At 43.3% G+C, this 288,358-nt stretch overlaps 3 long non-coding RNA genes across 10 annotated transcripts; 1 reads left to right on the top strand and 2 right to left on the bottom strand.

Annotated features, from left to right (window-relative positions):
- Positions 1-115,307: 115,307 nt before the first annotated feature.
- Positions 115,308-231,420, top strand: LOC130295532 (uncharacterized). 4 transcript variants are annotated; one of them, XR_008848883.1, is made up of 5 exons: positions 225,611-226,251; positions 226,950-227,257; positions 227,542-227,675; positions 229,640-229,865; positions 230,178-231,420. It is a non-coding gene; the product is annotated as an uncharacterized LOC130295532 (long non-coding RNA). The 4 variants fall into 4 exon arrangements; XR_008848884.1 differs by lacking the exons at positions 225,611-226,251; positions 227,542-227,675 and adding an exon at positions 115,308-115,766; XR_008848882.1 differs by lacking the exons at positions 225,611-226,251; positions 227,542-227,675 and adding an exon at positions 224,872-224,987.
- LOC130295533 (uncharacterized) lies at positions 174,024-232,924 on the bottom strand. Of its 5 annotated transcripts, none has more exons than XR_008848886.1 (5): positions 232,788-232,924; positions 226,580-226,679; positions 219,200-219,313; positions 191,576-191,724; positions 174,024-174,801 (listed from the first exon to the last, which is right to left on the bottom strand). It is a non-coding gene; the product is annotated as an uncharacterized LOC130295533 (long non-coding RNA). The 5 variants fall into 5 exon arrangements; XR_008848889.1 differs by having other exon boundaries at positions 219,200-219,283; XR_008848887.1 differs by lacking the exons at positions 226,580-226,679; positions 232,788-232,924 and adding an exon at positions 225,248-225,618.
- Positions 232,925-246,856: 13,932 nt separating this feature from the next.
- LOC130295839 (uncharacterized) lies at positions 246,857-287,389 on the bottom strand. Its single transcript, XR_008849021.1, has 3 exons — positions 287,297-287,389; positions 269,038-269,101; positions 246,857-247,080 (listed from the first exon to the last, which is right to left on the bottom strand). It is a non-coding gene; the product is annotated as an uncharacterized LOC130295839 (long non-coding RNA).
- Between the last annotated feature and the right edge of the window lie 969 nt (positions 287,390-288,358).

Raw genomic sequence — 288,358 nt, 5'->3', positions numbered from 1 at the left:
AGCAGCTTGTGTTATTTTTTGTGTATGTAAATTTTCGCATACGTTAATTTTCGCACGAATGAATATCCGCATATGCGAAAATAAAACGAGACCATTATGAATATGCGAATATTCGTGAATATTCGTCCATATATTCGCATATTCGTAATGTTCTCGTTTTATTTTCGCATATGAGAATATTCGCGCATGCGAAAATTTGCATATGCTAAAATTAGCATATAAGAGAACATTTGCATATGCGAACATTAGCATATGCAAATTTTCGCATATGTGCAAATTCGTGCCCCAGTCTCACACAGTAGTATTACAGCCTTCTTTACACCACACAAGCTGGAAGCAGAGAGGGATGATCACTGTGATGTGCACTGTGAAGAAAAGAAAAAAAAAAAAAAACGAATATTCGTAATTACGAATATATAGCACTATATTCGCGAAATTCGCGTATTCGCGAATATGCGATATTCGCGCATAATATTCGAATTGCGAATATTTGCGAGCAACACTAGTGCCAATATTCGCGAATATAGCGCTATATATTCGTAATGACGACATTTTTTTTTTTCACAGTACACATCACAGTGATCATCCCTCTCTGCTTCCAGCTTGTGTGATGTAAATACTACTGAGACTGACGTGCGAATTTTCGCTTATACTAATTTTCGCACATGTGAATTTTCACACAGACAAATCTTTCGCATGCGCGAAGTTTTCTCATATGCGAATCTTCGTTCCTGATAATTCCCGTTTATGCAAATTTTCTCTTATAGTTCTTTTGTTCAGTCAAATGTAAATATATGCTAATTTTCGCGTATGCGAATTCTTACACAATTTTTTATAATGCGAATTTTTCGTATATGCGAATCTGCATTCCTGATAATTTTCGTATATGTGAATTTCGCTTATGTTAATTTTCGTGTATGTACATTTTCACATATGCGAATTTCGTTCATGTAAATTTCCATGCGAAGTTTCGCATATGCGTATTTCCACATATTCGCATTTTCTCTTTTTTTATATTTCTGTTAATTTTCGTATATACGAACTTTGTGCCCACGTAAATTTAAATATTTACGAATTTATGTATATGCGAATTTTGGTTTCTGCTAATTTTCGCATATGCGAATTTGCGCATATTCGAAAATAATATGCGAATTTTGCGAATTTTGCGAATACGTGATGACTATTCATCCATATATTCGCGAAATATCGCAAATTCGAATATGGCCTATGTCGCTCAACACTAATCATCATCCCTCCCTGCTTCCAGCTTGTGGTCTGAGGAAGGCTCCAGTACTAGTTACTGTGTGAGACTGTGGAGCGCAATTATTGCGCATATTCGCATATTCCTTCTTTTAGCTTGTGGGCCAATGAAAATGATGCAAATACACTTCTCAGAGGTTATCAACATCCCTAGCAATGAATAGTAATGTTTCCTAACCTATTACTATATAAGATTCCTCCCAGCAGCATTTTTTTGCAGTTTCATGTGCGATTACGCGAATAAGCAATGAATACGCAATTACACAACAAATATAACAAATAAGCAAAATTCACAAATATAGGACTAGTGTTGATTGCGAATATTCACAATGCGAATTTTACTCGAGAATATCACATATTCGCGAATATAGCACTATATATTTGCAATTACGAATATTCGTTTTTTTTCACAGTACACATCACAGTGATCACCCCTCTCTGCTTCCAGCTTGTGTGGTGTAAAGAAGGCTGTAATACTACTGTGTGAAACTGGCATATGCAAATTTTCGAATCTATAAGAATTTTTGCAAATGCAAAAATAAAACACGAATATTACGAATATGCAAATTTTGCAAATATATGACGAATATTGGTCCATATATTCACAAAATATCGCGAATTCGAATATGGCCTATGCCGCTCAACACTATAGGACGAATATTCATCCATATATTTGTGAACTATCGCAAATTCGAATATGGCCAATGCTGCACCGCACTACAAATATATAGCACAGCCTGCAGCCTGTTCCAAGCTATTTGTGAAAACATTCATTTTGGCTGGGACTACACTTGGCGTGTTTGTAAAAAAAAAAAAAAACACCATGCTCGCTGCGGGCACATGTTAGGTTGGAATTATTAGGGTAATATGAAACGCCAGACACTAATGGAGTTTTCTTTATCCTTTTATGGCGTTTTTAGGCGTTTTGTGGGATACAGAGAGAGAGTATGTTTTTGTTTTGTTTTTCTTTTATTTTTTATGAAGTTTTGGTGTTTTTCTTCCCAATTTTTCAATAGAAATCCTTGAGTCACTTGATGAGGCCGGATGACGTTTCACCTGACAGAGGATAGAGTTATGTCTGATGACTGACGATGTCCTAAAATGGACACCGTATACCTCCAATGGTGTAGGATATTAGTGTTGCTCGCGAATATTCGCAATTCGAATATTATTCGCGAATATCGCATATTTGCGAATTTCGCGAATATAGCGCTATATATTCGTAATTACGAATATTCGTTTATTTTTTTTTTTCACAGTACACATCACAGTGATCATCCCTCTCTGCTTCCAGCTTGTGTGGTGTAAAGAAGGCTGTAATACTACTGTGTGAGACTGACGCGCAAAAATTCGCATATACGAAAATTCGCATATGCGAAAATGCGCATATGCGAAAATTAGCATATGCGAATTTACGCGCGTGCTAATTTTGTATATGCCAATATTCACATATGTTAATTTTCGTATACACGAATATTCGCATATGCGAAAATAAAACGAGAATATAGCGAATATTCGCGAATATATGACGAATATTCGTCCATATATTCGCGAATATTCGCGAATTCGAATATGGCCTATGCTGCTCAACACTATAGGATATGGGCAAAAATATTGGAGCCAGCTCTTATCCCATGACTAGCTTGTAGACTATAGCAATCTAAAGACAGAGGGCCTCATTTACTAAGCTGAAACCGACCAGTTTTTGTCTGGTTATTTTGGCGCAGAGTGTCTGAGACATGTCTGCACCAGTGTGCGCCAGTGTGTCACAGTGTGCGCCTGGAAAATCCGACAAACCCGACATTGCACTGTGAAAAGCCGAAAAGGGGGCGTGGTCTGTCACAAAGGGGACATGTCTGGACAAAGAGGGGTGTGGTTTCACAACCCGACCGATTCACTAATGAATTCACAGAAAAACCTGTGGGTAAACGGCAGGAAATATCGACCTAGAAAAAGCTGGTCAGAAAATGTTCCCGACTTTTCTCAATAGTAAATAAAGAGGAATCCTGCAAGTCTGAAACAACTTTTCCCACTGGTAAAAACCCGACACTCTTAGTACATGAGGCCCAGAGTTGCCAGAAGTCCCATAGACTTTTAGAGTTCTTCTGGCATCTTTGTCACCTGATAGTTGTAGTCTGCAAGCAAGTTACACGATCAGAAGCAGCCTTGATATTGTCCCCCCATATCCTGCCACAGGGAGTACTATTACACCCAGTTCCAAATTATTATGCAAATTCTATTTAAGTGTCACAAACATTAAATATTTAGTTTTTCAGTTTAACTCATAGATGCGATTGTGTCTCAGGACTCTTTTGATCACTGAAAACAATCTCAGACACCTGTGATAATTAGATTGCCAAGTGTGGAACACCCACCTGTAGAAAAACAAATAACGGTGGATGTTCCACATTATTAAGCAAACCACCTTTTTCAAGCAATATGGGGAAGAAAAAGGATCTCACTGCTGCCGAAAAGAGTGAAATAGTTCAATGCCTTGGATGAGGTATGAAAACATTAGATATTTCATGAAAACTTAAGCGTGATCATCGCACTTGTGGCTGATTCAGATCACAGACGGGTTTGTGCAGATAAAGGCACATTGAGGAAGATTTCTGCCAGATCCATGCATCGGATCAAGAGAGCAGCTGCTAAAATACCATTACATAGCAGCAAACAGATATTTGAAGCCCCTGGTGCCTCTGGAGTCCCACGGATATCAAGGTGTAGAGTCCTCCAGAGCCTTGCAACTGTGTATAAACCTTCTATCTTGCCACCACTAACTAATGCTCACAAGCAGAAACGCAGAAAGACTTATTTTAAAACAGTCCTGTTCACTGATGAGTGCCGTACAACCCTGGATGGTCCAGAATGATGGAATAGTGGATGTTTGGTGGACGGCCACCCTGTTCCAACAAGGCTGTGACATCAGCAAGGCGGTGGTGGAGTAATGTTTTTGGCCGGAATCACGGGAAGAGAACTGATCAGCCTCTTTAGGGTCCCTGAAGGTGTAAAGATGACATCTGCAAAGTATGTGGAGTTTCTGACTGACCACTTTCTTCCCTGGTACAGAAGGAAGAACTATGTTTTCCATAATAAAATCATCTGCATGCATGACAGTGCACCATCTCATGCTGCAAAGGATACCTCTGCTACCTTTGGAGCATCCTCAAGCAAAAGATCTATGAGGGTGGGAGGCAGTTTACATCCAAACAGCAGCTCTGGGAGGCTATTCCGACATCTTGCAAACAAATTCAAGCAGAAACTGTCCAAAAACTCACAAGTTCAATGGATGCAAGACTTGTGAAGCTGCTATCAAATAAGGGGTCCTATGTTAAAATGTAACGTGACCTGTTATGTTATGTATGTAACATGACCTGTTAAAAAGTTTAAAAACTTAAAATGTTGTTAAAAGTTTGATTGAAATAGCTTTCGATTTCAGTAAATACGCTGCAAACACAACAAATGATAATTGTCAGTTCTTTACAACCTATAAGGTGTTTTGAAACTCACTGTGGGTAATAATTTGGAACAGTGCATTGTAAGATTTTATGTTTAAAAAAAATACTGTAATTATTAGGGGATTTGTTCAATAAAATTTGAATTGTACTCTTAATAGTTGATAACATGAGAAAATTATGCTGACTGTTATTTACATCAAATATTTAGGTAAATGAGAAAAAATATCAATTGCATAATAATTTGGAACAGGGTGCAGAGGTACTTTTAACCCCTTCAGGACGGAGCCCATTTTGGCCTTAAGGACCGGAGCGTTTTTTGCACATCTGACCACTGTCACTTTAAACATTAATAACTCTGGGATGCTTTTAGTTATCATTCTGATTCCGAGATTGTTTTTTCGTGACATATTCTACTTTAACTTAGTGGTAAATTTTTGTCGATACTTGCATCCTTTCTTGGTGAAAAATCCGTAAATTTGATGAAAAATTAGAAAATTTTGCATTTTTCTAACTTTGAAGCTTTCTGCTTGTAAGGAAAATGGATATTACGAATACATTTTTTTTGGTTCACATATACAATATGTCTACTTTATGTTTGCATCATAAAATTTATGAGTTTTTACTTTTGGAAGACACCAGAGGGCTTCAAAGTTCCGCAGCAATTTTCCGATTTTTCACAAAATTTTCAAACTCGCTATTTTTCAGGGACCAGTTCAGTTTTGAAGTGGATTTGAAGGGTCTTCATATTAGAAATACCCCATAAATGACCCCTTTATAAAAACTACACCCCCCAAAGTATTCAAAATGACATTCAGTAAGTGTTTTAACCCTTTAGGTGTTTCACACGAATAGCAGCAAAGTGAAGGAGAAAATTCACAATCTTCATTTTTTACACTCGCATGTTCTTGTAGACCCAATTTTTGAATTTTTACAAGGGGTAAAAGGACAAAATTTCTCTCGAGTAAGGATATACCTCATATGTCTATGTAAAGTGTTCGGCGGGCGCAGTAGAGGGCTCAGAAGCGAAGGAGCGACAAGGGGATTTTGGAGAGTGCGTTTTTCTGAAATGGTTTTTGGGGGGCATGTTGCATTTAGGAAGCCCTTATGGTGCCAGAACAGCAAAAAAAAAAACACATGGCATACCATTTTGGAAACTAGACCCCTCGGGGAATGTAACATGGGATAAAGTGAACCTTAATACCCCACAGGTGTTTCACGACTTTTGCAAATGTAGAAAAAATATATATATTTTTACCTAAAATGCTTGTTTTCCCAAAAATTTTTAATTTTTAAAAAGGGTAATAGCAGAAAATACCCCTAAACATTTGAAGCCCAATTTTTCCTGATTAAGAAAACACCCCATATGGGGGTGAAAAGTGCTCTGCTGGCGCACTACAGGTCTCGGAAGAGAAGGAGTCACATTTGGCTTTTTGAAAGCAAATTTTTCTTTGGGGGCATGCCGCATTTAGGAAGCCCCTATGGTGCCAGGACAGCAAAAAAAAACCCACATGGCATACCATTTTGGAAACTAGACCCCTCGGGGAACGCAACAAGGGGTTAAGTACACCTTTATACCCCACACGTGTTTCACGACTTTTGCATATGTAAAAAAAAAAATTTTTTTTACCTAAAATGCTTGTTTTCCCAAAATTTTACATTTTTAAAAAGGGTAAAAGCAGAAAATACCCCCCAAAATTTGTAACACAATTTCTCCCGAGTACGGCGATACCCCATATGTGACCCTAAACTGTTGCCTTGAAATACGACAGGGCTCCAAAGTGTGAGCGCCATGCGCATTTGAGGCCTAAATTAGGGACTTAGGGGTGGACATAGGGGTATTGTACGCCAGTGATTCCCAAACAGGGGGCCTCCAGCTGTTGCAAAACTCCCAGCATGCCTGGACAGTCAGTGGCTATCTGGCAATACTGGGAGTTGTTTTGCAACAGCTGGAGGCTCCGTTCTGGAAACAGTGGCGTACCAGACATTTTTCATTTTTATTGGGGAGGGGGGCTGTGTAGGGGTATGTGTATACGTAGTGTTTTTTACTTTTTATTTTATTTTTTGTGTTAGTGTAGTGTAGTGTTTTTAGGGTACAGTCACACGGGCGGGGGGTTCACAGTAGTTTCTCGCTGGCAGTTTGAGCTGCAGCAGAAAGTTTGCGACAGCTCAAACTTGCAGCCAGATACTTACTGTAATCCTCCGCCCATGTGAGTGTACCCTGTACGTTCACATTGGGGGGGGGGACATCCAGCTGTTGCATAACTACAACTCCCAGCATGCCCGTTGGCTGTCGGTGACTGCTGAGAGTTGTAGTTTTGCAATAACTGTAGGCACACTAGTTATGTATCACTGAGTTTGTGACCTAACTCAGTGTTTCACAACCAGTGTGCCTCCAGCTGTTGCAAAACTACAACTCCCAGCATGTACGGTGCATGGTGTACGGTGACTGCTGAGAGTTGTAGTTTGCAACAGCTGGAGGCACACCGGTCGTGAAACACTGAGTTAGGTAAAAAAAAAAAACTCTGAGTTTCACAACCAGTGTGCCTTCAGCTTTTGCAAAACTATAACTCTCAGCAGTCACCGACAGCCAACGGGCATGCTGGGAGTTGTAGTTATGCAACCAGCAGATGCACCACTACAACTCCCAGCATGCACTTTAGCTGTTTGTGCAAGCTGGGAGTTGTAGTTATACAACAGCTGAAGGTACGCTTTTCCATAGAAAAAATGTGCCTCCAGCTGTTGCAAAACCATAAGTCCCAGCATGCCCATAAGGGAATGCTGTGAGTTGTGGTGGTCTGCCTCCTGCTGTTGCATAACTACAGCTCCCAGCATGCCCTTTTTGCATGCTGGGAGCTGTTGCTAAGCAACAGCAGGAGGCTGTCACTCACCTCCAACGATCCAGCCGCGTGAGGTCAGTCCCGCCGCCGCCGCTGCTCCTGGGGCCCCGATCCCAATAGGGACGCCGGGGATCGGGGTCCCCAGCACCCGGGGTGCACGTCCCGCACCCGCTCACGTCCTCCGGAAGAGGGGCGGAGCGAGTGCGGGAGTGACACCCGCAGCAGGCGCCCTGATTGGTCAGCCGGTAATCCGGCCGACGAATCAGGGCGATCATGAGGTGGCACCAGTGCCACCTCACCCCTGCAGGCTCTGGCTGTTCAGGGCCGTCAGAGACGGCCCCGAACAGCCAGTAATTCCGGGTCACCGGAGACCAGATTGACCCGGAATCACCGCAGATCGCTGGACTGAATTGTCCAGCGATCTGCGGCGATCGCCGACATGGGGGGACATAATGACCCCCCTGGGCGATATGCCGGGATGCCTGCTGAACGATTTCAGCAGGCATCCGGCTCCGGTCCCCAACCGGCTAGCGGCGGAGGCCGGAATTCCCACGGGCGTATGGATACGCCCTCGGTCCTTAAGGACTCGGGATGCAGGGCGTATCCATACGCCCTATGTCCTGAAGAGGTTAAAGTAGGCAGCCTGGGCATGTTTTCAGAAAAATAACTTTTGCCAGGCTACCCCTTTAAGGGTTAGGCACTTTAGACAGATAGACGTAGGTTTTTCTGCTTATTCAGTAAGTAATTAAAGTAAAGCTCTGTACCTCCAACAAAAGACTCTAACATATGCATTTTGTCACCAATACGCCCCCACTATTAAAAGGGTATTCCATGATTTTTTATTTTATTTTTATTTGACTATGCTACAGGATCTGTAAAGTTAGGGTAGTTCATAATATAGTGTCTGTACCTGTCTCTGATGGCTGGTCTTGCATTCTCATGTGGTCTTTGCTCTGGATGTTCATTTTTAACAGCATACAAAATGACTCCTGTCTCAGGTATTCCCAGGATGCAGTGCGGCCGAGACACTACCTCACTAGTCAGGTGATGACAGGGAGCCTGTTCTGCTTCAATGGGTGGAGCAACCACAGGGAATTTGCAACAGCTGGAAGCACCTTGGTTAGAATGCACTGGTCTTTTGCAGACTGGACAGACCTGGAATGACCTAAATAGGGTGCCCCTTGTAACCCTCCCCAATAAAGACAGGACAACTTCTTAACTTATAAATGGGTGGGGGTAGGCCACAGCATTTATTTTAAATATATAAATAACACAGAATAAGGCACTCAAACTGTAAACATTGGGTTATTGCGGTATGCTCCCCAACTCCAGTGAGCACGAATGCACCGAAAACCCCTCCATATGTGCAAATTGTTTATTAAATACCGCCTCGCTGTGACTTGTAACAGGATACACACTGAAAAACAAGAATAAACAACACGCAAAAAACAGTATAAAAACATTCAGAAACAGGGCGGGAGGGCGCGACAACCTCCGGGACCCTAAGGCGGGGGTGGAATGGTGGCAAAATTGCTGGCCGGGCATATAAGGTACGGTGAGGGGGGCGGGGAGAAAAATAGCTCCCAGTGTATTGGCTGGTGCTCGCCCTAAGATCCCACCCTCCGGTAGGGAGGGGGAGAAGAGCGGAGTAACAGAGCAAGCAAGGGGATGGTGCTGAGGGATACAGGGGATAGCCACTAAGCTTACATGCTGTCCAGTCAGAGGGCCCTAGCGACAGCCGTCACCGGGCCCCCACATGGAATTCAGCTTGTTTGTGGTTCAATGGGTGGGCTGGCTGATGTGTGGGAGGGAGGAAAGTGGGATTATTTGTAGTAGAAGCGAAAACTCTAACAGAAAAAAGCCAAGTCACAAAAAGATATCCACAGCTTTATGGTAATCTCACAACATAGCCATTTAACCTAAAGACAAGTGCGGATCCTTCCTAAGCATGTCCATTACTGTCTGGCAGGAAAATGCTAAAAATCACCTTATGGTGGAGAACCCCTTTAACTGCACTGTATGGGATACTTTTATTATTGTATTTAGAGATGAGCGAACTTACAGTAAATTTGATTCGTCATGAACTTCTCGGCTCGGCAGTTGATGACTTTTCCTGCATAAATTAGTTCAGCTTTCCGGTGCTCCGGTGGGCTGGTAAAGGTGGATACAGTCCTAGGAGACTCTTTCCTAGGAATGTATCCACCTTTTCCAGCCCCACCGGAGCACCTGAAGGCTGAACTAATTTACTCAGGAAAAGTCAGCAACTGCCGAGCCGAGAAGTTCGTGACGAATCGAATTTACTGTAAGTTCGCTCATCTCTAATTGTATTGCACTCCTCTGTATGGGTTAGTGTAGTCTACTAGACTTTGCCATACAGAAAGTTCTGCATGCATTGGCCCAGCGTAAGCCAAATGGACACTCTAGATGGATCCTGTGGAAATAATAATATAGGGATATGCTGCAGGCGCCCTCCTAACACATATAGAATGCAGAACACAGCCTTAGTTTATAGACTCAAAGCTGATCCGCTCAGGAATATATAGTTCTTTCACGATTTCAAGAATAAAGGGGAGTATTTTTCAAAGGATTTCTGTGTTTTTTTTAAGGTAACTTTGGCGCAATGCTTTGGCGTGGTGTCTTTTTGCGCCAAAGTTTGGCGCATTTTCTCCACTGTCATTTTTACAACTTTATCAAAATCACACGGTCCTGTGTGTGATTTTAACTTTAGTCAGTAATTCATCATTTGCGCCAATCGATCTTTGGCGCAATTTTGCACATGGAAAACACACTTAGCCATGTCAGAAAATGTAAAGGCGTCAAAATACATTAAAACATTTTTTTTGTGAAAGCAGCGACGCCTCCGGGGCTGCGCAATACTATCCTGCGACAAAGTTGTTTCTGAGGGACCTTCACCCGCCGTTGAGCCAGCATTGGACATGGCCACACAGGTTCAGGAAAGGTAAGGACTAAAGCAGTGGTCTTCAACCTGCGGACCTCCAGATGTTGCAAAACTACAACTCCCAGCATGCCCGGACAGCCAACGGCTGTCCGGACATGCTGGGAATTGTAGTTTTGCAACATCTGGAGGTCCGCAGGTTGAAGACCACTGCACTAAAGTAACCCAAAAAATAATAATAATAATAAAAATACTCAAGTTGAAAATAAAATCCATTTCACATGGTGGCTATAAACCCCACAAAAGAAAATAACTCATGTCGCTTGCTGATATACAGCAGGAGGGACTCCGAAATGGCTGCTCTACAGGGTAAAATACGCGTCCTCTGTGGCGGTAAGTTCTGTGTGAAAGGCGCTGTGAACAGCTGATTTCAACATTTGAGCCAAAATTACTAACAACTTGCACCAAATGATAAATTTGGTGCATGTCCACGAAAACCAAAGGGAAAAAAAAAGGGTAAAAAGAAACCGTCAACAGGCAAAATTGATAAATACATCCCAAAACTCTTCAAAGATAAAACTTAAAGGGGTACTCCAGTGGAAAAACAATTTTTGTCTTTCTTATTTAAATCAACTGGTACCAGAAAGTTAAACATATTTGTAAATTACTTCTATTAAAAAATCTTAATCCTTCCTGTATTTATTAGCTGCTGAATACTACAGAGGAAATTCTTTTCTTTTTGGAATGCTCTCTGATGACATCACTAGAGATGAGCGAACTTACAGTAAATTCGATTCGTCACGAACTTCTCGGCTCGGCAGTTGATGACTTATCCTGCGTAAATTAGTTCAGCCTTCAGGTGCTCCGGTGGGCTGGAAAAGGTGGATACATTCCTAGGAAAGAGTCTCCTAGGACTGTATCCACCTTTTCCAGCCCACAGGAGCAACTGAAAGCTGAACTAATTTATGCAGGAAAAGTCATCAACTGACGAGCCGAGAAGTTTGTGACAAATCGAATTTACTGTAAGTTCGTTCATCTATAGACATCACGAACACACTGCTCTCTGCTGACGTTATAATAATAATAATATGTCTTTATTTATTGTTGTCTTTAGTGGGATTTGAACCCAAGTCCCCAGCACTGCAAGGCAGCAGTGTTATCCACTAAGCCACCATGCTGCCATTAGCATATATCTGCTATGCACGGTTGCTAAAATGGACAGAGATGTCAGCAGAGAGCACTGTGGTTGTGATGTCATCAGTGTTCCAAAAAGGAATTTCCTCTGTAGCATTCAGCAGCTAATAAGTACTGGAAGGATTAAGATTTTTTTATAGAAGTGATTTACAAATATGTTTAACTTTCTGGCACCAGTTGATTTAAAAAAGAGAAAAAAATAGTTTTTCCACCGGAGTACCCCTTTAACTACTTCAACTATAGGAAGCCAATAGCCCTCAATAGTCCTGCCCCACTAGTTGTTTGTTTCAAATCTCACTTTACTTTGAATTTGCAGCATTTTCTTGAGCACGTTTTGAACTTCTTGGCTCAAAGAATCCTACAAGAACCTACAGTACGCACCCGAGGACATGCAGGCTTTTTTACATATAAAGTGCAGAACAATGATAATAAAAGCAGATCGACTGCTTTCTACTCGGGCACAGCTAATCGTTCATATGGAGAATGCTTCCAAGGCAGTCTATAGTATTTTCTCAACAATTCTGGCTTTAATGTAGTTATTTTTCTTGACACCTTCAGGATACAGCAATTTGGGGCCATAAAGATGCGAAGCTTTTAGATTTCTCTATTTTTTTTTTTAATTATCAGTAGATTAACAGAGCCTTAAAGGGGTACTCCGGTGAAAAACATTTTTCTTTTAAATCAACTGGTCCCAGAAACTTAAACAGATTTGTAAATTACTTCTATTAAAAAATCTTAAGCCTTCCTGTACTTATTAGCTGCTGAATACTACAGAGGAAATACTTTTATTTTTGGAACACTGTTCTCTCTGCTGACATCACGACCACAGTGCTCTCTGCTGACATTATTATAATAATAACTCTTTATTCATATAGCACTCACACCTATTGGTATATATTGTTCTTTGTGGGATTTGAACCCACAACCCCAGTGCTGCAAGGTAACAGTGCTAATCACTGAGCCAATGTGCTGCCCTAACCATATATTTGCTAAAATGGACAGAGATGTCAGCAGAGAGCACTGTGGTCCTGATGTCATCAGAATCTCCTCTGTAGTATTCAGCAGCTAATAATAACTTTATGGCACCAGTTGATTTAAAAGAATAAAGGTTTTCACCGGAGTACCCCTTTAACTTTCATAGGTTTGCAGGGTAAGTAGTATTTAATGACAGTATTTTGGAGTAGATATCATTTTTGATAAGAGGAATTAAATAAAAGTTAATGTTATAAATGAGCCGTGACCATTCTGTGGTTCAGTATGCCCCAGCTCAAAATTGGGTTGTCTACTGGAACTTTAGGACCCTGCTGTTTTAGGGGCCTATATTAGGGCGCTGTAACAAAGGGTGACTATTTGCCTACTAGGCCGATCTTACCCAGTGTAATAAGGGCAGCTATCACTTGATAAACAAGCAAAAGCTGCTAAGACCTGGGTAACTAATCATCAGGGTGGTCCCCAGCAGCTGTTTCCTGCGTTTCAGGCATTAAAAGGGTACTCCACTGGAAAATACTTTTTTTAAATCAACTGGTGCCAGAAAGTTCAACAGATTTGTAAAGTACTTCTATTAAAAAAAAAATCTTAATTCTTCCAGTACTTATCAGCTGCTGTATGATCCACATGAAATTCCTTTCTGCCTGACCACCTCTCTGCTAACACTTCTGTCCATTTTAGGAACTGTCCAGAGTAGGAGCAAATCCCCATAGCAAACATATGCTGCTCTGGACAGTTCCTAAAATGGACAGAAGTGTCAGAAGAGAGCCCTGTGGTCAGACAGAAAGGAAGTTAAAAAAGAAAACAACTTCCTGTTGACCATTCAGCAGCTGATAAGTACTGGTAGGGTTAAGATATTTTAATAGAAGTAAATTACAAATCTGGTCTGACGAAGCCCACATGTGCGGGTGAAACGGCTGTCACACCTTAGACGTCTGCAGCGTCCTGCATCTACTCCCGACACGAGCTGCATGGGTCTTTTCTGTATCTTCAACGCATAATAAAAAGAAGCCCTTTCTACATACACGGGGTGAGTGCCTCTTTTCTTCTACTCGGATACACTGTTGTACTGCACTGTATGCACTTCAAGATAGCCCCCCCCCCCCCCCCCCCCCCACGAGCTATATGTGTACCGTGATCAATGTCCATTCCCACCTGTTACCGTCACTGATTGAATTTACAGCCATTGGTGCTTAGCGTTACTGTTTCTACCTGTGATAAATTACAAATCTGTTTAACTTTCAGACGGTACAAACAGGTGATAGACGACCGACATTGGAATGAGCAAACCAGCTCCAATCACCGTGTAGAAGGGCCTCTGGGGTGCGTTCACACTTTCGGATTTTTAATGAAAATTTCTACATACAAAGGAGAAGTCTAAGGACTCCTTTTTATTACAAATCTGTTTCTGGCTTTGTATTGAATAATGACAATTAAAAACCTGAATGTGTGAACACGCCCTAAAGCCTGTTGCAGACATTTACGTACTATCATGGATCAGGATGACTATGCCTTAAATCTTTAAAGGGGTATTCCGGGCAAAAACATTTTATAAGATGTCTGATCGCGATCTCCCTGCAGGAGGGGGAGTGACGGCCGTCCCCAGTCCCGGAAACCCGGAAGTTTCCGAAACTGGAGATTCAGCACCTGCATAGAATGCGGGTGCTGCAGGGAGATCACGGGGGGTCTCAGCAGCGGGACCCCCGCGATCAGACATCTTATCCCCTATCCTTTGGATAGGGGATAAAATGTTTTTGCCCGGAATACCCCTTTAATGTATACCTTTAGCATGAAAATTCTGCTCGTAATTCTTTGCGCTTCTCACCGGGCACCGAGGTGGAAGTAAACAGCCAACTAGGTGCAATATAAGAAGCCTTTGTATCCAGGCTGCACATTACAGAATAACAAGGTTGGAAATTACAGCTGTAGCTCTAACCTCTTCCAAAGCCTCCGCCGACACAAAGGGACGGCAAATGAAACGTGATTACTCTGAAAATATATTCAAAAAAAAAAAAAGCTCTGACCACTACAATGGCAAGTTTGGAAAATGAAAATAGTTATTTAATGGCAGCTTTTCCCTTTTTTCCCCCATTGCCTGTTTTATTTTCTTCCTTTTAACAAATATGGATAATGGCAGGAGTGATGCTGCCAGTTACACATGCTTCTTGGGTGCGGGAAACAAAACTAACAGGTTCAACTGCAGCCCTTGGAGGTTTGTCCCATGCATTATAAATTAAAGCTCCATTTCATTGTGTAAGTCACTGATCACAGGTCGTAGATGGGGGATGTCTGCCAATGAGCGTAACCTCTCATGCGAGACGCCAGGAAGAGGAGGCAGAAAAGTCAAATCCAGCTCCCAGCTTCTTTTTTTTGGAAATGCTGTTGCAGCCCCTAGTGTCCGTTTGTGGAATAGGAGAAGAAGTCTTTTTTTTCTGTAAGCCTACGCTGTACATAAAATCCCGCTAGTGAATGAACGCATTTCGCTTATTGCTCTTCTATCTCGCTGTTCCAATTAAAGCATAAATAAGCCAGAAGGAACAATAAGAGAATTGCCGCCGTATCCTATTTTCTATTGAAAGACTTTTTTTTGCTGATGTTCTATTAAAATGTTGCCTCAGAAACACTTGTTTCCTGGCACAAAATGCTCTTTACACAAATTAGCATCGGTAAATTGGCGTATTAAAATCTATTATTGAATACAGTGTAACGGTAGCCAGTCCTAGGCATTCGCCGCATTCGTAAAATAACAATGAATGGCTTGGGGACGGAGGAACGAGATGGTCAGGTGCTCTTACCTATCCTTGAGAAGGTAGCACCGACAACTGGATGATTTGGAATGTTTTTATTATTTGATTTTCATTGGGGAGGGGGGGGGGTGCATTCGTTGGACTATGACAGTGGTCTTCAAACTGTGGATCTCCAGATGTGGCAGAACTTCAACTCCCAGCAGAGTTCTAGTTTTTCAATGTCAGAGGGTCCACAGTCAAGAGGTACTCCGGTGGAAAACAATTCTTTTCAAATCAACTGGTGCCAGAAAGTTACACAGATTTGTAAATTACTTCTATTAAAAAAGCTAAATCCTTCCAGTACTTATCAGCTGCTGTATGCTACAGAGGAAGCTAAGTAGTTATTTTCTGTCTTACCACAGTGCTCTCTGCTGACACCTCTGTCCATGTCAGAAACTGTCTAGAGTAGAATGGGTTTGCTATGGGGATTTGCTCCTACTCTGGACAGTTCCTGACATGGACAGAGGTGGCAGCAGAGAGCACTGTGGTCAGACTAAAAATAACAACTTCTCTTCCTGTGGAGCTTACAGCAACTGATAAGTACTGGAAGGCTTAAGATTTTTTTTTTTTATAGAAGTACCGTAATTTACAAATCTATATAACTTTCTGGCACCAGTTGATTTGAAAAAATTGTTTTCCACCAGAGTACCCTTTTAAGGTATAGCTTTTAGGGTATCTTCTTGATGCTTAATGTACAGTGGGGATCAAAAGTTTGGGCACCCCATGTAAAAATTTGTATTAAATTTGTACAAATATGGTTTTCATGGAAGAGTCATCAGAAGAAAACCTCTTCTACGTCCTCACCACAAAAATCAGCGTTTGAACTTTGCAAATGAACATATAGACAAGCCTGATGCATTTTGGAAACAATTTCTGTGGACCAATGAGGTTAAAATGGAACTTTTTGGCCGGAATGAGCAAAGGTACGTTTGGAGAAGAAGGGGAACAGAATTTAATGAAAAGAACCTCTGTCCAACTGTTAAGCATGGGGGTGGATCAATCATGCGTTGGGGTTGTATTGCAGCCAGTGGCACAGGGAACATCTCACGAGTGGAAGGAAAAATTTATTCAATAAAATGTCATCAAATTTTGGATGCTAACTTGATGCCGTGAAAAAGCTGAAGTTAAAGAGAGGATGGCTTCTACAAATGGATTATGATCCCAAACACACCTCAAAATCCATGGGGGATTACTTCAAGAGGCATAGACTGAAGGTTTTGCCATGGCCTTCACAATCTCTTGACCTCAACATAATTGAAAATCTATGGATAGACCTTAAAAGAGCAGTGCGTGACAGACAGCCCGGAAATCTCAAAGAACTGGAAGACTTTTGTGAGGACGAATCGGCAAAGATACCTCAAACATGAATTGAAAGACTCTTGGCTGGCTACAAAAAGCATTTACAAGCTGTGATACTTGCCAAAGGGGCCGTACAAGATATTTACTCTGCAGGGTGCCCAAACTTTTGCAGATGCCATTTTTTTGTTTTCTGTTATTTTGAAAGTGTAAATGATGGAAATAAAATCTAACTTTTGTTGACATATTGTAAGAATGTCTAATCTGTAATTTGATGCCTTTTGGAGATTTTTCCATCTTTCCTTGGCTTCTTTATGCACATTAATACAAATTTTTACCTGGGGTGCCCAAACTTTAGATCCCTATTGTAGGGTCTTTCATTGGACTATGACAGTGGTCTCCAAACTATGGACCTCCGAATGTTGCAAAACTACAACTCCCAGCATGCTCGGACAGCGCAGATGTTTTAGCTCTGTCATGTGTGATATTATGATTGTACTCCGTGGACTCCCCTACATCAGTGGTTCTCAACCTTTTTCGCGACTTTACCTCCAAAGGGTGAAAGTATAAATAAATTATAAAATTACTTATGTTCATAATGGCATGTGCTTACCTTTATACTAAGGCGATACTTAATCCCCTTGTGCCATTATTCCCCCCCCCCCCCTCCATTTTAATCCCCTTGTGCCATTATTATCAGATATGGCAAAAGGGGATCATAGGGAGGGGGGAATAATGGCACAAGGGCATTAAGATGGAGGGGAGAGGGGATAATCATCTCCACTTCCCCCCTATATTAATCCCCTTCTGCCATTATCCACCCCCCCCCTTCATCTTAATCCCCTTGTGCCACTATCCCCTTTCCCCCCCCTCCGAATACACATATAATATACACATACAAAAACCCTCCCTCCCATACACATATTTTTAACTTTTTTTTTTCACATTACCCGGCCTCTTCGCATGGGGCCTGTCTAGGTATACAGCGCGTCCCAGAGTACCGTTCAGCGGGCACCTTCGCGCAACATCAGGGGAGGCCACACATCTCCCCAGCAACCATGCAGCTCCCGTACAGTAGCTGCGGCCGCAGCTCCGGGCGCGATACAATACAGGGATCTGTCAAGGCCATTTTCCGCTGTGCGCTAACAAATACAGGTATGGCCGATATTTGTCAACGCATCAGCGTACCCCCGCACAACCGGTGGCGTACCCCTAGGGGTACACATACCACTGGTTGAGAACCCCTGCCCTACACTGAACTAGTAGGACTTGCATCTAGTCCAGGACAATGACATAATCTCAGGCTTTTTGCCTCCATAGAATAGTACTAACTGCTCTGTTCTACTATAGAAATTGAGCCTACTGCCATACTAGAATATATTCTCATGAATTTGAATTCAAATGCTATTGTTAAAGGGGTACTCCGGTGAAATATTTTTTTAATCAAATCAACTTGTGGCAGAACGTGAAACAGATTTGTAAATTGCTTCTATTTGAAAAATAGTTCTTAACAGTTCTTATCAGCTGCTGTATGCTCCAGAGGAAGTTGTGTAGTTCTTTTCAATCTGACCACAGTTCTCTCTGCTGCCACCTCTGTCTGTGTCAGGAAATGTCCAGAGCAGGATAGATTTGCTATGGGGATTTGCTCCTGCTCTGGACAGTTCCTGACACAGACAGAGGTGTCATCAGAGAGCATTGTGGTCAGACTGGAAAGAACTACACAACTTCCTCTGAAGCATACAGCAGCTAAATAGGAATAGAATGTAGGGCTAGGTTCACACTGCAGCATTTTTGTGTGGAACTCTAAATCTCTTACAGCAGAGTCCCAATGTTTTCAATGGGATTCATCTGCACAGTTCGCGCTACAGAACTGAAATTATGGCGCTAAAAGAATGAGCTTGGCGGAATCCACAAGGAATACATTGCAGTCCATGAAGATGGCAATATCTGCAAGGTCCTAGCTCCAACTAAATTAGTCAGCTCTGAGCGCATTTGGAAAAATTCCTCAATGTGAACATGTCCTTATACTGGTGGTCCATGCATAGGGCTTTCTCCAGTGGGCACGGATACCAGGTTTCCTTCTCTGGATGGAGTTGGCTCCATCATCTAACTGCTGCCATTCCAGGTTCTGCACATGATTTGGGCAGCAGGTTATTTTCTTAAATTTACACACCGCCGCCTGATCCCGAGACTAGCACAAGACTATGGCGTTCAATTTAAAGATTTTATGGAAGTACCATGCATGTCTATGGGACTTATCCCAAATCTGTAGATTAAACTTCGAAGTGTTGTACTCAGACTGAATGAAATTTTAATATATATCCTGCCATCACTGTAGTTGCCCTTTAAAAGGGGTACTCCACTGGCCAGCGTTCGGAAGTAAATGTTCCGAATGCTGTTTTCGTGCTGCGGGGGTCGGCCACACCCCCTCAATGCAAGTCTATGGGAGGGGCGTGACGGTCGCCACGCCCCCTCCTATAGACTTGCATTGAGGGGGCGTGGCTGTGATGTCACGAGGGGCGTGACCGACCCCCGCATCGGAACATTTACTTCGGAACACTGGCAAGTGGAGTACCCCTTTAAAGGGCAGAACACACAACTAAATTCTTCCACTTCTGATCACCTTCAGTCATCTTATATTTCAGGCAGACACACCTACTGCACCTCTCCTGGGTGCTAGGTTCCTCAGACTTTGCGTGGGAATATTTCACTCAGAAGTTTGCAGCAGCTGGAGGTCCACAGTTTGGAGATCACTGCTTTAGATGATGATAGCAATAATATTATTGATCTCTACCAAGTGCAAAATTTTACCCTGGATAATAAAGCCCTTTGAGGGTGTATTCACACGTACAGTATCCTGCGCAGATTTGATGTGCAAGATTTGATGCACAGAATTTGAAGCTGCGTTCAGTCATTTTGTTTACATTAAAATCTGCAGCATCAAATCATGCGCAATCAAATCTGCTCAGGATACTGAACGTGTGAATAGACCCTTACTATAGATAGTCCATACCAGGGGTATTGCTAGGTCTCCAAAAGACCCAGAGCTGGAGCCCACAGCTCAGCCACACCCCTAACCACACCCTCAACCACGCCCCCTAAACACATCCTCAAACACATCTCTAACTCCACCCAATCTCCTTCTTCAATACTCTTCCACTACTGTACACTACATGTAGGTGACCAACACTTTAAATTTTGGGAATACAGTACCTCTAAGAGCAATAACATTATCAGCCTGTTACCTGAGCTTTGGAGGACCTACTATACTGCTAAACTGACAACAACCACCATCATTACCAACAGAGACCATATATTTATATATATATATATATATATATATATATATATACACCCAGCCAGCACTAGTATAGTATACACACACACAGCTAGCACTACAATAGTATAATGGGGATGAGGTTAATAGACTACCCCCATTATATTATACTAGTGCTATGTTAGCCAGACTGGGAATGAAAATAAACCTAACACGTGCTGGAATGATAGGAGTGTTGGAGGGGATACAGGTGGTCGCTTACCCACTCCGGTTGTGTACCGACATACACCATGTCCGAGGAAGCTGCGCTTGCACAGTGAAACGCGTTGCATCTTGGTCAATAAAGAATTTTATCTCAAGCTACCACACCTAGATTGTGTCTGTTCCCATCAGCGCCACGCAAATTCCTGCTACCGCTGAAGTTGTCCTTTGTTTCCTGGGAATGAAAATAGGCATTTTAGAATAAGCATATCATTTTCTGGTGGGGGTCCTACTGCAGAGACCACAATCGATCCCCTTAGTTCAAGTGGCTCTCCTGCTGTAGTAAAGCTACAACTACCATCATGCCTGAAGTGCCTCAGGCATTATGGGAGTTGTAGTGTTATGGGAGCTGGAGAGCCACAGATTGGAGTACCTTGTCACCCATCATCACTACAGAATTTACAAGTGACTCCAGCTGATGGGACAGTCAGGAAAATACACATTGATATCAGTGACCTGAGTGACGTCTTCTCTGTTGTCTTTTCTTCTTCATCTGATCCAAGCACCAGGTCTTCTTCCAGCTGCATCTTCTCTGCACAGTCTGACACCCAGACATCATTGGTTCCTCACATTGATAGCAGATCCTCATCCTCTCTCTTACCCTGCCAGAAACTGTGCCACCTGAATATAACTCTGCCATACACTGCGGACCTAAATATAACCCTGCCAGAAACTGTGCCACCTGAATATAACTCTGCCATACACTGAACCCCTAAATATAACCCTGACAGAAACTGTGAACCCTGCCACACTTTACCCATATTATTATTATTAATAATACTGTCACACACTGTCTCTTAGTTTGGATGAATCCCACCCCTGCACTGTCCTCCTCCTCCTCCAAACCCCTCTGTCCTTCACCTCCTCCAGATTCCTCTGTCCCCCTTCTCCAGACCCCTCTTTCCTCCTCCTTCAAACCCCTCTGTCTGCATCCTCCTCCAGACCTCTCTGTTTTTTTCCACCAGACCCCTCTATCCCCACCTCCAGACTCCTATTTCCACCTCCTCCAGACCCCTGTCTTTCTCCAGGCTCCTCTTTCCTCCTCCTCCAGATACCTCTGTCCTCCTCATCCAGATTCCTCTGTCCTCCTCCTCCAGATTCCTCTGTCCTCCTCCAGGCTCCTCTGTCATATGTCCCCCCTGACCCAAACATCCCTCAGGCTACTCACCCCCCCCCCCCCCCCCCCCGCCTCCCATCCGAACTCTTAGTCTTTCTCCAGACTCCTCTATATGAATGTATGTATGATCGATGTGTGTGTGTGATAGATTGAGTGTGTGTGGATATGTATGCATGATAGATGTGTATATGACTGGTGTATGTGTGACAGACAGTCATACACAAATACATACACACACCTATCATACATACATATATCATACATACACACATCATACATACATATATCCTACATTCCAACATACATACTTGCATACACCTATCATACATGCATGCATACATCTATCATGCATACACACATCTATCATTCATAAATCTATCATATAAACATCTATCATACATACAATGCATATATTTATGATACATACATACATCTATCATACATACATCTATCATACATACATACATCTATCATTCATACATGCATACATCTATTTTACATACAAACATATATCACACACAGATTTATCATACATACATGCATGAATACATCTATTATACATACACACATCTGTCATACATACATGCATACATCTTATACATACACACATAACACATTCATCATGCCATCACCCCTAAACCCCCTGCCCAATCCCCAAATGCCCCCACGCCAGTAAATTCACCCTCCTGACCTGGAGATCACCACCGCTCATCAGGGTCCGGGGATCGGGTCGGAGGCAGAGCGACAATGCCGGCCATCACTCCTTGCCCCCACTTGGCGCTGGTGTGATTTGTCCAGGATGAAGGAATTTTATTACACCGAGAGTTGCAGGCTTGGAGCAGACGTGCGTGCCTGCGCAGGGCACATCTGCTCCCAACAGCCTCTGCAGCTGTCTGATCTCATAGGACTTGGGGTCGGTTTAATGGCCCAGAAGGAGGCTCCTGCACAGCATTTGATGTGCCTATGCACGGCACGTCATGCCATGCCCCATCCCAGAAGCAGTGATGGCAATAATTATAAAAAATAAAAGAAAGCTCCAGCTTGACACCCGGGGCTATTGGCCTGATACCCGGGACTATAGCTCCGATAGCCCCTGGTCCATACATCCATATGAAGAAATAAGAACTGTAACATAAATACAAATATTTTTTCTCAAACTAGAAATTGCCAACAGCCACATAGTTCTCTGTGAATCGGTCACCTATACAGCTTCAATAGAGTCACAAAAATAAAGTGCATTAGAGTTGGACTAGATCGGCATCCAAGTCAGGGGGCAAAATGGAACGTAAGAGTCAGGGCGCTACTTGAAGAAGAAGATGAATGGAGAGACGGGTGTTTATAGAATGAGTGAGAACAATGTTTGCTTGAAAGAAAAAAACAGATGAGGGAAAAAAACTTTGAACATTTTTGTTGCGTTAGAATTCAGAGCTGGAGAGAAGAAGCATTGAGAATTAAAGAGAAGATCAAGGCGGCAGGTTGTAAGACCGGACAGGAAATAAGGGGAGATGGATTATCCTCAGTGCCTGCATCAACAAGAACCATAAAAAATAGAAGGGGAGAATGTTTCTTGGAAGAATGTAACAATATTTTGTACAGAAGTGATAAACAGAATCATAAACAAGCTGAGGACCTGGAGCCTTTGATGTTGTTTCAATGTTTTTAATGTTCTGTAAATTTTATGCCAACACTTTGGGTTTACACAGCGTAAAATTTGCAGACATTTTTAATTTTCTACGCTTTTCTTTTAACGTAATCAGAAAGGGGAAAAAACGCAATTTTTTTAATTTTTTTAACACATGCTTTATTTTTTCCTGATGCAGAAAATTATATATGTCTGTAAATTCACTTTACAAGGGCTTTTTCACTTGGTAAATTGAGGAGGTAGATAATTCTGTGTCAAAATCCATGCAGAATTCACATATTGAATCCATGCAGAATTCACATTTGTAATCTACATAGAATCCAGATCTAACATCCACACAAAATCCTCATCTATAATCCACGCAGAATCCACATGTGACATCTACGTATAATCCACATGTAAAACCCACGCAGAATCCATATCTAAAATCGGTGCAGAATCCACATCTAAAATCCACACAGAATCCAAATCTATAATCCATGCAGAATCCACATGTGATATCCACGTAGAATACGCATCTATAATCTGTGCAGAATCCATATCTGAAATCCAAACAGAATCCAAAACTATAATCCATGCAGAATCCACGTCTAAAATCTGTGTAGAATCCACACCTAAAATCTACACAGAATCCAAATCTATAATCCACGCAGAATCCACATGTGAAATCCATGCAGAATGCACATGTGAAATCCACGCAGAATTCACATCTAAAGTCTGTGCAGAATCCACATCTAAAATCCACACAGAATTTAAATCTATAATCCATGCAGAATCCACATGTGATATCCATGTAGAATCCGCATCTGAAATCTGTGCAGAATCCACATCTGAAATCCACACAGAATCCAAATCTGAAATTTGTGCTGAATCCAAATCTAAAATCCATGCAAAACCCACATCTAAAATATATGAAATCCACATGTGATATCCGCGCAGAATCCACATCTAAAATCTGTGCAGAATCCACATCTAAAATCCACACAGAATCCAAATCTATAATCCACGCAGAATCCACATGTGAAATCCATGCAGAATCCACATCTAAAATCAACACAGAATCCACATTTGAAATCCATGCAGAATCCACATCTGAAATCTGTGTAGAATCCGCATCTGAAATCCATGCAGAATGCACATCTGAAATCCACACCGGATGCATATTTGAAATTCACGCAGAATCTACATCTAAAATCTGTGCGGAATCCACATTTAAAATCCACACAGAATCGAAAATCTATAATTAATGCATATTGTTATATGAATTTAAATGCATATTTTGATGGAGATTTTTAAAGCTTCCAGGGATTTATCAAAAACTGTGCAGAGGAAGAGTAGTGCAGTTGCCCATGGCAACCAAATAGATTGCTTCTTTCATTTTTGAAGAGACCTGTGAAAAATGAAATAAGCAATCTGATTGGCTGCAATGGGCAACTGCACCACTCTTCTGCTCAGGTCAGATCGATCACTTCTTACATTTTCAGACGCCTTTTCAAAAATGAAAAGAAGTGATCTGATTGGTTGCTATGGGCAACTTTTCCTCTGGACAGGTTTTGATAAATCTCCCCTAGTACTTAAAAACTGCAGCCAATAAGGAACAAAGACTAAGGTTTAGGGTATAATAAATAATTTGAAACTCCCAGGCCTTAAAGGTGTTATCCAAAATAAGAAATGAAATGATATCTAAACATAAACAAAAAAAAAAAAAACACCCCTGTCCTCTGGTTGTGTGTAGTATTGCAGCTCAGTTCCTTTGAAGAGAATAGGGCCAAGTTGCAATACCACACACAACCTGAGGACAGGTGTGGTGCTGTTTTTAGAAAAAATTTAAGGATTAAAGGGGTTATCCAGGAAAAAACTTTTTTTTATATATCAACTGGCTCCAGAAAGTTTAACAGATTTGTAAATTAAAAAATCTTAATCCTTTCAGTACTTATGAGCTTCTGAAGTTAAGGTTGTTCTTTTCTGTCTAAGTGCTCTCTGATGACACCTGTCTCGGGAACCGCCCAGTTTAGAAGCAAATCCCCATAGCAAACCTCTTCTAAACTGGGTGGTTCCCGAGACAAGTGTCATCAGAGAACACTTAGACAGAAAAGAACAACCTTAACTTCAGAAGCTCATAAGTACTGAAAGGATTAAGATTTTTTAATAGAAGAAATTTACAAATCTGTTTAACTTTCTGGAGCCAGTTGATATATAAAAAAAAAGTTTTTTCCTGGAACACCCCTTTAACTCTGTTTTTCTATTCCTGGATAATCGTTCAAATAAATGCCCCATTTGTCATTTCTAATGCTGATGTCTTCTTATGTGGCATAAAAAAAACTTTGGGCACCTCAGGTCTCAGGGCAGGGATGTAACTTTAACCTTTAAAGGGGTACCGGTGGAAAACAATTCTTTTCAAATCAACTGGTGCCAGGAAGTTATACAAACTTCTTCTATTAAAAAATCTGAATCCTACCAGTACATATCATCTGCTGTATGCTCCAGAGGAAGTTGTGTAGCTCTGTCCATGTCAGGAACTGTCCAGAGCATGATAGGTTTGCTATGGGGATTTGCTTCTACTCTGAACAGTTCCTGACATAGACAGAGGTGTCAGCAGAGAGTACTGTGGTCAGACTGTAAAGAACTACACAACTTCCTCTGAAGCATACAGTAGCTGATAAGTACTGGAAGGATTAAGATGTTCTAATAGAAGTAATTTACAAATCTGTATAACTTTCTGGAGCCAGCAATATGTTCAACCTTAAAGGGGTACTCCCATGGAAAACTTTTATTTTTTTTTTATTTTTTTTATCAACTGGTGCCAGAAAGTTAAACAGATTTGTAAATTTCTTCTATTAAAAAAATCTTAATCCTTCCAGTACTTATTAGCTGCTGAATACTACAGAGGAAATGTTTTTTTTTTTTAAAACCGAGCTCTCTGCTGACATCATGACCACAGTGCTCTCTGCTGACATCTCTGTCCATTTTAGGAACTGTCCAGAGCAGCATATGTTTGCTATGGGGATTTTTTCCTACTCTGGACAGTTCTTAAAATGGACAGATATGTCAGCAGAGAGCTCTGTGTTTCAAAAAGAAAACCATTTCCTCTGTAGTATTCAGCAGCTAATAAGTACTGGAAGGATTAAGATTTTTTAATAGAAATAATATACAAATCTGTTTAACTTTCTGGCACCAGTTGATTTAAAAAAAAAGAAAAGTTTTCCACGGGAGTTTTCCCCTTTAACCTTTATTTGGAAAGTATATATATATATATATATATATATATATATATGTGTGTGTGTGTGTGTGTGTGTGGTGGATTGTGTGGCAAGCTTTGTGGGGGTGTAGGGTAGTTAGGGTGTTGCTGTTAGGGATGATAAAGGGCGCTGTATACCCTTGTCACTCGTGACGCCAGGGTGAGGGTTAAATACTGTAATTCTTGATAGGCCTATTGCCACCCTTCCCAGGAGCAATAGGTGATGCAGAAATAAAGGATTGTCCACAACCACTGTTAACTGAAAACTTGCAGGAACTTTTACTGAAGAATTTCTGTACATGCAGCAATAGTAACAGTCCAGATAACAGAGTCTCTATAGATATAGCTGAGCAGCGATTGACAGTTGGTTGGGATCAGATAAGTTCAATTTAGCTTCTTAGGGATTGTATAGCAGAGATCCGCTGGATTCAAGGGTGCGTTTAGGTCCAGTGATCTTGCGGTGAGTAGCGGGGAATTGCTTAGTCTATACGCTATGTTAGAGGCCGAGGCCACAAGGCTTTGGCCTAGTAAATCGACATGTAAGCTGCGGAGGTCCTATCTCTTCCAGAGTCCGCAACCCAAGAGAGGGATCAAGATGGCGCCCTTATATAGGCAGGGGCTGGCCGTTTTGGATTGGTACATAACAACTGTCACTCACCGTTACATTGCATTGTGGCTGAACACGTCATGGAAACCTCCAAAGGTCCTGTAGCAAAACCATAGAGTTCTAAACCTAATCACGTGACCCGCAGGTCCTGCTACGCTGAATAGGTAGGCAACTACATATATACAGATAAACTATACTTGTATTTATAAGAACTTCTATTCAGTCATAGACTAACTGAGGGGTGACAAGGGGACAACTATAGGAGAGGGACCCTGACTTCCTAGGGACTCTGACTATGGGGACCTCTACAAAGGTAACGTATGAAATACGGTACCGGGACACCACATATATATATATGTAATTTTTTATCATTTTTCCAAGCTTATCAAGACTTCTCGAAGTCTCCCGTAAATCTCATGCGCTGTTTATTTTTATGCTTCTCTCTAATTGGCCAAGCGCGACATGCGGGATGGAATATGTGTTAGATAACATTGGAAACTGGGCTTCATTTTAGCTCCGGAGGCACATGCCTCAGCAGATGTATTTATTGGAAACCTAAACCAATGTTTTCGCTGCGCCGAAAAGAAGCTCTGGATGGCAAAAAAACAGGAACGTTTCCCCGCAGTAACACTTTATGGTTCAGCGTGTTCTCTCTTTTTTTTTTTTCTCCAATCAGCCAGTTTTAATTCTCCGACAACTACAATGGCAGGAAAGGCGATAAATGGTTTTATTTGATTTCGCAGCCTGTTTATTTTCCCTCTGTAAAGAGAGAGCGCTAATTATGGATCGACGTGTCCTTCCGCCCCCTTTTTTTTGGGGGGGGGGGGGGGAGAAGGACGATCCAACTGGCGCGCGTGTAGTGGGGATAGAAAAAATATGGCTCGTAGCTTCTGAAGAGACGGGCAGATGTGATGGACAGATGGGTGGACTATTAAAACCAACTATATTATTAGCAGCTTTTCTATAGCTTGAATGTCAGCCAACAGAGAAAAACATACTTGCCAAACTAGCCCTGTAAACCATCCCCCCGGAGTGTTAGGAATATGAATTGTGTGTTATTGTGGCACATGAAGCTGTTGGATTTCTGGATACATCTGGATACATTCTCTTTGGTTTTCCTATGGGATTATTACTTGTACCGATTAAAAAAAAAAAAAAAAAAAAAAAAAAAATGATTATTATTAGCATAGTAGTAACAGCGCTAACAGCACTAAGGGCCAAAACATAGCCATAAAATACCTAACAAGATATATATTAAAAGAGTAGATGGCGCTTATATAGGACAATAAAGACTTGGGCAAATACAGATAATGAAGAACAATACTCACCTATTTGAGTTGTGCATTGAATAGGGCAGTGTCTCCCAACCGTTGTGCCTCCAGCTGTTGCAAAACTACAACTCCCAGCATGCCCGGTACAGTATATGGATCTTATATTTACTGATAGGACACTAGGTGACATCAGTAGAGGTTCATTAACTCACAGACCCTACAGTAGTGTTTTTAACCAGTGTGCCTCCAGCTGTTGCACAACTGGTCATATATCTGGATTTGTTACACCCCAATATCAAGGCCAGTGTTTTCCACACAGTGTGTCTCCAGCTGTTGCAAAACTACAACTCCCAGCATGCCCGAACAGCCAAAGGCTGTCCGGGCATGATGGGAGTTGTAGTTTTGCAAAAGCTGGAGGCACATTGGTTGGGAAACACTGCCTTAGAGAGTGCAAACACAATGTGCCTCAAACGACAGCCTAGATCAGTGTTTTCCAAACAGTGTGTCTCCAGATGTTGCAAAACTACAACTCCCAGCATGCCCGGACAGCCAAAGGCTGTCCGGGCATGATGGGAGTTGTAGTTTTGCAAAAGCTGGAGGCACATTGGTTGGGAAACACTGCCTTAGAGAGTGCAAACACAATGTGCCTCAAACGACAGCCTAGATCAGTGTTTTCCAAACAGTGTGTCTCCAGATGTTGCAAAACTACAACCCCCAGCATGCCCGGACAGCTAAAGGCTGTCCGGGCATGCTGGGAGTTGTAGTTTTGCAACAGCTGGAGGGTCAATAGTTGGGAAATGCCGAAGCTGCAGCCTTATAATGTCATCATTAGTGATGAGCAGCATTGCCCATATTCGAATTTGCGATATTTTGCGAATATATAGACGAATATTCGTCCTATATTCGCGAATTTCGTGTATTCATTATATTTGCATATGTGAATATTTGCATATATGCGTATTCGAGGAGGAAAACAGTGAGGGGGGGGCAACTTTACTATTGGTTGCTAGGGATGTTGTTGATAACCTCTGACAAGTGTATTTGCATCATTCTAATTGGCCCACAAGTGAAAAGAAGGAATATGCAAATATTCACATATGCACACATGCGAATATGCGCATATGCGGGAAAAAGTGAATTTTCGCAATTTCGAAAATATTCGCAATATTTGCAAATTTGCGATATTCATGTTAAAAGTTCGAACTGCAAATCTTTGCGCCCAACACTAGTCATCATTGGGCAGTCACTTGAAGGTACAGTGGTCTGTAAAGTTCCAATATTATTTGGTTCCAGGATGACCATTGTATGTTGTGTCCATAACTCCATGAATACCTGGTAATTGGATCTGAAGCCACAAAAATGTCATCCAAAAATAGGAAAAAAAGACAAATAAGTAGATGACTAATACAGATAAAGCAAGAAAGAGCTTGTTACGCCGAGCGCTCCGGGTCCCCGCTCCTCCCCGGAGCGCTCACGGCGTCTCTCTCCCTGCAGCGCCCCGGTCGGTCCCGCTGACCGGGAGTGCTGCACTGACATGGCCGTCGGGGATGCGATTCGCACAGCGGGACGCGCCCGCTTGCGAATCGCGTCCCAAGTCCCGGTCCCCGGCTGTCATGCTCTGGCGCGCGCGGCTCCGCTCTCTAGGGCGCGCGCGCGCCAGCTCTCTAGATTTAAAGGGCCAGTGCACCAATGATGGTGCCTGGCCCAATCTTCCCAATTAGCTTAATTGGCTCCCACCTGCTCCCAGACTATATCTGCTCACTGCCCCTGCACTCCCTTGCCGGATCTTGTTGCCATTGTGCCAGTGAAAGCGTTCCCTTGTGTGTTCCTAGCCTGTGTTCCAGACCTCCTGCCGTTGCCCCTGACTACGATCCTTGCTGCCTGCCCTGACCTTCTGCTACGTCTGACCTTGCTCTTGCCTTATCCCTTGTACCATGCCTATCTCAGCAGTCAGAGAGGTTGAGCCGTTGCCGGTGGATACAACCTGGTTGCTACCGCCGCTGCAAGACCATCCCGCTTTGCGGCGGGCTCTGGTGAAAACCAGTAGCTACTTAGAACCGGTCCACCAACACGGTCCACGCCAAACCCTCTCTGACACAGAGGATCCACCTCCAGCCTGCCGAATCGTGACAGTAGATCCGGCCATGGATTCCGCTGAGGTGCCGCTGTCAAGTCTTGCCGACATTTCCACGGTGATTGCCCAGCAATCCCTAATGATCTCCCAACGTAATCACCAGCTGGCATACTTGACCACCGTGACACAGCAACTTCAGTCACAGATACAGCAGCTGCTGCCGCAGATACAGCAACTTCAGTCACAGACACAGCAGCTGCAACAGCAACAACCATCTCCTCCGCCGGCTCCTGCAACTCCTCCGCAGCGACCGGCCGCTCCTAACCCCTGCTTGTCCCTGCCGGACAAATTTGATGGGGACTCTAGACTCTGCCGTGGTCTCCTGCCTGGCAAGGCCCTGCCATGTGCCACACCGCTCGGAGCACCTCTCTCACAGTATCCTTTGCAATCCACCCCTGTGCCTCCCGCCGAGGAGGCTATGCAAGTGGATCGGTCTCGCCTGACCCCTGAAGGGAGGACTCGTCGCAGGAAGAAAGAAGATTTACTTCTATACTGCACTGTGCGTTACCGCACAGAACCCCTGCTCTTGAGCATGGAACTTTTTGTTTTGCCCAGATGCTCCTCTGAAGTCCTCCTCGGTCTGCCATGGCTCCAACCCCCATCCTCTGCCCTTGTCTGGACCACCGGGGAGATCGGGAGCTGGGGTGCTTCTTGCCACAGAAAGTGCCTCACGTCTGCTCCCAGTCCCGTCGGTCAAGCCTCTGTGTCTCCCCCTTTACCTGGCCTTCCCAAGGCCTGTCTGGACTATGCTGTGTCTCCTCCTCACGGCTCCCGTCCTGTTGACACTCTGCCCCGTGCCGGGCTTGACCCTCTTCCTTCCCTCCCCACCCCCACGCCTTCTTGTGTGCCCGCTGTTGATGTGGTTTCCCGGGGCTTCACCACCATCTGGAAAAAGACTCTGAAATTCCTCATGCTGGCCTCATCCCGGGTGAAGAAGCTTGCCGGAAGGAAGAGAAGAGCTCCTCCTGTTTTTGTGTGGCTCTCCGCCAAGTATATCGGCTTCCGTGTCCCCAGTTTTTATCTCGGACCACGTTATCTTGGACCCTTTGTAGTCGAGTGCTCAGAGGAGAGATCTTGGGAACCTGAGGACAACATCCTCGACAAAAGTCTTATCCTCAGGTTCTCAGGCTCCAAGAAGAGGGGGAGACCCCAGGGGGGGGATACTGTTACGCCGAGCGCTCCGAGTCCCCGCTCCTCCCCGGAGCGCTCACGGCGTCTCTCTCCCTGCAGCGCCCCGGTCGGTCCCGCTGACCGGGAGCGCTGCACTGACATGGCCGTCGGGGATGCGATTCGCACAGCGGGACGCGCCCGCTTGCGAATCGCGTCCCAAGTCACTTACCTGTCCCGGTCCCCGGCTGTCATGCTCTGGCGCGCGCGGCTCCGCTCTCTAGGGCGCGCGCGCGCCAGCTCTCTAGATTTAAAGGGCCAGTGCACCAATGATGGTGCCTGGCCCAATCTTCCCAATTAGCTTAATTGGCTCCCACCTGCTCCCAGACTATATCTGCTCACTGCCCCTGCACTCCCTTGCCGGATCTTGTTGCCATTGTGCCAGTGAAAGCGTTCCCTTGTGTGTTCCTAGCCTGTGTTCCAGACCTCCTGCCGTTGCCCCTGACTACGATCCTTGCTGCCTGCCCTGACCTTCTGCTACGTCCGACCTTGCTCTTGCCTTATCCCTTGTACCATGCCTATCTCAGCAGTCAGAGAGGTTGAGCCGTTGCCGGTGGATACGACCTGGTTGCTACCGCCGCTGCAAGACCATCCCGCTTTGCGGCGGGCTCTGGTGAAAACCAGTAGCTACTTAGAACCGGTCCACCAACACGGTCCACGCCAAACCCTCTCTGACACAGAGGATCCACCTCCAGCCTGCCGAATCGTGACAGAGCTGCTGGGAGCTGTAATCACTGTCTATGTAGAGAACAGGAGCTTCTTCAGGGTCCTGTACAGTACAAAGTGTCCTAAAAAAGTAACATGGAGCCGCCCTCACCTGGTGTCCAAAGGAGCAGCTAACCCTGGCACAGGTAAAAAGTACAGAACATGTAATACCTCCCTGTACTGTAGGGGGGCGCTAACAGACAGCCAGTCAGTGCATACGCTTCAGTAATACAGGGGTTTTACCAGTGAAATGCCCATTCTGATCTCATTGACATGACATTGACATGTTTCGCAGATCTAGACTGTCTGTAGCATTGTATTTTCAGTATAGTTAGTTTCAGGATAAAATGGTCCAGAAAAGATCATTGTATGCTGAAAATATTGTAAGTTGAGGGATCAGTCTGCCATCCAAATAATATAGTTTATAATGGCATGGAAAAGGAAGTGCAGCCCCAATCTGATGGCTTCCTTATCCCTATCTATTTGGAGTTTTTGCCCCAGGAGGTAGCAGCCCCAACTGGACAACAGTCCCTGTGCACATGGAAGAATAATGGTTAGCAACCTTGGTCAGTAATAGTGATGAGTGGGATTGGCCATATTCAAATTCACTATTTCAAATTCGATATTTCGTGAATATATAGACGAATATTTGTCCTATATTCGCGAATTTTGCGTATTCGTTATATTCGCATATGCGAATATACACATATTATTTGCATATTCGCATATTCGAGGAAGAAAAGAGAGAGGGGTGGGCAACTTTACTATTGGTTGCTAGGGATGTTGTTGATAACCTCTGACAAGTGTATTTGCATCATTCTAATTGTCCAACAAGTGAAAAGAAGGAATATGCGCATATACGGAAAAAATGAATATTTGCAATTTCGAATATGTAGCGAATATATTTGCAATATTCGCGAATTTACGATATTCGTGATAAAAATTCGAAATGTGAATATTCGTGCCCAACACTAGTCAGCAACAAATGGGCAAATCGGGGTGTCAGAATTTGAACCAGAACCATAGTCAGTAAAAGCCTATTGCAGGCTCTAGTGCAACAGAGCTAAAACACATTGCGTCAATAAAGAAAATTGCACTATATCTGTTTTACCGGAAACCTTCTGATTGAACCGAAATATATATTTGTCGCTGCGCCCTCTAGTGTAAAGCTGGTCTTTCCTTCAGCCTGGTCCTAGAGTCTTTGAATGGTCAATAAACAGACAAGAGGTCAAAACTAGGATGTAGCACCAAAGGCAGAGTCACAAACAAATTACCCAGGTCAGGAGTCAATAACAGAGTCAAAACCAAGAGACAGTGATAACTTTTGGAGTTGGAAACACCTGTCTAATCCTTAGATTGTTTTACTTTACTACAGTGTAATGTTTACTCTGCCGTTTTGTTGCCGCTGGATTTTAAAGTGTATATATTAGCTAAAAATTAGATGCACTGTATATTTGGAAATGTATTTTGCATGTAGTGCAGATTCACTTTGGATCTTATCCCTGTACACAGAAAGTGGTAAAAAAAATAATCAAAAATCGAGAGAATAATGAGCGGCTACAAATGCAAATCTATAGTTAATTTTACAATAGATCCGACCCCCCCAGGGGAATATTTTTATTATTCTCCAGTCCTATGCACGGCGACTGCAGCGGCATCAATGGTGCTTATTTATTTTAGTGATTGTTGCTTTTTTTAAACACTGAATTGCTGCTCCCCTCAACATTGCTGCCCTAAGCATAGGGCCATCAGATGCCTAATGGCAAATACAGCCCTCACTATGGGTTGCTGAAAGGTAAGGAAGATAGATGCTGTAATGAAGACTATTAGAAGAAAAGCTGTAATGGAGGGGATCACCACCATGGATCGCCATTCAATTGAGCCCTGTGGGAAATATGACCACAAGCATATTGTTCCCTCCCTAGTGAAAACAATTGATCAGACTCATAGCATACATCTGAAAATCAGTTTTCCTTATGAGCCCTTAAATTAAAGGTCTACTCCCATCTGGGTCAATATGTTCAACAGATGCTGGTCCCACTTCTGAGACCATTACCTACCACTAACCACTATGGGAATTTTGTAAGCTGCATTAAATGGCCGGTTCAACTTTTTTCTGGCTTCCCAACAACTTTTCATTGCTGTAAGCAGACTGGGGGGGGCAAAGGGACCTTCAATCTAGAGATAGCCGTGGGTCCCAGAAGTGAGACCAATGTCTATTTAACATGTTTAGCATATTCTATATTCATAATCTATACCATAAATGTCCTGATTAGAACACCCCTTTTAAGGAGACATCCAACATAAGGTGACTTTAGTTGTTACCTGCAAGACAGTGATGGACATGCTTAGCAAGGATCCGTACTTGTGTTGGTGTTAAATGGCAGTGTCCTGAGTCCCCCATAACGTTGTTGGCTTGTTTGTGTGAACTGATTATATCCTATTTGTGTTCCCTTCCACCAACTACTATCCCCAGGATCCTTTTTTTCTAGATGTGAGATGACTTATCTCCCTCCCATACATCAGCCACCCCACTCATTGCAGCATAGCTACACTCCCATCTATGCATGCTGATTATGAAACTACAATTCCCTGCAGCCCTGTGGAGAATAATCTCCCTCCCACCCAGCGATCGCTCCACCCATTGAAGCAGACATGCTCCCTTTCAACACCTGACTAGTGATGTAATGTCTCGGACCAAACTGCAATGCGGGAAAAGCACGAGACAACACTCATTTTGTATGCTGCTAAAAATGAACATTGGGGCAAAGATCACATAAGAACTGCAAGACCAGTCATCAAGGTACACAGGTACAGACGCTATATTATGAACTACACTAACCTTACAGCCCCTGTAGCATAGTCAAATAAAAAAATAAAAAATACCGGAATACCCCTTTAAAACTGGCCGGCATAACATATACTTATATCATTGATTGAAGTCACTTTTCTGTGAATGCCCAAAAAGCTTCTTGGTCTTTGCTATTTACATTCAGTAGAACAATTCCCTTTCGTGTATTAGCCATTTTAATAAGAGACCAAAGTGATGGAAAAAATAGAGACAGATGAAAATCCTGTTTGTTGTTAAGAAAATGAATCACACATTTACAAAAATTCCTTGTACAGTCAAAAGATGTTGGGACTCATTATACTTTAATCTTATTATGTAATCGCCTGTCTTCCAAACCACAAGAACTCTGCCAGACAATATTTCTGTACGCAAAGTTTCGAACTAAGGAAAATGTTGATGTGGGAGTGATAATGACTAATTCTCTATGAAATGACTTATTACAATACTTGATAGAGCCACAGCTAGACTTTCCACAACCTAGAAAAGTTTAGTTTAGTTTGCTGCCTTTTATCTAAATGCCAAGGCAGATCAGTTGGTTGGCTCACCACTTGGCACCCAGTATCTACATACTGAGCCCCCCTTAAGTAGACCACTACAGAGACTGATATTGCATCACTGTATTACTCTCTGGTCTACTTAAGGGGGGCTGATGTGGTACAGTTGATGAGTCAATGAGCCGATCTACATACCGTATCATATCTACATACCGTATCATATGCGTCCCCCTTTAGTAGACCAGAGAGTAATACAGCAATGCAATATCAGTCTCTGTAGTGATCTACTTAAGGGGGGCTGATGTGATATAGTGTATAAATACTGGGTGCCAAGTGGTGAGCCAACAAGCTGTTCTGCCAAGACAGATTGGTTGGTTGGCTCACCACTTGGCACCCAGTATCTACATACCGAGCACCCTTAAGTAGACCACTTCAGAGACTGATATTGCCTCACTGTATTACTCTGTGGTCTGCTTAAAGAGTACCCGCCACCAAGTAAAGAGAGAATCTTCCCCTTTTCACCCTGAGTCCACCACACTTTTTCATTTTTTTTATTTTGCCCATTATTCCTTTAGTTATGCCTTTATATCACTGTCTGGGGGCGTTGAACAACAAGAAAAAACGTGGTTTCAAACGTAAGGAAATGCTCAACCTCAAATGCAGTTGGGCATTTATGCTGGGGGAGAAGATCCTGCGCTTGTGGTCTGTTGCTAAGGGCGATCTTCAGCATAAAATGCATACAATGGGGGATGCCTGCAGTGCCACAATGGCATCCTACACCCGATAAAAAGTGTGGATGTGTAATATATAGAGTAATACATAAATTTAGGTGCACTACTGTGGTAGCTGTAAACAGTGACATATGACTAACCCTCAAAATTATGTTAAAATTGAGACATTAGCCAGTATATCCTTATATGAAGGACATTCCTGAGCCCGCACACCAATGCCAAGGTTTCTCAAGTGGCACGGGACCTAACACTAAACTTACCTGTACCGTATGGGCAATACCAGGGGCCAGTGGGCAATTACAGCGGCGTAAGGTCCGACTCACAGCCTGTTCCCAGTTCACTCCAGTGTGGCTGGGCACATAAACAATGGGAGGAGGGATGAAGGCTATAAGCTCCACCCAAGTAGGCTGATATGTTGTCGGCCTTACAGGTGCACCTAAATGCTGCCTATAATAGTGATTACGGATTTAAGCCGCATTAGATTTGTAGTTTAAACACCTCCAAGTATAAGATTTGAACAACAAAAAAACGTGGTTTCAAATGGCAGGAAATGCTCAACCCCAAATACAGTTGTGCATATGTGCTGGGGGAGCGGATCCTGCACTTGTGGTCCATTGCTAAGGGCAATCCCCAGCATAAAATGCATACAATGGGGGATGCCTGCAGCAGACTACAACCCTATGAAAAGTGTGGATGTGTAGAGGGGCGTTACCCGGCAGGCGACTGACAGACAGGGAGCAAGAGATGAACAGAGCCATGTCCCGCCCCACCCGCACTTCTGGAGCTTGGACTTGTGCCAGTCCGGCACAAGTCCAGAGGCTATGTGGGGCCTGCTGAACACTATAGAAGACAGACCCCTAGTTGCCATTTTTTCAACAGTAAAAAAGTGATGGAAATGATGATTTTCTTTTAATGAAGATAAATGCCAAATAGGCTTAAAGGGGTACTCTGGCCCTAATACATCTTATCCCCTATCCAAAGGATAGGGGGATAAGATGTATGATCGCAGGGGTCCCGCTGCTACACACTCGGAGCCTCCAGCACTGTGGAGCGCTCACAAAGGTGGGTGCGCAAGGACAGATTGCGGGGGTCCCCAGCGGCGGGACCCCCGCGATCATACATCTTCTCCTCTATCCTTTGGATAGGGGATAAGATGTATAAGGGCCAGAGTACCCCTTCAACTTTTCATAAGGAATACAATATCAAAAGTTGTTCTTGATGACAGGTACTCTTTAAGGGGGGCTGATGTGGTATAGTATCACCACCTGGCACCCAGTATCTACTCACCACCCAGTATCTGACTCACCACTTGGCACCCAGTATCTACATACTATACCACATCAGCCTGCAGTATGTAGATACAGGGTGTCAAGTGGTGAGCCAACCAGCCCATCTGCCTTGGCATTTTGATACAAGGCAGCAAAGTGAACTAAACTTTTGTAGGTTGTGGAAAATCTAGCCGTGACTCTGTTAAGTATTGTAATCAAGTCATTAGATAAATCTGGTGGTCTGGCTCAGTATTTCCTCTGGTGCTATGGAAAGGGGGGAAACTGGTGTTTGAACATATCCCATTCATTTTAATTGGTCAGTTCACATTTATCCGGAGCTTCTCTGTATTCTCTCTACAGAATGTCTTCTCAGGGTGTCATGGAGCCAGAAGAGCTCTCTTACGTGGGCACAGAGGAAATCTCGTTTTCCCTCTGTCCCTGTCATGGTGTCCAGGGATGCCAAAACTCACATCTACTTTGGTGCAGATGCCCAAACGTGCATGCGAGCCCACGTATGACTTACAGAGCACATCATCTGTATCTGTAGAGCATGGGAAATTTCTGAGGGACACGCCCCGTCAGCTGAAAATCCCATAGAACCAGCCACACCTGTGTTGTCTCCTCAGCAGGGGAATTCCTGGCTCCATTGGGCTTTAAAACCACACACCTGTGCTAATTACCCTGACCTCAGATTTGGACCGACCTTGTTCTGGACTTTATTGTTTTTATTTTTTACTTGCTATTTATTTGCTTTCAATCTCTAATTAAGGGAAGCCACTATTTTGGGTTACTATAGACAAAGGGAGACGGCGCTCCTAGTGTGATACCGTAAATAAATAGGATACAATTTAAGCAATATTGCTCACCGATGTTGGTTGTACTGCGACCAAGTACAACAATGGGGTAGGCATAGACCCTATACGGGTGAAAACTTGGCAGCCGCTCCTGGCAACACAACGTGAGGCAAAAACAGATCCCTCCAGGACAGCACAGGATAGAGCTGGCGCACAAGACATCAAGGTAAAAGCAGATTTATTTTACCCGGCATGCAACGCGTTTCGCTGGATAACCAGCTTCATCAGGCATGTCTTCATCATGCCTGATGAAGCTGGTTATCCAGCGAAACGCGTTTCATGCCGGGTAAAATAAATTTGCCTTTACCTTGAAGTCTTGTGCGCCAGCTCTATCCTGTGCTGTCCTGGAGGGATCTGTTTTTGCCTCACTATTTTGGGTTACACAGGGATCTCTCTGCAGTCTCTCTACAGACTTTCCTTCTCAGAGTTCTCTGCAGTCTACAGATTTTCCTTTGAAGTCTCTTTTCATTCTATCGGCAGATTGTCCTCTCAAGGGGTCTCTCTGCAATTTCTGTACCTACCATATGTTTTGGGGTCTCAAGAGTTACACAAAGATGAGGAGGAATTTTGGATCTCTGATCCCTGCAAAGGTGTTTCAGTTCATCAATATTATATAGTTTATTTACTTATGAGCTTTGGGTCTTTGTTTTGTTTCATCCCCCAAACGTTTCCTAATCTTGGGTCATGGACTGCTGTCCTTACAAAAAGGAAAATGTTTTTAAAAACTTTTGAATTAATTTTCCCCTTAATTATTATAAGACATCCAGGATCTGAGGCAATGGCCCTATAGACTGCTATGAGTTGAGTTTCCTAGTATCAAAACACCAAACCCCAGTCACCATCAGGTGACGGGGTATAAAACCCCAAACAAAAATACAGTATCCCCCTCTTTTTATATTGTTAGTGCGATTCTTAAAAGTTTACTTTTATTCAATATACCGTATTTTTCGCCCTATAGGACGCACCGGCATATAAGACGCACCCAATTTTAAAGGTCCAAAATCCAGAAAAAAAAGATTTTGAACCCAACAGTGATCTTCAACCTACGGACCTCCAGATGTTGCAAAACTACAACTCCCAGCATGCCCGGACAGCCAACGGCTGGGAGTTGTAGTTTTGCAACATCTGAAGGTCCGCAGGTTGAAGACCACTGGTATAGGAGGTAATACTCACGTGTCCCCGCCGCTCCGGACCCATCACCGCTGCCCTGGATGTCGCTCCATCGCTGTCACCGCGTCCCCGTGATGTCCCCGACGCTCCGGACGTCTTCTTCCCCAGGATCCACGCTCTCAGTTGCCGCCATCACGTCGCTACGCACGCCGCTCCTATTGGATGACCGGACGGCGTGCGCGACGCGTTGAAGGAGAGCGCCGGCCATGCAGGGGATCCCGGCACAGAGCAGACACCGAGGAGGCAGGTAAGGTCCCTCCCGGTGTCCTGTAAGCTGTTCGGTATGCCGCGATTTCACCGCGGCGGTCCCGAACAGCCCGACTGAGCAGCCGGGTTAGTGTCACTTTCGCTTCAGACGCGGCAGTCAGCTTTGATCGCCGCGTCTGAAGGCTTAATACAGGGCATCACCGCGATCAGTGATGTCCTTTATTAGCCGTGGGTCCCGGCCGTTGATGGCCGCAGGTATTCGCCGTATAAGACGCACCAACTTCCCCCCCCCCCCAGTTTTGGGGAAGAAAAAGTGCGTCTTATACGGCGAAAAATACGGTACTTAAAAGGTCCAAAAAGAGTGTATTCAAATCACTCAGCACAGTCCCTTTTTATCACCAATTTAAGTTCTCCTATGTGGAGTAACAATGAGTTTGTAAACCTATGCACTACATTTTAGGAGGGAGCAAAGCTGAGGTTAAAATCACAAAACTATGTCTCCCCTACATGTTTCGTGGTACTAACCACGTCTTCAGGGGCTTATGAGACATATGACCACGTGCAGGGGAAGGAGGCTCTTTTTATAGCATCCTCGAACCCTTTTGTGTGTATCTACTTTCACTGTACCCCTGTCTATGATGAGAGGAAAGGCATTACTGGAAAATAATCTGTAAAAATCAGAAAGTCTCAGCTTAGTTTTAGACCTAGTGGCCGGAAAGGAAACAGCAGGATTTAAACATTATCGTAAAATATACTATACCGTAGATATAGAAAATAAAAAAATAAAAATATCACCAAAACAAAAAAAAAAGTGATTTTAAACAATAGATCATGTCCTGATGACACATTCCCTTTAGGCACTTAGGCTGAAAGAGCGATGAGTAACAAAATGTAACTTACCATGTACTCAGAAATCTGACTAAAACATCTGAACATACCTGGAGGGCCCATTTAGTTGGCCCACTCTTCATACTAATATGTTACTTTGGCAGGGAACAAGAAGAAAGACATCGATGGATAATGTACAGATTGAATATGGGCAAGATTAAAGATTTTTGTTGTTTTGATCTTGGCTTAAGAGTTCTTAGCAGATGTAATGGGATTAATATAACAAGGACTGAAGCCCTACAAGAATGATATGCACGGAGCTGTCACAGGTGTGCTAGGAACGGGCCACTACTCATAGAACGCTCAGCCAATGGCAGTCATCTGGAAACAGATTGTTGAGGAAAGAGGATGATGGAGGCTGACATGACTTGTTCTGAGGAGCAGATGGGCTTCAGTGAAAGAACAGCTGAATGAAACAGTTATACTAAAAGACACTGAAAGGCAGATAATAGCTCGGGCCATGCCAGCGGAAACAAGAAGAGGCAACTAAAGGGATCTGAAGTGCTAAAGTGCTAATCCCATAAAGAATTTTGTTTAGAGATAAACTAAGGCCCAAATTATGGCCTTTCTTTATTTTTAAGTGTATATCAATATCTACTGTGGGGAGAACAAGTATTTGATACACTGACGATTTTGCAGGTATTCCTACTTACAAAGCATATAGAGGTCTGTAATTTTTATCCTAGGTACTCTTCAACTTTGAGTGACGGAAACTAAAATAAAAATCTAGAAAATCACTGTATGATTTAAAAAAAAAAAACTATTTTTAAAAATGAATTTACATTTTATTGCATGAGATAAGTATTTGATCACCTACCAACCAATATGAATTACGAACTCACAGACCTGTTATGTTTTCTTTAAGAAGCCCTCCTGATCTCCACTCATTACCTCTATTACCGGCACCTGTTTGAACTCCTTACCTGTATAAAAGACACCTGTCCACACACTCAATCAAACAGACTCCAACCTCTCCCCATTGGCCAAGACCAGAGAACGGTGTAAGGACATCAGGGATAAAATAGACCTGCACAAGGCGGAGATGGGCTACAGGACAATAGGCAAGCAGCTTGGTGAGAAGGCAACAACTGTTTATTAGAAAATGGAAGAAGGCACGATTATTAGAAAATGGAAGAAGTTCAAGATGGCGGACGATCTTCCTCAGTCTGGGGCTTCATGCAAGACCTCAGCTCGTGGGGCATCAATGATCATGAGGAAGGTGAGAGATCAGACCCAGAACTACATGGCAGGACCTGGTCATTGGTCAGTGACCTGAAGAGAGCTGGGACCACAGTCTCCAAGAAAACCATTAGTAACACACTATGCTGTCATGGATTAAAATCCTGCAGCACACGCAAGGTCCCCCTGCTCAAGCCAGCGCATGTCCAGTACTGTTTGAAGTTTGCCAATGACCATCTCCCAAGAATGGGAGAAGGTCATGTGGTTGGATGAGACAAAAATAGAGCTTTTTGGTCTAAACTCCACTCGTCATGTTTGGAGAAAGAATAAGGATGAGTACAACCCCAAAAACACCATCCCAACCGTGAAGCATGAAGGTGGAAACATAATTCTTTGGTACGTGGAATGAGAAAGACTGGCACTGACATCTCTGATAAAGTAAGTCTCTCACAAGCTCTGCCAATCAATCGAACTATACATGCTACGGGGAAGCAGGTTCCTGGCAGCATCAATCACGGGGCTCAATCCTCTGAAACATAGCACACAATTTCCAGTGTAAAGAAAGAAGATTGAGGAGGTGCTCACGGTTAAGGTGCAGCAGGCTTCTTTATTTTCGTTGCAAACTAGTGCAGCAACAGCAGGATGCCATCAAGAGTACACAGGTGTAGTGACAATTGTTTCACGGCCCTTCCGGGCATTTCACCAGACTGCAAGTCTTATGAAATGCCCAGAAGGGGCGTGAAACAATTGTCACTACACCTGTCTACTCTTGATGGTGTCCCGCTGTTGCTGCACTAGAATACACCGGAAATTTAGAAGTCTGCTGTACCTTAACCAAGAGTGCCTCCTCAGTCTTCTTTCTTTACACTGGAATATAATTATTTGGGGCTGCTTTTCTGCAATGGGGACAGGAAGACTGCACCGTATTGAGGGGAGGGTGGATGGGGCCACGTATCGCAAGATCATGGCCAACAACCTCCTTTCCTCAGTGAGAGCATTGAAGATGGGTTGTGGCTGGGTCTTCCAGCGACCCATCTTCCAGCCAGGGCAACTAAGGAGTGGCTCTGTAAGAAGCATTTCAAGGTCCTGGAGTGGCCTAGCCAGTCTTCAGACTGAACCAAGAGGAAAATCTTTGGAGGGAGCTGAAAGTTCGTATTGCCTAGCAACAGTCCCGAAACCTGAATGATCTGGAGAAGGTCTGTATGGAGGAGTGGGCCAAAATCCCTGCTACAGTGTGTGCAAACCTGGCCGAGAACTACAGGAAACGTTTGATCTCTGTAATTGCAAACAAAGGTTTCTGTGCCAAATATTAAGTTATGCTTTTCTGATGTATCAAATACTTATGTCATGCAATAAAATGCAAGTTAATATTTTAAAAAATTATACAATGTGATTTTCTGGATTTTTGTTTTAGATTCAATCTCTTACAGTTGAAAAGTACCTATGATATAAATTACAGACCTCTACATACTTTGTAAGTAGGAAAACATGCTAAATTAGCAGTGTATCAAATACTTGTTCTCCCCACTGTACACTCACTGGCAACTTTTTTAGGTATATCTTGCTAGTATTAGATTGAACACTTTTGTCTTCCTTCTTCCTGCCATATTTTCTACAAAGTGCTGGAAATATTCCTCATAGGTTTTGCTCCATATGGACATGATGATGTCACACACTTCCTCCATGGAGACATGATGACATCACGCAGTTGCTGCATATTTGTCGGCACATCCATGATCGTCCCGTCCCACCACATCCAAGCGGTGATCTATTGGATGAGATCTGGTGACTGTGGAGGCCATTGGAGTCCAGTGACCTCATTGTCCTGTATGAGATGATGTCATGTGACATGGGGCATTATCCTACTAAAAGTAGCCATCAGAAGATGGGTTCATGGGGGTCATAAAGGGATGGATATGGTCAACAACAATACTAAGGTAAACAATGCCAAATTGCTAATAAGGGGTCCAACATGTGTCAAGAAAGTATCCCCAACACCATTACGCCACCACCAGCCTGAACCGCTGATACAACGCAGAATGGATCCAGGCTTTCATGTTGTTTATGCCAAATTCTGACCCTGCCATCTGAATGTCTCAGCTGAAATTGAAATTCATCCAACCAGGCAACATTCTTCCAGTCTTCTCTTGTCAAATGTTGGTACCTGTGTTAATTTTAGCCTCAGTTTCCTGTTGTAAGCTGACTGGAGTGGCACCAGGTGTGGCCTTCTGCTCTGTAGCCCATCTGCTTCAAGGTTGGACGAGTTGTGTGGTCAGATATGGTATTCTGCATACCTTGGTTATAATCAGTGGTTATTTGAGTTACTTTTGCCTGGATATTTTCCCTTTTTTGGACAATTTCTTGCTAATCTTAGAAATGGTTGTGTGTGAAAATCCTGGTGGATCATCAATTTCTGAAATACTGAGACCGACCCATCTGGGACCAACAATCATTCCATGTTCAAAGTCACTTAAATATGATTTCTTCCCCATTCTCTTTCTCACTTTGAACAGTTGTCTTGACCACATTCTGCCATTTGGTTGGCTGATAAGCTATTTTTGTTAAAAAGCTATTGAACAGGTGTACCTAATAAAGTTGCCAGTGAGTGTATATTCCAGGACTAATGTTCATCAACCTTAGTAAATGAGTCAAGGTGGACACACATGCTTAGTTTTCTTTCTTTCTCTTCTTCACCGGGTACGTAAAGAGTCCTCTGCTGTGATCAGCTGGCTAAAGATTCTTACCATACAGTGAAGATTCTGCTGCTTCAGAGGGGGTGAGGTGGACACAGGAAACAACAGGCGGCAATATATTGATATTATTTATGGAATGTGAGGTGATATTAACATTTTTTAAAGCATTACCCTCACGTGAAAGAACTTTTATCATGTCATACAGACATGTTAAAAGTTTTGATTGGTTAGGCCCCTACTAATTCCTAGATATAGTCGGGAGAAGCACACGGCTGTGCGCTTTATTCCCGAGCTCAATGCTCAATCTGACTTTTTGGCTGAAATGGGATATCAGATTGAGCAGCAAGCCGGGCAGTGAAGTACACAGCTGCGCTCTTCTCCCAGCTACATCTAGCGATTCAGGGGGTTTTTAAGTGACAAAGTAGAAATGCAAAAAAGGTTCATAATTTGGGCATGAGAATAATTATCCAGTACTTTGATGTTGGCAAAAAGGGGTCTTCTTTATTATTAGCTTCCACAATCCGAATAAAACACGCAGAAACCGAGCACAGATGCACCTGATACCTTTTTAGAATTAGACACCCTTGGTCATAGAGTGGATGTCTAAACCTGAAAAATGTCAGGTGTTTCTGTTCTCTAGCTGCTTGATAAAGTGGTAGTTTATCCCCTAAATGTCTAATCGCGAGTGGTACGATCACAAGGACTCCTTGCGTTCTCCTGCACGGTGCTTCAGCTCTCCTTGCGCACAGAGCGTGTGGGTCGACACCTCCCCTTCATGCATCTCTATGGGAGAGCAGAAAATACATAAGCACACCAGCTCCTTTATCTTCGACTTTCCCATAGAGATGCACGGAGTGGGCAGGTTAACCCGTGCTCCATGCCCGAAGAGAACCGAAGCGTCCCGCAGGAGATCGGGGGGTTCCCAGCATTCAGACCCTCGGTGATCAGACACTCATACTTTGAATAGGGGATAAGTTTTCCTACATGTGAATTTTCTTTTAATTATATTTTGGAGGTTTATAATAAAGATGCTGATCCATTATTTCCATGTACTAAATGTACTAACTATTGTAACCTGGAATGAGCTGTTTCTTCTATGGTGATTTTGGTCTGGGTATATCTATAAACAGTATTCTTCATGCTGCTTATGCACCAGAAAACTTTACTTAATCCACATTGAAAAAAGTTGTTTGTAGTATGTTGTTGTGGTGTCCCAGTACGGGATGGTGTGGCCCCATACTTTCTTTCTGCCCTGTCAGGCAGAGTCTCTGCATGTCCCCAGGGTCCCCCTTATAGTATCACTATAATGTAGATATGTTTGTTTTATAAAAGTGTACTGTTTCTTTAATGTTTGTACCACATGGTTGTTACCCAGGAGGCACTAGTGACCAGGTGACCCCCCAAGTAACCCATAGGTTCCTTGCACAGTCCCCCTATATAACCAGGGGAGGGGCTGCAATCTCTCTCTTAGCACATTGCTTCTTCTGCTGAGGTCCGGTGCAGTCAGTTGTTTCAGTGTCTGTGTCCAGAACATTGGAGGCCTTAAGCCTAAATTACTGCAGCCACTAGTCGGTCATCAGTAAGTTGGGTCATCTTGTTGTCAGTGACCATCTCTGTCAAGTCAAATCCATCTGTAGTCACCGTGGCCTGCACTAAAGTCAGTCTAACTACTGCAAGTCCCAGCAAGCCTGCAAGTGTCACTGGTCACCTCCCTGGGATATTTGGCTGTACTGCAAAGACTATATCACCTATATTACCTCAGTAAAGCTGCTGTTATCCTTAATCTAGCGTCGGTGTCTTCATTGCCCCTGCCTAACCCAGGATCAGTGGTATTGCCTTCAGGTGGTTAAGGCTAAACCACGCCCGGCGTCAAGACAAGAAGGGGTTAATCCCATCTGCCCCTTGGGCCATAACATCTGCCTTGCATCTACCTTGCATTGCACCCCGACTCCACATTGTCGACACACATGTGATGCTATAATCCTTGACCTTAAAAACATTTCCTTCTCTAAAGAATTTTATCTCAAATCAACATTGTGGGTTTTATTGGTGACCTATAAAATGAAGGCTTATGTTTTTTGTAATGGTTATATTGTACTTAGATTATAAGCATAGGCCGGTGGGACATGTACTTTGGGTTTTGGGTGTGGGGCACAACTGATAAGAGCGGCAAAAAGTAAGAACAACTGGGATACATAGTATTTCGGCAGCAAACTCTCTTTGCCAGTGGAGGATAGTAGGATCACCATACTGTAGCAGTGCCTGGGCAGGGCAGACTGATAAATGGGACGTAGATTCATGTATGCGCATAGACATTATTGTCCAAGGGCTCCATATTTTATTACAATGTCGCCTTATTCAGGTGAATGGAGCTGAGCTGCAATACCATAAACAGACAAGAGTGGTGCTAGAGTAGAGACCAGGATATAAGAAGCCCTGCAGCTCTACACACAGACATTGGTGGCAGTAGCACCATCTGGGCTTTTACTACTGACACACAATGGGGTTTATTTACTAAGAGTGGAGTGTAGGTTTCTTTGTGGGTTTTGATTTCCGATTGGTATTTTCCCAAGGTATTTACTAAGGTTTCCCTGCATTTTGCACTTTTTCCTACGTTTTACTTTTTTTACAATTGTTCTGATCTGTCGGGTTTTCCTCAGCTCAAATACCCCCCATTTTCTGTGGAAACCATAGTAAATATGTTGGGATTTTTCAAAACTGTCGGGACCACGCCCCTTTTGCCGGGACCACTCCATGTGACCACGCCCCCTTTTGTTTTTTCTTTTGGTCGCAAATTGTGTCGCAAGGGACGAGGACACAATTTGGGCGCAAAAGCCGACAAAAAAGAGTCGGGATCACGTTAGTAAATAAACCCCAATGTCTAAAGTTAATTTGCAAAAGAACACAATTTCTTAAAAATAAATGTATAAACTACAAAATTACATAAAACATTATTCAAAGGGATATTTTGGGTTTACACATCGTATCCCTTATCCGAAGGATAGGGGATATGCTGCATGTTCGCAGGGATCCTGTCGCTGGGACAGGATGCGATCTAGGTGCAGCCTTTGGCATTCTGTGCTGGGCGCTGCCTCAGAGACGTGACATCCCAGCCATGCCCCCTTGTGACATCCCAGCCACGCCCCCTCTATTCATGTCTAATGGAGGGGGCGTGACGGCCGTCACGCCCCCTCCATTAGACATGAATAGAGGGGGCGAGGCTGGGATGTCCCGTCTCTGAGGCACCGTCTCTGAAGCACTGTCGCTGGGACCCCTGCGAACATACATCATATCCCCTATCCTTCAGATAGGGGATACGATGTGTAAACCCAAAATACCCTGCGACAGGGCCCCTGCCATCATACATCTTATCCCCTATCCTTTGGATAGGGGATACGATGTATAAAGCTGGAATACCCCTTTAAATGGGCACTGTCACCAACGTTATTTTTTGATATGTTGTAGTACTTATGTACTACAACATATCTCTAATATACTTTTATTATTATTTTTTTCATTAAAAAGGTTTAATTTACATTTAAAAACCCGCTACTGAAAAAGGACTGATTTTGGAGTGGCAATCAGTCCTTTTTCAGTTAGGCTGCACTCGCTCCCTGCCTGTCAATCAGACAGGCTGGAGCGAGTGCATTGGCTCCCCGGCCACTGACTGGGAGGCCACTCCTCCCGCACATCGCCGCCGCCTCGTTGCCGCCGCTGTCCCTGCACGCCCGCTGCCGGACTCTGCAGTAACTGCAAGTGTAATGAGGGAACGGGGTAGGCGGGGCGGGGGGGGAGGAGGGAACGGGCTAGTGCCGTAGCGGGGGGGGGGGGGGCAACGGACTAGCAAAAAAAATAAAAAATAGGATGATGGGAGCTACCCTTTAAGGTAATTTAAAAGAAAAGTTTTAGCTTCTCTGAAATACCCCTTTACTACAATTCATCGAAAGCTCTTACTTGATGTTCTGTGTTTATTTTAAGGTGTTTATCTAACTTTGAAGGTTACACTGAGAGTCCATTGAAGCCCTCGTAATAATTTATTGGCTTTGCTACTGTGCTGTTTGTAAATCAGTTGTCTTCTAAGCAATAGCAGGCTTGGCCGGCTGGTGACAGGGCAGGATTTATGCTCTTGTGGAGACCCGGCATTGACACTTTGAATAAAAACTCTGGTGGTGCATATCCATTCAGGGTGCCATTATTTCTGATTCTGGCTATCAAAAAGAGGAAGAGGGCAGCCCAAGCACTGCACTGCGAAATTCATGTTCTCCAACTTCTAATAACTTCTAAGGACCTTTCCTTTCTGTTGACAGAGCCATAGGAGGGCGGACTTTTTGTAGGACAAGTTGTACTTGTTACCAGAATTCTTCACTTCACCATATAATTTATATTGCAAAACAAAAAAAAATAATAATATTTAGATAAAACTGAAAAGAAACACAATTTTGGTGGTCTCGCTTTTGTGATGTAGTAACGTTTCAGACAGTGAATACAAGGATAACAAATTATGTAGAGTTTTTTACGTTTTTCTACTTTTAAAAAATAAAAATCCTTTCTTTGTTTAAAGTCCACTGTATAGAGAGAATAAGGATCTGTGTGTTGTTCATCTGGGACTCATAGGCCCTCATTTACTATTGCAAACCCGACATATTTTGTCGGGTTGTGCACCAGATTCTGTCGAATTGCGCTAGAAATTCTGTCTGCGCCAGATTTTGTGCCAGAATTTGTGCCAGAATTTAAAAAAACCCGACTAACTCTCCATTTTGCTAAGAAAACCCAAAAGGGGGCGTGGCTGCCGGGAAAAGGGGGGCGTAGTCTCCAAAAAGGGGCGTGTGTTCCCGACATTTTCACAAAAAAACAACATATTTACTAAGGTTTCCACATAAAATGTGGTGGATTTCAGCTGAGGAAAACCAGACAGATCAGAGCAGGTGTAAAAAAGCAAAATGTAGGGAAAGTGGAAAATGTAGGGAAACCTTAGTAAATACCGTGGAAAATAAATTGTAGGGAATTAAAACCCATAAAGAAACCTACACAACACTCCTAGTAAATGAGGGCCATAGTGTGGACCAGAACCATGTTCTACACTGTGGTGTTGCTCTGCGGTGTATGTAAATAGAATACATTAATTTACAGAAAATGAAGTGATGCATGCGGCACTCACCCCTGGTGAAGGCTTCCTTCCTTATACAGGTCGGACATCAGGGGTACAAATAACCTGCTGTCCCATTAGCACCCCTAATATCTGACCGATGACACCCTTTACCTGCTTTAAAGGGGTATTCCAGGCAAAACCTTTTTTTATATATATCAACTGGCTCCGGAAAGTTAAACAGATTTGTAAATTACTTCTACTAAAAAATCTTGATCCTTCCAATAATTATTAGCTTCTGAAGTTTTCTGTCTAACTGCTCAATGATGATGTCATGTCCCGGGAGCTGTGCATGATGGGAGAATATCCCCATAGGAACTGCACAGCTCCCGGGACGTGAGTCATCAGAGAGCAGTTAGACAGAAAACAACAACTCAACTTCAGAAGCTAATAACTATTGGAAGGATTACGATTTTTTATAGAAGTAATTCACAAATCTGTTTAACTTTCCAGAGCCAGTTGATATATAAAAAAAAGTTTTGGCCTGGAATACCCCTTTAATGTGTATTGTCTGAAATCAAAAAGCCTTCATTATTGGTGAGTGCCGCATCTATTTCTTCATTTTCTGTACTGTCATCACTGTCATGCTGCCTGAACAACAGGCCACAAGGTGGTCCTCAGTGGGGCAAGCTTGCCTTGCCAGTTATGATTGATAGATCTTTCCCTATACCCAAACATAAAGAGATTTATCAAGACTGGTGGGACGGAAAGAAGCCAGCAACAAGGACCACCTCAAAAACTTTCAAAGTGAGGACAGTTTCCTACTTTTTTATTTTTTTTGTTATCTGTGAAGCCTTATGAGGGCCTTTTTTGTGTGGGGTAAATTATGTTTTTTATTGATACTATTTTGGGGTAGATGTGACTTTTTGTCTGACTGAAGTTATGTTTGGGAGGAGGGCGTGACCATAACAGCTATACATGTGCAACGTTTGTGAGACAGGATCCTGCAGACTGCTGGGTGGGACATCATTTGTGGCAAACAGAGTAGTAAAGTGGGGGACCTGTAGGCAGGCTAGGCCTTGTTTTCCCAAAGCCTTGTCATGGTTTTGTAAATTATATATATGGGTATGAGGGGCCCCCACAGGTGTGCTCAGTCTCTATGATGGGCTGTAGAGAATCTGCTGTTAAACAGTCAAGAATGAAATTACGTCCAATCCTGGGTATTGGCTACAATGTACAACTGCATGGAGAAAGCATAGCTCCACAGCCAATCGCATGCAACTTTCCTAGCATTGTAACATACATATATGGGAAACTGGGTCCAAAATTGTCAGAAAATGGATTAATGGGTTATTCCGGCATTTATTGTTCTTTGAATGTAAGACAAAGACAGCAAAGTTAGTCTGGTTACCAATATACTGCGCTTACCTGTGTTTGGTGACTGGTATTGAATTTCTTTGTCTTTCTTTTCCCCTGAAGTTCATTTTCTGCAGCCTACAAAATAAGTGTTGTCTCGGACCATTCCCAGCTTTGTGTGCGGCCCGAGACAATACATCACAAGTTAGGTGTTAAAAAAGGACTTGGCTGCTTCGTCTGTTGTGAGTGAATCATCACACCGATCCACATCTTGTGTGTCAGGTGATGTCGGCAAGTCATGTGATCAAAGGGAATGTGGTTGTACTGCAATGGGTGTGGCGTCCCGATGTGTGGGAGGAAAATAAGTCACCTCCCACCTTCAAACAAAGAATCCTGGGGATTTTAGTCTAAGCAGGCCACAGAAACCGTACATAGCCAGTTCCCAAAAACAGGTCAGCAGCGAGATGGGGAACACAGGACACGGCCATTTACCACCAACACAAGCACAGATCTTTGGTAAGCATGTCCATTACTTTATGACTCTTAATGACTAAAGTCACCTTATGTTGGATAATCCCTTTAAGGTTGCAAGAAGGTGATTGGTTGAGGAGTTTTAGTTGATAAGATTTCGTCAGCTCACTGTTATCGTTTGCTTTATGTGGGCATTTACCTATATTATTATTTATTAGGATAGCATGATACATTTTGTATTCATACATTAGCTTTGAGCGTTATCTTTTAATGTTTACTTTTACTGCTTCTTTACCAAATTAAAACCTAATTTCAATCTTTGAGAATTTGCATAGAAATATGAGCTTTTTGATGCTTCGGAGAGGATAATACTCAATAACAAATTTTTATTATAGATAAGAAATTGTTTTCCGATATTCTTGTGAGGTTTATTCAGCTGTTTGCGCAGAACAGGAATTTACATCAAAATAGCCGTCCGTCTCTGAATACTCAGTCTACTCAAACAGACCAATAATAGATAAAACATTATAGTTACAGCACTATGGGACTGCATTAGTGACCTCCGCATAAGGAATGAACAAATACACCTGTAGCTTTTGCATCAATATTTAGATACAAATGTTATAAAAAAAAAAAAATATATATATATATATATATATATGACTTCCCAATGAATCTTATTTTACCTTTTTTTTTGTTAATTTAACATATTTGAATATTTATATTATTATCCGGCTCTAGATATTGTAACACCGCAGAAACAATAGGCGCAGCTTAAACCATTTAGTACTTTCCCAGATGCTTCTCAGAGGAAGAAATTAATTACAGAGGACACAAAGCTATTATTTACAAAGGCGGTAACAACAGGGATGTGTAATTGTAGGAAACACAAACAAACTATCCTAAAGTGCGACTAAAGTAATAACTAAATCGCTTCTTGTTACATTAAAAAATAGTATACATGGTCTATCAGTGGAGAAAAAAGTACAGAAAAAAAAGTTAATTTGGGAAAAAAAACAGCTCACCGCCATGTAGAAACTTGTATAAGGAAAGACTTCAGATGTTTGAAGGAAGCACGGATTTGACGTCCAACCGCATACTTGGAGTGAATAATGCTTGACACAAAAGAACAGGATCCAGCTCCCCAAAAAAGAGTTAAAAGTCCAAAATGTAATTGACATGTTTAAAAAACAAATTTATAAATTACTTCTATAAAAAAAAAATCTTAATTCTACCAGTATTTATCAGCTGCTGAAGTTGAGTTGTTCTTTTCTGTCTGACCACAGTTCTCTCTACTGACACCTCTGTCTGTCTCAGGAACTGTCCAGAGTAGGAGTAAATCCCCATAGCAAACCTCTCCTGCTCTGGACAGTTCCTGAGACAGACAGAGGTGTCAGCAGAGAGCACTGTGATCAGACAGAAAAGAACAACTCAACTTTAGCAGCTGATAAGTCCTGGTAGGATTAAGATTTTTTTAATAGAAGTAATTTACAAATCTGTTTAACTTTCTGGAGCCAGTTGATATGAAAAAAAATAGTTTTTCACTGGAATGCCCCTTTAACAAGCACCACTGATACCCATAAATGACATAATTTATTGGTATCAGTGATGCATTAAGGTTTGCTGCTGCCCTAGGTGTGTGTGTGTGTGGGGGGGGGGGGGGGGAGTGATAGGCTAATCCAGTTTGGAGGGTGGTCTTTAGCTAGTCCTTGTAGACAAGACCTCCGGTGCCAGATTTTCCTCAGGTCAGAGGCTGATGGGAGGGGGAGGGGGGCGGTATATCCTGCGGACAGGCACAGCAGCACAATGACGGAGCGTCAGCTAGTGTCAGCTGAGGAGATGGCCTACATTCATTGATCGCGCTCTGCTAGCTCAGAAACTGTTCACACTGCTGCACGGCTTAGATCCTCCTTCTCCCTCTGGGCTACAGTGCAGACAATTATGCATTGGGGGAGCATTTCTGCCGCCCTCCTTAAACTGCCGCCCTAGGCCTGGGCCTTGTTTGCCTAGTGGTAAATAAGCCTCTATCTATAACATCACAAAAACAGGGAAAATCTTCTAAAAATTCTACCCAAAAACAGAATAGCCGTTATTTGCTATTTCTTCAAAAGAAAGTTCTTGCTTAAAGTGGTACTATTTTTAAAATCAACTGGGGCCAGAAAGTTAAAAAGATTTGTAAGAAGTATATTATAGACTATGTAACTATGATATATTATAGATTAATGTATGCAGAATAACTTTCACATAGCATGTTATTAAAAAATATGCTTGTTTCTATTTAATTTTCCACTTTGAAAAAACGACCACTAGGGGTCTCCCTACCAGTCCTTTTTTTTTATAGATTTCAGACTCATGCAGGGGTCCTAAATCTCAGACTGCAGCCGGGACACAGACAAGCTCAACACTGCTCCCTGGCAGTGAGCAGTGGTGAGTTTGTCTGTGTTCCGGCTGCTGTCTGAGATTTAGGACTCCTGCACAAGTCTGAAATCTATAAAAAAGGACTGGTAGGGAGACCCCTAGTGGTCATTTTTTCAAAGTGGAAAAAGAAATAGAAAGAAGCATATTGTTTAATAACATGATATTGGAAAGTTATTCTTCATACATTAATCTATAATATATCAAAAGTTTTTTTGATAAAAGGTACCCTTTAGATCTGGACTCATTGCTGCCACTTCAGAACTCTCCAGCACTTTGTTGCCATCCATTTCTGGGGGCTTTTTGATGTATGTTTGGGGTCATTGTCCTGCTGGAAGACCCAAGATCTCGGACGCAAACCCAGCTTTCTGACACTTGGCTGTACAGTGCAACACAAAATCCGTTAATAATCCTCAGATTTCATGATGCAAAACAACCCCAAAACATCAATCCAAAACATCTGTCCAGAAGACCTTTTCCCAGAAGGATTTTGGCTCAGGTTGCTTTTTTATGTCTCTGTGTCAGCAGTGGGGTCCTCCTGGGTCTCCTGCCATAGCGTTTCATTTCATTTAAATTTCGACGTATAGTTCGCACTGACACTGATGCTCCCTGAGCCTGCAGGACAGCTTGAATATCTTTGGAACTTGTTTGGGGCTGCTTATCCACCATCTGGACTATCCTGTTTTGACACCTTTCATAAATTTTTCTCTTCCGTTCACGCACAGGGAGATTAACTACAGTGCCATGGGTTGCAAACTTCTTGATAATGTTGTACACTGTGGACAAAAACAAATCTAGATCTCTGGAGATGGACTTGTAACCTTGAGATTGTTGATATTTTTCCACAATTTTGTTTCTCACGTTCTCAGACCTCTTCTCCTCTTTCTGTTGTCCATGCTTAGTGTAGAACACACAGACACAAAATGCAAAGACTAAGTGAACTTCTCTCCTTTTTATCTGCTTTCAGGTGTGATTTTTATATTGCCCACACCTGTTACTTGCCCCAGGTGAGTTTAAAGGAGCATCACATGCTTGAAACAATCTTATTTATCCACAATTTTGAAAGGGTGCCAATAATTTTTTGTCCATCCCATAATTTCCTTTTTTTCCTCCCTTTTTTGGTTTAGTTCCAATACACATGAAGGGAATAAATATGTGTATAGCAAAACATGTGTTACTGCAATCCTTTTCTGTGAGAAATACTTCATTTACTAGAAACATTTCAGGGGTGCCAACATTTACCGCCATGACTGTATATCACATTGGTCTCCAGACAACTTAAGAAGTACATACAGTGTACATTCGGTTAATAAAGTAAATAACATTGGGAACATGAAGGTATAATTCTTATATTTTATACATGGCACATTTATTTAATGAGGTCCCTAAGGAAAAAAGAAATATTCAGATTAATACAAGCATGCCCTTTTATGACAATATAAAAAAAAAAATCTGTGCTTTTAAGATATGCTTCCAAATGTTTCCAAATACAAGGAAGCTGTGAAACTCATTTAGATAAGGAGAAGAGATAAATTAAAAAGAACTCCAGGAAGCTTGAGATTCCATTTTACTGTGTCCGCTGTCACTCAGGGGACGCAACAGGGCCACTTCCTATGGAAAGTTTTATGTTTTACTAAATGGCAAAGTAAGCACTATAGTTGGGATACATTTCCACATATATACTGCTTCATAAACAAATATAATTTCAAGAGGCAAGCCATTATGCAAAGGTGTACGTACCATAGTGGCAGACCATGCGGCTGCTATGGGGCCCTTGGAGAGCGAATGATCCATCTTGGTTTGTTCTGGGGGGCTGGGTTAAGGGGGTATTCCGGATTTATACATCTTATTGTGGTGTCCCGGTACCGTATTGCATACCGTACCTTGGTTACTGGTCCCCAAAGTAGAGTTCCTAGTAACTGTGGGGTTCCGCTTCTTTCCTCATCCCCTAGTCACCCCTCAAATATTTAACCCCTTAACGACACAGGACGTATATTTACGTCCTGCGCCGGCTCCCGCGATATGAAGCGGGATCGCACCGCGATCCCGCATCATATCGCGTCAGTCCCGGCGCTCATCAACGGCCGGGACCCGCGGCTAATACCACACATCGCCGATCGCGGCGATGTGCGGTATTAACCCTTTAGAAGCAGCGGTCAAAGCTGACCGCCGCTTCTAAAGTGAAAGTGAAAGTGACCCGGCTGCTCAGTCGGGCTGTTCGGGACCGCCGCGGTGAAATTGTGGCGTCCCGAACAGCTGACCGGACACCGGGAGGGCCCTTACCTGCCTCCTCGGTGTCCGATCGGCGAATGACTGCTCCGTGCCTGAGATCCAGACAGGAGCAGTCAAGTGCCGATAACACTGATCACAGGCGTGTTAATACACGCCTGTGATCTGTGTAGAAGATCAGTGTGTGCAGTGTTATAGGTCCCTATGGGACCTATAACACTGCAAAAAAAAAGTTAAAAAAAAGTGTTAATAAAGGTCATTTAACCCCTTCCCTATTAAAAGTTTGAATCACCCCCCTTTTCCCATAAAAAAAAATAAAACAGTGTAAAAAAATAAAAAATAAACATATGTGGTATCGCCGCGTGTGTAAATGTCCAAACTATAAAAATATATCATTAATTAAACCGCACGGTCAATGGCGTACGCGCAAAAAAATTCCAAAGTCCAAAAAAGCGTATTTTGGTCACTTTTATACCATTAAAAAATGAATAAAAGGTGATCAAAAAGACCTATCAAAACAAAAATCATACCGATAAAAACTTCAGATCACTGCGCAAAAAATGAGTCCTCATACCGCCCCGTACGTGGAAAAATAAAAAAGTTATAGGGGTCAGAAGATGACATTTTTAAACGTATAAATTTTCCTGCATGTAGTTAGGATTTTTTCCTATATAAGTAGGGTATCATTTTAACCGTATGGATCTACAGAATAATGATAAGGTGTAATTTTTACCAAAATATGCACTGCGTAGAAACGGAAGCCCCCAAAAGTTTCAAAATGGCGTTTTTTTCTTCGATTTTGTCGCACAATGATTTTTTTTTCCGTTTTGCCGTGCATTTTTGGGTAAAATGACTAATGTCACTGCAAAGTAGAATTGGCGACGCAAAAAATAAGCCATAATATGGATTTTTAGGTGGAAAATTGAAAGGGTTATGATTTTTAAAAGGTAAGGAGGAAAAAACGAAAGTGCAAAAACGGAAAAACCCTGAGTCCTTAAGGGGTTAATATTCTAGTAAATTATATGTAAATGCTATATATAATATGTATGCTTACCTTCATAGCGTCGCAGGATCTTAGTTCATGTGAGTCGGGTTAGTACTCTATGGTAGGTAAAAGGACCTTTGGAGGTTCATGGGTCAGGTGATTACCCATAAGACTTTGTGAAGCTGCTTGACAGATGGTGTGGACCAATCCTAAAACGGCCAGCCCCTGCCCATATAAGGGAGCTTCAGCCAATAGACGCTCTCTTGTTCCTGTGCTGCAGAGCAAGCAGCATCTCTTCAAGTCAAGATCTGCGCAACTTTCAACGACAAATACTGGGCCAAAGCCTGCCCCAACTTCCCCGCTTATGCTACCGAGACCTCTGGACCTAAACATACCCCTAAATCCAGCGGATCTATGCTTACAAAATCCTACTAATCTAAAGAACTTACAAAAGTCCCAACCATACGTCAATCTCAGCCGCGCTGTACATAGACTCTGTTATAAAGACTGTTCCTGTTATCCCATGTTACAGAAAATCTTCAGTAAAGTTTCCGAAAGTTTTCAGCAAAGCTCTGGTTGTGGATATTGCATTTATTCTACATCTCCCTATGGCTTTTGGGAAGGGTGGCGATAGGCCAAGCTTCACAGTATTAACCTTCACCCTGGCTTCACGACTGACAAGATTTAATTATAACCGTGATATACCTCACAGCAACACCCCAACTTACATACACCCCCCCCAAGGCACCACATTATCCCCTATCCAAAGGAGAGGGGTTAAGATGTATGAATGCAGGGGTCCCGTCGCTGGGGACCCCGGCAATCTCTGTACAACCCCCTGGCATTCTGTGCCAGGCATTGCCTCCGAGATGGGGACATGACATCATGGCCATGCCCCTAGTCCATTCATGTTTATAGACATCAATGGAGGGGGCGTGGTGTGGTGTCACTAGGGGGCGTGGTCGTGACATCACATCTCCGTCACATCTTCGTGGGGGTCCCCAGCGGCGGGACCTCTGCGATCATACATCTTATCCCTATCGCCTGGATGGGGATAAGATGTATAAAGCCGGAATACCTCTTTAACCCCTTAAGGACCCTTCACGTACGCTTCCGTCATGACACCCTGGTACTTAAGGACCCATGATGTACGCGTACGTCATGGAGAATTCCGTCCCCCGCCGCACGCCGAACGGGGATCGGACTGGGATGCCTGCTGAAATCATTCAGCAGGCATCCCGTGCAAACACCCAGGGGGGTCATCAGACCCCCCCCATGTCGGCGATCGCGGCAAATCGCAAGTGAATTCACACTTGCGATTTGCGCGATTTCAGGTCATTACTGGTCTATGGTGACCCGTAATATAAGGGGTATCGCGGTTGTCTAAGACACCCACGATCCCCCTGAAGGGATAGGAGTGAGGTGGCAGGGGTGCCACCCCTCCTATCCCTGCTATTGGTGGTCTAGACGCGACCACCAATAGCAGATCGGGGGCGGGGGGATAACATTCGTTTTCCCCGTCCTGCCCACCCACAATAGGCGGGGCAGGGCGGGGAAACGATGGGGACCAGCGCCGAAGATCCACTTACCCATCAGGGCGGGCGTCGGAGGCAGCGGGCAACGGAGATCGGCGGGCGGCGATGTCGTGTGGCTGGATCTTACGAAAGCCGGTGAGTTGCTTGGCAACATCTGGAGGGTACAGTTTGAGACCATTATACAGTGGTCTCTAACTGTAGCCCTCCAGATGTTGCAAAACTACAACTCCCAGCATGCCCAGACAGCTGTTTGGGCATGCTGGAATATGTAGTTTTGCAACAACTGGAGGGCTACAGTTAGAGACCACTATACAGTGGTTTCTAACTGTAGCCATCCAGATCTCGCAAAACTACAACTCCTAGCATGCCCAAACAGCAGTTTGCTGTCTGGGCATGCTGGGATTTGTAGTTTTGCAACAGCTGGAGGACCACAGTTTGGAGATCACTGTGGCCCTCCAGATGTTGCAAAACTGCAAATCCCAGCATGCCCAGACAGCAAACAGCTGTCTCGGCATGTTGGGAGTTGTAGTTGTGTACCTCCAGCTTTTGCATAACTGCATCTCCCAGCATGCCCTTCGGCGATCAGTACATGCTGGGAGTTGTAGTTTTGTGACAGCTGGAGGCACACTGGTTGGAAAATACTGAGTTAGGTAACAGAACCTAACTGAAGGTTTTCCAACCAGTGTGCCTCCAGCTGTTGCAAAAGTACAACTCCCAGCATGCACGGTCTGTCAGTACATGCTGGGAGTTGAAGTTTTGAAACAGCTGGAGGTTTGCCCTCCCATGTGAACGTACAGGGTACATTCACACAGGCAGGTTTACAGTAAGTTTCCCAAATATTTCGCCGCAGCTCAAACTCCTAGCGGGAAACTCACCGCAACACGCCAGTGCGAATGTACCCTAAAAACACTGCACTACACTAACACATAATAAAGGGTAAAACACTACATATACCCCCTTACACTGTCCCCCCAATAAAAATTAAAAATGTATTGTATGGCAGTGTTTCCAAAATGGAGCCTCCAGCAGTTGCAAAACAACAACTCCCAGCATTTCCGGACAGCCACTGACTGTCCAGGCATGCTGGGAATTTAGCAACAGCTGGAGGAACCCTGTTTGGGAATCACTGGCGTAGAATACCCCTATGTCCACCCCTATGCAATCCCTAATTTAGTCCTCAAATGCGCATGGCGCTCTCTCACTTCGGAGCCCTGTCGTATTTAAAGGAAACAGTTTAGGGCCACATATGGGGTATTTCCGTACTCGGGAGAAATTGCACTACAAATTTTGGGGGGCTTTTTCTCCTTTTACGCCTTATGAAAAGGAAAAATTGGGGCTACACCAGCTTGTTAGTGTAAAGAAATGTACACTAAGATGCTGGTGTTGCCCCATACTTTTTATTTTTACAAGTGTTAAAAGGAAAAAAAGATCCCCAAAATTTGTAATGCAATTTCTCCTGAGTACGGAAATACCCCAGATGTGGGCGTAAAAAGCTCTGCGGGCGCACAACAAGGCTCAGGAGAGAGAGCGCACTATGTACATTTGACGCCTAAATTGGTGATTTGCACAGGGGTGGCTGATTTTACAGCGGTTCTGCCATAAACGCAAAAAAAGAAATACCCACATGTGACCCTATTTTGGAAACTACACCCCTCACGGAAAGTGACAAGGAGTATAGTGAGCCTTAACACCCCACAGGTGTTTAATGAAAATTCTTCAAAGTTGGATGGAAAAAATGAAATTTTATATAATTTATAATGGGGTCATTTGTGGGGTATTTCTAATATGAAGGCCCTTCAAATCCACTTCAAAACAGAACTGGTCCCTGAGAAAATTTGATTTTGAAAATTTTGTGAAACATTGGAAAATTGATGCTATACTTTGAAGCCCTCTGATGTCTTCCAAAAGTAAAAACATGTCAACTTCATGATGCAATCATAAAGTAGACATGTTGTATATGTGAATCAATATATAATTTATTTGGAATATTAATTTTCCTTATAAGCAGAGAGCTTCAAATTTAAAAAAATGCAACATTTTCAATTTTTTCATCAAATTGTAGAATTTTTCACCAAGAAACGATGCAAGTATCGACAACATTTTACCACTAACATAAAGTAAAATATGTCACGAAAAAATTATCTCGGAATCAGAATGAAAGGTAAAAGCATTCCAGAGTTATTCATGTTTAAAGTGACAGTGGTCAGATGTGCAAAAAATGGCCGGGTCCTACAGTGAAATTTGGCTGGGTCCTTAAGGGGTTAACACATAGTAGTTTGGTAAGTATTTTGAGGCAAAACTAGGAGTGGAACCAATACAGAGAAAAACTGTAATGAAAAGACTTGCCCCTTTTTTCTGTGTTTTAACCCACCTCTGGTTGGGGCTAAAAAGACAGCCGAAAACTGTAAGTACCATTGAGTCCAGAACACAATTGGTCATCCAGGTCTCTCAAATCCACTTCAGAAATTATTGGTCCTTTAAAAACAATAGATTTAGAAAATTTTCTGGAAAATTTGCTGCTAAACTTCTAAGCCCTCTAACTTAAGATGAGTGAGCTTTTCTAAAGTCTGGCTCGCCGGGCCTGCTGAACAAAAATTTGCATATGCAAAAATTAGCGTATACAAAAATTTGTATGCCAGTCTCACACAGTAGTATTAGAGCCTTCTTTACACCACACAAGCTGGAAGCAGAGAGGGGTGATCACTGTGATGTGTACTGTGAAAAAAAGCGAATATTCGTAATTGCGACTATATAGTGCTATATTCACGAAAATTCGCGAATATGCGATATTCGCGAATAAAATTTGCATTGCGAATATTCGTGAGCAACACTAATCTTATCCCCTATCCAAAGGATAGGGGATAAGATGTCTGATCGCGGGGGTCCAGTCGGTGGGGACCCCCGCGATCTCCCTCCCTGCACCCGGCGTTCGTTTAGAGCGTCGGGTGCAGACCCTCAGTGCAAGTCTATGGGAAGAGAGGTGGTGGCTGTCATGCCCCCTCCCTTAGACTTGCATTGAGGGGGCATGGCTGTGATGTCACGAGTGGGGCGTGACCGTGACGTCACGAGCCTCCACCCCGCATTTACAGTCATCCAGCATGGAGCAAAGTTCGCTCCTTGCACCGAATGTCTGGGGTGCCATAGCCGAGATTGCGGGGGTCCCCAGCGGCCGGACCCCCACGATCAAACATCCTTTGGATAGGGGATAAAATGTCTAGGGGGGAGTACCCCTTTAACTTTTCACATGTTGGACCTGTCAAAAGTTAATTCAAATCACTGTAACACTTTAAAGCCAAAAGTGACTATGTCTATAATGGGTTAATAAAGAAAAACAAAAATGTGCATTTATTTCCATTGAAGCCATTTATGTATATTATTTAAATAATACATTGAACACAAGCACAAATCAATAAGGATATTTAATGTGATTTAAATGGATAGTTAAAATCCAATAGACCATTCCGCACAAAACGACAGATGAATTGCTTATGACAAAATGTGTCATACACAGATATAAAGCATTGTATGTATACTGTAAACAATGGACTAGGATACTTGTGGCCCACCAGGGATATTGATTCTGGGGGATACAATCTACAGCTACGTGAAAACATTTTTAAGCCTCACAATGTGCAAAAAGAGTTGTGATATTTACACATAAAAATATACTGAGGGTCATTTTATTCCCAAAATACGGATCCATTAAGAGTCTTCATGGTTAGTTGTTTTTTTTTTACATAGTACAATACTTTGTATTATTAGGACAATAGAGAACAATACAAATTTTTTTGTTTCTCAAGTTTGTATTTTTTTTTTTATTGACATACCGTATATACTCGAGTATTAGCCGTTCCGAATATAAGCCGAGGCCCCTAATTTCACAATTTCTCCCCAAAAACCCAGGGAAACCTATTGACTCGAGTATAAGCCTAGGGTGGGAAATACATAATTCCCCCCGTCATCATTCCCCCCCACTCCCCCCCGGTCATCATCCCGACTCCCACTGTCATCATCCCTCCTGTCATCATCCAGACCCCCCTCATCCCCCCATCATACAGATCCCTCTTGCCCCCCATATCATTATCCAGATCCTCTCATACCCCCCTGTCATCATCCAGGCCCCCCTCTCTTGTTCTCTACTCACCTCCCCAGTTGCAGCTCTGTCGGTCCTTCCCTAGCAGCCGTCCAACATCGCTGCAGGGACCGTCCGACTTCTAGTGGGGAGGGTAAGCCGATTTGGGCCATCCATCTTGACCAAGAGGCCCTCTTCTCCGATGCAGGCTGGCTCCAGACTAGTGACGCTGCATTGACGCCGCTGCGTGGGGACAGCCGGTGTCAATGCAGCGTCACTAGTCCAGGGCCGGCCCGGAGCAGAGAAGAGGGTCTCCTGGTCAAGATGTACGGCTCGGACCGGCTCAACCTCCCCACTGGAAGTCGAACGGTCCCTGCAGCATAGATGGGTGATGATGGATGGCCGTCCCCTCACCACCCCCACCGGTATGCCTGCGATTTATTTTTTTTCCCACTTCAGGCTGAGGGGGGACGTTTTCGACGCGCAAAATGGTGTTGAAAAACTCGGCTTATACTCGAGTATATACGGTAGCTGTTTGGGGGAAAAGTGGTTTTATGGTTGGTGGTTCCATTAACAGAAGAGACCACAGGAGTGAATTATTGCAACCATGCTCCCTCCTCCAAGGGCCCAATCTTAGCTTGGGGGCACACCAGTGGATTCACCTGCTCTCCAGTTGGTCAGTCCTAGCCCGCATACTACTGTGTATGAATAGTTAAATTGTAAATATAATTATGTTTTTTTGTATTATTTCCTGTTGTTAAAGGGGTACTCCGGCGCTTAGACATCTTATCCTTTGGATATGGGATAAGATGCCTGATAGCGGGGGTCCCGCCACTGGGGACCCCCGTGATCTTGCACGCAGCACCCCAGTTAAAATCAGTCCCCGGAGCATGTTCACTCCGGGTCTGATTACCGGCGACCACGGGGCCGGCGGCGTGTGATGTCACACTTCCGCCCCCGTGTGACTTCACGCTCTGCCCCTCAATGCAAGCCTATGGGAGGGGGCGTGACAGCTGTCATGCCCCCTCCCATAGGCTTGCATTGAGGGGCGGAGCGTGACATCACACGGGGGCGGAGGCGTGACGTCACACGCCACCTGCCTCGTGGTCGCCGGTAATCAGATTCTCAGCGAACATGCTCCGGGTACTGATTTTAACTGGGGTGCTGCGTGCAAGATTGCGGGGGTCTCCAGCGGCAGGACCCCCGCGATCAGGCATTTTATCCCCTATCCTTTGGATATGGGATAAAATGTCTAAGCGCCGGAGTACCCCTTTAAGAAACCAAATGAAGACATAAACAAAGCAGTGTGCATAAAGCCTGTACAGAATCCCCAGGGCACTGTGCATACTGCTGTACATTGCTTCCACACAATGCCTTGTTGTAGGAAGTCTTTGAAAGGGTACTCCACTCCGCAGCGTTCGGAACATTTAGTTCTGAAGGCTGGTGCGGGCTTTGAGGATCACCGCGCCCCCTTGTGATGTGACACCCCTCCCCTTGTGACTCACACCCCGGCAAGCCTATGGGAGGGGGTGTGACAGCCTGGAAAGAACTACACAACTTCCTCTGTAGTATACAGCAGTTGATAAGTACTGGAAGTTGATTTGAAAACAATTCCCTTTCTCTGGAATACCCCTTTAAGAGCACAGCTTTTTGGGCTCGGTTTTATTGAACTCTTAGTTTGTATACTCTTCTTCATTGACTTGGCTGGGAAAAACTATAGCATTTCAGATGGTTATTTCTACATGCAAGGCTCCCATAGGAACATTTTACCTACATCCTTGTATTAATTAATTAATTAATTTATGTATTTAATTATTTCGTTTATAAATATGTGACACTGATTAAAGGGGTACTCTGGTGAAAAACTTTTTTTTTTTTTTTAAATCAACTGGCGCCAGAAAGTTAAACAGATTTGTAAATTACTTCCATTAAAAAAATCTTAATCCTTCCTGTACTTATTAGCTGCTGAATACTACAGCATAAATTCTTTTCTTTTTGAAACACAGAGCTCTCTGCTGACATCATGAGCACAGTGCTCTCTGCTGACATCTCTGTCCATTTTATGAACTGTCCAGAACAGCATATGTTTGCTATGGGGATTTCCTTTTACCCTGGACAGTTCCTAAAAATGGACAGAGATGTCAGCAGAGAGCACTGTGGTCATGAGGTCAGCAGACAGCTCTGTGTTTCAAACGGAAAAGAATTTCCACTGTAGTATTCAGCAGCTAATAAGTACAGGAAGGATTAAGATTTTTTTAATAGAAGTAATTTACAAATCTGTTTAACTTTCTGGCACCAGTTGATTTAAAAAAAACAGTACCCCTTTAAGCCAAAACTGCATTATAAACCACCATTTTTTTATTTTTTTTTATTTCGGGCAGTATCCTGATTTTGTGTGTCTCTTCTAATAAGATTTTTACCAATTTAAGCTCAACTTCTCCATACAAAACACTAACACCGACAACGTGACTGACTCTCAACAGCCATTCCAAAATGCCACCTTTGCCACCGTATGAAGCCTTCCATCTGGCTAAACTAATCCAGCCTGTGACAGGTTTTTTTTTTTTTCCCATCCGCTCTGTCCCTTAATGGAGATGGCTTTTTGGAAATAACCATTATGACTGGCAGCTGGTAGAAACAGGTGCAGGAGGTTCTATTTGCCGCCTCCAATTCATTCTGCTTTGTGTAAGCAGTATTTTTTTTTTATTTGTTCTGTTTTAAAATAGTCCCAATGTTTTTAACTTTCACCTTCAGCGAAAAAAAAAAAAAATAATAATTGTTTGGAAGCGCAGAATAGGTTGTGGTGAGGTGGCAGTCGTAGCCGTCCTTTGTCATGTGAACGGTAATAACAGCCCATGTTTGCCACCTTTCTGACAGCTCTAGATAGCAGGAAGAAATTGCACATATATTTAAGGTGACAGAAAGCCGAATTGTTCTACCTTGTGCTAGCGCACAAAGAATGTTCCATCGCTATATTTCATGTGTTACCGTATTAGAAAATTGAGCAGTGAAAATGCCTCCAGGAGTGTTAAGACACTCTCACATATATATATATACAGTGGTCCCTCAACATACGATGGTAATCCGTTCCAAACGGACCATCGTTTGTTGAAACCATCGTATGTTGAGGGATCCGGGCAATGTAAAGTATAGGACAGTGGTCTACAACCTGCGGACCTCCAGATGTTGCAAAACTACAACACCCAGCATGCCCGGACAGCCAACGGCTGTCCGGGCATGCTGGGAGTTGTAGTTTTGCAACATCTGGAGGTCCGCAGGTTGAAGACCACTGGTATTGGAGGTTGTACTCACCTGTCCCCGCCGCTCCGGACTGTCACCGCTGCCCTGGATGTCGCCTTCCATCGCTGTCGCTGTTTCCCCGGGGTGTCCCCGACGCTCCGGCAAGGCCTCTGCTTCCCCGGCATCCTCGCTCTCCGTCGCCGCCATCACGTCGCTACGCACGCCGCTCCTATTGGATGACGGGACGGCGTGCGCAGCGACGTGATGACGACTATGGAGAGTGCCGACGATGCAGGGGATCCTGAAGAGGACGCGCCGGAGCCCCGAGGACAGGTAAGTGATAGTCACCGGACCACACGGGGCACCGTAATCGGCTATCCGGTGGCAGCTGAAGCAGTCTGCGCTGTCGGATAGCCGTTTATGCGATGGCCCCGACATACAAAAGCATCGTATATTGATGCTGCCTTCAACATGTGATGGCCTCTGAGAGGCCATCGTATGTTGAAATGATCGTATGTGGGGGCCATCGTAGGTCGGGGGGTCGCTGGTATATATAACTATGTATGTTTCAGCATCACTTGGTAGATATGTTAATAATATATGTCAACTAGCTAATAACAGAGGATAGTTAAATTAACCCTAATCTTACCCCATTTGCGAGGATCAGGGGTTTTGCCTAAAGACCCATGCTAGTCTATGGGACTTCTATTACTTTACCCTACAAACTTCGCTAAGTGTGTAGGTCCAAGCTTGGAAGCTATGCCCCTCCTGCAAGCCATGCCCCCTCCCACAACCCACTCCCTCTCCCACAGGCCACACTCCTATTTTCAGACCAAAGGCCATATCCAAAACACAATTTTTGTCCAATACAACCATATCACAGGTCCTTCATCCACAATCTCTTCATTACAGCTCAACCCCACCTTACGCCAGAAGCCTCACATCTCTGGGTAAATGTGTTGGTCAGGCTGGAAAGCCATGCCCCTATCACACACCACACCCTTGCAAAGTCATTCCCTCTTCTATTTTCACCCTACAAACTCTTTATCCCATCTAAGAAATTAAATGGACACTTATACTGTATGTTGTGTTTTATATCTTGCCAAAACATTAACCTATCTAACATACTTCAAAAAAGATTTTTATCTCCTTTCTATATAAATCATGGATTATAAAATAAAAGACCACTAGGGGTTCTCATACCATCCAAACCATAATCCTGTCCGGCTGCATCATCATCTTTGTCCTAGCTGAAGCACAGGCTGGGACAAAGTCCAGGAAGTGAGGGCCAGACTAGCACTCCTCTGTGCTCACTCCTGCCCTATCAGACTGCAGCATGAAAACAGAGAGGAGGGGGTTACAGAGCAGCCTGCGGCAATTGGATGAAGAGACACAGCACAGCAAACTAAGGGAGGAAGTAAATGCATGGTGAGTGAGGGGCAGGCTCAGTGCTTGCCTAGAGCAAACCCCTTTCTGAGCAGTGGATGTCAGAATAAGTAAGCAGCAGAACAGAGTATTTGTGAGACAAATACAGAAGCTAGACACATAAAAAAGACATGTAAAGATTATGCATGACCTAGTGAGTAACATATATAAACATTATAATTTTTTTGTGATATGACAGGTACGTTTGAAAGGGGACCCCATCATAAAAGTAAGCCAAGCAGTTGGTCACTCCTGGTGATCTCCACACCTTGGATACTACTAGTGTTGCTCGCGAATATTCGCAACACGAATTTTATTCGCGAATTCGCGAATATTCTGGAATATAGCACAAAATATTCGTAATTACGAATATTCGTTTTTTTTCTTCACAGTACACATCACAGTGATCACCCCTCTCTGCTTCCAGCTTGTGTGGAGTAAAGAAGGCTCTAATACTACTGTGTGAGACTGGCGTGCGAATTTTCGCATATGCGAATATTTGCACATGCTACTTTTCGCATATGCGAATGTTTGCTTGTACAGGTTTTTGTATATGCAAATTTTCGCATATGTTAATTTTCGCAAACAATGCGAAAATACAATGCGAATATTCGCGAATATATGACGAATATTCGTCCATATATTCGCGAATATTCGCAAATTCGAATATGGCCTATGCCGCTCAACACTAGATACTACATCATACATTCCATTTAATGAAAAGGTGGCCTCTCTTTCTACAATTCCCACATAATTAAATGAAAAGAGTTATATATAAACACAGCTAATTCTCCTCTAAGTTTATGAGTGTATGGAGAATGCGGCAGTCACAAAAACAGAGGGGAGTTGCCAGAAGTGGAACCCTCACTTATATTATTCAAATATGCCATAAATGCCCAAGATGGGAACTCGCCTTTAACCAGCGGCTCATCTAAAGGCACAAATTCCATGCACTTTGCTAGCTGATGGCTCCCTGCTTGACCATGGTATTCAACTACATCTACATACTCAGGATGCACGTACAGTTGAATGTGGTGGTTGCACAGAATTAAAGGCAACGGGCCAAAAATCCTCATGTAGAGTATTGGCAAAGCTATATTTTTACGATTTTTGTTTTGGATGCATGAGTTTTGATTTTAAGACCCATAAATTACAGTCACTTTATTTGCAATGACCTTTGTTCTTATTGCCATAGCTACCGACTGCCGGGGGATGAAAGGGCTTTTTAGGGAACATTTAATTATCCCTCAGATATATTGGTTTCCGCTGTAAAACATGTTACATGAATTCTCTTTGATTTAAATCATGCAACAAAATTGTGATGTAAGCAATCCCAAACTTTTAATATAATGCTGTTTGTGAAACTTAGGGGGAGTTCACATGATGGTTTCAGCATCCTACTGGAAGACATAAGTTGGGAGTATTTCTCAAATACCGTATATACTCGAGTATAAGCCGAGGCCCCTAATTTCACCCCAAAAACCCAGGAAAAGTTATTGACTCGACTATAAGCCTAGGGTGGGAAATACATCATCCCCCCCCATGTCATCATCCCCCCCCCCCTGTAATCATCCAGACCCCCGTCATTAACACCCCCGTCATCATCACCCTGTCATCATCACCCTCGTCATCATCTCCCCCCCCCCTTTTCATCATCACCACCTGTCAATCCCTTCAATTCAGTGGTCTTCAACCTGAGGACCTCCAGATGTTGCAGAACTACAACTCCCAGCATGCCCGGACAGCCATCGGCTGTCCGGGCATGCTGGGAGTTGTAGTTTTGAAACATCTGGAGGTCCGCAGGTTGAAGACCACTGCGGCCTTCGTCATCATCCAGACCCCCCTTTAGTTTTCTACTCACCTCCCCTCGGTGGGACGGACATCTGCTGCGCACGGACATCCCTGTGCGTCATCGCCAAGGCAACGTCACTAGTCCGGGGCCGGCCCGGAGCACGGAGAAGAGGGCCTCCCGGAGAAGATGGACAGCCCGGAACGACTAACCCTCCCCACCGGACGGTCCCTGCAGCATAGATGGCCCGGACCAGCTCACCCTTCCTTCCCACCGATGCTGGGAGTTGTAGTTTTGCAACATCTAGAGGGCCGCAGGTTGAAGACCACTGAGAAGGGATTGACAGGCGGAGAGTTCACTCGAGTATAAGCCGAGGGGGGCATTTTCATCACGAAAAATCATGCTGAAAAACTCGGCTTATACTCGAGTATATACGGTAGATGCCTCTGAGGTATGTTACTGTCTTGGTATACAGTGGCATGCATCCATGACCACATGGTATATGTTTTTATTTATTTTTTTCTGTATGTATTTTACTTTGTAAATGTGTGAAAATGTAAACTATTTCGATTTTTTATTTATTTTTTTATTTTTTTATTCTTAAATTGTTATATATTGCATTTTTTTAAACCGACATTGCAAAATACTGCTATAAATATTTTCAACCTACGGTATATTTATTTATAAATGGGTTCCTAACCTATTCCATCTGGTGCGGCTTACTTTGAACCGGAGGCATGTTAGGCTTTGCTGCTTTGCGGTACTGTTGCGGTATCACGTGCATGTTTGCCATGTTTTTACAACAAATTACCAAAATTGTATTAGCATGGTTTGCGCAATATTTGCCGCACTTACATCGTAGCATGCAAACACAGCCTAAGAATAGGCAAATATTAAACTTTTTACTTTTTTTGCCAGGCGTGTTCTTAATCACATGAATTTTAGATTTGAATTATGATGTTTCAGATGTATGTTCTTTGGTGGACTCCTGAACCATCCCACACTCCCATTACGCATGATATGCATTTCCCCTGCTAATTTGTTCAAGATTTTAAATTGGTGAACAGTTTATTTTTTTTCTATTGTGACGTGAAATAGATTTTAGTGGTACGAAAGCAAAAACTCATATACAGTGGTCCCTCAAGTTACAATATTAATTGGTTCTGGGACGACCATTGTATGTTGAAACCATTGTATGTTGAGACCATAACTCTATGCAAACCTGGTAATTGGTTCTGAAGCCACCAAAATGTCCTCCAAAAATAGGAAAAAGTGAGAATGAAAGAAAAATAAGTAGATAACTAATAAAGATATTGCAAGTCCTTATATATAAAAATAAGAAAGAGCTGTTGGGAGCTGGAAATCACTGTCTATGTCAGTGTTTCACAAGCAGGGAGCCTCCAGCTGTTGCAAAACTACAACTCCCAGCATGCCCGGACAGCCTTTGGCTGTCCGGGCATGCTGGGAGTTGTAGTTTTGCAACAGCTGGGGGCACCCTGCTTGGGAAACACTGGTCTATGTAGAGGACAGGAGCTTCTTCGGGGTCCTGTACAGTGTAAGCAATGTCCTAAAAATGTAACATGGAGCAGCCCTCACCTGGTGTCCAAAGAAGCAGCTAACCCTGGTACAGGTAAAGAGTACAGAACATGTAATACCTCTCTGTACTGTAGGGGGCGCTACCAGACACCAGTCAGTGCACACGCTTCAGTAATACAGGAGTTTTACCAGTGAATGCCCATTCTGATTGGTCAGTTCATTGACAGGTATCACAGTTCTGGACTGTCCATAACATTGTATGTTGAGTCTGGTTTCAACTTACAATGGTCCAGAAAAGACCATTGTATGTTGAAACTATTGTATGTCGTAGCCATTGTAAGTTGAGGGATCACTGTAGTTTTAAAGCAAAACAAGTGAGCTAGGAAGTAAATAATTCCTAATGTGGTTAGGGAAAAAAGTGCAATTTAATGACTGTAGCCTGAATTACACAAATTTATGAATATATTTTCAAAAGTTCCTACCGTTTTGAAGGAAAACCTCGTATACTTCTGTACAGGCTGCATCCACATGGATCTGTATATGAGGCCATACGAGGAGAGGTATGGAGCTGGATGTGGTCTTAACACGCACAGTTTGTTTCTCTTTTTCATTTACGATGAAAAGACGCTGTTACAGTTGTATAATTTTCATTAGGTAATGGTAATAAATAGGATATATTGATTTGTATTGCATGCAGGTTCTTCCAGCAGTAATAGCTGATGAGTTGTCGACAATGAATTATTGTTTATCAGACGTTTAATGCCAATGTTACCTGGGGGTACGGATATTTAATGATTCTTCCATAGTTTGAACAAATTTAATAAAAAAAAAGTCTAATCTATCCCCTGTACAGAACGGGAAACAGATTTCGATTATAATTTGTGTTGTATCTAAAACAACTGTTCATAGGATAGTGATGTTTATAAAACATTAGCCGCAGTGTAAGTGGGTGACTATGTGAATTCCAAAAAATTATGGTATGTTTTTTTTATTCATTTTTTTGAGTGTTAGTTCCACCTTTGCAAGCAGTTTTCTATGGTCAGTTGTAATTTTAGTGTTTTCAATTTTTCCTCCTCTCCATTGAGCCATAAACTTATTATTTTTTCATCCATATGAAGCTTGTTTTTTGCGAGCCCAATTGTACTTTGTAATGACACTTTTTATATTACCATAAAATTTATAGCAAAACAAAATACAATATTTTTTTTTTGGGGGGATGCAATTTTGGTCTCCCTGATTGGAGTTATTAGCGCTTTCTTTTCCTCTTTACAAGAAAGAGGAGGAGTGCTCCATAGCGTAGCATGGTCAGTACTAGAAAATGAAATAATCGGGTGAAAGATTTGCTTATTCCAAATAGTTGTGTACCCCATACACAACACTGGCAGAGCATATGTAAAGAGGTGGTTGCTCTGTAGCCCTTCTACCCAGCAGAAATAGAATGGTGAATGTACTTGCTTCAGATAACGGTAGATGTTCACGGCGCTGAACAGACCAAACAAGAGGTAAAATATCCATATCCTGATGGCCTGCAGCCCATGTGAAGAAATGGTTCCCCGTGTATAGGGGTAATCTGCATAAAACCAAGCTCTCCTACAGGGGAGAGTCCAAGACATAGAGATGTCTCGCCAATGCTTTTCTCCTGATTGTAGAATTACACGGGGCGCTGTTCTCTCTGTTTCTTGCTTTTTATCTCCAATTATAGGAATAGGACACAAAAAGATGGAGGTTCCCTTTTTCCTGTTCTGTTTACGATCAGGATGGAGATCCTGTTTTTTGTAACACAGAATTCAATGGCAACAGGATGTCAAAGGATAGTCACTATGTTTAAGAGGTTAGTTTTTCCTAATCTTGAAAATGCAAAAACGTACTGTGAATGGGGCTACGTTATGCTATCCTAGGGGTTAATATTAGTAACATACCAATAGAAAACACAGAGGTTAAGAGCCCAAAGGGGCCATTCTGTCACTTGAGAGATTCTCACTGTTTAAAATTATTATAATGTGACATCACTTTATTATTATCTATATACTTTGACATCACTAAGTATTATTCTCAGACTTCAACATTTCCATATGATAGCATGTTGGCATCATAATGTTTATTATCCTTATACTGTGAATTCACCATGTTTACTATCCAAGAGATGACTCATGGACAAGAGATGACTCATGGACAAGAGATGACTCATGGACAAGAGATGACTCATGGACAAGAGATGACTCATGGACAAGGCTGCATGAGAAGACACACCAATCACCTCCCACCACCACAAGGAGGGACACGCCCCCTCCCACCACACACCAATCACTTTCTACCACCACAAGGGAGGGACACTTCCCCATAGAGGATTTCTAACACTGTGAGCTAATGAAAAGAGGTATTATTTTTATAATAAATATAGGTGATAGGGGCATAAAAATTTAATGTACATGGTCAGGATTAGGTACTGAGTCTGTGTAGGAAGAGTAGAACACTACACATCTATAAGTAAAAACTGGACTTTACAAGACATATTGACATGGAGATGGGGTATACGGCGGTTGTGGAGAACGGTTTCTTGTTTGTGAGTAGGGTGGGTGGTGTTGATGGGAGGTGGATGGTAGGGAATGGAGAGGGGGGGGGTTCTCTTTGTATGTTTGTATGATGTTAAAATACAATAAAAATAATCTGTTTTAAAAACTGTGACTACAATAGACTAAGCAGCCCCAAGTGATCTGCAGAAGAAGTGCTTTCTGTCTGCATTTTGATGACGGCTGTAGGATTGAACTTCCTATGAATAACACATGAATGTAATGTAAAGCGTATAGAGCTCTTATTTAAAATTTAACTCTAATAAAAAATTTAGTTTCTATAAAGATAAAGCAATTTAAATTCATATTTTACAATTTTGTTTCCTCCTAGGAAAAAAATGGGATATAATTCTGTTTGCAAGCTCTTGTATGGATTCACTGCCTTTTCCATCAGCAAATAAAAAAGCTTCAACATCATCAGTTTAAGGGGCAGGAGGAGCTTCTTGGTGTCACACCATCTCTAAAAACTCAGCCATAAACCGAGCACCTCTTCAGAATTTGACAACTTCATCTAGTTCATGTTTAAAGGGGTACTCCACCCCTAGACATCTTATTCCCTATCCAAAGGATAGGGAATAAAATGTCTGATGTCTGCCACTGGGACCCCTCACGATCTCCGGGCCGGCACCCCAGCATTCTGAACATTTATGTTCTGAATGCTGGCTTCGGACCACAGTGGTCTTGACATCACGCCACGCCCCTCCATTCATGTCTATGGAAGAAAGTGTGATTGCTGTGGTAGAGTGCAGGGAGTCCCTGATCAGACTCAGTGATAAAGTAACAATGAGAAGGGAAGAAGCAAGAAAATATACCAAGTAAAACCAAGTTCATAACATAAAAAAACAATATCAGAACTAACCTAAGTGCCTAATTTGAGACAGTGGCAGGAATGGTCGTTGGGGTCGCTACATTTCCCCAAGGTACCTGTTATATGTAGCTATCAGGTTTCAGGAAGCAAGATCTTATTTAGGGAAAGCTAGGTGAGATATAGAAATTCCAGGATACTGGGAAATTGCTTGCAGACCAAAGCTGCTAAGGAACGTTTGGTAAAGTCCACTTTCAGGCCTAGATTTTTATGTAATGACAGGCAGGTTGGTAGTAGGGCTCATCATTCCCTTCCTGCCCAGTTCAATGTGGCCCAATTCATCATAGGTGGTTACTATGTTTTTAAACAAGATGTAACTCAGTCTGCAGACAGGCTGTAAGGAACCTGAAGCTCTGAGTTGTGTTAGAATCTTGTGTTCTGCAGACTCAAAGGGGACAAATGGAGGGAATATACTTAGGTAATGACTTGTTGGGTGGCTGGTAGTAAGCCACCTGTATAGATAGGGATGGTTGTGTTAGTTAGTGCTTAAGCAAGCAAGATTTAATAAGTATTTTGTGTCTAAGGCTTTAGTTTTGGTATGCTAAAAAATAGAGAAGCCCTGTTAAAACCTTACTCCACTGTCACTGTCTCTAACTGTTTGCAATTATTTGCCTGGCTCTACAGAGCTAACCAACCACAATAATTACAACACCGTAACCAAGCTCATTACATAAATACGACACCAAAACCAAACACATTGCATAAATACAACACCAGCACCAAGCTCATAAATAAAGTACCAGTACTAATCAGGTAGAGTGGCGGAAGTGACAGAGTGGAATATACTGGAAATGGAGGTCAATGATTTGGGGATGTGAAAGGGCTCTCCGCTTAAAGCTGCTGCCAAGAGAGTGAGTTGTGACAGCCTGTGTGTATGCAATGAACCACACCAAGAGGGGAAACTTGGTGTACATAGAGACTAAGAAAGTACATAAGGCCTTTGAGCACCTCCAGTTAGAGTTGAAACATCACACTGACCTGATAGTGAAGATCCGGTATTTCTCATATCTGTCTCCTCTGTCTAACACTTCCTCTAGGTCTGCATTACCACTGTGGTGACGGTGGTGGGTCTGGTCAAGCTTTATAGACCAATGACCAATCTGTCTCTGGTTATTACTGATTACTTGACCAAGCTGTTTCCTATGCCAATTCTGCCCCAAATAATTCAGTTATTGTGGCAAAGCTTGTAGGGGAGTAAAGAGTGCAGATGTTACAAGCCCTGGTGCTCCAAATCCTCCAACTCCCGGAATGTTGCACCATATATAATACCAGTGTTTCCCAACCAGAGCGTCTCCAACGCCAATGGCTGTGCAGGCATGCTGGGAGTTGTAGTTTTGCAACAGCTGGAGGCACCCCTGGTTGGGAAACACTGCCCTATACTATAGACTAGTCCAACATGCTGGGAGTTTGTAGCTTTTGTTTGGGGCAGCTGCTGAGGCACAAACTGTATCAGGGCATGCTGGGAGTTGTAGTCAGTAACTAACTGCAACTCCTGAATTCAATGTGATGTCACAGTGATGACCAGTACTATAAATAAAGTATGAGCTCCAAATTACATCTCTGAAGGGACAAGTGGGCCCAGAGGTAAAGTCTTATAAGAAAGCCCTATGGTCCCTATAGCGACGGCACTGTAACATATATATATATAATGTAGGTAGAGGGGAGCACCTTGCTCAAGGATTCCAGATCCATCTGGGTGCTCAGCTTCAGGAACAGACCGGTTCACAAATAATATCCAATAGAAAGTAGAAGCGGCACTCCAAAATATTCAATAAATCATGGGTTTATTCGCACATCTGTGCAAAAAGCGACGTTTAGGCTCGACAATAGACAAAAAACGAAAGTGCAAAAACTGAAAAACCCTGAGTCCTTAAAGCGGTAGTCCAGTGGTGAAAAACTTATCCCCTATCCTAAGGATAGGGGATAAGTTTGAGATCGCAGGGGGTCCGACCACTGGGGCCCCCTGCGATCTCTCTGTACGGGGGCCAGGCTCTCCGGCCAGATAGCGGGTGTCGACCTCCGCACGAAGCGACGGCCGACACGCCCCCTCATTACAGTGCTATGGCAGAGCCGGAGATTGCCGAAGGCAGCACTCCAGCTCATCCATAGAGTTGTATTGAGGGGGCGTGTCGGCCGCCGGTTCGTGCAGGGGTCGACACGCCCCCTTCGCGTGGGCTGTCGGGGCCCAGTACAGGAGATCGCGGGGGGCCCCAGCGGTCGGACCCCCCCGCGATCTGCAACTTAGGGGATAAGTTGTTCACCACTTGTTCACTACTGGACTACTCCTTTAAGGGGTTAATTAATACCTGATTACCCAATGTACAATCATTCTAAAAACCCCTACAGCAGTGGTCTCCAACCTGCGGACCTCCAGATGTTGCAAAACTACAATTCCCAGCATGCCCGGACAGCCAACGGCTGTCCGGGCATGCTGGGAGTTGTAGTTTTGCAACATCTGGAGGTCCGCAGGTTGGAGACCACTGCCCTAGAGTACTGTCATTGAGGCTGCTATGCCTTATCAGCACTTCATATGTAAATATGCATGTCTCCTAGTGTACAGGATATTTAGTACTGCTCCATTCTATAGAAATAATAGCTTCCATTAACAATATATTCCATAATATGTTGACAGCCCAGATTTCTCCTGTTCTCCAAATAAACCTTGTATTTTTTATTTTTTATTTTTATTTTTTGTAGAAAATGAATAGAAGACTAAGCTTTTCCCCGACATTGCCGGAGAAGGCTTGAAAATAAAAGAAAGAGCAATTTTGCTTGAAAGAGCAAAGCAAATGTGCTGCAGAGTACTATAGATGTCAAGAGGTAAAAAATATAGTAAAGAAGAGATAACAGTTCTGCTTGGAAATGAAAGACCAAGCTCATTCAGGGGTGTTTAAAATTCTGAGCTCATACTCTCTCTCCGGCAGATGCAGACAGTGGCAAGGGCCAGAGATTTACAAACCGGAGCTGTGTAGATCAGAAACACAGTATATGATTATACCTAATTATCTTTAATGCCAAAATGAATTTGGATTGCTGCATTATACAGTAAGATGCTTATATGTTGCTGTCCTTTTTTTTTTTTTCTCTCCTCTATCTGCCGGCGCATTTAATACAATAACTCCCTGACCTTTCTTAGCTGTCTCACATTTAAAATACAGTCACATCAGTCGATGACTACCAAATAATTCTTCCAAGGTGCTTATTACAATGTTCCATGTGTATGCTTTTCCGAAGGCTAAAATATCTATAGTGTAAGTGTCTTTTTGTTTATCCGAATATATCCTTAAATGGGCACTGTCACCAACTTTATTTTTTGATATGTTGTAGTACTTATGTGCTACGACATATCTCTAATATACTTTTATTTTTATTTATTTTTTATTAAAATGGTTTAATTTACATTTGAAAACCGGCCACTAGGGGTCTCCCTCCTAGTGGCCGGCTGCAGCCTGGCGTGACGTCACGTCTGAAAAAGGACTGATGCGGCCGGGCATCGGTCCTTTTTCATTCAGCCTGCGCTCGCTCCCTGCTTGTCAATCAGACAGGCAGGGAGCGAGCGCGTTGGCACCCCAGCCACTGGCTGGGAGGCCACTCCTCCCGCACATCGCCGCCGCCGCCTCGTCGACCCGCTGTCCCTGCACGCCCGCTGCCGGACTCTGCAGTAAGTGTAATGAGGGAACGAGGTATGCGGGAGTGGGGTTTGTGATGGAGGGAACGGGGTATGGCGCGGGGGGAGGGAGACGAGGGGACGGGCTAGCGCTGCAGCGCCGCATGTAACTAATAGTTTATCTACACAGGGTGCCTCCAGCTGTTTCAATACTACAACTCCCAGCATGCCCTGACAGCCAATAGATGTCAGGGCAAGCTGGGAGTTGTAGTGGTGAAACAGCTGGAGGCACCCTGTGTAGATGAACTAAGGGCAGAAGTCCCCCCAGCAGGCATTAGTGACGTGGTGCCTGCTGGGGAGTGGGGAAGTCTGCCTGGTAGTGAGCACACTGCCAGGCAGACAAAAGGTATTTTTAATATAGTAAAAATAAAAATTAAAAGCACGGAGGGGGTTAGGGATAGATTGGCAATAGGCAGGGACAGAAAAAAGCTACTCTTTAAAGGGGTTCTCCCTTGTTTATACTGTTTTTTGTTATTATGTTTGTGTGTTATGTGTGTATTAGTGTTGAGCGGCATAGGCCATATTAGAATTCACAATATTTCGCGAATATATGGACGAATATTCGTCCAGAGGATAGGGGATAAGATGTCTGATTGAGGGGGTCCCGCCGCTGGGTACCCCCATGATCTCTCCGGCAACACCCCCATTCATGAGCTGCAAGGAGCGAAGACAGGCGATACAGGGGCCGGGGTATCGTGTCGTCATGTCCGGGGGCGTAGATGTGACTTGCATTGAGGGAACGGGGTATGATGTCACGAGGGGGTGGAGATGTGACATCATGATACCTCGGCCCCTGTATCACCCTTCATCAGCCATATATTACAAACTACACTAACTTTCCAGCCCCTGTAGCATAGTCAAGTAAAAAAAAATCCCGGGATACCACTTTAATGTTGGAGAGATCATTAGAGGTTGCCTATTTTCTAGGGATCTTAAATAGGCACTATCATTTGGAAAAACATTTGACATGTCCTATCGGCCTCAGTTACTGGCTCCTCTTTGACCCGTAACCCTTGGGAGATCCTACTTAACTTGTCTATTGAGAGAATCTCTTTTAATCAAAGGAAGTTAATATCCTTCTTATTGTAATGTCCCAGTACAGGACATGTACTACCCTTAGGCCCTGTTAGGTTGAGACCCTCAGTGACCTGAGGACTCCCCTGCAAGGTCTCCCCCGTTGTTTCCAGAATGTTGTGTATTGCTTTAATGACTAGACAGTCTCCTAATGTATAAGTAGTACAAAGGACCTGTAGGAGGTCTAAAGAACCTGTGTAAGTCACATGTTATGTTATCGAGTCACATGATTTGTTGTCACATGTTCTCCCAGAGAGCACCAGCTTAAAATATGACCCACAGCTTGACCAATGGGCCTTAGTCCAGCTCCCCACTATATAAAGGGGTGGCCATTACAATTCACTCTCTTCTTCTCTTCCTTTACTGAGAACCAGCAAGTACAGATCTCAGTGCAAGTGATCAGCATCTGGAAGACCCCAAAAGCTACAGTCATTACAGTAAGTCTCAAGTCTATGTCTGCTGTCACTGAAACTAGACTAGACTAAGTCCTGCATATAGTCAAGTCAAGTCCAATCTCGAGTCAAGTTAATTACAAGTATATTGGTCCAGGAAGCTGCAAGGTCCTTCTGGGTTCTGGCCACCTCTCTGGGAAATCTGGCCTTAGCTGTGAAGATAATTCCATCTGTTTTATACTCAGTAAAGCCTCCGTTTGACCATAACTGGTTGTGGACTCTCGTTTCACTACTAGCAACTGGGATAGTGGAGAAACCGGGCGTGTGGTGTTCTGGAACCCTAAAACCACACTGGCGTCACGAACACTAGGGGTTAACAACATCTTGCCCCCGGGGTTAATACCATCTGATTCCACCACTCACACCGATACACCCGTGGTCCCGCCATACACCCGTGGGCACCACATTATTATCCTTAATATTTCTAGCAGCTAAACAGACTATAGCGGAGGCATGGAAACAGTGTACCCTGGAATTTGTTTGAGTTTCATCGCAGGCTGAATAATTTTTAGAATAATTTAAAGATCACAGACCTGACCTTTGGTCACCCGAAGTGCTTGAAAACCATTAAGAGCACCCGGGCACCCTAGCGGACACATGCCTACCCCTCTTCTCAGCTGCTTTTCCTTTGGTCTCATCTAAACCCCCATTTTTCCCTTTCAGTTTTGGCTTGCTTTGTTGTCTTTTCTCTTTGGCACAACCTTAGACCTTGTTTCGGTTACATTTAATACCTACACTTAATCTCTTGACAACCAGGTTAGATTTCAGAAACTGTTAGGATATGTTCACACGTCGGAATTTCCATGCGGAATTCCGCATTGGAATTCTGCACTGTGATTCCGCAGCAGCAGAGTCCCATTGTATTCAATGGGATTCTGCTGTGCTGTGCACATGGCGGAATTTCCGCCCAAACATTGCAGGTGCGGAAATTCGGATTCCGGTGTTCGCAGAAAGAATGAACCTGCCCATTCTTTCTGCGGACTCCCCCAGGAAATGCATTGCCATCTATGAGAGGTCCTAGTGCCGGCATGTTATGCCGGCGCCCGCAGTCTGCGGAATGTCCGCACAGAGATTTTCCGTGCGGACATTCCGACATGTGAACACAGCCTTACTGACCACTCAATTGTATTGTATTAAAAATCCTGAATAAAACTAAATTTTTAAATAAATAATTAAATATCAATTTATAATATAGTGGTCTTTTTTTATTAGGCAGAGAGGTCTTTAGTCCCCATCTTCCCTGTGGCGGTCTCCAAACTGTGACCCAGCAGATGTTGCAATACTACAACTCCCAGCATGCCTGGACAGGCGTTGGCTGTCCGGGCATGCTGGGAGTTGTAGTTTTGCAACATCTGGAGGGTCGCAGTTTGAAGACCACTGGTCTATAGCTACATCCTGGTTGTAAGAACTTCTGCTTAACAAATTACAGCTATTTTCACTACAAACAAAATATAAAATAAATATTATTCAGATTCCCGGACACAAATAATTGCCAGAGAATTCAGCAAAAATTAAAAATGGAATATACTATTGATCCGCTGATAAAATATACTAACACCTCCGGACATTTAGTCAATACAGCACAAGTCATAAAATCCTATAAACTACCTGTGTTGAAAAAAATGACAGAAATACATTCAAGTCTTGCCAATTGCACTAATAAATATTATTTATATTTCTATTATTCTTTCCTGCGTTTCACATTTCGCAGTTCATAATTCTGATGATTCTCCCGTATAATAAAATCAGGTTCCTATAAATAAAAAAATTACTGAAACCATGGGAAATAAATATACACATATTTTTTTTTTAAACTACTGGTTTACATAGTTGAGAGTTTTTATATTTTAAATATACGGTAGTTCTTCTTTGCCTAGAACTGCTTTTACATTTATTTTTAGTGGCTTGAAAGTCAGTAAGGAGAACAACATCAAACCTGTTATGAATAGTGTTGCTCGCGAATATTCGCAATACGAATTTTATTCGCGAATATCGCATATTCGCGAATTCCCGAATATAGCGCTATGTATTCGTAATTACGAATATTCGTTTTTTTTTTTTTCTTCACAGTACACATCACAGTGATCATCCCTCTCTGCTTCCAGCTTGTGTGGTGTAAAGAAGGCTCTAATACTACTGTGTGAGACTGGCGTGCGAATTTTCACATATACGAAAATTAACATATACGGATTTTCGCATATACGAAAATTACCATATGCGAATTTTGCTTATGCTAATTTTTGTATATGCTAATTTTCGCATACGTAAATTTTCGCATACACAAATTTCATATGCGAAAATAAAACGAGGATATTGCGAATATATGACGAATATCCGCGAATATATTCGGGAATATTCGCGAATTCGACTATGGCCTATGCCGCTCAACACTAGTTATGAACTTGGGCAGACTGTGATTTAGGTGTTCGGCCAGCACATCTTAAAACTACTGTCTGGAGTCATTATTGATGGAAATGGCAGATCAAATACCCATGGTGCTAGGCGTCAAGCCACTGTTAACTAGTTATTTATATAGCAGACAGAGTTCTTGGAATTCTGCTGGTTGGCAACCACCAGCGTTCCATGAGTCCTGGTCCTTACCGGCGTCATGTGACATCCTCTGTGCCATGTGTCTCCTGTGCTTCCTGGTCTTCCTGCTCTGGAGTGTCTCCTGCTGCAGTTCCTGCTCTGTCCTCTAGGGTCCGCAATCGAGCACTGGCTAACTCTTATAGAGACAGTGTGCACTCACTAATGGATCCTCCTCCAATCCATGTCTGGCACTCCCTATATAAACCTGCTCTACCTGTTGCTTGAGGCCTCAGCAAGATTGTATTTCCTGCATTGCCAAAGTCCATGAACCCTGTCTTCTGTACCTGAGTTCCTGATCCTGTCTGTCTACTGGACTTTGACTTGGATTGTCTATCACTATACCTGTCTGCTTGCAGCCTTTTCCAGCCTCCACCTGTAGCCATCCTGGCAAGCTGTTTTCATAGCATCTGCTAATAAGCACCTGTTCAGCTCTGCTACATCTGATGCTATCTTTAGTGTCAGTTTGGCCATTCTGCCTGCCTGGCCGGCTGCCACTTACATTTCTTGGGTCTATACATTTTACCTTCCAGCAAAATCATACCTGGACTACAGCTTAGCCTGAGACATTAAAGGGAACCTGTCATCACTTCATACTGCCCAAACCACGAGTCAACAACAGGGTTGACTGATAGATTCCTCTCTGTTTGGGAATAGGGAAAGATCTATCAATAAAGGCTAACAGGGTAAGCAGAACCCACTGTGGACTTCCCCAATGACTCGCAAATGTCCCGTTGCCTTTAAAACTGGGATCCCATGGCTTTGTGTTGCCTTTCTAACTGGGCTCCCATCCAGTTTGTCCTTTAGATGATGATTGGTTCTGTTGGAAGTGTTGTTTTATAAAAGATCATCTGTGAGGAAGATGAAACCATAACATAATAATACAGACATTTATAGAGTACACAACTGTTGATAATACCCCATAAAAATCCAAGACCACTAACGATTTTGGCACTAACTTCTCCAGTTCCCTACAGCACCAGGGATATAGACACTGAATGATTCCAAACACTGGCCAATCAGCATTAAATCTTTCTCACCTCTTCACCACTGAGGAAATGGGCAATAATTCCTATACTTCCCTAGACCACTTGACTAAAAGTTATTAATCCTTTAAAGCGCAATTTCAAAATTGTTAGTGACAAAAGTTGGTGTTACTTGTGTGGTGTCCCGGTACCGCATCCTATACGGTACCTATGTATCTGTGGGTCCCCATAGCCAGAGTCCCTAGGACGTAGGGATTCCTGTGATGTTGTTTACCCCTTGTCGCCTCTATTCCAGCTCATAGACCAGTAATTTATTTAAGGTTAATGTAAATAGGGTAATATATATGTAAATAAATGGTTAATTACCTGTTCCATGGCGTTGCAGGACCTGCAGGTCACTTGACTAGGTAAACTCTATGGTATTCTGCTTAAGGACCTTTGGAGGCCCTGTGACGTAAGCAATCCCATTACTCTCTGTAATGGTGAATGACTGATGCTCGGACCAATCGGATTCACCCCGCCCCCTGCCCATATAAGGCAGCGGCGGCCATGTTTTCTTTCTCTTGTTCCTGGGCTGTCAAACGAGAAGGACCTGTACCGCAGTTAACGCAGTGAGTTAGGCCCGAGCCTTGCGGCAACGGCCGGATCATTCCAAATATAGAGTGTATCAATTCCCAGATACTCTGCAGCATCACCGGACCTAATAATACCCATAAATCCGGACGGATCTGCAAATATCTACCCTAAATTCAGAGACTGTATAAATAGCTCAAGGTCCGCAACAACTGTCAGTCACTAAGCAACATAAGGACTGTTTGTATGAGACTGTTACTGTGCCTTAGATGTATCGCAAGCACTTAAGTAAAGTTGTTCAAGTTTAAGTTCAATCTCCGTGTGGACCTTCAGTCATTTCATGCACCTATCGTTACTGGGAAGGGCGGCGATAGGCCGGAGCATTTCCTCAGCATAACAGCCCTCAGCCTTGCGTCATGAACTATAGGGTTAACCTCAACCCCTCATATACCGATACCATACCACCACTACCATACACCCCCCAAGGGCTACCCCACTAGTATTATTACATATCCCCTATAGGACATATATATATATATCCATAGAATTCATACATTTCCCAATTTTGACACTCATAAATGCTTGTTTTGTCACTGGGGTTGATGCCATCTGCAGTTAATAGTTACATGATCATTAAAGGGGTACTCCGCTGCTCAGTGTTTGAAACTAACTGTTCTGAATGCTTGAGCCGCCACGCCCCCTTCCATAGACTTGCATTGAGGGGGCGGGATGTGACATCATGAGGGGCGAGGGTATGACATCACAAGCTCCCAGCGTCGTCTCAAGCATTCAAAACAGTTTGTTCCAAACGCTGAGCAGCGGAGTACCCCTTTAAGGCACAGGGGATGATTCCACAATGGGAAGTTCTGTTCACCACTTCTGTCGGCCGCTGGAAGTCCTGATCTGTGCATGAACTGTGCCGCTTCCTCTCCTGAGAGAGGTTCCAGCCTGGCTTGTTGAAGCGGTGCGAGCTGTCACTGTAGCAGTGGCCCCAGTCAGTCAACGTTCCAGGGTAAAAGTGCGTTCCAGGGTGGTTGGCAACTGGGTAGTAGAGCGGGCAGAGAGATGTTTGAGTTCCCAAGTGACAACAAATATGAAATTGCTATTTAGCTAAATAGGATGACCATTAGATGCGTTTCTAGGCTTCTTGCCCCTATCTCAGTAGCTCTTTGGTATGTCAATGGATATGGGAAATATTTTACAAAATTATTTTCCTTTTGCGTTGGTAAGGTAATAATTGAATTATTTACAAGATATTTTCATACTTAAAGTAAAACACTTTAAATATGGAGAATACATTTCCTATGTTTAGAAGGACATCTCAACAGTGAATTCCGAAACTTTCTTATTCCACTGCTTGACAACAAGAAATAAAAAGTTTCAAGGATAACAAATATAATCTATTGATTTCTGTCTTTGTAAACAATGCTTTGACTAAATCTAGGGCATGAGATTATCATGGGAACGGAGTTTGACATTGAAGGGTTTAGACTATGCCAGAGTGCAGTCATGTAGGGGAGTAGGCTTTCAGTTTGATACTTTTGACAGCTGAACATTGCCTCTCGATGTCACCAAATTTATTTTAAAGACTCGTTGTGATTGGAATTCCATCAGCAGTAATTACTTTGGCTTCCATTCATTTTATTACACGCAATAAACTCCTAACTCAGAAAGTCAATTCATGTCTTAGAAAGAGAAACAATATTTCTTTTGATATGTGGAAATCTGAGCGCCATTAATTAATATTAAGAGCATCAAGAAATACTGCCAAATAAACCAGATTATTAGCAGAAAGGCTTAAAACACAAAATGATGGCTACACAAGCAAGAACTAATGGATTTATAAATAGACAAAGGTAAATCAATATTCATGGTTCATTCATTGAGCAGAATTTCAAAGAGTCTAATGATCAATAAATTCTATAAAATTATTATGTATAAAAAAGTATACCCTTTTGAATTCTACGGTTTTAAATATAGGAATATTGTAAAATATATACATATATATATATATATATATATATATATATATATATACAGTATATATATATATATATATATATATATATATATACTGTATAAGTATTTTACAATATTCTTATATTTATATTTCTTGTATTGGCCCTTAAACGTAGGTAAATACACGGTTCGATGAAAAGCAACACTTGACAGGTTTGTGAGGTTGTTTTAGTTAACAAAAACTAGGCCAGAATGCAGTAGATCAAACATATCAAACTCAAAGGCTAACATGGGCCAAAAAAAAAAGGTTTAAGTTTATGTGCGCAGCATAAAAAAAAAAAAAAAAAATAATAACATGCCCTCCCTGCACAACACCCCATGTCCCCTTTGCACAACAACCCATGCCCCCCTGCACAACATCTCAGTCATAAGCCAGTCTGGACTAAGGAGAAAGGACACCTTGTATACAATTTCAGTAGTGCAGAGGGAGATATAGATGTGGAATTTTACAGAATTTCAAAAGAATTTGCAGGAAGCGTGGAAGTATAGAAATAACTTTAAAGGGGTTCTCCACCATAAGGTGATTTTAGTACTTCCCTTCCAAACAGTAATGGACATGCTTAGGAAGGATTTGCACTTGTCTCTGGGCTCAATGGCTATGTTGTGAGTCCACCATAACACTGTGGCTAGCTTTTTGTGAACAGGTATTTCCTGTTTTAGTTTTTCTTCTTTGCCTACAAATCCCATAATTCCATTTTTCTCCCTCCCACACATCAGCCACCCTACCCATTGAAACATAAATGAGCTGCATCCATTCAAAAGACCTATGGTTTTCAATCAGGGTGCCTACAGCTGTTGTATTAGTTGCAGATTGATCTCTCTCCCACCAAGTGATTGCTCCACCCATTGAAGCAGACAGGCTCCCTGTCATCAGCTGACTAGTGATGTCAGGTTTCGGCTGCATTGCAACCTGGGAAAAATCTGAGACAACAGTCATTTTGTATGCTGTAAAAAATAAATATTGGAGTGAAAATCACAGAAGAATTGTGAGAAAACCCTCACACACAGGTACAGACACTATATTATGAACTACACTAACTTTACAGCCCCTGTAGCAGAGTGTAATAAAAAAAATTCCTGGAATACCCCTTTAACTTTTTTTCTATACACCTAAGGTATGCGGCCAATCTAAAGAACCTGCTAAATCCCCACTTAGGGGACCTCTATATCTAGGGTAATGCATGAGGCGTTTATTTACAGATCTGTCCAAAGAAATATTTTGCTACACATTCGGACTATACCAGAATGTACTGTATTGTACTAAAGGTGTCATTTTTACGCGTACCACTGCTGTTCTCCCAGGTCAACATGCCGTCCATCCCCCTGCCCCTCCCAGCAGAACAAATGTTCAGGAGATCAAGCTGTTGGCCTCTCAAATCTTCCAGCTGCTTGCATTGAGATTTGTGAGGATCCTCCATGCAGATTTTGTAGCACAGTGATTTACGAGCATAGGGAGCTAAAATCTTCATGACCTTTATTTTTTTTTAGCCCAATGCAATGAGTTTGCCTCTGATAAATGATTTATTAGATATCTCTGAACTGCCAGTAAGTTTTAACTAATGTTACCAAGTTACAATGGCAAGATGTATATCAAGAAAGATGTAGCTGGACGGCTAAGGAAGACGCACAACAAGTGCTCTTCTGCTATCTTGGTAGTAGAGTCAATGCAACTTGTCTATCATGCCATGACCTTTACTGCCTTGCACCCTGCTATAGGATATTATAACTCACCCAGTCGTAAGTAATAAAAGTCTTCTATTTACTACAAAGAGTCAAGCTGTGAAGACCCCTCTCAGTAATACATAAAGTGTTTTAAGTTTTCCAAAAGACTTACTAAATTTCCTAAGAAAGCTACCAACAGGATTGTACCCACTTCCTATACACTGAAGCCTAAACTGTGTAAAATTGTCATCACCATGTGCTGTAAGAGACTGTACACTGTATTGGGGAGTACAGGGAAATCTACAGTAAAGTTGTTATTCCAGTTTCTTGTTTACATCTGCATCACAGGCCCACTTGCACCCAGACACTATGAATTGAGTGCTCTGGGGCAGAACCCCACGCCAGAATTTTTTTCTAATCCCGCTCCTGCTAGATTTCTGACCATTACCACCCGCTTCAGCAAGGCGTATGTTCCAATTCCACACGCTTCCTCAATAGATGTGTAGAATCCTACCCACTCCGCAAACATTTTGTCACAGCTTTTAGAAATAGTAACCTCTGTGTGATTTAATTTTCCCCTTGTGCCATTTTATTACCCCCTTGTGCCATTTAATCAACCTCTCATGCCATTTTATCAGCTCTCTGTGGAATTTTTGAGGATTGCGCGACTTTGCAGCATTTTGCAAGACCCTTTGTAGGTTCTGTGACTCCCATCCGCAACAACCTTATCACCACCAGTGTTGAGCGGCATAGGCCATATTCGAATTTGCGATATTTCGCGAATATATGGATGAATATTCGTCATATATTCGCTAAATTTGCATATGCGTAATATTCGCCATTTATTTTCGCATATACGAACATTAGCATATAAAAAGTTCACTTAATATTCGCTAAATTTATCAAAATTAACATATAAAAAGTTCGCTTATGCGAACATTTGAATATGCTAATTTTCGTATGTGCCAAAATTCACCTATGCAGATTTTTCGCATATACGAAAATTCGCACAGCGGTCTCACACAGTAGTATTAGAGCCTTCTTTAGACCACACAAGCTGGAAGCAGAGAGGGATGATCACTGTGATGTGTACTGTGAAAAAAAAAAAACGAATATTCATAATTGCGAATATATAGTGCTATATTCGCCAATATTCGTAAATTCGCGAATATGCGATATTCGCGAATAAAATTTGCATTGCGAATATTCGCGAGCAACACTAATCACCAACCACGCCCACAAGATTTTTTTGGGTGCTGCGGGACCCCCAAGATCCCAATCCCAATGTAGGGCTCTACCCTGGGGTCCCAAAGAATTTCATCTTCCTCTTGGGGAGTAGTGTTGAGCGGCATAGGCCATATTCGAATTCGCGAATATTCGCGAATATATGGATGAATATTCGTCATATATTCGCGAATATTAGCATATTTGCAATATTCGTTTTATTTTCGTATATACAAAAATTTGCAAATGAGAAAATTAACATTTAAAAAATTCAATGTAAGGAAAAATCCGCATATGCGTAAATTTGCATATGCAAGTTTTCGCATATGCGAAAATATGCACACCAGTCTCACACAGTAGTATTAGAGCCTTCTTTACACCACACAAGCTGGAAGCAGAGAGGGGTGATCACTAGTGTTGCTCGCGAATATTCGCAAAGCGAATTTTATTCGCGAATATCGCATATTCGCGAATTCGAGAATATTTGCAAATATAGCACTATATATTCGTAATTACGAATATTCGTTTATTTATTTATTTTTTTCACAGTACACATCACAGTGATCATCCCTCTCTCCTTCCAGCTTGTGTGGTGTAAAGAAGGCTCTAATACTACTGTGTGAAACTGGTGTGTTAATTTTCGCATATACGAAAATTAGCATATGCTAATTTTCGTCTATGCGAATTTTTGTCTATGTAAATTTTTATGCACATTTTCGCATACTCGATTTTTTGCGCATGTGAAAATAAAACGAGGATATTACGAATATGCGAATATTCGCGAATCTTCGCGAATATATGATGAATATTCGTCCATATATACGCGAATATTCGCGAATTCGAATATGGCCTATGCTGCTCAACACTAGTGATCACTGTGATGTGTACTGTGAAAAAAAAAATAATATAAAAAAAACGAATATTCGTAATTACGAATATATAGTGCTCTATTCGCGAATAGTCGCGAATATGCGATATTCGTGAATAAAATTTGCATTGCGAATATTCGCGAGCAACACTATTTAGGAGACCACAGGAGAGTATTCAGGGTCCAGCCAGGCCCTCAAACTACAATGATACCATAGAGCAATAGTATCCAAACTGTGGACCAGTTTAGGGACCACTGTGATTGACTTTAACACTGAACTACTGCACTACTATTCCCATCCACCCTGTGGTCACCACATTCTCTAAAAGTACTGATTAAGATCTACAGACTCTACTACCACTGCATGAGCCATCATGTGATTCTTAGAGTTGTAGTCTCCAAACTGTGGACCTCCAGATGTTGCAAAACTATAACTTCAGCATGCCCCGACAGCCAACGTGCACCACATGCACTATAAGTACTGAATAGGTGATATTGACCCTACTACCACTGTATAAGCCTTCATTTGATTCCAAGACATGAACGTCAAGACTGTGGCATTGCTAGGGTTGGTGTCACCAAGTGCAGTATAAAATGGTGTCACCCCCTGCAAAGTCATTTTTAGTGAAATAACACTGACAAATATAGATATTGAAAGAAATCACTACGGCTCTGATGGGACATATGAGACAATGATATAAGTGACTCACAGGTTTTCACATCTTCCTTAGAGTCTTTCCTTATCTAATTCAGCTGGTACGTATCACCGTAAATCCTTCATGCTAAATCTTCTCTGGCATTGGCTCCTTAATTTGTCAGAGAATTCTGATTCTTTACGTAAAAACAACAATTACAGCCATGGCCGTAAATGTTGGCACCTCTGAAATTTTTCTAGAAAATGAAGTATTTCTCACAGAAAAGGATTGCAGTAACACATGTTTTGCTATACACATGTTTATTCCCTTTGTGTGTATTGGAACTAAACCAAAAGAGGGAGAAAAAAAAGCAAATTGGACATAATGTCACCAAACTCCAAAAATGGGCTGGACAAAATTATTGGCACCCTTAACTTAATATTTGGTTGCACACCCTTTGGATAAAATAAATGAAATCAGTCGCTTCCTATAACCATCAATAAGCTTCTTACACCTCTCAGCCGGAATGTTGGACCACTCTTCCTTTGCAAACTGCTCCAGGTCTCTCTTATTGGAAGGCGCCTTTTCCCAACAGCAATTTTAAGATCTCTCCACAGGTGTTCAATGGGATTTAGATCTGGACTCATTGCTGCCACTTCAGAACTCTCCAGCACTTTGTTGCCAAACATCTCTGGGAGCTTTATGACGTATGTTTGGGAGCATTGTCCTGCTGGAAGACCCAAGATCTCGGACGCAAACCCAGCTTTCTGACACTGGGCTGTACAGTGAGACCCAAAATCCGTTGGTTATCCTCAGATTTCATGATGCCTTGTACACATTCAAGGCACCCAGTGCCAGAGGCAGCAAAACAACCCCAAAACATCATTGAACCTCCACCATATTTCACTTTAGGTACTGTGTTCTTTTCTTGTTTGGGGCTGCTTATCCACCATCTGGACTATCCTGCATTGACACCTTTCATCAATTTTCTCTTCTTTCCATGCCCAGGGAGATTAGCTACAGTGCCATGGGTTGCAAACTTCTTGATAATGTTGCACACTGTGGACAAAGTCAAATCTAGATCTCTGGAGATGGACATGTAACCTTGAGATTGTTGATATTTTTCCACAATTTTGGTTCTCAAGTCCTCAGACAGTTCTCTTCTCTTTCTGTTGTCCATGTTTAGTGTGACAGACACACAATGCAAAGACTAAGTGAACTTCTCTCCTTTTTTATCTGCTTTCTGGTGTGATTTTTATATTGCCTGCACCTGGTACTTGCCCCAGGTGAGTTTAAGCATCACATGCTTGAAACAATCTTATTTTTTCCACAAATTTGAAAGGGTGCCAATAATTTTGTCCAGCCCATTTTTGGAGTTTGGTGACATTATGTCCAATTTGCTTTTTTTCCTCCCTTTTTTGGGGTTTAGTTCCAATACACACAAAGGGAATAAACATTAGTGTTGAGCGGCATAGGCCATATTCGAATTCGCGAATATTCGCAAATATATGGACGAATATTCATCATATATTCGCAAATATTCGCGTTTATTTTCGAATATGCAAATATTCACGCGTGCGAAAATTAACATATGCGAAAATTTGCATATACAAAAACTCGTACAAGCAAAAAATTTGCATATGCGAAAATTCGCACACCAGTCTCACACAGTAGTATTAGAGCCTTCTTTACACTACACAAGCTGGAAGCAGAGAGGGATGGTCACTGTTATGTGTACTGTGAAAAAAAAAAAAAAAAAAAACGAATATTCGTAATTACGAATATATAGTGCTATATTCGCGAATATTCGCGAATTCGCGAATAAAATTCGTATTGCGAATATTCGCGAGCAACACTAATAAACATGTGTTACTGCAATCCTTTTACGTGAGAAATACTTCATCTTCTAGAAAAATTATAGGGGTACCAAGATTTACAGCCATGACTTGCATATAACAATTCCAGACACTGTATCCTCACACTGTGGCCTTTGAATATGATACTGCCATACACTGCACCCTCTGAATATAATACTACCACACACTGCGCGCTCTGAATAATATAATACTGCCAAACACTACGCCCTCTGAATATAATACTACCACACACTGCACCCTCTGAATATAACACTACCACACACTGCACCCTCTGAATATAATACTACCACACACTGCACCCTATTAATATAATACTATCTCACACTGTGCCCCCTGATTATAATAGTGCCATACACTACACCCTCTGAATATAACACTACCACACACTGCACCCTCTGAATATAATACTACCACACACTGCACCCTCTTAATATAATACTATCTCACACTGTGACCCCTGATTATAATTGTGCCACACACTGCACCCTCTGAATATAATACTATATCACACGGTGCCCCCTGATTATAATACTACCACACACTGCACTCTCTTATTATAACCCTTCCCCACACTGATCATGCAGATTTGATTCATATAAGCCTCATCACCACCTCCACCCCCACATTACTGTCTAGAACCCCCCATCACTTTGCCTTATCATGTCTGCACACACCCCCATGACTGCAATCTGCTCATTCTTTAGAGGCTGAGGATGTTATGGATGTCGGTGCAGCTCCGCCATCTGTTACACTACACCCATGCCGACGTCACATCATGTCACATACCAGTTACAGATACAGCTGAGATGTAAATTCACCCCTATGTAGTCCAATGATCCGGAAGTCCATGGCAGGGCAGTGGGGACGTGGCCACGTTGGGGTGGGTATTAGAGTACACTATTTATTTAATCATTTTTGATGATTGCATTATTTCTGTGACTGTGAGCTGGATCTGTACTGCAGATCATGTTCATGTTGGACACACAGCCGCTAGGTCCGGGTGTCATCCCACCAGATGGTGTCACCCGGTGCGGTCCGCACCCCCCCTAGCAATGCCAGTGCATCAAGATGAAGAACATTTTCTCATCTGGTTTCCTATTGATCTAAATGCCAAACTAGTTTGTGCCCATTTAGCCCTGCATGTATCATTGCGGAATGCAGGTAAAGGACTTGGGTGCGCGGTAAACTACCCTGGTTTACCATTGTCGAATTTAAAGAAAGTAATGATCAAAAAAAGAGCAATGAGGTAAACTCAACGCATGAAAACAAGATCACATTCACTATAACCTCCCTGCCTAAGTGAGTCTAGGCAGCCAATTATTCTAAGCTCTGTATGGTTTGCTGCCTCCATCCCCAACCATTGAAATTATCTATTTACACTGACTGTTTTGTATGCAAACATGAGTCAGCAGCTGAAAGCTATAAAAATCATAATTTAAAATTACTTCCCCACGAACGCTGCATTATTTTTATTACAGAAATGTGTTATTCTCTCTCTAATGACAACAGTGAAGGTTCCTAATTTACCATTACAGTCCTTTCTCATTTCTCATGTGTTGTGTATATATGGGCATCCTGTTTATTTTAGGAAATCGTTCCTTTTTTATGTTTTTGTCCTCCACTTTCTGAAACAAAAAAAAAAAGATAGTTTTATGTTGCTTGAAAGAGTATTGTCCCTAAACCACGAAGAAAAAAATCACCTTAAAGGAGTACTCCGCTGCTCAGCGTTTGGAACAAACTGTTCTGAATGCTGAAGCCGGTGCTGGCAGCTCGTGACGTCATAGCCCTGCCCCCCTCATGACGTCACACCCCGCCCCCTCAATGCAAGTCTATGGGAGGGGGCGTGATGGCCGTCACGCCCCCTCCCATAGACTTGCATTAAGGGGGCGGGGTGGGACATCATGAGGGGGTGGGGCTATGACATCACGATCTCCCGACACCAGCTCCAGCGTTCGGAGCAGTTTGTTCCAAACGCTGAGCAGCGGAGTACTCCTTTAAACTATAAGCACGTGAATTGTTCTTCTCAAGGCTATGTCCACCTCCACAGCCGAATGTCTTATAAGTATCACAATAAATCTAAAATGACAAAAAAACTTTTCACTAGGAAACAAGAAAACCCAGATTTGTAAATTACTTCTATTTAAAAATCATAATCTTTCCAGTACTTATCAGCTGCTGTATACTACAGAGGAAGTTGTATTTCTTTCTGGAATTCTTTTCTGTCTGACAACAGTGCTCTCTGCTGACACCTCTGTCCGTGTCAGGAACTGTCCGTAGCGGGAGAGGTTTGCTTGTACTCTGGACAGTTCCTGACATGGACAGAGGTGTCAGCAGAGAGCACTGTGGTCAGACTGAAAAGAATCTCAGAAAGAAATACAACTTCCTGTGAAGTATACAGCAGCGGATAAGTACTGGAAGGATTAAGATTATTTAAAGAACTAATTTACAAATCTGTTTAACTTTTTGGCACCAGTTGATTCTAAAGGAGTACTTTGTCAAAAACTAACTTATTCCCTATAGACAGGATAGTAGCTGATCGCAGGTGGGGGGGGGGGGCTGGCACTCTTAGTGAGGAGCCTGTGTGGTCTACTGGCGGCCCGCGCTCCATTCATTCCTATGGGAGCGCTGATGATGCCCGAGTGCTGTACTGAATGAATGGAGCGTGTGCTGTCTGCCCGGGGCGAATCCCAGTGATTGCAAGGGCCCCAACAGCCAGACCCCCCAAAATTAGCTACTTATCTCCTATCCTGCGGATAGGGTATAAGTTATTTTTCAACTGAGATCTCCTTTAAAGGGGTTATCCAGGAAAAAACTTTTTTTTATGTATCAACTGGCTCCAGAGAGTCAAATAGATTTGTAAATTACTTCTATTAAAAAATCTTAATCCTTTCAGTACTTATGAGCTGCTGAAGTTGAGTTATTCTTTTCTGTCTAAGTGCTCTCTGATGACACTTGTCTCGGGAACTGTCCAGAGTAGAAGCAAATCCCCATAGCAAACCTCTTCTACTCTGTGCAGTTCCCGAGACAAGCAGAGATGTCAGCAGAGAGCACTGTTGCCAGACAGAAAAGTACAACTCAACTTCAGCAGCTGATAATTATTGGAAGGAGTAAGATTTTTTAATAGAAGTCATTTACAAATCTGTATCGAAGGGAGCTCGGCACCACTCTCTGTATATGAAAAGGACGGGAAAGGCTAGGACCCTTGATTGCTTCTCCCCTTGCAACTGCTGCAGGTACATACAGGTGCTACCACGCTGATAGACAATGTGAAATTCCAGTAAAAAAGATGAAGCGGAGCACTCAGCAGACCTTGAATGCAAATGGATTTTATTGACCGGTTCGATCAAAGGCACATCAGGGGGGGAAGAGGTGGTACAGACAGGGGAGTGTGAATTAGAGACGCGGGGGTATCCTCTTGGTGACGGACCGTTGGGCGCCGAAGCGCTTCTCCAGACCGGGCTTCATCTTTTTTACTGGAATTTACAAATCTGTTTAACTTTCTGGAGCCAGTTGATATATAAAAAAAAGGTTTTTTCCCTGGATAACCCCTTTAATAACCACAGGTAAGTTGAGAGTCTACTGACTAAATCCTGCCCAGACCATGGTTCATGACATCTCCAGCTCCCGATTTTTATTCCCATTGGTGAAGCTATTTTGCCTGTAGACACAAGCTAGTACAGTGACCCCCCCGACCTACAATGGCCCCGACATACGATCATTTCAACATACGATGGCCTCCCAGAGGCCATCGCATGTTGAAGGCAGCATCAACATACGATGCTTTTGTATGTCGGGGCCATCGCATAAACGGCTATCCGACAGCGCAGACTGCTTCAGCTGCCACCGGATAGCCGTTTACGGTGCCCCGTGTGGTCCGCTGACGATCACTTACCTGTCCTCGGGGCTTCGGCGCGTCCTCTTCGGGATCCCCTGCATCGTCGGCGCTCTCCATCGTCGTCATCACGTCATCCAATAGGAGCGGCGTGCGTAGCAACGTGATGGCGGCGACGGAGAGCGAGGATGCCGGGGAAGCAGACGCCTTGCTGGGGCATATCGGGGACACCCCGGCGACGCGGCGATAGCGATGAAGGGCGACATCCAGGGCAGCGGTGACAAGCGGTGACGTTCCGGAGCAGCGGGGACACGTGAGTACAACCTCCAATACCAGTGGTCTTCAACCTGCGGACCTCAAGATGCTGCAAAACTACAACTCCCAGCATGCCCGGACAGCCAACGGCTGTCCGGGCATGCTGGGTGTTGTAGTTTTGCAACATCCAGAGGTCCGCAGGTTGTAGACCACTGTCCTATACTTTACATTGCACGGATCCCCCAACATACGATGGTTTCAACAAACGATGGTCCATTTGGAACTGTATATTCCTTTTCTATCACTTCAATAGAGTCCACAGTGAAACTTTTTTCTTCTAAGAAACAACTTACGAGGGTGGAATTTTCGGCGGTTCGGAGCTGTGTACTGTTAGAGGTTCCTTTGAAGTACGAAGCCGCTATATTTGAAGAAATAGATGAGATGAAACTATTCTAATCTAATATTAAGGAAGTTTCCGAGCTGCATGGCCTTGGAGTAACAAGCAATAAAAGTTGGTATCTGTAGCGGAGTCCTCTGAGGTCAGTAAAGGTTTGATTCTATCACTTAGACTCTCTTTATTGTGAGTGCTTTGAAACCCATCAGGTTCCTAATGTGGTAAATCAATCGAGTTTCCTTTTTATAGGCCTTCTGTGTACAATACAGCACTCCACAAAACTATTCATTGACTCGGTCTGCAGGGGAATTTGCATTGTGAGCGTTTTTATTTTCAGGCTTCCAGATATTGGCAGGCGAATCAAAATATGTTTTAAGCTCGCAGTGATAAATGGCGCGCTGAATTAATTGCGCCGGATGAGGATCTGCTGTATGATAATTAGTTTTTATACATCTGGGTAATTTCTCAGGTTTATTCCAGACCGCTTCTATAGCCTGGCTGAAATGTTAACTATTGCAGGGCATTCCTGTTGGGATATAACCACTGCTGGGGACATAAATAACCTACAATAGAGATAGGTGACTCTTCTGGCCATCCATAACCTGCTTTTTATGTCGCAAGTTACATGCTTCTGCTTTCAACTTGTAATGGAAACTCATTCTTGCCCTTAAAGGGGTATTCCAGGAAAAACATTTTTTATATATATCAACTGGCTTCAGAAAGTTAAACTAGATTTGTAAATTACTTCTATTAAAAAAAAATCTTAATCCTTTCAGTGCTTATGAGCTTCTGAAGTTAAGGTTGTTCTTTTCTGTCTAATTGCTCTCTGATGACACCTGTCTCGGGAAACGCCCAGTTTAGAAGTAAATCCCCATAGCAAACCTCTTCTTTAAACTGGGCGTTTCAGAGAGGACTTAGACAGAAAAGAACAACCTTAACTTCAGAAGCTCATAAGTACTGAAAGGATTAAGATTTTTTAATTGAAGTAATTTACAAATCTGTTTAACTTTCTGGAGCCAGTTGATATATATATAAAAAAGTTTTTTCCTGGAATACCCCTTTAAAGGGGTGACTCCAGAAAATTAAAGAGGTTCTTGGCCGCCACACCCCCTCCCATAAACTTGCATTGAGAAGGCTTGGCGTGATGTCACAAGTAGTGTTGAGCGGCATAGGCCATATTCGAATTCGCGATATTTCGCGAATATATGGACGAATATTCGTCATATATTCGCTAAATTCGCATATTCGTAACATTTACATAAGAGAAAATTCCCAGATAAGAAAATAGCATATGTGAAAATGAATATAAACGAAAATTCGCATATGCAAATTTTTTTTCCCGCATATGCGAAAATTCGCATGTGGGAAAATTAACGTATGCAAAAATTCGCATGAACGAAAATTCACATATGCGAAACATTTGCATATGTTAATCTTCGCATATGCGAAAATGTGTACGCAGTAGTACTGGGAAGCAGAGAGGGATGATCACTGTGATGTGTACTGTGCAAAAAAAAAAAAAAAAAAAACAATATTCGTAATTACGAATATATAGTGCTATATCCGTGAATATTCGCAATTTCACGAATATATGATATGGGCGAATAAAATGCGAATTGAGAATATTCGCGAGCAACACTAGTAGTCACTAGTGTTGAGCGGCATAGCATAGGCCATATTCGAATTCGCGAATATTCGCGAATATATGGACGAATATTCGTCATATATTCGTGAATATCCGCATAGTCGTTACATTTGTTTTATTTTCGTATAAGTGGAAATTCGCATATGCGAATATTAACATATGCTAAATTTCGCATGTACGAATTTCCACATGCGTAAATTCTCGCATATGTTAATTTTCGCATGCACGAAAATAAAACGAAAATATAACGACTATGCGGATATTCGCGAAAATAAATTTTACTCGCGAATATTCATGAATATATAATCACTATATATTCGCAAATGCGAATATTCATTTTTTTTTTTTTTTTTTCGTTTTTTTTTTTTGCACAGTACACATCACAGTGATCATCCCTCTCTGCTTCCCAATACTACTGCGTACGCATTTTCGCATATGCGAAACATTACGCATGTAAATTTTTCAAATATGCGAATTTACATCCATGCGGTTGTTTTTTTTTGGGGACGTAAATTTTCTCACATGCACTTTTTCGCATATGCGAACAATTTGTATGTGCGAGTTTTCGTTTATATTCATTTTCACATATGCTATTTTCTTATCTATGAATTTTCTCCTATGTAAATGTTCGCATATGCGAATGTTAGCATATGCGAATATTACGAATATGCGAATTTAGCGAATATGTGACGAATATTCGTCCATATATTCGCGAAATATCGCGAATTCGAATATGGCCTATGCTGCTCAACACTATTAGTCAGTAGTCACTAGTGTTGAGCGGCATAGGCCATATTCAAATTCGCGATATTTCGCGAATATATGGACGAATATTCGTCACATATTGGCTAAATTCGCATATTCGTAATATTCGCGTTAATTTTCGCATATATATATAGTGCTATATTCGCGAATATGCGCAAATTTGCTAATATGCGATATTCGCGATTAAAATTTGTATTGCTAATATTCACGAGCAACACTATTTATTACTCACTATACACCTGTCTAGATATGACTAGTTGTAACTCCCAGTCTATGGGTTACTTGGGAAACTGAAGCTTAGCTTACACTGTGTCAACTCATTTACTGCTTCTTGAAGATCTTTCTCATTCTTATTTCTTATGTTTTCTTATGAAAAATAATAAATAAAAATGTAAAAAAAAGGAAATAGTATAAAAATGACCGGTTTGTTTCTGGTGGTATCAGACACCTCACCACCAGAAATGAACTGAACATTTTGACTTAAGACCCTGAAGTTCAACTTTTATTCCCTCACCCTTTTGCCTCATGACATTTGTAAATAATTAAATAAATCAAAATTATATTTTAAAATAGCAAACGGTTACGTGTTTTTGTTTTTTTTTGTTTAGGGATTTCCCTTGAAGACTAATCCTTTCTTTACTTCTGTTTAGTAATGTTCCTGCTGTCCTTGCCAACTTCTTCATTAAAAATAAAATAGGAGCTGGGCTATGGGCCTATTCCAGTTTGTAATGGTGATTTAGAAAAAATAAGCGTACATTTTTTGGGGGGAAAAACACTTGAAAAACATAAGAATGAATGTTACAAATAATAAATAAAACGAAAACATTAAGAGTCTGTATAAAAATGTCACTGAAAACCAGGGCTCAAGTCCTGCAGGAATGCATGAGAATTGAGTTCCTGCACTTTTTCCACAGCAGGAACACTGTTCCCATTAGCAGGAGTCCTGCAAAACCAGCCCTTGAGTGGAAATCTTCAGTGAGTTCTTACACTTTTTTCCCAGGACTTGACCCCTGCTGAAAACACTTCCAATCCGTGGCCTTACACGGAAGAAGTGAATGGAAAATATGTGTGTGAAGCCTCGAGAGGGTTTACACATGTTTTACAGGATGTTTTTCATAATATGTTTACCAAAGTTGTTTTTAGTGTTTGTTTGTTTTTTGTACTACCAAACGACAAAAGGGAGTCACCTGGAGTAACCATTATGATTAATTTTATTAGATCAAAAAAAGACAAAAGATAAACTGTAATAGAAACAATTATTAAAATGAGGGATCAATACATCAAAAAATGGCATCACAGAAAGGTATAAGAATTAGAGCATCAGAGCAACACTACCAGATATTTATATATAGAGTATGCAAGTCAACAAGTGTATGTGCATAGTCCAAATTTAAAGTGCCAAATTTAATAAAATATATCAAACAAAAAAATATATTTATATTGCCTGAAATTACTCGCATGCAAACCACAGGGCTATTGTGGATGACCCAGAAAAGACAATGAATACAATAATGATATAATATAAAATAAAACAAAAAAATGCATAAAAATCAATAGTGACACTATGAATTACCTCTTCTAAATATGCATAATTTACTGCTGAAATAGGAAGCAAATATATATCCCTATATCCACCAATATATGCACTTTCAAAATTCTTATTATTGCACATCCTGCTGAAAAGTTCACAGCATAGTTTATAATCAGGGCCGACCCTACGATGGGTCTTGCTTGGTCCATTGGACCCCAGCGGCACCTTTACAGGGGTTGGAAAATTACCACCCCGAGACCGCACCGGGTGACACCACCAAGCGGGAAGTAATCCCGTGATGGTGTCACCCCAGCAACGCTTCCCGGCCTCTGCATCCACAGGCAGTAAGTCACTAGAATGATGGGGCGGGAGCTGTCAGCTTTCGCTCCACCATGCACTCTCACATTCTGTGAGCACTTCTTGCTTGCAGCGTGTGAGCTGCTGGGGCGCGATCCCCTGGCAGGCTGGCGCGATGTTGTGATGTCATCACGCTTGCCCAAAAATCAAGACAAGAAGGTGAGTATTATTATTGTTAATTTTTTTCTACCATGACCATTTGGGTAACACAGGGGCATTACAACAACTATGAGGGCACAGGACAGGGGCATTATTCGTGAGGGGCATATGACCGGGGGCATTATATGTGAGGGGCACATGACAGTGGACATTATATGTGAAGGGCACAGGACAAGGGGCACAAAATGTTCCAAACAAGAGATAATTCAAATTGTCTCCTTGTTATATCATTCCTATTTTGAAAACCAATACGGTAGTGGCAAGACTATTGTTGGAATAAAGATTGTTGCAGGTTCCCTGCTGAAACAAATCGATTGTTGCAATGCTATTGCTGTAACTAAGTCTTCGTGTATATATATACACTGTTATGTGGCTGGTATCCTGTGAATAAAAACAGTTTTGGTGCTGTGCACCGCTCACCAACGGAGAGTACGGTATCCAGCCGCGGTGAGACATTAGAAGTGCCATGTTAGTAGTCCTGCCCTCGGCAGCTTATGCCATGCAAGCTGACCGAGCGTATGAGTTCTCTCTGCACTTCATTCTGTTTACAGGCAGTCTTGGTCTGCAAGGCTTGTAGCCAAAGGCATTATTGTTCTCGTGTACATGAAGCTCGCACTCCTGTGATTGACACAAAAACATGGCAATCTGGCTCAGTGCTAGGGTGATAGAGGAATACTTGTTATGTTATGCGCTCTGGCCGCACACACTGGCCGTGAGCGCATGGCCCCGTCATATGCTGCCACCGGAGGGGCTGGGATTCGCATTGCGGGACGTGCCTGCATGTGAATCCCAGCCTGTCGCTAACCTGCTGCTTCTCCTGCCCCCGCCTCTCTGCTCTGCCCATTAATTAAGTAACACCTGTGGCTCACTTAATAAATTCCACCACCTCCCACACTTCCCTGCCGGATATTTGTTGCCCTAGTGCCTGAGAGAAAGTGCTCCTGAGTACTGCCTTGCCGTGTATCATACCCTTGTTCTGTGACCTGACCTTGCTCCTTTGCTGCCTACCTCTGCCAGACATCTCGGACCTTCCCTCCATTGTGGTACATCAGTCTCAGCAGTTGGCCAGACAAGTGCAGCAACTTACACAATTGTCTGCTATGATGCAACAACTTCTAGCCATGCAGCAACAGCAGCAGCAGCTGCACCCTGCCCCAGTGTCTCCACCTGTTCCTGCTGCGTCTTCTGACTCCAAATTACGCTTACCTCTACCCTCTAAATATGATGGTGATCCCAAGCTGTGTAGAGGCTTCGTTATACAATGCTCCATGCATCTGGAGCTCATGTCGGACCAAATCCCTACGGAACGAGCTAAGGTGGCCTTTGTGGTCAGTCTGTTATCCAGAAAAGCCTTGGCTTGGGCTACTCCTCTTTGGGACCGTGTTGACCTGGTTACCTCTAACTTGACTGCTTTTCTGGCTGAATTTTGCAGCGCCTTTGAGGAAACCACACGTGCTTCTCCTGCCTAGATGGCTCTCCTTAAACTCTGTCAGGGGAATTCCTCCGTTGGTGACTATGCGGTTTAATTCCGCACTCTAGCCTCTGAACTGGCATGGAATGATGAGGCCTTGTGTGCAACCTTCAAAAAATTACTTATCCACCTCCTGGCTACACGTACTGATCTGCGTTTTGCAGAGAGACAGGAGGAACTTCGTTTGGAGAGGGAACCTGCCCGTAAAAGGCGATATCCTCTCCTGGCACCTGTGTTCCAACATCCTCCTCTACATTCCACTGAGCCTCTTGCCGAAGAGGCTATGCAAGTGGATCGTTCTTGCTTGACACAACAGGGGAGATCACAACGTTGAAGTGAAAATTTGTGTCTGCATTGTGCTAGCTCGGAGCAGTTCCTCAAGGACTGTACTGTTCGTCCTCAGCGTCCGGGAAATGCTCGCACCTAGGGTACGTGGGAGAGGCGTCTCTAGGTGTGAATATTACCTCTCTTTGCTTACCCACTACTGTACAAGTATTCGCTTCTGTCAAGTCTTCCTTCCGTACTACAGCATTTTTGGATTCTGGATCCACAGGTGACTTTATTCAGGCTTCTTTGATTCACAAATATCATCTTCCTGTTACTCGTCTTGCAAAGCCTTTGTTCATCTCCTCAGTTAATGGACAAAATCTGGACTGTATGGTGCACTTCCGCACCGAATCTCTCATCATGCAAGTGGGAGTTTTGCATAAAGAAAAGACTGAATTCTATGTACTGCCCAACTGTACTTTTGAGATTCTTCTTGGCCTTTCCTGGCTATGACATCATTCTCCGCATCTGGATTGGAGAACTGGAGAAATTATTCGCTGGGGACAATTCTGTCAAAAAATTTTTCTCCAACCAGTTCAGTCTAAAGTTGTTTCTAGTCTCGTCCTCCTTTACCTGGCCTGCCGCAACCTTATCAAGATTGTTCGGACTTTTTCTGCAAGAAGCAGGCTGAGTATCTGCCTCCACATCATCCTTACGACTGCCCTATAGATCTTCTGCCTGGTACCACTCCTCCTCGTGGAAGGATTTACCTTATCGGTTCCTGAGACCAAAGCCATGTCTGAGTGTATCCAGGAGAATCTCTGAAAGGGATTCATCCATAAGTCCTCTTCTCTTGCTGGAGCAGGTTTCTTCTTTGTAGGAAAGAAGGATGGCTCACTCCGTCCATACATTGACTACAGAGGACTTAACAAAATCACCGTCAAGGATCGTTACCCACTACCTCTTATTTCTGAACTTTTTGACTGTCTCCGTGGTGCCATGGTCTTCTCCAAGTTGGACTTTCGTGGAGCTTATAATCTAATTTGTGTCTGTAAGGGAGATGAATGGAAGATGGCCTTCAATACTTGTGATGGAGATTTTGAGTATCCCGTAATGCCTTTTGGTCTCTGCAATGCTCCAACCGTTTTTCAAGAGTTTGTCAATGATATCTTCCGTGATCTTCTCTACACCTGTGTTGTCGTATACCTAGATGACATCCTTATCTTCTCTACCAACTTAGAGGAGCATTAAACTCATGTTTGTCTGGTTCTTCAGCATCTACAGAAGAATCATCTCTACACCAAACTGGAGAAATGCCTATTCGAGAAATCTAGTCTTCCGTTTCTTGGCTACATTGTCTCCCATCAAGGCCTGCAGATGGATCCAGATAAATTGTCAGCGGTATTGGATTGGCCTTGTCCTTCTGGCCTACGTGCTATCCAATGCTAACTATTATCATCAATTTATCCCACATTTTTCTACTTTGGTTGTGCCGATTGTTCATCTCACCAAAAAGACTTCTAATCCTAAGTCTTGGCCTCAAGAGGCTGAAGAGGCCTTCTCCCATTTGAAGTCTGCGTTTGCCTCTGCTCCTGTGCTTACAAGACCTGATCCAGAGAGGCCCTTTGCTTTGGAGGTTGATTCCTCATCTGTTGGAGCCGATGCTGTTCTCACTCAGAAAAACGCCAAGGGCAAGATTGTAACTTGTGGGTTCTTTTCCAAGACCTTCTCTCCTGCTGAGAGTAATTACTCCATTGGAGATCGTGGACTCCTCGCTATTAAGCCTGCTTTGGAGGAATGGTGACATTTATTGGAAGGATCAACTCATCCCATCAGCATCAACTCCGACCATTAGAATCTTCTATACCTTCAGTCTTCTCAGCGTTTGTACCCCCACCAGGCAAGGTGGTCACTGTTCTTTTCTAGGTTCAACTTCTTCATTCACTTCCGTCCAGCAGACAAGAACATCGGGGCTGATGCTCTCTCCAGGTCCTCTGATGTCATAGGTTTGGACTCAATGCTTAGGCATATCATTCCTCCTGATCAATTGATTTCTGCCGCTCCTGCAGAGATTCAGCAAGTTCCTCCTGGAAAATCCTTTGTGCCTGTCAGATTGAGATACAAGGTACTGAAATGGAGCCATTTTTCCTTGACTGCAGGCCATCCTGGAATACTTAAGACTACTTATTTTTTCTTTTTTTTTCTTTTTTTTTTTTTCTCTTTATAACTGTTTATTTGTAAATTTTATATTTTACAAAACAGAAAGCAAAGCAAAATAAAGATATGGTATAAAAGCAATTATAGAAATCATGACTTAGCAATGTCGTGCACATACAGCGAAGTTGTGGTTACACCATAACAATTAATAGCATTGTCATTATGTTTCAAAGTACAGTTCACACTATTATTCAATACTCAGATGATTCAGTCGGTAGAAAATAGATGAAGCTCACCATTCTTCCCATGGTAAACTAACTTTTCTACACGAACATTATAACAACCTCGCTGTGTACAATCCATGTCATTTAAATAGAAAAGGAAGAGAAAAAAAGAAAATAAAAGTGAGGAAAAAAAATAAAATAAAAAATAAGAATTATAAGGAAATAAAAAGTAGTTACAGGTAAAACTAAATAAGCACAGACTAAAAATGAAAAAGAAAAAACAATCTGCGTGATCCCCTTCAACCTTCTTTTCATTTATGTTGTTTTGTTGTATGTGCTCTCGCTATATGTCGTATTCATCCCATACCTGCCATATGTTATAAAATTTAGGTAATGTACTCTCCAATGACGCAGAGAAATATTCCATCCTCCTTATTTCTCTAATCCTGTCTAGCAATACATTTATAGGTGGAGGTATATTCTCATTGCACCAACTAGCTATTACACACTTGACAGCAGTCAGGATGTGCAATAAAAGTCTGGTCTGTATTTTATTAAGGTTGCTAGGAAACAAGTTCAGGAGGAATATAGATGGATCCAGGGGTAAAGACAACCCCAAGACTCGTCTCAATAGGACTCTGACAAAATTCCAGTACTCAGCCAGGGCAGGGAAATCCAAAAAAATATGTGGAAGTGTACCTCTGGCCTGACAACACCTCCAACACAAGGGAGGAACCTGGGGAAAAATGTGATTCATTAAATCAGGTGTGTTGTACCAAAAGGTGAGTATCTTGTATTGATTCTCCCTGTAATTTATACATGAGGAAGATTTAGCTGCGTTCGACCAGATTGCCTGCAATTGTCCAATGTTCAGTGTCCATCCCAGGTATGCCTCCCACTTCTCCATATGAGTGTCTTATATTGGTGTTGTCCCGTGGTGTGAGTAACAGAGAGTAAATGTCTGATATAAGCCCTCTAGTCGTCGTGGAATTTTTACATAAAGATTCAAAGGTTGTCATAGGAGAAAGGGACTCAGCTGAATTCAGGGATGTTAAATGGGTGCAAACTTCTCGGTATAGTAGATATGAGGGGTCTGGGAGATTATATTTAGACTGTAGAGCCGAAAAAGGGATTAATGTATGCCTCAATGGGTCTATCAAGTCCGTCACATATAAGAGTTTGGCTGACAACCAATGTGTGATCACGTCCTTCCTATAACTAGATGGGAAGGAGGGATTAGATATCAGTGGGGTCAATAGGGACTTTAATGATTTAAGTCCGTACATCGACCAAGCTGTCTCCCATATCCTAAGTGTTAATGCAGTAGATTTCAGTATTTTCTTAGGAATACTAGTTGTCTGCCATGCCCAGATTAAAGAGTTAGGATGGACTGGTGAAACCCATTCCGTTTCAATTTCTGACCATCTATGGGTCGGTTTAAATGCAGTCAAAGAAGGAATCCTTCTTAAGTGTACTGCTAAGTAATATTTGTATACATCTGGAAACGCCAGACCAACACATGTTTCAGGCATAGTTAAGACTGCCACAGGGATTGTGTGAAGGCCATTTTTCCAAATAAACTTTAGTAACGTCGATTGAAACTTCATTAGAGCCCCCTTAGATATAAAATTTGGAAGAGTTTCCATGAAGACTCTACTTTTAATCTCTCGGCACTACTGGTTGCCCCATCTTGAACGTGGTGTTTCTTATTTTGTCCGTTCCTGTGATACTTGTACCCAGACAAAACTCCTCGGCAGAGACCTGCTGGACTCTTACAGCCTTTACCCATTCCGGAGACTCCCTGGTCCCATATCACTATGGATTTTATCACCGATCTGCCATCATCTCATAATAACACTGTTATTTGGGTGGTTGTAGATCGGTTTTCCAAGATGGCTCATTTCATCCCTCTATCTGGTCTTCCTTCTGCCCCACAGCTGGCAAAGTACTTCTTGCTGCATGTCTTTCGTTTACATGGTCTTCCTCAGCATACCGTTTTGGATCATGGTGTGCAGTTTGTCTCTAAGTTCTGGCGAGCTCTTTGTACCCGTTTGGACATCCATCTGGATTTTTCCTCAACCTACCACCCTCAGTCCAACCGTCAGGTGAGGAGAGTTAATCAAATTCTTGAGACTTATCTCCGTCATTTTGTTTCCGCTCGCCAATATGATTAGGTTGACCTTCTCCCTTGGGGTGAATTCTCATATAATTATAAGGATTCCGAGTCTACATGGTCATCTCCCTTTTTTGTTGTCTACGGACTCCATCCCCGTTCTCCTCTTCCACTCCCAGTTTCCTCCGGTGTGCCAGCTGTGGATGAGCTGGTCCGTGATTTCTCCACCATCTGGCAACAAACCCGACAGTCGTTATCTCAGGCTTCCTCTCGCATGAAGGTGCAGGCTGATAAGAGTAGAAGACCTCCTCTGTCCTTCTCTCCTGGTGACATGGTGTGAATTTCCTCCAAATACATCTGCTTTAAGATCCCCTGCTCCAAGCTTGGTCCTCGCTATCTTGGTCCCTTTCAGGTTCTGCAAAAAAATGAACCCAGTCTCCTACAAACTCTGTCTACCTGCTACGTTACGTATTCCCACTTCCTTCCGCATCTCTCTCCACAAGCCTCTTGTCATTAACCGGTTTTCTCAAAAGAATCTTGTCCCCACGCCTGTCTTCGACTCTTCGGATGTCTTCAAGGTTAAAGAGATTCTTGCCACAAAAACTGTGAGGGGTAAGATAACCAATTTTTTCTGGTTGACTGGGAGGGTTTCGGTCCTGAGGAGAGATCTTGGGAGCCTGAGGAGAATAACCTAGACCGTGACCTTCTCAGGAGTTTTCTGAATGGTAAAAGGAGGGGGAGACCAAAGGAAGGGTACTGTTATGTTATGCGCTCTGGCCGCAACCGCTGGTCTGCCCTGCCTCTGCCTCTCTGCTCCGGCGCATGTCCCCGTCCCCTAGGGTGCGCGCTTGCTAGAGCTCTGAGATTTAAAGGGCCAATGCACCCATTAATTAAGTAACACCTGTGGCTCACTTAATAAATTCCTCCACCTCCCACACTTCCCTGCCAGATCTTTGTTGCCCTAGTGCCTGAGAGAAAGCGTCCCTAAGTATTGCCTTGCCATGTATCATACCCTTGTTCTGTGACCTGACCTTGCTCCTTTGCAGTCTGCCTACTGACCACCAGCTATGTTCCTGGCTACGCTACTGTGCCGCCTGCCCTGACCTTCTGCTATCCTGACCATGAGTTGCCTTGTCCTTCCTGTGTGGGCGAGCTGTGCCAGGGGTAGCAACCTGGGTAACGCCTGCCGCAGCAAGTCCATCCCGCTTTGTGGCAGCTCTGGTGAAAACCAGCGGCACCTTAGACTCCACTCCCTGGTACGGTATGTGTCATCTGCCACACAGGTCCAGCGGATCCACTACCACCAGAGTTCCCGTCTACTGAAAAATTTGTGTCACAGTACTTTTGGGGAGTCTTAGGAAGTTGTCTAGTGTCCTAGCTGTACGTGTTTTTGGAGCCCCTAGGCCTCTTCTTCAGCATCTGTTGTAGACCATAAACTACAAGAACCAAAGTGTCTACATATCATATTGTGTGACAGATTCTGTTCAGATCATATTCGGGTTCCACTCTGGCATATACTTCCTGAGTACTTACCAATGAATAAACCATCTCACATAGGGTCATAGGTGCTTTGCTATTATTGCAGCCGTTGTTCATGAACATCAATTTCACGATGTGATGCTTAAATTGTGTCTCGTTTAATTCCCTATTGATGGTTTTGTGATCCCTATTCATGTCCTCTGATAAGTCTTTAACCCCTTAAGGACGGACCCATTTTTTACCTCAATGACCAGGCTCTTTTTTTATTTATTTCACATGTATCTCTTTAAATGGTAATAACTTAAGAATGCTTTTTCTGAGCGGAGCGATTCTGAGATAGTTTTTTTGTGACATATTGTACTTTATTTAAGTGGTGCACTTTTGTTGACACATGCATAATTTTCTGTGAAAAACCTCAAAATATTGTGAAAAACTGGAACATTTCTGGTGTTTTTTATTTATTTATTTTTTTATGGTGTACACTGTGCGGTAAAAGTGATGTTATATTTATTCTCTGGGTCAGTACGATTATGGCGATACCCATTTTATATAGCTTTCTATGTTCTTTTTCCTTTTCTGAGCAAAATTCTTTTTCTGCCATTCATTTCCAACAGCCGTAACTTTTTTATTTTTCGTCCAACGCCATTGAGTAAGGGCTTATTTTTGGCGGGCTTAGCTCTACTTTTTATTGGTATCATTTTTGTGCTACATGCTACCTTTTGACCTTTTTTATTCCGCTATTTGTATCAAAATTGGCGAATTTTTAGCTTTTTTTGATGTTTTTTTTTTTTTTACGGCATTCACCCTGCGGGATAATTTACATTATAGTTTTATAGTACACATCATTACGGATGTGGCAATACCTATTATGTTTATGATTTGTGTTTTTTATCTTTTTTGGTGATAATACAGGGCTTTTCTTGGGAAAGGGGCTTTTTATTTTTTTTTACTTTTATTGAAGAACTTTTTATTTTATTTTTTACACTTTTTACAGGTTATACTATGCTGCAATACATTTGTACTGCAGCACAGTATGAACTGATGAGCTGCAGACACTGCAGCCTGTGGGATCCAGCCTCTGGCTGGATCTCACAGGCTTCCGTAGCAGGCATACAGGAGGTCATGATCTGACCTCCTGCTGCCCATAGCAACTAACGGTGACCCGCAATTGTATCACAGTGCCGCCATTGGAGATCAGGACTGATCACGGCATCTAGGGGGTTATGCTGCCGAGACCGGTGCGATTGCGGCTCCGTCTGCTGCGGCTGGACTCCAGCTGTCATTAACAGCCGGGTCCTGTCACCGATCTCCTGCACTGACCGCGGCAGTGCCAGAGATCGCTCGGACGTATGCATACGTCCAAATGCGCGAACATGTCGGATGATTGGACGTATACATGCGTCCTATAGCGGGAAGAGGTTAAACGTCTTGGGGAAACACTTTGGGAAACGTTTAACAAGGAGAACAATAAAACAAAATCTAAAGAGTAAACAGTTACTCCATATTATAGCTTATGTCACAGATTCCATTTCTTTAGAAGGAGTATTTTCTTGTCTGGTTAAATTTGGCAAAATAAATATACACCAGATGGTAACCCAGTGGACCCCATCATAGCCAACTGGATCTGTTGGGGTTTTGTTAAAGTCTGCGCTGGAGGCTCCAAATGTAGCCTTCAATACAGATGTGAACATATCTGTAATGCCCGTTTATTTGTTTTTGTATTTTTCTGTTTAGGTGTGTATTCACACACTAGTTTATTCTGGGCAGTTTGCTATTCTCCCTGGATTGGGAAATTGGTTAATGCTCAGAACCAATGAGATCTCGGGCATGTCTATTATTACCAGAATTCTCCTGCATTCTCTGCTGGTTATTTTGTGCAATAATGCTACTATGATGTCTGTTTGTGCAATACTCTGACTATGTCTGCTTGAGCATTTACCTTGTATTTATCTTGTCATTTTATCTGAGTTTTAGCCATGGTTAAAAAGTCTTGTTTATTGTAGATTTTAGTCTGTTACATTTGTCAGTTTTTAGGATTGTATATCCTTTCTGCTCAGTCTCAGTCTTGTCTAGTGTTGCCTGTGCTCTGTATGTAATAATTCCTGTTTGGTGTCCTGGAGGCTGTTTAGACTCATCTGGTTCTGGTCTAGAGTTTCATGTCATATATTTCTGTTTCCTATAGGGTCAGCATCCTGATCACATGGTGGAGTGTGCCCGCTGGACAGTAGTCTATTTGGCTTTATTTTAATGTCTACTCCTTTTGTGGAGTGGGGTGTCCAGTTTGTTTGTTCTGTTTCCCAGTGTGAACAGTATCCTATGTTCCTGCTCAGTTTAGTGTCCAGCTTTCAGTTCTTCTGCTCATTCCCTGCAATTCCTGGTTTCTGCTGTACTCTTGTTGCATACCTAGTCTTGTTCATTTTATCATGTCTGCCATTTATCTGATATCAGGTTTATGAACTGTTTGTTAATTCACTATTTTCTGCCCTGTTAGTATTTGTATCCTGTCTGGTATATCTGACTGTCTGGTAGTTTTTCGTTTCTGGCCTGTGTCCGACTATGTATATTATTTGTTTTTATGCCACTGCACTGTAGCGCAGGGAGGGACCGGCTCCAAGTTGTTGATTCACTGCTTAGGGTGTGTGGACAATTTAGTGCAGGCCACTCTGACTTGACTGGAGACGGACTAAGCTGTGAATTTAGCTTACTTGTAGACTTATAGCTTGTGGCTGCAGACTTGACTTGTGGCCTCCTATGACTCCAGAAACTCTCTTAGGCTCGACTGCACCTCAGTAAGACTCAGGAACTAAGAGATAGAAGAGACTCCTCCCAGGGCTTTTATGGGGGAGACTTTGGTGGGATCCCATTGGTCACCCTTAAGTCACTTGGTCACTGATACCTCCTGGGAAACAATCACATGACAACTCACATGACAACTGATGATCACATGTTAACCTTTCTTAAAGATACAACAGTCTTATATACATAACATAGGGGATAATATTCCACAGCAGGGAACACTGCAGGGAGGCTGCCTGACAGGGCAGCAAGGGTACGGGTAACAACTCCCATACTGGGCCACCACACATTGACGCACGGTGAAATTAAGAAAACTGTGTCACTGTACCGGAATGTGACCCTCTGCACAGGAGCACACTTTTCTGCTTTACAGCCGACTCCCTCTCACTCCCTAACCCCTAACCCTAATCCTAACCCCTAACCTCTAATCCTAAACCCTATCCCCAATCCTAACCCCTAACCATAATCCCTAACTTCTAATTCTAACCCCTATCCCCAATCCGAACCCCTAACCCTAATCCCTAATCCAAACCCTTACCCCAAATCCTAACCCCTATTCCTAACTCTAACCCCTAATCCTAACCCCAAAAACCTAATCCTAACCCCTAATCCAACCCCCCAGCCCTTATCCTAACTCCTAACATACATTGATCAGCACTGAGAAGGGCTGAGAGTGATGAACTGTCACATTCGGCTACGGGTCCCATTTTTTTAATATTACTGGCTACAATTCCAGGCGGAGATTCGTATGAGTCCAACTTTACTCTCATCTTCCTGTATTTACCACCAAATCCAACACCAAAAAATTCTAAAATCATGCAGATCATATTCATACCCCATTTGATTGATCATGTTCTTGCCCATAGCAATTCATACACATGCCCTCTATGTTGGCATCAAGCTAGACATTTGTTTCTCACAACTTATGCTTTCCCACACCAGACTAAAAATGAAGTTGAACGTAGACATTTCCTAAAGAAGTAACAACAAAACAGACAAAAAGGTACCAGTCAGGACTGTGTTGTCAGACTTGACTCGAACAATAATAGATGATCTGTATGGGGTGGTAATGTGGGCACTGGAACAGGTATGAGATTTGCAATATACTACTGACTGCTCTTTTAATAATTGTATTTTTGTCTTTTATGGCTGTGCTTTCAGCCTTATGATGCCGTAGCCTGCGATTTTGAGTGGCAGCTCGTAGCCCTGCAGTCTTGTTACCCCTGCCTCCCACAATGCCTCCAGTCATGATTTAATTACCTTTCCTCGCCCCGGAACATCTCCTTTGTCTCTTGATCTCAGACATGGTGCTAGGCAATCAATTCTCAGTGCCTCGGAATAAGCCATCAGGCTCCCATTAGAAGCCTCTGTGCTGAGGTTAACATATCCTCTCCAGCACTAATTTGCAGGAAAGTCTCAACAAATAATATGAAATATAAAAAGAATTAAAGAATTGAAAAGGGAATTATGCCTTCAGCATTTCATGTAATGTTCAGCACTAAAGACTCCGGCTTTTACCAGATTGTGTCCTATTTCACTCATAGGTTTTAGCTGTCAAATATCTTGTGGGCTTTTGTCGAAATATAGTTGTCACCTCCACCAGGGTAAAATTGAAGTTTTTGTCTTTTCATTATCAGTTTACCATCTTTACCCATCAAATCAAGCCATGATATTGCACGAGGCTGTCGCTGTAAAGCCACGTTCACAAGGGTCGTAATAACCCATGCCAATTTTTTTTTTTAAAGAATACTGTCTTTTTAGTAAAAATACATTTCAAATAAGGAATGTTTCCAATGTTTTTCGGTTTAAGTTGCAGTTGAAGTCAGTGGGAAAACAAATAACCATAAGGCATCTTGCACATGGCACAGCGTGGGCAGGAGGTTCCATACTATCGTGCCTCAGGCAGTTTATGGACCATAATATGCTGCTCCGTACGGCGCTGTTCTGTTTTTAAGCAATGCTTCTAGGGGAGAATAGGGTTATAACGCAGCGATTGATGGTGTAGGCTGTCAGATCCATACAGAATACGATAGAAAAACAAACATCTGTGTACCTTGGTAGGAAATCAGAGACAACCGAGCTACAGCTTGTCCCACAGAAGTCTATGGCTGCCTGGTACATGAGCCCTAAGGCTGGATTCACTCACGGTTCGGGGGATTAGGAAAGAATGGTGCAAAAAGGAAAGGCTTGTAGTTATAGTAACTTTGGTGGTAAATCAAAGCAAAACTAGCTGTTGGCTGGTGTGGACCCACAGGTGCCACAAACCACACTATTTCATATCTATGTGAGCCATACAGATGACATCTTCTTCAGGAGCTGAAACCGGGTAGCAAACCGAAATGCTGCAACCTTTGTGTTGACTTGCAAGGAGAAGATGAACTGGCTGGCAGGCTGGTGTTCAGCGATAAGGTGACCTTTTGACTGGGCGGGAAGGTCAATCACTGCAATGTTACAAAATGGTGCTCAAAAAAATGTGTTCAATAAGAAGACGGGTAAGCACCTGCACTAAGCATTGAACAAGAGCAGAAGTGGTTGATTCTGGTCACTGCACAGCAGCTGGCCTTGTACGAGCTGAACTGCAGTTATGTGGTGTAAAAACTATCCCAGTTTGCAACCAGGGTGGCTCTAGCTGGGGCAAAACTACATCTTTCATCATGCTCTAACAGCTGAAGGCTGGGTTCAATAGGCACTGTCATTTGAACACACATTGCACAGATAGTACAAGTGAATATAATAAACTTTGTAATATATCTTACTGGTCAAAAATGCTTATTTCTCCTCTTATACAACTTTTCTGCCTCTCCTCACTCCCTCCTGCTGCTCAAATCCTCTCTGAAAATAAGCTCAGATTTGTCCTGTGTCTGCAAGACAAAGTCCATGGAGGGGGGGGGATGTAGCTCTTCCCACCAGCTCTAACAGAAATGCAGATTAGCTGTCCCTGCAACTATTACCTGTGTGTCTTTGGTCGAAGACACAGTCCTGCTTGTCCTCAGTGTACAGAGCCCTGCTTGTCCTCAGTGTACAGAGCCCTGCTTGTCCTCAGTGCACAGAGCTCTGCTTGTCCTCAGTGTACAGAGCCCTGCTTGTCCTCGGTGTACAGAGCCCTGTTTGTCCTCAGTGTACAGAGCCCTGCTTGTCCTCAGTGTACAGAGCCCTGCTTGTCCTCAGTGCACAGAGCCCTGATTGTCCTCAGTGTACAGAGCCCCGCTTGTCCTCGGTGTACAGAGCCCTGCTTGTCCTCAGTGTACAGAGCCCCGCTTGTCCTCAGTGTACAGAGCCCTGCTTGTCCTCAGTGTACAGAGCCCTGCTTGTCCTCGGTGTACAGAGCCCTGCTTGTCCATCCATGCTTCCTGTTTTTGTCTCTGCACAGGACACACAGGTAATAGCTGCGGGGATTAGACAGCATGTTTAAAAAGTATACACATTTTTAAACAAATGTATAATACAAATCTACATATAATGCCATTATCTACATAATATAATATGTTTTTGAAAATAACAGGTGCCTTTAAATACATAAAGTATGCTGCCTCAAAACCAACCCAAAAAATCACAAAAAAACTGCAATGTCTAAATCCCCATGAATTGACAGCATACTTTTGGCTGTAAAAATGGATGGAAAAACAAAAAATTCCCCCGGTCTAATGCTACCATTATTTCAACTTATGAATGCAAATGTGTGATGCTCAGATCTTGGGCTGTTTAATTGATTTTATGGCAGTAGTAAAAAATGAATCTATCTTTCTCGGCTTCAACATGGCTGAGTGAAAAAATAAATAAATAAATATAAAACTTCTAATAACTCTCCAAGAGGAGAAATGCCAGCTGGAACACTCGTACAGAGAGCGACAATAAAAAAATAAAAAAATGGACAAGTTTTAATTGCCATAGCCAGATTTATATTACCGTACTAAATACTAATCAGGAGGCTGCTCTGTAGGATGAATAATGCCGGTGTCTATCCGTGGGATCCGCGCTCTGTTTTGGAGTTTATGGTCTGTGAAGGACGACCGGTTATTGCGCTAAGGTCCGTTCTTTGTTGCATAACGGCAAAAAGGCGTTTAGTCATTGCGATACATTAAAAACAAAAAGGATGTCTGCAGAGTATATCCCTGAATGTACAGAATGAATGTGGAATCTAATCACGAAATACACAATCATTGTAATGTGAACATGATATTGATTGGGACCTTTTGTATCTGTAGCGAATCGCACGCTGCGCTCTGGATAATATCTGATTTTCTACAGGGCAAGAAATCTAATGTTGGAGAATGTGTACACTAAAAGGTTGACTAATCCAAACAACAAGCATACAAGCCGAGATTGTCACATCATTTCCAAAGGCGTGCTGCTGCAGAGGAGGTTATCGGAGGATTTGCCGTCTGGGTTTAGTACAGTTTCATGCTTTCAAGACCCTATTAAGAAAAAAAAACGAACTATTTTATGACTAGGCTTTCACACAGTCATTTAAAAGGAAACGTCAATGAAAACCACAATGAAAAAGCTTGTGAGCCTAAACATGTTTTTTTTTTTCCGGTAGTGCCTAGATGAGCTCAGCGCTGCTGCCTAGCAACTGGTGAAGGTGACCATGCTGAATATGCATGGGTTCTGCAGGAGATGATGTCATCGGACTCCGGAGCCTGAGCGAGGAGCAAGGTAAGAATGTTTTTTTCTTGTCTTCTTTTACTTAATGGAATTGAAGCTATTCTTTTAAAAGTAGCATTGAAGTCAACTACAAAAAAAAATAAAAATATATATATATATATATATATATATATATATATATATACATATATAGATATAGATATATAGATATCAAATGCTGCAAAACTCTGCAGTATACCACAGGTTACATAAATACATATCTAGGTAAGAAGATGATTGGTGATGTTCGCCATATTTTGATGCCCTCCATAGGGCTATTCATCATGATTTAAGGCCTACCTTTTTTATTTCAATAGTCCTTTTTGTTATTATGTAAAGGCAGTTCAAGTGTCCAAGGTGCGTTCCCCGGCACAGCAAGAGCGGCCGCCTTAAATCAATGATCTGCAGCGGCTTCTGCGGGGCAAGAAAGAGTTTATCGCTGTATAACATGCAGATAGACTTTAAAGGGGTACTCCAATGAAAACCTTTTTTCTTTAAAATCAACTGGTGGCAGAAAGTTAAACATATTTGTAAATTACTTCTATTAAAAAATCTTAATCCTTCCTGTACTTATTAGCTGCTGAATACTACAGAGGAAATTCTTTTCTTTTTGGAATGCTCTCTGATGACATCACGAGCACAGTTCTCTCTGCTGACATTATTATAATAATAATAACGCTTTATTTATTGTTGTCCTTAGTGGGATTTGAACCCAAGTGCTAACCACTGAGCCACCATGCTGCCCTTAGCATACATCTGCTATGCATGGTTGCTAAAATGGACAGAGATATCAGCAGAGAGCACTGTGCTTGTGATGTCATCAGTGTTCCAAAAAGAAAGGAATTTCCTCTGTAGCATTTAGCAGCTAATAAGTACTGGAAGGATTAAGATTTTTTAATAGAAGTAATTTACAAATATGTTTAACTTTCTGCCACCAGTTGATTTAAAAGAAAAAAAGTTTTCACTGGAGTACTTCTTTAAGCTTAAAATTGTAGCTTAATAAATGAGTATTATACTACGATAAATACGGTATTTTTGTGTTGTATCATTTAGAAAGTTTTACAGATAGATATGTCAAGAATCTCCAAAGTGATTAGTAGTTGTAATAATTACCTATTTATACATTAATTGTAATGATGAATAGGACAAGACATTATATATTAAAGTCGTCTTCATCATTCTGTTATATATTCCCTTTTTAGTGTCCATTACAAAAAGTGTGACAAGTACGCCAAAAATTAATGTCTGGTAAGAGATGTAGTGATCATTACCGTTTGTAAATCTATGTATTAGAAGTATTCATTCACAAACAGTGTACTCTAGTTCCTCGAAGTTGGATGTATAAAAGAGTCACCAGCGATAAATCCTGCTGCCTCTATATTTTAAGCAGGTACTTACTGTAGAGCTGGTTGACAATAATTAAGACCCATAGACAGTAGGGCCATAAAAACATGAGCCTGCAGTCGATTATGATGGTACATTAATATATATTTATCATCTAATAGATTTTGCCCATGTTGGTGTTTTACAAACAAGTTTTTTCTTTTTCCTTTAGTATCCTGGAGGACACTGTAGTAGATTGTTTTTATAGTGAAGACAAATGGTTTTCAATGGACACAGTTGACTTCAATGGGGTTGGTAGGGGTTTCAATAAGGTCCCTTACACACTTCCGTTATGTTCCTGCATTGTGACACCCGTTATTCAGCAATAATAGGTCATGAAAAAATGGATGAAATAACATTACAACAGATGATAACTGATGACCAATTTTGACGGACATTCTGTCAAAATAACGGACATGTGCCCTCCGTGATCACCCGTTATAACCCGTTAATTTATGTCCATAATTTTATTTTCTTATTTTATGCTCAGGAGCAATAATGGATCATAACGGAACATAAAAATAATGGACAATAAAGGACATCATTTGTGAACATCCGTCACTGATAGACTTCAATGTTAAAATTTTAACGTCCGCTATTCCACCATTATTTTCAACGGGACAAAAATTAATGCGTGCACCGTTATTTGCATCGTCAAAAATAAGGCATGTTTGTCAAAACGGGACATGACTCATGCCAAAGGATGGTCAAAAAATCCCATTGACATGAATGGGATTTTTGACAGCCATTTTATGGACTTTCTGACGAGAGTTTATGATGGAGGTTTTGCTGGAACATAACGGTAGTGTGAAAGGGGCCTTATACTGCATATTGCACTATTATCGTCTATAAATAGACACTAGAGGGTATGGTTATTTGTGCACGGTATGATAGTACACCAGATTGAGGGAGCAACAGAGGTACCATAAAGGGCACATTCCAACATAAATTAGTCAGCATAACATTAAAACCACATGTCTAATAGGATGTATTCAAGGCATGGACTAAAGGCCTGCACGGGACTTTATTCTTTATCCCGCTCCCACTGGATTTCTGACCATTACTTTCCACTCCCCTAACGTGTGTGTCCAATCCTGCCCACTCCAGCAAACATTTTGATACAGCTTTTAGAGATACCCCCTTGTGCCATTTCATCACCCTCTTGTGCTACTTCATAACCCCCCCCCCCCCCCTTGTGCCATTTCATTGACCTCTTGTGCCTTGTTCATCAACCTTTTTACTGTCTATGCCCCTAAGTTTTTTCCTGCACATCCAAATCCCAATTCAGGGCTTTAAGATGGACTCCACAAGACCTCTGAAAGTCTCTTGTGGTATGTGCTACTTTGCTTCAAGACATTAGCAACAGATCCTCTAAGTCCTGCAAGTTGTTGTTCCTTCACATACCAAATTCTAAAGGGGTACTCCGCTGAAAAAATCTTATCCCCCATCCAAACGATAGGGGATAAGATGTCTAATGCCCCCAACGATCTCCGGGCCAGCAGCGGCGGCATCCGGAATATGGAAGCTTGGAGCTTCTGGGTTTGTGACGTCACACCACGCCCCTCAATTCTTGTCTATGGGAGGGGGGGCATTACAGCTAGTATGTAGCCATCACGTCTCCTCCCATAAACATGAATGATGGGGGCATGGCGGCTGTGCCGGGCGCCGCAGCGGAGATCACAAATATATTCCATTGTAAGAAGACTATCAATGGTATTCATGTAACGTGGTTAAAAGGTGCCTTGAGTATATAATGGGGTGCACGTCAGTTAAGTAGTTGAGGTACTCGCTAAATGAGCAGGCTCAAACTTTGGCCCTCCAGATGTTGCAAAACTTCAACTCCTGAAGTTTTGCAACATCTAGAGGGCCACAGTTTGAGCCCGCTGGTCTAAATGGTCTCCAGACCCACAGCCCAAGTAGTATACATTACAAAGCACTCTTAGATTGTTCAGTTAAACCTTTATTTACAAAGAATAAAAATAAATGATTTAGGGAACGGAAGAATTTAGAATAAACATTAGTGACATGAGCAAGGAACACAAATGATCTCTGGATGCAGTGGCGAACATAGAAAAAAAAGGGTCCCATAGAAAATATCCAAATGGGCCCCCTGTTGTATTGTGGTGCCATGGGGGTGCAAGGGATTCTTGTCAATTCGTGACGCCAGGACACCGTTAGCCTATACACAGTCCGAGGTGGAGACAGCTTCTCCTGGGCCAGACACAGGGGGCAAGAAACACACCGATGTCGGGTTAAGGATAACTGCCTTTTACTGAGCAGGTGTAGATGGTACAACACACAGGACGGAGCCGAGTAGAAGGGATGCAGTGTAACCCTTGGGAGCCCTGTTGCCTTGCAGGGACTTATGGTGCTTTTCACCCACTGGAATTATATAGACTTGAGATAAGAGACTGGAATATATCCCATTCTGACTAGGGTTCTAACAAGGTCCAATGATGAACACCGCCAGGGCTTGACTCACCACTGTACGGGGAACACTTGTAGAATGGTGGGGCTGACTTGAGAAGATAATTTCTCAGGCTTTCCTCAGTATCCACCCCACACGTCTTCCACCTCCTTTCCACACTGTACTCAGATTGAGCTCTGCACAAAGTCTGTGCTAGAACTGGGGCAACTCCTCTCCCCCCCCCCCCCCCCGCCCAACACTATATACATGAATATTTAGGGGTTCCCATTGGGTAGACAGGGTCACCATATTACCGCTGCATATCTCTCTGCTTGAACATATTGAATATAGTAAAAATTTTCACAATGGGCCCAACACAAAAACAGCAGGCATGCCTGAGGAGATCCGCAGCCCACAGGACAGCCTTTGGTGCGGGGACACCACAGTATGATTTTTCCCCCAAGGACAGAAATGTCTAGTTTTTATTTCTCTTTGCCTTTCATGACCCATTGGTAAATTCCCCCATAATTTACTGACAATGCAGTTCTCAGGAGAGAGGAGTCCTGGACATACTCTCTCCAAGGGCCCCATAAAAGCCACATGGTCTGCCCCTATGGTATGTATACCCTTGGCTGGATGGTTCCTGCCGCCGTTCAATAACATTTTTTTCCATCTAATTTACACCAGGAAATGTATTGTTGGCAAATAATTTATAGGGCCTTATAATCCCAAACGATCACTAGCTCACAGGGTGAGATTCAGCCTAGTCAAGCGACAATCCCTATATGTAAATGACCCTTTAGTCTGACCTTAGACATATTCCCCCTCTGTCAGCTGACAAGCAGGAAGAATTCCAGATGAAGCAATTGTACAATCTTGTAATCTGACAACAATTTCAGAATGTATAAAAAGGTACTCCAGTGCTCCAGTGTTCTGGACATTTTGTTCAGAACGCTTGGAGCCAGAGGCCATGATCGTGATGTCACGCCCACGCCCCCTCATGAAGTCACACCACGCCCTCTCCATTCATGTCTATGGGAGGAGGCGTATTGGCCAACACGCCCCCTCCCATAGACATGAATGGAGGGGTTGTGTTGTGATGTCATGAGGGGGTTGGCCGTGACGTCATGACCACTACCGCAGTAACCCGGCATTTGTTGAGAATGCCGGGTGCTGCGGGAGATTGCGGGGGGCCCAGCAGCGGGATCCTCACGATCAGACATCTTATCCCCTATCCTTTGGATAGGAGATAAGATGTCTAGCAGTGAAGTACCCCTTTAAAGACTAACAGATGTCATAGAATTCAGCATTGAAAAAAAGGGTAAACTATAACCTACTGCATATAAGAAGTGATGGGAAGTAAAGGTTTAATTAGTTTTTTTTCTATACTTTGATTTAGTTTAGAACCATTTAATGTTACCTCCATCCTAAATGTTTTATAGAAAGCCTAAGAACTATACATTTTGAAGTGGTATAAAGGTTAAGAAGGAAAATCAATATAAGGATAGTTATTTATACCAATGGCTGCCAGTCTGTCAAAAAAAGGCACAAGGGCTCCTCCAAGTGCAAACTGACCTTATTTTTCAAGAAGAGGGCTCACTTGTCAAAAACGGGTCACATTTATTTAATTGAATTACAGAACGCCCATACCATACTAAGAAATATAATTTCAGAATACTTATATATGTTCAATAATTTGTACAGGAAAGCCAGGCATAAAAAGAGTCCCTTTGTCTGAGGATTTTTTTTTTTCTTTTGGCTTCAAACGTATAAAATAAGTTGAAGTATCTGCAGCTGGAAATTAGACCCCTGTATAGAAATGAAAACCAGATAAGGGGCATATATCTCAGCTGACCACTTAAAGATTCTAATGCGTAGACATGCCACCAGGAACAACAGGATAAGGACCAAGAAATATGCATATAGTTAGTCCAGCTTGGCAGATCACCAGTAAAAAAATAGAATTTGTATTTGTTTTACCCAAGGATCTGCCATGCTGAATTTACCATTTGCATATGTGTTTAATCAATAGGATCTGGTTCTGAACTCATGGTTAATTTTCCTGTGTTAACTGTAGCATTATGCATTGCTGTGAGGATGCCCGGTCCTACCAGCAGGCTCGGACCTAAAATCTATTACATCTGCTCTCTAGCTTTCACACTGCTCCTGATTTGCTCTATTCTGTGTTTTTTTACCTCAGCTTCCTATGCATTTATTCTCTGCCTAGTGATTTGGTTCCTATGATGCTATCTCGGTTTTAACCTGGCTTGTTAGACTACTCTATTTCTGTTTGTCTGTTGGTCTGTGTTTTGTATTTTGTTCTATGCTTGTTATCCTTTTGTGTCCTGACCTGTTTTCCTGACTTCCATACAGTTTTGTTTATTGTTTTGGATTGTGTTACGCCCCTGCACTTTATTCCAGCGCAGGGACTGTCATCCAGTTGTAGATCTGCTGTCTACGGCAGATAAGCAAGAAGGCAGGAAAGGTGGTTCTGGGAGAGAGCAGGGTTGTTTTGTTCCCTATCCCAATGTGACCTTCTTTTAGGGAAGAATGTGGTTTGGCAAAAGTGTTGTGGTTAATTCTAGGGATGAACGAAAATACACATTCGTTTCGGTGTGGTCATGGACTGAAGTAGGTTACCGATACCTAGTACTAACGGCTTTGGTGCCTCACAACTTGTCCAATCTCATTGACAGACTGAGAACAGAAAGCTAAGTCATGTGATTCTTTCATCTGACTCAAGGATTTCTATTGAAGAATTGGAAAATGCCAGAAAATGTCAATATTAAATATAAGCCAAAATGTTATGAAAAAAACGGCATACCCTCAGAATCCCAAAGAATTTAGGAATAATAGGTGATTTATGCCCTTTATGGATTAAAACCAGACTCTGCATCAACTATGTAATTTTCCATGGGAGTTTTGCCATGGATCCCACTCCGGCACGCCACAGTCCAGGTATTAGTCCCCTTGAAACAACTTTTAAATCACTATTGTGGCCAGAAAGAGTCCCTGTGGGTTTAAAAATTCGCCTGCCCATTGAAGTCAATGGCGGTTCGCCCGGTTCGCCGGTTCGCGAACATTTGCGAAAGCTCGCGTTCGCCGTTCGCGAACCGAAAATTTTATGTTCGCGACATCACTTTTTCCCACTGAGAGTTTGAATAGGGCAGGCTCTCCGCAGGCTGTCTGCAGCAGATTTTGGCATCAGAATTTCCACTGTGGAAAATCTGCCACATACTCTATCGACCTTAATGGGGTCTGCAGCGGATTTTCCGCAGCAGAAATTCCGCTGGCGAAGATTTCTCGTAGAGAGCCCGCCCCCAAAACTTGCAGTGGAAACACGCCCCGAGTTCCCAAGCAAATTCGCCCGTATGAACGTACCCATAGAAAGGTTTTTAGAATGAACATATATACTCACTGACGAGTTCATTAGGTACACCTGTTCAATTGCTTGTTAACATAAATAGCTAATCAGCCAATCACATGGCAGCAACTCGATGCATTTAGGCATGTAGACTTGGTCAAGAACATGGCCTGGTCTGATGAGTCTTGACTCCAGATTCAACATTCAGATGGCAGGGTCAGAATTTGGCTTAAACAACATGAAAGCCTGGATCCATCCTGCCTTGTATCAGCAGTTCAGGCTGGTGGTATAATGGTGTTGGGTACATTTTCTTCGCACACTTTGGGCCCCTTAGTACCAATTAAGCATGGTGTAAACACGACAGACTACCTGAGACTTGTTACTGAGCATGACCATCTTTTTATGACCACAGTGGACCCATCTTCTGATAATACTTCCAGCAGGATAATCCACCATGTTGTGGTAGCCACGGGGTGTTAGTAAGAATACCTGATCCTGTTATCCTATACACGGTCTGAGGTTGGTGACAGCTTCTCCTGGGCCAGACACGGGGAGTAAATTAACACACAGACGACAGGTTACGGATAACTTTCTGTTTTGATCTGGGTGCAGATGGTATTACACATACAGCTTGCTTTAGATGAGAGAGTGCAGCATAACCCCTTGGGAGCCCTGTTGCCTTGCTGGGACTTGTGGTGCGTACACCCAGGGCCAGATTAAGGCTGCCTAGAAGACGGAGCACTTCATTATGATGGGTCCCCCCCCCCCGACAGTTCCCCCACATTACGTGCAATATAGTTCCCCCACATTAGGTGCAGTATAGTTCCCCCGCATTAGGTTGGCAGTATAGTTCCCCCGCATTAGGTTGGCAGTATAGTTCCCCTGCATTAGGTTGGCAGTATAGTTCCCCCGCATTAGGTTGGCAGTACAGTTCCCCCACATTAGGTTGGCAGTACAGCTCCCCCACATTAGGTTGGCAGTACAGTTCCCCCACATTTGGTGCAGTACAGTTCCCCATATTAGGTGCAGTACAGTTCCCCCACATTAGGTACAGTACAGTTCCCCACATTAGGTGCAGTATAGTTCCCCACATTAGGTGCAGTATAGTTCCCCCACATTAGGTGCAGTATAGTTCCCCCAAATTAGGTGCAGTATAGCTCCCCACATTAGATGCAGTATAGTTCTCCCACATTAGGTGCAGTATAGTTCCCCCACATTAGGTGCAGTATAGTTCCCCCACATTAGGTGCAGTATAGTTCCCCATATTAGGGGCAGTATAGTTCCCCACATTAGGTGCAGTACAGTTCCCCCACAAACATTCAGCCTTCAGCCATATACAGTGTATGGCTGGACGCTGTATGCCTGTTTACTGCCCCACTTCAGTGTTCCGACCACATAGCTCCCCACATTAGGTGCAGCATAGTTCCCCCACATTAGGTGCAGTATAGTTCCCCACATTAGGTTGGCAGTACAGTTCCCCACATTAGGTGCAGTATAGTTCCCCCACATTAGGTTGGCAGTACAGTTCCCCACATTCAGTGCAGTACAGTTCCCCCACATTAGGTGCAGTACAGTTCCCCATATTAGGTGCAGTACAGTTCCCCCACATTAGGTGCAGTACAGTTCCCCACATTAGGTGCAGTATAGTTCCCCACATTAGGTGCAGTATAGTTCCCCCACATTAGGTGCAGTATAGTTCCCCCACATTAGGTGCAGTATAGTTCCCCAACATTAGGTGTAGTATAGTTCTCCACATTAGGTGCAGTATAGTTCCCCACATTAGGTGCAGTATAGTTCCCCCACATTAGGTGCAGTATAGTTCCCCACATTAGGTTGGCAGTACAGTTCCCCACATTCAGTGCAGTACAGTTCCCCCACATTAGGTGCAGTAAAGTTCCCCATATTAGGTGCAGTATAGTTCCCCCACATTAGGTGCAGTACAGTTCCCCACATTAGGTGCAGTATAGTTCCCCACATTAGGTGCAGTATAGTTCCCCCACATTAGGTGCAGTATAGTTCCCCCACATTAGGTGCAGTATAGTTCCCCCACATTAGGTGTAGTATAGTTCCCCACATTAGGTGCAGTACAGTTCCCCACATTAGGTGCAGTATAGTTCCCCACATTAGGTGCAGTATAGTTCCCCCACATTAGGTGCAGTAAAGTTCCCCATATTAGGTGCAGTACAGTTCCCCCACATTAGGTGCAGTACAGTTCCCCACATTAGGTGCAGTATAGTTCCCCACATTAGGTGCAGTATAGTTCCCCCACATTAGGTGCAGTATAGTTCCCCACATTAGGTGCAGTACAGTTCCCCCACAGACATTCAGCCTTCAGCCATATACAGTGTATGGCTGGACGCTGTATGCCTGTTTACTGCCCCACTTTAGTGTTCCGACCACCGCTCCATCGATCCGAGGACCCCGGGGACCGGTGTCACGATCTACTGCTTTGACCTATGGGCCATAGCAGTAGTCCTGGGACCGGGGAGCGGAGATCGGAACACTGAAGATGACGTGCCGCTGGTAACTTGCCATGTGCGCGCGTCCTCCTCGATGCTCCGCTCCGCTTTTCTCCTACAGGCGCACGTACGGGACGTCAGTGACGTCCCTGCGTGCGCTACCTCGCGGCGGCCCCTGCGTTTTTAAAATTAACGCGGGGGCCGCCACAGAGAGGTAACCGCCGGGACATCCTTGTGTCCTGAAAAGATTTTTCAGGACACAGGGATGTCCCGAATGTGACAGGGGCCCCCTGCGGGCATGAAGCCCAGAGCAGGCGCTCCATGAGCGCCAATGATGATCCGGCCCTGCGTACACCAAACAGATTAATACTGACTTGTGAGATGGAAGGATCAATCTTGGTACGTAGGGTCCTGTCAAGGTACTGAAGCCTTTTCCGCAGGGGCATGAACTTATACCATGTGAAAAATTGTCCTGGGCCCCCTACCACCTGACGACCCGCTTCCCCAATCCCGGACGACCCCTTACTCGGCCGCACAAAGATATCAGTGAATACAGCACTGATGGGACACAACAATATAAGTGACTAACAGGCAAGGCCAGACAGACACAACAGGCATTGAAGAATAAGAAGCCCATTTTTCTGGTGGGGGTACAACTGCTGGGACCCCCACCAATCACCAATCAGCTGTTGTAAAGCTATAACGCCCATCATGTCTGGAGAGCCTCAGACATTATAGGAGTTGTAGTTTTGCAACAGCTGGAGAGCCACAGATTAGGTTACAGCATCACCCATCATCAATGCGGAACTAACAAGTGACTTTAGCTCTGATGGGACAGTCAGGAGAAAACACAATGATATCAGTGACCTGAGTGATATCTTCTCTGTTGTCTTTTCTTTTCTTCTCCATCTGGTCCAAATGTCAGGGCGTCTTCCAGCTCCATCTTCTCAGCAGAGTCTGACATCCGGACATCATAGGCTCCTCACTTTGTCAGTAGATCCTTATCCTCTGTAGGAAGAAAATAATCATTATTATTCTGCTAAATACTGTACCCCCTGAATATAAAACTTTATCCACTTTACCCCTTGATAATATAATACTGCCACCCACTTCACCCCCTGAATATAAAACTACCATCCACCCACTTTATCCCCTGAATATAAAACTACCATCCACTTTACCCCTTGATAATATAAAACTGCCACCCACTTCACCCCCTGAATATAAAACTACCATCCACTGCACCTCCTGCATATAATACTGCCACCCACTGTACCCCCTGAATATAATACTGCCACCTAATGTACTCCCTGAATATAATACTGCCACCCACTGTATCCCCTGAATATAAAATTACCATCCACTGTACCCCTTGAATATAATACTGCCACCCACTGCACCCCCTGAATATAAAACTACCATCCACTGTACCTCCTGCATATAATACTGCCCCCCACTGTACCCCCTGAATATAATCCAAAAAAGCAAAAATTGCAAAATAAATTTGCAAAAATTCCAGCTCCCAAAAATCATAAAATCCAAACTTATTAAATCATGTTAAAATTATACCCAAAAATAGTGGAGAATAAAAACAAGCAGAAACGCTGACGCGTTTCGCACCATGCGGTTCTTAGTCATGGCACAACCTGGTATGCCAAATGCATCTTATTTATACTGTGGTCATGTAAGGACTGAACGCTAGACTAGAAAAATTAGAACGCCCATCAATGACGGGAGTTCCGGGGAGACAGAAGCACAATGATTACTTAGGTGAACACCTGTACTGGTAAGAATCAAACATGCTTTTATATACATGTATGTATAAAAGGACATAGACGGCATGCCAAAGCAGCATTACTACTGATGAACCGCAATATATAGTAAACAAAAGCACAAAAAGATATATATATATATATATTTTAGGGAGAACATGACCTAACTATATATAAACGCAAAGTTATTCACACTGTGCGTTATATGCTGACACAAAATATGGGTGTTTGTAAAAATTGTGCTGCACGCAATCATAGGCACATATATAGGATATGAAAATATTAGAAAACATACCTGGCATAAACTTTTCATCTTGCATGCCTGTGCATTTGTGCGGCAACACAAGGAGCCAAACACAACGTAAGTCAACCAAAGCACATGAACATCAATGCTATGTGCTACTCCATGCACACCATGCGTTTATATAGTAAATAAATATATATACGCATAATGAAGTACCGTATTTTTCGCCGTATAAGACGCACTTTTTCTTTTTCTTGGGGGGGGGAAAGTTGGTGCGTCTTATACGCCGAATACACACTGATCGCTGCGGTCCCTGCGGCCATCAACGGCCGGGACCCGCGGCTAATACAGGACATCACCGATCGCGGTGATGCCCTGTATTAACCCTTCAGACGCGGCGATCAAAGCTGACTGCCGCATCTGAAGGGAAAGTGACACTAACCCGGCTGCTCAGTCGGGCTGTTCGGGACCGCCGCGGTGAAATCGCGGCGTCCCGTACAGCTTACAGGACACCGGGAGGGACCTTGCCTGCATCCTCGGTGTCTGCTTCGTGCCGGGATCCCCTGCAAGGCCAGTGCTCTCCTTCTATGTCATCACGTCGCCGTCATCACGTCGCTAAGCACGCCGCTCCTATTGGATGACGGGATGGCGTGCGTAGCGACGTGATGACGGCGACATGATGACGGCGACGGAGAGCATGGATCCCGGGGAAGAAGACGTCTGGAGCATCAGGGACACCACGGGGACAGCGATGGAGCGACATCCAGGGCAGCGGTGACGAAAGGTGACGGGTCCGAAGCAGCAGGGACACGTGAGTATTACCTCTTATACCAGTGGTCTTCAACCTGCGGACCTCCAGATGTTGCAAAACTACAACTCCCAGCATGCCGGGAGTTGTAGTTTTGCAACATCTGGAGGTCCGCAGGTTGAAGATCACTGTTGGGTCCAGAATCTTTTTTTTCTAGAGTTTGCACCTTTAAAATTGGGTGCGTCTTATATGCTGGTGCGTCCTATAGGGCGAAAAATACGGTATGTAGTGGTAAAAGCATATACGCATGGTGTGCATAGTGCATACTACAACATAAACCAAGCTTAACTTGTGAAAATCAGCATATATAATTGAAGTGTCCATTTCCCCTTAGTTTGTATAAAGTGTAGCAATTTCATTGGACAAAAAAGAAAGAAAAATAAACATAATATATAAATAGGATAGTAAACATTATATGAGAAAGACATAACCTAACTAATAAACGTAATATAAGTCTTGACGGAAATTTAATCCAAGTGGAAAGCGTGATTGTAATCTTAAAATCCAGAATACTAACACACACTGTGCTCTCTGAATATAATACACCACATACTATACTCTATGAATATAATCCTGCCACACACTGTGCCCCTGAATATAATACTGCCATACACTGTGTGATATCATCATGTCCATATGGAGGAACTGTGTGATGTCATCATGTCCATATGGAGGAACTGTGTGATGTCATCATGTCCATATGGAGGAACTGTGTGATGTCATCATGTCCATATGGAGGAACTGTGTGATGTCATAATGTCTATATGGAGGAACTGTGTGATGTCATCATGTCCATATGGAGGAACTGTGTGATGTCCATATAGAAGAACTGTGTGATGTCATCATGTCCATATGAAGGAACTGTGTGATGTCACCATGTCCATATGGAGGAACTGTGTGATGTAATCATGTCCATATGGAGGAACTGTGTGATGTAATCATGTCCATATGGAGGAACTGTGTGATGTCATCATGTCCATATGGAAAAACTGTGGGATGTCATCATGTCTATATGGAGGAACTGTGTGATATCATCATGTTCATATGGAGGAACTGTGTGATGTCATCATGTCCATATGGAGGAACTGTGTGATGTCATCATGTCCATATGGAGGAACTGTGTGATGTCATCATGTCTATATGGAGGAACTGTGTGATGTCCATATGGAGGAACTGTCTGATGTCATAATGTCTATATGGAGGAACTGTGTGATGTAATCATGTCCATATGGAGGAACTGTGTGATGTAATCATGTCCATATGGAGGAACTGTGTGATGTCATCATGTCCATATGGAAAAACTGTGGGATGTCATCATGTCTATATGGAGGAACTGTGCGATATCATCATGTCCATATGGAGGAACTGTGTGATGTCATCATGTCCATATGGAGGAACTGTGTGATGTCATCATGTCCATATGGAGGAACTGTGTGATGTCATCATGTCTATATGGAGGAACTGTGTGATGTCCATATGGAGGAACTGTGTGATGTCATCATGTCCATATAAAGGAACTTTGTGATGTCATCATGTCCATATGGAGGAATGGTGTGATGTCATCATGTCCATATAAAGGAACTGTGTGATGTCATCAAGTCCATATGGAGGAATGGTGTGATGTCATCATGCCCATATAAAGGAACTGTGTGATGTCATCATGTCCATATGGAGCAAAACCTATATATTTTCAGCACCTTGTAAAAAGTATACCACGAAGAATGATGAAGGGTGTCCAACCTGGTACTATCATGGTGTACCTAATAAAGTGGCAATGAGTGTACATCTAAAATAGCTCCACCAATTTGTGGAAAGGATTCATTTTATTTTTGTATCTTCCTCATCATGTTTAGAATTGTTATCTATTGCAGGGATTTTTTACCTTGAAGACATATCATGGAAAAATGCAATATGGTCTAACGCAAATGACACTAATACTGAAATATTTAACTTATGAGCTACTAGCTTGGCGGGTTCACAGAAGCCTGCTCTCCGAATTCTTTGTGAAAAACAAGGTCACTGTAATACATTTAACATGTCACTTGAGGCTTGATGTGTTTTACCAAATACCTCAATCTATATGCAGCTCTGTGGCTGGGGGGTAGGGGACGTGGCATGCACTGAATTTAAATGCTTGCTGGCATGCTGCAGGGTTGCAGACCTGGCAGCCGTTCTGAGCAGATGATATCATTAGGTTATCCATATATAAGCTATAAGTATATACATATCATTGTCTCCAACAGAACAGACACATCTGAATTGTAAAGTGCTGCCAAATCTTGTAGGCACTATATAAATAAATATTATTGTGGTGGCCCAGTATGGGAGATGTTGCCCCGTACCCTTGCTGCCCTGTCAGATATCCTCCTTCAGTGTCCCCAGGGCCCCTTGCACCTGTTTCCCCCCTGTACATATGTTCTGCAGTGTATTGTATTATAAAATGTGTTGTATCTTTAAGAGTTATACCATGTGACATGTCATGTGATTGTTACCCAGGAGGTACCAGTGACCAGGTGATCCCAAGAGTGACCTATGGGCTCCCTGCTAGTCTCCCCCATATAAGCCCTGGGTGGAGCTTCTCTCTCTTTGATCTCGTCTAGTGTGTGTGTGTGTCCAGAGTGTTGGAGACCTCAAAGTCCAGTCCTGCAGCCACCATCAAGTCAAGTAAGCTAAAGTCACAGCTTTATGAGTCAAGTCAAGTCAGTCCCTGTCATCTGTCAAGTCAGCGTGGTCTGCATTCAATTTTCCAGTCCTACTACAAGTCCCAGCAAGCCCTTTAGGTTTCTGCATCATCCTTGGGCCCGGGCTGAACTATGTAGACTTTACCAACTGTCTACCCTCAGTAAAGCTACTGCTGTCTGCAACTTGGCTTCGGAGTCTTTATTGCCCCCGTGCCTAGCCCAGGATCCAGTGGAGGAAGCACTGGCATCTTCTTGTGCATCCTCGCTGGTGAGGCTGTCCCCTCACCACCGGACTTGGGGGTTCTGGGCCGAATTTCACACCGAGGAGTCAGAAGTGAGTACCCCGGCTGAGGCCGCATTCTCTACCCCTCCTTCTACCCCTAGTCCAGAGCAAACCCCCCAGGCCCAGAAGTCTGCAGCATGTCCTTGGTCCTCACCTTTACCTAAGTGGTTGACTGGCGATGAGCCTGGACTAATACAATATATGAGGAAGCACCTTCTTCCCTTGCCAGGGAAGTCCCATCCGCCAGTCCCACCGGCCCAGTCCGAGAGGGCCAGAAGAGAAGCTCAGGTAGCCAAGATTGTAGAGGGGCTGAGGGCACAAAGAATGGAAAAATATGGGTCAAAGCTGCTGCCATAAGACGTGCGACAAGCACAACAGGACACAAAAGGATTGGATGCCCTGTACATTAGGAAGCTAGAACATCCCCGAGAGGGAGAGCCACCCCTGGAACAGAGCCACAGTCATAAAATTTGACAAAGTGCGGGGGTTTGGCACCCTCATGGACTGTCGTCATGGTGGGACCATCTTGGTTAATCATCGGGCAGTGCAGGGAGACTATCTACCCCCATCATTGCATTCTCTAGAGAGCGGGGAGATCGTGGAGTATACTCCTGTACAGAGCTTGAGAGGAGAGTGAGCGACTGCGGTGACCCATACGAAGAATCCAACCCAGATTCCATTTACCTACTTCCCATCGGACGACTAGAACGCTGATCCCTTTGGGTTGCTGCCGCCTAAAGTCAGAGGTACCGTCCAGGAGGAGGAGGTCTACATGCCCGAAGTGCCTGTCATGGCACCAAAGTATCTACCACAGTTGTCTGTGAATGTGCCCAGGCCTACTCCTGTGGTCGAGGAGGTTTGGCCTAACCAGCAGGCACCAACTGAAGGGCCTCGGCCTACTCCCGCAGAGGAGGTTTGGCCGGCCCAACAGGCACCAACTGTTGTTCCCCAAAGTGGCGCAAGCTGCTTCAGTGCAAATGAAGGTCACCATCAGCCCCACCATTACAGAGTCCACGTTGTCCCAGGTGAATTGGACCACCGGAGTGAGTCCATTAGACTGGGCACAGTCCTGTGGACCCCGTTACATGTCCCAGCCTCGGAAGCAGTCCGACCGGTTAGGCAGGGATGGCAAATTCCCAAGTTAAAGGAGTCTACCCGTGATAATTCTACTGTATATTACTAGCTTTCCTTGTGAAGTACTTTTGTTTTTCACAGGTTATGCAATGTTTAAGAAGTGCCTGACGAACTTGTCAAGAAGTTTATTTGTAACCATTTGTGTAAGTGAATGTGCCTTGCTTTTCCCGTGATTCCTTACTAAGAACTCCCAAAGTGTACCAGGACTGTGGAGCGGTACAATGAAAATATGTATATACCGTTAGAGTAATATATTTTTGCTCATTCTCTTTGCACCAGTAAATACTTATGTTGGTGAACTATAATCGTTATTGTGTATTGTAATAAAATGTATATAATGTGTTTGTACAAAATGTCAAGGTGTACAGTGTCTGTTGTGCATGGCAATTTATATCGGAGGTATCCTGACCCAGTTAGGAAAAGAGTAGCCACTACCTCAACACAAGGACAAACTCCCGCAAGGTACAAAGATTAGCTCACAATATAGTGTATAAGGTTATGTACCACACATATTCATTCATATGTAAAAACTTAAGTTAGGACTGTACCATTACTTGTAGTCCCAGTCTACAAATGTTCAACTGGCCAGAGGGTTCCCCTGAAACTAAAGACACATGTAGAGGCAGAGTACATTATGCAGAGGTAAAATGGTTATATAGTATCACCCTACTTGTTGAGTTCTGGGGAGAAGTGTTAAGAACCGAAGGGGCCCTAGCAGCCAAAGCATTGGGTAAATAGCCTCCGGCAGCCCAATCTGCAAACTTGTGTGTATTATGGTCTAAAATGTGTTCCTAGAGCAGTTACAAAGCTCGTTAATCTCACATGTTTAGCAAAATAAAAAGCATATATGGACATTTACAGTGCTACATGGACTAGTTTCTACCTTGTTCTATAACCAGACCTGTGAAGGACATTTTGCATAATGCCCCAGGAGCTGCCACTAGGCCTCTGTGGCCACTTCAGTCCTCCGCCCTCCAGGACTGGGCATCGAGGACGACTGTATTTAAGAGGGGAAGTTTGTGGTGACCCAGTATTGGAGATTTTACCCTGAACCCTTGCTGCCCTGTCAGGCAGCCTCCTTCAGTGTCCCCAGGGCCCCTTACACCTGTTTCCCCCCCTGTACATATGTTCTGCAGTGTATTGTATTATAATATATGTTGTATCTTCAAGAGTTATCTCATGTGATTGTTATCCAGGAGATACCAGTGACCAGGTGATCCCAAGAGTGACCTATGGGCTCCCTGCTAGTCTCCCCCATATAAGCCCTGGGTGGAGCTAGCCTCTTTTTTTAGCTCTCTTAGCTCTTTCTTCCTGCTGAGGTCCAGTGCAGTTGTGCCTAGTGTGTGTGTCCAGAGTGTTGGAGGCCTCAGAGTCAAGTCAATCCCTGTCATCTGTCAATTCAGCGTGGTCTGCATTCAATTGTCCAGTCCTACTACAAGTCCCAACAAGCCCTTAAGGTCTCAGCCTCACTGGTCACCTCCTTGGGCCCTGGCTGAACTGTATAGACATTACCAACTGTCTACCATCAGTAAAGCTACCGCTGCCGCAACTTGGCGTCAGAGTCTTTATTGCCCCCGTGCCTAGCCTAGGATCCAGCTGTATACCTTCAGGTGGTTTTAGGCTAAACCACGCCCTGGCATCACGAATACAAGGGGTTAATGCCATCTGCCCCTAGGGTAACAACATCTGCCCTCATCACACCCCGCTACCACATTATTAATTATTTTTATAAATATAATTATTATAAAGTATCTTCCATTTCCGAGGCTATATATATGATTTTCCCCATCTATTCTACATATATGCAACGTCATATGTGCCTGCACCTGTAGCACACCGATACAAGGACATTTCAGGAGTCAAGGACAATGACTAACAATGACGGCAACACAGCCTGGCAATGCATGCCGTACCGGTAAACCATGTAAAATGGTTAAATCTACCGTTTGCTGGGGGAGCGTTCAAAAACATATTAAATCAGTGGTGGAAATGACTCGGCGGTACGGAAGAATAATTTTTCTATTATTTGATGAAGTAGGATGCTGTATACTTCAGTGTTCCCTTCCGAATGATGAACATTTTAATTGTGAGTATAAGAGCGTAATGGAGCCGTCCAGAGGGGAAGGAGTTAATGTAAGCGGTACTCCTGGGGACATTTCCTCCCCTTCGCCAGACAAGTAATTTATTCCTTTCTCTGCAGAGGCATCTCATTTTCCAGTGTATTTATCTTCTGTGCACAGTGCTGTCATTCAGCAGGCAATGGCCTCCACAGAGCGTATGGCTCATACAGAATATCAATGAGTTTGTCTGCAACTCCGCCCCGGACCGCAGAGGTGACGTCTTCTCCAGAGTTACCAGCAGAGTCCTCCCATGTTCAGGACATGGCAGGTCTGAGCTCAGATTCCAGAAGGGGTTCCCCTTTTTACCAGTCCCATATCACAAATCTTTTTTTTTTTTTCAATCACGCAATAACGACGAAAGTCAAAAGTGACAAATACGCTCTCGTCTACTCCTATATTTTCAATCCAAAAGTATAAAACTTAAAGGTATATTTATTTTAACCCTTTCTGCTGACGGAAGCCATTAGCATTTTTGCAGCAAACTCTATCCAATGAAAATCCTATCAATGTCTTTTAAAGATAAATATGATGGATACATCACGAAACCCATTCATGCAAATAATCCCCTTAAGATAGAATCCCAGGGAGATTGCTGGAAAATGAAGACAATAATTCATCCCATAAACCCTTACAATGACAAGCTTACACAATATTTGCATTGTTTCTGCCTGGTAATGATCTCTAATTCATTTGTATGTTTGTAAGATTTTAGGCCATTGCCTGTAAGATTTTAGACATCTCTTTTTTCTTGAGATGTCTTGAGGCGACAGAGCAATGCATGTCATTTATGTATCTATGGTACATCGGTGGCAGGTTAGATTGTCACCACATTGAGGGGGATTTAATAAAACTAATTCTGAGACAGTGCAAATGTAGACGGACAGACTTCATATGCACCCGATTTTACGCTGTGTCCGTACTCTGTGACTCCTTTCTGAGGAAAGCCGAATAGAAATGAAGAATAGCTACAGAGGAAATTCTTTTCTATTTGAATTTCTTTTTTGTCTTGTCCACAGTGCTCATGAACTGTGCAGAGCAGCATAGGTTTGCTATGGGGATTTTATCCTGCTCTGGACAGTTCCTGATATGGGCATCAGGTGTCAGCAGAGAGCACCATGGACAAGACAAAAAAGAAATTCAAAAAGAAAAGAATTTCCTCTGTAGCATGCAGCTGCTAATAAGTAAAGGAAGAGTAAATATTTTTTAATAGAAGTAATTTACCTTTCTGGCACAAGTTGATTTAAAAAAAAAATGTTTTCCACTGGAGTACCCCTTTAAGAGGTGCACATCTTCTCCAATAACTCAGCCAACCACTCCAATAACAGGGCTAGCGGCTGGCGCTATGATCCGTCCCTACACAATACACAGCATCAAAGTAAAACAATAAAGAAAAACAAGAAAAGCTTAGTTGGGTCTTCTCACTACATTCAAGTAGCTTTTCAAGTCCTTACTACACCGCCCACTAATTAAAACTACCAATATCTGCTCTACACTTAGGGCACAAATCCTGCAGGAACACATGGGAATGGAGTTCTTGCACTTTTCCCCACTGTTCCCATTAGCAGGAGTCCTGCAGGGCCAGCCCTTGAGTTAAAATCTTGTTCCCACACTTTTTTTTCCCCGGACTTGACCCCTGCCTACACTCCTTTCTGCCATTTAACCTAATACCATTCCCAGGTAATACAATAGGTCTCTTCTCCTCCTCCTCCAGACTTCCTGGCAAGGCTAAGCCACTAGGCCATCATCTCCCTACTCTGTCTCTATATACCTCCTTAGCTATCCATCCTAAGAATATCTGGCCTCACGCTGTCTCACCCTTCTCCTTTTCCTCATCGCTAAGTTTGTGTCTTCTTTTAGCTTCAAAAAAGTCAGAACTGAACCTGGACTGATGCACATAAACTAAAAGCCCCCACACAAATACAGTAGCACAATGAAATGAAGGTCCTGTTGGAAATAAGGTGCCTTGTTGCTTGCAGATAGGCTCACGCCATTTGAGCAAAATGTGTGCAAAGAACCTCAATGCTACATATATGGTAAATATAGCCGTAAGGCAGTTAAAAAAGAAAATACAGTGGGGCAAAAAAGTATTTAGTCAGCCACCAATTGTGCAAGTTCTCCCACTTAAAAAGATGAGAGGCCTGTAATTTTCATCATAGGTATACCTCAACTATGAAAGACAGAATGAGAAAAAGAAATCCATAAAATCACATTGTCTGATTTTTAAAGAATTTATTTGGAAATTATGGTGGAAAATAAGTATTTGGTCAATAACAAAAGTTCATCTCAATACTTTGTTACATACCCTTTGTTGGCAATGACAGAGATCAAACTTTTTCTGTAAGTCTTCACAAGGTCTTCATACACTGTTGCTGGTATTTTGGCCCATTCCTCCATGCAGATCTCCTCTAGAACAGTGATGTTTTGGGGCTGTCACTGGGCAACAAAGACTTTCAACTCCCTCCAAAGGTTTTCTATGGGTTTGAGATCTGGAGACTGGCTAGGCCACTCCAGGACTTTGAAATGCTTCTTACGAAGTCACTCCTTCATTGCCCAGGCGGTGTGTTTGGGATCATTGTCATCCTGAAAGACCCAGCCACGTTTGATCTTCAATGCCCTTGCTGATGGAAGGAGGTTTTCACTCAAAATCTCACAATACATGGCCCCATTCATTCTTTCCTTTACACGGATCTGTCGTCCTGGTCCCTTAGCAGAAAAACAGCCTCAAAACATGATGTTTCCACCCCCATTCTTCACAGTAGGTATGGTGTTTTTTGCATGCAACTCAGCATTCTTTCTCCTCCAAACACGACAAATTAAGTTTTTACCCAAAAATTCTACTTTTGTTTCATCTGACCATATGACATTCTCCCAATACTCTTCTGGATCATCCAAATACTCTCTTGCAAACTTCAGACAGGCCCGGATACGTACTGGCTTAGGCAGGGGGACACGTCTGCCACTGCATGATTTCAGTCCCTGGTGGCGTAGTGTGTTATTGATGGTAGCCTTTGTTACTTTGTTCCCAGCTCTCTGCAGATCATTCACTAGGTCCCCCCGTGTGGTTCTTGGATTCTTGCTCACTGTTCTTGTGATCATTTTGACACCACAGGGTGAGATCTTGCTTGGAGCCTCAGATCGAAGGAGATTATCAATGGTCTTCTATGTTTTCCGTTTTCTAATAATTTCTCCCACAGAGTTCTTCACACCAAGCTGCTTGCCTATTGCAGATTCAGTCTTCCCAGGTTTCTGGTGTCCTTTGACAGCTCTTTGGTCTTGGCCATAGTGGAGTTTGGAGTGTGACTGTTTGAGGTTGTGGACAGGTGTCTTTACTGACAACAAGTTCAAACAGGAGCCAATAATACAGGTGACGAGTAGAGGACAGAGGAGACTCTTAAAGAAGAAGTTACAGGTCTGTGAGAGCCAGAAATCTTGTTTGTTTGTAGGGGTCCAAATACTTATTTTCCACCATAATTTGCAAATAAATTCTTTATAAAATAAGACAATGTGATTTTACGGATTCTTTTTTCCTCATTATGTTTTTCATAGTTGAGGTATACCTATGATGAAAATTACAGGCCTCTCTCATCTTTTTAGCCCCTTAACGACCACGGAGGTAAATGTACGTCCTGGTTTGGCAGTACTTCGCGCACCAGGATGTACATTTACATCCTGTGTATGACAGCGAGCATCAGAGCAGTGCTCGCGCCATACAAGGCAGGTTCCGGCTGCTATCAGCCTCCATTAACCCCTCGAATGCCGTGATCAGTATAGATGCGCATGTTGAAATACATTATCGGATTGCCCGCAGCGCTGCCGCGACGATCTGATCATCTGTATTGGTGGACGGAGGTCTCCCGGCGTCTCCTGCTCTGGTCTGAGATCGAGCAGACCAGAGCAGACAATCACTGATAATTCTGATCAGTGCTATGATCTATGCATAGCACTGAACAGTATTAGCAATCAAATGATTGCTATAGATAGTCCCCTATGGGTACATAAAAAGTGTAAAAAAAAAAGTTGAAAAATGTAAAAATAAAAAGTAAAAAAAAGTGAACAATCCCCTCCCCAAATAAAAATGAAAATTGTCAGTTTTTCCCAATTTTCTCCCAAAAAGCGTAATTTTTTTTAAAAAAACATATTTGGTATCGCCGCGTGCGTAAATGTCTGAACTATCAAAATATAATGTTAATGATCCCGTATGGTGAAAGACATAAACGTAAAAATAAAAAAGTCCAAAAATGCTGCTTTTTTGTAACATTTTATTCCCAAAATTTTTTTAGAAAAAATGATCTAAAAGTTTTGTATATGTAAATGGGGTATTGATAAAAAGTACAGATGATGGCGCAAAAAATGAGCCCTCATACCGCCCTATATACAGAAAAATGAAAACGTTATAGGTGGTCAAAATAGGGTGATTTTAGATTACTGATTTTGTACAAAATGTTTTAGATTTTTTTTTAAGTGGTACAAAAATATAAAAGTATCTAGCCATGGGTATAATTTTAATCGTATTGACCCACAGAATAAAGAACACATGTCATTTTTACCGTAAAGTGTACAGTGTGAAAACGAAACCCTTCAAAATGTGCAAAATTGTGGTTTTCATATAAATTTCCTCCCTAAAAAAATTATGTTTTGGGTTTGCCATACATTTTATGGTAAAATTAGAGGTTTCATTACAAAGTACAATTAGTCACACAAAAAACAAGCCCTTATATGGGTCTGTAGATGGAAATATAAAACAGTTTAGAAGGCGAGGAGGAAAGAACGAAAACGCAAAAATAAAATTGGCCTGGTCCTTAAAGCGTACCCGTCAGATCCAACAAAAAATGTTTTTTAATATATCACTCAGTACATAATCCTGACCATGTACGTCCAATTTTTATGTGTCTAGTACCTTTATTTATTTTTTTATTACACTTTTAATTTAGCTCACTAGTCTGAATTCCTCTCAAAGGGAGGGGGCGTGGCCTCACTGTGCAGGTCTCCGCCCCCTCCCTCAGTATACTGTCTGCTCACATCTCCCCTAGCATTAGCAAAACTACAACTCCCAGCTTGTCCTCACTGACAGTAGCAGGACACAAGATGACAGTGGGAGGATTTTTTCTCCAGCTGCACTCACAGCTGTCAATCAAGGAAGTGTGTCCATGACATAGGTGATGACGCATGGACACAGCAGGACTGATATGTGTCCAAGCAGGCAGAGGGGCAGTTGTTTGACTGGCTTTTTCAGCATGAAATACTGAAAATTTTCTAATGAAAGCAATTGAAAAAACTTGCTTTACAACATAACAAAAGTTTTTGTATCTGACAGTGTCCATTTAAGGTTAAAATGGGCTTGGTTCTTTAGGGGTTAAGTGGGAGAACTTGCACAAATGACTAAATACTTTTTTGCCCCATTGTGTATTCAATGATTGTAAATATAGTAGTAAGGAAGTTCAAATAAAACTATAAACTAAATGGGGACTATTTACTAATGTGTTTCCCATGTTTTTACTGTTGGGCTCTGAAGCAAAATTTAGGCTAAAATTTGTGCCAAAAAGAACCTTCAAACCCGACTATCACTTAATTACAAAAAAAACAAAAAACTGAAAGGGGCATGTTTGCCAAGGAGAGGGGCGTGCCCCCCCCCCCAAAAAAAAAGGGCATGATCCCGACAAAAGGGGCGCATTCCCAAAAAAAAGGGGCGTGCCCCCAGACAAAAAAAAAAAGCAAAATGAAGGGAAAAGCTAAACAAAAAGAAAAAACCACTGCACTCTTAGTAAATCAACCCCAATATTCACATATGTCTTAGCATTTGTAGTGCACAACTGTTTTTGTATTGCCCCGTGGTGGGCACACAACCAGAGTATCATACATAAGACTGGGAGGGGGTAATTGAATTTTATCAATCTAATGGGGGTGTAGCTGGATTCTGCCTACCCTGAGTACAATTTGGAGGCCTAGTGGGCCCAGGGTACTTTCTAAACAAATCCAGCAAACACAATTTATTCGATTTGTGGCTACATCTTGGATATATGTATAATATGCCTACAAATAAGCCTAATGTGTTTGTTTTTGTTTAGCTTGTGGCTAAACTGTGTGAACCCAGGCCCAGGCATCATAGTGGGAGAAGAAACCACATGTTGCTTTTGAAAGGCTTCCTGTGGTGTTCGCCTTGTGGGTGTGAATGGTGATCGGGATGTTGTTGTGCAGGTTATAAAGGGTGCTATTAACCCTTGTCAGTCGTGACGCCAGGGTGAGGATTAAATGCTGTGTGTCTTGGCCTATCGCCACCCTTTCCAAGGACGATAGGTGTTTGCAGAATAAAGTATTGTCCACAACCAGAGCTTCGCTGAAAACTTGCATCAACTTTTACTGAAGATTTTCTGAAACATGCGAACATACAAACAGTCTTTGTAACAGAGTCTATAAATAGCTTGGCTGAGACTGACCGTTGGTTGGGACTTGTAGTAAGTTCTTTAGCTTGCAGGAATTTAGTATGCGCAGATCCGCTGGATATGGGGTTAAGTTTAGGTCCAGGGTCCTTGCCAGTAATTACGGAGAATTTATAAGAACTCACTGTGTAATTCCGCCGAGGCCGCAAGGCTTTGGCCAAGTAATTGTCGTTGTAAGTTGCAGAGGTCGTACCTCATTCAGTGACAGCAACCCAAGAGAGAGAATAATGGCCGCAGCTCCCTTATATGGGCAGGGACTGGCCGTTCCAGGATTGGTCCACGCCATCTGTCAAACAGCCTCACAAAGTATTGTGGGTATCACATGTCCCATGAACCTCCAAAGGTCCTTTGCATTAACCATAGAGACTAAACTTCGTCACGTGACCCCGCAGGTCCTGCGACGCTAGCGCAAGGTAAGTAGACTTTCTATATACATTTATTTACATTTAATTGTGCAATATATTACTTATCTAAGGGGTGACTAGGGGAAGACCAAACCTGAGGACCCCACGGTTCCTAGGAACTTGACTTTGGGGACCCATATCAAGGTACTGTATGTAATACGGTACCGGGACACCACACTTCCTATGGCAGTGTCACGATGCCGGCTGGCAGGTAGTGGACCCTCTGTGCCAGAGAGGGATTGGCGTGGACCGTGCTAGTGGACCGGTTCTAAGCCACTACTGGTTTTCACCAGAGCCCGCCGCAAAGCGGGATGGTCTTGCTGCGGCGGTAGTGACCAGGTCGTATCCACTAGCAACGGCTCACCTCTCTGGCTGCTGAAGATAGGCGCGGTACAAGGGAGTAGGCAGAAGCAAGGTCGGACGTAGCAGAAGGTCGGGGCAGGCAGCAAGGATCGTAGTCAGGGGCAACGGCAGAAGGTCTGGAAACACAGGCAAGGAACACACAAGGAATGCTTTCACTGGCACTAAGGCAACAAGATCCGGCAAGGGAGTGCAAGGGAAGTGAGGTAATATAGGGAAGTGCACAGGTGAAAACCCTAATTGGAACCACTGCGCCAATCAGCGGCGCAGTGGCCCTTTAAATCGCAGAGACCCGGCGCGCGCGCGCCCTAGGGAGCGGGGCCGCGCGCGCCGGGACAGAACAGACGGGGAGCGAGTCAGGTAGGGGAGCCGGGGTGCGCATCGCGAGCGGGCGCTACCCGCATCGCGAATCGCATCCCGGCTGGCAGCGGGATCGCAGCGCCCCGGGTCAGAGGACGTGACCGGAGCGCTGCAGCGGAGGGAGTGAAGCGAGCGCTCCGGGGAGGAGCGGGGACCCGGAGCGCTCGGCGTAACAGTACCCCCCCCCTTGGGTCTCCCCCTCTTCTTGGAGCCTGAGAACCTGAGGAGCAGACTTTTGTCAAGGATGTTGTCCTCAGGTTCCCAGGATCTCTCTTCAGGACCACAACCCTCCCAGTCTACTAAAAAAAAATTTTTCCCTCTGACCTTTTTGGCAGCCAAAATTTCCTTGACCGAGAAGACGTCCGAGGAGCCGGAAACAGGAGTGGGAGGAACAGATTTGGGAGAAAAACGGTTGAGGATGAGTGGTTTGAGAAGAGAGACGTGAAAGGCATTAGGGATACGAAGAGAAGGAGGAAGAAGAAGTTTATAAGAGACAGGATTAATTTGACACAAAATTTTGAAAGGACCAAGATAGCGTGGTCCCAACTTGTAGCTAGGGACACGGAAGCGGACATATTTAGCGGAGAGCCATACCTTGTCTCCAGGGGAAAAAACGGGGGGAGCTCTTCTTTTCTTATCCGCGAACCTCTTCATGCGTGAAGAAGCCTGTAAGAGAGAATTTTGGGTCTCTCTCCATATAATGGAAAGGTCACGAGAAATTTCATCCACAGCGGGCAGACCAGAGGGCAAGGGGGTAGGGAGGGGGGGAAGAGGGTGACGGCCGTACACCACGAAAAATGGGGATTTGGAGGAAGATTCAGAGACCCTGAAGTTATACGAGAATTCGGCCCATGGAAGGAGATCTGCCCAGTCATCCTGGCGGGAGGAAACAAAATGTCGCAAATAATCACCCAGGATCTGGTTAATTCTTTCTACTTGTCCATTGGACTGGGGATGATATGCAGAGGAAAAATTTAATTTAATCTTGAGTTGTTTACAGAGAGCCCTCCAGAATTTAGACACGAATTGGACCCCTCTATCCGAGACAATCTGCGTAGGCAACCCGTGAAGACGAAAAATGTGTACAAAAAATTGTTTAGCCAACTGAGGCGCAGAAGGAAGACCAGGAAGAGGGATGAAATGTGCCATTTTGGAGAATCGATCAACGACCACCCAAATAACGGTGTTGCCACGGGAAGGGGGTAAATCAGTAATAAAATCCATACCAATCAGAGACCAAGGCTGTTCGGGGACAGGCAGAGGATGAAGAAAACCAGCGGGCTTCTGGCGAGGAGTCTTATCCCGGGCACAGATAGTGCAGGCTCGCACAAAGTCCCCAACATCCGTCTCCAGAGTCGGCCACCAATAGAAGCGGGAGATGAGTTGCACAGATTTCTTGATGCCCGCATGACTTGCGAGATGGGAGGAGTGACCCCATTTGAGGATTCCGAGGCGTTGGCGTGGAGAAACAAAGGTCTTTCCTGGAGGAGTCTGCCTGATGGAGGCAGGAGAAGTGGAGATCAGGCAGTCAGGTGGAATGATGTGTTGCGGAGGGAGATCAACTTCTGAGGCATCCGAGGAACGAGAGAGAGCATCGGCCCTAATGTTCTTATCGGCAGGACGAAAGTGAATCTCAAAATTAAATCGGGCAAAGAACAGAGACCACCGGGCCTGGCGAGGATTCAGCCGTTGGGCAGACTGGAGGTAGGAGAGGTTCTTGTGGTCGGTGTAGATAATAACAGGAAATCTTGATCCCTCCAGCAGATGCCTCCATTCCTCAAGTGCTAATTTAATGGCTAGAAGCTCTCGATCCCCGATGGAGTAGTTCCTCTCCGCTGGAGAGAAGGTCCTAGAGAAAAAACCACAAGTGACAGCATGCCCGGAAGAATTTTTTTGTAGAAGAACAGCTCCAGCTCCCACTGAGGAGGCATCAACCTCCAATAGGAAGGGTTTGGAAGGGTCAGGTCTGGAGAGCACGGGAGCCGAAGAAAAGGCAGACTTGAGTCGTTTAAAGGAGTCTTCTGCTTGAGGAGGCCAGGACTTGGGATCAGCATTTTTTTTGGTTAAAGCCACGATAGGAGCCACAATGGTAGAAAAATGTGGAATAAATTGCCTGTAATAATTGGCGAACCCCAAAAAGCGTTGGATAGCACGGAGTCCGGAGGGGCGTGGCCAATCTAAGACGGCAGAGAGTTTGTCTGGATCCATCTGTAGTCCCTGGCCAGAGACCAAATATCCTAGAAAAGGAAGAGATTGGCATTCAAACAGACATTTCTCAATTTTGGCATAGAGTTGGTTGTCACGAAGTCTCTGAAGAACCATACGGACATGCTGGCGGTGTTCTTCTAGATTGGCAGAAAAAATTAGGATATCGTCCAGATATACAACAACACAGGAGTATAACAGATCACGAAAAATTTCATTGACAAAGTCTTGGAAGACGGCAGGGGCATTGCACAGTCCAAAGGGCATGACCAGATACTCAAAGTGTCCATCTCTGGTGTTAAATGCCGTTTTCCACTCGTCCCCCTCTCTGATGCGGATGAGGTTATAGGCGCCTCTTAAGTCCAATTTAGTGAAGATGTGGGCACCTTGGAGGCGATCAAAGAGTTCAGAGATGAGGGGTAAGGGGTAGCGGTTCTTAACCGTGATTTTATTAAGACCGCGGTAGTCAATGCAAGGACGTAGGGAGCCATCTTTTTTGGACACAAAGAAAAATCCGGCTCCGGCAGGAGAGGAGGATTTACGGATAAAGCCCTTTTTTAGATTCTCCTGGACGTATTCGGACATGGCAAGAGTCTCTGGGGCAGAGAGAGGATAAATTCTGCCCCGGGGTGGAGTAGTACCCGGGAGGAGGTCGATAGGGCAATCATAAGGCCTGTGAGGAGGTAGAGTCTCAGCTTGTTTTTTGCAGAAAACATCCGCGAAGTCCATATAGGCCTTAGGGAGACCGGTTACTGGAGGAACCACAGAGTTACGGCAAGGGTTACTGGGAACCGGTTTTAGACAGTTCTTGGAACAAGAGGACCCCCAACTCTTGATCTCCCCAGTGGACCAATCCAGGGTTGGGGAATGAAGTTGAAGCCAGGGAAGTCCAAGGAGAATCTCCGAGGTGCAATTGGGGAGGACCAAAAGTTCAATCCTCTCATGATGAGATCCGATGCTCATAAGAAGGGGCTCCGTACGGAAACGTATGGTACAGTCCAATCTTTCATTATTTACACAATTGATGTAGAGGGGTCTGGCGAGACTGGTCACCGGGATGTTGAACCTGTTGACGAGAGAGGCCAAAATAAAATTTCCTGCAGATCCAGAGTCCAAGAAGGCCACTGTAGAGAAGGAGAAGGCAGAGGCAGACATCCGCACTGGCACAGTAAGACGTGGAGAAGCAGAGTAGACATCAAGGACTGTCTCACCTTTGTGCGGAGTCAGCGTACGTCTTTCCAGGCGGGGAGGACGGATAGGACAATCCCTCAGGAAGTGTTCGGTACTAGCACAGTACAGGCAGAGGTTCTCCATACGGCGTCGTGTCCTCTCTTGAGGTGTCAGGCGAGACCGGTCGACCTGCATAGCCTCCACGGCGGGAGGCACAGGAACAGATTGCAGGGGACCAGAGGAGAGAGGAGCCGAGGAGACGAAACGCCTCGTGCGAACAGAGTCCATATCTTGGCGGAGTTCCTGACGCCTTTCAGAAAAACGCATGTCAATGCGAGTGGCTAGGTGAATAAGTTCATGTAGATTAGCAGGAATTTCTCGTGCGGCCAGAACATCTTTAATGTTGCTGGATAGGCCTTTTTTGAAGGTCGCGCAGAGGGCCTCATTATTCCAGGACAATTCTGAAGCAAGTGTACGGAATTGTACGGCATACTCGCCAACGGAAGAATTACCCTGGACCAGGTTCAAAAGGGCAGTCTCAGCAGAAGAGGCTCGGGCAGGTTCCTCAAAGACACTTCGGATTTCCGAGAAGAAGGAGTGTACAGAGGCAGTGACGGGGTCATTGCGGTCCCAGAGCGGTGTGGCCCATGACAGGGCTTTTCCGGACAGAAGACTGACTACGAAAGCCACCTTAGACCTTTCAGTGGGAAACAGGTCCGACATCATCTCCAGATGCAGGGAACATTGGGAAAGAAAGCCACGGCAAAACTTAGAGTCCCCATCAAATTTATCCGGCAAGGATAAGCGTATCCCAGGAGCGGCCACTCGCTGCGGAGGAGGTGCAGGAGCTGGCGGAGGAGATGACTGCTGAAGCTGTGGTAGCAACTGTTGTAGCATAACGGTCAGTTGAGACAGCTGTTGGCCTTGTTGCGCTATCTGTTGTGACTGCTGGGCGACCACCGTGGTGAGGTCAGCGACAACTGGCAGAGGAACTTCAGCGGGATCCATGGCCGGATCTACTGTCACGATGCCGGCTGGCAGGTAGTGGACCCTCTGTGCCAGAGAGGGATTGGCGTGGACCGTGCTAGTGGACCGGTTCTAAGCCACTACTGGTTTTCACCAGAGCCCGCCGCAAAGCGGGATGGTCTTGCTGCGGCGGTAGTGACCAGGTCGTATCCACTAGCAACGGCTCACCTCTCTGGCTGCTGAAGATAGGCGCGGTACAAGGGAGTAGGCAGAAGCAAGGTCGGACGTAGCAGAAGGTCGGGGCAGGCAGCAAGGATCGTAGTCAGGGGCAACGGCAGAAGGTCTGGAAACACAGGCAAGGAACACACAAGGAACGCTTTCACTGGCACTAAGGCAACAAGATCCGGCAAGGGAGTGCAAGGGAAGTGAGGTAATATAGGGAAGTGCACAGGTGAAAACCCTAATTGGAACCACTGCGCCAATCAGCGGCGCAGTGGCCCTTTAAATCGCAGAGACCCGGCGCGCGCGCGCCCTAGGGAGCGGGGCCGCGCGCGCCGGGACAGAACAGACGGGGAGCGAGTCAGGTAGGGGAGCCGGGGTGCGCATCGCGAGCGGGCGCTACCCGCATCGCGAATCGCATCCCGGCTGGCAGCGGGATCGCAGCGCCCCGGGTCAGAGGACGTGACCGGAGCGCTGCAGCGGAGGGAGTGAAGCGAGCGCTCCGGGGAGGAGCGGGGACCCGGAGCGCTCGGCGTAACAGGCAGTAAAGAATTTTTAGCACTATGTCAGTACTTCGGCTCTCAAAAATGCTTTAGAGATTTGGATTAGGTGATCACCCCTGAAGAAGAATTGTTTATCGATGTTTCTATGTAAATGTTGTAAATAATAATGATGTTTATTTTTATAGGGTAGCACCATTTTTATAGCACTTTACAACACGGAGGGTACAGATAAGAATTTGACTTTACATGGTAACAAACTAATAATTCAATTGGTGGGAGTTGGAGCGCCTCTGGTGAGAGAAGGAAACAAGAATGATACGGAAGGTAAAAGTTTTTTTTGTTTTTCGATTTGTACAACATTCCCGCCATCTTACATCAAAAATGAAGTGTAATATATATATATATATATATATATATATATATATAAGGTGGATTAGCCAATCACCCAGCTGGTATCAGTTTATGTCAGTGTTTCCCAACCAGGGTGCCTCCAGCTGTTGCAAAACTACAACTCTTAGCATGCCCGGACAGCCTTTGGCTGCTGGGAGTTGTAGTTATGCAACAGCTGTATTTAGACAAATATGCTTCTTTCTCATGTTTGTTTCTCCTGCTTGAATATTCTTCTCTAAAGAATAGCACAGAGCTTTGTCCTGTGTCTGCAATTCAAGTCTATGGAGGGGGGAGGAGAGAGTTCCACCCACCAGCTCTGGGAGAACTGCAAATTATAGAGACTGCAGAGCAGAAATCAGCTGAAAATACCACATATAAGTTATATAATGGCCAGAACAACACCAGCGCTAAAGGGGTTAAGGACCCTTCAAGGTAGCAACTGTTCCTGGTTTCCAGCACAACTAACTCTGTGATGGGGGGCAGAGTAGAATCCCCAGTTCTACCCTCCAAGACCTTAGGGAAAGTGCAATTGTGAAAATGCATTTCGGGGTCCTATTGCTATCTATCCCCTTCTTAAGGCACATACAGTAAAAACTGTTTGACTACTATAATATACTCTTCTCACCAATAGCCTCTGGCATTGCCTCTCCCACTACGCTTCCACCAGAAGTGACAATCAATGGATCACATGCGGCCGCTGTCCAGCTCGAGTGCACATCAGGAGAATGTCCCATCCAGGAGTTTTTCTTTTTCTGGGTCAAAAGTCTACTGGATCCGGGGAATACCAGCACCCTCCACCTGCCTGTGTGGGTGACATAATGATAAAGCATGAGTGACACGCTTTCTGGGCCTAAAGATGCCTTGGACATTTGTTGAGGGGGAACCCAACACTTCTCCATGAACACCGGGGGAGTGATATTTTTGATTTTCTTTTTTCAAGTATGCTTTAAAGGGGTGCTCCCCTGGAAAACATTTTTCTTTTTTAATCAACTGGTGCCAGAAAGTTAAACAGATTTGTATATTACTTAAATTTAAAAATCTTAATCCTTCCAGTACTTATCAGCTGCTGTATACTTCAGAGGAAGTTATTTTCTTTTTGAATTTCCTTTCTGTCTGATAGTCCGGAATATTGTATTGCAGAGAACTGGCGCAAAACACACAAAAAGTGGAAGATTTGGATTCTGACGCAGGTGAAAGCAATAAGTGTAAATTGTTTTTGTAGTGAATGGACAACCAGTGCAGTGAACACAGGAGGAGGCATCAGTGTAGAGGTTGGACAGAAATATAAGCCTGACTGCTGCAGATAGATTGGAGAGGGGATAGCCATTACTATGAACCAGTACAATAAGGGTAGGTTCACAGTGCGGAATTTCAGCGGCGGACAATTCCACCGCAGAAATTGTTCTGCGCAAAGAAAGAATATGTTCATTCTTTGCGCGGAATTCCTCCAGTACTGCATATTCAGCGAGTACCCCGCGGTCCTATCGCCGAAGTATTTTCGGCAGCGGCCGCCTTACGGAAGCTTTGCTCGCAGTATTCCACAGTGTGAATATACCATTAGAGTTTACACAGTGAGAAAAGGCAACAAACCAATAACACAGTATGAAAGAAATGCCTGTATGTATGTGCATGTATGAACCTGTAGCCCTAGGCATATACAAGTAACAATGGAATATACTCTGCTACATGAAACTAACCCAAATACATTTTGTACCTACAGTAAAATGTTCTTTATTAATTAGAACGCACCATTAAATCATCTAAACTTAAGAATACATTTTGGACAGATATCAGAAACTGATAGAAGAGACACCCAAGGGCATCCAGGCAGATAGTAATATAGAGTTACAGGCACAATAAGCCCTTCATTAAAAAACATTACTATACAGCAATTACCGTATATACTCGAGTATAAGCCGACCCGAATATAAGCCGAGGCCTCTTATTTTTGCCCCAAAAACCCAGGAAAAGTTAGACTATTAGCCTAGGGTGGGAAATACATCATCCCCCCATGTCATCATCCAGACCCCGTCATCATCCCCCCCTTCATCATCACCGCCTGTCAATCCCTTCATCAGTGGTCTTCAACCTGCGGACCTCCAGATGTTGCAAAACTACAACTCCCAGCATGCCCGGACAGCCAACGGCTGTCCGGACATGCTGGGTGTTGCAGTTTTGAAACCTCTGGAGGATCGCAGGTTGAAGACCACTGCGGCCTTCGTCATCATACAGGACCCCCTTTTGTTTTGTACTCACCTCCCCTAGGCGGGAAGTTAGGTTGAGCTGGTCCGGGCCATCTATGCTGCAGGGACTATCCGGTGATGAGGATTAGTTGTTGCGGGCTGTCCATTTTCACCAGGGGGGGCCTCTTCTCCACGTTTCGGGTCCAGACTAGTGACGTTGCCTTGACGACGATGCACAGGGACGTTGCGCATGAACGTCCCTGTGCGTCGTCATCAAGGCAACGTCACTACTCCGGGGTCGGGCCCAAAGCGCGGAGACGAGGCCCCCTCGGTGAAAATGGACAGCCCGCAACAACTAATCCTCCCCACTGGATGGTCCCTGCAGCATAGATGGCTCGGACCAGCTCACCCTAACTTCCCGCCGAGGGGAGGTGAATACAAAACAAAGGGGGGGGGGGGCTGGATGATGACGAAGGCCGCAGTGGTCTTCAACCTGTGGACCTCCAGAGGTTTCAAAACTACAACACCCAGCATGCCCGGACAGCCGATGGCTGTCCGGGCTTGCTGGGAGTTGTAGTTTTGCAACATCTGGAGGTCCGCAGGTTGAAGACCACTGATGAAGGGATTGACAGGCGGAGAGTTCACTCGAGTATAAGCCAAGGGGGGCATTTTCAGCACGAAAAATCATGCTGAAAAACTCGGCTTATACTTGAGTATATACTGTAGGTCATGATCGTATAGGTGCTAAAAAGTAGTGCACAAATCCCATCTAGCAATGCACATGCAAAATCCCATAATATTAGGTACAAGAAAGTGCAAATGCACTAGAAAGCCACAGCAGCACCTACCCAGACATACATTTCAGTCCCTGAAGAAGGTTTCACACTGAAATGCACGTCGGGGCATAATAGTGAGAAAAGGGTGTATTCTAAGAGTTTGAAGGTGCAGATGGCAAGAGCATACTGAATAAAAGGAGTAAAGGGCAGTCTGAGTCTACCATAACCTCTGACATGCCATAGTGGTATGTCAGAACCTTAGATCAATCTGTATACAACACAAGCAGACATAATATGGCATCTCATCCCATAATCAGCAGGAGACTGCTCAAGGGTCTGTTCCTAGGAGTCTTCCATCCTCAGACAGGGAACACATGGGGGGAGATTTATCAAAACCTGTGCAAAGGAAAATTGCCCAGTTGCCCATAGCAACCAATCAGATCACTTCTTTCATTTTGCAGAGGTCTTGTTTAGAAATGAAAGAAGCAATCTGATTGGTTGCTATGGGCAACTGGGCAAATTTTCCTCATAGGTTTTGATGAATCTCCCCCATGGTGAGTAAACTTTATCATCTGTTCACATTGGTGTGGCGCTGTGTCTATGGGGTGGTGCAGCCCAGGACCGGGGACTGGTAAAGTAGTATTGACCACTATGCCATTCCACCTATGGATGTGTTGCGGTGCTGGTGGTGGCCTCTTGTCTGACAGCACAATTCTCCAGTTACTTATATAGTTCCCAGGGTCTGACACAAGGTGAAGGTGGTACCAATTTTCAAAAAGGAGATCTAGATCTTCTCTAGGTGATTATAGTCCAATAAGTTCCATCGTCCTATGTTCGCAAAATTTGCATAGTCGCTATCTTCCTTCCTTTTTTTTTTTTTGATGCGGAAATTCCTAATGAAATTCACAGTGTGCATGCACGATTATATATTTCACCTAAAAGAAGGGAGGGATCAGTGTCCTCTGACTGGAAGAGCCAATATTCGCAGATATTTGCACATTCGCATATATTCGCATAATCGCAAAAAAAAAACTAACGAATATTCGTCATTACGAATACATATCACTATATTATAAATATTCGCAAAAGTGCAGATATTCAGGGTAAAAATTAGCATTTCGAGTATTCGCACTCAACACTATGAGCAGCTCTCCCGTATCATTCTCCTGATCGGTAGAGGTCTGAACACTTAGACCCCAGGTGGTCAAAACATTTGACATGTCGCTGGGACGTGTCAAAGGTTTCTCCTAAAGGAATATATATAGTAAGTGTTCTATGTGACAGGAAATATCATAATCAGCGACAGGTCGACAGGTTTAGAAATTATAGCTGGTGTTTGAACGGAATATTGGCCTAAGGACTGTACCCAGAAAGTGGTGGTCAATGATTCATACTCTGATTGGTCCCTGGTTATTAGTGGTGTATTCCAGGGTTCAGTACTGGGCCCGCCTTGTTTAATTTATTTTTTTGGTATAGAGGAAGGGATTAACAGATATGTTTCTATCTTTGCAGATGACACTAAGCTTTGTAGCACGGTACAGTCTATAGAGGATGTGCATAGACTTGGACAGACCGAGTGTCCATCCACTTGAAGTTCATTGTGGATAAATGTAAAGTTATACATCTGGGTACAAAAAACCTGTCTGCATCATATGTCCTATGGGGAGTAAAACTGGTAGAAAAGGATTTGGCTGGACTTGTAGATCATAGGTTGCAATGTCATTCTAAGCAAGTCAATAGGCTTTAAAGGGGTTATCCAGGAAAAAAAATATATATATTTTTTATATATCAACTGGCTCCAGAAAGTTAAACAGATTTGTAAATTGCTTCTATAAAGAAATATTTATCCTTCTAATAATTATCAACTGCTGAAGCTGAGTTGTTCTTTTCTGTCTGACAACAGTGCTCTCTGCTGACATCTCTGCTTGTCTCGGGAACTGCACAGAGTATAAGAGGTTTTCTATGGGGATTTGCTTCTACTCTGGACAGTTCCCAAGACAGGTGTCATCAGAGAGCACTTAAACAGAAAAGAACAACTCAACTTCAGCAGCTCATAAGTACTGAAAGGATTAAGATTTTTTAATAGAAGTAATTTACAAATCTATTAAACTTTCTGGAGCCAGTTGAGATATATATATATAGAGAGAGAGAGAGAGAGAGAGAGAGAGAGAGAGAGAGAGAGAGAGAGAGAGAGAGACATCGTATATGGTATATGTACTTTACATCATATATGGTATATGCACTTTACATTATATATGGTATATGCACTTTACATTATATATGGTATGTGTACTTTACATCATATATGTATATGTACTTTACATCATATATGGTATTTGTACTTTACATCATACATAGTATATGTACTTTACATCCTATATGGTATGTGTACTTTACATCATATATGGTACATGCACTTTACATTATATATGGTAATTGTACTTTACATCATATATGGTATATGTACTTTACATCATACATGGTATATGTACTTTACATCCTATATGTTATGTGTACTTTACATCATATATGGTATATGCACTTTACATTATATATGGTATGTGTACTTTACATCATATATGGTATATGCACTTTACATTATGTATGGTATGTGTACTTTACATCATATATGGTATATGCACTTTACATCATATATGGCATGTGTACTTTACATCATATATGGTATATGCACTTTACATCATATGTGTATATGTACTTTACATCATATATGGTATATGCACTTTACATTATATATGGTATGTGTACTTTACATCATATATGGTATATGCACTTTACATTATATATGGTATTTGTACTTTACATCATATATGGTATATGCACTTTACATTATATATGGTATTTGTACTTTACATCATATATGGTATATGCACTTTACATTATGTATGGTATGTGTACTTTACATGATATATGGTATATGCACTTTACATTATATATGGTATTTGTACTTTACATCATATATGGTATATGCACTTTACATTATGTATGGTATGTGTACTTTACATCATATATGGTATATGCACTTTACATTATATATGGTATTTGTACTTTACATCATATATGGTATATGTACTTTACATAATATATGGTTGTGTACTTTACATCATATATGGTATATGCACTTTACATCATATGTGTATATGTACTTTACATTATATATGAAAACACAAAAGGTTTTTGCAGCACTACTTAGCTTCTAAAGAAAGACAATCGGGTGCCAGCTACCAAAGATCTTGATCAGAGCTCCATAGTTAATCCATTAAAAAAAATGGTGCAGCACTCCATACAAAAATCCAAGGTGCAAAAAGGTTTCATTCCCTCCATATCAGTAGCAACGTTTCAGATCACAAAGGATCCTTTTTCATGTACTTTACATTATATATGGCATGTGTACTTTACATCATTTATGGTATATGTACTTTACATCATATATGGTATATGCACTTTACATTATATATGATATATGTACTTTACATCATATATGATATATGTACTTTACATGATATATGGTATATGCACTTTACATCATATATGGTATATGCACTTTACATCATATATGGCATGTGTACTTTACATCATATATGGTATATGCACTTTACATCATATGTGTATATGTACTTTACATCATATATGGTATATGCACTTTACATTATATATGGTATGTGTACTTTACATCATATATGGTATATGCACTTTACATTATATATGGTATTTGTACTTTACATCATATATGGTATATGCACTTTACATTATATATGGTATTTGTACTTTACATCATATATGGTATATGCACTTTACATTATGTATGGTATGTGTACTTTACATGATATATGGTATATGCACTTTACATTATATATGGTATTTGTACTTTACATCATATATGGTATATGCACTTTACATTATGTATGGTATGTGTACTTTACATCATATATGGTATATGCACTTTACATTATATATGGTATTTGTACTTTACATCATATATGGTATATGTACTTTACATAATATATGGTTGTGTACTTTACATCATATATGGTATATGCACTTTACATCATATGTGTATATGTACTTTACATTATATATGAAAACACAAAAGGTTTTTGCAGCACTACTTAGCTTCTAAAGAAAGACAATCGGGTGCCAGCTACCAAAGATCTTGATCAGAGCTCCATAGTTAATCCATTAAAAAAAATGGTGCAGCACTCCATACAAAAATCCAAGGTGCAAAAAGGTTTCATTCCCTCCATATCAGTAGCAACGTTTCAGATCACAAAGGATCCTTTTTCATGTACTTTACATTATATATGGCATGTGTACTTTACATCATTTATGGTATATGTACTTTACATCATTTATGGTATATGCACTTTACATTATATATGATATATGTACTTTACATCATATATGATATATGTACTTTACATGATATATGGTATATGCACTTTACATTATATATGGTATATGTACTTTACATGATATATGGTATATGCACTTTACATTATATATGATATATGTACTTTACATGATATATGGTATATGTACTTTACATCATATATGGTATTTATACTTTACATTATGTATGGTATATGCACTTTACATTATATATGGCATGTATACTTTACATTGTATATGGTATATGCACTTTACATAATATATGGTATATGTACTTTACAATATATATGATATTTGTACTTTACATCATATATGATATATGCACTTTACATTATATGTGTATATGTACTTTACATTATATATGGCATGTGTACTTTACATCATATATGGTATGCACTTTACATTATATATGTACTTTACATTATATATGGCATGTGTACTTTACATCATATATGGTATGCACTTTACATTATATATGAACTTTACATCATATATGGCATATGCACTTTACATTATATATGATATATGTACTTTACAATATATATGATATATGTACTTTACATCATATATGGTATACACACTTTACATTATATATGATATATGTACTTTACAATATATATGATATATGTACTTTACATCATATATGGTATATGCACTTTACATTATATATGAACTTTACATCATATATGCACTTTACATCATATATGGTATACGCACTTTACATTATATATGGTATATGTACTTTACAATATATATGATATATGTACTTAACATCATATATGGTACATGTACTTAACATTATATATGGTATATGCACTTTACATCATATAAAATATATCCACTTTGCATCATATATGGTCTATGTACATTACATCATGCTCATCTAGTCATATGGCCACTATGTAGGTTGTCATTGAAGGACAAAACATCTAAATTGTATACAATGTAAGTAGAACAGTGTTTGCCAACTAGTGTGTCTCCCGCTGTTGCAAAACTACAACTTCCAGCATGCCCGGACAGCCTTTGATTTTGCAACAGCTGGAGACACACTAGTTGGCAAATACAGACGTAAAAAGTGGACAGAAATGGTGAAACTAGCAAAATCAGGATGCAATGAGTTAACTCCTAAATCAAGCGTCACCTCATAGCAAAACATTAATGGACATTTTATTTTACATAGCTGCTGTTTTTGTTTTGTTTTGTTTTTTTTTGTTTTTTGTTTTTTTCCCTAAACCCTTTTATTACCATTTGCTCACTGTCACCTATTTAATTAATTTAGGGAAGTTGATATTTGCTCATATTGATTCTTGTGCATTCATTTGTATTTCATTTGTTATGGCGCTGGCATTTTAAGTATCTTTGTGTTGCTCTGTGGCATTGTAAACCGTATATTGAATATGAAATATATGCACATGTAATTTGTATGCTGCGTCTGCATAATATGCCGGAGTTGCAAAAAAAAAAAAATAAGAAGACAGCTTGTCTGAGAATAGAAATGCTCGGAGAAGGAGGAATGAGGACAGGAAACACAGTCGATTATAGGGCGATGATAGCGGGAGTAGAAAAAGGTAGTGGTGGGTGAAAGAAGAATGGGGGGGGGGGGGGGGAACGAGAGCCATGAGATGAAATGGAGTCATGTGTTTCTCATCATAAACGAGGATTTTATCGATATTATTATTATATATTTTTATTCACTGTTATAAACATTTTCAATAGATTTTCACATGCTTTTATTTCAAGTCTGCCTAAGACAAAGAGATAAAATGGTGCCGAAACCAGGAAACTGCAATCTTAAAAAACCTATGCAACCTTGCTTTGTTGCTTATCCCAACAAGGGTGCCTCCAACTGTTGCAAAACGACAACTCCTAGCATGCCGGGACAGCCGAAGGCTGTCCCGGCATGCAAGGAGTTGTCGTTTTGCAACAGCTGGAGGCACCTCGGCTAGGAAACACTGTGGGGTTTGAGAGACATGAGATGAAATGTGTCATGAGATGAAAAGAGTCATGTGTTTTTTTCACTATAAACGAGGATTTTATCAATATTTTTATTATATATTTTTATATACTGTTATAAATATTTTCAATAGAGTTTCATATGCTTTTCTTTCAAGTCTGCCAAAAAGACAAAGAGTTAAAAAAAAAAAAAAAAAAAAGTGCCGAAACCAGGAAACTGCAATCTTAAAAAATGAGTACAAAGCCAGTTTCTTTGGTAGGAAAATGGTAGAAAAGTGCACGACAGGTAGTCTTTTGTATTCCTGACTCCAAAAATATCCCTCCCCCCCCCGGTTCCTCGGTTGTCATTTATCCAGCATCACCTTCTGCCTGGCACTCCATTTAGAGGAAAAGCCTCCGTTCTGCACTGTCATTATTCTAGCAGAGCCATCTGTCCCCGCAGCGATGAAAACTCTGATTGCTCCGTGATGGCCTTAACCCACCATCCGCTCTGCATACCGGAGAGGAGCGCGCTCGCCGTCAATACTTTATCATCGCTTTAAAGGTCAACTGTCCTGTCTGACCTTTTTAACACGTCTCCGGTTTACATGGAGACAGATGTATCAATTGTTCAATATGTCTTCTCTACCCACTGCCCTGTGGAGTGACAGCACCACACATGGTCATTTGAGTGACACCTTAGATCAGTGTTTCCCAACGAGGGTGCATCCAGTTGGTGCAAAACTACAACTCCTAGCATGCTCGGACAGCCCTCGGTCTGCACCGTCATTCTCAAGACCAGTTGAGTGACACCTTAGATCAGGGTTTCCCAACCAGGGTGCCTTCAGCTGGTGCAAAACTATAACTACAGCCTTCAGTCTGCACCGCCATTCTCTAGACTGGTTGAGTGACACCTTAAATCAATGTTTCCCAAACAGGGTGCTTTCAGCTGTTCAAAACTACAACTCCAAGCATTCCCAGACAGCCTTCGGTCAGCACCGCCATTCTCAAAATCGGTTAAGTGACTCCTTAGGGGCAGGGTCACACAGAATGGATCTGCAGCGTATTTTACGGAGCAACCGCGATCTCTCAGTACACTGCGCATGTTCGTGGTGACTCGCGAGTCCCTGTGTGGCTGCTAGGAAAGGCCCATTGTTGCTGCGAGCAGGACACAGGGGGGAGAGCTGGAGGCACGATATATGGTCAGGTCATCGATGGATCCGCAGGGTAAAATATGCTGGGGATCTGTAACATGTGACTCTTCCCTAGAACGTGTTTCCCAACCAGGGTGCCTCCAGCACCCTGGTTGGGATATCAACAAAGCAATTAAAGTATAGGTTGAGTAGGAGCCACACCGAGCCCTCTTAAGGCAAGACGACATATCAATGATGAGGGACCACACAAAGAACGGGGGGAGGGGGGGGAAGGGCATGCTAAGAGAAGTAGTTTTACAACAGCTGGAGGCAGCCTGGTTGGGAAACATTGTTCTAAGGTGTCACTCAACTGGTCTTGAGAATGGCGGTGTAGAACGAAGACTGTCTGGGCATGCTAGGAATTGTAGTTTTGCAACAGCTGGAGGCACCCAGGTTGGGACCGCAACAAGGCAATGAATGCATAGGTTATGTAATAGCCACATCAAGCCCTCCTAAGGCAAGACGACAAGTCAATGCAGGGGGACCACACAAAAAACGGGGGGGGGGGGGGTGACACGGAATGACAGCTGCACATTTTATGATAAGGAGTGGGTGGAGATCCAGACAGGTGCACAATGAGAGATTACTGTGCTATACGCCGTTCACTGGGAAAAGCACAAAGAATGTAAAGCAAGGGAAAAACCATGCACGTGTGTGCTGCCCTATTATGAGTGATCGGGTTCCTTGTGGCTATAATAGATGCTAAATTATTAACAGATAATTACATCGCTTAGCTGCTAATAAAATATTAAGACACACTTGTCCCCAAAGAGGCAAGGTGCCAGTGAAATATCCCAGTAATGAATAGCTGAGGGGAAACTAGGAAGGAGGACGCTACATGTCACAATTTTCAGGGTAACCCCTTCACTGCCGGGGCAAACCAGGAACACACAATTAGTCTTCTGCTTCCGAAAAGATTATTTATTTGTGTCATATGATTTATTAGTGTAGGTTCTCATATAAAATTTTTTTATTGCTTTTACAAAATGGTATATACAACAGGTGTATAGGGGGAAGAGTCTGTGTGCTTATTAACCCCTCCTAACAGTTATGTGTATCTAGATCATGAATAAGGGCTAGAGTAGCCTGAAACCCGTCGATCTTTATCTCTTTTCCTTTTTCCATTGTCTATTTTTATTCACATGTTCACATGGCACATAAGGGCTAAATATCGAGCTCGCTTGTCACACAGCCCGACACGGCTGCCGGCACCTGTCCAGGCTGGAGTCTATAAGTTGGTCAGCACTTCCGTTAATGGTGGTGCACACGGTGGATCAGGTCTAGAAACAGTGTAAATAAAGTCCCAGCACTCACTAAGTATATTCAGAAAGAAGGAGCTTTATTGCATATCCTTTGAATTAATTTGAAAACATATGCAATAAAGCTACTTATTCTTGAATATATACATAGTGAGTGCTGGGACTTTATTTACACTGTCCTGGATGGAGTGGCTGTTGCACAAAACTGTGCACCTAGAATACCACGCCTTAACCATGCCCACAAAATGCCGACTGGATTAGCCTGAAAAGAAGTGATATATTCTGGTGAAAGTCGCATCACAAATGGGGTGAATGTGGTGCACTATGAGTTTGCAAAAATATAGCCGATATGGACCTTGAGAAATGACCCCCAAAGTGTGTTTTGTTTTTATTTCCCCAGTGTGACTGCATCCTGGCAGTCTAACTCCCTCCACGCTGCGGTCGAAAGCAACCATGATATGCAATGTATTTGACAGAGGGAAGGAGCTGGAATCACAGGGTGTTGATCCTGAAGATGGCTGCCAGGGCCCTGACAAAGGCCCCCAGGTCTGCCCTCAGCATCTTCCTGTATTATGGAGTGTCAGAGACACATCCTCATACTCTGCCTGTCAGTGTAACACTGACAGACAGTAAGATATTTCCAGGCTTTAGAATACTATGTATCAGGAGACCAAGTAAATAAATAAATATATGAATATCTAAATAAATAAATGCATACAAAACAAAACACATTTAATAAAATGATATTACAATGACCTGTTAATTCTGCATTTCTGCAGTATGTTAGAGGTTTCCATCAGCACCATGTCAAAAAAAAGGGATGCCAACGTGTACTATAGCACCTGCATTTATTTCAGTGGCTCAAACTGAGTCACCTAGTGACTAGTGACTCAATTAGGGCTGCTTCCCCCCAATTATGCTCTAATTTGGCTGGACACAATAGCACAGCAGACAACATTATTGTGAAATTGTGACACTTGGGCCTGGAGTGTAATACTGTTGCCCAGAGTGTCATACTGAGGCAGGACATTGTCATGGCCAGTGATTGGCTGAGCGGGGTTCTGATTCTCTGGGACTCTCTGGTTTAGTATTTCATATATTGTGCAATAAGCAAAGTTGTAGAAAAAAAAACTCCCACCAGATAACCCCTTTAACCTTATTACAGTATTAACTTCTGAGCTATGGCTTTGGGTTCAAAAGTTCCTGGTTGAGCTTCATATCTGCTCCTCAGTAGTTGCCTCAGAAAAAACATCATAGTCACCCTTAGGTCCATGAGGACCATTTCTTTAGAACGTAAAAGTCTTGTTTACAAAAATCTCTAACCACTTAAAGGCATAGTCTAGTGAAACAATAAGTCTCTAGAAAATCACCTGCCACTGTTCCGGGATAATCAATTCATTTATCTTATGGTCATGTGTAGAGTGCCATACACACTAGCATCCTGGTGATGGTGCTCTCGCTGCAAAGTCACTACATAAGCATCCTTAAAAAGAGACAAAAAGAAGATGTGGATCACTCACCTTCATTCCAATGCTGTGTGATTTATTCGATAAAAGGTGGCTATACATAGACAGTTGGTTTGGCAGGGCAGTGGATAACAGGGAACCCTGTCCGAAGTGACGGCGCCGTTTCACACCCTCTGGGTGTGTCTTCGGGCCCCGAATTGACAAATTGATCAAATCCAGGCCTGAAGAAACGCCCAGAGGGCATGAAACAGCGCCGGCGCTTCGGACGGGGCTCCCTGTTATCCACTGCCCTGCCATACCAACTGTCTATGTATAGCCAACTTTTATCGAATAAATCACACAGCATTGGAACGAAGGTGAGTGATCCGCGTCTTCTTTTCGTCTCTTTTTAAGGTTGCTTATGTAGTCTAGTGAAAAGTATCTTCAGTCTGTTGTGGCTGGGCTGCAAAAAAAAAGAAAAGAAAAGAAACTTTAACCCCTTAAGGACCAAGCCCGTTTTCACCTTAAAGACCAGGCCATTCTTCTTTTTGCACTTAAGTTTTTTCCTCCTCTCCTTCCAAAAATCCTACAGTTTTCGATTTTTCACCTACAGACCCATATAAAGGCTTTTTTTTTGTACCAACAATTGTATTTTGTAATGACATCAATCATTTAATAACAAAATCTACCGCAAAATCAAAAAAAATATATTTGTGTTTTGAAATTGAAAAAAAAAGCGCCATTTTGAAACTTTCTGGGGCTTCCGTTTCCATGCAGTGCAATTTTCAGTAAAAATTACACCTTATCTTTATTCTATAGGTCCATACGGTTACAAGGATATCCAATTTATGTAGGTTTTATTTTATTTTACTACTTTAAAAAAAAAATCCTAACTACATGCACCAAAATTAGTATGTTCATAATTGTCATCTTCTGACCCCTATAACTTTTTTATTTTTTCGCATGTCTCCCATAGGGGGCTAAAACATGCAATTTTCTGATTTGCATATACAGGCTTGGAGCAGCAGATTGTCGAATAGACGACGAAGAGGCAGTGGAGGACCCTCTCATCGTCCGGTAAGCTGATCGGGACATCAACGATTATGTCGCGATAGTCCTGATCAGCTCCGCTGAGCTGCTGGGACAGTTTCACTTTCATTTTAGATGCTGCAATCAACTTTGATCGCGGCATCTAAAGTGTTAATGCCCGGCATCAGCCCGATCGGCAGTGACCGGCATTACCCGTGGGCAGTGGCTGACCATAGCAACCGGTACCCATGGGGTTTAACCCCTTCTCCGCTGGTGAGAATTGTTAAAACCCCGCAAACGGGATCAGGGAGTACAGGTATGCCCTGTGTCCTTAAGTACCAGGACATCAGTGCGTACCTGTATGCCCTGTGTCCTGAATTGGTTAAAGGGGTATTCCAGGATTTTTTTTTTATTTCACTATGCTACAGGGGCTGTAAAGTAGTTCATAATATAGTGTCTATACTTGTGTGTGACTGTTTTCTCACAATTTTTCTGTGATTATCGCCCCAATATTTGTTTTTAACAGCATACAAAATTACTCATGTTTCAGGATTTTCCAGGTTGCAGTGCGTCCAGACCTGAAATCACTAGTCAGATGGTCAGATGGACCTGTTCTGCTTCAGTTTTGCAACAGCTGTAGGCCTCCTGGTTAGAAAACACTGTGTTTCAATGGGCATGGTGGCTGATGTGTGGAAGGGAGCAAAGTGACCTCATACTTGCAAGCATGGAACTGTGGGATGTGTAATTTAGAGAACGAAATCCAACAGGAAATACCCAGTTCTGGCAGGTATGTACTAAAATCACCTTATGGTGGATAACCCCTTTAACTCACCTTCCTCCGTTCCCCCATAGCACCGCTACAGCTGCTCTGTCCTCCGGTCCGGTCTTCTCCTCTGTGCATGGATCGTCACACTGTGCTCAGCCTATCATTGGCCGAGAAAGGATAGTGATAGGCTGAGCGCAGTGTGACGATACATGCACACGGAAGAAGGAAGAGGCTCGAACCGGAGGACAAAGCAGCTGTAGCGGTGCTATGGGGGAATGGAGGAAGATGAGTTAAAGTTTGCTTTCTTTCTTTTTTTTTTTTTTTTGCAGCCCAGGCACAACAGACTGAAGATACTTTTCACTAGAGTATGCCTCTAACGGGCAGTATAATAGTTCAAGGGATGTCTCCTCTGCTTCTCATGCTTGAGACCCAGGTTCAATTCTCCTAAGATCACTTTATAAATGTAATTTCAGCGGTAGAAAAAGTGCTTCAGCTGAGAATCCGTACTGACTTAAAGTAGGTTTTGCTATAATCAACTGCCCCACCAGACAAGTCTTAGGCTGGGTTCACATCACGGCAGGGGAGAGCTAAAACCTTGCGCTCCCGTATGCCTTTCTATGCGCTCCCATATGTAATGCATTTCAATAAGTCGGCCGGAGGGAAACGTTCGGTCCGGTCGGCTTCTTTTTGCGCCGTATGCGCTTTTACAACCGGACCTAGTTTTAGGTGTGGGAAAAAAGCTTGTACGGTACAAAAATGAGCCGACCGGACCGAATGTCTCCCTCCGGCCGGCTCATTGAAATGAATTACATACGGGAGCGCATACGAAGGTTTACGGGAGCGCAAGGTTTTAGCTCCCCCAGCCGTATGCGCTCCCGTATGGGAGAAAACATGATGTGAACCCAGCCTTATAATTCTGTATAGCTGCATATTCCAAACAATATGTCTCCAGCTGGTACAAAACTACAACTCCCAGTATGCTTGGACAGCCACATAGGCACACTCTTTGGAAAACACCGATGTATATACTATTTAGCGCCCCAACCTAATAGGGATATTGAGCTACTATTCCTCAGAGCCCAGACATCTAGCAAGTGTTTATTAGAAGGAAAGTGCATCTGCATGCAGAAACCTTCAAGAAGGAGAAGTCATAAATATTATACTAACTTATATCTGCCAGAAGAAAAATCTTCCAAAAATAACTTAATTTATAGAAAGGCTCCAGTATTGTTGTTGTTCATACTATTGTGCATTGTAACAAACAGTGTGGACCTCATGCATTAAAGAGTTACTCCGCTACCCAGCCTCTGGAACATTGAGCTCTGAACACTGTGTGCGGGCTTCCTTGTTCACTCCCGCCCCCTCGTGACATCACACTCCGTCATGTGACATCATGTCCCTCCCCCTCAATTCAAGTCGATGGGAGGGGGAGTGACGGCCGTCGTGTCCCCTTCCCATAGACTTTCCTTGAGGGGGCAGGCCGTGATATCACGAGGGAGAGGGCGTCAACGCAGAAGCCCGCACACAGTGTTCAGAACTCAATGTTCCGGACACTGGGGAGCGGAATAACCCTTTAAATCTGTGGTAGAGGAAGTTGTTTTGTTATACACGGTAATCAATTACAGTTCTTGTTTTATTTTCTCAGCATAGTCCATAAGGTAAAGCACAAACATTGATGAGTTTCTATAGACAATGACGATGACCATATACAATAGATAATTGTATATTAACACTTTAGTGTGCATGGGGAGGCCCATGTTCCCGCCAGTGTCTGCTGTCAGGAAAAACAAAGGACCAGGTATGGCCTGTTGGATTACAATATACCAGAACTTCGTTCATTTGGCATATAAGTGTTGCCAGAGGTGTCACTGGTGAAATAAATATACAGGGTTGGCCCAGTCTACTCTATATAGGCCCAGATTTATCAAAACTGGAGTGATCATTTCGGAGCCACCAATCACAGCTCAGCTAACGAGCTCTGATAAAACGAAAGCTGAGCTGTGATTGGTTGCTATTGGAAAATCAATCCACGTTTTACTATCAGATAGTTTGGTAAATCTGGGCCTTTATGTTTACATAGGAACCATTGGTGAAACAGCTCCAGTTATCTTTCATAGTAAGATTACTAAGGGTCTATTCACACGGCAGAATTTCCGCTCATCTGCCCCAATTCCGCTTCTGCTTGTGTGAATTTTGTGCTGAATTGGTGCGGAATCCAATTTGAAACTCTGCAGAAGTGTGAATGGGAGTGTGGACTCCTATAGAAGTGTATTGGGCTTTCATTTGAGGAGGAATTCCGCTTGAGTAAATTCTGCCGTGTGAATAGAGGCTAGGTTCACACTACGGAATTTGTAAAGCGGAATTTGTGGACGGAAAATCCCAAGTATGGGTGTACTTGTGGAAAACATTGCAGTCCATTGGAGACTGCAGTGTCCGCGTGGTCCTAGCGCCGACTGATTCAGTCAACACCGGCCTCACTCGGTATCTTCGGGCAGGAATTTTCTGCCTGGAGATTCCGTAGTGTGAACCTAGCCTAAGGCTCTGAGACATTATATACACTCGGTCTGTTTACTATAGCAAAGGCTCCAGTTGGCACTCAATACTGGTCTAATGTAAGAGTGGTGTCCCGGTACCATATTATATACGTTACCTGTCCCTAGGACGTCGGGGTCCCTCTGTTGTAGATTCCCCCTAGTCACATTTAGTCTATAACTATATAGCAGTTCTAGTCAATATAAGTATAAGGATAAATATGTATATATTTAGTTATCTACCTTTTCGGAGCGTAGCAGGACCTGCAGGTCACGTGAATAGGTTGAAACTCTATGGTTTTGCTTTAGGATCTTTGGAGGTTCCCGTGACGTGTTCACCCACAATGCACTGTAACGGTGAGTGACAGTCATTACGGACCAATCCAAAGCGGCCGGCCCCTGCCCATATAAGGGACCCGCGCCATCTTGATCCCTCTCTTGAGTTGCTGACTCTGAAAGAAGTAGGACCTCCGCAGCTTACAAGACAAATTACTAGGCCAAAGCCTTGCGGCCTCGGCCTCTAACATAGCGGATAGACTAAGCAATTCCCCGCTACTCACCGCAAGATCACTGGACCTAATTACTCCCCTAAATCCTGCGGATCTCTGCTATACAATTCTTCAAAAGCTAAATTGGGCTTATCTGATCCCAACCGACTGTCAATCGCTGCTCAGCTATATGTAAGAGACTTTATTATCTGGACTGTTACTATTACTACATGTACAGAAAATCTTCAGTAAAAGTTCCTGCAAGTTTTCAGTTAACAGTGGTTGTGGACAATCCTTTATTTCTGCATCACCTATTGCTCTTGGGAAGGGTGGCAATAGGCCTATCAAGAACACAGCATTTAACCCTCACCCTGGCATCACGAGTGACAAGGGTTAACAGCACCCTTAACTATTCTGCACAACGACACCCTAAACACCCTGCACTCCCACAAGACGATACTGTCCGCCACCATATAAGCAATATAATAGGTTGTCTAAACATTCAAATATATCAAACAGCCTGAGCCATTGTGATAGATCTGACACATTATTAGACTGGCTAATGGAAGTTTACAATGTCTAAGTCAGTGTTTCCCAACCAGGGTGCCTCCAGCTGTTGCAAAACTACAACCCCCAGCATGTCCGGTCAGCCGTTGGCAGTATTAGACAGTATTAGGCTAGGTTCACATCTGTATTGTATTCTCCATTCAACTGCTCCATCATTGAAGGTGAAGAAAATAAAATAGAGCCAGAGGATCCGCACCAATGGAGCCAGATGGATCCCATTGACTTTAATGGACTCTGTTGGGTTATCCAGCTTGGTATCCAACATTTCAGCTTATCAGATACCTAAGCTCAGTGTTTCCCAATCAGTGTGCCTCCAACACACACCATAATTGGATCCAGCATGTGCAGTTAAAAATTCCTCAATTTATAGAAGGTGTCCATGCATTACATATAAAATCTAGCAGCAGGAACACCAACCCATTTCTGGTGTCTGGGCACCTTTAACCTGTTGGGGACAAAGGGTGTATGGATACGCTCTTGCGTCCTGGTACTTAAGGACAAAGGGCGTATCCATATGCCCGTGGGAATTTTGGTCCCCGCCACACGCCGGGCGGGGATCGGACCAGGGTGAATGCTGATATCTATCAGCAGGCACCCCGTGCAAATGCCCAGGGGGGTCACCAGACCCCCCCATGTCGGCGATCGGCGCAAATCGCAAGTGAATTCACACTTGCGATTTGCGCCGATTCCGGGTCATTACGGATCTATGGTGACCCGGTGACCCGGAATAGAAGGGGTTGTCTAAGATACCTACGATCCCCCTGAAGAGATAGGAGGGAGGTGGCAGGGGTGCCACCCCTCCTATCCCTGCTATTGGTGGTCTAGACGCGACCACCAATAGCAGATCGGGGGGCGGAGGGGTTTACTTTCGTTTTCGAAGGGGACCGAACGCCGAAGGTCCACTTACCCCTCCGGTAACTGCAAATCCCAGCATGCCCAAACAGCAAGCAGCTGTCTCACCATGCTGGGAGTTGTAGTTGTATAAATTCCAGCTGTTGCATAACTACATCTCCCAGCATGCCCTTCGGCGATTAGTACATGCTGGGAGTTGTAGATTTTGCAACAGCTGGAGGCACACTGGTTGGAAAATTCTGAGTTAGGTAACAGAACCTAACTGAAGGTTTTCCAACCGGTGTGCCTCCAGCTGTTGCAAAAGTACAACTCCCAGCATGCACGGTATGTCAGTACATGCTGGGAGTTGTAGTTTTGCAACAGCTGGAGGCACACTGGTTGGAAAATACTGAGTTAGGTAACAGAACTTAACTGAAGGTTTTCCAACCAGTGTGCCTCCAGCTGTTGAAAAAGTACAACTCCCAGCATCCACTGTCAGTGCATGCTGGGAGTTGTGGTTTTGAAACAGCTGGAGGTTTGCCCCCCCCCCCATGTGAACCTACAGGGTACATTCACACGGGCAGGTTTACAGTAAGTTCCCTGCTTCAAGTTTGGTCTGCGGCAAATTTTTTGCCGCAGCTCAAACTCCTAGCGGGAAACTCACCGTAACCCGACAGTGCAAATGTCCCCTAAAAACACTACATTACACTAACACATAATAAAGAGTAAAACACTACATATACATCCCCTTACACTGTCCCCTTCCCCCCCCCCCCCCCAATAAAAATGAAAAACGTATTGTACGGCAGTGTTACCAAAACGGAGCCTCCAGCTGTTGCAAAACAACAACTCCCAGCATTTCTGGACAGCCACTGACTGTCCAGGCATGCTAGGAGTTAAGCAACAGCTGGAGGCACCCTGTTTGGGAATCACTGGCATAAAATACCCCTATGTCCACCCCTATGCAATTCCTAACTTAGTCCTCAAATGCGCATGGCGCTCTCTCATTTTGGAGCCCTGTCGCATTTCAAGGAAACAGTTTAGAGTCACATATGGGGTATTTACGTGATTGGGAGAAATTGCACTACAAATTTTGGGGGGCTTTTTCTCCTTTTACCCCTTATGAAAATGAAAAGTTGGGGGTTACACCTGCCTGTTAGTGTAAAAAAAAAAATTTTACACTAACATGCTGGTGTTGCCCCATACTTTTTTATTTTCACAGGCAGTAAAAGGAAAAAAAGACCCCCAAAATTAGTAACGCAATTTCTCCTGAGTACGGAAATACCCCATATGTGGGCGTCAAATGCTCTGCGGGTGCACAACAAGGCTCAGGAGTGAGAGCACATCATGTACATTTGAGGCCTAAATTGGTGATTTGCACAGGGGTGGCTGATTTTACAGTGGTTCTGACATAAACGCAAAAACATAAATACCCACATGTGACCCCATTTTGGAAACTACACCCCCCACGGAACGTAACAAGGGGTATAGTGAGCCTGAACACCCCACAGGTGTTTGACGAATTTTCATTAAATTTGGATGGGAAAATGAAAAAAAAAATGTTTTCACTAAAATGCTGGTGTTACCCTAAATTTATCATTTTCACAAGGGAAAATAGGAAAAAAGCCCCCCAAAATTTGTAACCCCATTTCCTCTGAGTAAGAACATACCACATATGTGGATGTAAAGTGCTCTGCGGGCACACTACAATGCTCAGAAGAGTAGGAGCACCATTGAGATTTTGAAGAGAAAATGTGTCCGGAATTGAAGGCCACATGAGTTTACAAAGCCCCCATAGTGCCAGAACAATGGACCCCCCCCCACATGTGACCCCTTTTGGAAACTACACCCCTCGTGTAATGTAATAAGGGGTACAGTGAGCATTTATGCCCCACATGTGTCTGACAGATTTTTGGAACAGTGGTCTGTGAAAATGAAAAATTTAATTTTTCATTTGCACAGTCCCCTGTTCCAAAGATCTGTCAAACGCCAGTGGGGTGTAAATACTCACTGCACCCCTTATTAAATTCTGTGAGGGGTGTAGTTTTTAAAATGGGGTCACATGTGGGGGGGTCCACTGTTCTGGCACCACAAGGGGCTTTGTAAACGCACATGGCCCCTGACTACCATTCCAAACGAATTCTCTTTTCAAAAGCTCAATGGCGCTCCTCCTCTTCTGAGCATTGTATTTCGCCCGCAGAGCATTTTACGTCCTAACATGGGGTATTTCCATACTCAGAAGAGATGGGGTTACAAATTTTGGGGGGCATTCTCTCCCATAACCCTTTATAAAAAATGGTAAATTTGGGGAAGAAACTGCACTTTAGTGAAATTTTTTTTTTTTCATTTACACATCCGATTTTAACGAAAAGTTGTCAAACACCTGCGTGGTGTTAAGGCTCACTGGACCCCTTGTTACGTGCCTTCAGGGGTGTAGTTTCCAAAATGGTATGCCCTGTGGGGTTTTCTGCTGTTCTGGCACCATAGGGGCTTCGTAAATGTGACATGCCCCCCAAAAACCATTTCAGCAAAATTCACTCTCCAAAATCCCATTGTTGCTCCTTCCCTTCTGAGCCCTCTACTGCGCCCGCCAAACACTTGACATAAACATATGAGGTATTTCCTTACTTGAGAGAAATTGGGTTACAAATTTTTGGAGGCTTTTTCTCCTATTACCACTTGTAAAAATTCAAAAACTGGGTCTACAAGAACATGAGAGTGTAAAAAATGAAGATTTTGAATTCTCTCCTTCACTTTGCTGCTATTCCTGTGAAACACCTAAAGGGTTAACAAACTTACTGAATGTCATTTTGGATACTTTGAGGGGTGTAGTTTTTATAATTGGGTCATTTGTGGGGTATTTCTCATATGAAGGCCCTTCAAATCCACTTCAAAACTTAAAAAATGTTGTGAAAAATTGGAAAATTGCTGCTGAACTTTAAAGCCCTCTGATGTCTTCCAAAAGTAAAAACATGTAAACTTTATGATGCAAATATAAAGTAGACATATTGTATATGTGAATCAATGTATAATTTATTTGGAATGTCTATTTTCCTTACAAGCAGAGAGCTTCAAAGTTAGAAAAATGCAACATTTTCAAATTGTTCATCAACTTTTTGAATTTTTCCCCAAGAAATGATGCAAGTATCGACAAAAATTTACCACTACCATAAAGTAGAATATGTCACGAAAAAACATTCTCGGAATCAAATTTATAAGTAAAAGCATCCCAGAGATATTAATGCTTAAAGTGACAGTGGTCAGATTTGCAAAAAATGCTCCCGTCCTTAGGGTCATAATGGGCTCCGTCCCCAAGGGATTAATTATGGCTTAATCAAAGGCTGTCCGAGCATTCTGGGGGGTTCTGTTTGCAACAGCTGGAGGCACACTCGTTTGGAAAGACTGTCTAAAATCCACATATGGAAGTTTTCAGACCCCCTGTTATCTTCAGATTGGCATCTGACTCCTAGCACTCTGGCCTCCATTTTCTAAGACATACTCGTCTTGGCAGTTCAGTCATATACCAGCCACAGCAGTGTCCTGATTGCCTGTGATTGGCTGAGCGGGCCGTCACTGCGTTAGCCAGTTCATCTTGCAAGATGGGGGCCAGACCGCTCAGCGGGAAGAGTCGGGAGCCATTCTAGTGATTGTGGGGTACCCTGCAGCTATACACCCCCACTCCTGCCCCCGATCAGACACTTAACCCCCATCCTGGGAGGAGGGGTGCTGTAGATTTTGAGAAGAGAACCCTAACGTTTTGTATAACTTCATATTTATATTTTCATGGTTGCTGTAGCCAAGGTGATGGTCGATCTATTAATCTTACTTTGTGTATTCACAGCATTGTACAGGGACCATTACAAGCCTGGAAATGGATGTTTGTTTGTAAAATGCCCAAGGACTGCATCCAGCCCCAAGGCCGCTTTGACCTTCAATCCTGACAGAGCCTGCGTTGAGGACGACTTTCATTAAGTAGGGGGGTTTGTAGTGTCCCAGTACAGGACATGGTCCTGCACTACACTTAGGCCCTGTCAGGGTGAGTCCCTCAGTGACCTGGTGGCTCTCCTGCAGTGTCTCCTCTGCTGTTACTTTATTGTTATTTATTGTACTATATATATAGTCAGTATACTAATGTATAGACAGTATAAGGGACCTTTGGAGGACTAATATAATTGTCTAAAGATATTACATGGTATGTTTATGTTACCCAGAGGGCACCTGCTGAACACATGACCCGCAGCTTGACCTATGGGCTTCTAGTAGAACCCCCCTTTATAAGGAAGGGAGGCGCTGCAATCTGCCTCTTTTGCTCTCTTCCTAGTGGGGTACAGTCAAGACCAGATGTCTCAGTGCTAGTGTCCAGCTACCTGGAAGGCCTCAAATCTAACGTCACTTCCAGTAAGTCAAGTCTATGTCTGCTGTCGCTACCTACAGTCCAGTCAAGCCTAAAGTCAATTATCTAACGTCTATTACAAGTTAATTGGTCCCAGCGAGCTGCAAGGTCCTTCTGTGGTCCTGGCCCCCTCTCTGGGGTTCTGGCGGAGCTGTAGAGACTATAACAACTGTCTGACCTCAGTAAAGCCTCCGTTAAAGCATAACCTGGTCGTGGACTCTTATTTCACTGCCTAGCCTATCATCTTCCATGTTTGAAGATGGTAAATAACTGTGGTGAGCCACGGTAAATGGCGGGACCATGGGGTGTAGCGGTGTAGGTGGATGGGGCAAGATGGTATCAACCCCAGGGGCAAGGTGTTATTAACCCCTAATGTTCATGACGCCAGAGGGTTTTTTGGGTATCGGGAACCACCCAAACGGTATCTCCACTATCCCAATGGCTAGGCAGTGAAATGAGAGTCCACGACCAGGTTAGGGTTTAACAGAGGCTTTACTGAGGTCAGACAATTGTTATAGTCTCTATAGCTCGGCCAGAATCCCAGAGAAGTGGCCAGGAACACAGAAGGATCTCGCAGCTCGCTGGGACCAATTATACTTGTAATAAACTTTAGAATCTTGACTTTAGGCTTGACTGGACTGTAGGCAGTGACAGCAGACATAGACTTGACTTATTGGAAGTGACGGTAGATTTGAGGCCTTCCAGGTAGCTGGACACTAGCACTGAGACATCTGGTCTTGACTGTACCCCACTAGGAAGAGAGCAAAAGAGGCAGATTGCAGCACCTCCCTTCCTTATAAAGGGGGGCTGTACTAGAAGCCCATAGGTCAAGCTGCGGGTCATGTGTAAGCTGGTGCCCTCTGGGTAACATAAACATAACATGTAACATCTCACAGGTCCTTTAGATAATTAAATTTGTCCTCCAAAGGTCCTTTATACTGTCTATACATTAGTATACTGACGATACATATAGTACAATAAATAACATTAAAGTAACAACAGGGGAGACACTGCAGGAGAGCCCCTAGGTCACTGAGGGACTCAACCTGACAGGGCCTAAGTGTAGTGCAGGACCGTGTCCTGTACTGGGACATTACATAACCATAACTGTCTGTTCTGACCTCTTTAGTCTTATCCAGGAGTATTTTGCCTCCCTGCCTTCACACATATATGTCCTCAACTAAATAGCATCACTTTTATATAAGCAGAAACTTTGACATTTGTATAGCTGGAGACTATTGTTCTGTAGGCTGAAATGTATTTGTTGAATCACTATGTATATATAAGGTTGAGTGGTAAAAGTGTGTGAGCTGTGCGGAATATTACCTTTGTGCAATTCAATAGAAGATATGCAGGCGTTCTGCTGTTTAGATGTGCCCTCCCCATTATTACTTACCTTGCTTGTCCTTTCTTTTCTACATTCATGGTCTAGATTACAACTATTAACTGCATATTAGTTTAGGTGTCTCTCACACTCTCATACATTCTCATAGACTTACATTGGGAGTGTGTCTCGATCATGTAACATGAAGACGAAAAAAAAGGGCTGAGCGTTAACTTCTCCTGGCTCGTTCTCTTGATCGGTGGAAGTGTGAACACTCACCCCCCCCCCCCCCCCCCCCCGCAGATCAAAACTTTTGACAACATGTCTCTAGGACATGTCGAAAGCTTTCTTCTAATGAGAACTAAGCCCATTTTAAGGAGTGCTCTATATTATAAAATTGGTCCATGGACGGTTTATGTACAAAAATCTTAAAGGCTTTAACGGTAAATTCTTGTGTCTCTGATTTTACACAGAATCCTAAAGAATTTTCTAGAGAATCTATATAGCAGAAAAAAATGTGTGATCCATTCCATAGTACAGTCACAAAGCACATAGATCCATAGTGTAGAAAATAAATTGGCACTCACCCGGTCCAAAAAAATATGCTTTTTTTTATTTCACATGCGGTACATTGCAAAGCAAACATGGTACTTGTGTTGCACATTTAGCCTGCGGACGTTTTGCGTGCCTCCTACACTTTCTCAAGGCCTTAAAGGGGTATTCCGCTGCCCTGGCGTTCGGAAGATTTTGTTCCGAATGCTGAGTGCGGGCGACGGGGGTTGTGACATCATGGCTGCGCCCCTCATGAGGTCACGCCATGCCCCCTCAATAAAAGTCTACGGGAGTAAACTTCGGCAGCATTTCCGAAATTTCTCCATGGAATTCCACCTAAGTGTTGTAGTCATTCAATGGGTTTCCTGGACTTTAAAGAGGTACTCCAACCCCAAGACATCTTATGTTATTGAGGGGGCGTGGCTGTGATGTCATGAGCCTCTGGCGCTGAACCCGACGCGCTAAATGAATGCTGGGTGCAGCAGGGAGATCGCGGGGGTCCTTTGGATAGAGGAATAAGATGTCTGATTACAGGGGTCCCACCGCTGGGAACCCCTGCGATCTCTCTGCTGCAACCGCTGTTCGTTTAGAGTGTCGGATGCAGCGCCGAAGGCTCGTGACATCACAGCCGCGCCCGCTCGTGATGTCACGGCCACATCACCTCAATGCAAGTCTATGGGAGGGGGCATGACAGCCATCACGCCCCTTCCCATTGACTTGCATTGAGGGGGCGTGGCTGTGATGTCACGAGCCTCCGCCCCGCATCACCAGTCATCCGGCACAGAGCGAAGTTCACTCTGTGCACTGGATGTCTGGGATGCCATAGCCGAGATCGCAGAGGTCCCAGCGACTGGACCTCCGCGGTCAGACATCTTATCCCCTATCCTTTGGATAGGGGACAAGATGTCTAGGAGCGGAGTATCCCTTTAAATTGTCTGATTCTCAGTACCCACTCTTATAAAAGATCAAAGGGGCAGCAACACTGGCTGGTGTTTGTCATGGTGCACTGTAGTACCCAGAAAAAATGTGCTACACCTCAGTACTGCAGGGCAGTCATTGTATAAATGTTGATGAATGTCGCTTTTCTGGATACTGCAAAGCCAGGCGCTCAGGGGAGGGTGGGGACACTGACAGAACCCTAATTTTGGCACATCGATATTGTAACATAATTAAAAATCCCAGAGAGCCACAAATATGTCACCTAGTTTAATTATGTTTGCACATTACCCAAAATTTACCGAGGTGAGATTTGATTTGCTGCAGACAGATAAGTTAATATGTGTATTGCCGCAAATGTATCCAGACATTGTTACCTTGTTTTCCTTTCCTGTTCATTCTATTCTTTGTCTTTCTACATAATCAGCAAGAAGCGGTAAGTAGTGAGGTGATAGAAAGTGAACCGAAGTTAATGTAATCCTCGCGTGACGGGTAGCACAAGAATAATGGCCGCTGTCTTTGCCTGGTGAGTGATGCTTGGAGTCTGCATCGGCTGCATTTACTCTTCTGCTGCCTGTGTGTTAAGTGTTTATTATCACTATTGTTCACAATAATCTTCTCTGGTCTCCAATTTACTGGCTGCCTCAGTCCTCGATAATAACATAGCTCCCATCCCCGGTCATTTATCTTCCCATGCAACCAATTCGGCCTTGCTATTCTGATGGCCAATATTCTGCATCGCTCATGTAAGCCTCACCCGAACAATCTGTATGGGTGCAAAGGGAAAAAAGGTGGTAAATTCAGTTAAAGGGGAACTCTGGTGAAAAACTATTTTTTTTTTTAATCAACTGGTGCCAGAAAATTTAACAGATTTGTAAATTACTTCTTTTTAAAAATCTTGATCCTTCCAGTACATATCAGCTGCTGTATGCTCCAGAGGAAGTTATGCAGTTCTTTCCAGTCTGACCACAGTGCTCTCTGCTGACACCTCTGTCCATGTCAGGAACTGTCCGGAGCAGGAGCAAATCCCCATAGCAAACCTCTCCTGCTCTGGACAGTTCCTGACATGGACAGAGGTGTCAGAAGAGAGCACTGTTGTCAGACAGAAAATAAATTCAAAAGAAAAAGAACTTCCTCTGTAGTATGCAGAAGCTGATAAGTACTGGAGGGATTAAGATTTTTAAATAGAAGTAATTTACAAATCTGTTTAACTTTCTGGCACCAGCTGATTTAAAAAAAATAAAAATAAAAGGTTTCCAGCAGAATACCCCTTTAAGCGGAAAAAAAAAGGACATATGTAAAGTTTTCTTTTTTGCCAAGAATTTTGGGCACTTCCCCATTCCTACTATTCCTGTGGCTCCAATTTTGGCAGCTTAGCATAGAAGCATACAATAGCAGGACTTTGTAATTTTCTAGGGCAGTGTTTCCCAACCAGTGTGCCTCCGGCTGTTGCAAAACTACAACTTCCAGCATGTCCTGACACACGTTGCCTTTCCGAGCATGCTGAAAGTTGTAGTTTTGCAACAGCTGGAGGAACACTGGTTGGGGAACACTGTTCTTGGGCTATTTATTTCACTGCCCTAGACATGTATCGCAATAGTGAGGCAAAGTGACTTGTTGACATGCACTTGAAATATACAACATATACAGTAGGATACTGTATGGATACATGCTTATACGGTATATGTTACTCACTAGGCCATGCATATTATTTACATGACTTTTTATGTGTCTAGCTTCTGTATTTGGCTCACTAATCCCTCCATTCTGCTGCTTTTTCATTCTGATATCCACTGCTCAGGAAGAAGCATGTCTGAGACAGATAATGAGCCCACCCTCACTCACCATGCATTCACTTCCTCCCTGAGTCTGCTGTGCTGTGCTGGGTCTCTTCATCTAATCACTGCAGGCTGCTCTGTTATCCCCCTCCTCTCCATTTTTTTAGGCAGAAGTCTGATAGACAGGACAGGAGTGAGCACAGAGGAGTGCTAGTAAAGCTAGGACAAAGCTGGGGCAAAGATGATGCTGCAGCCAGACAAGATTGTTTTCTGAATGTATGGGGACCCCTAGTTGTCTTTGAAGTATTTTAGAAAGGTTAATGAGTTGCCAAGATGTGCAACAGATTCTGACAGTGCCCATTTAAGCAAGCTACTGTTTTTTTAAGCATAGTGGGGGGAGATTTATCAAAATCCACATAGAGGAAGAGTGGGGCAGTTGCTCATGGCAACCAATCAGATTGCTTCTTTCATTTTTCACAGGCCTCTTTAAAAATGAAAGAAGCCATCTGGTTGCAATGGGCAACTGCACCGCTCTTCCTCTGCACAGGTCTTGCTAAATCTCCCCCACTGTTTTTGTCAAAAAAGTTAGAATTTTTTTATATAGTAGTGCAATAATAGATAAATATGTAAACAAAGGCATTGTTTTAATCATATTGACCCACAGAATAAAGATAATCTGTATTTTTCCCCAGAAATACAGTGCATTGCGTAAAAACAACCCCCCCCCCCCCCCCCCTTCCAAAAGTTTTTTCCTATTTCCCCCCACACAAATAAGCTTTCGTTTGTTGTGCAGTTTTATGGCAAAATAAAAAGTGTCATTGCAAATAGCAATTGGTCACATAAAACAAATCCAGAGACCCACATAAAGGTCTGTGTATGGAAAAATAAAAGAATCATGGCTGTTTAAGTGCGAGAAGGACAAAATGAAAATGCAAAAATAAAAATTGGCTGCACCCTCAAGGTCAAAACAGACTGTGTCCTTAAAGGGTTACTCCACTGCCCCAGCGTTCGGAACATTTTGTTCTGAACGCTGGGTGCGCGCTGAGGGGGCTGTGAATTCATGGCCATGCCCCTAGTGATACCAAGCCACTCCCCCTCAATGCAAGTCTATGGGAGGGGGCGTGGTAGCTGCCACTCCCCCTCCCATAGACTTGCATTGAGGGGGCATGTCGTGATGTCACAAGGGGTTTGGCCGTGACGTCACGACTGGTAACTTTTCAGGATCAGATATCATGTGTGTACATGATAAGTAGCAACATTTCTTGCCATTATATAGCATGCATATTTTTCACCGGTTTTCTCCTCTGAGAGATTCCATTTCTAGTTCTCAATTGTCCATGAGTGGGAGGAGACTAACCTTTATGGTATCTCCCATAGACTGCACACACAGGAAAATCTGCTCCCCTACTGTATGTGTCTATAACACACCCTCCAAAGCAGCAGAAGCATGAAGAACATTTCAGAGCAGTACTGAACAGGCTAAGCTCCTAAGCATTTTGGTCATTTGGTCAGATCTAATGCTTGCTAAAATTTCCTGTAGTCTCTGAGTCTCCAGCTACTCTGTCCCGTAGAACAAGGATAAGTGCAGCACTGAATTAACCCACAACCTTTTTTCCTTCTCACTTGTCCATGCAGCCTATGTGACGGACCCCTAACTGGGCAAAGGCCCCTACTCTGAACAACTGAAGGACAGACATAAAAAGACAACAGTACCCAGGTCAGAGAGAAAGTCAGGACACAAAAGATTAAACAAAGAACAGTCGAGGGAGCAAAGACAGGTGAACAGCCACCAGATCAACTAACAGAAAGAGCAAGGTCAGGCAGTCCCAACCAAGAAGTCACACAGTACCAAATCCCTAAGCAAAATGGTAATCAGGAGACAAGCCAAAAGGCCAGGAGTACTAAAAGACAGTTAAACAAATGCAGGTATAAGTAGCTTATTCAAGGACAAAACCTCTATCACAGGCAATAAAATGAAGCAAGCCTGTGATTTAAATAACCCACCCCAGGAGGGTGAGGACTACAAGGTCTTTCTCTCTTATCACTTGCCTTTTCTATAGACTTCTTATCATACTTGAGCTGTTTATCAGAGGGATGGAGTACAGAAAAAGAGTCTGATAAGTAGATAAAGAGACTACTAAGATACAGTGCAAGTTTACTATATCCACTTGCACTACGGGTTTATGAAAAATTTGCCAAAACGACAGTGACCATTTAATGGTTTTAATGGGGGTTGGTGACCATCGGGCATGAGATAGAGACGGACGCCAACCAAGTACATAACATAACTTCTCTAGAAAAGCTTCACATGTAAATATTTTCTTTGCTGTTCAAAACCACATCTATTCCAATTGCGTTTGCAATCACTATAATGTCTGATGAAAACTACGGGGAGCCGTTCCGTGCTGTATAACACCTGTTATCTGCAGTCATACTGGAACATTAATATACTTTTAACTACTGTAGAATGTAGGATCCAACCTAGGCACATGTTATTCTGCATTTTGAAAAGCACGTCTCATTCTGGCAGGTCTTTGTTGATTCTCTAGCCTTCGTGTCATTGGTTATATGGCATTAGAGGAGTATAAGATATTTGTCATTTGCCTTTAAAGCTGCATGTCTAGTCTCTGTGGCCCCTTAGCTCACAGTGTTAGGTACAGCATTAGAGTGAACTGTATTAGAGGTATTCCCGCTTGAACAATCTGAGACAATGTTTACCAACCAGGGTGCCAACAGCTTTTGTAAAGGGTATATCTAGGGTTAGGGTTTAGGATTAGGTTCCAGATGGGGTTGCCCTTCTAAGACAGGTAGAGCCTCTGTAGGTACAGGTTCCAGACAGGCTGGCCCTTTTCAGGTCTAGAGTACTCAGGTGGAAAACTTCTTATATATATATATATATTTTTTTTTTTTTTTAATCAACTGGTGCCAGAAAGTTAAACAGATTTGTAAATTACTTCTATTAAAAAATATTAATCCTTCCAGTACCTATTAGGAACTGTCCAGAGCAGCATATGTTTGCTATGGGGATTTTTTCCTACTCTGGACACTTCTTAAAATGGACAGAGGTGTCAGCAGAGAGCACTGTGCTCATGATGTCAGCAGAGAGCTCTGTGTTCCAAAAAAGAAAAAAATGTCCTCTGTAGTATTCAGCAGCTAATAAGTCCTGGAAGGATTAAGATTTTTTTTATAGAAGTAATTTACAAATCTGTTTAACTTTCTGGCAACAGTTGATTAAAAAAAAGTTTTCCACTGGAGTACCCCTTTAAGGTAGGCAGGATGATCAAAGAGGGCAAAGAAGCACTTACATTGACTAGAAAGGGGGCTTGAGCCCCGGTCCTTTTGATGTTCCTCCTAAGAGTACCCTTTTCCCTGGCAGGAAGTAAAATGAGCAGCGATATGTCTGATAGCTTACTGGAGTCTACCGGGCAGACTGTGCAGTCTGCCATCATTATGTGGGCATTTAAATAAATAATTATGAGAAGTTCCCTTTTTATCACTTCAGCCCCTGCCCCCCAAAATGTCTTTGCATGCCTCTGCAAGGGGGAATACGAGGACCAGATAGACAATTTCCACTTAATGGGTTATGCCTTTCCATCACTGTTTATTTCTGGATTTAATCTGATAGCCCCTACTACATTGGTGGTAACGAGTAGTTACTGTTGCCTTTCTGTAATCTCAAACCAGTCTGCCTATTCTCCTCTGACATCAACAAGGCATTTTTATCCACACAGCTGCAGCTCACTGGATATTTTTTGAACCATTCTCTGGTTGAATATTCATGAAAATCCCTGTAGATCAGAAGTTTCTGAAAATACTCAAACCAGCCCGTCTGGCTCCAACATCCATGCCCTGTTCATCGTCAATTAAAGGTGTACTACGGCCCTGAGACATCTTGTCCCGTATCCAAAGGATATGGGATAAGATGTCTCACCGCAGGGGTCCCGCCACTGGGGACCCCCGCAATCTTGTATTCACACCCTCCTCCCATAGACTTGCATAGCGGGGGCGGGGGGTGACGTCACATGGGGGGCGGAGTCGTGACATCATGATACTCCGGCCCCGTGGTCGCCACCCGGCTGTTTGTGAGCTGGCACCGCGGCATGTAGGTCAAACCGGTGGGTGGTTGTCAAGTTGTCTTGACCACGCCTACATGCCTAAATGCATTGAGCTGCTGCCATGTGATTTCTCTGATTAGCTATTTGTGTTAACAAGTGATTGAAGAGGCGTACCTAATTAAGTGTAACTAAATTGTATCTGGTCTCCAAACTGCGGACCTCAAGCGGTTGCAAAACTACAACCCCCAGCATGCCCGGACAGCCAACGGCTGTCCGGGCATGCTGGGAGTTGTAGTTTTGAAACAGTTTTAAGAGCACTGACATACATTCTGGTTATACACAGATAGAAAAAAAAAGTTTGTTCTGAAATCCTCGCTTGTCTCGAGGCTGCGCAGGTAGAAATGCAGTTTTGTCGGCCCCTCGGAGCATCGCTCACTGTTGTCATGGCAATCGTGCGGTTGCTAAAAGACCGGGGATCAGTACAGAGAGATACAATTGCTATTTATGTATCTGTAGATTCTTTATTTAAAAAAATAATGATATGAAATGTATGGCAGCAGGCGCGGCGGGTAGGGGGGTGAGACCACCATTAATTCTTCTTTATCACTACAAGATGCTCCATCCTAATTTGAACCGGATTCTGAGCAGCCTGAGACTTTATCCCTGGCCCGAAACATCAGGTCGCGTTACTTTAGAAGACGACACCACCTGCAGCGCTACACACATAGACGCGGTCGCTGTTAGACATAAGCATCGTTCTCTTCTTCATCGATCCTTGACAATGTATCACTATCGCATCGTATTATTGTTTATTGTTACTGTTTAAGGTAGTGTTACTGATTTACTGTGCTGGAGAAAAAAATCAATAGAAGAACAAAGAGTTATATATATATATATATAGACTGCTCAAAAAAAATAAAGGGAACACTAAGATAACACATCCTGGATCGGAATGAATGAACTAATCGTATGAAATACTTTCGTCTTTACATAGTTGAATGTGCTGACAACAAAATCACATGAAAATTATCAATGGAAATCAAATTTATCAACCCATGGAGGTCTGGATATGGAGTCACACTCAAAATCACAGTGGAAAACCATACTACAGGCTGATCCAACTTTATATAATGTCCTTAAAACAAGTCAAAATGAGGCTCAGTAGTGTGTGTGGCCTCCACGTGCCCGTATGACCTCCCTACAACGCCTGGGCATGCTTCTGATGAGTAGTGTTGAGCGGCATAGGCCATATTCGAATTCGCGAATATTCGCGAATATATGGACGAATATTCGTCATATATTCGCGAACATTCGCATATTCGTTATATTCTCGTTTTATTTTCGCATATGCGCATTTTCACACGCAAGTCTCACACAGTAGTATTACAGCCTTCTTTACACCACACAAGCTGGAAGCAGAGAGGGGTGATCACTGTGATGTGTACTGTGAAGAAAAAAAAAAAAAAAAAAAATATTCGTAATTACGAATATATAGCGCTATATTCGCGAAATTCGCGAATTCGCGAATATGCGATATTCACGAATAATATTCGAATTGCGAATATTCGTGAGCAACACTATATAGCGCTATATTCGCGAAATTCGCGAATTCGCGAATATGCGATATTTGCGAATAATATTCGATTTGCGAATATTCGTGAGCAACACTACTGATGAGGTGGAGGATGGTCTGCTTAGGGATGTCCTCCCAGACCTGGACTAAAGCATCCGCCAACTCCTGGACAGTCTGTGGTGCAATGTGGCATTGGTGGATGGAGCGAGACATGATGTCCCAGATGTGCTCAATTGGATTCAGGTCTGGAGAACGGGCGGCCAGTCCATAGCATCAATGCTTTCCTCTTGCAGGAACTGCTGACACACTCCAGCCACATGAGGTCTAGCATTGTCTTGTATTAGGAGGAATCCAGGTCCAACCGCACAGCATATGGTCTCACAAGGGGTCTGAGGATCTTATCTCGGTACCTAATGGCAGTCAGGCTACCTCTGGCAAGCACATGGAGGGATGTGCGGCCCCCCCCCCAAAGAAATGCCACCCCACACCATTACTGACCCACCCCCAAACCTGTCATGCTGGAGGATGTTGCAAGCAGCAGAACATTCTCCACAGCGTCCCCAGACTGTCATGTCTGTCACATGTGCTCAGTGTGAACCTGCTTTCTTCTGTGAAGAGCACAGGGCACCAGTGGCGAATTTGCCAATCTTGGTGTTCTCTGGCGAATTCCAAACGTCCTACACGGTGTTGGTCTGTAAGTACAGCCCCCACCTGTGGATGTTGGGCCCTCATACCACCCTCCTGGAGTCTGTTTCTGGTCTTTTGAGTGGACACGTGCACATTTGTGGCTTGCTGCAGGTCATTTTGCAGGGCCCTGGCAGTGCTCCTCCTGCTCCTCCTTGCTCAAAGGTGGAGGTAGCGGTCCTGCTGCTTGGTTGTTTCCCTCCTACGGCCTCCTCCACGTCTCCTGTTGTACTGGCCTGTCTCCTGATAGCGCCTCCATGCTCTGGACACTGCGCTGACAGACACAGCAAACCTTCTTGCCACAGCTCGCATTGATGTGCCATCCTGGATGAGCTGCACTACCTGAGCCACTTGTATGGGTTGTAGACTCCATCTCATGCTTCAACTAGAGTGAAAGCACAGCCAGCATTCAAAAGTAACCAAAACATCAGCCAAGAAGCATAGGAACTGAGAAGTGGTCTGTGGTCACCACCTGAAGAACCCCATTCTTTATTGGGGGTGCCTTGCTAATTGCCTATAATTTCCACCTGTTGTCTGTTCCATTTGCACAACAGCATGTGAAATTGATTGTCAATCAGTGTTGCCTCCTGAGTGGACAGTGCGATTTCACGGAAGTGTCATTGACTTTTAGTTACGTTGTGTTTAAAGGAAAACTGTCAGCTTTTGACCCCTCCCCCCCCCCCCCCCCCGCACTAACCAGTGCTACTGGCAGGTAGTGTGGGGGACGCTGATCAGTTTGGTCTTTACCGTGCCTTGATCCACCGCGCCATTCCGCGGTAATCTTCTGTTTTCAGAATATGCAAGTGAGGTGCTAACTTGCACCGGCCGGGCTAACTGGCACTCTGACATCAGTGCCGCTGGCCGCAGCGCTGCCCAGCTCATCAATATTCCTCCCCTCTCTCTTCATTACAGAGTGGGAGGAGAGGGAAAGACGGAGGGAGGAGAGGAATATTGATGAGCCGGGCGGCGCTGTGGCCAGCGGCACTGACGTCAGAGTGCCAGTTAGCCCGGCTAGTGCAAGTTAGCACTTCATTAGCATATAAAAAAAAAAAAGAAGATTACGGTGGAACGGCACGGCGGATCCGGGCACGGTAAGGACCAAACTGATCAGCGTCCCCCGCACTACCAGCCTGTACCACTGGTTAGTGCGGGGGGGAGAAAGCTGACAGTTTTCCTTTTAAGTGTATATACAGTATATAAAATTAGATTTTCTTATTTATATTTATATATTTTTCTTATTTATATTTATATATTTTTTACCTTTGTTTTTTTGTTTTTTGTTTTTTTAGACAATATATTCTTCAGATAACCTTACACTTCTTGGCTGGTAATCGGGTGTAACAGCATATTATTGAGCTTGTTTTCAGCATCCGCACTACAACAAAATGGAAACCGGTGGATTGCACGTCAATGCTTTATGTCCTCTGCTGAAGTGTTTTTACAGTGGACAGTTCTTTCCTTACCCCAGAGCGCCATCTTGTGTTCATGCCGTTAAATGCATTACCTAGATCTGTGCAACGTTTGAGGTTGTTTTATTGAAACAAATCGTATTTATCATCATTCATTTCAGGATTCAATCGTTGCTTTAATTGTTGTTTAGTCTATAGATGTATATTGTGAGTCGCTAGTTCGGTGACATGGTGCATAAATGTCCAAAAACTGGGCAGCATTTATTATTTAAACTAGATTATGGTGGAAAGTTGTAGGTCAGTGTTTCTCAACCAGCTGTTGCTGTCCAGGCATGCTGGGAATTGTAGCTTTGCAACAGCTGGAGACGCATAGGTTGGGAAACACTGACCTATAACTTTTCACTGTAATCTAGTTTTAATAAAAAATGCTGCCTAAAGGTCTATTCACACATACAGTATTTTGCGCAGATTTGATGCGCCGGATTTTCTGCTGCAGATTTCAAAGTTAACTGAATGACTGAGCACAGCTTGAAATCCTGCGCATTAAATCTGCTGAGAATACTGTACGTGTGAATAGACCCTTAGGGTCTGTCTTATAGGGGCGAGCTATAGTTTTTATTGATACAATTTTAGGTTACATGCAACTCTTTGTTCTCTTTTTGGGGAGGATGCAATCTATGGGTTGAGAAATATGGTGATATTTCAGAGTTCACACTTTTGTGGACACAGCAATTATGCTTCTTTAAGGATAAATATCAATTATAGTTGCCTACTTATTTTTATATAATTAAATAATAAAATTGTAATGTTTATTTAAAAATTTGTTATGTATGTATTTTTGAAATGTTATATTACCTTCTTTTACTTTAAGGCCAGGTTCACATGTGTTCGGCGTACCAATTCCTATCTGGTGTACATCCTGTAACAGACTTCCTGTTCCTGTGTACACTCTAGCAGGGAATTGAGCCAACTCTAAATTTATGGCTAGACTATATACCTGTATACATCTGTTACATGATGGACACCAGACAGGCTAAAAAAAAAAAGACAACAGCACAGAAAGGTAATGAAATAACTTTATTTACCTATATACAATGCATTCAGGAAGTCTTCGGACCCTTTCCCTTTTTTAACATTTTGTTTTCAAATAAAATAAAAATTAACTTAATTCATTCTGCACTCAATATTATGTAATTACAAAGTGCAAACATGATGTTAAAAAATCTTTGCTTATTTAATAAAAAGAAAAAACTAAAATTAGCATTGACATAAGTTATTATAGCCTCCAGTCTGAAGTGCATGTAAAGTTTCCTTCCCATTGTTAGGATGTCTTGCAAATGGGGTGAACACTCCAGGAACTGCTTCACAACCAGATTGAACACGTGTGTCATGCAGGGCGCATGGCTCAGCCTTCCCAGTCGCAGCGCAGGCAAGATGTTCACTTCACCTTCTTCCGACATATCTTGCATGTGGCTATGTGAACCTCCTCCTGATGCTTGATGAAAAACTGCCACACCGCCGAGTAGCTGATTTTCCCACCAACAGTCTTCACTAATTGACTGCTACTGCCTCTGACTCCAGGAACCCCTGTTCCTCTACCTCCCGGGAAGTTAGGCTGCAAAGCAGGTAGTCTGCCCGGGGCATGTTTGGCTCCAGAATTTCCACTTCTGCCACCATGCTGACTGCCAACCATGTTAACACCTTGCTGGCTAAGCTGCTGCCTCATGGGCAACCCTCCTCTCCTGATGATGATGAAGCCCCTTCTGCACCCGGCTCCCAATTGCGATCGGCTTCTCATCATCAACAAGTGTCTGCACATCACTGATGTCCTCCTCAGGTTCCCCAACAGTGTCTGCTTCAGGACCCTGAACGCTGGCAACACCGCCTCCCACGTCACTCTTCTCATCACTACTTGCCTGCCTAGCGGAGGAAGCGGCGGATGTCTCCTCCACTTCTTGGCTGGGCAGTAGCTCCTGACGGTCCTCTATTAGATCGTCCTCACAGAATAGTGGAGCTGAACCCACAGCATAAGATACTTCTGTAAGAGAGGGAACAGCATAGGACAGAGGCAATGGGAGGACAGGTACTGCTCCCGGGCCATGCCAACTGAGGGTTGTGTCTGAGGAACCCATTGACTGTTGACTGGGGGTGTCAGATGTCACTTGTGATGAAGTGGATGACCGTGTTGTTAACCAATCGATGACGGCAGATGGGTTGCTGGTTGAGGCACAACCGCTAGCTGATACCGGGAGCTCAGGCCTCTCGCTGCGACTCCTGCTGCCACCCGCCCCTAGTCTGCTGCGACCTCTGCCTGATGAATTTAGGCCTCTGCCACTCCTCTGTGCATTTCCTGGCACTTCTCTGCCTGACATATTTAGGGCGAATATGAGGGAAGTACAATATTCTTCACTACGCTTAAAACAGTATTTGTCTAGAACAGCAGCAGGTGTGTACTTTTGACTGTCCTTTCACAGTATCTAGGCCCTTGACAGATTAACAGCTACAAAATAGTACACTGCTTAGATGTAGGAATGTGGTATGCATTTATGAGGGCAGAAAAATGTGCTACAGTACATTTTAAAAAGTATCTGAGTACAACACCAGCCGGTGAGTACTTTTGCCTGGACTTTAACAGTATCTAGGCCCTTGACAGATTAACAGGTACAAAATAGTACACCACTTAAATGTACGTATGCGGTATGCACTTATGAGGGCAGAAAAATGTATTACAGTACGCTAAAAAAAGAAATTGCCCACAACACCAGCAATACACAACAATGCTGAAACAAAATTTCAAAAAGACTCTCTCTCAAATACTATTAGGAATGGACTGCTGGGTATGGATTATACTGTCCACAGACTAGTATAACCAGCAGACCAGTTGTTGTGGAACAAAGACACAGATTTGCCCCAAAAAATTATTTCTCCCTCCTCTCTCCCAGCTGAGGCAACACACAGCTCTCTGCCCCTCTCTGTAATACAATGATGTTCACAGTGACTGAGGGGTTAATCGCTGCAGTAAGAATTAATTTCTGTGCAAAAACGCTGAGGTGAAATGCTGCTGCAAAAAGCTTTTCTGTGTAACACACACAGTGATGTCCGTCCTATCTCTCTGCAGACGAGCCGGAAAATGTCTGCCGAATATATACGGCTATGACATCACAGATGTGACTGGCTGCTGATAGGCTGCATCCTGCATGTGATTCAGGGTCATCCCGCCTACCTGCCTTCCTGCCTTGCCTTCCTGACTTCCCAGCATTCCTTGCCCCATGTACTGACATGTGGATCTGCCATTTTAGATGCCCTGGAGCCTGGACCGCAGTAAATGGAGTTTAATGAAGCGATTCTCGTGATAGAATCACAGCGATATTCGCATTCGTTGCAAATCAAATTTTTCATGAAATTCGTAACCTAATTTGGGTTCGTCAGCTTTGATTCGCTCCTATCAGCCACAGGATGGATCGCACAGCCTCTAGCGTGTGCAGCTCATCAAGTTACACTGGGCTGCAGAACAAATGTGTTGCAGCATAGTATAACCTGTAAAAAGTAAAAAAAAAATAATAATAATAATAATAATAAAAGGTTCTTCAATAAAAATATGAAGTTTAAAAAGAAATTATAAATAAATGCCCCTTTCCAATAAAAGCTCTGTATTATCATAAAAAAAACACAAATAATATACCTACTAGGTATTGCTTTATGTGTACTATAAAGCTGTAATGTAAATTATTCTGCATGGTGAACGCCATAAAAAGAAAGTAGGTAAGTAACTGGCTCAGTGATAGGAAACAGAGGGTGGTTATTAATGGTACTTATTCTGATTGGGTGACCGTTACTAGTGGGGTACCACTGGGGTCCCGTCTTGGGTCCTGTTCTATTCAATATATTTATTAATGACCTTGTAGAGGGGTTGAATAGTAAAGTAGAAATCTTTGCAGATGACACTAAACTGGAGGTTTGGGCTGGGAAGTGGCAGATGAGGTTCAACACTGATAAATGTAAGGTAATGCACATGGGGAGTAAAAATCCGGACTGGGATTATGTATTAAATGACAGAAAACTTAGGACAACTAACATGGAATAGGATTTAGGAGTCTTAGTTAATAGAAAATTTTGCTGTAGTGACCAGTGTCGGGCAGCTGCTGCCAAGGCAAATAAAATCATGGGGTACATCAATAGGGGCATAGATGCCCACGACAAGGAAATAATTCTACCGCTTTACAAATCACTAGTCAGACCACACATGGAATACTGTGTACAGTACTGGGCACCTGTCACGATTCGGCTAGCTGGATGTAGATCCTCTGTGTCAGCGAGGGATTGGCGTGGACCGTGTCGGTGGACCGGTTCTAAGATGCTACTGGTATTTACCAGAGCCCGCCGCAAAGCGGGATGGTCTTGCTGCGGCGGTAGCAACTAGGTCGTATCCACCGGCAACGGCTCAACCTCGCTGACTGCTGAGAAGGCGTGGGACAGAAGGACTAGGCAGAGGCAAGGTCAGACGTAGCAGAAGGTCAGGGCAGGCGGCAAGGTTCGTAGTCAATGTGGATAGCAGAAGATCTGGAAACACAGGCTTGGACAACACTAAACGCTTTCACTGGCACAAGGCAACAAGATCCGGCAAGGAAGTGCAGGGGAAGTGAGGTAATATAGCCAGGGAGCAGGTGGAAGCTAATTAGGCTAATTGGGCCAGGCACCAATCATTGGTGCACTGGCCCTTTAAACCTCAGAGAGCTGGCGCGCGCGCGCCCTAGAGAGCGGAGCCACGCGCACCAGGACATGACAGCCGGGGGCCGGGACAGGTAAGTGACTTGGGATGCGATTCGCGAGCGGGCGCGTCCCGCTATGCGAATCGCATCCCCGCCGGCAATGTCAGTGCAGCGCTCCCGGTCAGCGGGTCTGACCGGGGTGCTGCAGAGAGAGGAATGCCGCGAGCGCTCCGGGGAGGAGCAGGGACCCGGAGCGCTCGGCGTAATAGTACCCCCCCCCCCCCTTAGGTCTCCCCCTTTTTTGTCCGGCAATTGTTTCACATGGGACGAGGACACTGGGAGGGATTGTAGGGTTTCCTCAAAGGCAGGCAGTACAGCAGGAGTGGAAATGGGGAGGGAGGGCAGAGGGTGAAGCTTGGCACGGGGCAGGGTGTCACCAGGAAGGGGGCCATGAGGAGGCACTGCACAGTCCTGATAGGCCTTGGGGAGACCAGGTGCAGGAGGAGGCACTGAGGCTTGCCTGACGGGACTGGGAGGAGACGTGAGGCATCTCTTGCGGCAAGCAGGACCCCAATTCTTGATCTCCCCGGTGGTCCTGTCAAGGGTGGGAGAATGATGCTGGAGCCATGGCAGACCGAGGAGGACTTCAGAGGTACAGTTGGGAAGGACGAACAATTCAATCTTTTCATGATGGGATCCAATGCACATTAAGAGAGGTTCTGTGCGGTAACGCACAGTACAGTCCAACTTCACTCCGTTGACGACAGAAATGTAGAGCGGCTTGACGAGACGGGTCACCGGGAACCGAGAACTTATTCACCAAAGAGTCCAGAATAAAATTTCCAGAAGCACCAGAGTCCAAGCAGGCCACGGCTGAGAGGGAGGAGTTGGCAGAAGGAGAAATCCGCACGGGCACAGTGAGACGTGGAGAAGCAAATTTCGTACCAAGAGACGCCACACCCACGTGAGCTGGGTGCGTGCGTGCATTTCCCAGACGTGGTGGGCGAATAGGGCAATCCACCAAGAAGTGTTCGGTACTGGCGCAGTACAGACATATATTGTTATCCCTACGGCGAGTCCTCTCTTCATGGGTCAGGCGAGACCGATCCACTTGCATAGCCTCCTCGGCGGGAGGCCCAGGGGTAGATTGCAGAGGATACTGTGAGAGAGGTTCCCAGAGATCAATGTCTTTTTCCTGGCGGAGCTCCTGGTGTCTCTCAGAAAAACGCATGTCAATGCGGGTGGCCAAATGGATAAGTTCTTGCAGGTTGGCAGGAATCTCTTGTGCGGCCAGCACATCCTTGATGTTACTGGATAGGCCTTTTTTAAAGGTCGCGCAGAGAGCCTCGTTATTCCAAGATAATTCGGAAGCGAGAGTACGAAATTGGATGGCGTACTCGCCTACTGAAGAATTACCCTGGACCAGGTTCAGCAGGGCAGTCTCGGCAGAAGAAGCTCGGGCTGGTTCCTCGAAGACACTACGGACTTCAGCGAAGAAGGACTGGACTGTGGCTGTGGCAGGATCATTGCGGTCTGAGAGCGGTGTGGCCCAAGACAAGGCCTTTCCAGAGAGAAGGCTAACTACGAACGCCACCTTAGACCGTTCTGTAGGAAATTGGTCCGACAACATCTCCATATGTAGGGAACATTGAGATAAGAATCCACGGCAGAGTCTAGACTCCCCATCAAATTTGTCCGGCAGGGACAAGCGGAGGCTAGGAGCGGCCACACGCTGCGGAGGAGGTGCAGGAGCTGGCGGAGGAGATGGTTGCTGCTGTAGCAGTGGCAGAAGTTGCTGTAACGTGGCGGTCAACTGCGACAGCTGCTGTCCTTGTTGGGCGATTTGCTGCGATTGCTGAGCGACCACCGTGGATAGGTCAGCGAGACTTGGCAGCGGCACCTCAGCGGGATCCATGGCCGGATCTACTGTCACAAATCGGCTAGCTGGATGTGGATCCTCTGTGTCAGTGAGGGATTGGCGTGGACCGTGTCGGTGGACCGGTTCTAAGATGCCACTGGTATTCACCAGAGCCCGCCGCAAAGCGGGATGGTCTTGCTGCGGCGGTAGCAACCAGGTCGTATCCACCGGCAATGGCTCAACCTCGCTGACTGCTGAGAAGGCGTGGGACAGAAGGACTAGGCAGAGGCAAGGTCAGACGTAGCAGAAGGTCGGCGGCAGGCGGCAAGGTTCGTAGTCAATGTGGATAGCAGAAGATCTGGAAACACAGGCTTGGACAACACACTAAACGCTCTCACTGGCACAAGGCAACAAGATCCGGCAAGGAAGTGCAGGGGAAGTGAGGTAATATAGCCAGGGAGCAGGTGGAAGCTAATTAGGCTAATTGGGCCAGGCACCAATCATTGGTGCACTGGCCCTTTAAATCTTAGAGAGCTGGCGCGCGCGCGCCCTAAGGAGCGGAGCCGCGCGCGCCAGGACATGACAGCCGGGGGCCGGGACAGGTAAGTGACTTGGGATGCGATTCGCGAGCGGGCGCGTCCCGCTATGCGAATCGCATCCCCGCCGGCAATGTCAGTGCAGCGCTCCCGGTCAGCGGGTCTGACCGGGGCGCTGCAGAGAGAGGAACGCTGTGAGCGCTCCGGGGAGGAGCAGGGACCCGGAGCGCTCGGCGTAACAGCACCAGTGTACAAGAAAGATATAGTGGAGCTGGAGAGGGTTCAAAGACGGGCAACCAGAGTAATACGGGGAATGGGAGGACTACAGTACCAAGAAAGATTAGCAGAAATTGGGTTATTTAGTTTCGAAAAACGAAGGCTTAGGGGAGACCTAATAACTATGTATAAATATATCAGGGGACCATATAGAGATCTCTCCCATGATCTATTTATACCCAGGTCTGTATCTATAACAAGGGGGCGTCCTCTACGTCTAGATGAAAGAAGGTTTCTACACCAACACTAATGGGGTTCTTTACTGTAAGAGCAGTGAGACTGTGGAATTCTCTCCCGGAGGAGGTGGTCATGGTGAACTCTGTAAAAGAATTCAAAAGGGGTCTGGATGCATTTTTGGAGAATAATAACATTACAGGTTATTTATACTAGATTTATAGGGACAGAATGTTGATCCATATTTTATAGTATGTGGGTTTTTTGCCTTCCTCTGGATCAACTCAGTAGGGACTCATTAGGGTTATAGGTTAAACTAGATGGACTCTGGTCTTTTTGCAACCTTATGAACTATGCTATGAACGTTGAATGAATGAAATGTTACATGCCAAATAAAAAAAAAAGAGCCTGGTCATTAAGGTAAAAAATATGGGTCTGTCCTTAAGGGGTTAAAATAAAAAGGGTTAAGGAAAAAAAACTTTTCTTACCTTCCTCTCTCCAACTCCCCACCGGAATCACCAAACGCTGCTTTCTGGTGTCCAGTGCTTCCGGGTTTGGTGACATCATATGTCCACAACCATTTCCTGCCTTGAGCTACTGATTGGATGAGCTGCTGTCTGACTTCATGTTACCAAACCTGGACAACAGAAACAGGAGTTTAGTGATTTCGGCTGCTATCTTTGTATGTTGGTCCAAATATGTCACATTTTTACTCATTAGTCCAGAGCACTAGCTGCCATTTTTCTGCTCCCCAGTTCCTGTGTCAGGGTTCTCACCCATCCTCCACTCCACTACCTACTTCTCAGCAAGACATCTCAGCTGATGTTATTGAGCAGCTCCTCGTTTCCCTGACTAATCCGCTATCCCCTTCCCTGCTGGGCCCTGGCTATTTTAGCTGCAGCAGTTCAGACTGCCTATGCTCTTGCATGATCTCTGATCTCCAAGCACATCATTATTATTATTTTTCCCGTTTGTTATTCCATGTATGACCTTGGCCTGGCTTGCATCCTCTCTGGTTCTTAATCCTGGTTCTTACTCCTGACTACACTGCTTTACAGTATCCTGACTTTTACCGTTTCTGAGTACCTGCTTCAATTTCTGACTCCTGGTATTGTGTGTGACCAGGTTCCTAGATTTAGCTATTTTTATAATCTTAAAGGGGTACTCCACTGTAGAACATTTTTTTAACATTATTCCAAGGCACATAAAACAGAAACTTAGACTTACCCGATTTTGCTCCATCGATGCCCTGGTATCAATGCTTCCATCCTCCGGTGTACGGTCTTCTTCCTGGTTGTTGGGGTGATCAACATGTTACACTGCGGCTCAGCTAATTGTCGACCGCAGTGATATCCCGCTTTAGCCAGCGATGGGTTGAGCTACAGTGTGACGTATTGAACCCAACCACGCGGGACAAGGCCAGTAACCAGGCTCAATATGTCACAAGCCACTCAGTCTATCGCCACCCGAGGCTGGACATCACTGTGTCCGGAGGCTAGCTGAGTCGGAGTGTGAGGCATCAACCACCGGCAACAAGGAAAAGGAAGACGACCGCTCAGGAGCATTGGTTTTATGGTTGTTCAGATGGCCTAGTTTTCACATGAAAGATATGGCTTTTTTGCTTCAATTCTTCCACTAAATTCACTTGTGGTCAGACGTCTCTGAACAGTGGATGGGTTCACCTAGGTCCTACTGGTTTCTGTCAGTTTTACGCTGATGGCAATGCTGGACATCTTCCGATTTCTGCATTTTTTTCCCTGGTTAAGAAATACCTAGCTACACCTCTGGGCTGCTGTGGCTTTCATTTTCCTTTTAATCTCATATTTTTACTGGGTTAAGGAAAGTTTTCTCTTATTGGTACAAAAAATCAGTTTTACAATACCCCGGTCAGGTGTTGATATTTTATGACACATTCCTATTTATTAAAATTCCATAATAATGTGTTTACTGGCTGCTACAGTATCTACAATGCAGGTCTGTATATAGTGTAGGTATCGTCTGTCAAGGTAAATTCTTTGTAAATAACTCCGGTAAACCTTTTACTCCCCACTTCCCACCAGTAATAAGTCCTTGGCTTCTTTAGAAATGAAATGTCGGAACTCATTTAGGCACAAAATACAGTGTTTTTTTCCTTGCTCCTGTAGAATAATGCCTTGTATGTTGTTTTGCTAACCCAGGACTCCTGCTTCAACCGCAGAGATAAAATTGGGGCAGGAAGACCATTTACTTGTATAATATACCAAGACTGTGTTTACTTAAAATGGGTATAGACTTTTTGGTGAAGACATGGCATGTGAAATATCGGTTCATATACTGTAAATAAAGGATAGAATTCGTACATAGCGTAAATAAAGGATGGAAAGACAGACTGCGCTCACCATTCCTACATAGCTTTAATTTGGCAGATAATGCAAAAGAATTTCAGCAGGCAGAAGCAAGAGGAACAGGGACCTGCAGGACAGAACTGTCTCGCGCAACTCACATGCTTCCACAAGCTGTGGAAGCGCGCAAGTCAGACTCTCACAATCCCTAAGCCTTGTAGATACTTTAGATGCCATGATCAGTATTGATCACACCATCTGAAGGGTTAATGGTGGACATCAGCAAGATCACTGATGATCACCATTAGTGGCGGGTTCAAGTCTGCTGTCAGTAGACAGGGGGATGTATGTTGCATGTCCTCTAGGGGCAAATGGACCAAACATATTCAACTAGTACCACATTTGGTCCATTTTCCAAATGCATATGTTCTTTTTTCGTGACTATATGGTGTTGTGTGCTGCACTTTTGGGTTCAGAAAATGAAAGAGTATGTTTACAGTCCAATTTTTGGCTGCAGATTTTCTGCAGATGATTTTCCTACCAATTGAAGTCTATGGTCCTGAGTGAAGTGTAGTTTCCTTTGTGTTTTTTTTTTTTCCTGTCAAGTATTTTCCCACAGTATTTACCAATGTCTCCCTATGTTTTGCACTTTTCCCTATGTTTTGCCTTTCTTTTTTAAATATGTTGGAATGTTTTTTAAAATGTCAGTGCACACTCCCTTTTTTAGTGGCCATGCCCTCTTTGCCTCAGCAGCAATTCCCCTTTTTTGGGTTTTCCAAAAAATTAAGTGTTGGTTGGGTTGGTTGGATTTATTTATTTTTTGGGCACAAATTCTGGGGAACGAACTGTGCGACATAATTTGGGCGTAAAAAAATCAACTGCGGAAAATCAGCAGCAAAATACGTACATGTGAACTTGCCCCGAAGGTAGTACCCAGTGTCGGTATACATCAATCTTTTCTGAAAAGTTGTCGACATACACCCCAAGCATACGGGGAAAATGGTAAAAAGTTATGTCATAAAAAAGTACACTTGGGGGCCCAAAAACACAAGCCCTCATATGGGTCTGTAACATTATGGCTATTAGAAAGCTAGGAGGAAAAAAAATGAAAAACTGAAAATGAAAAATGACTGCGTCCTTAAGGGGTTAAAATGATATTACACCTATTAAAGGTGTACTCCGTTGCTCCAGCATTCTGAACATTTTGTTCAGAATGCTCTGATCCTGTGGCAGTGGTTGAGACGTCACATCCGCGCCCCCTCGTGACGTCACACCACGCCCCCTCGTGACGTCACACCACGCCCCCTCCATTCATGTCTATGGGAGGGGGCATGTCGGCCGACACGCCCCCTCCCATGGACATGAATGGAGGGGCGTGGTGTGATGTCATGAGGGGGTGTGGTCGTGACATCACAACCACTACCGCAGAAACCCGGGTTGGTTTAGAACGTCAGGTGCTGGGGAGATGGCGGGTGGCCCCAGCAGCGGGACCCCCGCGATCAGACACTTATCCCTTATCCTTTGGATAGGGAATAAGATGTCTAGCAGCGGAGTACCCCTTTAAATTTACTCCAAACTTACTTTGCAACAATATAGTAATAGTCTGCAAACTGCAACAATATACAGATGTGTTGTTTTTTTTTTTTTTTTGTAAGCTGCTCCAGATATATATTTTATGTATTCCAGATATAGAATTCGATATCTTCATGCAGAAAATATTTCTTGATGTTTATATATTGAAGTTTGTATTAGATAATTGTACAACACAAATAGAGAAACATAGCCGCACATCCACCATTTGTATTTTGATCTACTTGCTTCTCAGCATAATTTTGAAAACAGGTTGTTAGTATACATTTTGATCAAAAAGTACAAGCCCACTTGCCACGTCAAGGCCACCTAGTCAGAGTGGGTCCCTAACCTTACACTGGCGAACAATGCCTCCAAGTCACCATGTCAACAGGGGGGAGCAACCCAGCGGCCAGGCATCCCCATTGCTACCCAACCAAGCCCCTGGCAACACCACCCCACAGACAATGCATCACAGAAACAATGGCTGCCACAGAGCACCACACCAGTGTGAACACCTACCATGTGCTCCTTACTAGAGGGCTGGGAGAATGATAGGAGGAAACCCTTATGCAGTCTCCTGCTAATTAAAAATGCCTGGGCCGAATGGGTGGAGTGGAGTGCTGGCCATGGAAGAAGGGAGAGACTACAAATGTACAACACAAATGGAGAAACAGCCGCACATCCACCATTTGTATTTTGATCTACTTGCTTCTCCGCATAATTTGAAAAACTAACAGGTTGTTAGTTTACATTTTGATCAAAAAGTACAAGCCCACTTGCCACGTCAAGGCCACCTCGTTAGAGTGGGTCCCTAACCTAACACTGGCGTAGCGCCGGTAGTGCTGAGAAGCAAGTAGATCAAAATACAAATGGTGGATGTGCGGCTGTTTCTCCATTTGTGTTGTACATTTGTAGTCTCTCCCTTCTTCCATGGCCAGCACTCCACTCCACCCATTCGGCCCAGGCATTTTTAATTAGCAGGAGACTGCATAGGGTTTCCTCCTATCATTCTCCCAGCCCTTTGGTAGGGAGCACATGGGAGGTGTTCACAATGGTGTGGTGCTCTGTGGCGGCCATTGTTTCTGTGATGCTTTGTCTGTGTGGTGGAGTGGCCCAGAGCCAGGGGCTTGGTCGGGCAGTAGTGGGGCTGCCTGGCCACTGGGTCGCTCTCTCCATTGGGCATGGGGACTCGGAGGCAGTGGTCGCCGCTGGGCGCTACGCCAGTGTCAGGTTAGGGACCCACTCTAACGAGGTGGCCTTGATGTGGCTAGTGGGCTTGTACTTTTTCATCAAAATGTATACAAACAACCTATTAGTTTTTAAAATTATGCTGAGAAGCAAGTAGATCAAAATACAAATGGTGGGTGTGTGGCTGTGTTTTTCTATTTGTGTTGTACATGTATTAGATAATTACTTACTATCGAGCACAAAGTGATGAAATATCCAAATGTTAACTTTACTGCCATCTAGTGGTTGTTTATTGCATTAACACTTTTGAAGTGTCTTTATACCAAATTGTACTATATTATTTAACCTCTACATTGTTTGGTACATTTCATGCTGTAAAGTTAAATAACAAATACTAAATAAATTGTTGCTGAAAGAATGTTAAAAGTAAAATTGTGGTAACAACATGTTGTTACCTTCTTCATAGCAGAAAAACATTGAAAGAGAGTATCCAGAGAGTATAATTTCCTATAACACTTTACAAGCACTTTACAAGCACATAATACACAATATGTACAGTTATATATATGTATATATATATATATATATATATATATATATATATATATATATATATAATGTAAATAAATATATGCAGCCATTGGCTGTCTGGGCATGCTGCGCGTTGGGGTTTTACAACAACAGCTGGAGTTACACTGGTTTGTTGGAAACACTGTGTTAAGGTATTCATATGCATGGGATAGCTGTAGGCTGGAAGTTTTTTCAGCTGACATCTACCTCTCTAAATCCCTCCATATATAACATTTTACCATGCAAAATGTTCATGGAGTGGAGAGGGGGAGGGGTAAGCTGCTGTCAGACTTCTCTGGTTTTGCATGCTTTTGAGGTAGCGTTTCACAACTAGTGTGACTGCAGCTGCAGTAAAAATACAACTCCCAGCATGCTCGGACAGCCAAAGGCAGTAGTTTTGCAACAGCTGGAGGCACCCTGGTTAAGAAACACTGTTTTATGTTCTGCTGTTACAGGGAACCCATGGGTAACCTAGACTCTCACTGATAAGGGATTAAGTAAATATGTTTTTTGCAGGACTAGAGACACTTGTATAAGTGAAGGGAATGGAGGGTCATAGTTCAAGACTGAAGCTGTAAACTATTGGAAAAACTGCTGTCATTCAGCTATGGCCATAAAAACTCTGATTGTTAGCTTAAACTTTAAACCTGACTATCGGATTCTACTAGGGAAATCATGTTTTATAATAAATGCCCCTTCCTGGACCCTCCCACTGCCCCATCATCAGCAGCAGATCAGCACACAAAAAGGAGAAGGCAGCAGCTTCTGCCCAACTACCTCTCTCTTCTAGAAGAGCTTAGAAGAACGTGGTGGGCTTAAACTGTTCAATACAGTAGGCTGTTGGCTTCCCAGCCAGTAGTCCTGTGGTAATGACATGTATGTTGAAATCCAATAAAGAAACAATTCAAGTACACTCACCACGTAGACTGCTTCTTCACTGGTGATGCCCGGCATTAACCCTTTAGACACCACAAATTAAATTGATCTTAAATGTAAAAAAGTTACATCCTGGCTGCTCAGCAGTGTTGATGGGGACCACCGTGGTGAAACTGCAGTGTCCCGAATAGCTAAGAGCATGGCGGGAGAGCCCTTACCTGCCTCCTTGCCATCTGATAGGTGCTTTGATGCTCCAGTCAGCCATTGCAGGCTGGAGCATCAGAGCACCAATAACACTGATCAATGCTTCTCTATGGCATAGCATTGAACAGTATATGCAATGAAAAGATTTCATGTAATAGACCCCTATGGGGACTAAGAAATAGTTTTAAAAAAGTGTAAAAAAAAAAAGTAAATAAATAAGATTTAGCCCCTTCCCTAATAAAAGTTTGAATCACGACTCTTTCCATTTAACCCACTTAAGGACTCATGTTTTTTTTTATTTTTGCACTTTCGTTTTTCCTCCTCACCTTCTAAAAATCTTAACGCTTTCAGTTTTCCACCTACAGATCTATATCGGGCTTGTTTTATGTGCAACTAATTTCACTTTGTTATGACATCAATCATTTCATCACAAAATTTACATCAAAACCAAAAATATATATTTGTGTGCCAAAATAGAAAGAAACGCCATTTTGTTAATTTTGGTGGCCTCCGTTTCTGTGCAGTGCACTTTACAGTAAAAATGACACCTTATCTTTATTCTGTAGGTCCGTAAAATGATACCCAGCTTATATAGGTTTGATATTATTTTACTTCTGTTAAAGGGATTACAACTTTTTGCGTGATAATTAGTATGTTTAAAATTGTCCTCTTCTGACCCCTATAACTTTAATACTTTTCCGTATACGGGGATGTGTGAGGGCTCATTTTTTGCACTGTGATCTCTAGTTTTTATTGGTACCATTTTTGTTTTGATGGAACTTAGTGATCGCTTTTTATACATTTTTTTATAGTATACAAAGTGACCAAAAATATGCAATCTGGTATATTTTTACGTGTACGCCATTGACCGTGAGGTTTGATTAACATTATAATTTTATAGTTCAGACATTTACGCACACGGCGATACCACATATATTTATATTTATTTTTGTTTACATATTTTTTTAATGGTAAAAGGGGGGTGATTCAGACATTTATTAGGGAAGGGGATAATTCACTTTTATTAACTTTTTTTTAAACTTTTTTTACACTATTTTTTAGTCCCCACAGGGGACTATTACATGCAGTCTTTGGATTGGCAATAGCATAGCATTGATCAGTGTTATCGGTGCTCTGCTACTCCAGCCTGCCATGGCTGGCTGGAGCATCAGATCATCGATCTGACGGCGAAGAGGAAGGTAAGGACCCTCCTGCCATCCTCTCAGCTAATCAGGACACTGCGTAGAAACGGAAGCCCCCAAAGGGGTTAAAAAAAAAAGTTGTAAGTTTGTTGCAAGGCCCTGGCCAGCACAGACCTGGTTTACAAAACTGGCTGTGGAGAGCTGTTTTAAAAAAGTTGCACATTTTTGTGCAACAGGGTAAAAAGTAGCAGAGGAGGAATCTTACAAAATGGGGTTCTGAGGTGATTAATTGTTTTTGCCCTAGTGCACCAAATTTATTAGCGCCCCTGAGATAATATAATAAATTTGTTGCACATAAGCAAAGCCAAAGCAAAAATAAAACACACTTTCTAAAGACAATAATGATAAATGTGTCTCATAGTCTTTTGACTGCAGCTGTAGCGCAATTAAAATCAACTTGTAGCACTACATAACATTGCAGTGTAGCCTTAGCCTAACTCCGGATGCAGACCAGCAAAGGGTTGAGTGTTTTGCAGAAGAGTACTTGGTCAGCTATTCTCTCTTCTGTCTAGACTATTCTCTCTTAACCCCTTAAGGACCACAGGCTTTTTTTTGTTTTTGCACGTTTGTATTTTGCACCTCACCTTCTAAAAATCAGAACGCTTTAAATTTTGCAGCTACAGACCCATATGAAGGCTTGTTTGTTGCACCACCAATTGTACTTTGTAATGGCATCAATCATCTCACCCAGAAATGTATGGCGAAACAATAAAAAAATTATTTGTGGGGCAAAATTGGAAAAGAAACGCTATTTTGTAACTTTTGGGGACTTTGTTTCTACGTAGTGCACTTGTCGGTAAAAATGACACCTTATCTTTATTCTGTAGGTCCAGATGGTTACAATGATACCCATTTTATATAGTTTTTATTTTACTACTTTTAAAAAATTATAACTACGTGCACCAAAATTTGTATGTTAGATATTGTCATCTGACCCCTATAACTTTCTTATTTTTCCATCATATACGAGGATGTATGAAGGCTCATATTTTGCGCTGTGTTCTAAAGTTCTTATCGGTACCATAATTGTTTTGATGGGATTTTTTGATCGCTTCTATACATTTTTTTAGGGTATGCAAAGTGACCAAAAATACGCAAATTTGGACTTTGGAATTTTTTTACATGTACGCCATTGACCGTGTGGTTTAATTAACATATATTTTTATAGATCAGACATTTATGCACACTGTTACGCCGAGCGCTCCGGGTCCCCGCCCCTCCCCGGAGCGCTCGCAGCGTTCTCTCATTCACAGCGCCCCGGTCAGACCCGGGGCCAGTGAAAGCGTTTCCTTGTGTGTTCCTAGCCTGTGTTCCAGACCTCCTGCCGTTGCCCCTGACTACGATCCTTGCTGCCTGCCCTGACCTTCTGCTACGTCCGACCTTGCTCTTGTCTACTCCCTTGTACCGCGCTTATCTCAGCAGTCAGAGAGGTTGAGCCGTTGCCGGTGGATACGACCTGGATGCTACCGCCGCTGCAAGACCATCCCGCTTTGCGGCGGGCTCTGGTGAATACCAGTAGCAACTTAGAAGCGGTCCACCGACACGGTCCACGCCAATCCCTCTCTGGCACAGAGGATCCACCTCCAGCTAGCCAAATCGTGACACACGCGGTGATACCACATATGTTTATTTTTATTTTTGTTTACATATATATATTTTAAATGAGATAAGGGGGGTGATTCAAACTTTTATTCAGGAAGGGGTTAAATCACATTTATTCACTTTTTTAAAACTTTTTTTTTAGCCCCCCTAGGGGACTATTACATGCAATTCTTTGATTGCATACACTGAACAACGCTATGCCATAGCATAGGATTTATCAGTGTAATCAGTGCTCGATTGCTCCAGTCTGGATCTCAGGCTTAGAGCAATGGAGCGACAATCGGACAGGGAGGAGCAAGGTAAGGAGCTTCCCGCTGTCCTCTCAGCTGTTCGGGATGCCGCAATTTCACCACGGTGGTCCCGAACAACTCTGATGAGCTAACCGGCAGTATTTTTACCTGCTTTAGATGCCACAATAAACTTTGATTGCAGCATCTAAAGGGTTAATACCGAACATCAGCCGATCGGCGATGTCCGGTATTGGCCACGGGTCCTGGTTGCTGGCAGCAACCAGGACCCAGTAGATATGAAGCAGGAGCTGAGCGTGCTGCACATAACGGGAGCCGGCCACAGGTGTAAATATACGCTTCTGGTAGTTAAGGGGTTAATCATGTATAGGATTCATCCCGCCAGCTGTAGGATTTTTTTGGTATTCTTAATGGTAAGGTCACATGTGCTATATTTTGCTGTATATTTGCTGCTGCATATTTTGCTGTGTACTTTCTGCAGATGATTTTGCTATCCATTGACTTAAATAGGAAGGAAAATACGCAGCAGCCAATACGCAGCAAAGTACTTACCCTTAATGTGTTTAACAATGTTTGGCCTTTGTGATATTCTTAAATAAAACTAGAAGTTTTTTTGTGAGCATCTAATTGGTGGTTGTGCAAATATTATGCCTTGCAGTCTTCACTCTTGCTTTGGTCTATACGCTTCTTTGCAATTTATCTTATTTCAGGTGGTGCCCATACATATTGTGCAAAACTTCTGTCACTCTTATTATTTTCATTTTTCTGCTCCAATGACAGAAAGTTAGAATTGACAAGACATTAGGATGGGGAGCGCTGCCACTGCAGCATGTCGTTACAGACTCCTAACCATAGCGTCCGCATTCAGACACTCCCCGGCGGTTATGTCCCCCGAATACGAGTAATATTAAATGGGATCAGTATTGGCCTGCTGGGAAGGATACTGTGATGCTCATGCTTTGGATAATGGGGTCCATTGACCTATAAACAATATCTTTATTGCTATACTGCATGAATATGTATATGTGTAGATACTCCAATAGGAGCAATATGTGCTATCTCTAGCTCCCTATAATTCCCCTGAGGAAGCAGGTGCTAAGCATATTTGATACAACAGCTACCTTCAGAAACGCGTCGGGACTGGGGCTTACATGATCTGCTATGGGAATATTATTGATTGAACCACTTGGTGAGCGGGTCAGTGGTACTACTAGTCCTAGGCGGACTGGAAAATATTTTTTTGCTGAGTTATAATTTTCTTTTGTTTGGTATCCACATTTTTTGAGTGAGGGTGGGTTTTACCAGTAAATGTAATAAAAGTTAAAGGGGTATTCCAGGAAAAAACTTTTTTATATATATCAACTGGCTCCAGAAAGTTAAACAGATTTGTAAATTACTTCTATTAATAAATCTTAATCCTTTCTGTACTTATGAGCTTCTGAAGTTAAGGTTGCTCTTTTCTGTCTAAGTCCTCTCTGATGACACCTGTCTCGGGAAATGCCCAGTTTAGAAGCCAATCCCCATAGAAAACCTCTTCTAAACTGGGCGTTTCCCGAGACAGGTGTCATCAGAGAGGACTTAGACAGAAAAGAACAACCTTAACTTCAGAAGCTCATAAGTACTGAAAGGATTAAGATTTTTTAATAGAAGTAATTTACAAATCTGTTTAACTTTCCGGAGCCAGTTCATATATATAAAACATATTTTTCCTGGAATACCCCTTTAAGTTTTAGGCACTCTGTTTTTTCCGTTTGGGATATTATATGTTTCATTGACATGACATTAGCAGATCCAAGGCCAGAATATAGCCTTTGGCTAGATTGTTTGAGGTGGTAACAGAAGTAGGGATTCCTTCGGAGTGGAAACATTGTCCAGGGGTTCCCATATGGTAACAAGGCTCGGGACTCGTTGACACAGAGTCAATTAAGTACAAACATGGATGTTGTATTTATATCTAGACCATGTTGTGCATACAAGTGCGCCAACCACCAAGAACAGTCTCTCCCCACAGTGTCAGGAGGACAAGGTTTCATGTATTTCCAGCTATGCAGCTTATGTGAAGAAACGTCATAGCACAATCTTTAGAAATATCTTTTCCACAGCTCTGGCCCCTTGTGTTTAGACATGATCTGCTGATCAGTTTCCAAACATAGGATAAGGATTAAGAGACAGCTGCTGTCCTGGGATAGGCGATGAAAGATACAAATGATTCATTACTTACTCACAGGACGGAGGCTTCAACCAGAGATCAGGATTTCATTGTATCTATTAGCTGCTTACAACGTGACGCTAACAACCGCCTTCTTTATCTAATGAAAGACAAATTCTTTATGGAACTCGAGTCATTTTAAGTATAAACAGAGCAACAGATAGCAAAGCAATTTATTGGAAAGGTTTGTGGGAACCAATAAGTAAATAAGTGAACATACAGTGAACAAAGCACGCAGCTTTAAGCCCCTAGCCCCTTAAAGGACATCTATAGTTCAAAATTACTTATCCCCTATCCGAAGGATAGGGGATAAGTTATAGATCGCGGGAGGTCCGAGCGCTGGGGCCCCCTGCGATCTTCGCGGCAATATACAGGAAAGGGGGCGTTCCGTCCCCGCATGATGCGGCGGCCGACACGTCCCCACCATGAATCCCATAGAGATACATGGAGGGGGAGTGTCTGCCGCGGCTTTCTGCTGGGGACGAAACTTCACTTCCGGCAGACTGCCGCGGCCCCGTCCAGGAGAACCCGGGGGCCCCAGCGCTCGGACCCCTGCGATCTATAACTTATCCCCCATCCTTTGGATAGGGGATAAGCTATTTTGCGCTGGAGTACTCCTTTAAAGGGGTATATTCCGGCCAAAAACATTTTATCCCCTATCCAAAGGATAGGAGACAAGATGTCTGATCGCGGGGGGCCCGCTGCTGAGACCCCCCCGTGATCTTCCTGCAGCACCCGATTCTATGCAGGTGCTGAATGTCCAGTTTCGGAAACCACCGGGGTTCCGGGACTGGGGACGTGATGTCACACCACGCCCCCTCCGTTCATGTCTATGGGAGGGGGCATGACGGCCGTCACGCCCCCTCCCATAGACATGAATTGAGGGGGCATGGCGTGATGTCACAGCCCCAGTCCCAGAAACCCGGCGGTTTCCGAGACTGGAGATTCAGCACCCGCATAGGATAGGATAGGGGATAAAATGTTTTGCCTGGAATACCCCTTTAAGGACTCAGCATTTCAGTTTTTGAATTTTTGTTTTTTCCTCCTTACTTTTAAAAATCAAAACCCTTTCAATTTTCCACCTAAATAGCCATATTATGGCAAAAAAAAATTTGCGCCACTAATTCAACTTTATAATGACATTAGTCATTTTACCCAAAAATTTATGGCAAAAAAAATAAAAATAAACATTATGCTACAAAACTGAAAAAAAAATGCCATTTTGTAACTTTTGGGGGCTTCAGTTTCTACGCAGTGCATTTTTCAGTAAAAATGACACCTTCTCTTTATTCTATAGGTCCATACGATTAAAATGATACCCTACTTATATAGGTTTGATTTTGTCATACTTCCGGTAAAAATCAGGAAAATTAATATGTTTAAAAATGTCATCTTCTGACCCCTATTAAAGGACATCTGTAGTGCAATATAACATATCCCCTTATACAACCCCATATGCAGAAAAATAAAAAATGAAAGGAGTATTCAGTGCAAAATAACTTATCCCCTATCCAAAGGATAAGGGATAAGTTATAGATCGCGGGGGGTCCGAGCGCTGGGGCCCCCCCGGGATCTCCTGAACGGGGCAGCGGCAATGTGCTGGAAAGGGGGCGTTCTGCCACGGCTTTCTGCTGGGGACGAAACTTCACTTCCTGCAGACTGCCACGGCCCCGTCCAGGAGATCCCGGTAGGCCCCAGCGCTCGGACCCCCCGCGATCTATAACTTATCCCCTATCCTTTGGATAGGGGATAAGTTATTTTGCGCTGGAATACTCCTTTAATTTTGAATTTTTCTGCAAATGAAGTTGTATGAGAGTTGATTTTTTGCGCCGTGATCTGAAGTTTTTATCGGTACTATTTTTTGTTTTGATTGGACTTTTCAATCACTTTTTATTTATTTTTTATGGTATATGAAGTGACCAAAAATATGCTATTTTGGACTTTGGAATTTTTTTACACTTAATTTTCACTTTTTTTTTGCAATGTTATAGCCCCCATAGGGGACTATAACATTGCACACACTGTGAACACCTGCAATCTCGGCTACGGCACCTCAGACATCCGGCTGCAGCACCCCAGACGTCACGGTCATGTCCGCTCGTGATGTCATCATCACGCCTCTTCAATGCAAGTCTATGGGAGGGGGTGTGGCCGTGACGTCACGAGCCTCCATTGCTGCACCCGACGCTCTAAACAAAAACGTTGGGTGCCGCCGGGAGATTGCAGGGGTCCCCAGCGTATAGGGGATAAGATGGATAGGGGATAAGATGTCTAGGGGCAGAGTTCCCCTTTAACCCCTTCCCGCTATAGGACGTATGCATACATCCCAGCACCTGACACGTTTGCGCGCTGGGACGTATACATACGTCCTAGCGATCTTCTGCACTGCCGCGGGCAGCGCAGAAGGTCGGCGGCGGGACCTGGCTGTCGATCAGGCCAGTCCCGCCAGCATTAACCCCATAGATGCCGTGATCAATCCTGATCACAGCATCTATGGGGTTGACAGGGGGAGCGCACTCCCCCTGTTCTCCAATGGCGGCACTGCGATACGATCGCGGGTCGTCATTGGTTGCTATGGCAGCAGGAGGTCAGATCATGACCTCCTATCTGCCTGCTAAGGAAGCCTGTGAGATCCAACCCCAGAAACATCATGTCTCGCTCCATCCACCAACGACAAGTTGCACTACAGACTGTCCAGGAGTTGGCGGATGCTTTTGTCCAGGTCTGGGAGGACATCCCTCAGGAGACCATCCTCCACCTCATCAGGAGCATGCCCAGGCATTGTAGGGAAGTCATACGGGCACGTGGAGGCCACACACTGCTGAGCCTCCTTTTGACTTGTTTTAAGGACATTACATAAAGTTGGATCAGCCTATAGTGGGGTTTTCCACTTTGATTTTGAGTGTGACTCCATATCCAGACCTCCATGGGTTGATAAATTTGATTTCCATTGATAATTTTTGTGTGATTTTGTTTTCAGCACATTCAACTATGTAAAGACGAAAGAATTTCATACGATTAGTTCATTCATTCAGATCTAGGATGTGTTATTTTAGTGTTCCCTTAATTTTTTATTAGCAGTGTGTATGTATATATGTGTGTGTGTGTGTGTGTGTGTGTGTGTGTGTGTGTGTGTGTGTGTGTGTGTGAAAAATATATGGGTAAACAAGGAACAGTGTCAGGACAGAAAACACAAGATAAAATGAAAATAAAGGAAATGTAATACAAATATGTGGGCGCGGGTGTCATTGTTTTGACAGAGCTATAAGAAACCAACTGAATAAAATGGAATTTGCATACAGAAAATCCTCCAAAAAATCACACACTAACACGTAAACAGAAGAAAACCAGGTTATAGTGGGATAAAGAGAAGCAATGATGAAGTGTGAAGGATTGGATGAAAGGGATATCCAGAGAAGAATCACCAATCTACACTGGCCAAGAAGATGATGCTGGAACTTTTGTCTATTGTGCTTTTATTTAAATATGTAAAGATGACTTCCTGAAGAAAACAGTTGGGGTCAGATAAAACACCATGGAAATTACCTCTATATTCAGTGCACAGGTCTACAATATGTAGAAAGTTTTGACACTTTTGTCATTATTTTTCATTAATGAAAATATGTTTGGTGATAATAGTTATTTTTGGGGACAGTAATGGATCTTGCCTCAGAGTAAATTATGTACATTTGTTCTATGCTTTATCTGGGAAAAACATAAGCCATTTAATATCTATGATTTGTATATTTTCTACAGCATAAAAATGCTCTAAGGCTGGGTTTATATTATTGTGTAAGGTCTGTCAGGGGCCCCAGTAGCAGAACCTGGTGATCTATTGCACAACAGATACTGACAGATCACTAGACATTCCATTGACCTCAGTCGGGTCCATGCGGTTTCCATTTGGTGTCCATTTCTTTAGCAGGATTTGACCATACAAATGATATACTGATTTGACAGTAAATGACAGTATTTTTTGTCCAGTCAAATCCTGCTAAATAGACCGAATCTGCAACCATGTCCCCTGGACGGAGCTTCGATCCACATGATAACCCATCATAAAAAAAACATTATATTAGATTGACCTATGGGAAAGATTGTGGTCACTAAAGATGAGCGAATTTTTGAAAAACTTGATTCGGCCAATTAGCTAAATTTCCCCCCAAAATTTGTTTCGGTCCCAATTTATTCACGACGTATCACTATTAAAAATGGCTATTTCTGGCCTACAGAGAGCCTCAATAGGGGTGTAGAACACTTTGCCTTGCTTTAACATGCATAGAGTGTGTGCTGGGTTAGTGAAATAATACTGTTATGCAGTATGACATGCAGATCAGAGGTGTCATTATTAGAATCATTGTCGCAGAGCAGCACAATGACAGAGCCTGGAGGTGGCATCAGTATGAGGAGATCATATAATGGCTGAATGACATAGTGGGGAGATGGCGGCAGCATGAGGAGAACATATAGTGGCTGAATTACACATCTGGAGGTGGCGGCAGCATGAGGAGACCATATAGTGGCTGAATGACACAGCATGGAGGTTGCGACAGCATGAGGAGAACATATAGTGGCTGAATGACACTGTCTGGAGTTGGCTGCAGAATGAGGAGACCACATAATGGCTGAATGACACAGCCTGGAGGTAGTGGAAGCATGAGGAGACCATATAGAGGCTGAACGGCACAGCGTGGAATTGGCGGCAGCATGAGGAGACCATATAGTGCCTGAATGACATAGCGTAGAGGTGGCAGCAGCATGAGGAGAACATATAGTGTCTGAATAACAGCCTGGAGGTGGCGGAAGCATGAGGAGACCATATAGTGGCTGAATGACACAGCCTGGAGATGGCAGAAGCATAAGGAGACCATATAGTGGCTGAATGACACAGTCCGGAGGTGGGGGAAGCATGAGGAGACAATATAGTGGCTAAATGACACAGTGTGGAGGTGGCAGCAGCATGAGGAGAACATATAGTGGCTGAATGACACAGCCTGCAGTTTGTGGCAGCATGAGGAGAACATATAGTGGCTGAATGACACAGCATGGAGGTTGCGACAGCATGAGGAGAACATATAGTGGCTGAATGACACTGTCTGGAGTTGGCTGCAGAATGAGGAGACCACATAGTGGCTGAATGAGAGAGCCTGGAGTTTACGGCAGCATGAGGAGAACATATAATGGCTGAATGACACAGCCTGGAGGTAGTGGAAGCATGAGGAGACCATATAGAGGCTGAACGGCACAGCGTGGAATTGGCGGCAGCATGAGGAGACCATATAGTGCCTGAATGACATAGAGTAGAGGTGGCAGCAGCATGAGGAGAACATATAGTGTCTGAATAACAGCCTGGAGGTGGCGGAAGCATGAGGAGACCATATAGTGGCTGAATGACACAGCCTGGAGATGGCAGAAGCATAAGGAGACCATATAGTGGCTGAATGACACAGTCCGGAGGTGGGGGAAGCATGAGGAGACAATATAGTGGCTAAATGACACAGTGTGGAGGTGGCAGCAGCATGAGGAGAACATATAGTGGCTGAATGACACAGCCTGCAGTTTGTGGCAGCATGAGGAGAACATATAGTGGCTGAATGACACAGCCTGGAGTTTGTGGCAGCATGAGGAGAACATATAGTGGCTGAATGACACAGCCTGGAGGTGGCGGAAGAGTGAGGAGACCATATAGTGGCTGAATGACACAGCGTGGAGATGGTGGCAGCTTGAGGAGACCATATGGTAGCTTAATGACACAGCCTGCAGCTGGTGGCAGTATGAGGAGAGCGAGGTGGCGGCAGCATAAGGAGAACATATAGTGGCTGAATGGCACAGCCTGGGGTTGGTAGCAGCATGAGGAGAACACATAGTGGCTGAATGACACAGCCCGGAGTTGGTGGCAACATATAGTGGCTGAATGACACAGACTGGAGTTTACGGCACCATGAGGAGAAAATATAGTGGCTGAATGACAGCCTGGAGGTGGCAGCAGCATGAGAAGAACATATAGTGGCAGTATGAGACAGCCTGAAGGTGGCAGCAGCGTCAGGAGTCCTGAAAGTGACCCGGTGACAGAGTGGTGCGATGAGTGGCAATACCAGTACCCAGTGACGAAGGTGGGTGAAAAAAGTTGGCATCAGATGTGTGGCATCAGGTGGGTGGCGGGATCAGAATAGTAGCTGAGGCAGGTAGGCAGAAGAAAACACTCTCTTTTGTAAAAGTGTTAGTGTGCACAAGTAAGTATTGGGGATATGCATTATGTAAAACGTAACTTTTAATAATATGCTTAGGAAAAAATATATGGACCCAAATTTTATTTTTTTTTATCAAACAAAAGGGAAGGTGTGCAAGAAACACCATGTGCCACCTACACCACCAAGTATTGATGTGATGCAAAGACCTCTAAAAGGTGGAAGGGAACAACGTATGGTCCATTGTAACCGGTGGGGGTAAAAACTTCCCCAGTAAGGCCCTACTCTCGCCCTATTAATTCCCTTTTTGGAAAGTGTTACTCCCCCCAAAAAGGGCGGCCCCACACAGGAAACTCTCTCTATTTTCCCCTAAAAACCCTGGGAAATGGCAGTGTTTGTAGTGGGAAATAGGGAGAGGTTCCTGTGTGGGGCCGCTCTTTTTAGGGCGAGTAACACTTGCCAAGAAGGGAATTAATAATGCGAGAGTTAGGCCTTACAGGGGAAGTTTTTACCCCAACCGGTTACAATGGACCATACGTTGTCCCCTTCCACCTTTTAATGATCTTTGCACCACATCAATACTTGGTGGTGTAGATGGCACTTGGTGTTTTTTGCACACCTTTCCTTTTGTTTGATTTAAAAAAAAATTTGGGTACATATATCTTATCCTAAGAAAAGTTAAGTTTTAACTAATGCATATCCTCAATACTTACTTGAGGTCTGATGGTGAGGAATGTCTGTAACTGGGAAGCAGCAAGGTGGGTGGAAATCCTGGCTGATCCATCCCTGATTCATCTTCACAAAGGTCAGTCTCCACATTTTTTGTGGACTCCTTGAATTTACTATGGCCCCCCGCCACACTAAACACCTGCTCTGATGGCACACTACTGGCTGGGCAGGACAGCTTTTCCAGGGCAAACTCTGCTAGTTGCGGCCACAAATCAAGTTTGGTTGCCCAGAAGTCCAGCAGATCTTCAAGGTGTGTTGGCATGGTCATTTTATGGTATGCCCCCACCTTCTGGTTCAGGTCCTGCTTCAGATTTACCTGCTACTGATGAGTTGCTTCCCTATGCGGGTGAAGAAAGCTACTCATCAGTGACTGTAGATTCAGGTTGCTGCTGATGGAGCTGGTACTGCTCCTGACACCCCACTCCTCCTCAGCAGCCATGGCAGTGGAAGGTAAGTGCAGAGGGCCCCCGGAGTTAGACCTACGAGAGGATGGGCGATGGAGCAGATAGGCATCAGCCAACTGACTATGTAGGATGCCTCTGTAGTTGGTCAGTTTGTTCTCCCTCTGAGTGGGTGTAAAAAACGCCCCCATTTTGTGCCGGTAGAGAGGGTCCAATAAGTTGGAGACCCAGAAGTCATCCTGCTGCCAAATGGTGACAATTCGGCGGTCACTACGCAAGCAAGTGAGCATGCATTGAGCCTTTTGTGCAAGTGACTCCCTTCCTCCATCTCCACTTCATAGTGCCACGGTGTGTCCGGGTCCTCTGTCTTGCCTTCCTCAATGTGTGGAAACGTTGCAGACTATGTTGGGGGATGCCGTTCTGACGCTGCAGATCAAGGAGGTTGTGCTTTGCGGTGTACGAGTGGCTGAAGTGCATGCAAAGTTTCCTTCCCATTGTTAGGATGTCTTGCAGATGGGGGGAACACTTCAGGAACCAGATTGAACATGTGTGCCATGCAGGGCGCATGGCTCAGGCTTCCTTGTCGCAGCGCAGACAAGATGTTCTTCCCGTTGTCGATAACCATGGTTCCCATTTCCAGTTTTCGTGGAGTGAGCCATGCTCCGGTTTCTTGATGAATGACCTTTAGCAGTTCCTCCTCTGTGTGACTCCGTTCGCCAAGGCAAACCATGTGAAGAACAGCGTGACACTGCCATGCCCTGCACACAAGGTATGCTGGAGGGGTACTGAGACTTGTCCGTGCAGTGGAGGCTGAGGACATGGTGGAGGATGAGGAGGTGGACTCGCACACTGTCACAGGACCAATGGCCTGAGAGCATGGAGGCAGAAGCGGCGTGACCTGTCCAAGTTGGTGTTGTGGCTGTGCAGGAATCACATTCACCCAGTGGGCTGTAAAGGACATGTATTGTCCCTGACCGTAGTTACAGCTCCACACATTGGCGCTGCCGTGCACTTTGGTACACAATGACAGGCTCAAGGACTGGCCCACCTTCTGTTCCACAAAACTGTGCAGGGCTGGTACTGCCTTCTTTGCAAATAAATGACGGCTTGGAATTCTCCACCTCAGCTTGGCACAAGCCATCTGTTTTCGGAATGGTGCAGAGTCCACCACTTGAAAAGTGAGGGACTGCAGCACCAGCAACATGAGCACGTTCAGCTTCTGCGCTGTTGAATGAGTGGGCGCATACTGTTGTCTCATGGACATGGCTTCACCGATGGATTGCTGGCAGATTGACTGACTCTAAGTAGGAGGAGCAGGAGCATCTGGTACCATAGGGGCTTCCTAAATGTGACATGCCCCCTACAAACCATTTCAGCAAAATTCACTCTCCAAAATCCCATTGTCGCTCCTTCGATCCTTCTGAGCCCTCTAGTGCACCCACAGAGCACTTGACATCCACATATGAGGTATTTTCTTACTCGAGAGAAATTAGGTTGCACATTTTGGGGGGCATCTCCTTTTACCCGTTGTAAAAATTCATAAACTGACTCTACAAGGACATGCCAGTGTAAAAAAATGAGATTTTGAATTTTCTCCTTCACTTTACTGCTATTGCTGTGAAACACTTAAAGGGTTACCAAACATTCTGAATATTATTTTATATACTTTGAGGGATTCAGTTTTTATAATGGGGTCATTTATGGGGTATTTCTAATATGAAGGCCCTTCAAATCCACTTCAAAACTGAACTGGTCCCAGAAAAATTCAGATTTTTTAAATTTTGTGAAAAATTGGAAAATTGCTTCTGAACTTTGAAGCCCTCTGATGTGTTCCAAAAGTAAAAACATGTCAACATTATGATGCAACCATGAAGTAGACATATTGTATATGTGAATCAATATTCAATTTATTCGGTATGTCTATTTTCCTCACAAAAACGACAAAGAGGAGCTCTCCATGGTGCAGATAAATGATAATAAAGGAAACGCTAATGGTAAAAAAAAATGCTTACCAATGTGAGTTGTGCAAAGGCCAGCACAACTTGGAGAAAGGCGTGTATATGGATCCCTCTGCTGCCACTCCACAATAAAATGCAATAAAACCAACGACCTCCAAAGCAGTGGACAATAAGGTGCTGAGGGACCAGGTGATAGGGAGAACAATCAGTTTATTGCCAACATGCAATGCGTTTCACGCAGATGCCTGATGAAGCGCACCTGCGCGAAACGCATTGCATGTTGGGAATAAACTGATTGCTCTACCTATCACCTGGTCCCTCAGCGCCTTACTGTCCACTGCTTTGGAGGTCGTTGGTTTTATTGTATTTTCCTCACAAGCAGAGAACTTCAAAGTTAGAAAAATGCAGAGTTTTCTAATTTTTCATGAAATTTTTTAATTTTTCACCAAAAAATGATGCAAGTATCGCCGAAAATTTTGCACTATGATAAAGTAGAATATGTCATGAAAAAACAATCTCGGAATCAAATTCATAAATAAAAGCATCCCAGAGTTATTAATGCTTCAATTGACAGTGGTCAGATGTGCAAAAAATGCTCTGGTCCTTAAGGCCAAAATTACCTCAGTTTTTAAGGGGATAAATACACTATTTACATGTCACACAGACATCTGTCACCTGCAATGAGCACTGAGCTGAGGAGTGAAGAGCACTGACACATGCTTCACCCAGCTATAGAGATCAGTGGGGGTCGCGACATTGAGACCCTGACCAATCAAAACTTTTGGGATGTCTGCATGACAAGTTAAAAGTAGGCTTTATTTTACGGAACATTGTAGACTGAAGTCTAAGTAGAGTGAACAATGCAGTTGAATACCACACGTGTGCACTGTTTTAACTGCATCATGGCCATACATCAGAGTCCCGGCTTCTGCACCATCTAACCCAATTACAGACAGTAAAGGTAATTGGTTCACGAATTTCATTTGAAAACTAAACCAATTTAGCCGCATATACAGTACAAGTGTTTCGTTTGTTTAATCTTTACAGTATCTAGTATTATCACACCCCAAATTATGATAGTTTCAAAAGAAAAATAGTTTCTTTTTTGCTACAGTAACTTGTAAAGTATTCATTAGCACAGAATATGGTAACGTCTACTGTATTGATTAATTAACATAATTACAGTAACAGAAAATCCTAATTCCTTAAACAAAGAGTATCATTGAGTCACACTATATTTAATAGTCCCCATGAAATGTAATTTGTTATGTTATGATTCATTCCTGATTAGTGGAGGTTCAGCCGTATTAACTAATTAACTCAAAATAAAGTTTCTAACACTGCAAATGTCTTAATTAACACTATAGGAATGACTCAAGTAATGATAAAGGTCTCCGCTCCATGGTGAACATCTCTCTATGGTTGTGTTTACAATTAAGTCGATCAAGAGATGTATTTAAATTGTTTAGGAAAAGTCATGCACAACAACATTCAGCCATAAATCCATAAAACTCATAATTACCGACTTAAGCACAAAGATCCCAACAAATGTTGACTACTTAATTGCAGCCTGGATTATTTTCCGGCAATCTAAGCAGATGCCAAAGTCCCAGAATGTTAATGGCGATCAGTGACAATCAGTGGCAATGCTCCATCTACACAACACAAGCTGGAAATGAGAGATCGAAACCTCAGCTTGCAGGCCTCCAATGCTTATGGGCTAGACTGTAGATCAACCATATGGTGTGGTTATCATCTTAGGATGGCCATACAGATAAGACATAGCTAGCTCTCGGGATCGGCACATACATGTGCTCTTAGGATGGCCATACACATAAGACATAGCTAGCTCTCGGGATCGGCACATACATGTGCTCTTAGGATGGCCATACACATAAGGCATAGCTAGCTCTCGGGATCGGCACATACATGTGCTCTTAGGATGGCCATACACATAAGACATAGCTAGCTCTCGGGATCGGCACATACATGTGCTCTTAGGATGGCCATACACATAAGACATAGCTAACTCTCGGGATCGGCACATACATGTGCTCTTAGGATGGCAATACACATAGGACATAGCTAGCTCTCGTGATCGACCCATACATGTGCTCTTAGAATGGCCATACACATAAGACAAAGCTAGCTCTCGTGATCAGCGCATACATGTGCATGGTTGACTTGGCTTAGCATTCATGTGTTCTCAAAGGAGATAAACACTTCTGGTTGGGACTTACCTCCCTAGAACAAATGAATCAGTTGAAATCCAACATGGTGGATCATTCTATCCTTTGCTATCGAGGGGAGAGTCCAGAGGACTTTATACACATTAAATGGTCAGGTGGTCCCACTGAAATCTACAGATCCAGTCGGCGCTTATCTGGCTTATGGTCAGTTTTGGTATAAATTAATATTTAAGAAGTTGTACAGATTAGAAGAGCTGCAAGGATTAGTCGATATTATCAATTAAAATCGATAATGGATACCGTTGCCAGCTATTTCAATTATCGATTAATCGGTCATTAGGGGGAGTGGTGTCTGTTGTTATGGGTCATGGCCTAGTGGAGTTCCCCTGTCCAGCCAGAAGCTTCCAGATCTTGCTGGTGCAGGGAGGATGGGCATCACTAAGGTCTGTGAACTGCTCCTTCTCCCCTGCAGTGAGGCTCATGGGTTAACCCTTTAGGAGCTGTCCCCTCTCTTTTCTTCCTGTTAGCCCTTCAGTTTCTGTCACCTCTGTTTTCCCCGTTTACTCTTCACAATGTCCCTACTTCCTCCCGTCCTCCTGTTAACCATTCGCTGCTCCCCTATTCCCATTTTGGGTTTTTATCAGATTAATAGATTAATTGCACCAATAATCAGCTAACTAATCGATTTTTAGAACTAATCATTAGTTGCAGCCCTACAGATTACGTGCACCTGCTAGGAAAGGCACATTGAGAATATTACTTCTGATGGCTGTTGATGGACTGCAACTTGTACTCTCTTATGGCAGGTTCACTACTTGCCTATAGACTTTAAAGGGTCACTCTCATTAAAACTAATTTTTGCTATTGCACTCCTTATGGTAAATGAAAAATATTTCTAATATACTTTGTTTAAAAAAAATTAAGTTTTCTGTTTTATTTGTGCTTAAAAAAGCTCAAGAGCACATTTTCCCCCAACTCATACACAGACTTTGGACCAAATTCCGAACACAGGAAGTGCAGCCTGGATTGCTGAGGGGGTGTGTCCAGCCTCATCCAATCATAGCTCCAGGCTGCACTTCCTGTGTCCGGACTTTGGTCCAAAGTCTGTGTATGAGTTGGGGGGAAATGTGCTCTTGAGCTTTTTTAAGCACAAATAAAACATAGAAAACTTCATTTTTTTTTAAACAAAGTATATCAGAAATATTTTTCATTTACCATAAGGAGTGCAATAGCAAAAATGAGTTTTAATGAGAGGGCCCATTTAATAATCCAAACTAATGCTTAATAAAAAGTGCCATTTTGGTATGTTTAGTTAGTATGTGGTGATCTGAGTCGCACAAGTGTTGTGGAGAACAAAATTCATCCCCAGAGTGGAGAATTTTCCAACAGAGGTTACCTATGGTGGCAAGTAGTTGTTGGTAGCAAGAAGGATAGAAGGATCCCACTGATTGACTCCCAGCTGTGGTCTACATTTGACCAGTGGTCCATAAAAGATACAAACAGCTAAATGGCCCTTCAAATTGTTATCCCCTTAGACTGAAAGAAGATTGCCCACCATAGAAGATAGTGGTTAAAAAGAATGATGTCCCTCCGGCCAGGGAAAAACTGGTATGCAGGGTATCTTTGGTAAGTCCACATGGTAGCCAGTCTTGGTTCCACACAACCCTGGTAGGCCTTGGCAACTAGCTTCAGTCTGAATATGAACTCAAACTTGTGAGCCCTAAGACTTGTGAATCCAAACTCTAGACTCAAGAACTTGAGAACATAACTCGACCCCTTTAAACTCAAACCTGAGGTCAGGGAAAAGCCAAGAGTTTTTAAAGGGGTACTCCGGTGCTTAAACATCTTATCCCCTATCCAAAGGATAGGGCATAAGATGCCTGATCGCGGGAGTCCCGCCGCTGGGGACCCGGGATCATGCACGCGGCACCCCGTTTGTAATCAGTGCTGATTACCGGCAACCGCAGGGCCGGCGGCGCGTGACGCCTCCGCCCCTCAATGCAAGCCTACGGGAGGGGGCATGATAGCTATCATGCCCCCTCCCGTAGGCTTGCATTGAGGGGCGGAGCGTGACGTCACAAGGGGGCGGAGGCGTGACGTCACACGCCGCCCTGCGGTCGACGATAATCAGACCCGGAGCGAACACACTCCGGGTCTGATTACAAACGTGGTGCCGCGTACATGATTCCAGGGGTCCCCAGCTGCGGGACTCCCGCGATCAGGCATCTTATCCCCTATCCTTTGGATAGGGTATAAGATGTTTAAGCACCGAAGTACCCCTTTAAAGGCAAATAATTATACTAAGTCCCTGATTTTACCAGAAAGTTCTAAGATGTCAAGCAAATACTGTTCCTCAGAGGTGGGGGCATAGAGCACTAAAGTGTATATGTGTGTTTGTGGAACAAGTTAAAGGGGTATTCTGGGATTTTTGGGTCTATAAATGTGAAAGGCAGCACAGTTAGTCTAGTTACTAAAATACTTCACCTATGTTTGGTGGCTAGTATGAATTAATTTGTTTTTCTTTTCCCTGGAAGTAAATTTTTGCAGCCTACAAAATAAGTGTTGTCTCGTACCTTTCCCAGCTTGCTGTGCGGTCCAAGATAATACATCACAAGTCAGGTGCTGAAAGAAGGCTTGGCTGCTTTGCCTGTTGTGTGTAAAGCCAACCCCCTGATGACAGTAATGGCACAGATGTGCGTGCATTCATCATCACACAGGTTGTGCTGTGCTGCAATGGGTGGGGCGACCGATGTGTGGGAGAGAAATAAGTCACCTCCTACCTTGAAACAAAGGATCCTGGGGATTGTAGTCTGAGTGGGGCCACAGAAACAGGAAGAAGCCAGTTCCCAAAAACAACCAAGCAGCATGAAGGGGGACACAGGAAACGGCCATTTACCACCAACACAAGCATAGATCCTTGGTAAGCATGTCCCTTACTGTATGACTCTTAATTACAAAAGTCACATTATGTTGGACAACCTCTTTAACTCCTTTGCTATTTTCTAGCACATGGTGTGATTTAAAAGTGCAAGTAGACAATATTAACAGTAGCAGACTGTACAGGACAACCATAAGCACACTACAGATAAACAGACAATGTCCAGGTGCTTGACCTAAGTACAACAGTGATCTCCAAATTGTGAACCTCCAGCTATAGTTTTGCAACATCTGGAGTTCCATCATTTGGAGACAACCGTCCTATAAGATCCATTAGTGGAAAATACATAAATATATAGCTAGATAAATTATAGGAAAACAGTAAAAATATCTCATGAGCTGATAAAAAAAAAACAGACTGAAATTGATAAATACCCTACCCATGGTTTGTTATTTTTTTTCCGTTTCTTGGATAGTAAATGATCACCAGAGACTAGGAAAAAATTTAGATTTTCTTTTATAGGGAATGATTGTTTTGTAGCAGTTTTCCTGTGTCACATGACACCTTGTCTAATTTGTGATTTACTGTTACAGGGACAACAGGTCAAAGTATTCCTATATCCAACGTTAAAGGAGTACTCCAGTGGAAAACATTTTTTTTTTTTTATCAGCTGGTGCCAGAAAGTTAAACAGATTTGTAAATGACTTCTATGAAAAAATCTTTGCCCTTCCAGTACCTTTTAGCAGCTGTGTGCTACAGAGGATATTCTTTTCTTTTTGAATTTCTTTTTTGTCTTGTCCACATTGCTCTCTGATGACACCTGATGCCCATATCAGGAACTGTCCAGAGCAGGAAAAAATCCCCATTGCAAACCTATGCTGCTCTGGACAGTTCCTGACATGGACAGAGGTGTCAGCATAGAGCACTGTGGACAGACAGAAAAGAAATTCAAAAAGAAAAGAATTTCATCTGTAGCATACAGCTACTAAAAAGTACTGGAAGGGTAAAGATTTTTTAATAGAAGTAATTTACAAATCTGTTTAACTTTCTGGCACCAGTTGATTTAAAAAAAAAAATAATTTCCACCCCAGTACCCCTTTAATGGCATATCCACAGGTCGCAGTGCTACCATGTTTAGGCAACTCCCATTACCTTTGGCATCTACGTGAACCATACCAAACAGCTCATTATGATGTTTTTTGCTTACCGACCACTTTGGGCTGCCACAAGCATGCTGGATGGGACCAGGAGGTGGGGACTACATCTCTCAGAAGTTTATGCCTACCCTGAAGATAAGCCATATGATGGAGATGTGAATACCCCTTTAGCCTCTTACACCATCATACCCTTTGCTCTGTTTAGTGCTTATTATGTGGAGAAATGTCATTTTGATCAGGATAATGTATAACACCCCATTCACACGGTGAAATTTACAAGCAGAATTCAGTGGAAAAAATCAGCTAGGAAATTTCGATGCAGTAGACTCTCATTGTCTTCAACGGGATACTGCTGCACCGTGCACACAGTGGAAACATCTACCGCAAAAATTCTGATTCCAGACTTGGAAATGCAATGCCATCTATGGAGACGGTGCATTTCCAACCTTGTTGTGCCAGCACCTGCAGCCTGTGGAATGTCCATTTGAACATACCCTTACTCTTTTATGACAGGTAAGGTGTATTCTGCCCAACATAAAAGGGAGGTTTCCAACTGATAGATCATATTTATCTGTATAGAGCTTCTAAAAATAACTACTTTTGCAAATACATTTATTTACCCGAGTTGGATCTTTTTCCATTGGCATTTTTTTCCTCCAATTATTGTTTGCTCATTGCCTAGGTTACCGGCCACAGCTCCACTCCTGAAATAAACTTGCAAATTAGCGCTCCTCCTGGAAGAAAGACAGCTGTTGTTTATTTTTAAATGTAACTTTTAAATTAAATTAAAAGGGATATTCCGGCTTTTTAACAAAATTCTATATACTGATAGAAAAATGTTAAAGAAAATGTATAATCCCCCCAGTCCCTCACAAATCCTATTCAGCTCATTCCAGTCCCCTGATGCTTCTGCCTGGTTAATTTATTTTTTTTTTTTTATAAAATACCTATGCTTAAAATTGCCCTATTTTGACCCTTATAACTTTTTTTATTTTTTATGTACAGTTCTGTATATGGGCAAATTTTTTCAGTCATAATCTATGGTATTTATTCTTACCATTTTTGTTTTAATCACTTCTAGTTAGAAACTAGAAACAAAAAAAATTACTGGAAACACCTTTGCACCTTTAATTTAATGTCCATCATAAGCGGTGAGTCCCAGCTGCTGATAGCAGCCATCACCCACCGTCTTTGAATGGTGCAGGACGTATATGTATGTTGTTTGTCCTCTGGGGGTTAAGCCAAGCCAGAGTCTTCTTTAAAAGGAAGAAATGCCCATCTGTAGTCAGCTGTGAGAACCGTTTTTCTTTTTTTTTTTTTTCACTTTTCAAATTCCCATAGGGGACTATTATATAAGCAATCATTCAAATGCGCTCAATGTTCAGTGCTGTGCCATAGCATAGTACTGATCAGTGATATTGCACCCTGTTAGTACAGTCTGCCTGAGCAGACTTTGACTGCAGTGCTATCACTGGGGTCCGATGAGTTAAAGGAGTACAACCACTCCCACTCCTCCCCCCCCCCCCCCACCCTGGCGCTCTCAGTGAAGATGCCACACACTCCATTAACCCCTTAAGGACCAAGTGTTTTTCAGTTTTTGTAGTATCGTTCTTTCCTCCTTACATGGTAAAAACCATAACCCTTTCAATTTTGCACCTAAAAATCCATATGATGTTTTTTTTTTTTATTCTACTTTGTAATGACATCAGTCATTTTACCCAAAATTCTATGGCAAAACGGGGGGGGGGAATCATTGTGTGACAACATTGAAGAAAAAATGCCATTTTGTAACTTTTGGGTGCTTCTGTTTCTACGCAGTTCTTTTTTTTTTGGTAAAAATGACACCTTATCTTTATTCTGTAGGTCTGTAAAATTAAAATGATATCCTACTTATATAGATTTGATTTTGTCATAGCTACATGCACGAAAATTTATAAGTTTAAAATTGTCATATTTTGACCCCTATAACTTTTTGATTTTTCCACGAACAGGGCGTATGATGGCTCATTTTTTGCGATGTGATCTGAAGTTTTCATCGATACCATTTTTGTTTTCATCTGACTTTTTATTCATTTTTTTATGGTATAAAAAGTGACCAAAAATACGCTATTTTGGACTTTGGAATTTTCCTGCGCGTACACCATTCATTATTTATATTTACACACTTTTTTTTTAATGGAAAAAGGGGTGTGATTCTGATTTTTATTAGGGAAGGGGTTAAGTCCTATTTATTAACTTTAAAAAAAAAATGTATGCAGTGTTATAGCCCCCTCTAGGGGCTGTAACATTGCATATACTGATTGCAGGCACTGCTCAATGCATTGCCATAGGAATGCATTGATCAGTGTTTTCTGTGCTTGATTGCTCAAGACTGGATTTCAGGCTTGGAGCAATTAAACGCCAATCGGACAGCCGGGAAGAAGGTAAGACACCTCCCACTGTCTTCTCAGCTGTTCGGGATGCTGCGACTTCCCCGTGGCGGTCCTGAACAGCTCTGCTGAGCTAGCCGGCAATGTATTCTCCTGTTTTAGATGCTGCGATCAACTTTGATATCGGCGTCTAAAGGGCTAATACCGGACATCAGCCCGATCGGCGATGTCCGGTATTAACCGCGGGTCCTGGTTGCTGATAGCAACCGGGGCCCTGCAGATATGAAGAACACTCAGCTTCTGAGTGCGCTTCACAAATCGGGAGCTGGCCATGGACGTAAATATAACGTCCGTGGTCGTTAAGGGGTTAATTCCTATGGGAGCGCCTATGATGTCAGGAGCTGTACTCGGGTCTTTTTGGCACATAGGAATGAATGGAGCGTGTGCCGGCTGCAGCATGCGCTCCTCACGGAGAACTCCTTTAAGGTGGCAGCGGAAGGTCTTCTGCTTGCCAACTGTTGCTCATCTTGTACAGTCTGCCTGAGGCACACTGTAGAGGAAAAGTGACAATCGGCAAACAGAAGTACGAAAAGAGCAACAATCAGCAAGCAGAACACTGCTGCCACCTTAAAGGGGTACTCCCATGGAAAACTTTATTTTTTAAATCAACTGGTGCCCGAAAGTTGAACAGATTTGTAAATCGCTTCTATTAAAAATTTTTTATCCTTCCAGTACTTTTTAGGGGCTGTATACTAAAGAGAAATCCAAATAAGAAATGCATTTCCTCCAATGTCATGACCACAGTGCTCTCTGCTGACCTCTGCTGTCCATTTTAGGAACTGTCCAGAGCAGCATATGTTTGCTATGGGGATTTTCTCCTGCTCTGGACAGTACCTGAAATGGACAGCAGAGGTCAGCAGAGAGCACTGTGGTCATGACATCAGAGGAAATGCATTTCTTTTTTGGATTTCTCTTTAGTATACAGCCCCTAAAAAGTACTGGAAGGATTAAGATTTTTTAATAGAAGCGATTTACAAATCTGTTTAACTTTCTGGCACCAGTTGATTTAAAAAAAAGTTTTCCACGGGAGTACCCCTTTAACTCATCTGACCCCAGCGATCACAGTGCAAGGGGTTCCATAAGAACATTTAGACATAATGAACTTCAGGATGTACATGTACCTCCAAACCAGAGTCTATCTATGGAAGGGCATTAGAGATGAGCGAACTTACAGTAAATTCGATTTGTCACGAACTTCTCGGCTCGGCAGTTGATGACTTATCCTGCATACATTTTTTCAGCTTTCAGGTGCTCTGGTGGGCTGGAAAAGGTGGATACAGTCCTAGGAGACTCTTTCCTAGGACTGTATCCACCTTTTCCAGACCACTGGAGCACCTGAAAGCTGAACTAATTTATGCAGGATAAGTCATCAACTGCCGAGCCGAGAAGTTTGTGACGAATCAAATTTACTGTAAGTTCGCTCATCTCTAAAGGGCATCTATTTCTTTTAAAGGAGACTCCAGCCCAGTGTTTCCCAACTAGGGTGCCTCCAGCTGTAGCAAAACTACATCTCCCAGTATGCCCGGACAGCCTTCGGCTGTCCGGGCATACTGGGAGTTGTAGTTTTGCAACAGCTGAAGGCACCCTAGTTGGGAAACACTGTTCTATCCTCTAGATAAACATTGGGAGAAGAGCTAATTCTGATATTTAGGCTTATGGGGAGAAAAAAAAAAGAAAAGCACTTAATTCTGTTCATTAGCATTTTGTATGACATCTGCTAGATTGTGACATTTTCGCAGCTTCCATCATTAGAATAGGTATGTAAGCTTCGCATTGACATAAAGGATTTCTTTAGCTTAAAAATAGAAAATCGAAATGATTATGTAAACTGCGGCTTGAAAACTTTTTCACAAGTCATTTACATAGTCATTCTTCTCTCCCTCTGCGTCTGAGGAATATTTCTGGTAAAACATTAAATGCCCTTGTTGTTCCGCTAGAAAACAAAATAAAAAATCTGCATAATTCCTTGACAAGTCTTCCTTGCATACATTTCTATACGGGAAGCTTTGCTTAGACTGGGCAATTTTAGGAGCTTAGTTTTAAACATATTCGAGCTGACAGAGTATTGATATAGCAATGGATTACATTAATATTTTAGGAAGCCTCCTTATGCAGTGTAATGCATGTGGTGTACGGATACTTACCTTTCTTATGGAAAAGCAAGAATAAGCATAATAGGGAGGATTGTGAAATCTACACCTACTATATACCATTTAAACTGATCATAACATGTCACAAAAAATAATGCTTCCATATGTTACTCACTAGGTCATGCGGATCCTTTATATGTCTATTTTTTATCTGTTTAGGTTTTGTATTAGGCTCCCAAATCCTTCTGTTCTGCTGCTGACTCGTTCCGACATCCACTGCTCAGGAAGACAAAAGTGGAGTAGCAAAATGACCCTTGGATGGCGCTGCTGGTTCCAATGATGATGATAAAAAAAAAAAAAAACCTGTAGCCAGAGATGTAGATAGTACAAAACACTGGACAGTTTATTTAAGAACATAAAAACAATAAAACAACAGGATTACGCGTTTTGGGTGAATCTGTTCTGATGAAGATGGAGACTCCCCCGAAACGCGTAATCCTGTTGTTGTATTGTTTTTATGTTCATTTAAGAACTGTCCAGTGTTTTGTATGATCTACATCTCTGGCTACAGTTTTTTTTTATCATCATCATTGGAACCAGCTGCACCATCCAAGGGTCATTTTGCTACTCCACTTTTGGCTTCTTCCCAGGAAAAGGTTCTACCTCTCCTGCAACCCGAGGCTCAGCATCAGTTCCTGCCTTCCTCTCTAACCCCATTTGCAAGTTTTCACTTGCCATAAGGTGAGCAGCTATTACCTAGGGGTCCTATAGGCGCCGCTACATCTCCATCCCTCACTTACATTATTGTAACGGTATCACACGAGGCGCCCCGTCTGGTCACCCTGTTTTTTCTCCCTCCCTCACAACTGCTCAGGAAGAGGCGTGTCCGAGGCAAGCACTGAGCCCGCCCTCACTCACCATGCATTTACTTCCTCCCTGAGTCTGCTGTGCTCTGCTGAGTCTCTTCATCCAATCTCTGCAGGCTGCTCTGTAACCCCCTCCTCTCTGTTCTCAGACAGAGTCTGATAGACAGGTCAGGAGTGAGTACAGAGGAGTGCTAGTCCCACCCTTACTTTCTGGACTTTGGAGATTTATCATCGCCTTCCTGAAATATTATTGGCTGAAATTTGGTGCAAAACGTTTGCGCAGTAAGTTTTTGCGCAATTTTATTATTTTTTTTTAAATAGACAACTTTAGCAAAAAGTGACAGTGAAATGTAGTGCTTCTTTCTTGACTATGCAGTGGACAAGATTTATCAAATTTTTATTTTAAAGGCTCAAAAATAATGCGCAAATGTAAAAAAAAACGCTAATCTATACTACATCTGCCTTGCCTTAGAAAAATTACATCCTACAGCAAGTTCTGAGGTGATTTTTCATAATTTATCAAAGTCTGTGCGCTGTTTTGATACATTTGGCATAAACCAAAAACAAAGACAAAAAAAAAGGGGGGGGTGAGGTGGCTGCACACAGACACATATTAAGGATAGGATTATGTTCTGGATGGTATGGGGACCCCTAGTGTTTTGTTTTTTTTTTTGTTTGTTTTTTTTATAAGCCATGATTTCTATAAAAAGAGGATTCAAATTTTTTTATGAAGTATATATAGAAAGGTTAATGTTTTATCAAAATGTACAACATATAAAAGTTTAAGATTTTGACAGTGCCCATTTAACATAATGGCACATTTCAATGGATGGGATAAATTCAGTAGGAAAAGTAAGCAAGCATAAGGACAACTCTGAGGTCCAAATTGGGATGAGTTTCTTTTATGTTATGCTCAGTACGCACCAAAAGTGGTCCAAGGAAGGACAGGGTCATTAGTGCCGAAGGCCCAATAATTCATGTTAGGAGCAATGGCCATCCTGTTTGATCCTATCCCTCAGAAAGGTATGTAGCGCAGAGATAGAAGCAGTGTAATCTTCTGGACAATGGGAGAGATTTATCAAAACCTGTGGAGAGGAAGAGTGGTGCAGTTGCCCATAGCAACCAATCAGATCGCTTCTTTCATTTTCAAAGAGGCCTGTGAAAAATGAAAGTCATCTATGCTATGGGCATCTGCACCACTCTTCCTCTATACTAGTTTTGATAAATCTCCCCTTTTGTTCTGCTTGGAGACCTTGGGACTGGCTACATACCTAAGTACCTACCTAGGCCCTGATACTGTCTAAGTATCCTTTATGGGCAATGGAATTCCTTAATAGCAGTGGCTTCTTACAGCAGATAATACTCTCTGCCACACTGCACAAATTCTGCCAATATCTCGGAGCCAGATACCACAAAATACCTTTAGAGGTCTTGTGAAAATTTGTGCAATTCTTCTATTCATTTGTGCAGTTTTTCTGGTGGGGTTTCTATGTCTGATTTAATAAGGCCCAGATCAATAATAGATTTGATCTTGGCCTTTCCTCAGAGCGTCTCCACGCACCTCACACCTTTAGTACACTGGTACTCAGGAACAACAGGGGCAACTCATCCCCCCTCCCCAATCCCCCCCCCCCCCACTACAGGATATGGGCAAGAATTTGTGGGTTCCAATTGGGCATACAGGGTCACATTGGCTTGCACTGCTCCTCGGTCTTAAAGGTACAAAACATATATAAATAACACATAATATAATACTGAACCTCTCACTTCCATCTCCAAGACTTTGTTCATGCCACACCAGTTCTCCGAAATACAAAACCCCTAACTCTCAGACTCTTAACCACAGGGCTGGTGCAAGGATTTTTCCCACCCTAGGCAAAAGCTAATTTTGCCAACCCTGACTCCGCCCACTGGCTCGCCCATTGATTCTTAGTACTGGGGTAACACACTGTAACAAGCCCCCTCCTCATGTAATCACCTTACTACTGCGGTGACACTCTGTAACAAACCTCCTCCTCATGTAATCTCCTAATACTGGAGTGAAAACACTGTAACAAACCCCCTCCTCATGTAATCTACTTACTACTGCAGTGACGCTCTGTAACAAGCCCCCTTCTCATGTAATTAGCTTACTACTGGAGTGACACACTGTAACAAGCACCCTCCTCATGTAATCACCTACTACTGGAGTGACAACACTGTAACAAACCCCTCCTTATGTAACTACTTTACTACTACTGGGGTGACACATCAGAGAGGGGTTATGGTGGTGCTGCTGGCTGAGCAGGTAAGCGAGTGGTTTAGATTGTGGCTGTCTAACTTTTTTGTGGTGGGCAGAGCAGGGCCCCTGTCAAGATCAATCCAGGTGGCTGCCTATTTTGCTGATATATATATATATATATATATATATATATATATAGATAGATAGATAGATAGATAGATAAATATATGGAAACCTGTCATTATTTTCATTTTGCCTGAACAAAGAGTTATGGTGATGCATAAAAGTGATGACAGGTTCTCTTAAACCTGGCCATATATATATATATATATATATATATATATATATATATATATATATGTTGATTGAACAGGTCAACTTTATCAGGACTTACCGATTAGCAAAGCAATTGTATATGGTGGCATCTTGACTTTACTTTAACTGCACATATTGGAGATGAGAAGGATTGAGCATGTTGCCATATTCGAATGTTCCTGTTGATTCATAAACATGGTTTGTAATATCATCCATTTTGGGTTTTTGTTAAAAAAAAAAATAAAGGCCAATAGACTCTCTTTGTCACCTGGATGGGGTTATCTGCCTCACATATCATTATGGATACGTTTCATCACTAATTCAGGTAATTCTTGTGGAAGTAATTTTTATTTCCTCTTAATAGGATTACATTTTTACTTTTTATTGTCTCCATTCATGTATTCGTTTTTTGCCTCTCTTATCCAGATGTCTCATATCTTCTTTTCTAGATTTTACCATAAAGCTGAACATATGCAATAATTCTGTCAGGACTTTTAATGTATGGTGGCCATCTTTCTATAAGTGCAATTGGAGGAGAGAAGGGATGCACACCACCACTACATTTATTCTGTATGGGAGCTGCCTTAAAACAGCCAAACACTGCACTACTTATCTGAGGAAGGGGTGAGTGCACCCAAAACGCGCCATCATGCTACTCATTGGATCTCCAGCTCCTGTGACCTTTGGCTAGCAGCTTTCTCCACATTGCAGTACCCCAGCATTATGGGATGATTCACCTGTTTTATCATTGCTCCAGGTAAGTGGCTATTTAATATGGGTCTTTGTATCTCCTTTTTATCTGATTCCTGCATAGGAATCTAAACACACCTGGGTAATGCACAAGGCGCCCCCACTGGTCTCTTCTTTTTTTCACCTTTTTCTAAACACTGTACTCAGTTGTTTCTGCAGCTTCCATAGAAAATTAGTTCACCATTTTTGAAACCACGATCAGCTAGTTATCCCCTATCCTGTGGCTAGGGGGTACCTTTAAAGGGGGACCTTTTTAATGCCAAATCACTGCTGTTCACTGCCTGTTGTTAGGGGAATTCCATCTCAAGCAGCTGAGGGACCAAGACAAAACACAGGAAGTGGAGGTGGGGCTTAGGCAGTTGTATGCGGAGAAGAAGGCCTGGACTGTGTATATGCAAGCAGAGCCAGTCTGCCTCCTCCTGAGGGTAAGGTAAAAGTAAGGCTTCCCTCTTATTTCTGACAATCCATAAAGTTCTGTAGCTGTTTATAAGCAGCTTATCATCAACATCATTAGTTCACTGCCTAGTTCAGGACTGCTGTTGTGATTTTAGCCCTTCTTTACTATACTCCCTTTTCTTCCTACCTGTAGCTTGTCATTATCATCAGCAGTAGTTTAATGCTTAGACCAGAGCTGCTTTTGTGATCCACCCCTGCCTTGCTGCGATGCTGTTGCTGTGATCCTTTCTGCTTATAGTACACTACTCAATATCCCTCCTCTCCCTCTGCATGCCATCTATAATGCACATTATCACCTGTACAGTGTTAACCTGTTCAGTCCAGTGCACTTTCCCCAGCACTATGTGCTGTCCTGTGACTAGCCAGAGAAGTAAGTGTAGATGTGAGTACTTGCATACAGTGGTCCCTCAAGTTACAATATTAATTGGTTCCAGGACGACCATTGTATGTTGAAACCATTGTATGTTGAGACTAGAACTCTATGGAAACCTGGTAATTGGTTCTAAGGGCACCAAAATGTCATCCAAAAATAGGGAAAAGTGAGGATTAAAGAAAAATAAGTAGATAACTAATATAGATAAAGTAAATCCTTACATATAAAAGTAGGAAATATCTGCTGGGAGCTGTAAATCACTGTCTATGTCAGTGTTTCTCAAGCAGGGAGCCTCCAACTGTTGCAAAACTACAACTCCCAGCATGCCCGGACAGCCAAAGGCGGTCCGGGCATGCTGGGAGTTGTAGTTTTGCCACAGCTGGGGGCACCCTGCTTGGGAAACACTGGTCTATGTAGAGGACAGGAGCTTCTTCAGGGTCCTGTACAGTACACACAGTGTCCTAAAAAAGTAATGGAGTCGCCCTCACCTGGTGTCCAAAGGAGCAGCTAACCCTGGTACAGGTAAAGTGTACAGAACATGTAATACCTCCCTGTACTGTAGGGAGCGCTATTAGACACAAGTCAGTGCATACGCTTCAGTAATACAGGGGTTTTATCAGTGAATGCCCATTTTGATTGGTCAGTTCTTCCAGCCATTGACACGTTTCACAGATCTGGACTATCTGTACATTGTATGTTGAGTCTGGTTTCAACTTACGATGGTCCAGAAAAGATCATTGTATGTTGAAACTATTGTATGTTGAGGCCATTGTAAGTTGAGGGATCGCTGTACAGCCTTCCTCTGTTCCCATCCCTTAAAGGACATCTGCAGCGGTACAAACACTTATCCCCTATCCTCAAGATAGGGGATAAGTGTTTGATCGCGGGGGGTCCGAATGCTGGGGCCCCCGGCGATCTCCTGTACGGGGCCGCTGCTGTCCCGTGCAGGGGGCGTGCCAGTCGCAGCATGACGTTGCGGCCGGCACGCCTCCTCCATACATCTCTATGGGAGAGGCGGGGAGGCAGCATTCGTGCCTCCCCGCATCCCCCATAGAACTGTATGGGGACGGGGAGGAGACGGGGCGTCACCGTCGACCTCTAGGTCGACGCTACGCGCCTTAGCGCTCACCATGAGCGCTTATGGCGGTGCCCCGTCAGGGAGATCGGGGGGGGTCCCAGCGGTCGGACCCCCTAGATAAGTGTAATGCCGTGTTATCCCCTAGATAAGTGTAATGCCGCTGCAGTTGTCCTTTAATTAGAAAGAATAATAAATAGCTGTGAACAGTGGGGTGGACAATACTGTGCAGGTTTTCAATACCCTTTTGAGATTACTGATACTTTTCAATAATCCCTTTCCTATAGTCATAAATTTGAGATTTTTCCTCATCTTCGCTCATCTTTTGTTTTCCCTTGTCATTTGTTTTTCAATGACATAAAGCTTGAATAATAAGAACATCTCAACATAAAGAAGAGCTACAATTTAGTCATCTTATTTGATTTCTAATGTCTTAGTCACGCTGTTTGCTTTTTATATATATATCCTATACATTTTTTTCTCAGGACTCTACAGATTGCTTGGAATCAGAACAGCCTGTGACGTCCGGAGATGTCGTGGAAAAGATGGTTTGGAAAAGCTGCACGTGTCACCTAAAGCTTTCATTCAAGAGCTCAACCCAAACAGCGAAACTTCAAGCAGATCTGTCAACTCTTAAGTTTTAACAAGATCTCGGCGATGAAATGTGCCATTTTTTGTTAGTAAAGCAGAGCCGGACAACTCGATTTCCCAGTGAGTGAAGCTTGCACCAATCCCACTTTCCTCTGACAGATCTGCTCATTGATAATGAACATCTGGGGGCTCACTTATTTAATTATTGTCTTTGCTAATTGGCACACTACGCTGAATAGTGGCGAGGCACAGGCGCCCATTTGTAAGCTGCCAATCACAGCTGAAGAAGAAGAAAAAAAAAATAGAGTTATTTCTTCCCATGTCAAATTCATTTGTTTATGAGTGGCTGCCAAAAGAGAGGAGAATATACTATAATTATATAGTGAATGTAATGCAAGAAATATATAATGCCCAAGCTTTTTTTTCCCTCAGCTTCGGGTCCTCGTGTGAATGGGTTTCAACAATGGCATCTTGAGAAAATAATCCCATTTCGCTTTGTATGGAGACGGGCTGAATAACACAACTATCAAATTATTTTCGTGGCTGCATTGAATCAAACAGTGGCAAATTCCTTTGTCACCTCCTCAGAGAGGCATCTTGAGCTATGACAGTTTTTCTTGTCAACGACTGTACTATTTTAATAAAGGACTTCATCTGCGTTCAAGACTTCAACTCAAATACAAGTCGTTCTCATTTCAAATTATATTTCGGAGCCCTCCAAATTTCATATGTAGAAAGTTTTCTATAGAGAACTTTGAAGAACATTTCTTGGGGCTGTATTTAAAGAGTACCTGTCCCCAAACTAAACTTTTAATATATTGTTCCTTATATTATTATAAGACACTTTGCTATTTACTTGCTGTTAAAATTCTCAACCTTTATATGTTTTTAATGTGATTGAAAAAAGATGGCCACTAGGTGGCTCTGTTCTGTTCCCAGACAGTTTGTACTCCACCCGGACTTGCAGAAGTCCAAACTCAGTGGCATGTTGAGGCACAGCTCTCACAGGCTTCTGTAATGTCGCCCCTGCTGGGGAACGCTCCAACTTTCTCCTGCCAGGAGCTCACTCAATGTGAGCAACAGGAAAGGTATTATACACAGCTTTTTAAAGATCGGAATTTTTTTTTTTAGGGCAAGAGGAGTGTTAGGAATAGTTAGTGAATATAATCTGAGTTAGTTTAGAAAATATGGTTTGATGACAGGTACTCTTTAAGACTATCAGCTTTTAGTCATTGTTATCATATATACAGTATATATATATATATATATATATATATGTTACTGAATATATAGAGGAATACTATATATGTTCAGAAAATCTACATAGGCGCATTGTTTTTTACTGTGAAAAAAAAAAACATTTAACCCTGATGATGCAGCTAAAAAATAGCTTTTTCTCGTTTTATTTATTTCCTCCTCGCCTTTTAAAATCCTCAGGGCTTGTTTTATGCAGGACCAATTGTAATTTGTAATGACATCACTCATTGTAGCACAAAATCTATGGCAAAATTGAAAATGCAATTTTGCAAAGATTTTGTGGCTTTCTTTTTATCATTTATGGTTAAAATGATATGTTATCTTTTCTGTAGGTCCATACGATTACAAAGATACCCAATTTATATAGGTTTTGTTTAATCTGATTTACATTTTTTTTAAACGTAACTTTTTGCAATAAAATGAGTATGCTTAAAATTGTCCTCTTCTGATCCATATAACACTGTTTCCGTACATGGGGCTGAATAAGAGCTCAATTTATGCGCTGTGATCTGTTGTTTTTATCAGTACCATTTTGATTGCTTTTTATTAATTGTTTTTTTCTGGTATATGACATGACCAAAAATCTGCAATTCTGGCCTTCTGTATTTTTTCAACGTTTTCCCCATTAGTCGTGCGGTTCCATTAATGTTACATTTTAATAGTTTGGATATTTCCACACACATCAATACCAAATATGATCATGTTTATTTTTATTTACATTATTTTATTTGAAAAATGGGAACAGGGGGATGATTTAAACTTTTCTTAAGGGAGGGGCTTATTCACATTTATTGTAACATTTTTTTATTCTTTACAATTTTTTTAGTCCCCATGAGTCACTATTACATGTAATCTTTCAATTTCTAGTACTGCTCCCTTCTAGTTCGGTGCTGTGTCATAGGCATAGCATTGATCAGGGTTATTGATACTCCAAATATACAGACTGCTGAGGCTGCCTGTATTCCTGGAGTGCCGATCGGACAACATGAAGGCAGGTTGGGGCCCTTCGTCCATCTTCCCAGCTGATCGGGACCTTGTGATTACCCAGCAGTGGTCCCAATCAGCCCCCGAACCCACCGGCATAAATAATTTAGATCCTGCAATAATTTCATGTTAACTCATTCTTGCCAGTGACGTAACTATACATCATAGGGTGGGAAAGGGTTGAAGGTGTTGTCTGGTATTAGAAATGTAAGTGCCTGGTCTTCTCCAAGAACCTAGAAGCTGAACAAAATAATGCACAGCTCACTACAATATGCCAACCAACCAAGGTCAGTAGTAATCTCCTATACCCAAGGAACATTTACCAAACTCCTATACCAAAGAAGAAAAGTCTAACAAGCACAACATAGAAACATAGAATGTGTCGGAAGATAAGAACCATTCGATCCATCTAGTCTGCCCAATATATGAATACTATGAATAGTTCCTGGCCCTATTTTACATAAAGAAGAGCCTTATGCCTTTATCTTAAATAAAGAAGAGCCTTATGCCTTTATCTTATATGAAGGATAGCCTTATGCCTATCCCATGCATGATTTTTCGTGCTGAAAACTCCCCGTTCGGCTTATACTCGAGAGAACTCGCCGCCTGTCAATCCCTTTCAGTAGTTTTCAACCTGCAGACCTCCAGATGTTGCAAAACTACAACTCCCAGCATGCCCGGACAGCCATCGGCTGTCCGGGCATGCTGGGAGTTGTAGTTTTGAAACACTTGGAGGTCCGCAGGTTGAAGACCACTGCGGCCTTCGTCATCATCCAGACCCCCCTTTAGTTTTCTACTCACCTCCCCTCGGTGGGAAGGAAGGGTGAGCTGGTCCGGGCCATCTATGCTGCAGAGACCGTCCGGTGGGGAGGGTTAGTAGTTCCGGGCTGTCCATTTTCACCGGGAGGCCTACGTCTCCGCTCCAGGCCCGGCCCTGGACTAGTGACGTTGCCTTGACGATGACGCTTAGGGACGTTCATGTGCAGGGACGTCCCTGTGCGTCGTCGTCAAGGCAACGTCACTAGTCCGGGGCTTATACTCGAGTATATACGGTATGTCCTCTTGTGGTAGTTTTTCTTCTAATAAATCTCCTCCCCTCTTTTACCATGTTGATTCCCTTTATGGATATAAAAATCTCTATCATATGCCTTCTGTCTCGTTTTTGGAAAACAAATACACCCCAAAGCAATAATTTTATTTTATTTTTTTATTGAAGGACGCACTGTGTAAATACGATATGATATGCATATTTACTATGGGGGACATTTATCAAAACCTGTGCCGAGGAAAAGTTGTGCAGTTGCCATAGAAACCAATCCGAGGCTTCTTAAAAATGAAAGAAGCAATCTGATTGGTTGCTATTGGCAACTGCACCAATTTTCCTCTGCACAGGTTTTGCTACATTTCCCTAATACAGTGGTCCCTCAACATACGATGGTAATTCGTTCCAAACGAGCCATTGTTTGTCGAATCCATCGTATGTTGAGGGATTCGTGCAATGTAAAAAAGTAAAGTCATACTCACCTGTCCCCGCCGCTCCAGACCACGTCCTGCCACTCCCGATGGTGTCCCCGCCGCTCCCGATGGTGTCCCCGGGCCTCCGCTGGGCTCTCCTGGTCTTCTCCGGTCGTCTGCTGAGCTCTCCTGGTCTTCTCCGGTCCTCCGTTGTCTTCTCCGGTCCTCTGCTGGCCTCTCCTGGTCTTCTCTGGTCCTCCGCTGTCTTCTGCAAGGCCTTACTGGGCCTACGTAGCGACGTCATTACGTCGCTGCGTATGCCGTTCCTATTGGATGACGGGACGGCGTGCGCAGCTTCGTATTGACGTCACCGGAGAGGGCCGAGAAGACACCGGAGGACCAGGGCTGGACCCGAAGGGCACCCCGGAGCATCGTGGAGGGGTAAGTAATACTTACCGCACCACACGGGGAACATTAAGCTGCTATCCGGCAGAAGCGTAAGCATTTTGCGCTGCTGGATAGCACTTAAGCATAAAAAAGCATCGTATGTCGATGCGATCATATGTCGGGGCCATCGTATGTCGGGGGGGGGTCACTGTATATGTGTTTAATGCCCAGAGATGTGTCACCAGTTCTCAAATAGCAATATAGCAAAGTGTCAAATGATAGGAATGACATTCGGGATGACTAACATGTCACAGATTTCTATTGCTGTTTCATGTTATGTGTATAGACTTAAGATGCTAATAACATCCTTCCGAAAATATTTACAGCATATTGTAGACACTTGTAGACACTCTCCAGTAGTTCTATAGATTTGTTTACAGAATCCGTGTAATCTTGTTTGTTTGTTTTTTTGGCTGCAATTGTCATAACCCTGGTAAAATAATAAATGCAATTAAATAGAAGGCATATTGGGGAAGATTTATCAAAACCTGTCCAGAGTAAAAGTTGCCCAGTTGCCCATAGCAACCAATCAGATCACTTCTTTCATTTTTCAGAGGCCTTTTCAGAAATTAAAGAAGCGATCTGATTGGTTGCTATGGGTAACTCAGCAACTTTTCCTCTGGACAGGTTTTGATTAATCCCATTGAAGGAGATTTATCAAGCTCCACATTAGATTTTTTTTTTTTTTTGCTTAAAAAAGTTGCACGTACTTGCGCACGTGCGACTTTTCTATACATGCTGCGACTTTTAGATTTTTGCTTATTCCAAAGCACATTTCTGACATCTGCTCACGTAGTAATTTTTTTTCTTTTTACTTTGTAGTGGTCATGTATTTATGAAATGCGATAGTCACTATTTTTGAAGAAAAAAAGTCGCATCTCCATTTAAAAGTCGCATATGTGTTCCAAGTCCAACCTGGCTTACAGAAAGTGCATACGTCCGCAGAAAAGGTCATTAACACCGACTTTATCAACTGTTCTTGTTCTGCATCATGAAACAAAGCGACTACATTATTGTTAATTATAGAAAAAAATAATGATATAACCAATAACTCTATTCATTTTAAGGTTGAACATACACACTGCACACCTTGTTAATTTTAAGACACGTACATGCTGGCGTACCCACTAAATGTTGAAATTAATGTTGTGTTAAAATAGAATAAGGCACAAAATAATTGTGTAAGAATTTTTTCAGACTACGTAAATAACCCATATGTGGCACTAAAATGTTTCCTTAAAAAAAATAAGTATCCATAGTAATACAGCTTCCTGCACATTTTGAGGTGGGTAACGTACCGAGCCGTTTTTTTGTGGGTGGCTTCACTATTGTTTATGTGCCTGTAGGTGCTGCGCTGTCTTCCTTCCTGATGTAAACTCCCGCCTCAGTGCAGAGACAAAAGACTCCGCCCACCAACGCCACAAAATGCAGGCTCAAAATTAAACAAAAAAGCCTCCAGAGTACGGATATTCATGGTGCGGCATAGTATGTTTTTAATATTCTTTAATTTCTGAGGAGGGTGGATGGGTTGTTGCGGGATAGTTGGAGTGCAGCTATTTAGTGCCAGACGGCCAGTCAGGGTGTCACCCGATGCGATGCGGTACCAGGGTGTCACCCGAACTGCACCACTTTTCCTCTACACAGGTGAGACCCGCTGCTATTGTGAACTACAGCCGGGTGAAGTGTACAGCAGTTCTCTTCACGTCCTCTTTTTCAACTCCATAAACCAGTTTTTAGCAACAAGAGTGCCTCCAGCTGTTAAAAAACTACAATTCCCAGCATGCCTGAAAAGCCGAAGGCTGTGTACTTGAGCTGAAGTAATTGTAACCGGATCCCAGCCATACCACAGGCTGTTTGCCCTGCTGCTGAGATAGTCTACATTCCCTCTTGACTGCCACACATTCTCCATATTCACATACAGTACATACCACACTTACAATACATATATGATGCCTTTTATGTCATAATAACAGTTCCTACATCTTGCTACCTTACATCTACATAAATTATCCTTAAATTTCCATTACTACCGTCTGTTCACCCACATGATCAGACAAAACTGTAAGGCTGCATTCACATCTCGTTTTTTACATACGGGTGCCGGATCCGCCTGGGGGAGGGGAAAACCGGGCACTCCCGTACCCCAGCCGGCTCAGCCTGTGACTCCATTTACTTTAATGAGCCGGCTCCGGTCGGCTCAGTTTTAATCCGTATGCCGTTTCCTGACCGGACCTAAAACCGTAGTATACTACGGTTTTAGGTCCGGTCCAAAACAATACGACACATTTTTAAACTGTTTCCTTTTCTGTGTATGAAAACAACATACCGTATATACTCGAGTATAAGCCGAGGCCCCGAATTTCACCCCAAAAACCCAGGAAAAGTTATTGACTCGAATATAAGCCTAGGGTGGCAAATACATCATCTCCCTGTCATCATCCAGACCCCCCGTCATTAACACCCCCATCATCATCATCACCCTGTCATCATCCCCCCCCCCCCCCCTTCATCATCACCGCATGTCAATCCCTTCATGCTGGGAGTTGTAATTTTGAAACTTCTGGAGGTCCGCAGGTTGAAGACCACTGCAGCCTTCGTCATCATCCAGACCCCCCTTTAGTTTTCTACTCACCTCCCTTCAGTGGGAAGGAAGGGTGAGCTGGTCCGGGCCATCTATGCTGCAGGGACCGTCCGGTGGGGAGGGTTAGTCGTTCTGGGCTGTCCATCTTCACCGGGACGCCCTCTTCTGCGCTCCGGGCCAGCCCCGGACTAGTGATGTTGCCTTGATGATGACGCACAGGGACGTTCATGCGCAGGGACGTCCCTGAGCGTCGTCGTCAAGGCAACATCACTAGTCCAGGGCCGTCCGGGAGCAAAGAAGAGGGCCTCCCGGTGAAGATGGACAGCCCGGAACGACTAACCCTCCCCACCGGTCGGTCCCTGCAGCATAGGTGGTCGAATATGGATGGCCCGGACCAGCTCACCCTTCCTTCCCACCGAGGGGAGGTGAGTAGAAAACTAAAGGGAGGGGGGTCTGGATAATGACAAAGGCCCAGCAGTGGTCTTTAACCTGCGGACCTCAAGATGTTTCAAAACTACAACTCCCAGTGAATTGAAGGGATTGACAGGCGGAGAGTCCTCTCAAGTATAAGATGAGGGGGCGTTTTCAGCACGAAAAATCGTGCTGAAAAACTCGACTTATACTCGAGCAGACGCACTTTATACTGTATTTAACTACAGAATATTTCCGAGGCCAGCAACTTACTCCAGAGAATCCAGAGAAGACCCCACCCATGTCACGAGTATTTTTTTTATCTTAGGCGAATAATATTGTGTGATTATTTAGTCTACTTAGATGACAGTGATCAGTATCACTCAATGCGAAGCCCGGCTGTGATAGCTTTATCCCGCTTTAGTCACATGTATAAGACTGTTATTTATGTGTGCAGCTGGCTGATATATATAGCAATGTCTAATTGCCTGTGATTCTTATAATAAAGGTAATCTGTGTGTTTATGACAGTGAGTGTTAGAAGACAAGCTGATGTGGCTCGAAATGTTTTAATGTTGTATGTTTCTTTTTTTCTTTTTTCTGCTACCTGTTTGTTTTGTTCACCTTAGAAAATACAGTGACGCTTATTAAATATCACTAGTTTTCTAGATTTCTTTGACAGTAAAAGTAAAGTGCATAATAATTACTGGATATGATTCACAGCCGGCACATAGAAGAAGAAAAAAAAAATGAAATTATAAATGTCATGTGTAAGTTTATCTGACAGAAAGAAGCTGGGAGTTAATGGGAATTATTTATTCCTTTGTATGCCTAGAATGCGGCATGTATTAGAGGGGTACTCCGGTGGAAAACTTTTTTTTTTAATAAACTGGTGACAGAAAGTTAAACAGATTTGTAAATTACTTCTGTTAAAAAATAATTGTCTTTCCAGTACTTATTAGCAGCTGTATGCCACAGAGGAAATTCTTTTCTTTTTGAATTTCTTTTTTGTCTTGTCCACAGTGCTCTCTGCTGACATCTCCAGCTCTGATACAGTGCCACATAAACTATTGGTGCATAAAATGAGAAGGATTGGGCTGGGGGGAGAATGTTTGTAAGTGGGTAAGTAACTGGCTCAGTGATAGGAAACAGAGGGTGGTTATTAATGGTACTTATTCTGATTGGGTGACTGTTACTAGTGGGGTACCACAGGGGTCAGTCTTGGGTCCTGTTCTATTTAATATATTCATTAATGACCTTGAATAAGGGGTTGAATAGTAAAGTAGCAATCTTTGCAGATGACACTAAACTCTGTAAAGCGGTAAACACAATAGAGGACAGTGCACTATTGCAAATGGATCTGGATAGGTTGGAGGTTTAGGCTGGGAAGTGGCAGATGAGGTTCAACACTGATAAATGTAAGGTAATGCACATGGGGAGGAAAAATCCGGGCTGGGATTATGTATTAAATGGGAGAACACTTGGAATGACTGACGTGAAAAAGACTTAGGGGTCTTAGTTAATAGAAAATTTTGCTGTAGTGACCAGTGTCGGGCAGCTGCTGCCAAGGCAAATAAAATCATGGGGTGCATCAATAGATAGATGCCCATGACAAGGAAATAATTCTACGGCTGTACATATCACTAGTCAGACCACTCATGGAATCCTATGTACAGTACTGGGCACCAGTGTACAAGAAAGATATAGTGGAGCTGGAGAGGGTTTAAAGACGGGCAACCAGGGTAATATTGGGAACAGAAGGACTACAGTACCCAATAAAGATTATCAGAATTAGGGTTATTTAGTTTAGAAAAAAGAAGGCTTAGGGGAGACCTAATAACTATGCATAAATATATCAGGGGACTGTACAGAGATCTCTCCCTTGATCTATTTATACCCAGGACTGTATCTATAACAAGGGGGCATCCTCTACGTCTTGAGGAAAGAAGGTTTCTACACAAGCACAGACGGGGGTTCTTTACTGTAAGAGCAGTGAGACTGTGGAATTCCCTGCCAGAGGAGGGGTCATGGTGAACTCTGTAAAAGAGTTCAAAAGGGGCCTGGATACATTTTTGGAGAATAATAACATCGCTGGTTATGTATACTAGATTTATAGGGACAGAACGTTGATCCCGGGATTTATTCTGACTCCCATATTTGGAGTCGGGAAGAAATTTTTACCTCTAGTATGAGGTAGAAGGCAGGAAAAAAAGTTTTTCAGGTGCGTGCCGCAGGAACAAACAGGCATCCGTTATGGATATAGGTTCTTTATTAGCCAATTCAGATGTGTTTCGAGGCTGCTGCCTCTTTCTCAATGAACAATGGCTTCTAGAAGTTAGAAGGCAACAGCCTCAAAACGCGTCTGAATTGGCTAATAAAGAACCTATATCCATAACTGGATGCCTGTTAGTTCCTGCGGCACGCACCTGAAACCCGTTTTTTTTCTTGCCTTCTACCTGATGTTCCAAGACCAGCTGGGGGAACCCGAGTCTGATCCCCAGGAGGCAGCTCCGCATCCTATTCCATACAGCGCTTCATGGTGGTTGTGTCTGGCACACAACCCTACAAGGTGAGCACACATCTGATTGGTGCAACCTCTGTCATTTGCCTCACACCTTTACAGACATACTGCCCTTAGAGAAAGCTCTCGTCTTTTTCTGCATTAGGTTGCACCTCTAGTATGAGGGTTTTTTACCTTCCTCTGGATCAACTCAGTAGGGACTCATTAGGGTTATAGGTTGAACTTGATGTTTTTTTTTCAACCTTATGAACTATGTAAGACATGAATGGAGGGGGCGGGGTGACATCACAAAGGAGCGTGGCGTGATGTCACGTATCCAGTCACGGAAACACAGAGCCGGAATACCCCTTTAATTTCTAAACTCAAGATAACCAGTAAAATATGTACAAATCATTGTTCCTTGTCAAGGGTGTCCGGAGCCATTAATCGCTATGCATACACACGATGCTCTTAGTCGGATTCAAGACACTGCAAGACAAAAGGGAGCCATCATCCTACCCTATAATATAGTAATTTTAAAAATGAAAAACTATAAAGGGCAAATAATTATTAAGGAGATATAAAGTAACAGTGGTTATGAAAGATTAATTTGAAAGCTGTCTAAAGAGACATAATAATATAAAACAGTAGCCCCTTTATTGTAAGCATTGACACCTAAGCAGTTTTTGGCTTTTAGCTGAACATATACTGAATTTCACTTGTTTGACTGCGCTCTTGCTTTCAGGTGTCAACAAAAGAAAGAGTATCATGTAACGAATAGTTTAAATATGATATGAGACTTGGAAGAAGATCTGATATGACACCTGAAAAAAAATGCAGCAGTCCAAAGTATACAGATATAAGCGTGTTATGGATAATTGACTATCAATAATTTGTGCGAGAACAAACACAACAGTTGGAACTGTAGCCGCTGATGGAAATCGGTATTTATTTGTTTTAGTTTTACACCTCTTTCTACACGCTCCATTTGCTAATGCTATGAAGACTTGAATAGATTGAATGGATTATATTATGGTGGTAACCATAACATCACGGCCTGTCCAAACATGATTGAATAATAGATCTCATGATGTGGTTTCTTCTTCATCAGTGTTTGCCTTCTTCATTTACACCAAGAAACAGAATGTTTCTAAATGTTACTTCTGTGTTGTCATTGCTACGACTGAGCCGCAAGATCCAGGGTGTTGGAATATTTTACTCAGATTTTACATATATTACTCGGACAGTATACACATCTTTTTTTTTTTCTTTTTTTTTTAGTACCTCTCCACAGTTCTGGTACACTTTAGAGTTCTTAGTAAAGAATCGCGGCTAAAAACCAGGCACATACACTTAAGCAAAGGGTTACAAATAAACTTCTTTTCCTTCTTAAAACTTTGCATAACCTGTAGACAACAAAAGTACTTCACAAAGTAAAGTTAGTGACACATAGTGTTGCTCGCTAATATTCGCAATTTGAATTTTATTAGCGAATATCGCACATTCGCGAATATACCACTATATTTTCGCAATTACGAATATTCGGGTTTTTTTGTCACTTATGCAAATTTTATCATATGCTCATTTTCACATATGCTAATTTTCTTATATGCGAATTTTCTCCTATGTACATTTTCGTTTATGCGAATTTTTCCATGCACTTATTTTCTTACACGCGAGTTTTCTCCTATGAATTATGTGAAAATGCGCATATACGAAATATTTTATATTAGAAAATTCGCATAAAAGAAAATTAGTGCGAGGAAATGCGCATATACAAAAACTTATGCCAGAATATTCGCATATAAAAATTCTCGTATGCGAAAATTGGCATTTGCTAAATTTTCTTTTTTTTCTTATATTCGCATTCTGAAGCGAAATTTTTCGTATGTGCGCTTATGTTTGTTTTTTGTGGAACATTTTCTCATATGCGAATTTTCTATGTACATTTTTTTCACGCGTGCGATCTTTTCATGCGCTGTTTTTTCATACACGCGAATTTTCTCCTATGCATTAGCATATGTGAAAATGCGCATATACGATATTCGCATATAAGAAAATTTGTATATGTGGAAAATGCGTATATACGAATGATTTTATACCCAGAAAATTCGCATCTAAGAAAGATAGCATATGCGAAAATTTGCATTTAAAAAATTTTCGTATATGCCAATTTTGTGTGGATGTTTTCGTATATGCGCATTTTCCATATACATGAATTTTCTTTTATGCGAATTTTCTGTTATAAAATTTTTATAGCTATATGCGCATTTTCACATATGCTCATTTTCTTATAAGCGCATTTTTTTATATGCGCATTTTCTGTAGTGTTATTTTCCGTGTATGCAAATGTTCGCGTATGCGAAAATCTACTCGTCTATTGCGCGTATGCGAATCCATATATTCACGAAATATCGCAAATTCGAATATGGCCTATGCCGCTCAACACTAATTATGAATATGCGAATTTAGCGAATATATGACGAATATTCGTCCATATATTCGCGAATATTCGCAAATTCGAATATGGCCTATGCCGCTCAACACTACAAGTGACGTCCTCAACGCGACATCACTCGTCAGTCAGTGCACGGCGCACAGTGACAGATAAGGATGCTGCAGAACCATAAAGAGCGCGGTCACCAGAATGGAATCGGGCATCGGCGGGACATGCAACCCGAGGATGGTGAGGGAATCAGGCATCGGCGGGACATGCAACCCCAGGACGGTGAGGGAATCGGGCATCGGCGGGACATGCAACCAGAGGACGGTGAGGGAATCGGGCAGCGACAGGGACAGTAACATGTAACTATAAAACGGAGAATAGGGGACGAAACCGGGTGGCGGCAGGACTCTGGCCCCACAGTTCAAGGATTTAAAGGGGCCACTTTAAATCATTGAACTAAAGTGGCTTCTGCTGGGCCAGAAACAGTCTATCGGCGTATAACACGCAGATAGACTTTAACCCCTTAAGGACGCAGGACGTAAATGTACGTCCTGGTGAGGTGGTACTTAACGCACCAGGACGTACATTTACGTCCTAAGCATAAACGCGGGCATCGGAGCGATGCCCGTGTCATGCGCGGCTGATCCCGGCTGCTAATCGCAGCCAGGGACCCGTCGGCAATGGCCGACGCCCGCGATCTCGCGGGCGTCCGCCATTAACCCCTCAGGTGCCGGGATCAATACAGATCCCGGCATCTGCGGGAGTTCGCGATTAAAATGAACGATCGGATCGCCCGCAGCGCTGCTGCGGGGATCCGATCATTCATAACGCCGCACGGAGGTCCCCTCTCCTTCCTCCGTGCGGCTCCCGGCGTCTCCTGCTCTGGTCTGTGATCGAGCAGACCAGAGCAGGAGATGACCGATAATACTGATCTGTTCTATGTCCTATACATAGAACAGATCAGTATTAGCAATCATGGTATTGCTATGAATAGTCCCCTATGGGGACTATTCAAGTGTAAAAAAAAATGTAAAAAAATGTAAAAGTAAAAGTAAAAAAAAAGTGAAAAATCCCCTCCCCCAATAAAAAAGTAAAACGTCCGTTTTTTCCTATTTTACCCCCAAAAAGCGTAAAAAACATTTTTTATAGACATATTTGGTATCGCCGCGTGCGTAAATGTCCGAACTATTAAAATAAAATGTTAATGATCCCGTACGGTGAACGGCGTGAACGAAAAAAATTTTAAAAAGTCCAAAATTCCTACTTTTTTAATACATTTTATTAAAAAAAAAATTATAAAAAATGTATTAAAAGTTTTTTATATACAAATGTGGTATCAAAAAAAAGTACAGATCATGGCGCATAAAATGAGCCCCCATACCGCCGCTTATACTGAAAAATAAAAAAGTTATAGGTCATCAAAATAAAGGGATTATAAACGTACTAATTTGGTTAAAAAGTTTGTGATTTTTTTTAAGCGCAACAATAATATAAAAGTATGTAATAATGGGTATCATTTTAATCGTATTGACCCTCAGAATAAAGAACACATGTCATTTTTACCAGAAATTGTACGGCGTGAAAACAAAACCTTCCAAAATTAGCAAAATTGCGTTTTTCGTTTTAATTTCCCCACAAAAATAGTGTTTTTTGGTTGCGCCATACATTTCATGATATAATGAGTGATGTCATTACAAAGGACAACTGGTCACGCAAAAAATAAGCCCTCATACTAGTCTGTGGATGAAAATATAAAAGAGTTATGATTTTTAGAAGGCGAGGAGGAAAAAATGAAAACGTAAAAATTAAATTGTCTGAGTCCTTAAGGCCAAAATGGGCTGAGTCCTTAAGGGGTTAAGCTAAAAATTTTAGTCTAAAAAATGTGCGTTATACGCCGATAAATACGGTAACCCTAATTCTGGTAATCTTTCTGGGTACTGTAGTCCTCCCATTCCCCACATTACTCTGGTTGCCCATCTTTGAACCCTCTCCAGCTCCACTATATCTTTCTTGTACACTGGTGCCCAGTACTGTACACAGTATTCTATGTGTGGTCTGACTAGTGATTTGTACAGTGGTAGAATTATTTCTTTGTGGTGGGCATCTATGCCCCTATTGATGCAACCCATGATTTTATTTGCCTTGGCAGCAGCTACCCGACACTGGTCACTACAGCTAAATTTACTATTAACTAAGACTCCTAAGTCCTTTTCCATGTCAGTCATCCCAAGTGTTCTCCCATTTAATACATAATCCCAGCCTGGATTTTTCCTCCAGATGTGCATAACCTTACATTTCTCAATGTAAAACCTCATCTGCCACTTCCTACCCAAATGTCCAACCTATTCAGACCCATTTGTAACAGTGCATTGTCCTCTATTGTGTTATCTACTATACACAGTGCACTGCCCTATATTGTGTTATCTACAATTATCTACAATATCTACAGCGCACTGTCCTCTATTATGTTAACCACTTTGCAGAGTTTAGTATCATCGGCAAAGATTACTGCTTTACTATACAGCCCCTCTACAAGGTCATTAATAAATATATTGAATAGGACCCAAAACTGACCCCTGTGGTACCCCACTAGTAAAAGTCACCCATTCAGAGTATGTACCATTAATAACCGCCTTCTGTTTCCTATCGTTGAACCAGTTACTTACCCACTTGCACACATTTTCCCCCAGCCCAATCCTTCTCCTTTTATGCACCAATCTTTTGTGTGGCACCGTATCAAATGCTTTGGAAAAATCTAGATATACGACATCCAGCGATTGCCCCTGGTCCAGTCTGGAGCTCACCTCCTCATAAAAGCTGATCAGGTTGGTTTGACAGGACCGATCCCTCATAAAGCCATGCTGATATGGAGTTATGCATTTATTTTTATCAAGATATTCCAAAATCTACATACAATGTAGGTTAAACTAACAGACCTATAATTCCTGGGGTCACGTTTTTGACCCCTTTTTGAATATTGGCACCACATTTGCTATGCACCAGTCCTGGGAGAAATTATAGATAACTCCTTTTTCTTTTTCCCCCTTAAATGGTATTAAAGGAAAACTGTCACCAAGTTCCCCCACACTAAACCCAATACACTGGGTTATAGAGTGGGTGAACAGGAGTCCATATATGGGTCACTTACTTTTTTATACTTTCTTGTCACCAAGTTGTCGCCCGCCAAAGTTCACTTGCGCTCTCAAGGCGGGTCCCTACTGCAAAGAGCGCACTGCCAATGCGAACAAGATGGGTGGGCTAAGGCCCCTTCCTCCAGGACACAAAGCAAGGCTGCCGGCGGGGGACCCACCTTCAGAGCGCAAGTGAAGGGCAAACAGCGGAACTTTAGCGGACGACAAGAAAGCATAAAAAAGTAAGTGACCCATGTATGGACTTCTGTTCACCCACACTATAACCCAGTGTATTGGGTTTAGTGTGGATGAATTTGGTGATAGTTTTCCTTCAAGCCTTCATGCAGATAGTGGAGGGACCTCCTGGAACATACTCATGTACAAAACTACCAAGGTAGGAATTGTAAGTAGTAATCCTTGGCAGGGACTACCTCCTCTGTTGAAGGGTTTTTCAGAAAATGTTCATTCATGAATGTCTTTTCTACCCTTTTCCAATAGCATTAGCTGGTAAAGAAAGGCCCATACCCTTACCAGTCTTTTATCATGAAGTATTACCTGTTGTAATATATGTTAGGGCAGCAATTATCTAGTAAAAGATGGTGTATGACCAAATTTTATTATTTCTGACCTTAAAAATTTGGCACAAAGAGGGATTTTTATTTGGTAGCCTGATGGTCATGTAGTTAAAGCATTCTTATGTGAACTGTACGGCAGATTATTTTATCCATCAAACAAAATCCATCACTTTTCCTAGGCTATGGGGTGGAGTTGGGCGAAGCTCTTGCACTCATTGACTAATTGACTAGAAGTCCAACGTGGGACTAGATTCTGGTGTTAACCCTCTGCTTGCTGGAGAACTCAATATATGCATGCATGATATGACAGGAAGCTTTAAATGGGTACTCCACTGGAAAACATTTTTGTTTAAATCAACTGGTGCCAGAAAGTTAAACAGATTTGTAAATTACTTCTATTAAAAAAAATCTTAATCCATCCAGTATTTATCAGCTGCTGTTATGATCCACAGGAAGTTCTTTTCTTTTTGAATTTGCTTTCTGCCTTACCACAGTGCTCTCTGCTGACACCTCTGTCCATTTTCGGAACTGTCCAGAGTAGGAGCAAATCCCCATAGAAAACCTCTCATGCTCTGGAAAGTTCCTAAAATGTGCAGAGGTGTCAGCAGAGAGCACTGTGGTCAGGCAGAAAGGAAATTCAAAAAGAAAATAACGTCCTATGGATTATAACAGCAGCTGATAAGTAGAGGAAGGATTAAGATTTTTTTAATAGAAGTGATTTACAAATCTGTTTAACTTTCTGGCAACAGTTTATTTAAAAAAAAAAAAAAGTTTTCCAGTGGAGTACCCCTTTAAACTTAGAAACCTAGGCCTTCAGTACCTGGACACACTTTACTGTCCAGAAAATGTTATAATACCTCAGCCACCTAACTAACCTAGGTGAAGCAGCTGGTACAGATTGTGCTCCAATGTACCTTTAAGACAGTACAACAGAATGACTATCCTATTGTATTGTGTTGCCACTGACTTCAATTGTACAAAATAGAATCCTGTTCCTTAACAGAATAAAAAAAAAAAAACTGAACCATTTTTAAGTCCAGTTCTTTCCTGTTTTAACACTAAAAGGGGTTAAAATAAAAAATAATAGCTTTTTGTAGAATTATAAAAAATGTGGTGTGAACTGAGGTTGACACATCCTACTGCATAAATTCCTTATATATAACTATCTATAGATACTATATGTGCTGATGAAAGTCCTAATGCCACAATACACATAGCATGTAACACTGTTTGGAGATGAATAGGCAACCACAAGCTGATTTGCAGAATATAATTAACTTGACAAAATATGTAAAACATTCTTAATCAGTCAATGGATGGTTTATTCTTTTATCATAACAGACTGTAGGTTCCCTGTTTGATTTGTGACTGTGCGCTTCACTTGTTCGGATTTTTCTACCCAACATTTCCAACTTGGCAGTAGACGTCCACCCACACAGACATGACTAAGCGAGCCAAATGACGATCGAATGGAATATGTGATGAGACACATGGAGCTCTAGCTGCAATGTCCAACGCATCATCCATGTGAGCTGAAGATTCATTTTCCCTGTGAATCATAAAAAAAATACTTCCTTAACGCAGGCCCCATGCTGCTAATATCAATGTGTCGGAGTAAATACAATGCATCCCAAAAGTCTTCAGACCCTTTCAATTTTTTCACATTTTGTGATACATAGTAACATAGTTCATAAGTTTGAAAAAAGATCCATCAAGTTCAACCTATATCCCTAATGAGTCCCTACTGAGTTGATCCAGAGGAAGGCAAAAAAAAACTCATACTAGAGGTAAAAATTCCTACCCGACTCCAAATATGGCATCAGAATAAATCCCTGGATCAACCTTCTGTCCCTATAAATCTATAATTTGTGCTTAATTAAAACAAAAATGTACCTTTCCCCATCATTCTGCACTCAATGCCCCATTATGAGAATGAGAAAACAAAATGTTTGAAATCTTTGTTTATTTATAGAAAAGGAGAAACTAAAATAATAGTATTGACATAAATATTCAGACCCTTTACTTAGGACTTTGTTGAAGCCCCTTTGGCGATTACAGCCTTCAGTCTTTTTGGGGATGAGGTCACAAGGTTTACACACCTAGACTTGGGGATTTTCTTCCATTCTTCTCTACATATCCTCTTAAAGGGGTACTCCACTGGCAAGCATTCGGAACATTTAGCTTAGAACGCTGTGCGCACGCTGCGGGGGTCGGCCACTGCCCCTCGCGATGTCACGCCGCATCAATGCAAGTCTATGGGAGAGGGCGTGGTGACCATCATGCTTCCTCCCATATACTTGCACTGAGGGGGCGGGGTGTGATGTCACAAGGGGGCATGGCCAACCCCCGCAGTTGCGCGCACAGCATTGCAAACTAATTGTTCTTGTCAGGATCCGGGTACTGTGAGGATACTGGAGGTGGATCCTCTGTGTCAGTGGGGTGATGACGTGGGCCGTACCAGGGGAACGGAGTCTAAGGGGTTACTGGTATTCACCAGAGCCCGCCGCAAAGCGGGATGGACTTGCTGCGGCAGGTAACCCCCAGGTCGTTCCACCCGATAGCGACTCAACCCCGACTGACTGCTGAGATAGCCGCGTTACAAGGGATTAGGCAAGAGCAAGGTCGGACGTAGCAGAAGGTCAGGGCAGGCAGCAAGGATCGTAGTCAGGGGCAACGGCAGGAGGTCTGGAACACTGGCTTGGGACATACAAGGAATGCTTTCATTGGCACAATGGCAACAAGATCCCGCAATACAGGGAAGGGGAAGTGAGGTGATATAGACCAGTACACAGGTGATTTCACTAATAGGGCAAGCCGCCAATCAGCGGCGCACTGGGCCTTTAAATCGCAGAGAGCCGGCGCGCGCGCCCTAGGGAGCGGGGCCGCGCGTGCCGGGTCTGTACAGATGGGGAACGGGTCTGGTAAGCAGGCTGGGATGTGAACCACGAGCAGGCGCTAAGGACACTATCGCAGCGCTCCCGGTCAGCGGGTCTGACCGGGGCGCTGCGAGCAGGTAAATGCTGCGAGCGCTCCGGGGAGGAGCGGGGACCCGGAGCGCTCGGCGTAACAGTACCCCCCCCCTTGGGTCTCCCCCTCTTTTTGGAACCCGAAAATTTGTGAATGAGGTCCTTGTCGAGGATGTTATCCTCGGGTTCCCACGACCTCTCCTCAGGACCACAATTCTCCCAATCTACGAGAATTTTTTTTTTACCTCTGACCATCTTAGACGCAAGAATTTCTTTAACCGAGAAGACATCGGAGGAACCGGAGACAGGAGCTGGGGTGACAACCTTGGGAGAGAAGCGGTTAAGGACAAGCGGTTTAAGGAGAGAAACATGAAAAGCGTTAGGAATACGGAGAGAAGGGGGAAGAAGGAGTTTGTAGGAGACAGGATTGATTCGGCACTTGATTTTAAAGGGTCCAAGATAACGTGGTCCCAGCTTATAACTGGGGACACGGAAGCAGATATACTTGGCGGAGAGCCACACTTTGTCTCCAGGAGCAAAGACAGGAGGAGTTCTTCTCTTTTTGTCGGCATGCTCTTCATCCGGGATGAGGCCTGTAGGAGGGATTTTTGAGTCTCCTTCCAGATGGTGGAGAAGTCCCGGGTAACTTCGTCAACAGCAGGCAAACCAGAAGGCGTGGGAGTGAGGAGGGGGGGAAGAGGGTGACGGCCGTACACCACAGAGAACGGGGATTTGGCGGAGGATTCAGAGTCTTTGAAATTGTGCGAGAATTCAGCCCAGGGTAGAAGATCGGCCCAATCATCCTGGCGGGAGGAAACAAAATGTCGCAAATAGTCACCAAGGACCTGGTTAACTCTCTCTACTTGCCCATTGGATTGGGGATGATAGGAAGACGAGAAATTTAATTTGATTTTTAGTTGATTACAGAGAGCTCTCCAGAATTTCAGCAAAAATTGAACGCCTCTATCCGAGACGATATGCGTGGGAAGCCTGTGAAGGCGAAAAATGTGCACCAAAAATTGTTTTGCCAACTGTGGCGCAGAAGGAAGACCTGGAAGTGGAATAAAATGTGCCATCTTGGAGAAACGATCAACGACCACCCAAATGACTGTGTTGCCATGGGATGAAGGCAGGTCCGTTATAAAATCCATGGCAATCTGAGACCATGGTAGCTCAGGGACAGGCAGAGGATGAAGGAGGCCGGCAGGCTTCTGGCGAGGAGTCTTGTCCCGGGCACAGACTGTACAGGCCCGAACGAAATCAGCAAAATCTGCTTCCAGGGTAGGCCACCAATATAAACGAGAGATGAGTTGGATGGACTTCTTGATGCCAGCATGGCCGGCGAGGTGCGTGGAATGTCCCCACCTGAGGATCTTGAGGCGCTGGCGTGGGGGGACGAAAGTCTTTCCAGGAGGTCTTTGTCTGATAGAAGCTGGAGAAGAGGAGATCAGACACTCAGGAGTAACAATGTGTTGCAGGGGGGCTTCCGTTTCGGAAGCATCAGAGGAACGAGAAAGGGCGTCAGCCCTGATGTTTTTGTCAGCAGGGCGAAAATGAATCTCAAAGTTAAAACGGGCAAAAAAACAACGACCACCTAGCCTGGCGTGGGTTCAGCCGTTGGCAGACTGAAGATACGAGAGATTCTTGTGATAGGTGTAGATGATAATTGGATATTTGGAACCCTCCAGCAGGTGCCTCCATTCTTTGAGGGCTAGTTTAATGGCCAGCAGTTCTCGATCACCAATGGAGTAATTTTTCTCCGCCGGAGAGAAGGTCTTGGAGAAGAAACCACCAGTAATGTTATGTCAGGAAGAGTTTTTTTTGTAGGAGTACAGCTCCGGCTCCCATCGAAGAGGTGTCTACCTCCAGCAAGAAGGGTTTAGATGGATCAGGTCTGGAGAGTACAGGAGCAGAAGAAAAAGCAGTTTTGAGATGATTGAATGCCTCATCCGCTTGGGGAGACCAGGACTTAGGGTTGGCGTTTTTCTTGGTTAGGGCCACAATTGGAGCCACAATGGTGGAAAAATGCGAAATAAACTGTCGGTAGTAATTGGCAAACCCCAAGAAACATTGGATAGCTGGGAGTCCGGAGGGGCGTGGCCAATCTAACACGGCTGACAGTTTGTCTGGGTCCATTTGAAGTCCCTGGCCAGAGGCTAAATAACCTAGAAAGGGGAGAGATTGGCATTCAAAGAGACATTTCTCTATCTTGGCAAATAATTGATTGTCACGGAGTCTCTGGAGCACTAGGCGGACATGGCGGCGGTGTTCTTCGAGACTAGAAGAAAAAATCAAAATGTCGTCCAGGTAAACCACAACACAGGTATATAACAGATCCCGAAAAATTTCATTCACGAAGTCCTGGAAGACAGCATGGGCGTTGCAGAGCCCAAAGGGCATAACCAGATATTCAAAATGTCCGTCTCTGGTATTAAATGCGGTCTTCCACTCATCCCCTTTCCTGATGCGGATGAGATTATATGCGCCTCTTAAATCCAATTTGGTGAAGATGTTAGCGCCACGTAGGCGGTCAAAGAGTTCCGAGATAGAGGCGCTGCATAGAGGAGAACGCCGCGAGCGCTCCGGGGAGGAGCAGGGACCCGGAGCGCTCGGCGTAACAGTACCCCCCCCCCCCCCTTAGGTCTCCCCCTCTTTTTGTCTCCTTGTCCCTTCAAAAGAGACGAGAAAATAGGGGGCGCCTCTTGAGTCTCCTTCTGGAAAAAGAAGTCCTGGGTAGCTACACCAGCGGCAGGCAGTTCAGAAGGAATGGGGAGGGGGGGCAGAGAGAGAAGCATGTCACAGGGCAGAGTGTCACCAGGACGGGGGCTATGAGGAGGCACGGCACAGTCCTGATAGGCCTTGGGGAGACCAGGCACAGGAGGAAACACAGAGACCCGACAGACGGGGCTGGGAGCAGACGTGAGGCATTCTTTGCGGCAAGCAGGACCCCAATTCTTGATCTCCCCGGTGGTCCAGTCAAGGGTGGGAGAATGATGCTGGAGCCATGGCAGACCGAGGAGGACTTCAGAGGTGCAGTTGGGCAGGACCAAAAATTCAATTTTCTCGTGATGCAGTTCAATGTTCATAAGCAGGGGCTCTGTGCGGTAACGCACAGTGCAGTGCAACTTCACTCCGTTGATCAAAGAAATGTAGAGGGGCTTGACGAGACGGGTCACCGGAATGCAGTACCTATCAAGCAAAGAGGCCAGAATAAAATTTCCAGAAGAACCAGAGTCCAAGACGGCCACGGCTGAGAAGGAGAAGTTGGCAGAAGGAGAAATCTGCACGGGCACAGTGAGACATGGAGAAGCAGACTTCGTACCAAGAGACGCCACACCCACGTGAGCTGGGTGCGTGCGTGCGTTTTCCAGACGTGGAGGACGAATAGGGCAATCCACCAAGAAATGTTCGGTACTAGCGCAGTACAGACATAGATTTTTATCCCTACGGCGAGACCTCTCTTCAAGAGTCAGGCGAGACCGATCCACTTGCATAGCCTCCTCGGCGGGAGGCACAGGGGTAGATTGCAAAGGATAGCGTGAGAGAGGTGCCCAGGGATTAAGGTCTTTTTCCTGGCGGAGTTCTTGGTGTCTTTCAGAAAAACGCATGTCAATGCGGGTGGCCAAATGGATAAGTTCATGCAGGTTGGCAGGAATCTCTCGTGCGGCCAGCACATCTTTGATGTTACTGGATAGGCCTTTTTTAAAGGTCGCGCAGAGAGCCTCGTTGTTCCAGGATAATTCAGAGGCGAGGGTACGAAATTGGATGGCGTATTCGCCTACAGAAGAAGTACCCTGGACCAGGTTTAACAAGGCAGTTTCGGCAGAAGAAGCTCGGGCTGGTTCCTCGAAGACACTGCGAACTTCAGAGAAGAAGGACTGTACAGTGGCGGTGACAGGATCATCGCAGTCCCAGAGCGGTGTGGCCCATGACAAAGCCTTCCCAGACAGGAGACTAACCACGAAAGCCACCTTCGACCGTTCTGTAGGAAATTGGTCCGACAACATCTCCAAATCTAGGGAACATTGTGACAGGAAACCACGGCAGAGTCTAGAGTCCCCATCAAATTTGTCCGGCAGGGACAAGCGGAGATTAGGAGTGGCCACTCGCTGCAGAGGAGGTGCAGGAGCTGGCAGAGGAGATGGTAGCTGCTGTTGCAGCTGCTGTAGCTGCGACTGAATTTGCTGTAACATGGTGGACATGTGCGACAGCTGGTGAGCTTGTTGGGCAATCTGTCGGGATTGCTGGGCGACCACCGTGGATATGCCAGCGATACTTGGCAGCGGCACGTCAGCGGGATCCATGGCCGGATCTACTGTTATGATTCGGCTAGCTGGATGTGGATCCTCTGTGTCAGCGAGGGATTGGCGTGGACCGTGTCGGTGGACCGGTTCTAGGGTTGCTACTGGTTTTCACCAGAGCCCGCCGCAAAGCGGGATGGTCTTGCTGCGGCTGTAGCAACCAGGTCGTATCCACCGGCAACGGCTCAACCTCGCTGACTGCTGAGAAGGCGTGGGACAGAAGGACTAGGCAGAAGCAAGGTCAGACGTAGCAGAAGGTCGGGGCAGGCGGCAAGGTTCGTAGTCAATAGTAATAGCAGGAGGTCAGGAACACAGTAATGGTAAACACAGTAGAAGCTTTCTCTAGGCACTAAGGCAGCAAGATCAGGCAAGGAAGTGCAGGGGAAGTGAGGTAATATAACCAGGGAGCAGGTGGAAGCTAATTAGACTGATTGGGCCAGGCACCAATCACTGGTGCACTGGCCCTTTAAATCTTAGAGAGCTGGCGCGCGCGCGCCCTAGAGAGCGGAGCCGCGCGCGCCAGAACATGATAGCCGGGGACCGGGACGGGTAAGTGGCTTGGGATGCGATTCGCGAGCGGGCGCGTCCCGCTATGCGAATCGCATCCCCATCATGAATGTCAGTGCAGCGCTCCCGGTCAGCGGGCCCGACCGGGGCGCTGCATAGAGGAGAACACCGCGAGCGCTCCGGGGAGGAGCAGGGACCCGGAGCGCTCGGCGTAACAAGGACCCCAGCTCTTGATCTCCCCGGTGGTCCAGTCAAGGGTAGGAGAATGGCGTTGAAGCCAAGGCAGGCCGAGGAGAATTTCAGAAGTGCAGTTAGAGAGGACCAGAAATTCAATTTTCTCGTGATGAGGTCCAATGCACATTAACAGGGGTTCTGTGCGGTAACGCACAGTACAGTCCAATTTTTCTCCATTAACTGAAGCGATGTAGAGAGGTCTGGCGAGACTGGTCACTGGGATGTTGAACCTGTTAACAAAAGAGGCCAAAATAAAATTTCCTGCCGAGTCTGAATCCAAGAAGGCCACAGCTGAGAAGGAGGAGTTAGCAGAAGAAGAAATCCGCACAGGCACAGTAAAACATGGAGAAGCAGAGTTCACACCTAGAGGTGTCTCACCTTTGTGCGGAATAGGAGTGCGTCTTTCCTGACGTGGAGGATGGATAGGACAATCCTTCAGGAAGTGTTCGGTACTGGCACAGTACAGGCATAGGTTCTCATTGCAGCGGCGTGTCCTCTCTTGTAGGGTCAGGCGAGACCGGTCTACTTGCATAGCCTCCACGGCAGGAGGCACAGGAACAGATTGCAGTGGACCAGAGAAGAGAGAAGCCGGGGAGAGAAATCGCCTAGTGCGAACAAAGTCCATATCCTGACGGAGCTCCTGGCGTCTTTCGGAAAAACGTATGTCAATGCGGGTGGCCAAATGGATAAATTCATGCAGGTTGGCAGGAATTTCTCGTGTGGCCAGCACATCCTTGATGTTACTGGATAGGCCTTTTTTAAAGGTCGCGCAGAGGGCCTCGTTGTTCCAAGATAATTCAGAGGCGAGGGTACGAAATTGGATGGCGTATTCGCCTACAGAGGAATTTCCTTGGACCAGGTTCAGCAAGGCGGTTTCGGCAGAAGAGGCTCAGGCTGGTTCCTCGAAGACACTACGAACCTCAGCGAAGAAGGACTGAGCAGTGGCAGTGACAGGATCATTGCGTTCCCACAGCGGTGTGGCCCACGACAAGGCCTTCCCAGACAGGAGACTAACCACGAAAGCCACCTTTGACCGTTCAGTGGGAAATTGGTCCGACATCATCTCCAAATGCAGGGAACATTGTGAGAGAAAACCAAGGCATAGTTTAGAGTCCCCATCAAATTTGTCCGGCAGGGACAAGCGGAGGCTGGAAGCGGCCACTCGCTGCGGAGGAGGTGCAGGAGCTGGCGGAGGAGATGGTTGCTGTAGCTGTGGTAAAAGCTGTTGTAGCATAACAGTCAGTTGAGACAGCTGATGGCCTTGTTGCGCTATCTGTTGCGACTGCTGGGCGACCACCGTGGTAAGGTCAGCGACAACTGGCAGCGGGACCTCAGCGGGATCCATGGCCGGATCTACTGGATAACGGCAGGAGGTCTGGAACACTGGCTTGGGACATACAAGGAACGCTTTCACTGGCACAATGGCAACAAGATCCGGCAATACAGGGAAGGGGAAGTGAGATGATATAGAGCAGTGCACAGGTGATTTCACTAATAGGGCCAGGCGCCAATCAGCGGCGCACGGCCTTTAAATCGCAGAGAGACGGCACGCGCGCGCCCTAGGGAGCGGGGCCGCACGCGCCGGGACTGTACAGATGGAGAACGGGTCTGGTAAGTAGGCTGGGATGCGAACCGCGAGCGGGCGCGTCCCGCATCGCGGATCGTATCCCTGCTAAGGACACTATCGCAGCGCTCCCGGTCAGCGGGTCTGACCGAGGCGCTGCGAGCAGGTAAATGCTGCGAGTGCTCCAGGAAGGAGCGGGGACCCGGAGCGCTCGGCGTAACAGTTCTGAATGCTGGCCAGAGGAGTACCCCTTTAAGCTCTGTCAGGTTGGATGGGGACCATTGGTGGAAGAAATTATCAGGTCTCTCCAGAGATTTTCCATTGGTTTCAGATCAGGACTCTGTCTGGGCTGCTCAAGGACAATCACAGAGTTGCGACTTAGCGGCTCCTGTGTTGTCTTGGTTGTGTGCTTAGGGTCATTGTGTTGTTGGAAGGTGAACCTTCATCCCAGTGAGATATCCAGAGTGCTCTGAATCAGTTTTTCATTAATAATATCCATAAACTTTCCTTCTTTGAGCATTCCCTCAACCCTGACCAGCCACTGAAAACAACCCCACATCGTGATGCTACCACCACCATGCCTCACTGTAAGGACAGTATTGAGCAGGTGATGAGCAGCGCTTCTCACCTACACTTAGAATCAAGGCCAAAAGGTTCAATCATGGTTTCATCAGACCAGAGATTCTTGTTTCTCACAATCTAAGAATCCTTTAGGTGCTTTTTTTTGTATTTATTTATTTATTTATTTTTGCAAATTCCAGACAGGTTTTCATGTGGGAGAGCTCTACAGGCAGTTCTTTCTACCTCATGACTTGTTTTTTGTTTTGATATATGATGTCAGCACACTGGACCCTGAACCCTGTGACAATTAATACTACATACTGGTGGAGCAGGGATGATATGGTACGAGACATTTTTCCAGGATTAGTGCTAGTCCCATTTTTGTACAGTTAGGATTTAAGGGTAATGTTACTGTTACAGCATACAATAACATTTTAGAAAACTGCATGCTTTTAACTTTTTGTCAACAGTTTGGGGAAGACCCTTTCCTGTTTCAACATGTTTATGCTCCTGTGCACAAAAAACATTCATAAAGATATGGTTTAATAAGCTTGCTGGGAAGGAACTTGAGAGACCACCACCCTCACTGCTCGCTGACCACCAAATGCTCTACAGTCAGCTCTGGGGATCTAGAAAGGTGTGTTTACTGAGCCTGTTGTTTGGGCACAGTAAGCGTTGCGATGACCCCACAGAAACTGCCCACTAAGCCAATCCCAGATTACAGCAGTGTCCTAACTCAGTCTGTAACTGGCTGGGCGGGCAGTTCCTGTGGGGTCAGGGCATTACAGAAAACCAGGAAGCAGCGGTGGAGACCGTGACACAGCAGATTGACAGCTTCAAGGAATCAGGGCAGGTGAGTATTGTTTCTTTTTCATTTTCTTTATCACCTTGAGTCAATTTCCATTTTTTTCTGAGGATTCATCATCTGGTCATTAAAGGGCAAAAAAGCATAAATTCAATACTATTGATTTGTCAAGTCAAATATTATCACTACGATAGTTTACGGGAAACAGCTGCCATTATCAAATATAGCTGGAAATTCTATACAGAGGAAACATGAATTATAGGTCAGAGAAGCTCACAGAATGAACCTACTGACTGCTTAAATGCACAGGCAAAACAAAAACTGCTAAAAATTGCATTATTACCTTTGAAGGTACCCTCAGAGTCATCTAGTCAGCCTGCAGCTTCATGGCATGGGTTCCTATAGATGAGCAGATGTAGGCAAGCCTGAGATAATCATGCACAATGCCAGGAATCAGCTGGAGTAGTGTTAAGCATATCTCTGTTGGACTCTAGCGCAAAGAAAATGTGTTCTATGGAATGCTGAATAACAATTCACCATCTGGCAGTCTGACAAATGAATTTGGGTTTGACAGATGCCAAAATATGTTCTCCCTGAATACGTATCCTTGCTTCCAGTTAAGAAAAGTTTTACTTCTACTCATATCATGATATTTTAGCCATTAGTCTGCTTTCTATATCGGGATTAGGAGGTAGGGATGACCTTGTGGACTAAGAGAAGCCTACATGAATAAAAGGTGGAAGAACTTGACTGGTCTGTATAGAGCAATCTCCATTCCATAGTGAGATGATTCAGAAAGCCAATCACATGCAAGTTCTTATTTCCAGTATCATTGCCCAACTTCACCAATGTTCTGGAGGCTAAATGGGATTCCAAAATAGTGATCGCTTTACAGCAACAGAGAAAGACCCAGTCCAACATCAATATCCATGAGACTAAAATCAAAATCCAGCATGCATGTTTACTGCAGGAGAAATAAGAATTGAACCATATTTCTCAGGTAATATATTTCCAAAGGTGCTATTGACATGAATTTTTTTTACCAGAAGATATATACATACAAAGAAACCAAATCAAATAAGATCAGAAATTAAATTATGTATAATAATGTGAAATTGCATAGGAAAAAATATTGAACACATAAAGAAAGGGAGGTGCAAAAAGGCCTGAAAAGCCAAGAAAACAACTGAAATCTATCAGTAATTAAAAAGCAATCCAGCCCCTTGTCATTGCAAAATAATATCAGCTGGTTAAGTCCCAACTGATGGCTACAAAATGGTCTCTTTGCCAAGGTGTCACAAAAGACACATCTCATGATGGGTAAAAGCAAAGAGCTGTCTCAAGAACTTCACAAGCTAATGGTTGTAAAACGTTACAATGGCCTTGGTTACAGGCGCATATCGAAGCTTCTAAATGTTTTAGTGAGCTCTGTTGGAACCATACATTTTCCTCCACCAGGTGCTCCTCACAAGGAGTGGAGAAAAATAATCAGAAGAGTCGTCCAAGAGCCAAGGATACTTGTGAAGAGCTTCAAAAAGACCGGAAATTAGCAGGTACTGTTGTCTCAAAGAAACAGTATTTAGTGAGAGAAATGGTGACATGTTCAACACTTTTTTCACCCTATGAAGTTGTGATGTTCCAGGGTCCATATCGTTTTGGCCATATGGTATATGTAGTTCTCATCATTTTGGTCACATAGTATATTTCTGCCTTACCAAATAGCTTTAAATATGTTCCTTTCACTCAGTCTATACTAACACCCTGTCAGACAAAGAATTCTGCATCTGCTAGAAAACATTACAGCATCTCATGATTGATGGAGCTTTGATTACTAAACACAAGACAGATTTCTGAAGTAGTCATAATGTTTTAAATAGCAGTTTTGAAAGTTATTAGGCACAACAATAAAATCACTATAACTTAGACTCTAAATGATGACGACTGGCAACAAAGCAGGTGGTGCTCTGTCACGCTAAAATAGAGTGACAGAAATTCCAAATGTCTATTACAATTTGTAACTTGTTTTTTTTTTTTGGGGGGGGGGGGGGTGGGGGGAGTTTTTAATGCCTGAATAGGAAGCATGATATTGTATGTGTCATTTATATTTGTTTAAAAATATTCGTTTTCTCAATGCAAACAAGGTATAAGAAGGTAAAATATCTATGCTCCTAAGAAGTAAACAAGGAGGTGGGGGAGATGCGGTGGAGGACAGTGTAACGGGAACAAGTTGTATTGTGCGACTCGCGCACATCCTCTAGCCGGAACAGTTCCGGCTAGAGGAAGTGCGCGAGTCGCACGATACAACTTGTTCCGGTTACCCTGTCCTCCACCGCACCTCCCCCGTCTGTTTCCTGTATTATGTCTACATGACTTGAAGAAACGTACCTACCTGGTGAGTGCTGCCTTTCTGTACTTCTTTGATTCGCTGGATTACTGAGTTGGGTTTGTTGTTGTTTTGAAAAACCTCTTTAACTCTTTCCTGACATTTGATATACTATTACATCATAAAGTCAGTAAGTATATATGGAGCAGGCTCAGGAAGTGAGCTCCATGCACGGCAGATGATGGCTGTGTATTACAGCCAACACCCACTGACCCATAACGGTAGCAATTAGTGAGTCAGATAGAGAGTGCCAGTCATTTTTGTTTAAAGATCCAACTATCACTTCTAAAGGGGAGTAAGCGGTTAAAGGCTTATTTTAGGCAGGCCTCTGGAATCCTGCGAATGAACACCGATCTTTGTGTAAACAGAGCCTTCGCAAGGTTTAATGAATTGTGTGGCCATGGCTCACAAACGATTGCTGGATTGTATGTGGTGGCCTAAGGCTATGTTCCCATGATGACATTTCCGTGTGGAATTCCGCATTGGAAATCCACATGGAGATTCCACAGTAGCAAAGTCCCATTGATTTCAATGTGATTCTGCTGCGCTGTTCACATAGCAGAATTTCCACATCAGAAACATCTGGTGCAGAAATTCAAATTCCAGTGTTAGCACAAAGAATAGACATGTCTCTTCTTTTCAAGGACTCCACACGGTAATGAGACAGCGCATTTACGAGCAGTCCTAGCCCCGCCATGTTCTGCTAGCGCTCTGCTGTCAAGGGAGTATCCGCATATAATTTTTCCATCACACCACGCCCCCTCTATTCATGTCAATCGGACGGGGCATGATGGCCGTGATGGTGTGACGTCATGAGGGGGCATGGGTGACGCCATGGCTGTCCAAACCAAACCCAGCGTCCTGAAAATAACCTTAAAAATTCTGGGTGCTGCACAAAGATCCTGGGGGGGTCCCAGCACCGGGACCCCTATGATCAGACATCTTATCCCCTATCCTTTGAATAGGGTATAAGATGTCTAGGGGTGGAATACCCCTTTAAAATTCATCAAGGTCAAAAGAGGTTATCAGACGATGAATGAGGACTTACTAGTATACAGATAAGATAGAATCAGGCCATTCACAGTAGGTGATGGTCACAGAGCATGTCTACAACTCTCTCCCATAGAGGTCAATAGGGTCAGCTCCATTTATATTGTTAGCTATGTCCAAGTGGCATGCTGTAAAGTATATTTATAAATGTTGTGCCAAAAACTGGATGTAAAATGTACAGAAAATTTGAATAAAAACATTTACAATCATAAAATAGATTAGAAAGAAAAACATTTTTCACTATCTGATACTAATCAGGAAAACCAAAATAAAATAATCCAGGTGACACATTCCCTTTCTAGAGCTCTGTAGTGATTTAGAGATTTAGCCTTGAGAATCTAGATGACACGTTCCTTTTAATTGGGTTGTTGTGTTTATTCCTAACTCCCTTAAATTGTCTGTCATTGCAGAAATCCTGTTTTTCATATCTTACCGGAAAAGAACAGAGAAATGCTGAATATTTTTAGTGCAATTTTGCAGCAGCATACCAGTTTTCTTCTTCTTTCCCAGGGGAACGGCTCAGTGTCACTGTTAAAATGTATGTAATTTCACTTCTGTACAGAAGCGGCATTCTTTTGTTCATGGTGTGCGAAAGTAGAAATACAGCTGAACAAAGCACTGAAAAAACTTTATATACACCAATAAGATATAGGGATCTATGCATATCATTATACAGTCAATAATGTCAATGTATCCAATCTATTTACATATACTTACACAGAGAACAAACCAATGGCACAGTATGGAGAAGAATGCCTATATATAAGGGTGTATGTCTAAACATATAACCCTTGCTATACACTACACTAATAATTATTGAGCATACATTGCAATACCAATTATACACCTACAAACAAATGTTGTAGCAGAACAATTGTTCCTAATACAACACAATAAAAGCACATAGAAATAAAGATTATAAAATGAAAGGATGTCCAAAAATAAGTAATAAAGAAGCCTAGAGGCATCCAGGAAGATATTAAAAGTAAATTTAACACATAATAAATTATGCGTTTTTAAAATTACTATACAAAAAGCATTTAACAGCAGTATAAACATTAAAGCTATTGTACAAGTCCTATGTAACCAAAAAGTGAAACACAAGTGTAAAATCTCATAGAATCAAGAAAAATGGGAGAATGCATTACCCATAATAAAGACTGCACTGGAGAACCACAGGAGCAATTACCCCAGCGTACATTTCGGTAAAAGCACCTTCTTCAGGGACACATGCATAGAGTTACTGCATGAGAGGGGCATATATTATTTTTAATGTGCGTCCCATAAATTAACCTTATAGCATATACACACACACATTAAAGGGATTGTCCACTGCTATGAACGTTTTGCATGGTCTAAGGCTAGCATAAAAATAAAGTTTTACTCACCAGCCCACTCCCCACCTCTGCGGTCCCATTGGTGCCAAATCACTGCTGAGATGTCTCTTCCTGGTCATCATGGTTACTATCAAGGCGGGTCACGGTTACCATCAAGGCGGGTCACGGTTACCATCAAGGCAGGTCACCATTGCCATCGAGGCAAATCACTGTTACCATCGTGGTGGGTCACCGTTACGATCAAGGCGCGCCACTGTTACTATCAAGGTAGGTCACTGTTACTATGGAGGTGGGTCATTGTTACCACCACTGTCAGGTTCTGTTAGATCCTCACTGTCTTCACCCCTTGAACAAGAATGAGGAAGCTGTTTCTCCTTCCCTTGTTTGTTCACCTTGGCCCCCTCTTTTTTTGGATACCTTTAAAACTGCATGATCTCCCTTTATGGTATTTACACCTTTGCTACATTGTAATCCATCATAACAGGTTAACTGTCCATTGTCTATGGATAGGTAGCATTGCAATATAAATATAACATTATAAAAGAATTACAAATTAATATTCTTTCCTATTTTAACAGTGAGTGCTCCGGTCCCCTCCTCTGTACCGGAGTGCTCGCTGTTCCTGCCTCTGTCTATTGTGTCTCGGTGCGTCCCGGTCAGACACACTGACCGAGAGCGCGGGGATTCCGCGGTTAGCGTAGCGGCTGATTCCCGTACACGCGCCGCATACTTTCACCTGCAGCCCCATCCTCCTGCGCTGCCTCTGTCTCCCGGCGGGCACGGCCCCGCTCCTTAGGGCGCGCGCGCGCCAGCTTCATGGAATTTAAAGGGCCAGCGCACCATTGATTGGTGCCTGGTCCTGACTTCCCATATAAATGTCTCCTGCCCCTACCTGCCCTCACCGGATCTTTAGTGCCTTGTGCCTAGTGAAAGTGTTCCCATTGTTCTGTGTTGCCCTTGCCTGTTGCCGACCCGTTGCCCATGACTACCGCTAGTGAACCCCTTCTGCCTGCCCTGACCTGTTGCCTGACTGTCGCCTGTGAACCTGTGCCGCCTGCCCTGACCTCTGCTACATCTGACTACGCTTCGGCCTGCTCCTACTGTATCGCGCCATTCTCAGCTACCAGAGGGGTCGAGTCTCTATCGGGTGGAACGACCTGGGGGCTACCTGCCGCAGCAAGACCATCCCGCTTTGCGGCGGGCCCTGGTGAAGACCAGTAGTCCTTTAGACTCCGTTCCCCTGGTACGGCCCACGTCATCGCCCCTCTGGTTCAGTGGATCCACCTCCTGTCACCTGACCGGTATGTTACACCTATTAGAATTATCATATGTATTTTTTTAAGTAAAAACAATCACAGAAAGACAAAATGTTTTTATTAAATGTTTTCCATCTAATAAACGCGCAAATATAATAAGCAAATATATAATAAGCAATTTATACATATATAATTATATCTCCATACATGTTAAAATCTCTTTCATAAAGTTATTTTATCATTAAAGGTAAAAGTATTACATTTTTGTTTGGCCTTTATTAATTCATAAAAAAAAAAGTTTATATAAATATATGAACTGCTTCTTACATTTACTACCAAATAGGTTTCTAATAGTGATATATGCCAAATGCTAAAAAATAAAAAATAAAATAAAAAAAAGTTCTGGCAAAAAACTAAGATATTCCTGATGTAATTTACATCAATCCTTAAAAAGTTAAACACCAAAAGGAAAATGTTACATAAACAGTTTTAACTCTAGAATTTATATTTATTTAAATACTGACACTAAATGGGAGACTTTTAAGAATGTTTTAAATTCTTACTGTAAGATGTATATACCTTATGGGAATAAAAGGGTAAGGAATAAAAGAAAACCAATATGGAAAAATAAAAATGTTCATGGGGCAATAAATGAGAAAAAAAATTAAGCATTTAAACTACTAAAACAGGACAGCAATGAAGAAGCTATAGAGAAAAATGTAAAATATGTAAAAAAAAAAAAAAGACAGATAAAAGCCGCAAAAATAGAGACAGAAAGACTCATTGCCAAATAGAGTAAAACTAACCCCAAAATGTTCTTTAACTATATATATATATAGCAAAAAGGTCAAAAATGAAAGAGTTGGCCCTTTAAAAAAGGAAGAAATTATAGATCAGGATCAGGAAAAAGCAAATATATTAAACATATTCTTCTCCATTGTATTCACCAAGGAAAATGAAATGCCAGGTGAAATACATGTGATAACTTCCCAGTACAGGTCACCTATAACCCAGGAAGAAGTACAGTGCCACCTACAAAAAATCAAAATAGACAAATCACCAGGCCCAGATGGCATTCACCCCCGTGTTCTAAAGGAATTAAAGGGGTACTCTGGTGCTTAGACATCTTATCCCCTATCCAAAGAATAGGGAATAAGCTGCCTGATCGCGGGAGTCCCGCCGCTGGGGACCCCCGGGATCATGCACGCGGCACTCAATTTGTAATCAGTCCCCGGAGCGTGTTTGCTCCGGGTCTGATTACCGGTGACTACAGGGCGGGCCTCACGCCTGCGCCCCCGTGTGACGTCACATTCCGCCCCTCAATGCAAGCCTACGGGAGGGGGCGTGATAGCTGTCACGCCCCCTCCCATAGACTTGCATTGAGGGGCGGAGCGTGACATCACATGGGGGCGGAGGCGTGACGTCACGCTCCGCCAGCCCTGTAGTCGCCGGTAATCAGACCCGGAGCGAACACGCTCCGGGGACTGATTACAAGCAGAATCTCCCGCGATCAGGCATCTAATCCCCTATCCGCCAGTACATTTTTCGGCGTGAATTACTCTTCATTTACTCCGTGTGAACGCACCCTAAAGCAGTAAACACTATAGAGGACAGTGCACTGTTACAAATGGATCTGGATAGGTTGGAGGTTTCGTCTGGGAAGTGGCAGATGAGGTTCAACACTGATAAATGTAAGGTAATGCACATGGGGAGGAAAAATTCAGGCTCGAATTATGTATTAAATGGGAAAACACTTGGGACGACTGACATGGAAAAAGACTTGGGAGTCTTAGTTAACAGTAAATTTAGCTGTAGTGACCAGTGTCGGGCAGCTCCTGCCAAGGCAAATAAAATCATGGGGCGCATCAATAGGGGCATAGATGCCCACGACAAGGAAATTATTCTACTACTGTACAAATCCCTAGTCAGACCACACATAGAATACTGTGTACAGTACTGGGCACCAGTGTACAAGAAAGATATAGTGGAGATGGAGAGGGTTCAAAGACGGCAACCAGAGTAATACGGGGAATGGGAGGTCAACAGTACCCAGAAAGATTATCAGAATTAGGGTTATTTAGTTTAGAAAAAAGACAGCTCAGGGGAGACCTAATAACTATGTATAAATATATCAGGGGACAATACAGAGATCTCTCCCATGATCTATTTATACCCAGGACTGTATCTATGACAAGGGGGCATCCTCTATCTCTAGAGGAAAGAAGATTTCTACACCAGCACAGACAGGAAATCTTTACTGTAAGAGCAGTGTGACTGTGGAATTCTCTCCCAGAGGAGGTGGTCATGGTGAACTCTGTAAAAGAGTTCAAAAGGGGTTTGGATACATTTTAGGAGAGTAATAACATTACAGGTTATGGATACTAGATTTCTAGGGACAGAACGTTGATCCAGGGATTTATTCTGATGCCATATTTGGAGTCGGGAAGAAATTTTTTAACTCTAGTATGAGGGTTTTTTTGCCTTCTGCTGGATCAACTCAGTAGGGACTCATTAGGGTTATAGGTTGAACTTGATGGACTCTGGTCTTTTTTCAACCTTATGAACTTCTATATTCTAACAAATCCATTTTGAACCCACACCCCCCTTTACCATGATGTGCGGTCACATAGATTAGTCCCCAACATGAAACATGCTTATTATATGTGAACACAGAACAAACTGCACCTGCCCAACTGAGAGACAATGAACGACCTGCACACTGGCAGAAAGTATATTAACCTGTCCATCTGCTTACTATGCTTGCATGCAAAACTGTTGTATTATATGTGTGTTTGTATTTTTACTCCATTTACATTAATCGGCTCCTTCTTGCGACTTTGGGCTTGAATGCCCTGTTTTCAAACAGCATGTCTTTTTAACTTTGTAGTGTCAATATTTTATAAAGCAAGTCCTATTGTCACTACCACAGCAACAGTTCTTACAGTAATCACACCCACGTCATGTGTTTATTTAGAAGGTGAACTTCTTTTTGTATAGAATTGAATTAATCACTTTCTCCTGATATTGTTTCTCTTTGGCCTGCCATAATGACTGATTACTGGGGCTTTCCATGCTTCTAAAAACATTACAAAAATGTTGGCCAACCATGAACAATTCCTGTTTCCCTTGGACAGATTTCCACTTTGACATACAAAATAAAAATGTTGGTCAACAATGATCAACGACTATTTCCCTTGGACACATTTTTACTGTAAAATACAAAAAAAAATGTTGTTCAGCCAATTGCTATTTCCCTTGGCTACATTTCTACTGTAACATGAAAAATAAAAAAGTGTTGGCCATCCATCATCTACCACTATTTCTCTTGGACATATTTCTGCTGTAACAGTGGACAGCAAGGGTGTTGGTAGTTCTGTCTAATCATTGGCACCTTGCACTGGTGTTTTAAATACCTCACTGATCCATGCCTGATTCTTTCATCAAACGTAAGTTTTTCCACGTTATTAGCAGACAGTCTTGTTCGCTTAGGGATGACAACAACAACTTCTACGCTGAACACTCTCTCTGATGCAACAATGGAGGGTAAATAAGGCAGAACACCCATGGCAAACTGGGCCAGTTCTGGCCAATGGTGTAATCTAGTGACCCAGAAGTTCAAGAGGTCTGAGCTCATGGTGTCTGCCAGAGAAAGGGCACAATTTAGGTATGTATCAACCTGTTTTTTCATGTGGTGGTGTGCATCTTTGCTGATGATTCATGTCAGGGTGGAAAACCGGATGTCAAAACGTCATCATCATGTACTCCAATGTGAAGATGTCACTGCTGCTGCAGCTGCTTTGCCTCTTGCAGGGGTAGTGTTGGCACTCGCACTTTGGCTCAGCTGAGGGTGGACCCCCATTCAGCATGTGTTGGATGCTGGAAAGCTGTGGCTTTATTCTCAGGGTCTAAAAGTGTGGCTATCCAGTATTTATCTCTTTCCTTTATTGCCGCAATATTCCTGTCATCGTGCCAAGCAAGAAAGCATACACCTTGCCATCCTTTCTGAGGTCCCAGTTTGTTTCACCTCCATCCCATACTGCCAGAATTGGTTATCATGTTCCTCCTCATCATCATTACTGTTACCTTGTGTAGGTTTCCCGTCCCCTATCCCTTTAACAGATTCCTTCTCCAAATCCTCCTCCTCAGGTCCCACTTCCATATCCTCCTCATCCACTACCTCCTCAAGAAGAACATCCATACTACTGCCATTCAGATGTGAACCTTCCTCCATGCGTCCCTCCTTAATCATCACCATAAGCGTTTGCTCCAGAAGCAATATCAGTAGCATTACCTCACTAATTCCACTGTTGAGCTTACAACTGGTGTCTATGATAGGCTGTAAATGTCTCAGCTGAAAGTCACGCTGGCTCCAAAAATTGCCTGTCTGCTGCATTAGGAAGTCTGTCACAGCTTTGTGCAGCATGTACAGGCTGTCCAACATGTGTAATGTTGAGTTCCATCGGATTTTAACATTGCAAATGAGGCAATGTTGAAGATAATAATAATTTTGGTGCTATAGGTCAAGAAGGGCACATTAAAAAAAGAATAAGAATGGCTAAACCAAACGTAAACTTTCCTGCACATAGCCAGCATCTCACTGAGACAGCCTCAATTTCTCAAGAAACTTCAACAATAAGATTTAGCACATGTGCCATACAGGGAGACTGTGTTTTGGAACCTAGACACAACGCTTTTACCATGTTTGTGCCATTATCAACATTCACGTTTCCCAATGTCAGATTAGGACCAGAGTGCCAGTGTGAAACTTCCGGTTGCAGACAAGTCCCAAACTTCTCTGCTGTGTGGCTTTTCCCGCCCAGGCTTCGCAGATATGACAAAGTTTGACTTTGCATCAATGAAAGGACTGGGAAGGAGGAGGAGGGTAAACTCTTTCCTGTGGGGAGATGCCCATGGAGGAGGACCTGGTTAAGAAGGAGGAGTATAGGCGGTAGGTGTCAAAAGTTGAACCAGATTGGCACAACTGTCTAGGTGCCGCTACTATTTTCTAGCCTTGTTGCAGTGGAGCCTCATTCTGCAGGATGGTGATCCATCAGACCATAAAAGACACGTATTGACCCTGTCCATAGCTACTACTCCAAGTATCTCCTGTGGTATGTAGTGTGCTGCAAACCGACAACTGCATGGAGAAGCCTACCCTCTCTGTCACATGATTGTGCAAAGCGGGAATGGCTTTTCTTTTTTGTCATAATAATTGCAACTAGGTATGTGCCACCTGGGCTGGGAACACCCCATTAGTTGCCTAAAGACTGTTGAATTAACAGGATGGTACTGTAGCACCTGCACCACTAACAATTTGGCCCGATGCAAATTAAGGCAAACTACAACAGGGTGACTGAGTAAATACTGTTGTCTGTATGACAAAGTATCCAAAATAGATAACTTATGGGATAGAGGAGAAGGACACCACAATGATGAGGAGGACAAGACAAAGCATGCACTGCCTGTGAGTGAGGTCTGGCTGCCAGACAGATGAGAGGGATCTGGAGGAGCAGCAGCAGCGGGGGCAAGCTAGCCGGTTGGGGACCGGAGCTGGATGCAGCTCAGATTAGAGACCAGGTCAATGCCACACAGAGTTCTAGCAGCAGACACATCTCTAGGACAACTGTTAAGAGGAGACTGTTTGAGGCCTTCATGGTAGAATAGCTGCTAGGAAACCACTGCTAAGGACAGGCAACAAGCAGAAGAGACTTGTTTGGGCTAAAGAACACAAGGAATGGACATTAGACCAGTGGAAATCTGTGCTTTGGTCTGATGAGTCCAAATTTGAGATCTTTGGTTCCAACCACCGCGTCTTTGTGAGATGCAGAAAAGGTGAACGGATGGACTCTACATGCCTGGTTCCCACCATGAAGCATGAAGGAGGAGGTGTGATGGTGTGGGGGGTGCTTTGCTGGTGACACTGTTGGGGATTTATTCAAAAGTGAAGGCATACTGAACCAGCATGGCTACCACAGCACCTTGTAGCGTCATGCTATTCCATCCGGTTTGCGTTTAGTTGAACCATCATTTATTTTTCAACAGGACAATGATCCCAAACACACCTCCAGGCTGTGTAAGGGCTATTTGACCAAGAAGGAGAGTGATGGGGTGCTGCACCTGATGACCTGGCCTCCACAGTCACCATACCTGAACCCAATGAAGGTAAAAGGGCCAACAAGTGCTAAGCATCTCTGGGAACTCCTTCAAGACTGTTGGAAGACCATTTCAGGTGACTACCTCTTGAAGCTCATCAAGAGAATGCCAAGAGTGTGCAAAGCAGTAATCAAAGCAAAAGGTGGCTAGAACCTAGAATATGACAGATTTTCACACTTTTTTTGTTATGTATATAAGTCCACATGTGTTAATTCACAGTTTTGATGCCTTCAGTGTGAATCTACAATTTTCATAGTCATGAAAATAAAGAAAACTCTGAATGAGAAGGTGTGTCCAAACTTTTGGTCTCTACTGTAATATATATATATATATATATATATATATATATATATATATACAATAAAAATACTAAAATAAGTCATACTCACCCTCCTCAATCCCCCACAGCTGCAGCTCTGTTCGGACATCCACAGTCCCTGCTTGTCATCACTTCTGCAAATAGAATATTGGTGCAAATTTACAAAAATGTCTACATATCTGAGAGCCAGGATACCAACATTCCTGGCAGTCACCTACCAGGACATGCAACCTGACCTGCGACATGACCTGCAAGTGCACAGCCACAAATGGCAGAAAACCTGTGGACTTTCTGCAGGTTTTCTGCCATGTGTGGCTGTGCACTTGCAGGTCATGTCGCATGTCTCATTGCTCATCAGCACATGTTATGGGGTCATTTCACTGGGACAGTGAATTTAAGCAAAACCCTAGTGTTAAATAAATGACTTTTGGTTCATGCACCCTGTTGTAGCCGGTCTCCATTACCATCTCGGTGGTGGACTTTCATGTTATCCTCTGATAAGTAAAAAAAAAAAAAGGCAATAACTATGAGTACACGATCACTGGGAAATATTCACTCTACACCTATGTGGATCTGAGGCAATACAGATTGTATCATCAGCTAAAAACACATTAATGCTTAGATCAGTGTTTCCCAACCAGGGTGCCTCCAGCTGTTGCAAAACTGCAACATCCAGTATCTCTAGCATGAAGAAGACATAAAACATGTGCATTCTGCATACTATTAACCTGTAGTTGGTGTTATAGCTGAAGTGTTACAAACTGTCACAAACTCATTCATCTACTGAGAGAGTTTGTCAGGTGCACAAGTTTTGTTTTCCTTGAAACTAATAGACCTGTTCCCCTTGAAACCCCCTTCAAATCTGCAGGGAATGTGCGGCAGATACACACAGCGAGCAATGGTTCATTTACAGCTTGTTGAGAGACGGCTGGCTGTTAAGAATTGAGGTGGTATAACACATCATACAGAGGAGGTAATGAGGCATTATTAGGTAGAATGCCTCCCAAATTCTAGATTTTTACACTATATATGTCTATTAGATTTGTTACAACAGCTACATTTTTAATACATCCTTAAAGTCTACCTGTCGTCAACAAAAACTTTTTACATAATGTAGATAATACCATTACATGTGTATTTGTAATATACATTGATTAAAAATTGTGTATATGTTTTGGGTGAAAAAATGCTGTCCCTGCAGTTATTGTCTGTGTGTCTCTATGATGAGTCCAAAAACAGGAAGTGAGGGCGGGACAAGCAGGAATCTGTGCAGACTCCTGGCTGGTCAATCATTCTGATGTATGAGCTGGGAGCAGGTTATAGAGCCTCAGTGCACACTGTCCTGCTTTTTCTTACTGCACAGAGCCCTGCTTGTCCTCAGTGTACAGAGCCCTGCTTGTCCTCAGTGTACAGAGCCCTGCTTGTCCTCAGTGTACAGAGCCCTGCTTGTCCTCAGTGTACAGAGCCCTGCTTTTCCCCAGTGTACAGAGCCCCGCTTGTCCTCAGTGTACAGAGCCCCGCTTGTCCTCAGTGCACAGAGCCCCGCTTGTCCTCAGTGCACAGAGCCCCGCTTGTCCTCAGTGCACATAGCCCCGCTTGTCCTCAGTGCACAGAGCCCCGCTTGTCCTCAGTGTACAGAGCCCCGCTTGTCCTCAGTGTACAGAGCCCCGCTTGTCCTCAGTGTACAGAGCCCTGCTTGTCCTCAGTGTACAGAGCCCTGCTTGTCCTCAGTGTACAGAGCCCTGCTTGTCCTCAGTGTACAGAGCCCTGCTTGTCCTCAGTGTACAGAGTCCTACTTGTCCTCAGTGTAAAGAGCCCTGTTATTCCTCAGTGTACAGAGCCCTGCTTGTCCTCAGTGTACAGAGCCCTGCTTGTCCTCAGTGTACAGAGCCCTGCTTGTCCTCAGTGTACAGAGCCCTGCTTGTTCTCAGTGTACAGAGCCCTGCTTGTCCTCAGTGTACAGAGCCCTGCTTGTCCTCAGTGTACAGAGCCCTGCTTGTTCTCAGTGTACAGAGCCCTGCTTGTCCTCAGTGTACAGAGCCCTGCTTGTTCTCAGTGTACAGAGCCCTGCTTGTCTTCAGTGCACAGAACCCTGCTTGTCCACCCTCACTTCCTGTATTTGGACTCCTCATAGAGACACACAAGCAATAGCTGCAAGGACAAAATATACACATTTTTTAACCAATGTATAATACAAATATACATATAATAGTATTATCTACATTATATAAAACGTTTTTGTTGACGACAGGTAAACTTTAAAGCGGTACTCCATTGGAAAACTTTTTTTTTAATCAACTGGTGCCAGAAAGTTAAACAGATTGGTTAATTACTTCTATTAAAAAATCTTAATCCTTCCAGTACCTATCAACTGATGTATGCTCCAGAGGAAGTTCTTTTTTTATTTATTTGCTTTCTGCCTGACCACAGTGCTCTCTGCTGACACCTCTGTTCATTTTAGAAACTGTCAAGAGCAGGATAGGTTTGTTTTGGGGATTTGCTCCTATTCTGGATAGTTCCTGACAAGGAAAGAGGTGTCAGCCGAGAGCACTGTGGTCAAACAGAAAGGAAATTTTAAAAGAAAAGAACTTCCTATGGAACATACAGCAGCTGATAAGTACTGGAAAGATTAAGATTTTTAAATAAAAGTAATTTACAAATCTTTTTAACTTTCTGGCACCAGTTAAGTTAAAAAAAAACTTTTCCAGTGGAGTACCCCTTTAAGGGAAACCAACCAGAAAGAAAAATATAAGATAGGTGCTTTATCTATACAATGAATTAAAGGGGATTTACAACTTACATGTATTTGAAAATGTGGCCACTAATAAGAACTGTGATAAAATAACAAACTATGCTATACTTACCAGTCTAATCCCCGGAAGCTTCCAGCACTGCTCTTCTGGTTCCGGCCTATCTTAAGCGACTGTAGTGATTCTTTACCCATATCCCCACATCACTGATATAGCCAGTCACTGGCCTCAGTATGCAGCACAGGACCCCTGAGTCCAGCGATTGGCTGTGGCTGTAATGTGAGTATACGGGTAAGTATTGCCACAGTAACATAAGGAAGTCCAAAAGTGAGGGGTGGAATTTTGACCATAGCATCATTTTTATGCATATTTTCAAACTCCAAGCTGCATAAACTTTAGGCCTATTAGGTGATGTATATTTGTGTAATGAGGAAGGGTGAGACCTACGGAGGTGAACACCCTATACAATGGTGTGCATAATTATTAGACTGCTATTTTTCCTCAAAATGGGCCTAAAAAAAATTTTACTGACTCAAAACATCCATTTTTTTATGCAAATAGTCAACAAGTATCACGATTCGGCTGGCTGGAGGTGGATTAAATGCGTCTTCCACTTGGGGAGACCAGGACTTAGGATTGGCATTTTTCTTGGTTAGAGCCACGATAGGGGCCACAATAGTGGAGAAGTGTGGAATGAATTGTCTGTAATAATTGGCGAACCCCAAAAAACGTTGGATAGCAGAGTCCGGAGGGGCGTGGCCAATCTAACACGGCAGATAGTTTATCTGGGTCCATTTGTAGTCCCTGGCCAGAGACCAAGTATCCTAGGAAAGGAAGAGATTGACATTCAAAGAGACATTTTTCCATTTTGGCATAAAGTTGATTGTCCCGAAGTCTCTGAAGAACCATGCGTACATGCTGGCGGTGTTCTTCTAAGTTGGCAGAAAAAATCAGAATATCGTCCAGGTAAACCACAACATAGGTATATAGGAGATCCCGAAAAATGTCATTAACAAAGTCTTGGAAGACGGCAGTGGCGTTGCACAGGCCAAAGGGCATGACCAGATACTCAAAGTGTCCATCTCTGGTGTTAAATGCAGTCTTCCATTCGTCCCCCTCCCTGATGCGGATGAGATTATAAGCACCTCTTAAGTCCAGCTTGGTAAAGATGTGGGCGCCTTGTAGGCGATCAAAGAGTTCCGAGATAAGAGGTAAGGGGTAGCGTTTTTTTACCGTTATTTTATTAAGTCCGCGGTAATCAATGCAAGGGCGTAGGGAGCCATCTTTTTTGGAGACAAAAAAAATCCAGCTCCGGCAGGAGAGGAGGACTTGCGGATAAACCCCTTTTTTAAATTCTCCTGGATGTACTCCGACATGGCTTGGGTTTCTGGAGCAGACAGAGGATAGATTCTGCCCCGGGGTGGAGTAGTACCCGGGAGGAGGTCAATAGGACAGTCATAAGGCCTGTGACATAAGGCCTGGGAGGCAAAGTCTCTGCTTGTTTTTTGCAAAAAACATCAGCATAGTCCAGATAGGCCTTAGGAAGACCAGATACCGGGGGAACCACAGGGTCACGACTGTAAGTACTGGGAACCAGTTTAAGACAGTCCTTGTGACAAGAAGTACCCCAGTTCTTGATTTCTCCTGTGGACCAATTAAGGGTTGGGGAATGGCGTTGAAGCCACGGTAATCCAAGAAGAATTTCTGAAGTGCAGTTAGAGAGGACCAAAAAATCAATTTTTTCGTGATGGGGTCCGATGCACATTAGGATAGGTTCCGTGCGGTAACGCACGGTACAGTCCAATCTTTCATTGTTAACAGAATTGATGTAGAGGGGTCTGGCGAGACTGTTCACCGGGATGTTGAACCTGTTGATGAGAGAGGCCAAAATAAAATTTCCTGCAGATCCGGAATCCAAGAAGGCCATAGCAGAGAAGGAGAAGGTAGAAGAAGATATCCGCACAGGCACAGTAAGGCGTGGAGAAGCAGAGTTCACATCAAGAGCTGTCTCACCTTTGTGCGGAGTCAGCGTACGTCTTTCCTGGCGGGGAGGACGGATAGGACAATCCTTCAAGAAATGTTCGGTATCGGCACAGTACAGGCAAAGATTCTCCATGCGGCGTCGTGTCCTCTCTTGAGGTGTCAAGCGAGACCGGTCAACTTGCATAGCCTCCACGGCGGGAGGCACAGGAACGAATTGCAGAGGACCAGAGGAGAGAGGAGCCGGGGAGAGAAACCGCCTCGTGCGAACAAAGTCCATATCCTGGCGGAGCTCCTGACGCCTTTCGGAAAAACGCATGTCAATGCGGGTGGCAAGATGAATAAGTTCATGCAGGTTAGTAGGAATTTCTCGTGCGGCCAGCACATCTTTAATGTTACTGGATAGGCCTTTTTTAAAGGTCGCACAGAGGGCCTTGTTATTCCAGGATAACTCGGAGGCAAGAGTACGGAATTGGATGGCGTACTCGCCAACAGAAGAATTACCCTGGACCAGGTTCAGCAGGGCAGTCTCAGCAGAAGAGGCTCGGGCAGGTTCCTCAAAGACACTTCGAATCTCCGTGAAGAAGGAGTGTACAGAGGCAGTGACAGGGTCATTGTGGTCCCAGAGCGGTGTGGCCCATGACAGAGCTTTCCCAGACAGAAGGCTAACTACGAAAGCCACCTTAGACCTTTCAGTAGGAAACTGGTCCGACATCATCTCCAAGTGCAGGGAACATTGCAAAAGAAAGCCACGGCAAAACTTAGAGTCCCCATCAAATTTATCCGGCAAGGATAATCGAAGGCTGGAAGCGGCCACTCGCTGCGGAGGAGGTGCAGGAGCTGGCGGAGGAGAAGATTGCTGGAGCTGTGGTAATAGCTGCTGTAGCATCACGGTCAGTTGAGATAGCTGGTGGCCTTGTTGCGCTATCTGTTGCGACTGCTGGGCGACCACTGTGGTGAGGTCGGCGACAACTGGCAGCGGGACTTCAGCGGGATCCATGGCCGGATCTACTGTCACGATTTGGCTGGCTGGAGGTGGATCCTCTGTGCCAGAGAGGGATTGGCGTGGACCGTGTTGGTGGACCGGTTCTAAGTTGCTACTGGTATTCACCAGAGCCCGCCGCAAAGCGGGATGGTCTTGCAGCGGCGGTAGCAACCAGGTCGTATCCACCAGCAACGGCTCAACCTCTCTGACTGCTGAAGATAGGCGCGGTACAAGGGAGTAGACAAGAGCAAGGTCGGACGTAGCAGAAGGTCAGGGCAGGCAGCAAGGATCGTAGTCAGGGGCAACGGCAGGAGGTCTGGAACACAGGCTAGGAACACACAAGGGAACGCTTTCACTGGCACAATGGCAACAAGATCCGGCGAGGGAGTGCAGGGGAAGTGAGGTATAAGTAGGTAGTGCACAGGTGATAACACTGATTAGGCCTGCTGCGCCAATCAGTGGCGCAGTGGCCCTTTAAATTGCAGAGACCCGGCGCGCGCACGCCCTAAGGAGCGGGGCCGCGCGCGCCGGTACAAGACAGACGGGGAACGGGTCAGGTACGGGAGCCGGGACGCGCATCGCTAGCGGGCGCCTCCCGCGTCGCGAATCGCATCCCGGCTGGGAGTGATATTGCAGCGCACCCGGTCAGCAGATCTGACCGGGGCGCTGCGAATGAGAGGATGCTGCGAGCGCCCCGGGGAGGAGTGGGGACCCGGAGCGCTCGGCGTAACAACAAGCTTCCATTCCATTGCTGTGATATTCCAAAACTGCAGCCCCACCAGGACCACGATTGGGAAGCAACCTGGTACCCTCAAGCAGCAGAAGTCCAAACGTCTACATCCTAGAGCAGATATTGGGTAAAGACCTATAGGGGACTTGGACTTTGCCTCTGAGCATGGCCCAAAACCTGTTCAACAGCACAACGAGTCCACATCTGTTGTCAATAACACCTAACATTATCAGACCATAGAAACCAAAGTTATCAGACCCCAGATCCATAAATTCTCAAGCCATGAAATTCTCAAACCACTAAATCATATTTTAGGAACCACAAAAACAGATGGGGACGATAAGGGTTTGTTTACACGGCAGAATTTGTGTGGAATATCCACACAGAATATTTCGCATGGACATTCCACTGCAGCAGAGTCTCATTGAATTAAATGGGATTCTGCTGCACTGTTCACACGGCAGATTTTCCACACCAGATGTTTTTGCCACGGAAATTCCGATTCCGGCATCAGCAGAAAGAATAGACAAGTCTATTTTTTTCTGCGGATTCTGCTAGTTAATGCATTTTCGAGCGGTCTTAGTGCCCACCAGATTAGTCAAATGTGTGGAATGTCCACATGTGTTTTCCGTGCGGACATTTCCACATGTTCCGCTGAGCAAACCTGGCCTTACGGTTGCAGGACCTGGCAGGAAAGGAGCGGGCTATTTAGCAAGTAGTCAGGAAAATATGGAGCTGCTGATTAGTATCAGCTAAGCATTGTTGTCTACTAAAATGCAAGTTGTGGAGTGGGGGAGTGGTGAGAACCCAGATGGCCCCCCTCTCAACAACCCTTCCCCCCACCCCCCCCCCCCCCCCCCCCCCCCCGCAGGGGGGCAACAGGTTTGTGGGGATATTTAGCATGAAAGGCACTGAGAAGACCCTCCTGGGTCTCTAGCTGGGACCCAGGAGTATTTCTCAGACCCATAGCCTTTCCAGTTAAATAAATACTTAATGCAACCCCTGGACATATGCAGGTTGACTCATGTTTGCATTGAGGGTGGGAAGTCAGGTTTATAGGCAACTGGGTTAACCCACTAGAGTTTGCCTTAGGGTCCTGGTCTGGGAGCACAGAGGTTTCAGGTGGACAACCAAACACTCTCCCCTTAATCTGATAAGAGGGTACCACTGATCGCCTATGGTTGGCTTGGAGCTTAGGCTGCTGCATGGACTTATGTAATGATCCTTGGATGCAAACCCATGCCAAACAGAGTTCCCGGAGATGGTTTTCTAATGCCAAGATATTTACTTGCGCAAAAGATACACCCAGCATTTGTTTAGAATGCTGGCTGTGGCGCCGGAGGCTCGTGATGTCATGGCCATGCCCTCTTGTGATGTCACGCCACGCCCCCTCAATGCAAGTCTATGGGAGGGGGCATGGCGACCACCACGCCTCCTCCCATACACTTGCGTTGAGAGGGAGGGCATGACCTCACAAGGGGGATGTGGCTGTGACGTCACGACCCTCCGATGCCGCATCACTAGTCATCCAGCACGGATGCCACAGCAGAGATCGCAGGGGGGTCCCAATCTTATCAGACATTTTAGATGTCTAGGGGCGGAATACCCCTTTAAAGGGGTACTCCGATGAAAAAAAAATTCATATCAACTGGCTCCAGAAAGAGCCAGTTGATTTGTAAATTAATTCTATTTAAAAATATGAATCCGCTTTGTGGACTTTTTTACTTGGCTGCAAAAATATTTCTGCATTTTTTACATATTTGCCCTCATTTACTAAGAGTGTCGGGTTTTTACTAATGGGAAATGTTGTTTCCTCTCTATTTACTAAGGTGGGAAAACTTTCTGACCAGCTTTTTCTAGGTGGAAATTTCTGTAAATATTCAGGTTGTTAAACCACGCCCCTTTTCAGGTGAACCACACCCCTTTTGTGTTAGACCCCATCCCTTTTTCAGCTTTTCACAATGCAATGTCAGCTTTGTCCCATTTTCCTGGCACACACATGCGCCAAAATAACCCAGCAAAAACTAGTCTGTTTAAAGGGTTACTCCGCTTCCCAGCGTCCGGAACATTGAGTTCCTGAATGCTGTGTGCGAATTCCGTGTTCACGCCCACCCGCTCGTGACGTCATGCCCCATCATGTGATGTCATGATAACTTTTGTAGCACTTGGAAAAACCCATTGCTTCTTTTGATACCTCTGTGTGTATATATAAACACCGGTAGGTAATTCTTTTTTAAAGAACTGGCAGAACTAAACTTTTGAAAAGTTTGCTTATCTAGCTTTAAGAGTTATTTTTTTTTTTTTACACTTTGATCTTTTCCTTGGTTGTCCAATACTTTTCCTTTTGTAACCATTCCAATTTGTTTATATTTACAACAAATTTTACACACAGCTGACTGGGAACAACCATCAACTCTTGCTACACTCCATATAGTTTCATAATTATTTTCAATGTATTAATTGACACATTTCTTCTTGGAGCTTTGTTTGCTTTCAGGCAAATCCAACAGCTTGGTGAGGTCTGTACAAGCTCCTGCTGTACTGTAGCACAGCAGACTCAGAGCTATATATTTTATACATGTATAGCCTGCCATGTAAACAGCATAGTGTTCCATCAATTAAAGGAGAATTCCCATGTCCTATCAGTACAGAAAAACATAACCTTGCGTATAGGGGATAAGTTTTAGATCGCGGGGGGTCCGAGTGCTGTGACTCCCCGCGATCGTCCCACAGCCAGTTAAAGGGGTACTCTTCCCCTAGACATCTTATTCCCTACCTGGGGACCCCCGCGATCTCCGGTGCTCCAGCGCTGCACCCAATGCTCTAAACAAATGCTGGGTGCAGTAGGGAGATCACGGGGATCCCCAGCAGGGGGACCCCCGTGATCAGACATCTTATCCCATATCATTTGGATAGGGGATAAGATGTCTAGGGGCGGAGTACACCTTTAAGTTCTTCTACACCCAGGACTGGCGCAAGGATTTTTTTGCCACCCTAGGCAAAAGCTAATTTTGCCGACCCCTTGACGCATCCCATTGGCTCCGCCCTTTTACACACCCCACCTTACTACAGAGGTGACACATTAACAAACTAACCTCCTCCTCATGTAATCACTTTATTACTGGGGTGAGCGGTTGCTATCAGGACCTAAAGACATTGTGCAATAACATTCTCACAGTGGACAGAGCGGCGCCCCCATCAAGGAGGCGCTCTAGGCAGCTGCATATTTTGCCTATAGGTGGAGCCGGCCCTGTCTACACTCCCGATTTCCATCAAGGCCATTATGGACCTTGCATGCACCAGAGGAAGTGATAACAGAACCCTTCTGATCGAGCAATGCCAACACCTGCTTCTCTGTTTAAGCACTGACCCTAAGTTAATTTTTCCCTGGTAACACTCACCTATCTCAGCTCCCATGCTGCTCTGGTCTCCTGCTCAGGTCTGAGGTGGAAAAACTACTATGAAGCAAGGCCACTCTAAACGCTCTGGCACCACACAACAGGCCCCGACCAGCAGAACAGGGAGTTGAACATTCTCTTACCCCTGCCAGATCTAAGCTTTTCAATTATAAAGGCATCTAAAGGACACCAAAATAACTGAATAAAGAGAATGAACTGCAGATCCAGTATGTGGCCAGGGTGCCTGTGGGCTTCCCTAACTAGGCCATTGACCTGCAGCAATGGGACAAAATGAAGCTCCCAGACGAAAGGTTAGCATGCCGAAACGCACGTTGGAGTGGCGCCATCCCCGTCCTTGCTGTATACACTCTTGCTGCACTTTAGTGGGTATTGTATAATGTATATCATGTACTGATGTAAATTGCTCTTTATTTTTGCCTAGTGGCACTTTATGCATGTGGCACCTTATTCTACTATGTACTGATGTTTAGCTCTGTTATATATTGTGCCATTTTGCTGCCCCATTATACAACATTATAGATTAATGTAACTATTACCCACATACCATTATTTACTTCTCAAGCATTTGCACCAGTGATGTTGCTGTATTTTTGATGCTATCTCTTCCTTTTTTAAGTGTGTTATTTTAATGCATATCAATAAAACTATATTTTTATAGTTATTTCAATGACTCCATTAGTTTTCTTGTTTTGGTTTGTTTGGCTGTGGGAGCTCACATTGTACTATGCCCATACATACAGGGGTTAATAGTAGGGATCGACCGATATTGATTTTTTAGGGCTGATACCGATACCGATAATCTGCGACCTTTCAGGCCAATAGCCGATAACTTATACCGATATTCCGGTATAGGTTATCGGCTATTCCCCCCCAGGCCCCGCAGATCAATGATTTAAAGCGGGCGCTTTAAATCAATGAACTGCAGCGGCTTTTATGGGTCCAGAGACCGCCGCCACCACCGCCAGCTTCTCTCCCCCTGCCTGTTCTGGTGTCCTCCCTAGTCCAACCACCACTGCCACTGCCCCATTGCCTCCCCCATCCCCGGTTTTATAATTACCTGTTCCCTGGGCCCGGGGTCCGCGCTACTTCTGGCTCCTGTGCGGCGTCCTGAGCTGTCACTGTGCGCACTGACGATGACATCGCATTGAGGACGTCACTCGTCATTGCACTGCGCAGCGTGCAGGACGCCGCAGGAGCCAGAAGTAGTGCAGACCCTGGGCCCCGAGAACAGGTAATTATAAAACCGGGGATGGGGGAGACAATGGGGCAGCGGTGGCGGCGGTGGCTGGGGAGGCGGGGCGGGGGCGGGGCATTATCGGCATATCGGCAAGGTAATTGCCAATACCGATAATGTCCAAAATCGTGAATATCGGACGCTGCTGGGGACCCCGGGGATCGCCTGAGCAGTGTGACGTCATGGCTCCGCCCCTCATGACATCACGGCCCGTCCCCTTAATGCAAGTCTATGGCAGGGGGCGTGACGACCACCACGCCCCCTCCCATAGACTTGAATTGACTGGGCGGGCCGTGACGTCACGAGGGGCGGAACAGTGACGTAACGATGCTCCGGCCCCTGTATTGCCCGTCATTACGTGCAGAGCGATCTCGCTCTGCGCAGTAATGATAGCGGGGTGCTGCAGGGGCGATCCCCGGGGTCCCCAGCAGCGGGACCCCGGCGATCTGACATCTTATCCCCTATCCTTTGGATAGGGGACAAGATGTCTAGGGGCGGAGTACCCCTTTAATAGCATTATTAGTACTTTACTACGCACTTGCATTATCTTAATATACCCCTGTGGTGAGTGTTTTCGGATTTTGGGTTAATATATGTGAACCCAGCCTCATTTTCCAAAGCATTTTGCAATTTTGGAAGTTTTGTCCACTTTGCTACTACTGTAAAAACATTGCAAATTCTACCCATGGAAATTCAGTGCAGAAAATCCACAGCAAATCCGCCACGTTTGGCCGTACCCTTAAAGGGGTACTCTGCCCCTAGACATCTTATCCCCTATCCAAAGGATAGGGGATAAGATGTCAGATCACCGGGGTCTCGCTGCTGGGGACCCCCTAGGATCTCCGCTACGGCACCTCGCTATCATTACTGCACAGAGCACACTTGCTCTGTGCGTAATGACCGGCGATACAGGGGCCGGAGCATCGTTAAGTCATGGCTCTGCCCCCTCGTGATGTCACGGCCCGCCCCCTTAATGCAAGTCTATGGGAGGGGGCGAGATGGCAATCTTAGATGTCTACATATATTCCTGGTCAATTTATTAGGTTCAATTGCTTGTACACAAACTGCCAATCAGCCAATCACATGGCAGGTTTTCAATGTATTTAGGCATGTAGACCTGGTTAAGACAACATGCTGATGTTCAAACCGAGCATCAAAATGGAAAAGAAGGTGACTTTGAATGTGGAATGGTTGTTGGTCCAAGACGGACTTGTCTGAGTATTTCAGGAATATCCAGTAAAATATTTAGTAAGTGGCAGTTGTGTGGATAAAAAATGCCTTGTTGATGTCAGAGGAGAATGGGCAGACTGTTTGACATGACAGAAAGGCAACAGTTAGGCTGGGTTCACATATATCAAGCGTCCGGCATAGTTTCCCTTCAGCGTGCACCGGAGGGAAACTGATGCTAGAACTGATCCCGTTCATATGAATGGGACAGTTCACAATCATCCAGCATCTCAATTTTGACACCAAATGGTTGGACAAGCCGGAGAGCACCAGACAGGGTAATGCAGCTTGCTTAAACAATGGACAATGGATGACATACAACTGATGACAACTTGTCATCAGTTGTGGCATCAGTTGTGTCCAGATCTAGGCTGGATGCCGGACATATGTGAACCCAGCCTAACTCAACCAAGGAATGCAAAATACCATCTCTGAATGCACAACACATCCAACCTTGAACCAGATGGGCTTCAGCAGCAGAAGACCACATCGGGTGCCACTCCTATCATCAAAGAACAGGAAATTAAGGCTACAATTTGCACCAACACTGGGCAATGGAAGACTAAGAGAACATTGCCTGGTCTGATGAGTCTGGTTTTCAACTGTGACATTCAGATGGCAGGGTCAGAATTTTACATTAACAACAAGTATGGATCCGGCCTTGTATCAGCAGTTTCGGATGGTGGTGGTGTAACAGTGTGGGGAACATTTTTTTGGAACACTTTAGACCCCTTAGTACCTATTATGCATGGTATAAACACAACAACCTACCTGAGACTTGTTGCTGACCCTATCTATTATTTTATGACCACAGTGGACCCATCTTCTGACAACTATCGGTCCAAAAAAGAAAAAATATACAGTTCTTGTTGATGTCAGAAGAGAATGGGCATACTGGATCGAGATAACAGAAAGGCAACAGTTAGGCTGGGTTCACATATATCAGGCATCCGGCATTGTTTCCCTCCAGCATGCACCGGAGGGAAACTGATGCTAGAACTGAGCTCATTCATCTTATATTTGAATTCGGATGGTTGGACACGCCAGTGGGCACCAGACAGGGGAATGCAGCTTGCTGCGTTCCCCTGTCTGCCGTGCAGAAACAATGGATGCTGGATGCCATACAATCAGTTGCGTCGAGATCTATGCCGGATGCCGGACATATGGGAACCCAGCCTTATTCTAATAACCACTGGTCACAACCAAGGTATGCAGAATACCATCATTGAACACACAACCTTGAAACAGATGGGCTACAGCAGCCGTAGACCACACTGGGAGCCACTCCCGTCAGCTACGGGGGCCATCACATATGTCCAACGATCCACCTCAGTACTGAGCCAGATAACCAGCCCCAACTGATGGCTGGTTGAGACATTTAAATAATCTGAACTGTCCCATTAAAAAAATAATAATAATAATTGAAAAAAACTGCAGCAACTGCAAGATGCCATCATGTCCATATGGACCAAAATCTCTGAGGAATATTTCCAGCACCTAAAGTATACCATGAAGAATAAACGCAGTCCTGTAGGCAAAAGGTGGGTGTACCTAATAAAGTAGCCAGTGAGTATATATATATATATATATATATATATATATATATACATATATATATATATATATATATATATATATATATATATATATATATAATCCTGTTCTCTTTACTTTTCATCTGTTTTCTCTACCCAAAAACATCAGTGTGAACAGGACTTACATGCAAAAATATTATATTGGAGCAGGAGGAAACAACCTATAAGAATATCATTGTTTCCATATCAAGAATTCCTTCTACTAAATGTATCCATTGTTCCAAATGGCAAAACCGTTGACTGATTATAAACACTGCAATAAAGTTTGATACATTTCTGCAATGACACAACGGGCCGTTATTATTTTTTTTGTTTTTGTTTGTTTATGTTTTGTTCTTCTTATTATTATTTTTAACCCCCTATGTGAACATGTTTTTTGCTTTTGTTTGTGTTTTGTTCTTCTTATTATTATTTTTTAACCCCCTATGTGAACATGTTTTTTGCTTTTGTTTATTTTTTGCTCTTATTATTATTTTTTAACCCCTATGTGAACATGTTTTTTTTTGTTTTGTTTGTTTATGTTTTGTTCTTCTTATTACTAGTTTTTAACCCCTATGTGAACATGTTTTTTGTTTGTTTTTGTTTGTTTATGTTTTGTTCTTCTTATTATTATTTTTAACCCCTATGTGAACAGATCATGGCTGAGATCACACGCTATTTCCTAGATCTCCTGGATTCCCTCGGCTTCTATTGTTGTACCTCTTACTGTTCCATATCCTTTCTCTTTAGCTCTGGTTGTGTCTAGTGAGATTTGTTTTGCTTGAGCCAAGTACATCTGATGACAAGAGGGGCTCCGCAGCCGGACAGAGGAACCGCTGCACAGAGAGTTCCTGCTTTTTTTTTTTTTTTTTTTTTTTTTTTATTGCTTAACAAATTGATAGCTACACATTAGAAAATTTAGATAGAAAACAAAAATAAAAAAAACACACACAATCTCAAGGGCAATCGGTAGGGGGCAACAGAGGACAGTGAAGGTTGCCTGCAGGTAAAGCGTTGATAAAATTGCAGGACAATGGGGAGGAAAGAAAAAGGCTGATCATTGCCAGCAGATTTAGGGAATCCCTATTCTTCCCTAATTTTGGGAGGATTAATTGAGCTAGATTAATGATTACAGTATATATATATATATATATATATATATATATATATATATATATATATATATATAATGATTATGATACCTGTCTTCCTTTAGACCAAGGTTTCCCAACCAGTGTGCCACCAGCTGATGCAAAACTACAACTCCCAGCATGGCCGGACAGCCTTTGGCTGTCCGGCCATGCTGGGAGTTGTAGTTTTGCAACAGTTGGTGTCAGGAAAACACTGCCGGTGTAGTAATAATGTTAAAAAACCTTGCAAAAAAATAAATAAATAAATATATATATATATATATATATATATATATATATAATTAAAATAAACCTATATTTATTTTAAATATTTATATATAAATCAAAAAAATTAAATAAAAAAATTATATATATATATATATATATATATATATATATAATTAAAATAAACCTTTATAAATAATATTGATACATTGATCACAAAGTAGCAAAACTCATCCTAGCACATGATTTAATGCAGAGCAATTCATCTGCAAGGGAGAATGATTCTTTTCTTTCTTTTCCTTGTCCTATAACTCACAGTATACACCGTGTACATGATATGTCCCTTCCAGTCCTTCATTAGATAATATATTAAGATATGATTTAATGAAATGTAATAATATACTGCCTAGCATGCTACAATACTAGCACGTGTGCATTTAGGATATATCAGCATTGTGATTTATATATCAGCATTGTGATTAATTGTGATCCATTTGTAACAATACAGTGCATAGAGTTCTCGTGTATCCTAAGGCACAGCATGGAAAATGGGGTTAGAATATTAATATAAGATAGAATTTTTTCGTTTTATAGACCACTTATTGTGTCCCATAGCTTTACCAGGGGTTGTGTCACAGATATCGATAACTTTTTTATTTACATTAAACGATCACTTGGAAGGAAAAATTAAATTGAATTAAAAAAATGAAAATAAAATAAAATGGATTAAAGAAATAGTCATCATATCCAGAGAGATTTACTGGTCTCAGTGACCAATTGGAAAAATCTTATTTATATAAGCTTTCCTTAGTGACTTTCTTTACTACCGAAATAATAATAATTATTATTATTATTATTATTATTAATAATAATAATAATAACAATAATAATAATATTATTGCTGTTGCTATTGTTAATATTAATATTATTAATTATTATTTAACTAGGTTATTTTTTTTACAATAGATAGTAGACAAATAGATTATACATCAACAATGGGATTTCTAACATACGTTGTTTGATATTATTTATATCTATATGTTTATTTACAATAAATTATATTTGCACTCATTTAGTTTATATCTTATTTCTGTTTTATGCGTTTAAATAACATTAATATAATTAGGTTTTTTTTCTAGCTTCTTTTATGTGTTTATTTGTGCTACACTGTATTACTATTTTGTTTCGACTACATTCAAGTAGATTTGTTTCGTGATTTCCCTATTGGGCTTTGTTTTAGTTTATTGTATTGAAGCTCTTGTCTTATTGCAATCAATCAAAGCTTCATGGTTTATGACTGTTACTATAGATAGATTTGTTATTGTTTATGTATCATTTAAGCTGCAATGTATTCAGTACCAACTATGTTATACTAAAAATGCTGCGGGTGTAAAATGCTTTCTTCTGTTCAGCAATAACATTTGTGATGATTCCTTTTAATATTTGTTGTTTTTTTTTCCCCCTTCTGAGCACAGACAGCAGCAGATATGTGTTTATTTCACTTCCTAATAATCGTGCAGAGTTGATTTTCATCTGTTCAGAATGTTCCTAATGAGTTTATTAATAAAATATCTAATTACAAAGCCTGGGTGAGCCTGCAGGAGCAGAGAGCTCTCAGTGTGAGCCCCAACACACAGTGAATACAGCTTGGGAAATAATCAGGATTATTGCATCAACATTGTAAATCCTACTCCATGTGCTATGGAGGGGCCAATGCAATGAGATCGGCCAGAAAGGCTTCACATACTGTATCACAAGCTACACAGTGTATATACCCTATAAGACACAATCATCACTATATACATTGGACTCGTGATTCCCCAGTCAGGGAGGACAGTCCTTGACTTTAAAGATCCAAATTCATCTTAATACGATACATTCTAAAATGGATATAGAGCTATAGGGATTACACAAACGCAGGACAAAAAACGTAGTAGATCAATGTGAATATGTTATCCTCCCATATCATTGTTTCTACTGTTATCCCTATCTATCTATCCATCTATCTCATATCTATCTATTTATCTAGACAAATAATTTTGTTGCTATCTATTTATCTATCTATCTCATATCTATCTCTCTATCTATCTCATGGCAATCTATTTATCTATCTATCTTATATCTATATGTCTATCTATCTCATATCTATATATCTGTCTATCTATCTCATATCTATCTATCTCATATCTATCTATCTATCTATCTATTTATCTCATATCTATATCATATCTATCTCATATCTCTCTTTCTTTATATCTATCTATCTCATATCTAGCTATCTCATATATATCTATCTCATATCTATCTCATATCTATACATCTATCTATGTCATATCTATCTATCTCATATGTATCTCATATCTATATATCTATCTATCTATTTATCTCATATCTATATCATATCTATCTCATATCTCTCTTTCTATCTATCTATCTATCTATCTCATATCCATCTATCTCATATATATCTATCTCATATCTATCTATCTAAAACAAAAAAGGATAAGTTGGCCAGCAAGGTGGGATGGTCCAAACTATTTGGCCAAATGGTGAGCAAAGCACCTCAATTTTTTCATTTTTTGCATTGTAGCAATATAGCATTTCATGTTTTATCTGTATCTTTGTGCTAGCAGTGTGCTGCTGTATTCTCCTGTTCATATCTATCTATCTATCTACATATCTATCTACCTATCTATCTCATATCAATCTATCTATCTCATATCTATCTATTTATCTATCTATCTCATATCTATCTATCTATCTCTCATATCTATCTATCTATCTACATATCTATCTTTATATCTACTATATCCATTATCTATCTTGTTTGTCTATCCATCCATCTATATTGATATCTATTTCTTATTTTAACATATATATATATAGGAATAAGTATTCTCCTTAGGCAAAAGGAATAAGTATTCCCCTTAGGGGGAGCACCACTTCCTGATAATTAGATAATATATCTTATATTATTATTATTATTATTTTTTTATTATTATTATTATTATTATTTGTTTTTGTGTATCTGTTTATGCATCTTTTTAGCTATCATTCTCTCTACATCGTACCTACCTCTATCTATTTTAGTAGGCAGCTACACTCATGTCTTCAATACACTTTTGGCTGCAGGCAGTTGGTGACGATACATCCTGTCCCCGCTAGGTGGCGCCCGAGCAGTTCAGATGACTATTCCCTGCGCAGTTAACCTAAGCTTGGCTAGAAAGCCTTGTTTCCTTGCTGAACCTGTAAAGGGATCAGTTAATGAGACAGGCAGAGGAATTATCTAAATATTGTATGTGACTGCATCTTAATGTTATTATTTTATGCCTGTGTATCTATGGTGGCCCTTGCTATGTCATTGCATTACTAGGTGCCTTCTAGATATAGCTTGCCAAGTAAAGAACAGAAGAATGTTCATGCCAGAAGCAATGGTGGGGGGCCAGCTCCCCTAACTTTCTCCACGCTTTTAAAGTGCTATGTATTAAAAAGCTGTCACTCCTCAGAGGCTCCTTTGTGAATCGTTTGACAGATGCATGATGAGCAGAGGCCAAATGTGTCCTCTGATTCTGGGATTCTGTTTGTTTCAATTCTCTACTGCTAAGTTGACAAAGCAAAAAAGGGAAAAAAAAGAGTTGTGTGTTCTGATGCCATGTAAGGATCAGGTCTGTGGTCCTGGGGGATTGTGGCATGTATATAAACTGTGACTATCAGACTCCAGCAGTAGGGTCACCATCCTTCAGGAATGTAACAAACCTTCTCCACTCAATCCTATGGTGGAATTAACAAGACTCCACACACCCACAGAGGGTTAAGTCAGTGTTTGCCAACCAGGGTGCCTCCAGCTGTTGCAAGTTGTAGAGTTGGGAGTTGTAGTTTTGCAACAGCTGGAGGCACCCTGATTGGTAAAGAATAGGTTAAAGTATTGGATGGAGCTCTGGGAAGATGACCCCTTTAATGGGGTATTCCAGGAAAAAACTTTTTTATATATATCAACTGGCTCCAGAAAGTTAAACAGATTTGTAAATTTTGTACATTTAACCCTTTAAAACAGGGTTAGATACATTCCTGGAACAAAATAACATAAATGCTTATGCAGAATTATAAAACTACATCCCTTCCCCCTTATCCCCTTAC

This window comes from Hyla sarda, chromosome 11 (genome assembly GCF_029499605.1).
Source record: "Hyla sarda isolate aHylSar1 chromosome 11, aHylSar1.hap1, whole genome shotgun sequence".
Classification (NCBI taxonomy): domain Eukaryota; kingdom Metazoa; phylum Chordata; class Amphibia; order Anura; family Hylidae; genus Hyla; species Hyla sarda.
Note: the sequence above shows the minus strand (reverse complement) of the source record. Positions and strands in the feature narration are given on the sequence as shown.